Genomic DNA, 264,669 nt, shown 5'->3' on the forward strand with positions numbered 1-264,669 from the left:
TCTGCCCGCGTTGGCCCTCTCCTAAAGCTCCTCAGCTTGACTCTCGCCATCCAAGAGAATGGGTGGAGACGCCCAGCGACGACCTTTTATGCTGCATTCCACTGCTAATGCTCCTCAACTTCTCTCTCGCAGTCCAAGGGCACGGGTTGGGACGTCCAGCGTCGACCCTGTCCGCGGTGGTCCTCTGCTAGGGCTCCTCAGCTTCTCTCTCGCGGTCCAAGGGCACGGGGGGGGATGTCCAGTGCCGACTCTGTCCGAGTCGGTCCACTTCTTGGGCTCCTCAGCTTGCCTCTCGCAGTCCAAGGGCACGGGTGGGGACGTCCAGCGTTGACCCTATCTGCGACGTTCCACTGCTAGGGCTCCTCAGCTTGTCTCTCGCGGTCCAAGGGCATGGGGGGGGATGTCCAGTGCCGACTCTGTCCGAGTCGGTCCACTTTTTACGCTCATCAGCTTGCCTCTCACGGCCCAAGGGCATGGGTGGGGACGTCCATTACTGACCCTGTCTGCGTCCATCCTTTGCTAGGGCTCTTCAGCTTGCATCTCACCATACAAGGGCATGGGTGCGGACTAATAGAAATGAGATTTCAGTTACCTTACTTGAGTGCCCATATAACGTCTCTACATTTCTTTCTTCCGCAGGCTGCTAAGCTTCGGTGAACGGTCCGGGTACACGATTCGGAGGACTCTATAGGGAACAGAAAGATGTGAGGAGCAGGCTCTCACGCAAAGGTAAGATGCGGCCCGCGCTGCTGCTTGTGAATCGTGTGTTTTTACGGACAGGGCCGTGAACCTTACCGGATCCACCAGGGTGCGGGAGGGGACGTCCAGCACTAACAGTTTCCATGTCATTCCACTGCTGGGGCTCCTCAGCTTGCCTCTCGCCGTCCAAGGGTACGGGTGCGGACGTGCAGCACTGACTCTGCCCACATCGGCCCTCTGCTAGGGCTCCTCAGCTTGCCTCTCGCGGTCCAAGGGCACGGGTGGGGACATTCAAAGCTGACTTTGTCCGCGTCAGTCCACTGCTGGGGCTCCTCAACTTGCCTACTGCAGTCCAAGGGCAAGGGTGGGGATGTCCAGCACCGACTCTTCCCGCATCGGTTCTCAGCTAGGGCATCTCAGCTTACCTCTCACCGCCCAAGTGCATGGGTGGGGACATACAACACCGACTTTGTCCACGTCGGGCCTCTGCTATGGCTCCTCAGTTTGCCTATCGCATTCCAAAAGCATGGATGGGGACATCCAGCGCCGACCCTGTCTGTGGCATTCCACTGCTGTGGCTCCTCAGCTTTTCTCTCACAGTCCAAGGGCATGGGTGGGGACGCCCAGCGCCGACCCTGTCCGCGTCGGTCCTTTGCTATGGCTCCTCAGCTTGCCGCTCACGTCCTAAGGGCACGGATGGGGCCATCCAATGCTGACTCTGTCCATATCAGTCCTCTGCTAGGGCTCCTCAGTTTGCCTCTCGCCGTTCAAGATCATGGGTTGGGACGTCCAGCGCCGGCCCTGTCTACGGCGTTCCACTGCTCGGGCTCCTCAGCTTGCCTCTCGCGGTCCAATGGCATGGGTGGGGACGTCTAGCGCCGACCTTGTCCGCGTCGGCCCTCTGCTACGGCTCCAGAGCTTGTCCCTCGCGTCCCAAGGGCATGGGTGGGGACATCCAAAGCTGACTTTGTCCACGTCGGCCCTCTGCTAGGGCTCCTCAGCTTGTCTCTCGCAGTCCAATGGAATGGGTGGAGACATCCAGCGATGACCTTTTATGCAGCGTTCCACTGCTAATGCTCCTCAGCTTGTCTCTCGCAGTCCAAGGGCACGGGTAAGGACATCCAGCGCCGCCTCTGCCCGCGTTGGTCCTCTCCTAGGGCTCCTAAGCTTGCCTCTCGCCGTCCAAGGGAATGGGTGGAGACGTTCAGCGACGACCTTTTATGCGGCATTCCACTGCTAATGCTACTCCGCTTGTCTCTCACAGTCCAAGGGCACGGGTGGGGACATCCAGCGCCGACTCTGTCCACTTCGGTCCTCTGCTAGGGCTCCTCAATTAGTCTCTCGCGGTCCAAGGGCACGGGAGTGGGATGTCCAGCGCCGACTCTGTCCAAGTCGGTTTACTTCTGGGGCTCCTCATCTTGCCTCTAACGGCCCAAGGGCACGGGTGGGGACGTCCAGCGCCGAATCTGTCTGTGTCCGTCCCCTGCTAGGGCTTCTCAGCTTGCCTCTAAATGCCTCAGGGCATGGGTGGGGACTAATAGAAATGAGATTTCAATTACCTCACTTGAGCGCCCACATATAACGTCTCCACATTTATTTCTTCTGCAGGCTGCTAAGCTTTGGTGAACGGTCCTGGTACACGATTCGGAGGACTCTATATGGAACAGAAAGATGTGAGGAGCAGGCTTTCACGCAAAAGTAAGATACGTCCCGCGCTGCTGCTTGTGAATCATGTGTTTTTACGGACAGGGCCGTGAACCTTACCGGATCCACCCGGGCACGGGAGGGGACCTCCAGCGCGGACCGTTTCCGTGTCATTCCACTGCTGGGCCTTCTCAACGTGCCTCTCGGGGGGTCCACGGGCACAGGTGGAGATTCCAGTGCCGACCCTGCCTGTGTCGGTCCTCTGCTAGGGCTCCTCAGCTTGTCTCTCGTGGCCCGAGGGGGCGGGTGGGGACTTCCAGCGCCAACTCTGCCCGCAATGGTCCTCTGCTAGGGCTCCTCAGCTTGCCTCTCACAGCCCAAGGGTATGGGTGGGAACGTCCAGCGCCGACTCCGTCTGCGTCGGTCCATTACTGGGGCTCCTCAGCTTGCCTCTCTCAGTCCAAGGGCACGGGTGGGGACGTTCAGTGCCGACCCTGTCTGCGGCGATCCAATGCTGGGGTTCCTCAGCTTGCCTCTCGCCGTCCAAGGGCACGGTTGGGGATGCCCATTGCCAACTCTGCCCACGTCGGTCCACTGCTGGGGTTCCTCAGCTTCTCTTTTACAGTATAAAGGCATGGGTGGGGACGTCCATCGCCGACTCTGCCCGCGTCGGTCCTCTGCTAGGTCTCCTCAGCTTGCCTCTCGCCATCCAACGGCATGGGTGGGGACGTCCAGCTCCGACCCTGTCCGCGTCCGTCCTCTGCTAGGGCTCCTCAGCTTGTCTATCGCAGTCTTAAGGGGAATGGGTAGGGATGTCCAGCGCCGATCCTCTGCTAGGTCTCCTCATCTTGTCTCTCAAAGTCAAAGGGCACGGGTGGGGATGTCCAGCGCCGACCCTGTCTGCGTCAGTCCTCTGCTAGGGCTCCTTAGCTTTTCTGTCACAGTCCATGGGCACAGGGGCTGATGTCCAGCGCCGACTCTGCCCACGTCGGTCCTCTGCTAGGGCTCCTCAGCTTGCCTCACACCATCCAGGGGCAAGGATGGGGATGTCCAGCGCCGACCTTGACTGCGGCGTTCCACTGCTGGGGCTCCTCTCGTTGTCTGTCGCAGTCCAAGGGCACAGGTGCTGACATCCAGCGCCGAGTCTGCCCGCGTCGGTCCTCTGCTAGGGCTCCTCGGCTTGCCTCACGCCATCCAATGGCAAGGATGGGGAAGTCTAGCGCCGACTTTGACTGCGGCGTTTCACTGCTGGGGCTCCTCAACTTGTCTCTTGCAGTCCAAGGGCATGGGTGGGGACGCCTAGCGCCGACCCTGTCCGCGCCGGTCCTCTGCTAGGGCTCCTCAGCGTGTCTCTCGTGGCCCAAGGTCAAGGGTGGGGACATCCAACGCCGACCCTGTCTGCGGCATTCTACTGCTGGACTCCTCAGCTTGCCTCTCTCTGTCCAAGGGTACAGATGAGGACGTTCAGCGCCGAACCTGTCTGCGTCGGTCCTCTGCTAAGGCTCCTCAGCTTGCCTCTCGCAGTCCAAGGGTACGGGTGGGTACGTCCAGCGCAGACCCTGTCTGCTTTGGTCTTCTGATGGGGCTCCTCAGCTTGTCCTTCGCAGTCCGAGGTCACGGTTAAGGACATCCGGCGCCGACTCTGCCCACGTCGCCCTTTGCTAGGGCTCCTCAGCTTGTCTCTCGCAGTCCAAGGGCACAGTTGGGGACGTCCGGCACTGACTCTGTCCGCGTCGGTCCACTACTGTGGCTCCTCAGCTTGCCTCTCGCAGTCCAAGGGAAAGGGTGGGGACGTCCAGCGCCGGCCCTATCTGCGGCGTTCCACTGCTGGGGCTCCTCAGCTTGGTCAAAGGGCACGGGTGTGGATGTCCAGCGCCAACTCTTTCCGCGACGTTCCACTTCTGGGGCTCCTGAGGTTGTCTCTCGCAGTCCATGGGCATCGGTGGGGACGTCCAGCGCCGACTCTGCCCGCTTCAGTCCTCTGCTATGGCCCCTGAGCTTGCTTATTGCCGTCTAAGGGCATGGGTGGGGACATCCAGCGCCGACCTTGTCTGCGGCATTCCACTGCTAGGGCTCCTCAGCTTGCTTCTCACGGTCTAAGGGCACGTGTGGGGACGTCCAGCGCTGACGCTGTTTGCGGCGTTCCACTGCTGGGGCTCCTCAGCTTTCCTCTCGCTGCCCAAGGGCGCGGGTGGGGGCGTCCAGCGCTGACCCTGTCTGCGGCATTCCTCTGCTAGGGCTCCTCAGTGTGCCTCTCACTGTCCAAGAGCACGAGTGGTGGCGTCCAGCACCGACTCTATCCTCGTCGATTCTCTGCCGGGCCTCCTCAACTTGCCTCTCGCCATCCACGGGCATGGGTGGGTACGTCCAGTGCTGACCCTGTCATCTTACATCCACTGCTCATCTTCGACAGGTCTCGATTCTCCATCAGCAGACTGTGCACGCAATGCTTTTGCTGTCGTTCAGGGTGCTTAATATACAAGCGACGCACACGCTATTCTTCCTTCACGGTTGCAAGAATGCCCCGCTGCTCCGAAGAAGAGGTTCCGCCCACCCTGTGCCCTATTCCCCTCTACTTGACGGTAGGAGGGGCTTACGGATATAATGTTTGTATACATATATATATATATTCTATTATATTATATATCTATATAATATATCTATATATACACATAATATATGTCATTATCTCAGTAGGGGACCCAAGAATGTGGGATTTTGAATTTTGGATAAGGGATACTCAACCTGTATACATATATTTATATGTGTGTGTGTGTATATACATATATGTATATGTGTGTGTGTATATATATATATATATATATATATATATACACAGTATATATATATATATATACAGTATATATATATATATATATATATATATACACACACAGATAGATTGATTAATTATCAGAGAAGTTTGTATCTGGCGCCCTGCCTGTCTGGATATCTTTTGTGGCAGCAAGGTTGTGAAAGAGGTAAACCCACACCTCTATGGGTATACACAATAGAAATAAACAACCGCGCCTGACTAAGTTACGAGATGCATACCCAAATACTTGTCATAAATATATTGTCAATTCTGAATATTTAGTATATAGCTCAGTTGTCGATGAAAATTATATCTTACACAATGTGTTCTTTTTGGGAATTTTAATCAGAAAAATTATGTATTAAAATCTTTTTGGTTATTGCATACATATAAAAGTATGATGCAAAGTATAAGAGAGAAGAAGGGGGGGGGGAATGGAGGAGGGAGACAAACACGGGAAACGAATAAATGAGAGGATGAAAACAGTTGCTGCAGTGTTCAGGGGGAGAGAAATCTAGATGTTCTGATTTGTTTGGGAAAATTATAAACACTGCAGTCATCAGTCTGTGATGCACTCAGAACGGTGGTGTCCCACCTCTGTAGTACTAATGTCCTTCTGGATGTCTTGTGAGCTCAGTGCCGATGTGGTAGTGTGTACAAGTGTCCTTTTGAGGTTGCAGAATATGGGGTACCCCTGGTGACCTGCTGGCAATTTAGGATAAGATTGGGGCTGGTACTGTGGTAATTAGGACTCCGGACGCACCGTTATCCCTTGCGCCCCGATCAGCCGCGGCGTCGCTCTGAAAAGCGCACCGTGGTTCTCAGGGCAGCTGGGATGCAGTCACCGTCTTGGAGAGAGAGAGAAGGGAAATGCTATCACATCCCATATCAATCACTATTCACAGACAGAGCCGTGGAGAAGGAGAGGAAGCAGAGAACGAGCGAGGGGACAGCATACCGAGAGAGCCGCTGCTGTGGTCACGTGACCGGACCGACCCGGAAGGAAGAGAGGTTACCAAGGAGAAGCGAGACGCTGCGGGCAAGAAGAGGACAGACGGAGCTGAGGGAACGAGGTAAGGGACCCCGTAGGAGAGGAGAAGGCAAGGCGGACAGACCAACAGGGCTGGAAGCATTTCCCTTCTCTCTCTCTCCAAGACGGTGACTGCATCCCAGCTGCCCTGAGAACCACGGTGCGCTTTTCAGAGCGACGCCGCGGCTGATCGGGGCGCAAGGGATAACGGTGCGTCCGGAGTCCTAATTACCACAGTACCAGCCCCAATCTTATCCTAAATTGCCAGCAGGTCACCAGGGGTACCCCATATTCTGCAACCTCAAAAGGACACTTGTACACACTACCTCATCGGCACTGAGCTCACAAGACATCCAGAAGGACATTAGTACTACAGAGGTGGGACGCCACCGTTCTGAGTGCATCACAGACTGATGACTGCAGTGTTTATAATTTTCCCAAACAAATCAGAACATCTAGATTTCTCTCCCCCTGAACACTGCAGCAACTGTTTTCATCCTCTCATTTATTCGTTTCCCGTGTTTGTCTCCCTCCTCCATTCCCCCCCCCCTTCTTCTCTCTTATACTTTGCATCATACTTTTATATGTATGCAATAACCAAAAAGATTTTAATACATAATTTTTCTGATTAAAATTCCCAAAAAGAACACATTGTGTAAGATATAATTTTCATCGACAACTGGGCTATATACTAAATATTCAGAATTGACAATATATTTATGACAAGTATTTGGGTATGCATCTCGTAACTTAGTCAGGCGCGGTTGTTTATTTCTATTCTAGATTGATTAATTAACTGTTTAAATTGTTGGACCGTGGGCAATGTTGAGCAAGTAAGACAAAGCTGACGTCAAAATATGCGTAATATTTGTCCTCTATGCTTGCAATTAGCTATAGGTTATGAATAGAAATGAGATTTCAATTACCTTACTTGAGCGCCCATATAACGTCTCCGCATTTCTTTCTTCCGCAGGCTGCTAAGCTTTGGTGAACGGTCCAGGTACGCGGTTCGGAATACTCTCTAGGGAACAGAACGATGTGAGGACCAGGCTCTTGCACAAAGGTAAGACGTGAACGATGCTGCTACTGCTGAATCGGGTCAATGGTCATTGCTAGCACATGTCCTTTGACACCAGTTTTCACCAGTAAGTTCTGCCTTTAGAAATGTCATTAGTCCCCGCTTAATGGCCGTTATACAATGGGCAGGGCCGGATTAACAATGGGGCGAATGGAGCTGCAGCTCCAGGCCCTCTATACAAATAGGGCCAAATAATTGGTGTGCTGTTGCAGACAGGATTACTATTCCTGTCTTTAGCAGCGGCCGCCATGCAGCGCGCCCACTAGAACACCACCAGGCCATTACTGCAAACACCCCCTGGCCGCTCACCCACTCACCCTGATGCTAGGTGTCAAATACAACTGGTGGTGCAGAGGAAGGCTTCACATACCCTCCCTTCACCGCATTGTGTTTTAGCTTCTTTCTTGCTCTCCACTATGTGTCCCAGTAACGGACGGGAAAAGGGCGCCTGCAGGTGAGTAGCTGCAGCCAGGAAGTCATTTAAGGGAGATAATGATCAATCTTCATTACCGTTAATCAGCGTTGCGGGCTGCGAACCTGTCTTCTGCTTGGGACCTGCCTTACAGTGCAGCCGCAGGCTACGTTAATGTATCTGTGCTTGACATGATGACTGCAGCTCGCACATGGTATTATGAAGGCATTGAATGGAGCTGGTATGAGGCAGCAGTTTAGTCTGAGATGCCTCTTGCATGACTGGGGCCGGCGCACAACACTCCCTGAACAAATATGGGGGTATATTATTTACTAAAATTCGTATTTGTCCCGATTTGGAGTGAGATTCATCACGAATGACATCGAAAGTGTAATTTTGCAACTTTTTGAATTAGTTACGCCTCATTTACTAAGCGGTCGTATTTTTTTTCTTCCAGTTGTCCGATGTCGATGTAATTCGTATTTTTGTAAGGTATAATGCGGCCGATTTAGTGGTTTGTCGGCCGTGTTCTGAGGTTTTTGTTACAACTGCGTCACATTTCGGTTACGGCAGTGTTTATCCGTTCCCGGCCGCGTTTTTTTTCTAAGTTTCGATTTTGTCACTCGTCCGTGATTGGTTTGATTCGTGATGGAGGAGTGTCTGTGCTCATTACTATAAAAACGCCCCAAACCGTCCGCACCTCGTGGGTTTAGCTAGTGGAGAGGAGAGAGGAAGGTGTGTTAGGAGTTGGTGAGTTTTGTGGAGTTTGTGGAGGATTTGAGGCGGAGTTTTGCGATTGTTGAGTGCTGTACTGTGTGTGTAAGTAGTCTTGTCATACTAGTTGTGTAGTTATTTAAAAGTATGTCTAGTTTTTGTCTTTGTGTTTTTTTTTACGTCTATTGTCATTGTTTGTGAGTGAGTGTGTGTGTGTGTGTTTGGTGTGTGGTGTGTAGTGGTAGTGGAGGAGTGTGTTAATTGTTTTTTTTTCTCAGTGTTATTTGTTGTTTGTCCTGATTATGTCCCAGTCAGAGGTGAGTGTGGTGGAGGAGGTGAGTGAGAGGGAGGAGGTGAGTGAGAGGGAGGAGGTGAGTGAGGTGGAGGAGGTGAGTGAGAGGGAGGAGGTGAGTGAGAGGGAGGAGGTTAGTGAGGAGGAGGGGGAGGTTGCTGCAGCGGCTTCCACTAATAGTGATAGTGATGGTGTTGTGGCTCCGCAGCCACGCACCACTACAAAGACGGGCCGCAATGTTAAGTTCAGTTACGCTGAAAATATGGCTCTGGTGCGGGAGCTGATGAGGCATCATCGCCAGTTGTTTGGGCATGATGCTGCAAAGGTGTCGACACGCAGGAAGACTGTTCTGTGGGGGAAGGTCGTTGCGGCTGTGAATAGTGAGGGTGTGGTGAGGCGGACCGAGGACACCTGTCGTAAGCGCTTCTACGGCATCAAGCGCCGTGTGAAGGCGAAGATGGCGAAGGAGGCTAAATCAGCCCGCCAAACCGGGGGGTGGACACCCCTTCCGAGCGTCTTATCGAGATTGGGAGGAGCCTGTTCGTACGCTGATTCCGCCTGAAGTGGTTGGTGCAACTCATGTTCGGGATTCGGATCGGCCAAGACAGGATGGTGAGTTTGTTTTATTTTTTTATGTCATTTAAACATCTGTTCTTTGTTCTTAGTTGTGTGAAATGTCTTTGTGCTAATTGTGATTGGAATTTGGTTCTTTCTTCTAATGTGTTGGTGATGTAGTGCAGGCCTGGCCAACCTGTGGCTCTCCAGCTGTTGTAAAACGACAAGTCCCATCATGCCTTGCAACAGTTTTGCAATTAGTGAATGCAAAATGTGTTGCCGGGCATGCTGGGATGTGTAGTTTCACTACATCTGGAGAGACACAGGTTGGCCAGGGCTGATGTAGTGTTACTGTAATTTCTGTTTTTTTATGGCCTATGTATTGTCAATGTTTCTGGTTGGCTTGGCCTTTTTCTGGTGTCTGTAAATGTTAGTCGGTGTATTTGAAAGAAGTGTGATTATTGTGTTTTATGCATATGTTTATATGTTTTAATTTTCAATGGACGTATGTTTGTTTTGTGTTCTGGGTTGTCATTTGTGTTAATTTTGTGTATTTTCATGCCTTTGTTGTTTTGATGTTTTCAATTTTGTGCAGATATTTGTGGCTACTGTTTTCTTGTTAGCGTCTAAAATTGGTAACTTAGCGTGCAATATTGTGGCTGAGTAAAGCTACAACGTTTTGTTTTTAAGTAGTAAAATATTGTGCATTCTGCGCCTTTGTGTATGTATTGGTGGTGCAAATTGTTTTGCATTTAAAGTATACACACCCAATGAAGTCATGCATTCAAGGCTAAGCATCGTTTAGTTTAATTCTCCGCAGGTACCACATATGTTTACATCCCAATAAGTAATTGGCATAAACATATCAACCAAAGAGTATGTTCATATCAACATTCTTCATATTTCTACAGTACGCCGGAGAAGCAGCACAGCCAGGCCACATCCAACATTGGCTAGAGATGCAGATGGTGGCAATGCAGGTAAGATTTAACTGTAACCACATATTCTGCAAACACATAGAAACACAAAATGTTAATGATTATCTTATCACACAGGTTCTTCTTCGGCAAATCCACCTCCACTAAGGCGCCCATCACAGGGCTCGGTTACTGTGGCTACAAGGCCACCCAAGAGGCCCCGTCTTGAGGCTCAAGCTCCAGCACCACCACCCCAACGGCGCATCTCCGCAGTGTCGGCCATGCCACTACTTGCTCTTTTGGCCAGCCCCCAAAGTGAGGATCCACAATCCCCTCAGTTGTCTGGTGAGTAAACCTAAAAATTACGTGTAAATAACTTAAAAAACAGTGGTGTAGATTTATTAACCTGGAAAAGGCATAAGGAAGTGAAAAAACAATGATATGAGCAAGATGATAAAGGCAGCAGTACAAAATAAACACAACTGTCAATGTACATATTGGAGCTGTTTGACTTGTGCCTTTAGCACCTTGCACATATCACTGGTATCTCACTTCCTTATACCTTCTCCAGGTTTAGACATCTGCACCACTGTTAGTACTGAAAAAACAAAAATCCAAATGACCAGTCATACTTACAATAATAAACAACAACAAGCAGAAGGTGTTGATAATGTCAAATATTACCTTCAAACATAAGCTATATACTATTACGGACTAAGTACGCTATTGTCGCACTGAGTACCGTAGGGGTACGTACTTAGCGTAGCAGATGCTAGGCCGTGGGCGCGACGCACGAGCGACACACACGCTCACGGATTCACGCTTCGTATCAAGCACGCTATAGGCGTACCGAATACCGTACTGCTACGCTATTGGCGTAGCGGACGCTGCGCCGTGAGAGTGAGACACGAGCAGCGCAGACGCTCACAGAATGATACGCAGTAAACCTTATTAATAACACACAGTAAGAATATTCTTATACTCTAAACCTTAGTAATCAAATACTACAATGATGTAACGCTTAAAACCCTTAACAATGTGTATGCTGTTTGAGCGATTGAGACGCTAAGAAAGCCCTTAGTAAGGAGTGAAAACACAAGACCGGGTTTGGTAAAAACCGCAGCAGTTCTAACACTGCCGTGGATTATTTAGAGAAAAGGGAAAAACACAGTACAAGTTATACACTACAGACTAACATCAAAATCTAACACAATAACAGAGAATAAGATGGCCGCAATAGCGAACAATCGCAAACAAGAGTGAACAGATGGAAACAAATGGCAAACAGAATGGATAACAAAATGGCTAACAAAATGGCTACAGAGAATAATACATATGTGGGGATGATTCGCAAGCGCGTCCTGGATCCAGCCCTCAGCATTCAGGGAGAAAGCCTTCAGAGAGAGTGTCTGAGGCTGGCCAGGCAATGGTGGTCTTTATATACACAACATACATTCACAATACAATGGTCCCTGTAATCTCATTGTTCATTGGACACAGGAATGTGTCTCCGCATTACAGCAAAGGTCATAGGTGGATTTGAACAGGTGGGCTGTGTCTTTCCCCAACTGCTCAGGTGGGAGGTATCCTCAGGATTCCAGCCGCATGTGTAATAAACAGTAAATACAGTTACTGTCCATATACTACTTTTGTACATAACTATACGCAGGAGCGGGTACCCTTAAAATACCCTACAGCTGGATACTAGACACCACCTTTCAACCTCTATTTGACCCTTCCTATCATGCAAAGAGGAATTCCTCTGTCCAGGAACCGTTTAAACTAAACATACTCGCTGACATTGTATAGGGGAATATTATCTACAAAACACACTATTTAGGTTAAATATGCTACGATCGAGTCGCACGCTACACGCTCACAAACTCCGCCGTAAATACACATCTCATGCGCACGAGACGCTGTAGCATCCCCTACGCAACTTGCGGGTATGTGCACGCACGGGGGAGTGGGTGCACGAGCAGCGGGCATGTGCATTGGGGTTAGTACAAGGCATTTGTATCATGATATTTTTCGACTTTGACAGTGTTAAGGTATTTTTAGACGGTTAATTGTCTGATGTTATGTTGGCCAGATCAACACATTTTTGCATTTGTTTTTTTGGCAAAAATACAAAACATCAATGTTAAGTCTCATCCAATTGCTTTGCCTGGCCAAAAACACCACTTCTAAACATAAGGCACCTTAAAACTTTTTCACCCATTGTTAATGTGTACATTTTAGGCCACTATATTAGTTTACGTTTTGGCCAGACCACTGACTGCCTTGAACAATGTATGAATATATTGGCCAACACATTTATTGTTTTGTGTGTGTTGTTCCAAAGGAAGGTACATTCCCAATATGTAAATGTAGTACTTTGTAGTTTTTAGAGTGCTTCGTGTTTAAACAGTAATTATGGCTCTGAATCCTACTATTTCCACAAACTTTAAACAACTGAGTAGTGGACGTTAGAAGCCACATATTTCAAAAAAAAAGGTGACCAACATAGTTAAGTTTAGGCCACAATCTGTTTAGCTATTACATTAATATAAAGAAGTAATGCATGTTGACGTAAAGCTATCGTAAGACCAATGCTACATATGTACTAAATAGTGGCTGTCTTCAACCCCATACAGACCCAGGCATCATGACCGAGGATGTCCAGCAGGACCGTGACCAGGAGACCTTCACACTCCACCTGCAGCCCATCGATCCGACACAGCCAAACATGCCTCAGGACATACCCCAACCACCCCAAAGCCCCCAATTGAGCACAACACAAGGCCACACACAAATGGGCCCTGAGTTTTGGAGCCGTTGGTCCTCACAACAGGCACAACACTACGCGTGCCTCATCACCCACAGCCAATACCTGTCAAGTCTGCCCCATCATTTGCCTAGACTGAGTCGCAACTCAGGCAGACTTATAGTGCAGGTGGGCCGAATTGCGAACTCAATGGAGCAGATGAGGGCAGACAACACCCAAATGCACTCCAACCTACAATGTATCTTGGATGATCAGCAGCGCCAGCAACAAACACTCATCCAGATCATCCAACATAATCAAATGATCAATGAAAATCTGTCTAGAATGATTGCAAACAACACTGCCGTTAATACGCAGCTCACAGCAAGTTTGAACAATCTTAGCCAAAGTCTAAGTGTGTTGGCCTCACACCATGTGACATCGAGCTCGGGGACAACAACACCAAGCCACACCCCAGTTCAATCCCCAGTTCGACGCTCAAGTCGAAGCCGCGCAAACGAGCCTGCACAATCCTCCGCACCCAGCACCCAATAAAAATAAAAATAATAATGCATGCCCAGAATATGGTGACCATTTAATTATTTTCAGTTTTTGTTGTGCCTAAATTGGTGTGTTTAAAAAAATTGTTAACACAGAATATGTGTATTGCTTAATTAGCAACACAAACCACCTCCACATTAGTATCTAGGGCCAGATGTGTATTGCTATAAATATATTGCCTACCCCTAGGTGTCCTCAGCTCAACGTATGTCTAATCTATGACACCCAGCACATTGGCCATGGCCGCAAGATCACATAAAGCTACCCTGACTGCATGCCACTGCATGCCACTGCGACTCCTGGGTAGGGAAGCAGAGAGAGGCATCTATGTAACCAGCCAAGACATCCAAAACCTGAGTGGCCATTCAAAAATTTAAAGTGAGTGTCATAAGCAATACAATACTGTGTTCTATTACATTATAGAAGCAACACTTAGACGTAGACGTGTATGTATGTGTTAACTCACCTGAATAACATATTTTAAAAAGGTGGCCTGTAAGATACTAATTACATCGGCAGTCCCAGCCTGGAAGCTGCCAGTAGCCATAAAGTGCAACACAGGCAGGAGTTTGTGCAGGCCTGAGACAGAGCGAGAGCGTACTGTCTCAGGGTCTAGGTTCAGCTTGACAAGGTCATACAGAGTGAAAATATTATTTACATTTGATTTAGTCTGCTCATCTGTATAACATGGTCATCAGCAATTTTGTTATCGTTTAAACGGACACTAAAAAAACAAGCCATGTCCAGCCTACGCGGAACATGTACAACCTGCTGAGCCTGTTGATTTTCCTGGCCTGGGTTTATTGTAGCCTCATGGAGCAGTGTCAGGTATCTCCCAGCAAACAAGACAGCAGTACTACACACAGTAGCAGCCATTTCAGAGTGAGAGAGGAGAAAAATGTGTTGGGGCCCCTTTTAAAGGTCAAAAACGTCAGGTGTGACTAATGTAGAATTGACAACACATGTAAACACGCTTCTCAAAAGCAGGTCTACTTTTTTTTAGGCTTTTTGTACGATTAGTAATTTTTTGCGGCCGCAATTCCATTTTCACGGTAGAAATTACAAATACGAATGCTTAGTAAATGACCGAGTTCTATATCTAAACAGCCGCGTTTGACCGATGGTGTATTCATTCGTACTTTTACTACACAGCCGTAATAAAAATACGAATGCCCTCATCACTGCCGTGATTTGAGTTTAGTAAATTCCAGAGATGACACTTTGAAGAAAAAACACCATCTCGGTCAAAATCGGGACTTAGTAAATATACCCCATGGTGTGTGGGCAAGTTACTGACCAGAGACCACTGGCTCCTAGCTATAGTGTGCATATCTAAGCTTTAATCAGATTGAATGCTATACATAAACTACCTGTTAAATCTAAAAAATATTACATAATGTATTCCATTAATATGTCAATTACTGCTCTCTGTTCCTATATGTACTAAGAGTGCCACCTCCATACGACCAATATATCTGTGTATATCTCCCTCGCTCTACATATGCGTGTATATTAATGTATCTATCATTTATTAATATGGCCACCAATATATCTATGTATATTTCCCTCCCTCCACATATGCGTGTATATTAATGTATCTATCATTTATTAATATGGCGACCAATATATCTATGTATATTTCCCTCCCTCTACATATGCGTGTATATTAATGTATCTATCATTTATTAATATGGCGACCAATATATCTATGTATATTTCCCTCCCTCCACATATGCGTGTATATTAATGTATCTATCATTTATTAATATGGCGACCAATATATCTATGTATATTTCCCTCCCTCTACATATGCGTGTATATTAATGTATCTATCATTTATTAATATGGCGACCAATATATCTATGTATATTTCCCTCCCTCTACATATGCGTGTATATTAATGTATCTATCATTTATTAATATGGCGACCAATATATCTATGTATATTTCCCTCCCTCTACATATGCGTGTATATTAATGTATCTATCATTTATTAATATGGCCACCAATATATCTATGTATATCTCCCTCCCTCTACATATGCGTGTATATTAATGTATCTATCATTTATTAATATGGCGACCAATATATCTATGTATATTTCCCTCCCTCTACATATGCGTGTATATTAATGTATCTATCATTTATTAATATGGCGACCAATATATCTATGTATATTTCCCTCCCTCTACATATGCGTGTATATTAATGTATCTATCATTTATTAATATGGCGACCAATATATCTATGTATATTTCCCTCCCTCTACATATGCGTGTATATTAATGTATCTATCATTTATTAATATGGCGACCAATATATCTATGTATATTTCCCTCCCTCTACATATGCGTGTATATTAATGTATCTATCATTTATTAATATGGCGCACAGAAATTCTACAGCTCTTCACATTGAATATTTGTCATGTCCCATCAATCCCTGCCCCAGTGGAGCTTACTAGGGCTATTTTTTTAGTTGGAAGTCAATTATACCTACCTACCTGTATATATTGTGGGGGAGGAATCCAGAGTACGCAAGCACAGGGAGAATATACAAACTCCACACAGTTAGGGCCGTGGTGGAAATTAAACCCATGAGCTCAGTGCTGTGAGACAGTAATGTGTATAAATACATATAGATGTAGCCATGCTCATCTTTGCTGCAATGTGGCATTCTGCAACACAGTTTGCTGCATGGCATGACAGGCTACAACTATTCACAGCCGGCGATTACTCCATTATTCCTGAAGGAATTAATGAAGCTATTGCCGGCTTCAAACAGTCTCAGCCTGGCATGCCATGCAGCATACTATACGGCAAGATGAGTATGGCAGTGGCGTGCGGTGAGGTCAGTGGCTGGGGAGGCACTACAGCCATAATGTCCACCGGATCCTGGCGATGACCCCTACTGCCACCGAGGCAATGCCCGCTACTGCCTCTGAGCCAATGCCTGCTGCCACCACCAATGGCTTACAAACTAGCCCACCATCAACTGACCCAGCCCTCTGCCACTAATTTGCATCTCAGTCCGATGCCGCCAATGTCCGCTGCCTGCCTGCTCATCATACTTGTGATATATTGTACATTTTTATATAAAAAAAATAAAAATGAGTGTTTGGGACTGGGAAGGGAGTGGGAGGAGGACATTAATGCTATTTTGTTGTCCAGGGCTTCCATTAACTTAATGGAGAAGGGTCTTAATGGGTTAAAAAATGTAAAAAAAAAATGCATGAGGTCCCACCTCCTAAGCATAACCAGCCTCGGGCTCCTTGAGCCGGTCCTGGTTGTTTAAATACTGGGGGGGAAATTGGTCAGGGGTTCCCTGTATTTAGACAACCAGCATCGGGCTCTTAGACCGGTCCTGGTTCCAAAAATACTGGGGATAAAAGATGTAGGGGTCCCCCGTATTTTTAAAATCAGCACCGGGCTCCACTAGCCAGGGACATAATGCCACAGCCGGGGGACACATTTATGTAGGTCCCTGCGGCCGTGGCATTACCCCCCAACTAGTCACCTCTGGCCGGGGTTCCCTGGAGTGGGGACCCCTTAAATCAAGGGGTCCATCCCCCCCCAGGCACCCAAGGGCCAGGGGTGAAGCCCGAGGCTGTCCCCAGCACCCCTGGGCGGTGGGTGCCGGGCTGATAGCCATAAGTGTGTAAAAAAAAAAGGAATATTGTTTTTTGTTGTGGAGCTACAAGGCCCAGCAAGCCTCCCCCGCTTGCTGGTACTTGGAGAACCTCAAGTACCAGCATGCGGGAAAATAACGGGCCTGCTGGTACCTGTAGTTCTACAACAAAAAAAATACCCAAATAAAAACACAACACACACACCGTGAAAGTAAAAATTTATTAAAACACACTTACACATACTTACTAACATCCCACGCCGGTCACGTCCACTTGTCCATGTAGAATCCAATAGGTGGTTCCTGTAAAAATGAGAGAGAGATTACTTACCTACATCCCACGCCGGTCACGTCCACTTGTCCAGTAGAATCCAAAAGGTGGTTCCTGTAAAAATGAGAGAGAGATTACTTACCTACATCCCACGCCGGTCACGTCCACTTGTCCAGTAGAATCCAAAAGGGGTACCTGTAAAAATGAAAATTATACTTACAAACGAAGTAATCCACAGGAGGAGAGAGAGAGAGAGAGAGAGAGAGAGAGCGAGAGCGAGAGCGAGAGCGAGAGAGAGAGAGAGAAATGAATGAATATTATGCCCTCACTGACGCGGGAAGACGTTAGCACAGACAGAGGAGAGTGCTGCTGCTGGCTGGGAGGATAGAGCAGGCGCCCCCAATAGTTATGAGCCCAGTAGCTGTGCCCCTCAGTAGTTGTGACCTCTCTAGCTGTGCCCCCAGTAGCTTTGCCCCCTGTAGCAGCGCCCCCTGTAGCAGTGCCCCGAGTAGTTGTGACCCCTGTAGTTGTGCCCCCAGTCGCTGTGCCCCTTGTAGTTGTGCCCCCTGTAGCTGTACCCCTTGTAGTTGTGCCCCTTGTAGCTGTGCCCCTGTAGCTGCACCCCTTGTAGTTGTGCCCCTGTAGCTGCGCCCCTTGTAGTTGTGCCCCTTGTAGTTGTGCCCCTTGTAGTTGTGCCCCCTGTAGCTGTGCCCCTTGTAGTTGTGCCCCTGTTGCTGCGCTCCTTGTACTGTGCCCCTTGTAGTTGTGCCCCTTGTAGTTGTGCCCCTGAAGCTGCGCCCCTTGTACTGTGCCCCTGTAGCTGCGCCCCTTGTAGTTGTGCCCCTGTAGCTGAGCTCCTTGTAGTTGTGCCCCTGTAGCTGCGCCCCTTGTAGTTGTGCCCCTGTAGCTGTGCCCCTTGTACTGTGCCCCTTGTAGCTGTGCCCCTGTAGCTGCGCCCCTTGTAGTTGTGCCCCTGTAGCTGCGCCCCTTGTAGTTGTGCCCCTGTAGCTGCGCCCCTTGTAGTTGTGCCCCTTGTACTGTGCCCCTTGTAGTTGTGCCCCTGTAGCTGCGCCCCTTGTAGTTGTGCCCCTTGTACTGTGCCCCTTGTAGTTGTGCCCCTGTAGCTGCACCCCTTGTAGTTGTGCCCCTGTAGCTGCGCCCCTCGTACTGTGCCCCCTGTAGCTGCGCCCCTTGTAGTTGTGCCCCTGTAGCTGCGCCCCTTGTAGTGTGCCCCTTGTAGCTGTGCCCCTATAGGTGTGCCCCTGTAGCTGCGCCCCTTGTACTGTGCCCCTTGTAGTTGTGCCCCTGTAGCTGCGCCCCTTGTACTGTGCGCCTTGTAGTTGTGCCCCTGTAGCTGCGCCTCTTGTAGTTGTGCCCCTGTAGCTGTGCCCCTTGTACTGTGCCCCTTGTAGCTGTGCCCCTGTAGCTGCACCCCTTGTAGTTGTGCCCCTGTAGCTGCGCCCCTTGTAGTTGTGCCCCTTGTACTGTGCCCCTTGTACTGTGCCCCTTGTAGTTGTGCCCCTGTAGCTGCGCCCCTCGTACTGTGCCCCTTGTAGCTGTGCACCCTGTAGCTGCGCCCCTTGTACTGTGCCCCTTGTAGTTGTGCCCCTGTAGCTGCGCCCCTTGTACTGTGCCCCTTGTAGTTGTGCCCCTGTAGCTGCGCCCCTTGTACTGTGCCCCTGTAGCTGCGCCTCTGTAACTGCACCTCTTGTACTGTGCCCCTTGTAGTTGTGCCCCTATAGCTGTGCCCCTGTAGCTGCGCCCCTTGTACTGTGCCCCTTGTAGTTGTGCCCCTGTAGCTGCGCTCCTTGTACTGTGCCCCTGTAGCTGCGCCCCTTGTACTGTGCCCCTTGTAGTTGTGCCCCTTGTACTGTGCCCCTTATAGTTGTGCCCCTGTAGCTGTGCCCCTGTAGCTGCGCCCCTTGTACTGTGCCCCTTGTAGTTGTGCCCCTTGTACTGTGCCCCTTATAGTTGTGCCCCTGTAGCTGTGTCCCTTGCAGTTGTGCCCCTGTAGCTGCGCCCCGGCTTGTACTGTGCCCCTTGTAGTTGTGCCCCTGTAGCTGAGCCCCTTGTAGTTGTGCCCTGTATCTGTGCCCCTGTTGCTGTGCCTCAAACACACACACATAAAAAAAAAAAAAATACACACACACACATACTTAACCGCTCCTGCAGCGCTGCCTCCGTCTCCGTTCGCTGGCTCCTCTCTGCTGTACTATGGGAGAGACGTCATGACTCACGACGTCTTTCCCACTGTAGCGCCGCTCAGACACTAGGGGTCAATTATGACCTCTAGTGTCAGTCAGTGGCGCCTGCTGCAGCGGGCGCCCACACAGCCCACGGCGCCTGCTGCAGCCGGGAAGGGGGATCGCTAGTGATTGGAGAGCGGATCCAGCACTGGATCCGCTGGGCCAATCACATCTGGGGGAATGACAGGGGCGTGCATTCATCGGTGCTGAATGCACGCCCCTGTCTTTGAGGCATCAGTAAAGGTGCCGCTTCCCCGTTCTTTTTCAATGGGCTTTCACAGCCCATTGCTGCGCCCCGCCCCCTCCCCCCCCCCCCCCCCGCGCTGCCCGGACTTTAATGTTAGGTGCGGGAGGCACCTCTCCCGCAGCCTCCCAGCCTAACATTTTCACGGGGGATTATTAAAATAATAAAAGAATAAATTTATCACAGACTCTGTAATAAATATCTTCTTTTTATTATTTTAATCGTTATGACAGGGGAGGCACTGCCTCCCCTGACTGCACGTCCCTGGGGTATGGCTACATCTGTGTGCATATATATAATATATATATATATATATATATATATATTTATTTATTTATTTGTTTATTTATACAGTGGCCGATGTGGACATTGTTAAGTGAGGGTACGGAAAAGTGAAGGATGCAATTATGCGTGCGTGCTCCAGAAAGGGGGGTGTGGCCAATCAAAAGGGGCATGTCCTTCAGTGTACCCCTATATACACATTATACCCCTTATACACATTATGCACCACAATAGTAGGACCCCTTATACTATCTAGTACTGTTGCCCCTTTCACATTATACCACACAGTATGAGCCGAGATTTACATTATACTACACAGTATGAGCCGAAATTCACATTATAGCACACGGTATGAGCCAAAATTCACATTATAGCACACAGAATGAGCCGAAATTCATATTATACCACACAGAATGAGCCGAAATTCACATTATACCACACGGTAAATATATTAATTTCCTTTTTATGTTTCCGCACTTATGGTCTATATATATTTTGTCTCCCTGCACTATCCTCTGTACGGCGCTGCAAAATACTTGTGGCGCCTTATAAATAAAATTTAATATTAATAATTACATATATATATATATATATATATACATACATATACACACACACACACACATATATATGCACTGTATATATATATATATATATATATATATATATATAGCTCAAAAAAATAAAGGGAACACTAACATAACACATCCTAGATCTGAATGAATTAAATATTCTTATTAAATACTTTGTTCTTTACATAGTTTACATAGTTGAATGTGCTGACAACAAAATCACACAAAAATTATCAATGGAAATCAAATTTATTAACCCATGGAGGTCTGGATTTGGAGTCACACTCAAAATTAAAGTGCAAAAACACACTACAGGCTGATCCAACTTTGATGTAATGTCCTTAAAACAAGTCAAAATGAGGCTCAGTAGTGTGTGTGGCCTCCACGTGCCTGTATGGCCTCCCTACAACGCCTGGGCATGCTCCTGATGACTTGGCGGATGGTCTCCTGAGGGATCTCCTCCCAGACCTGCACTAAAGCATCCGCCAACTCCTGGACAGTCAACGGTGCAACGTGGCGTTGGTGGATGGAGCAAGACATGAAGTCCCAGATGTGCTCAATTGGATTCAGGTCTGGGGAACGGGCGGGCCAGTCCATAGCATCAATGCCTTAGTCTTGCAGGAGCTGCTGACACACTCCAACCACATGAGGTCTAGCATTGTCTTGCATTGGGAGGAACCCAGGGCCAACCGCACCAGTATATGGTCTCACAAGGGGTCTGAGGATCTCATCTCGGTACCAAATGGCAGTCAGGCAACCTCTGGCGAGCACATGGAGGGCTGTGCGGCCCCCCAAAGAAATGCCACCCCACACTATTACTGACCCACTACCAAACCGGTCATGCTGGAGGATGTTGCAGGCAGCAGAACGTTCTCATTGGCGTCTCCAGACTCTGTTACATGTGCTCACTGAGAACCTGCTGTGAGAACCTGAAGAGCACAGGGCGCCAGTGGCGAATTTGCCAATCTTGGTGTTCTCTGGCAAATGTCAAACGTCTTGCACGGTGTTGGCTGTAAGCACAACCCCCACCTGTGGACGTCGGGCCCTCATACCACCCTCATGGAGTCTGTTTCTGATCGTTTGAGTAGATACATGCACATTTGTGGCTTGCTGGAGGTCATTTTCCAGTGCTCTGTCAGTGCTTCTCCTGTTCCTCCTTGCACAAAAGCGGAGGTAACGGTCCTGCTGCTGGGTTGTTGCCCTCCTACGGCCTCCTCCACGTCTCCTGATGTACTGGCCTGTCTCCTGGTAGCACCTCCATGCTCTGGACACTATGCTGACAGACACAGCAAACCTTCTTGCCACAGCTCGCATAGATGTGCCATCCTGGATGAGCTGCACTACCTGAGCCACTTGTGTGGGTTGTAGACTCCGTCTCATGCTACCACTAGAGTGAAAGCACCGTCAGCTTTCAAAAGTGACCAAAACATCAGCCAGAAAGCATAGGAGCTGAGAAGTGGTCTGTGGTCACCACCTGCAGAACAACTCCTTTATTGGGGGTGTCTTACTAATTGCCTATAATTTCCACCTGTTGTCTATTCCATTTGCACAACAGCATGTGAAATTGATTGTCAATCAGTGTTGTTTCCTAAGTGGACAGTTTGATTTCACAGAAGTGTGATTGACTTGGAGTTACATTGTGTTGTATAAGTGTTCCCTTTATTTTTTTGAGCAGTGTATATACATATGCTAGTCCAGTGTATATATATATATGCTAGTCCAGTGCAGTTTTATTGTATTACTAAAATAATTATCTACATTGTCATTGTGACTGTGTGTGCATGTGTCTGCTGTGTGGATTTCACTTTTAGTGTATCCTAGCTATAGCTATCACTGTATTCTGTACACTAATTGACTAGGTGCGTCAGGGTCCATATATAGGGCTTCACAGTATTTACCGATTAAAGTGTACTCTACTGTGTACTCAGTCACCTAATACCGGATTTATTCGCTGGTGTTGTGTACTGCGGGCTCAGTCGCATAATATAATATAACATTCGCTGGTGTTTGGGAACTGTGTATGCAGTCACATACTAGGGAATTTATTTGCAGGTATTGTACTCTGTTTGGCTGTATCGTACTAATACGCTCTGTGGTTGCATTCACTAATAATGTCTAACACAAAGGGCGGGAAATCCGAGGACGCTCCTACATTCTGTAGTGCATGTGCCAACGAGTTGCCTGAGGGGGAAGTGTACTATGTGCCATACATCGCCGATTGGGCGGCGTTCTCTACTATGCTCAATACGCTTGTGACGCGCCTTACACTCCCTATGGGAACTCCTGTGCAATTACTGCCACATATTGGCCCTCATTCCGAGTTGATCACTCGCTGCCGATTTTCGCTGCGCAGCGATCAGGTAAAAAAATGGCAAAACTGCGCATGCACATACACCGCAATGTGCACGCGCATCGTACGGGTACAAAGAGCATCGTTGCTCTGCAATGGTTCTAGCGAAGAATCCATTCGCACAGCCAATCACAAGGAGATTGACAGGAAGAGGGCGTTTATGGGTGTTAACTGACCGTTTTCTAAGAGTGTTTGGGAAAACGCAGGTGTGTCCAGGCGTTTGCAGTGCGGGTGTCTGACGTCAATTCTGAGACCTTCGTCGCTGGATTCATCGCACAGGATAAGTAACTGCAGGGCTAGTCTTGTTTTGCATAAAATGTTTTTGTACCGCTCGGCTGCAAATCTGTTCGCACACTTGCAAAGCGAAAATACACTCCCCCGTGGGCGGCAACTATGCGTTTCCACGGCTGCTAAAAGTAGCTAGCGAGCGATCAACTCAGAATGACGTCTATTGTCCCTATGGTAAATCTGCCCATTGCGGATAATTTGTCTATCCAGTTGCAACAATGGAGTCACTCCTTGGTTAGACATAAAACTGCCCCAAGTCACTCTCGCGCAACGGGTCATCTAAGTGGGCTACTTCCTTCTCACAATCCAATAATCTCTCAGAAGATTCTTCTGATGAGGATGGGGAGTATACTGTCACATTAGACACTGACAGCTGCTTCTGACTAGGAATTCACTACTCAGGTTGATGTCCCTAACTTATCCTACAAATCACTGATGATGACGAGGTTTCCACTACTGTGTCTAAGAAACCTGATAGGTTTGAACGTCAGAAGGTAACTAAAACGTTATTACTTCTGAACATCTAGTGGACATACAACAAGAACCCTGGTCTTTTCCTAGAATGGAATTCTCCCTGTCTAAAAGGATGGTAGCTCTCTATCCTCTCCCTACAGAGTTGTGTAATAATTGTGAAAATTCACCACCGGTGGATTCCCATGTCACCCGTCTAGTGGTGTCGTCTATTCTGCCTGTCTCCATTGACACCTCACTGAAGGAACCGACAGATAAGCGTGTGGAAGGATGCCTGAAGTCTATTTACTCCCTTACAGGTGCTGTACATATGTACATAGACCCACTATAGTAGCCTTTTGGGCTGCAAAAAGGAATTGAAGCATGGGTTCAGGCATTAGAGGATGAGCTGCCTTAGGATATATCTGACACTGCCAGACAGTACCTGTCTCATATGACCACCGTCGCCTATTACATTCAGGAGGCGTCCTCTGAGACAGGTGTGTTGGCGGCCAAGGCATCAACTACGTCCATCTTGGCTTGCCGTATTCTATTGTTGAGGTCATGGAAGGTGGACCTGCTCTCCAGAAAGAACTTGGAGGTATTCCCTTTTAAGTGAGACATACTGTTTGGGGAAGACTTCAATAAAATTGTTGCTGACTTGGTGGCTGCTAAGACTGCCTTTCTCCCTAATACTACTCCTTCTGCACAGAAGGCAAAAGTTACCGCTTTTCGCTCCTTTCGGCCTCAAGGGAAAGCAAAATGTCAGGCATACCCGAGACAATCTCATGCTTCCAAAACCACAAAGCCCAAGGCTAAACAATCCTGGGCATTCCGTCAGCCTGCTTCTAAACACGACAAGCCTTCTGCGTGATGGGACAAGCCTCCCCCTGGGGGCTGACTTCTGCAATTCACCCAGGTCTGGTTAAAGACCACTTCAGATGCATGGGTGCGAGAAGTTGTCTCTCACCGGTACGCAGTCTCTTTCAAAAGGCATCCCCCTCGCCAGTTCTGCTGAACGGTTATCCCTTCGGATCCATTACAGGCGCAAGCTCTACAAATGGCTGCGAGTTCCCTCCTTGAAAACAGGAGTGGTGGTGCCAGTACCTCTATCCCAGAGAGGCAGAGGTACTACTCGACTCTGTTTCTAGTACCGAAACCCAATGGGTCTTTCCGGCCTATAATCAACCTCAAATCACTGAACAAGTTTGTGAGAGTATCCAAGTTCCATATGGAAAAAAAATGCGCTCAATTGTACTGGCCATGGAACCCGGAGAATATATGGTATCCCTGGATATACAGGATGCTTACCCGCATATAGATATTGCCATATCGCATCAGCAATATCTGCGGTTTGCTGTTGGCAACCTTCACTATCATTTCCAGACTCTGCCGTTTTGGACTGGCCACGGCCCCTCGGATCGTCACCAAGGTTATGGCCGTGATGACGGCTCATCTCCGTCGCCAGGGAGTAAGGATTCTGCCATATCTGGATGACTTATTGATCCTGGCAAACTCCGGGAGAGGAGAGACGCGGTCGCAGGACTCATGGATGCCACGGTAAGTATGTATTTATTTGTAGGCCTAATAGCCCATAGAGAATATGCCGGGGAGAGGGGAGGGGGGGTGGCGAGCCTGGAGCCTGCCTGGGCAGACCGGAGCCTGCCTGGGGAAACTTGAGCATGCACCCTGGAGCCTCTGTGCCTGCCGTAATGTGTAAAATAGGGACTCTTGCCTGCCGTAATATGTAAAATGCGGACTCTTGCCTGCCAGAATGTGTAAAATAGGGACTCTTGCCTGCCATAATGTGTAAAATGGGGACTCTTGCCTGCCGTAATGTGTAAAATGGGGACTCTTGCCTGCCGTAATGTGTAAAATCGGGACACTTGCCTGCCGTAATGTGTAAAATGGGGAATCTTGCCTGCCGTAATGTGTAAAATAGGGAATCTTGCCTGCCATAATGTGTAAAATAGAGACTCTTGCCTGCCATAATGTGTAAAATAGGGACTCTTGCCTGCCGTAATGTGTAAAATGGGGAATCTTGCCTGCCGTAATGTGTAAAATAGGGAATCTTGCCTGCCGTAATGTGTAAAATAGAGTCTCTTGCCTGCCATAATGTGTAAAATAGGGACTCTTGCCTGCCGTAATGTGTAAAATAGGGACTCTGCCTCTGCCTGCCATAATGTTTAAAGTGGGGACTCTTGCCTGCTGTAATGTGTAAAATAGGGACTCTTGCCTGCCATAATGTGTAAAACAGGGACTCTTGCCTGCCGTAATGTGTAAAATGGGGACTTTTGCTTGCCGTAATGTGTAAAATGGGGGCTGTTGCCTGCTGTAATGTGTAAAATGGGGACTCTTGCCTGCTGGAATGTCTAAAATAGGGACTCTTGCCTGCCATAATGTTTAAAATGGGAACTCTTGCCTGTCGTAATGTGTAAAATGGCGACTTTTGACTGCCGTAATGTGTAAAATGGTGACACTTGCCTGCAGTAATGTGTAAAATGGGGACTCTTGTCTGCCGTAATGTGTAACATAGGGACTTTTGCCTGCCGTAATGTGTAAAATGGGGACTTTTGCGTGCCGTAATGTGTAAAATGGGGACACTCGCCTTCCGTAATGTGTAAAATAGGGACACTTGCCTGGCGTAATGTTTAAAATGGGGACTCTTGCCTGCTGGAATGTGTAAAATAGGGACTCTTGCCTGCCGAATGTGTAAAATGGGGACTCTTGCCTGACGGAATGTGTAAAATGGGGACTTTTGTGCGCCGTAATGTGTAAAATGGGGACTCTTGCCTTCCGTAATGTGTAAAATGGGGACACTTGCCTGCCGTAATGTGTAAAATGGGGACACTTGCCTGCCGTAATGTGTAAAATGGGGACACTTGCCTTCCATAATGTGTAAAATGGGGACACTTGCCTGCCATAATGTGTAAAATGGGGACACTTGCCTGCCATAATGTGTAAAATGGGGACTCTGCCTGCCGTAAAGTTTAAAATGGGGACTCTGCCTGCCGTAAAGTTTAAAATGGGGACTCTTGCCTGCCGGAATGTGTAAAATGGGGACTCTTGCCTGCCGTAATGTGTAAAATGGGGACTCTTGCCTGCCGTAATGTGTAAAATGGGGACTCTTGCCTGCTGTAATGTGTTTTGTAGGGAAAAAACAAGAGGAAATCTGTATTGTTGACACACTAGACAGAAGTAATGAATCATAAAATATAACCTTTATTAGGAATGCATTAAAATAGGATATATATTATTATTGATATCCCGGACTACAGTGAAACATATAGGTTAAAATAAGAATTTACTCACCGGTAATTCTATTTCTCGTAGTCCGTAGTGGATGCTGGGGACTCCGTAAGGACCATGGGGAATAGACGGGCTCCGCAGGAGACTGGACACTCTAAAAGAAAGATTAGGTACTATCTGGTGTGCACTGGCTCCTCCCTCTATGCCCCTCCTCCAGACCTCAGTTAGGGAAACTGTGCCCGGAAGAGCTGACATTACAAGGAAAGGATTTTGGAATCCAGGGTAAGACTCATACCAGCCACACCAATCACACCGTACAACTTGTGATAATTTTACCCAGTTAACAGTATGAACAACAACTGAGCCTCACTCAACGGATGGCTCATAACAATAACCCTTATTAAGCAATAACTATGGCCCTCATTCCGAGTTGTTCGCTCGCAAGCTGCTTTTAGCAGCTTTGCACACGCTAAGCCGCCGCCTACTGGGAGTGAATCTTAGCTTCTCAAAATTGCGACCGACGGATTCGCAATATTGCGATTAGACCTCTCTTAGCAGTTTCTGAGTAGCAGACTTACTCGGCATCTGCGATCAGTTCAGTGCTTGTCGTTCCTGGTTTGACGTCACAAACACACCCAGCGTTCGCCCAGACACTCCCCCGTTTCTCCGACCACTCCCGCGTTTTTCCCAGAAACGGTAGCGTTTTTTCGCACACACCCATAAAACGGCCTGTTTCCGCCCAGAAACACCCACTTCCTGTCAATCACATTACGATCACCAGAACGAAGAAAAAACCTCGTAATGCCGTGAGTAAAATACCTAACTGCATAGCAAATTTACTTGGCGCAGTCGCACTGCGGACATTGCGCATGCGCAGTAAGCGGAAAATCGCAAAATAACGAAAATCGGCAACGAGCGAACAACTCGGAATGACCACCTATATACACGTATTGCAGAAAGTCTGCACTAGGGACGGGCGCCCAGCATCCACTACGGACTACGAGAAATAGAATTACCGGTGAGTAAATTCTTATTTTCTCTGACGTCCTAGTGGATGCTGGGGACTCCGAAAGGAACATGGGGATTATACCAAAGCTCCCAAACGGGCGGGAGAGTGCGGACGACTCTGCAGCACCGAATGGGCAAACACAAGGTCCTCCTCAGCCAGGGTATCAAACTTATAGAATTTTGCAAATGTGTTTGATCCCGACCAAGTAGCAGCTCGGCAAAGCTGTAAAGCCGAGACCCCTCGGGCAGCCGCCCAAGAAGAGCCCACCTTCCTTGTGGAATGGGCTTTCACCGATTTTGGATGCGGCAATCCAGCCGCAGAATGAGCCTGCTGAATCGTGTTACAGATCCAGCGAGCAATAGTTTGCTTTGAAGCAGGAGCACCCAGCTTGTTGGATGCATACAGGATAAACAGCGAGTCCGTCTCCTGACTCCAGCTGTTCTGGTGACATAAATCTTCAAAGCCCGGACTACGTCCAGCAACTTGGAGTCCTCCAAGTCACGAGTAGCCGCAGGCACCACAATAGGTTGGTTTAAATGAAAAGATGACACCACCTTTGGGAGAAATTGGGGACGAGTCCGCAATTCTGCCCTGTCCATATGGAAAATCAGATAAGAGCTTTTACATGACAAAGCCGCCAACTCTGACACACGCCTAGCCGATGCTAAGGCTAACAGCATGACCACTTTCCACATGAGATACTTTAGTTCCACTGTCTTAAGTGGCTCAAAACAGTGGGATTTCCGGAAATCCAACACAACGTTAAGATCCCAAGGTGCCACTGGTGGCACAAAAGGGGGCTGAATATGCAGCACTCCCTTTACAAACGTCTGAACCTCAGGCAGTGAAGCCAGTTCTTTTTGAAAGAAAATAGTTAGGGCCGAAATCTGGACCTTTATGGACCCTAATTTTAGGCCCATAGTCACACCTGACTGTAGGAAGTGCAGAAATCGACCCAGTTGGAACTCCTCTGTAGGGGCCCTCCTGGCCTCACACCAAGCAACATATTTCCGCCATATACGGTGGTAATGTTTTGCTGTTACATCCTTCCTAGCGCCTATCAGCGTAGGAATCACTTCATCCGGAATGCCCTTTTCCTTTAGGATCCGGCGTTCAACCGCCATGCCGTCAAACGCAGCCGCGGTAAGTCTTGGAACAGACAGGGCCCCTGTTGCAACAGGTCCTGTCTGAGAGGCAGAGGCCATGGGTCCTCTGTGATCATCTCTTATAGTTCTGGGTACCAAGTCCTTCTTGGCCAATCCGGAACGATGAGTATTGTTCTCACTCCTCTTTTTCTTACTATCCTCAGTACCTTGGGTATGAGAGGAAGAGGAGGAAACACATAAACCGACTGGAACACCCACGGTGTTACCAGTGCGTCCACAGCAATCGCCTGAGGGTCCCTTTACCTGGCGCAATATCTTTTTAGCTTTTTGTTGAGGCGGGACGCCATCATGTCCACCTGTGGCCGTCCACAACGATTTGTTATCTGTGTGAAGACTTCCTGATGAAGTCTGCTTCCCAGTTGTCCACTCCCGGAATGAACACTGCTGACAGTGCTTGCACGTGATTCTCCGCCCAACGAAGAATCCTTGTGGCTTCCGCCATTGCCACCCTGCTTCTTGTGCCGCCCTGGCGGTTTACATGGGCGACCGCCGTGATGTTGTCTGACTGAATCAGCACTGGTTGGTCTCGAAGCAGGGGCTCCGCTTGACTCAGGGCGTTGTATATGGCCCTTAGTTCCAGTATGTTTATGTGCAGACAAGTCTCCTGACTTGACCACAGCCCTTAAAAGTTTCTTCCCTGAGTGACTGCCCCCCCACCCTCGGAGGCTTGCATCCGTGGTCACCAGGACCCAGTCCTGTATGCCGAACCTGCGGCCCTCGAGAAGGTGAGCACTCTGCAGCCACCACAGAAGAGACACCCTGGCCCTCGTGGAAAGGGTGATCAGCCGATGCATCTGAAGATGCGATCCGCACCACTTGTCCAACAGATCCCACTGAAAAATCCTCGCATGGAACCTGCCGAAGGGAATGGCCTCGTATGAAGCTACCATCTTCCCGAGGACTCGCGTGCAGTGATGCACCGACACCTGTTTTGGTTTGAGGAGGTCTCTGACCAGAGTCACGAGCTCCTGAGCCTTCTCCTCCGGGAGAAACACCTTCTTCTGGTCTGTGTCCAGAATCATGCCCAGGAAGGGCAGACGCGTCGTAGGAATCAGCTGCGACTTTGGAACATTCAGAATCCAGCCGTGTTGTTGTAACACTTCCCGAGAGTGTGCTACGCTGACCAACAACTGCTCCCTGGACCTCGCCTTTATAAGGAGATCGTCCAAGTACGGGATAACTGTAACTCCTCGCTTCCGAAGGAGTACCATCATTTCCGCCATTACCTTGGTAAATACCCTCGGTGCCGTGGACAGACCAAACGGCAACGTCTGGAATTGGTAATGACAGTCCTGTAGCACAAACCTGAGGTACTCCTGGTGAGGTGGATAAATGGGGACATGCAAGTAAGCATCCTTGATGTCCAGGGATACCATAAAATCCCCCTCTTCCAAGCTTGCAATGACCGCTCTGAGCGATTCCATTTTGAACTTGAATTTCTGGAGATAAATGTTCAGGGATTTTAAATTCAGAATGGGTCTTACCGAACTGTCCGGTTTCGGTACCACAAACATAGTGGAATAGTAACCCTTTCCTTGTTGAAGGAGGGGAACCTTCACTATCACCTGCTGGAGGAACAGCTTGTGAATTGCCGCCAGCACCACCTCCCTTTCCAGGGGGGAAGCTGGCAATGCCGATTTTAGGAAACGGTGAGGGGGCGTCACCTCGAATTCCAGCTTGTATCCCTGAGATACAATTTGCATAACCCAAGGATCCACCCGTGAGCGAACCCACTGGTTGCTGAAATGTCAGAGATGCGCCCCCACCGCTCCTGGCTCCGCCTGTGGAGCCCCAGCGTCATGCGGTGGACTTAGTGGAAGCCGGGGAGGACTTTTGTTCCTGGGAACTGGCTGCCTGGTGCAGTTTCTTTCCTCTACTCCTGCCTCTGGCAAGAAAGGACGCACCTCTGACCTTCTTGCTTTTCTGAGAACGAAAGGACTGCATTTGATAATACGGTGCTTTCTTGGTCTGTGAGGAAACCTGAGGCAGGAAAGTCGACTTTCCAGCTGTCGCTGTGGATACGAGGTCCGAGAGACCGTCCCCAAACAATTCCTCACCCTTATAAGGCAACACCTCCATGTGCCTTTTAGAGTCGGCATCCCCTGTCCGTTGCCGAGTCCATAAGACCCTCCTGGCAGAAATGGACATTGCATTAATTCTAGAACCTAGCATGCAAATGTCCCTCTGGGCATCCCGCATATATAAGACGACATCTTTTATATGGCCCAGGGTTAGTAAGACAGTATCCCTGTCGAGGGAATCTATGTCGTCTGACAGAGTATCTGTCCATGCCGCTACAGCGCTACACATCCAGGCTGAAGCAATAGCTTATCTCAGTAAAGTACCAGAGTGAGTATAAACAGACTTCAGGATAGCTTCCTGTTTTCTATCTGCAGGCTCCTTTAGGGCGGCCGTATCCTGAGACGGCAGGGCCACCTTTTTAGATAAGCGTGTCAGGGCCTTGTCTACCCTATGGGGGGATTCCCAACGTAACCTATCCGTTGCCGGGAAAGGGTATGCCAGCAGTAATCTTTTGGGAATCACTGTTTTCTTATCAGGGGAGCTCCACGCTTCTTCACATAACTCATTTAATTCATGTGACGGGGGAAAAGTCACTGGCTGCATTTTCTCCCCAAACATATGTACCCTCTTGTCAGGGACAGGGTTAACCTCTGAAATGTGTAAAACATCTTTCATTGCAATAATTATATAACGGATGGCCTTGGTCATTTTAGGCTGCATTTGTGCCTCATCATCGTCGACACTGGAGTCAGACTCCGTGTCGGCATCTGTGTCGACCATCTGCGATAGTGGGCGTTTTTGAGACCCTGACTGCCTCTGAACTGCCTGGGCAGGCCCGGGCTCCATCATCAAACCTTTTATGTAATGAGTTCACATTATCATTTAAGGCTTTCCACATATCCATCCAATCAGGTGTCGGCCCCGACGGCGGCGACACCACATCAATCTGCACTTGCTCCGCCTCCACGTAACTCTCCTCATCAAACATGTCGACACAGCCGTACCGACACACCGCACACACACAGGGAATGCTCTGACTGAGGACAGGACCCCACAAAGGCTTTTGGGGAGACAGAGAGAGAGTATGCCAGCACACACCACAGCGCTATATAACCCAGGAATACACACTATACAAAGTGATTACCCCAATAGCTGCTTTATATGACTTTTGCGCCTAAATTTATGTGCCCCCCCTCTCTTTTTTACCCTTGTTGTATCAGGATACTGCAGGGGAGAGCCTGGGGAGCGTCCTTCCAGCGGAGCTGTGAAGAGAAAATGGCGCTGGTGTGCTGAGGAAGAAGGCCCCGCCCCCTTAGCGGCGGGCTTCTGTTCCGCTTTCTGTGGAAAAATATGGCGGGGGAATTTACATATATACAGTGCCTGACTGTATATATGTAGTTTTATGCCAAAAGGTACTTCAATTGCTGCCCAGGGCGCCCCCCCCAGCGCCCTGCACCCTACAGTGACCGGAGTGTGTGGTGTGCTGTGAGAGCAATGGCGCACAGCTGCGGTGCTGTGCGCTACCTTAATGAAGACAGGAGTCTTCAGCCGCCGATTTCACCATCTTCATGCTTCAGATCTTCTGGCTTTGCGAGGGGGACGGCGGCGCGGCTCCGGGAACGGACGATCGAGGACAGTCGCCTGTGTTCGAACCCTCTGGAGCTAATGGTGTCCAGTAGCCTAAGAAGCGCAACCTAGCTGTGAACAGGTACGTTTGCTTCTCTCCCCTCAGTCCCTCGTAGCAGTGAGTCTGTTGCCAGCAGAAGCTCACTGAAAATAAAACACCTAATAAATACTTTCTTTAACTAGTAAGCTCAGGAGAGCCCATTAGGAGCACCCAGCTCTGGCCGGGCACAGATTCTAACTGAGGTCTGGAGGAGGGGCATAGAGGGAGGAGCCAGTGCACACCAGATAGTACCTAATCTTTCTTTTAGAGTGCCCAGTCTCCTGCGGAGCCTGTCTATTCCCCATGGTCCTTACGGAGTCCCCAGCATCCACTAGGACGTCAGAGAAAATCACAAAGATAAACATACATGTGAATGAGAAAAAAATTGAGAAATGTGAATAAAGTATTAAAAAACGTGTCCAAATGTGCTTCTTAATGTGCAACCCTTTCAGGTTGGCTACATAGATATATATATTACCAAATATTTGGCTCATTTTAATAAGATATGCTCAGAAAGCCGTCTATTTATATGATGATTGATCCCACTGGCACTTATCATACAAGCACCCCTAACTCAGCTATAATGACCTCATAAGGGATATCCCTAGTGATGAAGCTGTGAGTGTAAGTGGGTGTGCTAATATCCAATGGTGGGAACTTTGCGGTCAGCGGTTGACCGAAAGTAACCTCACCGCTGACCGCAAAGTTCCCACCATTGGATACAATGGAGCGCATAGGCGCTACATTGTATCTCTGCCGTGTGCAGCCTCACAGACACTACAAGAGCACACAGCCAATCAGGAGAGTGCCACGACGTGGCGCTCCCTGATTGGCTGAAGGGACCCTCTTTGACAGGAGTCAGGGGGGGTCCTGGCAGTCGGGGAAAGGGGTCCCATGTGTAAACATGGGACCCCTTTCAGTGCGTGGTCGGGTTTCCGTTTTTTTGTTTTGCCAAGTACGTGGATTATACAAAGAACAGAAGGTACACTGGATTATGTGAGTATCATTTTTTTCACAGGTACCCCTAGGATTCTACATGGAGAACAGGACCGAGCCTCGCGTGAACATAGGTAAGTATGTATGTTTGGAGGTGTGCTTGTATGTAATAAACTTATACTGTCACGGTGTGTGTGTCCTGTTTTTTGTTGGGTATTTTTTTAGTAGTAGTACTACAGGTACCAGCGGGCCCGGTTTTCCACCGCATGCTGGTACTTGTGGTTCTCCAAGTACCAGCTTGCGGGGGAGGCTTGCTGGGACTTGTAGTACTGCTACTAAAAACAATATTCAAATCTTTTTCAAAAGGATATCAGCCCCCCATCCGCCGCCCTTGGATGGGGGGGACAGCCTCGGGCTTCACCCCTGGCCCTTGGGTGGCTGGAGGGGGGGTAGTTTTGGTGTAGCCTCATTTGGTCATCCATAATTCGCTGTAAAGTGTTCATCATGGTGCTGTTTTCTGCCCGCATTTGCTCCAGACAAGTCGCCACACGTCTGGTTTCCAAATGTTCTCTGCTGAGATTTTTACTTATGCGTGGTATGTAGTGTGGCAGACTTGCCAGCAGCTGATTTTGTCTTTGGAGACACTCTGAATTGAGCCTCTGGTGGTTTGCCCAGCTGGACCAAAATGTCTGCTCTTCAGTTTGAGCCAGTGGTGTACTTGGGCTCATTATTGGTTGCGGACTTGTTTGTTGTGGAGGCGTGGCCACAGGTACCGTGCTAGGTGGCGTTGTCTGTAATGGGCGGAGATCCAGAACAAACGTGGCATCAGTTTGCAGTGTGTGCTGGTCCGTGGGCATGCTGTCATCATCTGTGTGTGGTATAATGATACAACATTGTATTAATATGCAACATGTATGTTATAATTCTATCATATAGCATTGCATTTATGATTATTTTTTGCTAAAAAAACACACATATGTTTGTAACAAAAGCCACAACAAATATTTAGCTTAACGGAAGACCCTATTTTGTTTTAGGTTCGTGGTCTTGCTTGATTTAAAAACATTTGACAATCAGGAATAGACAAAAAAACAATCATGTACAAATCCTGTTGAAGTAAGATGAAGCAGAAAACACAACATGAATGGAATAGTAGACCAACAGAGGTTTTTTTTTTTTTTTTAAGGTCGCAGGAGCAGGGACTTCTTTCCTCATGTTCCTTTTCTTTTCTTACTTACACTATCTTATACTTCATACTCCCTCTGATGGCACCTAACACCGGCTTTTATAAACCTGTCCTATTTTGTCCTGTAGTATAACTGTGCTTTTCAAGGTTTGCTGATTTTATTATGTACTGTGTTATGGGCGCTGCGGATCTCTTGTGGCGACATATAAATCTAGGAAAATATTAATAATAAGATTAAAACCCAATAAGCAATGATACTCATGTGCTGAAGCTTGCCCAGCAGATTATGTTGTGTACTTTAGTAAGCATTAAATTACTGTATACCGCAAGTGTGCACTCATGTAGTTTGGTTGCTTTAGTGAGGAGGTGTTCAGGCCTTTACAATAATGTTTGTTTTATTTGCCAACAAAATTATACTGACGCTGCATTACTGTGTGTTTGTTTCGTTGACATAATTATCAGAAGTACACTGTGTTTGTAAGTGTTCAGATGTGTTATTTTATGGACTCACCAGCCAGATGAGGGGATTCTGGGTCGCGTGTTGGGGAAGGTGCTAGTAAATCTGATGGTGGCCTTGAGGACACAGTAGAGATGCAGATGTGGGCATCGGGAGATCTGGGCGTGGTCTTTTCAACGCCACGTGTTTGCGGCTGGATGTTGGTTGTCCTGTGCGCATTTGCGGACTAAGGTGTTGCCTGGATGGGACTATGAAAAAACGCAATACATTAGTGTATTTTCATAAAAATATTTTGGCAAAAAAAACCCAACAAGGATACCTTACCTGTAGTAGCAGCAGCATCCTCCTGTGCAACATTTGTCCTGCTACTAAGGGCTGCTCTTCTTTGTGACACTGAAATTTTTTTTGCATTATGGTATGTATTTTTGGCAAAACATTTACAACATGATAATCAACATTAGCCATGTAGCCATTAGGAAAAACAAAACCATACCTGTGTTTTGAAATTTGTTATTAAAAATAGTACGCCATATATTGTCGTCAGCAAGTACAGATATAATATACATCTTTAAAAAAAACAACATGACCACACCTGCTTACTTTACCAAAAACACCTATGCTTACTACAACATAGATGTTTGCCACAAACAAGGAATGTGCAGTAAAACACTACATAACAAATGCTATATTCAAATACCACATATGCTTACAACTTATACATACAGTAGAACTTACAAAACTCAGCTGCAGAAAATATACCATCTGATACTGAAATACCAATCCATGCTAAGCACATTCAACATAAATGGCTAAAGGTAATGGTTACAACTAGGAACACAACGTTTTACACACATCACTACTTAAACAATTTGTACCAGACAACGTTATGCAATATTAATAGGTTTAAACATAAAACTATAAAACTGGGAGAATACAAATTGCAATAATTACAGTATTGTCTGATCCGCATATGGCACACATAATCTTTCCTTTTACATAATGAAAATGATGCAGAAAAACAGAAAACAAAAAAAATCCCCACACAAACATTTCATATTTCATAATACATATACCTCACACACAAACATATGAAAACAACACATCCTCAAAGCAACAAATATGCCAAACACTAAAAACAGTTTTGTCCACATTAAAACACATTTTTAAAACAATTACACTGATAACAACAAACAAAACAATATGCACCATCCTGCCTGGGCCGATCAGAATCTCTGACATGAGTGGCACGGACAACTTCGTGTGGAATAATGCGACGCACGGGCTCCTCCCACTCAGCATATGTGGCAATGAAAGGATGGCCACCCCCAGTTTGTCGGGCTGACTTTGCCTCCTTGGCCATTTTTGCCTTTACCCTGCGCTTTATGTCATAAAATCTCTTTCGACAAGTGTCCTCAGTCCGCCTCACCACACCCTCGCAGTTGACTGCTGAAACTACTTGACCCCACAGCACAGCCTTTCTGTGAGATGTCACCTTGGAGGGCCAAACAAGTGCCGATGATGCCGCATTAACTCATTCACCAGTGCCACATTTTCTGCGTGACTAATTTTACATTTCTGCTTGTCTTCGAAGTGGTGCGTGGCTGCGGAGCGGCATCATCATCACTCTCACTGGAGGCCGCAGCAGCAACCTCACCCTCCTCCTCACTAACCTCCTCCACCTCACTCACCTCCTCCCTCTCACTCACCTCCTCCACCTCACTCACCTCCTCCACCTCACTCACCTCCTCCACCTCACTCACCTCTGACTGGGACATAATAGACACTAACAACAATTAACACAGAGGAAAAAAAAAACACAAAACACACTCCTCCTCTACCACTACACAACACACAACACACACAAACAAACAAACAAACAAGAACAACAGACTTTAAAAAAAAAAAAGACCAAAAATTAGACAAACTTTAAAAATACTATACAACAATAATCACAGGACTTTTCACACACACAATACAACACTCACCAATCAATTTCTCACTCCAAAAACGCAATCCAACTCTCCACAAACTAACACCACTTCCTCTCACCTCTCCTCTAGCTAAACCCACGAGGTCCGGCCGGTTTGGGGCGGTTTTATACTAATCAGCAGACACTCCTCCAACACAAACAAAACCAATCATGTTTGACTGAAAAAAAAACGGAAGCCGCAAAAAACGCGTACGTGAACTACATAAAAACACTGCCGCGAAGGACAAATACAAATCCGTAATCAAAATCTAAATACTACGGCCGCAAACTTAAAACACAACCGTAAACTTAGAAAAAAAAATACGAATCACATCGACATCGGAAAATGCAAAAGAAGCCAACTCGGCAGCTTAGTAAATTATATGCACTTTTTTCAAAAAGTTGGAAAAAAACACGAACGATGTAATTCGAAATCTGTCTCTCACATACCTCCTAACATTTTAGATGTGCAGATTGGGACCCCGAGGCGTGGCTTCAGGCCCATTAGGCCACATCCCCTTATTGATGCCATTTTAGGGGAGTGTCCGCATGTCACATCATGCTGGGGGTGAGCCCAGCGCTCTGGCAGCTCTCGGGCTGCCCCCAGCCTTCTCTGTGCACCATATGGATGCGCACATGAATCCATTCACCTTCACCAGCACCCCACTGCTACTCAGTCTGCAGAGCAGTAGCTCAGACAGTGTGTACCACAACCTCCTGACCGCCCGTGAGACACTGCAGTTGGGAGCTATGGGCTCTCCCCATGCTGTAAACGGGACCCGGGTCATAAAGCCGATGGCCATGCATGCACATTAGGACTCCTGTGGCATACACATAGAAGTCTTATATTGCCTGCACACTGGAGATTTTTAGAAAAAAATGCTGATATCCAGGCAAATACGGGTGGGATACATCATAATCTAATTCCTATAACGTATACGTCCCTCAGTCAGCTTCCATTCAGCTGCGAGTATCCCACTTTTATAATCATCAGTTATCATCCCAGGGTTTTCTCCTTACCCATTACTGTAACCTCCATATTTATATGGATTTTAGTAGTTCAGGGGTAGAAGTAATCAGAGTGCTCCCATAGCCCTTCCCTTCTGTCTACAGCTGTCACTGCATGGGCGGCTCTAGCAGTATATCACAGGTGTGCCGGACTGCGAGAGTGAGGATGCAGTCTCCCTTCCTAATCAGCACCACACCTGGACTCAGGGACATGGAGACATACACACGTGACTGGGGGGCATGGAGACATACACACAGGTGACTGGGGGGCATGGAGACATACACACATGTGACTGGGGGGTGGGGGGCATGGAGACATACACACAGGTGACTGGGGGGCATGGAGACATACACACGTGACTGGGGGGTGGGGAGCATGGAGACATACGCACTGGTGGCATACACACTGGGGGCTGAGAAAGGCCATGGAGACATACACAAAGGGGACCAAGATACTGGTGACTGTCAGATGTAGTGCACAGAAAATGTAGCAGGGCAGAGGTACAGGAACTGAGCACAGAGGGGAGGAGGAGCACAACACAGATCAGGCGAAATCAGCGTTTTCCTTACTTTAGGGCATGGCTAGCTGTGGGTCCTGAATGGAGGAGCCGCATTATTTTCTGCTGTTCCTCCATCTTGGGAGCTAAAGGTGATGGGTAAAATACATCGCTGTGCCGACATCAACTCCAACTCAGTGCTTGGGGCTCCGCCAACACCACTTCCCCATCTGGAAGCCGCAATGTCAGCTAGGGATGGCCATCGATGTGGTTACCATCAATGATGTTAGTTGGCAACCATCGATGGCCACTTGCTATGAAGTGGATTACCTTCAATGGTTTCACCAACGGATCGTCATCCCTGTTCTTTGACTGACCTGCACGTGTCAGAGCACCTTGTAAGAAAAAACCCATTCAGTTATGCTGTGCCATGGATGGAGGGAAACCATCTGGTTCTTTCCCATAGACGGCAAAAGCATTCGACATCAGCCATAGACCATTGATGATTATCAACCATTGATAGCCATCCCTAATGTCAGCCTGCTTCAGTGGGCGATCCCCCAATCCCCGCACCCAGGTACCTTAGCAGCGCGGCGGCTGCCTCTGCACTACGCCGCCACTATAGAGTGGTGCCTTTATATGGCCACTACTGGAAAAGGCCTCAAGCCAGCCCCATCTAGGGGTAATTAGAGGTGGATGCAGGTGTTTATGTGCAGTTGTGCATTGCTGTTTTGTGTGTTACATAAAATGTGTTGCACGGTGTATAGACACAGCTTGCAGCAGTCCTTTGAGCTGCATAGATCTACCACTTGCATCTGCAAGAGACTTTTTAGGACATTCACATACGAGTACAGTAAGTGCAGCAAATGTGGGGTTTGATTGTGTGTGCGCAAAGTAGGTGCAAGTTCTACAGTTTCCATGTCACACCAACCCAGGGGTTCCCACGCCCCAAGCTCATCCCTGACTTAGGGGATGTCATGCCCTGGACTTGTACCTTAGTGTTGGGTACCTCAGCATGGTAGCACCTCTCATTAAGTTTGCAATTAGGGTGTGCAGCCTATGTCGCTACATGCAGACAGGTGTTTTTCTTTCTATCATCCCCTCACAGGATCTATACCATTACATGCCCTTGGGGACACATATACATTTGCAAAACTGAACGTTAATTTAAAGAGTGTATGATGCTCCATAGACAGGATATCAGGGCAGCTTTGACCAATGGGTCCAGTGAACAACCGATGCCACAGCATTTTGTCATAGCCAAACACAACCTTTCTACTTTACGATGCAGAATAGCCAAGTCACCCCTCTACATAGGGGTGACGATAGAGGTAAAAATGAGACCTTGAGTTTCCACTGTTCCCTGTAATTATATATTACCTTTTCTTTTTGTCATTTGTTTAGTAACGTGCTACATCTGTTGGTGTCGGCTATAGGATTTATACATTTTGGTTGCATTTCACATTTTTACCTTTTTTTTTCTTCTTGTTAATGTATCATGCAGCATTTTCCTATCAGGTTATTAGTTGCTTTTTACTGCAGCCATTCTGCACGACCAGGGTTACTCAGGGAAACGATTATGGAAAGATCTGCGTATGTGTAAGCTGTTGCTTGCATCTGTGCTGACGGTGGGCGTCTCAGTACATTTCCGGGGGGCTACAGCATTAGCATGTTAGTATTATCATACTGCATCACAGCTGCGACTGCATTAGCGTACTTCTCTAATCAGCCTCTTGTACCTTTTATTCCCTGGCATACACTGAAGTGCCAAAAGTCATGGGATAGGTGGCTATGTAGGACCTCTAGCCCAGCAAAGTGCAGCAACTCGAAGTGGCATAGCTTCCACAAGTGGACGGAAGACCTCTGGAGAGATGTTGGCCTAAGCCATCTAAATAGCTTCCCACAGCTCCCTGATATTTGTAGGTGCAGGATCTTTGGTGTGATACGTGGTGGCCAGACTATTCCATGGAACTCTCCAAAATACTTCTAGAACCAACTCAGGAAAACATGGAACCATTGACATGGTGCATTATTCAGCTGGAATATTCCATTGTGGTGGGGGTACAATGTAGCGGTTACTGGTTAATGACATGTTCAGGCATACCAGCGGACCCATCCCATGCCACACCTCACACCATTATGGTACCAACACCAGCCTGTACGGTGCCTTGTTAACAACTGGGGTGGATAGCCTCATGCGGTCTGCGCCGAACCCTAACATCAGCCCAAAACAACTGAAGCCGTAACTGATCGGACCATGCCACATGTTGCCAGTCCTCCAGAGTCCAATTAGCGGTATCACGATCCCAAGTGAGGTGCTCTTCCCGATGTTGTAGTTTTAACAGGGGCACTATGGTGGGTCTTCTGTTCCCATCTCCCATGGAAGCTAAAGAACGCTGCACTGACCTGCTGAATATGCGTCTACTACCTCCTGCATTGATTGTGGATGTTACTGGAGCCAGTGTTGCATGTCTGTTGCCACGGACAATTCTGGCCAGACGCAGCTTGTCACAATCATTAAGCACCCGAGGTCAGCCACTGCGCTGTCCATGGTGGGTGGTAATGCCTTTCATGAGGTATTCCCAATACATACGTGACACCGTAGATCAAGGAATGTTGAATGTTCGCACGAGATATCAGATTACAACTGATGCAGGTATGGCCATTTCAAAGATGTCACAGTACGGTGGCACAACCTACCATTTCTTTTACCTACTGCTATCCCATTACTTTTGGCACTTCAGTGTAGTAGGTAAAACACAGGACATTTTCCACATTCTGAACACACTTATAAAGGCCATTGATCTATATAAACATGTCCTCTGTACATATTGAATGTTTTGGCATGTTCACTCTACACAGATGATACATCTACAGAATATATCAAGATAAAGCGTTTCAGATTAATTTGCCATGTTTGTTTCTAAGGGGCATTACACATTGCCTGGTTTATTCACCGACTTGATAAGGTTACAGCACAGAGTATGTTAAACAGTGTACTAGCCTGTCCAATATGGAATTACTGCATATTCAAAGAATTACAATACAGTTGTAACTAGGAAATTAATCAGGCAGGGAATGGTATTGAGAAAATATCCTGCCGCCTCCCCTCCTGACTTCATACCCACTGGAGTACTGTATGTAGGTACACTCGTAGAGAAGGTATTTACTGTCCAAAGTCTTATGACACACATATCTTCAGGTAACTTCACAGTGTGAAGTATGTTCTGTGAACATGGATTAATGGTAGAATATGTTCTTGAGGTCCTGTATATCTCAGTGTGTTTTGAGGAATAGTATGTATTGTAGTGAGAGTATAGGTTCATTTGACATTGGGGGTAATTCCAAGTTGATCGCAGCAGGATTTTTGATAGCAATTGGGCAAAACCATGTGCACTGCAGGGGAGGCAGATATAACATGTGCAGAAAAAGTTAGGTTTGGGTGGGTTATTTTATTTCTGTGCAGGGTAAATACTGGCTGCTTTATTTTTACACTGCAAATTAGATTGCAGATTGAACACACCACACCCAAATCTAACTCTCTCTGCACATGTTATATCTGCCTCCCCTGCAGTGCACATGGTTTTGCCCAATTGCTAACAAAAATCCTGCTGCGATCAACTTGGAATTACCCCCATTATCCCTACAAACTGCTGATTCAATGGTATTCTGAGCATAGATAGACAGTGTCTAGTTAGACAGTCAATAGATAGACACCACATGTTACACAGACATTAGGTCGACAGGGTCAAAAGGTCGACACATTTTTTATTTTTCTATTTGACATGTTTTTGGACTTTTTCATACCTTCTCTATCCATGTCGGCATAGGGTTGGATATAAATCTTTTGGCGAGTGCAGTGAGCCACCAAGCCCGTAGCATGGCGAGCAGATGTCTTTCTATAATTTGGGGACCCAGATGACAAAACTATCCACACAAAACCCAAAAACGCAAAAAATAAATAAAAAAATAATGGTGTCTACCATTTTCATACCGACCTTCTGACCCTGACAACCTTTTAATGTGGTGTCTGTCTATTGACAGTCTAACTAGACACTGTCTATCTATTATACCACACACACGATTCAATAATGTCCTTAAATAGCATATATAAAGTCATATAACCACAAGGCATACTATATTGCTGATTGCTAATTAGGGGAGATTACCAGTGCTTACACCCTGAATGATAACGATGAACGATAACGTTCAGTGACGTCATCCCCTGCACTCACCAAACATGCACGATATAGTAGTTAGAGTTGAGCTGCATGTTCGGTAGACAATGCCTGAATCAGAATGATCCTTGGGTGCGCATATTGTTCAGGCATACACACTGGACGATTAAAATAATAGATCTTTTAAAAAAAGATGGTTATTGTTCATATCGTCTAGTGTTTCGCCCAGTATGTATGGGGCTTAAGTCTAAAAGAATAAAATTGAGGGGAAAAAAACACATTATCCAACATTTACAGTTTAATTTCTTTAAAACAATGAACTACAAACAAGTAATTTGCGGAAATAAAATGATACCATCCTGATTTAATAGTCAACTAAAAGGCACTTTTAAAAGGTTTCTGCTGAGCTACAGAAGTCTATGACAGAAGCAGGAAACAGGTTTATACATTAGGATGGAGTGGATGTGTAGGAGGCAGCTCCATGGAGGCACAATGGTGATTCTGCTGTAATCACTGTGGCTCTTGGTCAGTGCACACAATAAAGACTTCAGCGAAGTGTGACCAGTTCCTCAGATGAGGTAGGGTGAATGGCAACAGTGTTATCAAAGTCTTTTTTGGTGGCTCCCATCTTGATGGCTACAGCAAATCCCTGCAACATCTCATCACATCCCAGTCCTTGCATATGCAACCCAACCACCTGTGAAACGAAGGGTCAGAATTAAAGCTTCCAGCCAAAGATACACAAATCACACAGCAGCAGTATTCCTCCCATCACAGCTGGATCATGCATTAGCAACCTGGACACCTGCCTAGGATCAATGACCACTCAGGGTACCAGATTACTCAAACCTATTCTTAAGGGACTTAAACCAGTATGCTGCATACAGCCCCATGAGTTCTTAATCAGGCATCTTCTCCTATAATTAGGGAATCTATAGTAATGCATCTACATCTTACATCACATTATTTTCTGTAGTTGTGACACCTACTAACACTAATGTCTTTCCACTGCCCCTACAGTCTTAACTTATAACCCTTCATCTGTGCTGCTCCTTAACGTGGAATCATATTCACTATATGGCATATGCTAGTCAAATGAAACATTTGAAGTAAAGAATTAGAACACAAAAATGCTAATCCTTTTTTCTGGTGAAAATACCAGTATTTAAATGTATTCTGTCATGCTACGTCTTACATTCCTCCTATTAATAAGGCAGTTTTTTTAAGAAAGACATTACTGGTGAGTAGATAGTTACTAGAATTCTATTGTACAGGTTACTTAAAGGACCGAGAGCACTTCATGATCCATTGGCTCCACTGTAGGCTGGAGTTGCACATAATAAACACTCTCAGTGTAGAGAACTATAGCTAGGTAATAGAACCAGATGAAGGAGTTGCTTTCTCACCTTTTCCTCTTTATCAACGCAGACCAACTTCATCACACATTTTGTTTTCCTTCTGGTTACTGCGTGGTACATTGGTGAAAAAGAAGTAGTGTAAATCTTGACATTCTCCCTGCCCTTGGCATTCACCGCTTCCTCTACAATAGTCACATTTAAGTAGAAGAAAATACATATAATAAGTGTACACATTGAGAGAGGAAATGTTACAGAATATTTGTATATTAGTGAAGTACTCCGGAAACCTTTAGCCCATGTGCACTGAGGTATATCAGAATATTTATTGTTGCCATGTTTGAGAGGGGAGGTTACTGCTCTATGGGGGTCATTCCGAGTTGATTGTAGCTGTGCTAAATTTAGCACAGCCACGATCATCTTCCCTGACATGCGGGGGGAACGTCCAGCACAGGGCTAGTCCGCCCCGCATGTCAGTCCGCACCCCCCGCACAAGTACAAAGGCATTGCGCTTTTGTACTTGTGAAGTAACTTATTATACATCCAACAACTTGCCGCTATAAAAATATTTAGTTCATTGAAAGTCAGTGTCTGTTATTAGGACACACCTAGCAGCAGTAGTATGTACAATGCATAGACTTCCTACATCACTCCCTTTATACCGAGCAGATCGTGTAGAAGAAGGTATACGATGTTGTCACTGTGGTGTAAGTCACTGCTATCTCTTACATGTATTATACCGCATTCAGACCGCAAATGCCGGATCCTACCCGGTAAGACAAACGTGTACTTACCGGGTGGGATCCGGCATTTGCGCTCCTCTGCTGGCTTTCCGACCCGGCAATATACCGGGTCGGTTGCCATAGCAGCGGAGGGAGCAGCAGCAGCAGGGGCGGGGGTGGAGGCGGCGCCGGGAGATGAGCTCATCTCCTGCGCCGCCTCTGCCTATGCTGTGAATGGGAGCCGATTCGCATTGGAACGGCTCCCATTCACACTGCACCTGACCCGGTAATCAACCCGGTAAGAACCCTTCTTTTTTACGGGGTTGAATTACCGGGTCAGGCGACCCGCTATTTCAACAAAGGACCTTTCACATCGCACACGGACCCTTTTCGACACGACAATATGCCGTGTCGGTACCGGGTTTTCAGTGCGATGTGAAAGGGGTATTAGTCATTACCTACTTCATTTTATTAGTCCGTGATACAACAGCCCAGTGATTCCAAAACACGTCCTCAAGGCACCCCAGCAGTCCAGGTTTTTTGGGATATCCCTGCTTATGCACAAATGGTATAATCAAACTGACTGAGGTGCTGATTAAGTCACCTGTGCCTAAGCATCGATATCCTTAAAACCTGGACTGTTGTGTTGTAATGAAGACAGTGTTTGAGAACCACTCCAATAGCCTAATATTTGCCCATTATCAGCGATCCTGTCACTTATCACAATCAGGTTGCTGCTTCAGAATACTGAATCCAGAACTTAAGGGTAGAATAGAACAAGCCAAGGTCTTTACTTACATCAAAATGTATTTTTGTGTGATGCAAACAGGTAAGCGCCAGAAGACCAGTATTGTGGCTTCACTTCCTGCCTGTGTTACTTCCACAACTACTGCCTGTGTTATTGCAACACAGCACACTATGCAGTGCATAATGCAGCTGCGTCCCACCATGCCGGGTCTGATTGACAGGGGACATCAGAAGGGAATAAGGACTTAATCCAGAAGGGTGTGGACTGCACACCCTCCACTCCCACACACCCCATATCCACTGCTGAGGATTAAAACAAAAACATACATCAAGCGACTTCTGGTCCTATTAGGCTAGTGGCCTACCAAGAAAAGCAGACTGCAATCCACCCCTGTAGACAATCAAAAACAATATGGAGGTGTATAAATGAAGAAAAGAACTTCCCACCTTCTGTGAGCCCCACAGTTCCTATTGGAGGATGGCTAAAGACCACTGTTGGAATGTTGTTGTAGTCAAGCTTGGAATCTTCTTGGCCTTCAAACAATCGATGTGACAATCTTCTCCCAGCTGCTATGGCAACTACAGAGCAGAAAATAAAGATGTACATTTGTATAAATCACGATTGTCCTTGAAAGTGAAGTACACCAAAATGCTCCTTTCCAGCACAGAAAAACAAAAAATGTAACAGACAGGAAACAAATACAAATATGCAAAAGCAGCTTATTTTGTTTTTACCAGACTATGCATTTCCAAACACGTGATATTTTATAACACAGATTCATTATTCAATGGGAATCTGGTAACCATTACAAAAGCGTTTGGGGAAGTTCCAATAGAGAGCCTTGAATATTTTATAATGTACTGTATGTAACAAAAATTAATCAAGGATCCCATGTGTCATGTTTTCCCATAAAAATAATACACCTTGTTTCTTTATTTTATTATCTGGCTCCGAGACTCATAACTAAAACTTCTGAGACAGCTACAGTTAGGGCGGGATATACTAAAGGGAAAATGCGGTAAAACCCCCGTTTTAAGGGGTTTTACTGCATTTTCATATGTACTAACCCCCGTCCGCCGGGTTTACGACGCTGAAGGTATCGCCATCTTTTAATGGCGATACCCTATAGAAGCCTATGGGCTTCTTACCGCCAACCGCCCGCCCCCCCCCCCCCCCCTCCATACCTGTGTGCAGGCAGCCCTGGTTCCGGAATTCAAACTCCTCCTCCCCCAGCAACACAGCGGGAGGTCCTTCTGGCTGCAGGGAAGAGGAGCTCGGGACTGACAGCTGCTTGCCGGTCTTGGAGGGGAGACCCCAGGGTGGTGACGGAGACCACCCCCCGCACGCCTTCTGACAGGTATCGCGGGGTCCTCTGTCACCGCATTGTGATGTTAATCGCATATGTTAGTACATATGCAATTAGCATTGCTGTGGTGGGCAGCAATTTATTTTAATATATTCCGCCCTGAGTGAGAACAGACTGAACACACCTCACACCTAAGACAAAGCACTGGGATGGCTTCAATGAGTGATTACTTACATTCATGTCATATGGGAGTCCTGGTTTTTAAATTTAACATTTTGAAAAGCATAACGATTATGGGCACTATGGGGGAGATTCACCTAAGCACAAGCAGCTTACACTGCGCATTTGTCGGCCCACTACGGTAGGCCGATTCTATTCTCCACTCCATAGGCTGCCATCTTTGAATTATGCAAAGTTTGATGGCTCTCAATATCTAGTTTTTCAAGTTGAATATGTTGGGGGCTCCATATTGAACCCTTAACAGGGGCCCAGGACTCAAAACATATGTCACTGTTTGTGTCGATCTTATATAATGAACTGAACAAGTGTGCTAGATTAGAACAAAGGGTTTATAATCATCAAAGACTGAAAAATATTGAGGTACCTGGTGTCAAAAGTGCTCTCCCACACACATCACCTACAGCATAAATTCCTTTTCGGCTGGTGTTCTGGAACTCGTCTACTACAATGTGACCTTTCTCATCTAAGTCAAGGCCCTGTAAAAAACCGAAAAGGAAAATAAATCACAATGGTCTCGGAACCCCCTATAATAAAACTATAAACATAATCTCTAAGAACATAACTCTAGCGTAGACCTTCCTGTAACCACAAAACAGAATTTTTGTTCCTACCTCTTAAATGGGACACAATGGGGGTACAGCTGGTACTGAGTCTGGGCACTAAAGAGTTAAGAAAATTTCCAGCCACAGGCTCCTCCCTCTCTATACCCCACCTCCTGACAGTCAGTTTACACTAACAAAACCGAAAGAGGGAGGAGAAAATAGGGGAGAAGGAGGCAGACACAACCACACACACATTGACCCATACAGATGGTGGCAGGAAAGCAGCAGACACCGAAGACCCAGCCGGGAATGCCAGGGAGGGCATCCTGCGTCTCAAATTGACTCATAAAAACAGATTTAACAGGTAAGAACAAAAATCCTGTGTTCTCTGTCATCCAGTAGGGGACACTGGTCATATGGCATCCTGGATGAGAATAGGAGATCGACAAGATATGGAAAGACTTTGACTCCCTGTTGACGAAGCGCAGTCACCATGACAGACATCACCTTTGTGAATACACGAGGTGCGTTGAGATACCAAGAAGCAGTGCTTGAAACTCAAAAGGGTCGTCGAGCACTGCGAACTGAAGTAGAGACTGATGTCAGTGCCAAATCGGGATCTATAGATAAGCTCCTACCACTGCGAAGTCCCTTGTCAAAAGGTATCCACCCACTGTTCCACGATCTTGTTAAGCCCAAGCTGCAGAGAAAGCTGGACGAAGCGAGAGACCGGCAACAGTAAAAATAGCTTTTAGAAAGCCGTCTAATTTCCTATTCATCACATCTTTCAACGAAGCCACACTTGCAGAGGGATAGTTGTTGCTTTAGCTAAACATGCGATGGGGTGTCCACAGGTGGTGTTTCCCATAGAGTCCAGTCAAACGGTGGAAGAGGAAAAAAGGAAAGGATACACCTGGAAGTCTAAAATTTATGGTGAGCCTGATTCCAGGCCTCAGCCAATAAATCTTCTAACTGAGCACAAGTCAGAAATGTTAACAATTCCTTCTTCTTGAGTTTGAAAAGGGAAGACCATTGTTCAGTGACACCCTCTGCGTTCTTAATCTGAAGAACAGACCTCACTGCTCCAATCAAAGTATCTACATTAATAGGGCTGTCTGAGTCCTCCTCTATCACTGAGCATTCTTCAAAATCAGATTTCTGTGGACAGGCGTCCTCGCCTAAAGAGGAGACGTCAGACAGAGTGACAAGCCAACACATCAGCAGCAGAGAATTGACGCTTCTGAGTGCGGACTACTACTGGATCCAACATCTGCTGCAGGAAGAAGGAAACTTGAAATAAAGCCAGCACAGACTGAGACAGACTAGAATCCCAAGCCGGCTCCACTGTGGGCCCCTAAGATTCTGAAAAACAGTCTTTGCCTAGGAGCCCCAGTCTGAAGTTTCTTTTGATAATTCTCACAAGTAGAAGTCCTATAAGGAAGGTATCGGGATTCTGTCGCTTCGGATGCTGGCAGTCAATTATTGTGGTATTTAAATCCATGTCGGGATGCCATCATTGGGAGAGGAGGAGAGAAGAGCTCTGTGACGGGCAGAGAGCAGCAGCATATGTTCCAGTGTTCCCCATTGGACGACAAAGAAACACTATTTTTTGCTCTGCCAGTGTTTAAATTATGATGGAAGCCATAAAAATATATATTGGCACCTGAGTGGATATACAACAAGTAGAGGGTGTGAGCACTGAGAAAATTGTATGCTAAACTACTGCACTGTACTGAATTAGAACTATTCTTATGTTGGCGGAACAACAAATCATATTAGTTTTCTGCGATTCTCAACAAACAATGTATTTTTATTAATTTTACAATATTTACTAAACAGACACTTAGGATTTTCTCCTATTGCATCTCCCATGGTTTCATTTGTATATACAGTAGATATACTTTGAGCAAAAACAAATTTCCGAAAACAAAACAGTAGAATATTGTTTCTATAATAAATATATAATGACTAACACATGTAAACGAGTAACTCATGGCTGAAAACAAGGTTTGTGTTAAATTTACAAGCAAATTAATTCGTTTTAGGGCTTTAGAAGCCAGAAGGAGGTATTACCAGTTTATCCAGGTTCAGTCCCTCAGTGTTGGGATCTCTTCCGATCGCCCACAGCAAACAATCAACATCCTGTATCGTCCTCACCGTTGGTTTGCGTCCTGGCACAGAGCACTGCACATTGATTTCTAGACCAGCACTGGTCTTATTAACAGACTTCACCTACGAAAACAAATAAGCAAACCCCTATTGTACATTGCTAAAACTACAATATACCGGCGTCATATACAGTATAATATAGAATAACAACAAGTTTTGTGCGTATTACATTACCTCTGCATATTTCCAGACATCTACACCTGCATTTTCAAGCTCCTCAGTGCAATTTGTGCTGATCATGGAATCAAATGTTCGCAGCACCTGGAAGAAGATGTCTTATTACTAATGATACAGCTACACTAACCAGCTCTGTCCCCCACATTTCCTGAAAAGTCCATATACTCTGCTGAATTAAATAACTGACAGTACCTCAGGGTCCTTGCTTTTTCTCTGTTCCCCTTTCTGCGTCTTTTTTTTCTTCTCTCCCCCTTCCCTCTACTTCTATCTTTTTTTGGATCTTACCTTTTGCTGCTCATCCTATGTTCAGTTTGTTCCCTTCCTGCTCTTAGACAGCTTTTTCATCTCTCTTTCCTCCCTACTGAAGACTTTAATAATACCTCTGTTGCAGTCCACTGATTGGACTGTCGTATTATTGATTATTGTTCTATGCCTTCACCGATGCCTACTTGCTCACAGTTTAATTTTATATTTTTGTTTCTGTTGCGAGTTCATACATTTTGCTGTCCATGGAAACCTTTGTTCTGTTTATCTCAGTACTCAATATTTCCCTTCAATAAAATAAAATGTGTGATTGAAAAAATAACTGACAGAAAAGCAAACACTCTCTCTCTTACAGGTGAATGGGTTATTATAAAAAGGGCACTTATTGGTGGATGAATTAATCCACAAATAATACAATCAGAAGGCATAAAAACCACTTTAAAATTTGGCTTTGTCTCATCACTGAATTATACAAACTATAATGAAGTTCAAAAGTTATTACAGAAAAACAATAATTTTTAGTATTTTCTGCGACACAAACCTAAAGATTGTAAGCTTGTGGGCAGGGTGTACTTACCTCTATGACTGTCGGTTATACCCAGTTTTGTTTTATCACTGTTGTTTCCAATTGTGAAGCGCAACGGAATTTGGGAGGGAAAAAGGAGAACAAAGTATATTACCTTGTCTTGGCGAATCAACAATGCAGCTCTAGAGCCCAGAGCTGAAAGAATCCCAGCTATCTCAACAGCAATGTAACCAGCACCAACAATAACACTTCTCCTAGAAGAGGAACACAGATGCAGTTATAGAACTCATGTATTATATCCCATTGTGCAATAATAAGAGTTATGGTAGACTTACTCTTGTTAACTCTTTTTCTTCAAGGTCTATAGGCTCAATAGGGAAAACATTAGGGTGTAGGTGGTTGGAGAGGACCGGACACCAAACAGTTAAAGCTTTGAAGTCCCAGGAAGTCTCAGTCCCTCCTGCTCTATACCCCGCCATCAGCCAAAGGCAGGAGCAGGATAGAGGAGAAGGAAGAATGGTACACACAAGAAACATTCTCATATCAGAGAAGGGAACCAGTGAAAAAGAGGAAGAAAACCCACTGAAGCCAGATGCGTCAGGGTGGGTGCCCTCTGGAAAAGAATACCAAGGGTTGGAGATCAGGCACGTACGGGTGTTGTTTTTCTAATGCTGCTGCTGCTGCTACAAAATTGGGGTTAGTCACACCCAATAAAAATATAGATCCAAAAACAACACAAAATTAGCAGCGCTAACAGGAATCTTTGATATTATGAATGAGGATTGAATGAAAAAAATTTATACATTTAATTAAATGATCACATAAATAAAAACAACATTAAAATTAATAAAAAGGGTCACAATAATAACAGCTGCCTATAAAGTGTGATCCGTTCCTATTTTGGATAAACTGGATAGCAGATGGGTGAAGGGAGTAGTAAAGGACTGACAGCAGAGTCCTAATGGTATACCTTTACCACAATAGTACCGCTGGAGGTGTAGTCCCTTGTAAGTGTCCCTTAGATCCTCGCTAGGTCACGGTGTCCTCCTTTTGTGGAGAGGGTTGATAATACTCCAGATGCTGTTAATCACCTCAATTTTTCTGCCAAAATCAGGGTCCAGTCTTGGTCCGGGCACACAAAGGCAGCGATCAGTCTGGTAAAAACAGTGACCCAAAAAAGCCATCTGTTGCGTTTCGCTGCAGGCACTGTAGCTTTATCAAAGGTGACCTTTGATAAAGCTACAAAAGAGGCTGTAACTGCTATGGAAACCCCATTGTAGAAGGCAGAGTGGGGGCTGATAAGCGATCCACTAACTGACCTGAGAGAAGGAGGACACCCAAGGTGGCTCCTGTACAAGGTAGGGTGGAGCAGGCTGGTAAGGGGGAATATAACAATTAGCACACAGACCGTCCTGCGCAGGATCCTGAGAGGATAAGCCAGTTGAATAGGATCTGTATGTACTAGCACAGGGGCTCCAGATGTCCAGACAGATTCTTAAAAGAAGTAAAAGGGACAGATATAGCAGACAGAGACACAACACAACAGCGGAGCTAGCACAAGTCACATACAATGCATATATATTTTTTAATGGGCACTAAATAGACTGCTCAAGCCTGGTAGATTCAGCACTGTATAACCTGGCCCAGGGGAGACTGGACCCGACGTTCCCGGAGACCTGTAGCTTCTCAGAAAACGCTCAGAAAATGGCTGCTGTGGGAGGAGGGTGAGAAGGAGAAGCTCAGAGGCGTAAAGCCTTCGTGAGAGATCGCACCCTGAACCAGGGAAGGGGACCCCGGGGGAGAGAACACCTCCCCTATGCTGACGTTAACCTCCTGGGCAACTGCCACCCTTTAGAGGCCATCGGTTAATGCCCTGGATTAGTGGGATTGCGGACAGACCGGACACCCACATCAGCGTCTCCAGTCGGTCTCCACATCTGGAGGTAAAGGCTACAAGCAGGGAATCGCCTTACCTGTCCCCCCAGTATCCAGCTACAGCCTGGGTCCCCAGAGTAGCGACTACCTGAGCTCAGGTGGCCCTCACCGTACTCACTGGACCACTCAGAAGTGCTGCAGCGCCGGCGGGGGTTGTAGGAGCAGCAACGCTGGTATCCTATAGGACTGCCTAGCACTGGTTGCTCTCAAGTAAAATAGAGTAAAAGATACAAATCATAAAATAAAAAAGCTTGGAGCTGAAGGTGCATCCAGCTGGCCTTTGGCTGGGGGCGGGGTACACTGAAGGAGAGACCCAGGCATCCTGGGGCTTCAAAGCTTTAACTGTTTGTTGCACGGTCCTCTCCAACCACCTACACCCCAATGTTTTCCCTGTGGCGACTATGGACCCTGAAGAAGAAAGTTTGTTTATATAGTTAAGTACAGTCTACAGTAGAGTTAAACAAATGTCCCTCCGGTAAACTCTAGGGGAAAATTCATCTCCCAGAGCCACTGATATTTTTTTCTGGGGCAATGGCTGACAGAGAGAAGCAGTCCCGTTCATTTATAATATTTTCCTGACCAGTGGTCTAAAGAGCATCCTAATGGAGGGTGCAACAGAAGTAATGGAGAGGTTTTGCAGGAAGTGGTTGTTAATTCAGGTTCGGTATGGATGACCGGCAGATGGGATGCCGGTTGTCAATATCCCAACAACGGCATCCCGCCCACCAGAATGCCAGCAGCAGGGAGAGCGCTAAGAGTCCCGGCTAAGAGTTGAAAGCTTGGTGGCTCGCTGTGCTCGCCACAGGATCTATTCCCACTCTATGGGTTTCATGGACACCGGGATTCCGGTTGGCGGCATTGTTGCCGTCGGTATCCTGACCACTGGGATCCCGACAGCCGGTAAATTAAACGCATCCCGTTAATTCAACACTGGCTAGTTCCATTATTAAGATCACAAACATTTATGATGGGCATATTTTATAGCATCATAAACAGCTGAAGGCTCGTTTGGTATCCAGATGAGCAAAGGCAAGCGCTAATGTTTCCACAAATGACACAAAGAATGGTTAACATACAATGCTGTACAAAAGTTTTAGGTAGGTGTGAAAAAAATGCTGCAAAGTAGGAATGCTTTCAAAAATAGAAGTGTTAATAGTTTCTTGTTTAAGAATTGACAAAATGCAAACTGAATTAAGAGCGGAGAAATCAATATAAAATCAATATTTGATGTGACCACCCTTTGCCTACAAAACAGCATTATTTCTAGGTACACTTTCACACAGTTTTAGAAGGAACTTGGCAGAGAGGTTGTTCCAAACATCTTGGAGAACTAACTACAGATCTTCTGTGGCTGTAAGCGTTCTCAAATCCTACTGTCTCTTAATGTACTCACACCAAATATTGATTTGATTTAGATTCCTCTTCTGTTCAGTCACTTTGCATTTTATTAATTGATAAAAATAAATAAATAAAAATAATAATAATAATAATAATATATAGGATTTTTGGTCCCTTACCGTTGAATCCTTCTCTCTGAAGCAGGCTGGGCGACACTGGACCATGGGATTGCAGGTTGGGGATGGAGTTCGGCACCTAATGTAAACTTTAACTTTAAAACCAAGCTCCTGACCCCTGCATCTCCATGATTCCACTACTTCTTTAAAAGAGTCCGGAAAGGAGTAGCAGTAATCGCGTGAAACTGTTAGAACACTCAAACAAACCAGTAGGGAAAATACGGCCAATAACAAAACCCTTGCACGACTGAGCATGGGGTAGGGAACGCAGTGTCGACCAGCCTGCTTCAGGGAAAAGTATTCAATGGCAAGTGACCAAAAATCCAATTTTCTCTTCCAGCAAGGCTGGGCGACATTGGTCCGTGGGACATTCAACACTCCCAGGGAAGGGAACGATCAAGCTGTCTGACCGGAGAACTGTACTCCTAGAGTGGATGTGCCAGAGACAAAACCTAAAAATTATTAAAAAACTGTAGACAGCAGACCAGATAGCTGCCTGGGAGAACTGTCCTGATTAAGCTCCGTGCTGAACTGCACAGGAGGTTGCCAACCCCAGCAGAATAAGCTGAGACCCATTGTGGCGTCAGATGCCTTGCCCTAGCATAGGCTGGCAAGGCAAAACTACTGACTGAGAAACACACTACGAACCTCCGGAAGGAGATCAAAATGTCACTGGAATAAAAAGTGAAAGAACTGAAATGTTTGTTTTCAAAATACGAAACCTGAACACTGTTGTCAAACCTCTCCGAGAGAATGCCCAGAAAGGGGAGACATGAAATTCGGAGGAATGAACACTCTGTTGTACCACCAGTTGTAGATCCCCACCGTGGCGGTGTCTGACCGATTACTAACTGGCTGGCTGACCAGGATGGTTTGGGCTTCTAAGAGAATCAGAAAAATAGCTGTGAGCTCGAGCACAGTGAGCTGCAGAGCCGCCTCCAATGGTGACTAGAGACAATGGAGCCAAAGATGCAATGATCTGGTACCCTAATCCAAGAGCCTCCGCCAGAAGTCGACCAGTACTGACAGACAGATAACAAAACAAAGTAGATGCTGTGAATCATGCTCAGTCCCGGAGAATTAACTACTGAAATACCCCTTAGTGGAGACTAGAGTATGGAATGGTCACTAAGGCGGAGACGACCACGCCCAATAACTTTCCGCACAACCAGATCGACACAATAGGTACCAACAGCACCACCGTATGTTCAGTAGAGGGACCAGTGTGCTACCTTGACAAGGTGTCAGGCGGGATTTCTGTAAGTCGGCAACCAGTCGTGAATGTGAAGCACCTGAACCGTTTGAGCTAGCTGCACAGTGAAGCAAAATCATCTTCACAAACAGACTGTCTAAAGAAAGTCTGATCGAGAACCTGCGCAGTTCAGTAAGCTAGCCATCACAGACAAGATGTTAGCGAAAACTTGAGAAGTCATTTGGCAGCGATCAGAGTCTAACTCAAAATGGAATGGGAAGATATGCTTCCCTAACGTCCAGTGAGGGCAACCAGTTGCCGTTCAGAATGCTGTGGGTCACTAATGGATAGATTCCATTTGTAAAGAATGACCCAAAGCTGGAATGCAAACCAGTGCCCAAAGCACAAAGAGCCAATATAGGCTGGAATGAGCCATTTGGCTTCCAAACAAGGAAAAAGTTGGAGTAAAACTCTAGTTCCCGGAGGAACTAGTAAGGACAGTATAGGGATAGCCTGGCTGACGCCGCGTTAAACACCGCATCCTAGGATGGAGCCAAAGGGCATCCCGACCAGAGACAGCTGCAGGTGGAACCGTGGAAGTCACCAGGGCACCCTTGTGCATGGCCACCCTGACATTCAGTAGCACCACGAAGCTGTGTAGCCAAGTGAAGCCACCTATGCCAAATGACTGAACTTCAGCGACAAGTCTGCCCAGGTCGTCACAGGTTAAACCACCAAAGGGGAGGCTAGCAAAAAACAGGTCGAATGACAAGGGTAAAGCCCCTGAAAAAGCATTTGAGCCAACTGTTCAAATTTCTTAATTTAAAAGCTTTAAATAGGAAAAGCCGCGTGAACAGGTAAATGCGCCACGGTAGCGGCAAACGTGAGAGGCCACTCCCACTTGTACACATGATCTGCCTGCGAAGAATTGAAAATATGTAATGTGGCTTGATAAAACATTCCACATAAAAGGAAGCTTTTCTAAACATCACCTGCCATACACTCCAGGCTATGGAGTTAGGGTATGAATGCAACCATATTAAGGGGATACTGTGCTGGAGAGGAGGAAACAGCCGAAGATATCTGGCGCTTTTCCAAAATTCCATATTACTGCTCTACCATGTGGGACATCGACCTTGGCTAGGGCAGCAACCTAGACACCTGCGTGTAACGGGATGGCACCAGACAGTACACACAAAGCCCCCAAGTCACACATCTGTGAGAGAGACATCGCAAAATAAACCGATACACACGTAGGAGAGTGCAAACCACAGCAATCAATAGTGTACACAGAGACACATAAGGTAGAGTGACAATGCAAGATATACCAATAATACACCTAGGTGAGTGTGTGACACAGCAACAAATAGCATATAGAAATACGCAAATGCGAAAGGGATACTGTAATATATTCTGATAATAGGTGAGTGAGCCACAGCAACATATACTGATAAACACCCATAGGTGGAAGTGAGACACAGCAACCTATAGCGAACATAGATACATACAGGTGAGAGTGCTACAGCAAGATATACCGATAAACCCACATAGGCGAGTGCGAGACACAGCAATGTATAGTGTACATATATACACCCAGGTAAGAGTGCCACAGCGGTGAGTGCGAGACACAACAATATATAGTGTACATAAATACACCAAGGTAAGAGTGCCACAGCAATATATACTGATGAACACACAGGTGAGTGTGAGACACAGTAATAAATAGTGTATATCGATACACATATGCTGGAGTGTCACTGCAATATATACTGATGAACAAACATAGGCGAGTGTGAGACACAGCAATATATAGTATAGGAAGATACACGCAGGTGATAGTGGCACCGCAAGATATGCCCCCTCCCAAAACCGCCCCCGTCGGCAAGGCTGCACGCGGGAAGATGAAACTCGCTCCCCAGGCGTCGCACTCACACTGAGCAGCGCACAGTACCTCACTGAAAAACAAAATGAAAAGTTACAAGGAAAAAAAAAATAAACTAATCTAAGCAGCCCCTCCAAATTGTGCCCTACTCCTCAGGCACCTAAAGAAGACTGGATCACGGGGATGCAGGGGGCAGGAGCCTGGGTTTACAGTTAACATTAGGTGCCAAACTCCAGCCCCAACCTGCAATCCCATGGTCCAGTGTTGCCAAGCCTTGCTAAAAAAGAGAAATAAACTATTAAAACTTCTATTTTATAAAGCATTCTTACTTTACAGCTTTTTTTCCACACCTGCCTAAAACTTTTACACAGTACTGTACATTGGGCCTAATTCGGGTTGGATCGCAATACGTAATCCAGCCACAAAACCTACAAAGAGGATGCGGGCGCATGCGCAGGGCCCGTCCTGCAGAGCCATTCACGGGTGGGGCGTGGTAAAGCTTTGTTTCCAATGCGGAGACGGAGCGCTGCAGGGGTGGCAACAGAGAACCGGGGGCGGCGCCAGTCAACTGGTAGGCATGATCGGGGTGGCTGCGCGACGTCACACACAGCCGTTGAGATCACAAAAATGGCGGCGGACCTCCTGTTGACGCAGCCAAACTGCGCCGGCAGGAGGCTACCTCATTTTTTGCGATCACGCTGAAATTGTGGTGCAACCGCAATTTTGGCGTTGTCAAGGAGGGGCGGGTGCTGGCTCATAGCATGCTGGGCGGCTTTGCCCTGCCATGGGCGGCCCCCAGCATGCGATGCAAAGGATTGCAAATTCTGCTAAGTACTGAATCAGAGGGGTAATTCAGATCTGATCGCTGCTGTGCATTTTCACACAGCGAGCGATCAGGTCCTAACTGCGCATGCACCGCAATGTGCATCCGCGTCGGACATCAACAGTGGGCATCGCCGGTCAGCGAGGGGATGGTGCGAAATATCCAATTGCATGGGCATTAAGGTGATTGACAGGAAGAGACCGTTTATAAGTGGCAACTGAGCGTTTACAGGGAGTGTCTGGAAAAACACAGGCGTGCCCAAGCGTTTTCAGGGAGGGTGTCAGACGTCAGCTCTGGCCCCGATCAGCCTGTTCTCATCGCACTGTAGGAGTAAGTCCTGGGCTACGTAGAGACTGCACAAAGTGGATTTTCGCAGATCGCAAACACATGCTATCGCACACTTGCACTGCGAATTTACACTCCCCCTGGAGGCGGCGACTATCTGATCACAGGACAGCAAAATTGACAGCCCAGCGATCAGATCTGAGTTACCTCCCAGGTCCATAGCTCTGAGAAAATGATAGCTTGCTGCAGGCCATGGTCTGAGCACTAGTGTTGGCTTCTTGTAACCTTGGACACGTTTTTAGTCTCCCTTTGGCCACGGCACCAAAAAAAAAATTCATTACAAGAAGGAATCTGAACATTCATTATCCAAAGAATTATTTAAGTAGATGTTTGGATATGGCAACCAAATAAACAGAAAGTAAAAAAACAAAACCGATATAGGTGATAAGGTTGGAATTGGAATATACATTTTAAATGACACCACCAACAAGATGCAACTTCTTTTGACGTTAGCCAGGCAAATGGCTCAAATGCATATGGCTCAAATGCAACGGAATATGCTGCGCTATATAAGAAACTGTTAATAAATAAATAAATAAAATATGAGAGTATATACCTGGGCAAATCTTCAAGTTCAAAAAATCCATCACTTGTAATTCCTAAACTTGCTCCTAAAATGAAAAATTAAAGCAAATTATCCTCTGTAGGCTGCTGATTTAAATAAATATTAACGCAATAGCAGACCAGAATGTCAATATTACAGCAGTAAGCCGGGATGCGGTCAAGATGCCGCCGGCCGGAATCCCGGCAGTCGAAATACCGAGCCGGAATCCCGACCACCACAATCCCGACATATTCTCCCTCCGTGGGTGTCTCCGACACCAATAGAGGGAGAATATAATAGTGTGCCGAGCATAGCGAGGCACCGTGCCCGCAAGGGGCTGCGTTCCGCTCGCCACCCCTGTCGGGATTGTGTGGTCGGGATTCCGGCGTCGGTATTTCGACCGCCGGGATTCCGGCCGGCGGCATTTAGTACTGATCCCAGTAAGCCTACTGTAAAACTACAATACTCACTTGTTATAATGCCTGAGTGTCCCTGCACAACTTTGACACTAAGGGGCTTATGTAATAGCCTGTGAGCTGAGTGTGCTATTACATAAGTCCCTAAGGGGGGTATCCTATTACCAGAGTAGAAACATCGAGCGCGAAAAACAGACAGTTTTGCAATTTTTTCCAAATGTTTCACCCGTATTTTATTTTATTTTTTATACAGTCTATCCACTTTGGTCACCTGTTAAAAAAATAAAAATTCTCACGAAAACACACAGGTTCAGTGAAACCGGTGTGTTTTTGGTAGAAACGGACCCAATTTCGGATGAAAACTGGGGCTGTTTCTGAAGATTTTGTTTTGCCGGCCGCGGCTCGTGCTGGCTTATTGGGGCTAATAGGATAGCCCCCGGCGGGACAATTAGCCGCAGCTAATTGGATACCCACCCTATATCTGTACTTTAGAATATGCAGCACTGATGGTAAAGGAGTCAGCCCAACATCTATACAGATGAAACGAAGGGCAACTTTTATTATGGTAATGAGAAGGCGGAGGTGATCCTTTCAACATATAGACATTGATTATTCTGTGCTGGTATGAATCTTTCTACAATCTGATTGGATGTAGGTTGCTATATTTCCACCCATGTTGTAACTTGACAATAAAACAGGTTAGCAAAAGAAGATTAACAAAATAGTGCTCTGAGCCTAATTGAACACACTATAAATATAGCTCTACAAGGACTTCCGGTTCCGGCGCCCATGTGAGGAGAAGCTGATTGCTGCAGCTCTCCTGCACCCTCGGTAACCGGAGCACACAGTGCCTCCCGCTCGCGGCTTTTCTCCGCACCTGGCGCACACTACCTGTGGGAAAGTGCTGGGGACTGGATGGAAAGGTTTCTGTCCTCCCCCATGCCCCCTAAAGCCCAGAGATCGAGGTCTGAAAAACGGCCGGGGGAATCCAAGATGGCCGCCGCACCTAGCTCACAAACGAGTCTGCAGGCTGCTGGCAGCATTAAACAGGCTTCTGCAAAACACATTTCTCCCTCAGGTGAGCCTGACTGTTCCCCTGCCTCTCCAGTGACTTATGCTGATGTAGTGAGAGCTGTTAGGGATGCCATGGAGCCTATCATGGATGCACATGCTGCTAAAATGAAGCAGGCAGTAAAAGACCTAAAATCCCAAATCAAGCAGTTATCTAAGACTGTTCTTACAAATGAACAAAGGCTGGGGGAGACTTTTCAGGATGTTGGGGATCTTAAGCACAGATATGATGAGCTCCAGAAATCTCACTTCCAGCTGCTGAACAAGGTTGACGATCTTGAAAATAGATCGAGGAGATCGAATCTTCGGGTGCTGGGGCTCCCTGAGTCACTGAAAGGTCCTGATTTGACTCTTTTTTTACAAACGCCCCTCCTTGATTTGTTGCATATCCAAGATGAATGCACTGGCTTAGTTATCGAGAGAGCCTATAGACTGGGTCCCCCACGTTCTTCACCTAATAGCAGACCACGTGTGGTTATATTTAAATGTCTGAAATTTCTCCATAAGGAGGCAATATGGACGGCATCCAGGAGGCATAGGAATTTACAATGGGAGGGAGCTCGTTTGGCCATTTTCCAGGACTACTCCGCGGAGGTATCCCGGGCACGTCGGGAATTTACCCCCCTTTGCTCCCGTTTGGTAAAGGCGAATAAAAAATTTGCTCTGCTCTTCCCTGCAAGACTACGCCTGTTTGATGGAAATTCTTTCTGGGACTTTACAAATCTTGCAGATGCAGAGGCTTATGTTTCTGAGGCATCCAAGGCAGATGACGACTCCTCTCAGGCGGATGACACCCTGGATTGAGATGGCTGAGTATTGCTCCTGGACTTCTCTGTTTCCGGTTATGTATGCCAATTTAATTATTGCTGTAGAATCTTCTGCAGGTGTTTTTCCCCCCAAAATAGACTTTGGTCTTATACAGCGGGCTGAACCTTTTTGCCTTGTTTTCTGTTTTAGATTTTTCTTATTCATCTGTTGTCTTTTTGTGGCTATGTAATCTTTCTAGAATGGTTATATATGCTTAGCGGAGATATCTCCCCCTACTTCTTATGTGACAGGCTGCGTTTTTCTTTTTCTTTAACATGCTCTGTGTGCTCTGATATTTTCTTCTTATTTTTCCTATGTATATTTTCATATATTATGTTGCCGAGGGTGGGTAAGGGCGCCCCCTCCCTCATTTTTCCTCAGGTTTTCATAATTCTGGCTGGCTCATTGGCGGTCTATGACGGCCTCTGTGCTTGCTTGAACCGGTTGTTCTCGTTTTCTGAAGTTATGATTGTCCTTAGCAGGACTTTCTTCCACAATGTTAATGTTATATTTTGTGTGTTTTCTATGTTTCTGTCCCTCTTTTCTTCTCCCCCTCCCCTTCTCCTACTAATGTGTCCACCCCGGTATGATTTGTATCCATTTTTCGGCGGCTGTAGATATCATGATTACTGCGCAGGTTTTCAGGTTTTCCCAGTTCATTTGATGCATGGCTAGTTTGAGTGTCGGCACGTGGAATGTGGGAGGGATCAACTCCCCAGCTAAACGCAGAAAGATTTTGCTCTATCTTCGGAAGGTGGGGATGGATGTTGTTTTCATTCAGGAATCTCACCTTATGCCAAATGAGGTGATAAAACTGAACACTATGGGTTGGTCTGTGGTAGCCTCTTCCTCCTTCTCTTCTAAGGCTAGGGGAGTGATTATTTTAGCACAGCACACGGTCCCTATCTCTGTCCATGCGATTTTAGATGACACTCAGGGTTGGTATGTACTGGCAGATGTCACATTGTATGCATCCAGGTTCCTACTTTGTAATATCTATGCTCCTAATCAGTACTCTAAGCAATTTTGGGGGTAATTCTAAGTTGATCGCAGAAGGAATTTTTTTAGCAGTTGGGCAAAACCATGTGCACTGCAGGGGAGGCAGATATAACATGTGCAGAGAGAGTTAGATTTGGGTGGGTTATTTTGTTTCTGTGCAGGGTAAATACTGGCTGCTTTATTTTTACACTGCAAATTAGATTGCAGATTGAACACACCCCACCCAAATCTAACTCTCTCTGCACATGTTAAATCTGTCTCCCCTGCAGTGCACATGGTTTTGTCCAATTGCTACCAAAATTCCTGCTGCGATCAACTTGGAATTACCCCCTTTATACGAACATGGTCACTAAGCTACTAAGCTACTCTGAAATTCCTATAATCTTGGGTGGAGATTTTAATTTATATTCTTCTCCAACCTTGGATAAATCCCCCCCCACCTCGCGCTCCCCCCTCGTTACCACGTATTGGTATCCCCTATATTTTCTCGCAGTTGTCCTTAGTGGATGTGTGGCGCGCATGCTACCCATTAGAAAGGGAATTTACATGCCTCTCAGCTGCGCACCACACGTTCTCGAGGATTGACTATCTGCTGTTATCCGACTCCTTTTTCTCAAAAGTGGCTGACTCTAAAATTGAGGATATCTATATTTCGGACCATGCTTTATGCTGGATGAAATTGATGCTCCTCTCAGAAAAATCCCCTTTTCGCTCCTGGCACTTCCCCTCTCATTTAAGTGGCTCTCTGAAATTCCGCTCCTCATTAGATGCAGCGTGGCAAGATTATCATACGCATAATGGAGAAACTCTGAGCGATGATCCTGCTCTTTTCTGGCAGGCGTCAAAATCAGTTATACGGGGACACATTATTTCCTATAGTAAAAAAAGGGATTTAGATTTAAACTCACAATATTTGGAAGCCCAGGCGGCTCTTACTCACTCTTTTCAGGAATTTAAATCCTCCCCCTCCCCTTCTACTAGGGAACGGTACCTTACACAAAAAACACTGTTTGATACCCTCCTTTCTCAAATGGAAGCTAAATATTAATTTTCAAGAGACTGTGGCATTTACAGATATGGCAATAAGTCTGGCAAACTGTTATCCCGTTTGTTAAAAGGCAGACACCCTAAAGTGGTCATTCACTCTCTGCTCACCCAAGGTGGGGACAGAGTACGGACCTCGGCCGAGATTGCTGAGGTGCTACAGTCTTTTTATACCACTCTTTATGCACGTCCTGTTATTAACCAGACCCACAAGTCTAGCTTTTGGTCTTCTACTGATCTGCCTCAAATGTCAGAGTCGCACTGTACCTCTCTTCTTGCACCTATCACCACTGAGGAAGTTTCTTTAGCAATAGCTGGACTGAAGACTGGGAAGACTCCGGGCCCTGACGGTTTTGCCAATGACTACTATAAAATTCTATCTACTAGACTGTGCGAACCTCTTTCTGTCTTATTTAATTCTTTTATGCAGGGTGCTTCCTTGCCCCAATATTTTAATTCCGCGGTCATAAAGGTTATCCCGAAGCCTGGCCGGGATCCTGAGTCTCCCAGTTCTTATCGTCCGATCTCCCTTCTAAACACGGATTATAAATTGTTCACTAAAATCCTCTCGAATAGACTCAAATTCATAGTCCCTGATATAGTTCATACAGACCAGACTGGATTTGTCTGGGGTCGGCAATCAGTGAGCAATATCCGATAGGTCTTGACTGTTATGCAGGCCTTTCAGCTTTCCAAACCCACTGACACTAATGTATTATTGTCACTTGATGCCGAAAAGACGTTTGACCTGGTCACCTGGGACCATCTGTATGAAACGCTTCACCGCTTTGGTGCACCTGAGGACTTTGTCTCTCTTATTTCCCGATTATATCAATCTCCCTCCACTCAAGTTTTGGGGAATGGTATCCTCTCATCCCCTTTTCTCTGACGTCCTAGTGGATGCTGGGACTTCCGTAAGGACCATGGGGAATAGCGGCTCCGCAGGAGACTGGGCACAAAAGTAAAAGCTTTAGACTAGCTGGTGTGCACTGGCTCCTCCCCCTATGACCCTCCTCCAAGCCTCAGTTAGATTTTTGTGCCCGAACGAGAAGGGTGCATGCTAGGTGGCTCTCCTGAGCTGCTTAGAAGTAAAAGTTTAAATAGGTTTTTTATTTTCAGTGAGTACTGCTGGCAACAGGCTCACTGCATCGTGGGACTAAGGGGAGAAGAAGCGAACTCACCTGCGTGCAGAGTGGATTGGGCTTCTTGGCTACTGGACATTAGCTCCAGAGGGACGATCACAGGTTCAGCCTGGATGGGTCCCGGAGCCGCGCCGCCGGCCCCCTTACAGAGCCAGAAGAGCGAAGAGGTCCGGAGAAAGCGGCGGCAGAAGACGTTCCTGTCTTCAAATAAGGTAGCGCACAGCACTGCAGCTGTGCGCCATTGCTCTCAGCACACTTCACACTCCGGTCACTGAGGGTGCAGGGCGCTGGGGGGGAGCGCCCTGAGACGCAATAAAACACTATAAAAACCTTATATGGCTAAAGAAATGCATCACATATAGCTCCTAGGCTATATGGATGCATTTAACCCCTGCCAGTTTTCCTGAAAAAAGCGGGAGAAAAGGCCGCCGAGAAGGGGGCGGAGCCTATCTCCTCAGCACACAAGCGCCATTTTCCCTCACAGCTCCGCTGGAAGGACGGCTCCCTGACTCTCCCCTGCAGTCCTGCTACAAGAATCAGGGTAAAACAAGAGAGGGGGGGCACTATTGGCAGCTAATATATAATACAGCAGCTATAACAGGGAGTAACACTTATATAAGGTTATCCCTGCATATATATAGCGCTCTGGTGTGTGCTGGCAAACTCTCCCTCTGTCTCCCCAAAGGGCTAGTGGGGTCCTGTCCTCTATCAGAGCATTCCCTGTGTGTGTGCTGGGTGTCGGTACGATTGTGTCGACATGTATGAGGAGGAAAATGATGTGGAAGCAGAGCAATTGCCTGTGTTAGTGATGTCACCCCCTAGGGAGTCGACACCTGACTGGATGGTCGTATTTAAAGAATTACGTGACAATGTCAGCACTTTGCAAAAAACTGTTGACGACATGAGACAGCCGGCAAATCAGTTAGTGCCTGTTCAGGCGTCTCAGACACCGTCAGGGGCGCTAAAACGCCCGTTACCTCAGATGGTCGACACAGACCCAGACACGGATACTGAATCCAGTGTCGACGGTGAGGAGACAAACGTAATGTCCAGTAGGGCCACACGTTACATGATCACGGCAATGAAGGAGGCATTGAACATTTCTGACACTACAAGTACCACAAAAAAGGGTATTATGTGGGGTGTGAAAAAACTACCAGTAGTTTTTCCTGAATCAGAGGAATTAAATGAGGTGTGTGATAAAGCGTGGGTTTCCCCCGATAAAAAACTGCTGATTTCTAACAAATTATTGGCACTATACCCTTTCCCGCCAGAGGTTAGGGCACGTTGGGAAACACCCCCTAGGGTAGATAAGGCGCTCACACGCTTATCAAAACAAGTGGCGTTACCGTCTCCTGATACGGCCGCCCTCAAGGAACCAGCTGATAGAAGGCTGGAAAATATCCTAAAAGGTATATACACACATACTGGTGTTATACTGCGACCAGCAATCGCCTCAGCCTGGATGTGCAGTGCTGGAGTGGCTTGGTCGGATTCCCTGACTGAAAATATTGATACCCTGGATAGGGACAGTATTTTATTAACTATAGAGCATTTAAAGGATGCATTACTATATATGCGTGATGCACAGAGGGATATTTGCACCCTGGCATCAAGAGTGAGTGCGATGTCCATTTCTACCAGAAGGGCGTTATGGACGCGACAGTGGTCAGGTGATGCAGATTCCAAACGACATATGGAAGTATTGCCGTATAAAGGGGAGGAGTTATTTGGGGTCGGTCTATCAGACCTGGTGGCCACGGCAACGGCTGGAAAGTCCACCTTTTTACCCCAGGTCACCTCTCAGCAGAAAAAGACACCGTCTTTTCAAACTCAGTCCTTTCGTTCCTATAAGAACAAGCGAGCAAAAGGCCACTCATTTCTGCCCCGGGGCAGAGGAAGAGGAAAAAGACTGCACCAGGCAGCCTCTTCCCAGGAGCAGAAGCCCTCCCCCGCTTCTGCCAAGTCTTCAGCATGACGCTGGGGCTTTACAAGCGGACTCAGGCACGGTGGGGGCCCGTCTCAAAAATTTCAACGCGCAGTGGGCTCACTCGCAAGTGGACCCCTGGATCCTGCAGGTAGTATCACAGGGGTACAAATTGGAAGTCGAGACGTCTCCCCCTCGCCGATTCCTGAAGTCTGCTCTTCCAACGTCTCCCTCCGACAGGGAGGCAGTATTGGAAGCTATTCACAAGCTGTATTCCCAGCAGGTGATAATCAAGGTACCCCTCCTACAACAGGGAAAGGGGTATTATTCCACGCTGTTTGTGGTACCGAAGCCGGACGGCTCGGTGAGACCAATTTTAAATCTGAAATCCTTGAACATTTACATAAAAAGGTTCAAATTCAAGATGGAATCACTCAGAGCAGTGATAGCGAACCTGGAAGAAGGGGACTATATGGTATCTCTGGACATCAAAGATGCTTATCTCCATGTCCCAATCTTCCCTTCTCACCAGGGGTACCTCAGGTTTGTGGTTCAAAACTGTCATTATCAGTTTCAGACGCTGCCGTTTGGATTGTCCACGGCACCCCGGGTCTTTACCAAGGTAATGGCCGAAATGATGATTCTTCTTCGAAGAGAAGGCGTCTTAATTATCCCTTACTTGGACGATCTCCTGATAAGGGCAAGATCCAGGGAACAGTTAGAGTTCGGAGTAGCACTGTCTCAGGTAGTGCTACGTCAGCACGGGTGGATTCAAAATATCCCAAAATCACAGCTGATTCCAACAACACGTCTACTGTTCCTGGGGATGATTTTGGACACAGTCCAGAAAAAGGTGTTTCTCCCGGAGGAGAAGGCCAGGGAGTTATCCGAGCTAGTCAGGAACCTCCTAAAACCAGGCCAAGTGTCAGTGCATCAATGCACGAGAGTCCTGGGAAAAATGGTGGCTTCTTACGAAGCAATTCCATTCGGAAGATTCCATGCAAGAACTTTTCAGTGGGATCTGCTGGACAAATGGTCCGGATCGCATCTTCAGATGCATCAGCGGATAACTCTATCTCCAAGGACAAGGGTGTCTCTCCTGTGGTGGTTACAGAGTGCTCATCTTCTAGAGGGCCGCAGATTCGGCATTCAGGATTGGATGCTGGTGACCACGGATGCCAGTCTGAGAGGCTGGGGAGCAGTCACAGAGGGAAGAAATTTCCAGGGCTTGTGGTCAAGCATGGAAACGTCTCTTCACATAAATATCCTGGAACTAAGGGCCATTTACAATGCCCTAAGTCAAGCAAGGCCTCTGCTTCAGGGTCAGTCGGTATTGATCCAATCGGACAACATCTCGGCAGTCGCCCACGTCAACAGACAGGGCGGCACAAGAAGAAGGAGGGCAATGGCGTCCCGTCTCAACAAAAAACTGGACAGATATTGCGCCAGGTCAAGGGACCCTCAGGCAATAGCGGTGGACGCTCTGGTAACACCGTGGGTGTACCAGTCGGTGTATGTGTTCCCTCCTCTGCCTCTCATACCCAAAGTACTGAGAATCATAAGAAGGAGAGGAGTAAGAACTATACTCGTGGCTCCGGATTGGCCAAGAAGAACTTGGTACCCGGAACTGCAAGAGATGCTCACGGAGGACCCGTGGCCTCTACCTCTCAGAAAGGACCTGCTCCAGCAGGGACCTTGTCTGTTTCAAGACTTACCGCGGCTGCGTTTGACGGCATGGAGGTTGAACGCCGGATCCTGAAGGAAAAAGGCATTCCAGATGAAGTCATCCCTACCCTGGTCAAGGCCAGAAAGGATGTAACCGCAAAACATTATCACCGCATTTGGCGAAAATATGTTGCGTGGTGTGAGGCCAAGAAGGCCCCTACAGAGGAATTTCAACTGGGTCGTTTCCTGCATTTCCTGCAAACAGGACTATCTATGGGACTAAAATTAGGGTCCATTAAGGTTCAAATTTCGGCCCTGTCAATCTTCTTCCAAAAAGAACTGGCTTCAGTGCCTGAAGTTCAGACGTTTGTCAAAGGGGTACTGCATATACAGCCTCCTTTTGTGCCTCCAGTGGCACCTTGAGATCTCAATGTAGTGTTGAGTCTCCTAAAATCACATTGGTTTGAACCACTCACCACTGTGGAATTGAAATATCTCACATGGAAAGTGGTCATGCTGTTAGCCCTGGCTTCAGCCAGGCGTGTCTCTGAATTGGCGGCTTTATCATATAAAAGCCCTTACCTAATTTTTCATTCAGACAGGGCAGAACTGAGGACTCGCCCTCAATTTCTCCCTAAGGTGGTTTCAGCGTTTCACATGAACCAGCCTATTGTGGTGCCTGCGGCTACTAGGGACTTGGAGGACTCCAAGTTGCTGGACGTAGTCAGGGCCCTGAAAATATATGTTTCCAGGACGGCTGGAGTCAGAAAATCTGACTCGCTGTTTATCCTGTATGCACCCAACAAGCTGGGTGCTCCTGCTTCTAAGCAGACGATTGCTCGTTGGATTTGTAGTACAATTCAGCTTGCACATTCTGTGGCAGGCCTGCCACAGCCAAAATCTGTAAAAGCCCATTCCACAAGGAAAGTGGGCTCATCTTGGGCGGCTGCCCGAGGGGTCTCGGCTTTACAACTTTGCCGAGCAGCTACTTGGTCAGGGGCAAACACGTTTGCTAAATTTTACAAATTCGATACCCTGGCTGAGGAGGACCTGGAGTTCTCTCATTCGGTGCTGCAGAGTCATCCGCACTCTCCCGCCCGTTTGGGAGCTTTGGTATAATCCCCATGGTCCTTACGGAAGTCCCAGCATCCACTAGGACGTCAGAGAAAATAAGAATTTACTTACCGATAATTCTATTTCTCGTAGTCCGTAGTGGATGCTGGGCGCCCATCCCAAGTGCGGATTGTCTGCAATACTTGTATATAGTTATTGTTACAAAAAAAATCGGGTTGTTTATTGTTGTGAGCCATCTTTTCAGAGGCTCCTACGTTTATCATACTGTTAACTGGGTTCAGATCACAGGTTGTACGGTGTGATTGGTGTGGCTGGTATGAGTCTTACCTGGGATTCAAAATCCTTCCTTATTATGTACGCTCGTCCGGGCACAGTATCCTAACTGAGGCTTGGAGGAGGGTCATAGGGGGAGGAGCCAGTGCACACCAGCTAGTCTAAAGCTTTTACTTTTGTGCCCAGTCTCCTGCGGAGCCGCTATTCCCCATGGTCCTTACGGAAGTCCCAGCATCCACTACGGACTACGAGAAATAGAATTATCGGTAAGTAAATTCTTATTTTCTTATCCAGAGTGGCACACGTCAGGGCTGTCCCTTGTCACCTTTATTATTTGTCTTAGCTTTAGAACCCCTAGCTGTTTCCCTGAGAAATTCTCCCAGATTTACAGGCATAAAAATAATGGACACCATGGTAAAATTATCACTGTATGCTGACGACATGCTTCTATTTATTTCTCAGCCCGATACGTCCATCCCTGCGATTGTCTCCCTGATTGAACAATTTGGTTCCTTTGCGGGATACAAAATTAATATATCTAAATCCGAGCTTATCCTCCTTTCAGGAGACTCTTCCCTCTTTCCATTACACCCGGTCCTGTCCCGATTCCCAGTGGCTCGAGATAGTCTTAGATATTTAGGAGTTCAGATCCCTACTTCCCTCCCACATCTATATGCGGTTAATTTTGGTCCTATTTTGTCCAAGGTGTCTAAAATCCTTACAGACTGGGCGTCTCTGTCCTGGTCTCTTATGGGTCGCGCAGAAGTTATTAAAACTGTTGTTTTTCCCAAGATTGCTTATTTTCTTCTTATGCTCCCTATTGCCCTTGTTGAGAAAGATGTCCTTTTTCTTAAACAGTGTTTCACTAGATTTCTATGGGCAGGTAAACGACCAAGAGTCCCCTACGCTAGGTTACAGCTATTACGTGAAGAGGGAGGTATGGGAATCCCGGATCCTGTTCTATTTAGTAGAGCAGCGATGTACCGGTATATCACAGACTGGCTTTGGGGCAGATCAGTATTTACGAACTTGCCACTTGAACTGGCCGTATTCCATCCTTTCTCCCCTGCTGCACTCTTACACACCCCAAACTCCCGTCTCCCATCTGAGATAAAACATAATATTCTATTTTGGCATACATATCGAGCATGGCAGGCCACTCACACTAAAGCCCAGAGAAAACCTGACACCTCTCTTCACACTACGTTTTGGGGTAACCCATGTTTCCTTCCTGGCCTTGATAACGCACATTTTTTGAGTTGGAGAGAAAAGGGGATCGCAGCTATTAGAGACATATACGACCCAGGAGGCAACGCAGTGCTTTCTTTCTCTGATATGCAGATAAAATTTGGTATTTCCCACCGGGAATTTTTTATGTACCTGCAGGCTAGACACTTTGCTCAATCCCAGTCTCACCCAATGATTTCTGAGGCTACCACAGACCCGCTGCGCACCTTAATGGTGCTTACTAAAGATTGTCCTTACCATCTTAGTTACTTCAGAAACACCTTTAGGGTCTCATATAGAGACCGGCTCTGGGATTCCGCATTGTCTTCATGGGCCAGAGATATCCCCAATATGGGATCGTGCGCTGAATTGTTAGATAACATTTTACCCACTTTTAGGTTCTTATACTCTGCCTCTTTGCAAGAGGTTCACTTGAAGACGTTCCAAAGGGCATATATAGCGCCTAATCAGAGGGCACACATGGTCCCAGACGACACTGGCTGTTGCATCAAATGTACTGCGCAGAGTGCCACCTTGTACCACAATATGTGGTCTTGCCGGAAAATATCTAAGTTTTGGTACAAGGTGGTCGCTTATCTCAACACAGTATTTAACTTACGGTTAATAAAACGCCCGAAGGCTTGTTTGCTACTTGATTTTAGGGAGTGGTCTCTTGGGCCCGAAGATAGAGACATTGTTCCGGTACTCTCTGTTATCCTGACAATTGCCAAGAAACAAATTCTTAATAATTGGATCAAACCGTCTACCCCTTCTTTGATGGCTGTGAAACACATGACCCTCCGGATTATTTATTTTGAGAGGCGTGCTACTCTTCCTGATATTGAATTGGGGGTCAGGCGATTTGCCAAGAAGTGGGAGAAGTATATTGATACCCTAGACCCTGATGTACAGTCGTTCATCTATAAACTTTTTGAGACCACAACGTGGTATCTATATAGACAAATCGATAGGGCCTCTTGACAATCTAGGCCCATGTACTGTTCCTTTGGGACCTCCTGCTGTTTTCTTAGGAAATGCAATTATATTTATTTTAATACCCCATGCTGTATGCTTAGTCTGATGCCATATGGGTACTTAACCTTCTCTTTGGTTAGAATGGCTAAACATGCCTGAATTACTTCTTTAATATTTTTACTTAGGACTTCTTTGGCCGCTACTCATTCATGATATGATTATACTTGTACTGTTTTCCCCACTTGTTCCCTCCCCCCCCTCCTCCCTCCTGTCTGTCTTCTTTACTGACCTCTCGGGTATACTGATGTCCTGTGAATCCTCAGGTAGAATTGTATGCTTAGCCTTAGGTATATGGTGATTTCTTATGCTAAGATGCACGTCGGTAATGTTTTCATCATTTCCTAGACCTCATGTAGGTTAAGATTGTTTATCCTTTACCTCTTACTCAAGCCTACAAGTACCGACTATGTATCTGTTGTCTCACTGATGTGGCTTAAAAGCACCTTACGATGGATTATTGTAACTATACCGGTTTCTCTCCGGTTTTTGGTATGTCTGTATCATGAAGGTCTTCCATGTTCTTGTATTTCTATAAAAAATCTAATAAAAATTGTTGAATTAAAAAAAATATAGCTCTACATACCCGGCACCTCTGTGTTTGATGGCATGGACGGCTTTCCGCCTGTAGCAATGAGGATGTGTGGAGCTGTATATTTCTGACCATTCACTTCCAGTGTTGGCTCCGGGTCAGATGTAAATGTTGCACGACCCCGGATAATTTCTATCTGAGCCTGTGTCAAAGAAACAGCGATTGTTTTTACTTGATTGGAAGAAACATTCCTCACAATAAAAAAAATATAGACAATACAAATCAAAGGTCCAAATTCAATTTGGAGCATTAACACATTTATGCAGGTTAATGCAGTTAAATGGGACATCATAGTCTGGCATAACATTTTCGCTATTCAATTAGCAACACATTTAAGCTGAATACACACTAGGAGATGTATTGGACGTTCGAGCGAATGGCCAATATATCGCGAGCCTGTCGGCAGGTGTAGGTGTATCTGTGAGTGACGTCTTTCACAGACATATTGCAGCAGCTGTGCAGTACAGCAAATGGCCGATATATTGACACATCTGGCTATGTGTACGAGCAGTCTGTTAACCACCTTCCACATGCTGCGGGGACTGGCATCACAGCTTGGCAGGCAAATTAAAATGCCCGCACAGCTGGGTGTCCTAACCAACACATCAGGCGGCCGAACGGTGAAGGGTGTATACATACCTGAATTGGCCGCTCTGTCGACGTGAAGGCGGGTCCACGCACATGTCTGTCTGGTGTGTACCAGGCCTAAGTATTACCACTCCATTGGCATTAATGTGGCTTTTTGTTCGCAGTCCCAAAATTTCTCTAGAGCATTCAATCAGTTGTTAAAAAAAAAAAAAAAAAAATGTTGTCCATTTGACATCTTTGAAGAGCCGCAAATACTTTGCTTTTGGCCACCAATAGGCTTCTGTACTGTTATACAATGTTAGCTTACACTTTTTTGGGGTACTGGCTGATTTCCACACACTTAATGCTGCTGACATCATAGAAAATGATGATGGGCTTGCCGAGATGAGCCTTTCACAACTGTATTCCGGATATGCATGTTAAATCAAGCTGAGGAAAAACCAAGAGTTTACCGTAGCTAATTTCATTTGGCCCGAAGATTAGGAACTTCTCTGTGATGTGAACCAGCACCTTTATTACAAATCTTTCTCTGCTATAGACCCTATCTGAACATCATAGTCTATTAATACCACTGTATTACAATATTTACATAATTTATTATTATATAGTGCTGACACGCTCCATTTTGTTTTACAATTAAGTACAGATTCATATGAAGTGTAGACATAAATGGTCAGCTACAAATGCAAATGAAATATACCTTGTTAAGGTTATTTTGATATATGTCATTGAGGCGGCTTACATATGCATCTCGTTTGTCTTTAATAACTCTGTGAGAAAAAGAAAAAAAAAAAGAAAGAAAGAAAAATTAAACAACCTTTATAAGCTATAGTGAAATATATGTGATGTTACAAACAGCTAATGAAATAGAACTTGCATGGAAAAATCTCTATAGAGACTTACACCCATTAGCCAGAACATTAAAACCACCTGCCTAATATTATGTTGGTCCCCCTCATGCAACCAAAACATCTTTAACTTGTCGAGGCACTTGTCTGGTACATAGATGTTAGCAGCAGTTCCTTTAAGTCCTGTAAGTTGTGAGGTAGAGCCCCCATGGCTTGGGTTGTTTTTCCAGCACATCCCAAATATGCTTGATTGGATTTTTCCAGCACATCCCAAATATGCTTGATCGGACTGGGATCAGGGGAAGTCAACATCTTGCACTCTTTGTTCAAGAGGTTTTTCATTACCGAAAAAAATTGTATGGTAGTGTAGTATTAGCCTCCTGAAAAGGGCACTGCCATCAAGGAATACCGCGGTCATGAAGGAGTACTTTGTCTGCAACAATTTTTAGGCAGATGTTACATGTCAAGTAACATCCACATGAAGGTTTCCCATGAGAACATTGGAAAGAGCATCACACTGCCTCCGCCAGTTTGCCTTTTTCCCACAGTGCATCTTTCCCAGGAAAAAAACAAACAAAAAAAAAACCACATATGCACCCGACCTTCCACATGAAGTTAAATAAAATGTGATTGATCGGACCAGCCTTTCTTCCATTGCTTCGTGGTCCAGTTCTGACGCTCAGGTGCCCATTTTAAGCATTTTTTGACAGGGTTCAGCATGGGCACTTTGACCAGTCTGCAGATACACAGCCCCATAAGTGACAAGCAGCAATGCACTGTGTGTTTTGACACCTTTCTATAATAACCCACATTAACTTTTTCTGCAATTTGCGTAACAATAAATAACTCTTCTGTGGAATCAGACCAGACGAGCTAGGCTTCGCTCCCCATCTGCATAAATGAGCCTTGTGCGCCCATGACCCTACCGCTGGTTCACTGGTTGTCCTTCCTTGGACCACTTTTGGTCCTAACTACTGCATACTGGGAACATCCCACAAGACCAGAGATTCTCTGACCCAGTCATCTAGCCATCACAATTTGACCCTTGTCAAAGTCTCAGATCCTTAGGATTGCCAATTTTAACTGCTTCTAAACACAAACTTCAAGAACTGAGTCTTCACTTGCCGTCTAATATATCCTGCCTTTTGACAGGTGTCGTTGTAACAAGATAATGAATGTTATTTACGTCAGTGGTTTTAACACACTGGATGTTAACAAGCCAGGCTGGGCTTTCCCTGAAATGGTTGCTTCTGACACAACCAGTCAGAAGATTATCTTCCAGCAGCTGCCACTCTCAGTGGGACCTTCCGGCACTTTTACTTCCCTCTCCCAGTGCCAGCCGTACAGCCAATCACTGCTTTTAAGCCAACACAGCTGCACCCCCCACCCCACAGTTGCAGAGATTAGCACCTTCCCAGTGTTCACCTAGCTGTTGGAGATGAGCAGCCACCAGGGAAAAACAAACCGTGATGTCATGATGTTCCAATGATTGGATATATCTGGTACTGATGTTTGAAAAAAAAAAAAAAAAAAAATTACCATATTTACTCGAGTATAAGTCGACCCGAATAAAAGCCGAGGCACCTAATTTTACCACAAAAACCTGGGAAAACTTATTGACTCGAGTATAAGCCTAAGGTGGGAAATGCAGCTCTAGACGTACACAGCCCTCATACTACCAGATATGCCCCCACAGTGCCAGATAAGCCGTCATAGTGCCAGATATGCCCCCATACTGCCAGATATGCCCTCATACTGCCAGATATGCCCTCATACTGCCAGATATGCATGCCCCCTGTGCCAGATATGCCCTCACACTGCCAGATATGCCCCCACACAGTGCCCGTTATACCCCCAGTGCCAGATATGCCCTCATGCTGCCAGATATGCATGCCCCCTCAGTGCCAGATATGCCCCCACACTGTCAGATATGCCCTCTTACTGCCAGATATGCATGCCCCCTCAGTGCCACATATGACCACCCCCCACCCCCTCCCCCAGTGCCGGTTCATGAGCCAATCAGAGCTCACGAACGGGTACTTCCTTTAATAGACCCGCTGCTGCCGCCGGAGAGACACAGGAGAGGCGCGCGCTGTGCCCTCCGTGTCCCTCCTTCCCACTGCACTGCCAGCACTGACTCAAGTATAAGCCGAGGGGGCTTTTCAGCACAAAAAAAAGGTGCTGAAAAAGTCGGCTTATACTCGAGTATATACGGTATATTTTACAAATGTAAACAAAAAATTATTATTTTTTTTTAAATAAAATTATACTGCATGTTTTAAACAGATATTCTTAACCTAATTCGATCATAAAAAAAGTGAACATTTCTGATAGTGTTTGGAAAACATATTAGCCATTTAAGTGGTTAATGTTATGGCTGATGTGGGAATAAAGAAAGAAAAATGGCACACAGATTAACTACCACTGATATTGTGAGCCATGTACTGTATACACCGCTTGTAAGTGGCACATTTACTCAGTCCAGGAACTTGTTTGTAAACTTGAAAACCTCAACAATCTGTGGTTCTAGAGTATTATGAAATTCTGCAACTTGCTAGATCTGTGTATATTGCCATGAAATGAAGAACACCTGTTATAATAATAGACCACAAAGAACACTCCATAATGGTAGATAAATATTATTGCGGTATAAAGGAAGAAATATTGCAGTGTCATAAATATTAACATTTAAGGCCGAATACAATTTGCCATGTTTAATTACTGCGGACTATTCAATTATAGTCCTTAGAAGCCCACAAGCTGCAGTTAATGTAGATTTCTGTTCAAGCCCGAGGAGGCTCAAACAGAAATCTGCATAAAATGCCCTAATCACCTTACTCCAAAATCTATGGGTTAACGTGTGGTAGCGGATAATTTACAGCACAATAAGGATCTGTAACTAAAAAGCCCAAGGCTAACGCAGTCTCCCAGCAAGGTATATTACCACATGTAATGCCACTTTCAGACAGAAAAATCTCAAAATCCCAGGTTTTTCACTGATTTTTCAACCCAGGTTAAAGCTCCTAACCCCTTCACAGCACATTAGACCAGAGTTATTCCCGGGTCGACCCCTTTCACACTGAACCTGGGTCAACCCTGCAATATACTGTGTCATAAGAACTGGACTGTTTTTATGGCACACAGAGTTGAGGTCATGAAAAGTGGGTGGCGACTGCTCACTGTATTGCAGTAACCATAGCTGACAAGTTACTACTGAGTTTGTGTACATTGTGGTGTCCTTCACTGTGCCAGTGATCTGCCTGGATATCTCCTCTCTGACTGCCAGCAGCTCGCGGATCTCCACCTTTTCCCAATGCACCATGCTGTCGCTCTCATTATTTGTGTAGCACAATTGTTATATCAGATGCCAGTGTCCCAGCCGCTCAGCCAATCACGGAGACTCGGCCACTCAGCCAGTGCCCAACCAGCTCAGCCAATGCGCGCTGTTTACCGCGACCCGTGTCTAAAAACCCGGGTCAGACCCTTTCACACAGCCACAACCTGTGTCAGACCGCAGGAAAACCCAGAGAATTTTTGCCCGAATTTGACCCTTTCAGACAGGAAAAAAAAAAAAAAAAAAAAAAGGATTTTAATTACCTACCGGTAAATCCTTTTCTTGCAGTCCGTAGAAGATGCTGGGGTCCACATTAGTACCATGGGGTATAGACAGGACCACTAGGAGCCATGGACAGTTTAAGAGTTTGAGAGTGTGGGCTGGCTCCTCCCTCTATGCTCCATCTACCAGACAGTCTAGAAACTGTGCCCGAGGAGACGGACATCTTCGAGAGAAGGATTTTACAGATAGTGGCGAGATTCACACCAGCTCACACAAAAGGCAAACCAAGCTAACTAGCTTGAAACATCAGCAACGGCTGAACAGGATTACTTACCAAGTAACAAAACAGTACTTACCAAGGACTAAGCAGTACTGAACTAAATAATCACTGCAGGATCACAAAGCGCTGGGCAGGCGCCCAGCATCCTCTACGGACTACGAGAAAAGGATTTACCGGTAGGTAATTAAAATCCTATTTTCGCTTACGTTCTAGAGGATGCTGTGGTCCACATTAGTACCATGGGGATGTACCAAAGCTCCCAGAACGGGAGGGAGAGCGCTCCTGCAGAACCAATTATCGAACTTGTAGAACTTTGCGAACGTGTTCGAGCCCGACCAAGTAGCTGCTTGGCAGAGTTGTAATGCCGAGACACCCCGGTCAGCCACCCAGGAAAAACCCACCTTACGAGTAGAGTGGGCCTTAACAGACATAGGACACGGCAAGCCTGCCGCAGAATACGCATGCTGGATAGTGAACCTGATCCAGCGAGATATCGTCTGCTTAGAAGCAGGACACCCAATTTTCTTGGGATCATACAGGACAAACAGAGTCTGACTTTCTGTGATGAGCAGTCCTCCTCTCATAGATCTTTAAAGCCCTTACAACATCCAAGGACTTTGATGAAATTGAGGAGTCAGTAGCCACTGGCACCACAATAGGTTGGTTAATATGAAATGCTGACACAACCTTCGGAAGAAACTGCTGACGTGTCCGAAGCTCAGCTCTATCTACATGGGAGATAAAGTATGGGCTTTTACATGACAAAGCCCCCAATTCCGACACACATCTAGCAGAAGCTAAGGCCAACAAATTGACAGCCTTCCACGTGAGAAACTTGACCTCAACCTCCTGTAGAGGCTCAAACCAGTCCGACTGGAGGAACTGCAACACCATGTTGAGATCCCAGGGCGCCGTAGGACCGACGGGAGGCTGGATGTGCAGAACTCCCTTCAAAAAAGTCTGAACCTCAGGGAGGGAAGCCAACTGTTTCTGGAAGAAAATGGATAGGGCCGAAATCTGGACCTTTATGGATCCTAACCTCAGGCCCATATCCACACCTGCTTGCAGGAAGAGGAGAAAATGTCCCAGTTGAAACTCCACCGTAGGAAACATCTTAGACTCACACCAAGAAACATATTTTTTCCAAATACGATGGTAATGTTTTGACATTACCCCTTTCCTAGCCTGTATCAGGGTAGGAATAGCCTTGTTCGGAATGCCCTTCCAAGCTAGTATCTGGCGTTCAACCTCCATGCCGTCAAACGTGTTAAGTCTTGATAGGCGAACGGCCCCTGCTGCAGCAGGTCCTCCCGAAGAGGAAGAGGCCTCAGCTCTTCTAACAGTAGATCCAGAAGATCCGCGTACCAAGCCCTTCTTGGTCAGTCCGGAGCAATGAGGATTGCCTGAACTCTTGTTCTCATTATGGAGTTTGAGAACTCTTGGAATGAGTGGAGGTGGAGGAAACACGTACACCGACTGGAACACCCACGAAGTCACTAGGGCGTCCACCGCCACTGCTTGCGGGTCCCTCGACCTGGAACAATACTGCCAAAGCTTCTTGTTGAGATGAGAGGCCATCATGTCGATCTGGGGTACGCCCCAAAGATCTGTTACTTCCTTGAACACCTCCGGATGGAGACCCCACTCCCCTGGGTGGAGGTCGTTTCTGCTGAGGAAGTCCGCTTCCCAGTTGTCTACTCCCGGAATGAAGATCGCTGACAGTGCCAATGCGTGTTTTTCTGCCCAGAGGATGATTCTTGTTACCTCTGACACTGCAGCTCTGCTCTTCGTTCCGCCCTGTCGATTAATGTAAGCCACTGTCGTTACATTGTCAGACTGCACTTGAATGGCCCGATTTCTCAGAAAATGGGCCGCTTGGAGAAGACCGTTGTAGACAGCCCTTAGTTCCAGAATGTTTATAAGAAGGCCGGATTCCAGACTTGACCACCTTCCTGGGAAGGTTTCCCCTTGAGTGACTGCGCCCCAGCCCCGGAGACTTGCATCCGTGGTTAGAAGGACCCAGTCCTGAATTCCGAACCTGCGGCCCTCCAGGAGGTGAGGTAATTTCAGCCACCAGAGGGGTGAAATCCTGGCTTTTGGCGACAGACGTATTCTCTGGTGCATGTGCAGATGGGATCTCGACCACTTGTCCAGGAGATCCAGTTGGAAGGACAGAGCATGAAACCTCCCGTACTGCAGAGCCTCGTAAGAGGCCACCATCTTCCCAGAAGGCGAATGCACTAATGAACAGACACCCGGGCTGGCTTCAGGACGTCCTGTACCATTGTTTGCATCACCAACGCATTTTCCTCTGGAAGAAACACCTCCGTGTCGAGGATCATTCCCAGAAATGAAAACCTCCTGGTTGGTTCCAAATGTGATTTTGGAAGATTCAGGATCCAACCATGTTCCCTGAGAAGCTGGGTCGTGAGAGCTATGGACCGTAACAGCTTCTCCTTGGACGATGCCTTTATCAGCAGATCGTCCAGATATGGAATTATGTTCAGCCCCTGTCTGCGGAGGAGAACAAAAAATTTCCTACATCACCTTGGTGAATACCCTCGGTGCTGTGGAGAGGCCGAATGGCAGGGCCTGGAACGGAAAATGACAGTCCAACATTGCGAACCGGAGATAAGCTTGATGCGGCAGCCAAATCGGAATGTGGAGGTACGCATCCTTGATATCCAGGGATACCAGGAATTCCCCCTCCTCCAGACCTGATATCACCGCCTTTAGAGACTCCATTTTGAACTTGAACTCCCTCAGAAAGGGGTTTAGTGATTTTAAGCTCAGAATAGGCCTGACCGAACCATCCGGTTTCGGAACCACAAAAAGGTTCGAATAGTAGCCTTTGTTTTGCAGCTGGGGAGGGACTGGTACAATACCCTGTGCCTCCACCAACTTCTGGATGGCTCCCTGTAGGGTAGCCCTGTCTGCCGGCAAAGCTGGCAAGCCCGATTTGAAGAACCGGTGAGGAGGGAGATCTTGAAATTCCAGCCGGTACCCCTGGGATACAATATCTAGTACCCAGGGATCCAGGCCGGACGACACCCAGACGTTACTGAAATGTCCGAGTCTCGCCCCCACCAGCATGCTGAGGACTTTGGCGTAGTGGAAGCAGGCTTCTGTTCCTGGGAACCCAGCAGCAGGTTTCTTGGATTTTGGTCGACCACCTCTAAAGAAGTTGCCTGACGGTTTGGCCTTTCTTGGTTTAGTAACTCGAAAGGACTGTGATGCAGCTGAAGAAAAAGGTTTCTTCGTAGCAGGTGCAGCTGAGGGAAGAAAAGGCGACTTACCCGCTGTAGCCGTGAAGATCCACACATACAACGCTTGCCCAAAGAGAGCCTGACCTGTGTAGGGCAGGGTCTCCACACCTCTCCTGGATTCCGCGTCGGCAGACTTCTGGCGCAGCCACAGTCCTCAAGGAGCTGAGACAGACATGGAAGAAATTCCTGCAGCCCTTGAACCCAGGTCCTTCATGGATTCCACCATAAATCCTGCAGAATCCTGAATGTTACGTAAAAACAATTTAACGTCACTCCATTGTATCCAAATCCTCAAGTAACGTGCCTGACCACTTTACTATAGCTTTGAAAATCCATGCACAGGCAATAGTAGGACGTAGTATTGCCCCTGAAGCAGTGTATGTGGATTTGAGCGTAGTATCAATTTTGCGATCAGCCGGCTCTTTTAAGGCGGTAGATCCTGGAACAGGTAAAACCACCTTTTTAGAGAGTCTGGATACAGACGCGTCCACTATGGGTGGGTTTTCCCATTTTCTCCTATCCTCTTCAGGGAAGGGAAAAGCAACCAGAACCCTTCTAGGGATCTGGAATTTTTTCTCCGGGTTTTCCAATGCTTTTTCAAAAATAGCATTTAATTCTTTGGACGCAGGGAAGGTTAGCGAGGCTTTCTTATTGTCAGTGAAGTAAGCCTCCTCAACCTGCTCAGGTGTTGTATCTGCAATATTCAACACATCCATTATAGCCTCCATCAACTGCACCCCTTTAGCAAGAGATGCAGCCCACCTGAGCACATCCCCATCACCGTCTGCCGTGTCAGAATCGGTATCCGTGTCATCCTGCATAATCTGTGCAAGAGCACGCTTGTGGGAACCTACAGAGGGGGGCCCTGAGGTAACAGAACCGGACCAAACTGCCATAGAGTTCTGTAACACCTGAGTTGCAGATTCATTCTGTGCAACCCTAGTAGAAATCTGAGAAATCATAGATTTGATAGAGGATGACCATTCAGGCTCCCTTGCTGGTATCTGCGCTAAAACAGTGCAATCCTGATTACATGGAATGAGATCATCCTGAGAGGACATATCCTCTGCAGCATATGACATAGAGTCCCTAGACATAGCTAAATGGAGACCCCAAACACTCCACACACACACACACACACACACACACACACACACGGGAGGCTAGACAGAGTTTCACCCCCAAGAATGGCAAGAGAGACACAGAGATTGGAGCCAACCCACACACAGCGCTTTCAAGGTATAGGGAGACCCCAAACCAGCGCTGACTGTGTACCTTAATATGTTACACAGTCTTTACACAGCCTACCCTCCTTCTACAGCCCCCTGGTTCCATAAGAGATAGCTGGAGTTGCTCTGGAGGGACTTCACTTCACTGACAGGCAGGAAAATGGCGCTGAACGCTGCTGGGTCCGCTCTGAGAAGCTCCGCCCCCTTAATGGCACTGTCTTCCCGCTCTTCATGAGATTATACTGGCCTGAGGATTTATGCTGGCAGTGATCCCGGGACCCTGACAGGCTGAAGGGGTCAGTGTAGGGTGTAGGCGCTGGCTCAGGGCGCCCATCACAGCGCCGCACTATGTACCGCTGAGCCCCGGAGCGCAGTTAGCACTGCGCTCCATACCCTGTTGCCGCGATCTTCACACCGGCTCCCCGCATGCTAGTGGCCCAGACCCCGCAGGGCGGACACTACTCCCCCCCCCCCCCCCCTTAGTCCCACGAAGTAGGGAGGCTGTTGCCAGCAGCCTCCCTGTAAAATAAAAAAAAACCTCTAAAATAAACTTTTACTAAAGAAGCTCTGTAGAGCTCCCCTAGCTGTGACTGGCTCCTCTAGGCACATTTTCTAAACTGAGTCTGGTAGGAGGGGCATAGAGGGAGGAGCCAGTCCACACTCTCAAACTCTTAAAGTCCCAATGGCTCCTAGTGGACCTGTCTAAACCCCATGGTACTAATGTGGACCCAAGCATCCTCTAGGATGCAAGAGAAAAACTTGGTAAACCCAGCTTGTGCCGGCAAATTACCATGTTGTTTTCACTGCCTGAAAGGGGTATAATTAAATCCGGTCCATAGTTAGCCTACTGGAAAGTAGCCTACAGAAAACATTACAAACAATACTGAATCAAAATTGTTCAGTGACAGAGCAGAGATAAAAGCAATTAAAAAAGTAAAAAAACAACAGTCTACACATTGGGAGTAATTCAGAGTTGATCGCAGCAGCAGCAGATTTGTTAGCAGTTGGGCAAAACCATGTGCACTGCAGGGGGGGCAGATACAACATTTGCAGAGAGTTAGATTTGGGTTGATTATATTGTTTCTGTGCATGGTAAACTGCAATTTAGATTTCAGTTTGAACACACCCCACCCAAATCTAACTCTCTGCACATGTTATGTCTGCCCCCCCCCCTCCCCCCTGCAGTGCATATGGTTGTGCCCAACTGCTAACAAATTTGCTGCTGCGATCAACTCTGAATTACCCCCGTTGTACAGTAGCTGAGATTGAATCATGGACACTGATTTATAAGCACTTTTGTAACCTCCATATCATCATTCATTAAGTCAGTTTTACTTACTTCCATGTAAATTTCACTTCTGGAGCATGAAATCCATAATCTTCATGATCATGTATGTATTCTGAATGAATAGCAGCATTCCACATAATCTGAGGGCACACACAGACCAATTACTGCACACATCATATTGCAGATACTAAAATGCTAGTAATATATAGCGCTGCTCATTACAAATACATAACATAAGGTGTACATCAGTCATGAAGGGTATATGCATATAAAAAAGTCCTGTATACTCTACCTATATGTAATTTCACTTGTACTTATCTGGTATATAGAAGCAACTAGAGGTGCAGCCAAAACAATAACGGAAACATTGTATACAGTTGTGCTGCCTACAGGCTCTATGGTTATTATTCATACTTATATACAAAAGGTTTCACATGCACCTGGTCATAATGCTAGCCTATGACTAGGCACATTTTAATTGCCATAAAAGGATTACATGAAAGGCACAGAAAAAAAATAAAAATCATGCATTAACTTCTATATTTTAACCCCTTTGCTGCTAAGGGTTCTCTTACTGGACCTGGCTATCTGACCTTTGGGACTCCCCAGTGTGTGATTAGTTCCGTGGAGAGAAGGAAAGGTAATAGTGGGTACTCTGCTTCGGATGATGAGTGGGACTCATCATTCGCAATTTTAAGCGAATGGATTAACTGCAAAAAAACTTGAAAATGGTATACAGATGAAACCTAAAGTTCCATTGGCTCTGCATAGACTTGCGCTAGCAGCAAAGGTAGAAAGCAATAGCAGCACAGCAATGTCTTTCGATTGTTATCTCCTCCATTCACTTGTGTAAACTGCACGTACACCCCAGTGTCCGCCGCCTCCCCTGGTTATACATATCATGGAAACTTAATTGTGGAGTTTGCTTGATGTCAGTATGTAAACGTCCTTTTGTTGATTTGTAACTGTACTTTTTCACATCAAATGTAGGGCCGGATGTAATGCCGTACAAACTCTGACATTCTTTTAAAGCGGCAATCATTTACAAGGCATAGATTTGCCTTGTAAATGATTTCTGCTTTAAAAAAAGTCTAAGTTTGGCCGGCAACCCGCACCTCCAGCCAACTCGGCGGCATTACATCCGGCCCCAAATGTTCAACTGGTATCATTATGACAGTATTATTTCCATTCACAAGCTCAACTGATATTTATTATGCTTACTTTTTTTGGAACACATCCGACATTGACCTGTAACAAAATAAAAAACAAATAATGGTTTACATCTTGCCATACTGTACCCAAGTCATAATCTTTCATTAAGAAACAAACACACAAATTGTGTGTAACATGTTAGCCAAGTTAATACGCAGTGTAAGAAATGAAGGAAAGCTGAGTGACACAAACATCAACACATCTAATACTGAACTATAGATTCGGTGTCTAATTTGGCTCTACACTAATATGTGCAAATTGGATGAAGTGGTAAGGAAACACAATAGGATTACAACCAATAAATGTACATACGCAATTTGCAGTACTTCACAAAACAACCAATACAGGTCAGTTAATAAATCTTGCATATGAATCAGATGGTATACTTTCACACCTTTAAAAATGGTTCTCAGTAGCAGATGGTCCAGTATAATATCACAGCGTTTGGGATGCCAGCGGTCACATGACTGACCTTGGCATTCCAAAAACGAGAAATCTGACGCCTTTGGGGGGTGAGTACACTAACACTCCCCCACCCTTACCATGACTAGCTAAGGCTAAAATTAGGGGGGTGGCAGATAGGGCTAAATCTCGGGGGTGGCAGCTACTGCTACCCACCCCCGTAGTGTTTAAATCTAACCCTCCCCTCCCCCCAGGCCCTAACCCTAAAACACACCCAGACACCTACCTTCGGGATGACGGCTGTTGGTGTCTTGGCGCCGGTCTCCTGAGCAGTGTCGGGATTCCGGCACTGGTCACATGACTGCTGGCACCTCAACTGCCTGGTAAATGTGGGCTGAGTTTTTCTCTCCTGCCCATGCACCACCGTAGTAAAGACCATAGTAAGAGAAGGGAGCCTCAGCCCTCTTGCCAACCCTGGCACTGCTCATTTTTAAGTCTCCTGCCCAAAGTACATCAAGGAGACCTTCTCTGAGGTCGGGCTCAACTCTCCGAAACAATACTGGCTTCATGGTGCTAGATCATATAGCTTTTTTGATGTGGGATGTGATTTATAAACAGAGTTGAGATTCTCTGACAGTATTTCAGTGGAGCATAGGCTAGCTGTTTTGCTTTATATGTATGTGATAGATCTATACTGTACTCCATACAGCACTGAGCTCTGTGTTTTGTATGCTGCAATACTTTACCACTTCACCTGCAAGTACTTGTATTTATACTTTCAGTTTTTCACAAACATCTGAAGTCACAGTTGTAACATTGTCATTTTTCCTTCATATATTTGAAAGTCCTGTCTAAATTACCATTGCTTATTCACCTTAAAACTCAGTTTCTGCAACCTTTTAATCTTCACTTTTATTTTGCTTGAAACTAAATTGTAAAGGTATCTTCTGTCTGAAGTAACCGTCAGGGGCTACACATTGGTGCCCTTTTTTAATTGACATTTATCTTGAAAAAGGCGCTGCAGAGCACCGAAACGCGTTAATCAGGTGTCTGTTTTTATGCATATTGAGGTAAAGCATTGCATGTTCATTGCACATGTTCACTAAACATTATACCCAGGAACCATCTCATGTGGTGTTCCGTGTAATTTTTGGAATACATTATGTGCATGCCGCATAGGTTTTATTAACAAATGTATTTTTTACTGCCCCTACCGTTTGCATAATTTGTGTGGATTCGGCACATCCATATCACGGTGTGGAAAGACAAAGATACCTTTATGTGCACTGAACCTGTTTATTGAAGTAACATACATGTTATCATAGCATCATTCACTTATCACGTGTGAGGGGCCTATAAAAGAAGGAATTGGGATTCAGAATACTTTGAAATGGACTTTTACTCCTTTCATATGACACTGCATGCGGGGTGTCATCATCCAACGTTACTGTATTATTGTATGTTTTCTATTTCTTCATGAATTTCTATGAGGAAAACTGAGAGACATAAAATACGTTTGAAATCTGAACCAAACAAAGTGAAAACACTTGGCGCTACCATAAAATGATCTCTTACATGAACACAGGAATGGCCACACAAACACCAATGGTTATACGATAAGACCCTTCTGAACAATGGGTTTATCCCCAATATATTTCTAAAAATTAAAACAGATAAAAATAGTGCAACACCAGATGATAAATGGCCTTTACGGATCCTATTTATATTGGTTCCACTCACATAGATGCGCATATCATCCTCATATATCGTGGTTCCACACTTCAACAATACTTCAATGGAGAACTGGAAGCTCAGAAGATGTAAAATTAGCAAAATCTGAGATGCGCAGGATCTATACACTTGGGACTCTAATAACTCAAGGCCTAAACAGCGAATTTGAGCTGAAATGGTTTCTACAGTCGAGATGATAGATATTTAAGCTCCTTCAATTCCTCTCTGATGGTTCTTTTGTGCGCTCTTATTTAAGAAATATAGTTTATTATTGTTCATAACATTTGTTTTATGAATGTATTAACGCTGCGTTGTAATATATTTTTATTTATTTATGTTTTTTATGTATTTGAACTTAAAGACTTTCATATTTTATTAATATGGACACAACACCGCCTGTTAAATGAAACAAGGACACTATCTCCGGAATCTCCAGTATCTATTGTATGGTGAAACGCAAACAGGAAGAGTTGAAGTGGCTGTGGAACGCAGACGTAATTTCCTGTGGACGCACTTCCAGTCCAGACGTGCACGGCATCATCGCTTAATTCAGTTGTTTTGTGTGAGATTTCTGTGGAATGCAGACGTCATTTCTTGAGAACATACTTCTGGTCCGGACGTGCGTGGCATTATTGCTTAATTCAGTTGTATTTTTGGGTGTGATTTCTGTGGAACGCAGACGTCACTTCCTGGGAACGCACTTCCGGTCCGGACGTGTGCAGCATTATTGTTTGATTCAGGTGTTTTGTGTGAGGACTAATATGTACAAGTATTTAAGGATAAGCTAGCAAACAGGTCCCACGCTTCTGATGAAGGTCAGTGTGACCGAAAACACATTTGAGCAAAGGGACTTTGACTGCTGGATTCGGTATCCTGGGACCCGTGGACCATCAGCCGCTGGGGGGATCTAACCTACAGTACCTAGGACTGAGGCACTCCAAGCAACAGCACGCTACCTGGACTCTGGGCTATCTAGCTGGCAGTACCAAACATTTGGTGATATATGCTTTTATTAATTGTTTTAAATGTGAGTGCAATTGTCTATTAAAATTCTCTTTTATATAAAGCAGTATTGCACTATATATTTGTTCTTTTGAGCTTCCAGTTCTTGAAGAAGTGTGGAACCACGATCTACGAGGATGATATGCGCATTATATGTGAAACTACGCGAGTGGAACCAATAAAAGGATCTGTAAAGGCCATTTATCATCTGGTGTTGCACTATTTTTATCGGTTTTAAATTTTTAGAAATATATGAGGGATAAACCCATTGTTCAGAAGGGTCTTATCGTATAACCATCGGTGTTTATGTGTGAGCATTCCTGTGTTCATGTAAGAGATAATTTTATGGTGGCGCCAAGTGTTTTCACTTAGTTTTGTTCATTTATCAAGCTTGTAGAGTCGTAGTGAAGGCTTTTCTGATTACACAGGCATATATTTGTATGAGCGCGGTTTGTGTTACATCTTTGTCTACGTTTGAAATCTGGACCATTCTTCTTTGCTGGGATTATCCACAGCCATGTGAGACTGTTCTTTGTTTTGATTTCAGTGCATGGGTTGGTGACCTACTGTATTATATGGTCTTCTGCGGCTTTTGGTGTGCAGCGCCATAGGTATGACATACTGTTTAAGTTTCCAACACTGTACTTCACCTGCATTTCTGGAAATCTGCTGATCTGTCTCTCATACAGCCTTCACTCCTGATTCCAATTTTCCTCATCCACAAAACAGTATATCCAGGTTTTTCTCAACTCCCCTCGTCACTCTGTCTACCTAATAGTTTATTTTTCCCCCTGTTCCCATCTCTATCATTCCTCCCTAGTCTCCTACATTTCTTCCTCTCCCCTCCCTTGTCTTCTGTCCACCCCTCTGCTTCCCTTCTCTCCTGTTGCCCCACTTTCTTTCACCTCTGCCCAGCCATGGACCTTATACAGCACCAATTTACCCCAAATGTCAGAACAGCACATCCCACCAAACTCTTAGCAACCTACCCCCTCTTTTCCCTGACCACCCCTCCCCACACCATTCTTACCAACTCTGAGTTCTTTTCCCCTATATCTGGAGAAGTCATTGCCCTCAAACAATCCCTCCACCTCCCCACTTGACCCTATCCCCTCCCATCTCCTCTGCTACCTCTCTTCTGCCTGTGCCCATCTTGTCCACCTCAATATCTTCCTCTGTTCAGGCACTGTACCATCTGCCTTCAAGCATGCCCATGTCTCCCCTATTCTTAAAAAACCTACCTTTGATCCTAACACTCTCACCAACTACCAACTCATCTCTCTCCTCCCTTTTGCCTCCGACCTCCTTCAGCATTTTGTTTACAATCACCTTACTGCCTTTCTTTCCTTCCACTCCCTGATTGACCAATGTCAGTATGGCTTCTGCCCTCTCCACTCCACTGAAACTGCCTTCACTAAAGTCTGCAATGACCTTCATCCTGCCAAATCTAAGGGCCACTACTCTACTTATGCTCTATGACCTCTCTGCAGCTTTTGACATTGAGGACCACCCTCTCCTCCAGCAAACCTTCACCCCCTTGGTCTGTGTGATAATGTCCTCCCATGGCTGTCCTCCTACCTCACTGGCCCTTTCCTTCTCTCCCTCCTTTAATGACTCCGCCAATCATTGATTGCTCCAGCTTTATTCTACATTACATTGCTGAGTGAGATTGTTTTTCAATGTTTTTTGTGAATTTCTGATTTTTCCCCCCAGAAAAAAATAAATAATTACTATCCCTGAATCATACACCATACACCACATATAGGGTGGATAAAGTGGATTAAGGTGATGGACACTGGCTTTTATCCTTCACTTTCGGTAGGATTTATATTGCACCCAACAGTTGCACTGTCACAAGTGTAATACTAGGCACCCAATGTCATATTTCTATTCTCAAGTGGCTGCCTTCTTATTGTCATGATTTAAACACAAACTAAGCTAAAAACAGCAGCATTTTAGTAAAAAGGAAAACAATACATTAACAATTTAATAATTTGGGGTAGAAATTATCCCTATTGTATTAGAAATATTTTTGTGAGTTAAAATCACTATGAGGGACATGTATCAAATCTTTGGGAGATATAAAGTGGAGACACTGCTCATAACAATCATCTTATATAATTTTAAAGGCCGCTATGTGATAACTAGAAGGTGACTGATTGCTATAGGCTACGTCTCCATTTTATCTCATCCTAAGGTTTGATACATCTCCCCTTAAGTGTGAGTGAATATTCAAATGAGATGAATAAATGCACAGACAGGTCTTTTGTGGTTAGTTATAGTACTGACTGACTTTGCCGAGTTATGTAATATTGCTGTGTATACACGGTTATGTTAATAAATTTCCCCATACTGTAGTATCAAATTGGTGATCATATACACTTTGGATTGAATTGTATACTAGTCTATAGTAACTTTTCCTGCCTACCCTCCAGCCGGGAAGAGCTGCCATTCTGCAAGGTGACCACACAGCATATTACAAGCAGGCAGAGACGTTTCTTGCAACGGGTGAGTCGTGCAGCCGCATGGGGCGCCCGCCGCGGCTCTTTCTGCTCCCCCTCATTACTACTCCGCTCGGGGTGAGGAGTTTCGTGTAATGACGCGTTTGTGTCGTGACATCATGACGCAAACGCGTCATTACGTGAAACTACACCCCCGAGCGGAGTACTAATGACAGGGAGGAGGGGGAGCCCAGGAGGACAGTGACAAATGGGCGGGCGGGTGGCCAAGCTGAGGGAGATGATGGCGGCTGGCCGGGCGCAGCGCAGTAAACACACCAAAGACCAATACACAGCCCTGGCAACTAGCATTACACAGCCCTGGCAACGGACAGTACACTGTGTAATGCCAGTTGCCAGGGTTGTATAATTTACACAGCCCTGGCAACTGGCATTACACAGCAGCCCTGGCAACTGGCATTACACAGCAGCCCTGGCAACTGGCATTACACCCGTCCCAGAGCATAAAACCCCTGGCAACCAGCATGGATCCCAGAGCATGAAACCCCTGGCAACCAGCATGACACCCAGCGCGTGAAAACGCTGGCAACGAGCAGGTAATTTAAAAGTAATTAGAAGCTTTACTGTAGGGCATAATGTATCATGGGCATTGCGGTGTGTGCCATAATATGGTGCATGGGGCATTAGTGTGTGGGACTAAATATGGTGGAATTATTTTTTTTCCACCTGTGGTAGCCGTGATCTGTTGATGCAGGGTCAAAAACTGGGGTGTAAGGTAGTCTTTTCAGGCGAGTCCACGCCCATTTTAGCGAGGTCAAGCTCCTTTGCAGTGAGCGTGCGTACGCAAATTTGTATTTTTTTTATATCTATGGGGGTGGGCTTTTTTTTTTAATGTCAATGGGCTGGGGGGGGGGGTGGAAGGGGCATTTTTAAATCTCGCACTGTGAGCCAAATTGGCTAGAAACAGCCAATTTTGGGGGTCATTCCGACCTGATCGCACGCTATTTTTTTGCAGCGCTGCGATCAGGTCAAAACTCAGCAAAACTGCGTATGCACCGCAATGCGCAAGCACGTCGTACGGGTACAAAGAGGATCGGTGCTGGGTGATGGATTAAACGAAGAATCCATTCACACAGCCGATCGCAAGAAGACTGACAGAAAGAGGGCGTTTATGGGTGTCAACTAACCGTTTTCTGGGGGTGTTTGGAAAAACGCAGGCGGGTCCAGGCGTTTGCAGGGCGGGTGTCCAACATCAATTCCAGGACCGGACAAGTCCAGAGCTACTCAGAAACTGCAAAAAACTTTTTTGTACCGCTCGGCTGCAAAAGCGCTCGCACACTTGCTAAGTTAAGATACACTCCCCCATAGGCAGCGACTATCTGATCGCTGCGCTGCAAAAAATAGCTAGCGAGCAACTCGGAATGACCCCCTATACACTGTGTCCTGCCCCCAGGTAGTGCTGCCCCTATAGATGAAGCTGCTGGCTGCAGGGGAAGCAGCACCAGAGCTGATGTAAATGGACGTGCACAATCGCAGTAATCTGCGTTGTGGGCTGGGGTTTGCGATGTATGTGAATGAGCATCGTGCATATGTGTAATATGCGTGTGTATAAGGATATCACAGGTTAATAAAGCGGACGTAGTAACCCGTGCTTGCTGTGCAGGTGACATATATGTACACAGTATGTATAGCGGCCATAGCCATAGTTGCCAATTCAGCTTATAACAAGCGGAATTGGGCTTGTTTTTTCTTCTGGTTGCTTATTTTTTTTGGGTGGTTGCTTGTTGCTTGTTTTTGGGCTTATAATTTTTTTTGCTGCTTGTTTTTGGGCTTCTTTTGTTTTTAGGTATCACTGACACCGACTTTCAGAGATAATTAGTCATTTTATTTATTATTTATTTATTAACAGTTTCTTATATAGCGCAGCATATTCCGTTGCGCTTTACAATTAGAACAACAGTAATAGGGGGCGTGGCCTGGCTCGTGAACAGTGGAGTCCAGCTTTTCCTCAGCTCCCGCTATAACTCCACTTCCACACACTTTATCCCCTCTGTGGGGACCCAGCTCCCTTGCCCAGCTGCTGGGATCCCCCCTACCGCTCCCCGCAGCACTCACGGAGCCCGGGGACCATTACCCTGCAAGCCGCCGATTGAGGCCTTCATCACCCCTGGAAGCCGGGGCCTCGAGTTCCGGGCTGCCCCCAGAGGCTGTCCACGGCCAGTGCGGGAATCCATAAAGGCAGCTGCTTTCCCCGGCGACCACCCTGCGCATCCCACTGAGACCTCTCTTACCGCTGTCCGCGTCCTCCACGGAGCCCAGGATCCACCTCAATACGAGCCGCCGACTGCGGCCTTACCCGCCCGCCGAAGCCGCGGCCTCGGGTTCCGGACCGCTCCCGGCGGCGGGCCGCGGCCGGCGCGGAGCTCCACGGAAGTGACCGTTTACCCCCCGCAAGTTGCGGACACAGATCCCCCTGGCTGCCTGCACACTCTGCTGCTGTCTGCAGCCCACCTGCAGAGAGATCCTGCCGGGCATTGCTGGATGTGGTGAGTCCGGATCTCACTATATGGGGCTGGAATCCCCAGTGTATTGTTATAACACTGAGACTGACTTGTAGGGCAGAGGTCCACACAGGGCCCCATCTTATAAACTCTCTCACCCTGTATTCTTTTATTGCTGGCCTTGGGGCCTTAAAGTGCCTGGTCCTCGAGCTGAAGGGGATTTAAGCTACAGTGCCACTTCCATACATAGCTCCCCTGCCTCTCTGTATGTGCAAAATAGGCAGGACCTGTTTGGAGATGTGATCTCTGCATTCCTACGCATTGCTGTGATGCTGGCTCCTCAATGATATATTAATGCCAGGCTGATGGGGGTCGTTGCTCGATAGACGCATTCTAATGTAGCTCTGCACCACCACCATTCTACAGTTCAGACCAAACTACGCTTTTATTGCTATATTCCTACATTATGGTCAGAACCAAACCCAGGAAATCATCCCGAACCAATCCCACACCTCGACCAAAGAACCCTTCATCACAATCGACCATTAGGCCTTATCTCCAGCCGACAACGACCGAGACGGATCAAGAATCAATGGCGGCCAGTCCTACTTCTTCGCCCTCTTCCTCGCCTGTATCGTTGTCCAAAGGCGGCCCTGCACCCCCTCCATCCTGGGAGAGAAACGAACTCAAGGAAATATTTTCATTCCTTAAAACACTCCCCACTAAACAGGATCTTCAGGATACGATTAGACAGGAAATGGCGACTGTTAAGAAGGATATCTCACAATTATCGGACAGGCTGACAGCTGTTGAGGAGACCCAAGATACTTCCGATACACTTTTTCGATCCCTGCAGGATATCCTTACAGCCCAAACCATGGAAATACGCTCCCTACAAAATAGGGTGACTGATATGGATAACAGGGGACGTCGGAACAATATCCGTATAAGGGGCCTCCCGGAAGATGTCCCACAATCAGGTCTCATTGACGCTCTCACGAAGATCTTTAATGAACTGCTGGGAAATGAACCTGACACCGAGATTGTCTTTGATAGGGCTCACCGTGCTCTTAAGCCTCGTGGACTTTCTTCAGACCGACCCCGCGACGTGATTTGCCGCTTGCATTATTTCACGCAAAAGGAAGACATTATGCGCAAAGTGCGCCAGCTAGATGAAGTGGATTTTAATGGAACGCCGATCTTCCTTTATCAAGACTTGTCCTGGCACACACTTCAATTACGCAAGACATTGAAACCTTTGACAGACGAACTACGCAAGCGGCAATTAAAATATCGCTGGGGGTTCCCCTTTAACCTACAAGTTTCCTATTCTGGGAAAGTATTCTTCCTGCAAAATTCTTCCGATTTACCGTCCTTTTGTGCTGCACTGGGACTGCCGGAACTGGCCATCCCAGCCTGGGAGGCGGAAATCCCGCAACTACAACTGCCGCAACATAAACAAAGAAGCCCCCCCTGGCAGACAGTCCGCTATGCCAAAAAGGCTCCGACCGCTGTCGCAGTGTCCTCTGCCACGGATGATACCTGACTGGACGCTCTCTACCTCTTGGATTTTTCAGTTGGTGTATTGCTCCGCCTCTTAGTGGGGCTGAGATCCTCCTACGTGGCCCTCCTGGTACTTTAATTGATTTTGCAACGTTATCTTCTACATGTGTGGTGGTTATGGTCTTTAGATGTTACTCCTAGTATTCCGGTGCTAGATAGCTATATGTTCTTTTTTGTGAATGCTTCTAAGCTGTTCGTACTTGCATTTCGATGTTTGCGTCTCCTGACGACGACTCCCTTGTCCCCCTACCCGCTTAGTATAACACTATCCCCTGGAGCTGTGATCCTATCGTTGGGACGCGGTCTCCACGGCGGGTGCTTTATAATGGTTTATTTTTCTATTCCTCTTTTCTTTTGTTCTAACTCCTCTCTCCTCTTTCTATATCTCTGTCTCTCTTCTGTGGTAGTTTCCCTGGGAACCGTGCTGCTGATCCCCTTATTTGGACACCATGAGTGCTCCTAACCGAATTAAAATCTCCTCGTTTAATGTTAAAGGGCTTAATGTACCTGAAAAAAGATCCAAACTACTTAGATCATTATGGTTGGATAAGGTAGATGTAGCCCTAATTCAGGAAACACACTTTAAGACAGGCCTGAGGCCCCCCTCCTTATCGGACCGCCACTTCCCTCTCTCATTCTTTAGTAACAATCCGGAAGGTAAAACAAAAGGGGTAGCAATCTTATTTTCCAAAAAACTCCGTGTGACAGACGTGGTGGCCCACAGATTGGTTCCAGGTAGACTACTATTGCTAAACTGTCAAATTTTTCAACAAACTTTCACGTTTATTGTGTTGTATGCTCCCAACCAAGCCCAACCCCAGTTCTTTACATCACTCCTCTCTCAGTTTGATTCTCTCTTGCAGGGCATAGTGGTATTGGGAGGTGATTGTAATTGGTCTCTAAATCCCACAGTAGATACTTCTAACGCAGCCCCTAGATTTTCGAAGCGCAAGCATTGCCAAGTTCGGAAAGTCTTCCACGAGCTTCAGCTGGCCGACTCCTGGAGAGTCCTGCACCCTACTGCCCGAGACTACTCCTTTTTTTCTCATCCCCACCAAGTCTACTCACGTTTAGACTACCTATTTTTAAGCCATAGACATCTTCCCCTCCTCTTAGATGCTGATATAGGTTCAATCACGTGGTCAGACCACGCTCCTATTTCTATGTCTCTTTCGCTCCAAACTCCCACTTTAGGTCAATGGTCTTGGCGTTTGAATGAATCTCTTTTGCAAGATGTTTATTGTAAGGGGGAACTCGAGAAGGCCTTGTCTGATTACATTGACCTGAACGATACGCCCGATGTGTCCAAAATTGTAGTGTGGGAAGCACACAAATGTGTTATCCGGGGTAAACTGATTCAATTGGGAACACATGTGAAAAAACAGAAAAAGGCCCTCATCGATACCCTCTTGCAACAGATACATACCCTAGAATCTGATCATAAAACTTCTCTGTCTGGAGAAACTTATGCAAAATTAACTGATGTTAGAGCCCGACTGAATAAAGTACTATCTGATACCACGCTACACTCCATGCGTAAATGTCAAAATCGATTTTACCAATGGGGTAATAAGCCTGGCAGACTGTTGGCACGTGCTTTACGTGCACAGCATTCTGCCTCATTTATCAGTGCAATGAAAGATGCTAATGACCTTCTTCACTCCAAGACCCCAGAAATTGCCTCTTGTTTTAAGCAGTATTACTCCACCCTTTATAATTTAGCTACATCCTCGAATAACCCTAACCCTTTGTTAGTGTTACCTCAAATTCGGAATTATTTGTTAGCCACAGATTTTCCCACTATTTCAACGACAGATATAGAGCTGCTAGAGCGTCCATTCACCCTACAAGAATTAGACCATGTTATCTCGTTAACTCCGTCCGGTAAAAGCCCTGGACCGGATGGTTTTACTATAGCATATTATAAAACATTTAAGGATAGTTTGGCTCCTTTACTGCTTCGTGCCTATAACGCTATTTCTGCTACCTCACATTTTTCCCCTCAATCCCTAGAGGCACATATTACAGTGATTCCTAAACAAGGTAGGGATCCCGCGTTGTGCTCCAGCTACAGACCCATCTCACTGTTGAATGTTGATTTAAAACTCTACGCTAAACTCATGGCTGTCAGATTGAATAACCTTCTTCCCTCCCTAATACATGGGGATCAAGTGGGATTCATCCCCGGTAGGGAAGCTAAGGATAACACCACAAAGATTTTGAATTTGATACATTTGGCTTGCTTGAGGCAACTACCCACAGTATTGCTCTCGACGGATGCTGAAAAAGCATTTGATAGGATCAGCTGGGATTTCATGAGGTCTGTGCTGGAGCATATTGGCCTGGGACCTATCGCGCTCCATAGAATCATGGCTCTATACACCACTCCTACTGCCAGGGTCAGGATTAATGGTACTCTTTCGGACTCCTTTAGTGTCACCAACGGCACGAGACAGGGTTGCCCCCTTTCCCCTTTGATTTTTGTACTGTGTATTGAGGCGTTAGCAAGAACTATTAGGAAAAATATTAATATCTCTGGCCCCCAGGTGGATGGTGAGGAATTTAAACTGGCGCTTTTCGCTGACGACCTCCTGGCGGTCATATCCAACCCCTCAGTTTCGCTCCCTCATCTTATGCAAGAATTTGACACCTTCAGCAAACTCTCTAACTTTAAAATTAATTACTCTAAATCCTCCGCCCTTAATGTCTCCGCATCCCCCGCTGCGGTTAGGGGCCTTCAACAAGCATTCCCCTTCTCTTGGAACTCTAATTGCATCACCTACCTAGGAGTTAGATTAACAAATAATCTTTCACAACTGTTCACCCTAAACTTTGCGCCAATATTATCCTTAATTCGTAATGATTTTAGCAGATGGCATTCCAAACACCTGTCTTGGCTAGGGAGAATTAATGTTATTAAAATGAATACTCTCCCAAAGCTGCTGTACCTCTTCCAAACTTTACCGATTTCTATCCCGAATTCTTGGTTCCAGTCTATTCAACACTTGATTCAACAGTTTATCTGGTTCCGTAAAAGACCCAGAATTGGATATGCCACTCTTTCTAGATTTACTAGTTCCGGTGGTGTCCAACTACCTAACATCAAAACTTATTATCATGCGGTGTTACTGAATAGAGTGCTCGATTGGACCAAGAATGGGGATATCAAACAGTGGGTGAAACTTGAAGGGTCTTGTATGTTACGACACCCTGAGATTTTCCCATGGTTACCCCATATTGCAAAGCTTCCCCCCCCCCACCCGACGATCTCTCCAACAATAGCCGCTTGGAAAAATTTACGCCGTCTGCCCTCCATTTCCTCCCCTTCTTGCCCACTGACCTCTTTTTTAGCTAATAATGAGTTCCCTTCCGGCCTTAACCCCAAGCATTTTCTTCATTGGACTGAGATGGGGCTCTTCAGGGTCGGTCAGCTGATCGCAGCGTCTCAGGTGAAACAGTTCTCCGAGATTAGGCAAAATTGGGACATACCTCAGACGGATTTTTGGAAGTTTCTGCAAGTCAGACATTTTATATTAACTAACTCTGCACGATTGGCATTTTCCCGCGAACTAACTCCATTTGAAAAGCTTTGTGTATCCCCCCAACCCCTAGCCCACTCGGTTTCTACTCTTTATAAAATGCTACAAAACTCCCAAACTGACACCAAACCGTCTTTTACCCGCGCGTGGGAAAAAGATCTTGGTTTAACACTATCACAGGAGGAATGGGAATCTATCTTCCTCAAAGCGCACGCTAGCTCCATATGTATTCAGATTAGAGAGACCCAGTACAAAATTCTCACCCGATGGTATAGATACCCCTCCATTCTTCACACAATGTTCCCTGCTGCCTCAAATAAATGTTGGCGCTGCTCCTCAACAATAGGTACGATGATTCACATATGGTGGGATTGCCCACGCCTGAGACCCTTTTGGAACGAGGTAATAAAGATCTCAACCGAGATCTTAGGTGTTCAGCTGCCAGAAGACTCTGCGTTCTGGCTATTGGGTCATTCTTCGATTCCTGTCTCCAGTTACAAGAAATCTCTGCTGAAACATCTCTGTAACGCAGCTCGTGCAGTTATACCTGTATTGTGGAAATCCTCATCCCCACCTACTAGGAGGGATTGGTTCCGCAGAATAGATACCTATATGGCCATGGAAGATTTACTCCTTACCTCCACTTTCCGACTATCAGTTTTTAGGACCACCTGGGCTCCCTGGCTTGATTTTAAAACGTCAGATACGTATAAACTTTACATCTCGTAATACTGTGGCTAGGGAGGTTTCCTGACATTGTTTACGCCTTGCTATTGGTACCCTTCCCAGGGTGTCTTCCCCGCTTTCCCTTTTTCTCTTTCCCTTTCGCTCCTTTCCTGCCTCTTCTTTCCTTTTTCCTCTTTCTCTTCTTTTTTATTTTCTATATAAAGTTGAAAGTTTAAAGTTTATTGTGTAATTTTGGATGTGCTCAGGTATTGAATGACAAGTGTTTAGAACTTTCTGGATACTCAACTGGCTGAGCTCAATTCAACTTCTCTACATTTAGTACAGTGTCGTTCCGGTCTAGTTTACTGAGACTATTGTATTTGAGCACGATGTTTTCAATGTACTTTGTCTTCTTTCAATAAAAATCAGATTATACAAAAAGAACAACAGTAATAGAACAAAACTGGGTAAAAACAGACAGACAGAGATAGGAAGGCCCTGCTCGCAAGCTTACAATCTATAGGGAAATAGGCATAGATACACAAGGATTGATGCTACCTATTGCATAATGGTCCACCAGATTGCTAGGTTCTTAATGGGTTGTATGATGATACCCCACAAAGTTATCCAAGTGTCAGGAGGGTGTGAGACTAAAGAAAGACAAGATATGTGATGTTATGAATACTCTACAGAGGATGTAATTAGATAGGGAAGCACTGAAGGTTATGTGGGTGGGTCTGGAATTTGATAGGCTTGTCTGAAGAGGTGAGTTTTCAGGGAACATTTAAAGGTTTGGAGACTAGAGGCGAGTCTTACTGTGCGTGGGAGGGCATTCCACAGATTGGGTGAAGCCCGGATAAAGTCCTGTAATTTTGAGTGTGAACAAGTAATGCGTGTGGATGAGAGACGTAGGTCTTGTGCAGAGCGGAGAGGTCGGGTAGGGAGATATTTTGAGATGAGTGAAGAGATGTATGTTGGTGCAGTTTGGTTAATAGCCTTGTATGTGAGTAAAAGTATTTTATATTTAATACGGTAGAATACCGGTAACCAATGGAGGGACTGACAGAGCGGATCTGCAGACGATGAACGTCTGGCAAGGAAGATTAGCCTCGCAGCTGCATTCAAAATGGATTGTAGTGGTGAGAGCTTATGTTTGGGAAGACCGGTCAGGAGACTATTACAATAATCAATGCGGGAGATAATGAGAGCATGGATTAGAGTTTTTGCTGTGTCTTGTGTAAGATAAGGGCGTATTTTGGATATGTTTCTTAGATGTATGTAACATGATCTTGAGACAGATTGAATGTGGGTAACAAAGGACAGTTCAGAGTCAAGAATGACACCTAGGCAGCGAGCTTGTGGGGTAGGGGTGATTGCAGAGTTCTCAACAGTGATAGAGATATCAGGTTGGAAACTACTATTGGCCGGTGGAAATATAATTAATTCTGTTTTGGAAATATTAAGTTTGAGGTGGCGAGATGTCATCCAAAATGAAATGGCAGAAAGGCATTCAGTGACACGGCCCAATACAGATGGTGACAAATCAGGGGAGGATAAGTAGATTTGAGTATCATCCGCATACAGATGGTACTGAAATCCGAAAGAGTTGATTAGTTTGCCAAGAGATGTGGTATAGATAGAGAAAAGCAGAGGACCTAGGACTGAGCCTTGCGGTACTCCAACTGAGAGAGGTAGCGAAGGAGAGGTGGAATCAGAGAAACGAACACTGAAGGAGCGATTAGATAGGTAGGATGAGAACCAAGAAAGGGCTGTGTCATTCATCCATATAACACAGATCCTCACACAGACATACTGTAGGTAAGACGTTGTGGATGAATAGAGTCTTAAAAAAATGATGATGAGTCATTCATTATGTCTATTGTTGCCGACTGCCGGTTGTGTGTATTCAGTAGGGCTAATTTGTTTTTAACAATGACAACAACAAAGACACTGACCAGACACACAACAGTGAAGCAATTCAGGACCACTTTATGTGGTATTCTTTATGTCAGATATGGTTTAAGACGCTTGGGTATTTGTTGCAAGGATTTTAAACCAACTACCAATATGCTTCAGCGCTTCAACTCAGGAATGTATAACATGGAAGCTTCTATAGACGATGGAGACAGCTCAGATGAATTTGCTTATATCCATTTTACATAAAACCTTTGTAATTCAGTGTGCTATGGGGGTCATTCCGAGTTGTTCGCTCGCAAGCTGCTTTTAGCAGCTTTGCACACGCTAAGCCGCCGCCTACTGGGAGTGAATCTTAGCTTATCAAAATTGCGAACGAAAGATTCGCAATATTGCGATAAGACATCTCTGTGCAGTTTCTGAGTAACTCGAGACTAAAGGCCAGTACTCACCAGCCGATGTCAGAGAGATGTGTGCTGAGCGAACCGCTCAGCACACATCTCTCCCGCCGCTCAGCACAGCGCGATCTGTGCTGAGCGTGCGGGGGGAGACGGGGGGGGCGCTCATTTCACCCAGCGGGTGAAGTGAGCGACCCGCTAGATTGGCCTGCATGCAGGCCAATCTAGCAGCAGCGATAGCGATGTGCGGGGCCGCGCATCGCTATCGCCGAGGGGGCTACACACGGAGCGATCATGCTGATATTCTAAGCAATCTAGTCAGATTGCTTAGAATATCGCTCCGTGAGTACCCCCCTTTACTCGGCATCTGCGATCAGTTCAGTGCTTGTCGTTCCTGGTTTGACGTCACAAACACACCCAGCGTTCGCCCAGACACTCCTCCGTTCCTCCAGCCACTCCCGCGTTTTTCCCAGAAACGGTAGCGTTTTTCCGCACACACCCATAAAACGGCCAGTTTACGCCCAGAAACACCCACTTCCTGTCAATCACATTACGATCACCAGAACGAAGAAAAAAACGTGAGTAAAATTCCTAACTGCATAGCAAATTTACTTGGCGCAGTCGCAGTGCGGACATTGCGCATGCGCACTAAGCGGAAAATCGCTGCGATGCGAAGAAATTTACCGAGCGAACAACTCGGAATGACCCCCTATGTACTTTACCTCACAGTATGCCATCTGCAATGCACTTTACTTCACACAGTGTGCCATGCACTTTACCTCACACAGTGGGGGTCATTCCGAGTTGTTCGCTCGCTAGCAGATTTTAGCAGCATTGCACACGCTAGGCCGCCGCCCTCTGGGAGTGTATCTTCGCTTAGCAGAATTGCGAATGAAAGATTAGCAGAATTGCGAATAAATAATTCTTAGCAGTTTCTGAGTAGCTCGAGACTTACTCCTACACTGCGATCAGCTCAGCCCGTTTCGTTCCTGGTTTGAAGTCACAAACACGCCCTGCGTTCGGCCAGCCACTCCCCCGTTTCTCCAGACACTCCTGCGTTTTATCCTGGCACGCCTGCGTTTTTCCGCACACTCCCAGAAAACTGTAAATTTCCGCCCAGAAACACCCACTTCCTGTCAATCACACTCCGATCACTTCAACGATGAAAATTCTTCGTTCGGACGTGAGTAAATCTACTAAGTTTTGTGCTAAATTACTTAGCGCATGCGCACTGCGTACCATGCGCATGCGCATTTTTGCCTTAATCGCTCCGTTGCGAAAATCGGCAACGAGCTAACAACTCGGAATGACCCCCAGTGTGCTATCTGCAATGCACTATACTTCACACAGTGTGCCGTGCACTTTACCTCACATAGTATGCCATCTGCAATGCACTTTACTTCACACAGTGTGCACTCAGTGAGTGCATGAGCAGTGAGTGTAAGTGATGCTGCAGTCAGTGCGTGCTCATACTTACACAGGTGCCTCCGAGCTTGTTGCTCTCCACCACGACTACACGGGATCCCAGCTCCGCCGCCTTCCGGGCACTGGCCAGTCCGCCTGAGCCTCCCCCGATAACCACATAATCAAACGAGCAGTGCGGGCGGCGCCTCGGGTGACTCCCGACCACAGCACCCGAGTCGGGCACTTCGCCGGGAAGCTGCTGCTGGGACATGGTGGTGCTCTGGCCGCCCGGGGAGGTGCAGCGGCGATGGGCGCTGCAGGTGACACCCCTGGGAGCAGCGAGGGTGCTGCAGAGCGGGGATGCAGTGGCCGGGTGTAACAGGAGCGCTCTGCTGATGGCAGACAGAGACCTGATGCTGCTGGGGATGGAGGAGCAGCCGGATGGGGGCCTCCCTCCTATGTGTAAGGGCCGGACCGGGCAGCTGGTGGGACAGAGGAGAGTGTGGCTGCAGGTAAGCCGTGCACAGAGGCCTCTGCTGCCCCGGCACCCCAGCAGTAATGCCATAACGCGGAAGTCCATGTGCATTTGTACTGTACTGCCTGCTGCCGCCGCCGGGCAGGGAGGGGGCAGGGGGAAGCGGCTGTTCCAATTCTGTTGCTGCTTAGTCACGCTGAATCTCCGAGTCCCTGCTATATGAAATGTGGGGAGAGGCGATCAGCCTCAGCAGTGTATTAGTAGGCACCTGGCTGTAGGGTAGGTCTCTGGGTGTTGGGAAGTTTATTTAACTTCATATAATGGGCAGCACAGTTGCGGTAATGGTTAGCATTACTTCCTCACAGTAGTGAATTCGATTCCCAACATGCCCTTATGCGTGGATTTTGTCTCTCCATGCATAAAGTGCTCTAGAAAATATGTGTGTTATATAAATACAGGTAATAAGTAACAGTGTAACCTATTGATGTCCCCAGCTGCTGTGGAACTATACATCCCAGCTCATCTTACCACACGACACTTAGGATTCCCTAAAAGCAAAACTGTGGCAAGCCATGGTGGGATACAGTTTTCCATTTTTTTTTTTTACTTTAACGGGACCTACCGTACTGTATATATAATAGACTGGAAAAATCTAGGAATAAAATAAAGGTTTTGGTTTTTATGTGCACTTGGCATGCATTAAAGATGCATATATTAAGATTTTCTTCGGTGCATAAATGTGAACATAACTTTGTGGAGGAGGTAAGATCTTGTCTTATGCTGTGTTCACACATTAAAGGTTTGTTTCTTTGAATAATGTTGTCGTGTATCTATTTCAGTGGCCGACAAATAGCAAAACAGTCGCTTTGCCCTGAAGAACAGCAAAATCTGTATGTGATTAGCTTAACTCACTTGATATGGGTTAGCTACAAATTGCTGCAGAAAAGATACTAGTTGGTTGCACATTAAAATGTAGACCGTTATCTAAATTTCCAAGTGGAGGATTCAGTTGTTTTGTGGGAGCCCAAACATAATGAGCATACATCAGAGCAATTCAATTGTTTCCCTCATAGGATGCAAATGGCCAGAATTAGCCATGCAAAGCAGCTCAACCCATCTAAAATACTGATTTGAATACCCAAACTCCCGTCACATTTCTGCTTACCACCTCAGGAGATGGTGAGAAGAAATGTGTGCTCATGCGGATGCTCACGCTTGAATGGAGCAATAATGGAATTGCTCCATCAGGCGCCTAATAGAAACTGCTGAGGGCACAAACAATTGAATCCCCCCCAAGTATCTGGAGCTCTGGCAAGTGTGGAAAGATCTGTTGACGGCTTCTACAGTAATGCGAACGGTTTCCCTGAAATAGTCTGTGCTTTAGGAGACTGACCAGTGCAGTGGCAATGACCCATTATTATTAAAGTTCCTGCATGTGTACCAGGGGCTGTCAAGAATACATAAGGGCATACTGTAACTATACTTCCTGAGCTATACAGGTGCATCATAGCAAGATATACTATTATATGGTGTGTATAACCTAGAATAAGCAAAATTGAAATCTATGGGTTAATTATAATCTTAACTATAGATTTGAACAAAACCTAAATATACTTTGAAGAAGTAATATAGAAAGAAAAATAAGATTTTACTTACCAGTAAATCTATTTCTCGTAGTCCGTAGAGGATGCTGGGACTCCGTAAGGACCATGGGGAATAGACGGGCTCCGCAGGAGATAGGGCACTTTAAGAAAGCTTTGAACTCTGGGTGTGCACTGGCTCCTCCCTCTATGCCCCTCCTCCAGACCTCAGTTAGGGAAACTGTGCCCAGAGGAGATGGACAGTACGAGGAAGGATTTTTATAAATCTAAGGGCGAGATTCATACCAGCCACACCAATCACACCGTATAACTTGTGATAAACTACCCAGTTAACAGTATGAACAACAACATAGCCACGGTTCCACCGAAAAACTATAACATAACCCTTTTGTAAGCAATAACTATATACAAGTCTTGCAGAAGAAGTCCGCACTTGGGACGGGTGCCCAGCATCCTCTACGGACTACGAGAAATAGATTTACCGGTAAGTAAAATCTTATTTTCTCTAACGTCCTTGAGGATGCTGGGACTCCGTAAGGACCATGGGGATTATACCAAAGCTCCCAAATGGGCGGGAGAGTGCGGATGACTCTGCAGCACCGATTGAGCAAACAGGAGGTCCTCCTCAGCCAGGGTATCAAACTTATAGAACTTTGCAAAGGTGTTTGTCCCCGACCAAGTAGCTGCTCGGTACAACTGTAATGCCGAGACCCCTCGGGCAGCCGCCCAAGAAGAGCCCACTTTCCTAGTGGAGTGGGCCTTAACCGATTTCGGTAACGGCAATCCTGCCGTAGAATGCGCCTGCTGAATCGTGTTACAGATCCAGCGAGCAATAGTCTGCTTTGAAGCAGGAGCGCCAACCTTGTTGGCCGCATACAGAACGAACAAAGCTTCAGTCTTCCTGATTCTAGCCGCTCTGGTCACATAAATCTTCAAAGCCCTGACTACATCCAGGGACTCGGAATCTCGTGTAGCCACAGGCACGACAATAGGTTGGTTCACATGAAAAGATGAGACCACTTTTGGCAGAAAGTGAGGGCGAGTCCTCAACTCTGCCCTATCCACGTGAAAAACCAAGTATGGGCTTTTATGTGATAAAGCCGCCAATTCGGAAACACGTCTTGCCGAAGCTAACGCCAACAACATGACCACTTTCCACGTGAGGTATTTCAACTCCACAGTTTTGAGTGGTTCAAACCAAGGTGACTTGAGGAAACGTAACACCACGCTAAGATCCCAAGGCGCCACCGGAGGCACAAAGGGAGGCTGAATATGCAGCACTCCCTTCACAAAGGTCTGTACTTCAGGAATAGAGGCCAATTATCTTTGAAAGAAAATGGATAAGGCCAAAATCTGGACCTTTATGGACCCTAATTTTAGGCCCAAAGTCACTCCTGTTTGAAGGAAGTGAAGTAGACGGCCCAAATGGAACTCCTCCGTAGGAGCAGCTCTGGCCTCACACCAAGAAACATATTTCCGCCATATACGGTGATAATGTTTTAACGTCACGTCTTTCCTAGCCTTGATCAGGGTAGGAATGACTTCCTCCGGAATCCCTTTTTCCGCTAGGATCTGGTGTTCAACCACCATGCCGTCAAACGCAGCCGCGGTAAGTCTTGGAACAGACAGGGCCCCTGCCGCAGCAGGTCCTGCCTTAGAGGAAGAGGCCACGGATCCCCTGCGAGCAACTCTTGCAGCTTTGGATACCAAGTCCTCCGTGGCCAATCCGGAACAATGAGTATTGTTCTGACCCTGCTTCTTCGTATTATTCTCAACACCTTGGGTATGAGAGGAAGAGGAGGAAACACATAGACCAATCTGAACACCCAAGGTGTCACCAGAGCGTCTACCGCTACCGCCTGAGGGTCCCTTGACCTGGCGCAATACCGCATCAGCTTTTTGTTGAGATGGGATGCCATCATGTCGATTTGAGGCAGTCCCCAACGATCCGTGATCTGTGCGAAGACTTCTTGATGAAGTCCCCACTCTCCCGGATGCAGGTCGTGCCTGCTGAGGAAGTCCGCCTCCCAGTTGTCCACCCCCGGGATGAACACCGCTGACAGCGCACTTACATTGCCTTCTGCCCAGCGTAGAATCCTGGTCGCTTCTGCCATGGCCATTCTGCTCCTTGTTCCGCCTTGGCAGTTTATATGAGCCACTGCTGTGACTGAATCAGAACCGTTTTTCTCCGAAGCAATTCCTCCGCTTGACGCAGGGCGTTGTATATGGCCCTCAACTCCAGGACGTTGATGTGGAGACAAGACTCTAGGCTTGACCAGAGACCTTGGAAATTTCTTCCCAGTGTCACTGCTCTCCAGCCTCGGAGGCTTGCGTCCGTGGTCACCAGGACCCAGTCCTGAATGCCGAACCTGCGACCTTCTAGTAGGTTAGCACTGTTCAGCCACCACAGGAGAGATACCCTGGTCCTGGGAGACAGGGTGATCCTTTGATGCATTTATAAATGGGACCTGGACCACTTGTCCAAGAGGTCCCATTGAAAAGTCCTCGCATGGAACCTGCCGAAAGGGATGGCCTCGTAGGAAGCCACCATCTTCCCCAGGACCCGCGTGCAATGATGCACTGAAACCTTTTTTGGTTTTAATAGGTTCCTGACCATGGCTATGAGTTCCTGAACCTTTTCGATCGGAAGAAAAACCTTTTTCTGGTCTGTGTCTAGAATCAGCCCCAAAAAGGTCAGACGCGTTGTAGGGACTAGCTGGGACTTCGGTATATTGAGAATCCAGCCGTGTATCTGCAACGTCTTCATGGACAGAGACAGGCTGTCCAGCAACCTCTCCCGAGATCTCACCTTTATGAGGAGATCGTCCAAGTATGGGATAATTGTGACCCCCTGCCTGCGCAGGAGCACCATCATTTCCGCCATTAGCTTGGTGAAAATTCTCGGGGCCGTGGAAAGCCCAAACGGCAACGTCTGAAATTGGTAGTGACAGTCCTGCACTGCAAATCTCAGGAACGCCTGATGCGGGGGGAATATCGGAACATGAAGGTAAGCATCCCTTATGTCCAGGGACACCATCCAATCCCCCCCCTCCAGGCTGGCGATGACCGCCCTGAGTGATTCCATTTTGAACCTGAACCTCTTCAAGTACAGGTTCAGAGATTTCAGGTTTAAAATGGATCTGACCGAACCGTCCGGTTTCGGGACCACAAACAGGGTTGAGTAATATCCCTCTCCTTGCTGGAGATGAGGAACTGTGACAATCACCTGTTGAATATACAATTTTTGGATCGCTGCCAACACTAGCTCCCTTTCTGACGGGGAAGCCGGCAGAGCCGATTTGAAAAATCGGCGAGGAGGCAAGTCTTCGAATTCCAGCCTGTATTCCTGAGAAACAATCTCTAATGCCCAGGGATCCACCTGCGAGTGAACCCAGACGTGGCTGAAAAACCGAAGACGAGCCCCCACCAGATCTGCCTCCCCTCGGAAAGCCCCAGCGTCATGCGGTGGACTTTGCAGACACAGGGGAGGACTTCTGCTCTTGGGAACTAGTTGTGTGCAGCTTTTTTCCCCTGCCTTTCCCTCTGGCAACAAAGGATGATCCACGTACCTTCTTGTTTTTATTGGAACGAAAGGACTGCATTTGATAATGAGGTGCCTTTTTTGTATGCTGTGGGGGGACATAAGGTAAGAAATTTGACTTACCAGCCGCAGCCGTATAGACAAGATCCGAGAAACCGTCTCCAAACAACTCCACCCCTTTGTAAGGCAAGGACTCCATATGCCGCTTTGAATCGGCATCTCCCGTCCACTGTCGGGTCCACAAGAGCCGCCTAGCAGAAATTACCATAGCATTTATTCTGGAGCTTAATAAACAAATGTCTCTCTGAGCATCCCTCATATACAAGGCAACATCTCTGATATGCTCTATGGTCATTTGAATGGCGTCCCTATCTAAGGTGTCAATTTCCGTAGATAAGGAATCTGCCCATGCCACAACCGCACTACAAACCCAGGCCGACGCCATAGCCGGTCGAGCAATAGTACCGGAATGAATGTAAATGTGCTTTAAGGTAATTTCCTGCCTGCGATTAGCAGGTTCCTTGAGGGAAGCCGTATCCTGAGAAGGCAGTGCCACCTTTTTGGATAAACGTGTCAGCGCCTTGTCAACTTTTGGCGAAGATTCCCAGCGTATCCTATCAGTTTGTGGAAAAGGATACGCCATGAGAATCCTTTTAGGAACTTGTGGTCTCCTATCCGGAGATTCCCAAGCCTTTTCGCACATGTCACTTAATTCAAATGTGGATGAAAAAGTGACTGCAGGCTTTTTCCTTTTATACATGTGTACCCTCGTGTCGGGGACACAGGGTTCCTCAGTAATATGCAAAACCTCTTTAATGGCAATAATCATGTACCGTATACCCTTAGCCACCTTCGGCTGTAATTTTGCATCTTCATAGTCTACACTAGAGTCAGTATCTGTGTCGGTATCTGTGTCATCGATCTGGGATATGGTGCGCTTCTGAGACCCCGAAGGACCTGGCGCCCCAGGGACAGGCATGGACTGGCTACCCGACTGATCCCTAGCTTCTGCCTTTTCTAATCTTTTATGCAATAGATTGACATTTGCTGTAAAAGACATTCAGCATATCCACCCATTCCGGTGTCGGCGTTGCCGACGGCGACCTGACATTCAAGCACTCCCCCTCCACATTAAGCGAGCCTTCCTCGTCAAACATGTCGACACACGCGTACCGACACACTTCACACACACACACACACACACACACACACACACACACGGAACCCCTTTCCTGAAGACAGTATCCCTGTCAAGGCCCTTTGGAGAGACAGAGAGAGAGTATGCCAGCACACACCCCAGCGCAATAACCCTGGAGACCAACACAAAATGTTTTTGCCCAGCAGCGCTGTATAATATGTAAACCGCCAATTATGTGCCCCCCCCCCCCCTCTTTTAAGCACCCTTTCACCGTGTGTAAGCAGGGGAGAGTCCGGGGAGCTTCCTCTCAGCAGTGCTGTGGAGAGAAAATGGCGCTGGTGAGTGCTGAGGGAGAAGCCCCACGGCGGCGGGCTTCTGTCCCGCTCAAACCTAGTAAAATGTGGCGGGGGCTCTTTTATATACATGTACAGAGCCCACCTGTACATGTATTTAGTCTTTTTGCCATGCAGAGGTTTATATACTGCTGCCCAGGGCGCCCCCCCCTGCGCTCTGCACCCTTACAGTGACCGGAGTATGTGAGGTGTATGGGAGCAATGACGCACAGCTGCAGTGCTGTGCGTTACCTCAGTGAAGCTGAAGGCTTCTGCCGCCTGACGACTTCTGTCTTCTGTACTTCTAGCTCTGTGAGGAGAACGGCGGCGCGGCTCCGGGGGTGGACGCCCAGTAAGAACCTGCGTTCACCCCCTCTGGAGCTAATGGTGTCCAATATCCGAGGAAGCGGAGCCTATCTTTGACGAGAAGGCCTGCTCCTCTCTCCTCAGTCCCTCGATGCAGGGAGCCTGTTGCCAGCAGTGCTCCCTGTGAAAAAGTAGTAAAAGGTAGAAAAAAATCCAAACAAAAATGCTTCTAGGCAGAGAACTCTGGAGAGCTCTCTGCAGTGCACCCATCTTGCTCTGGGCACAGTGTAAAACTGAGGTCTGGAGGAGGGGCATAGAGGGAGGAGCCAGTGCACACCCAGAGTCCAAAGCTTTCTTAAAGTGCCCTATATCCTGCAGAGCCCGTCTATTCCCCATGGTCCTTACGGAGTCCCAGCATCCTCAAGGACGTTAGAGAAACTTCTATGTTGACTTTCTTTGTGTTTTTTAATTAGCATTTAAGTCCCCTTTTAATTTTTCCTAATTTGCTGTGGTGTAGTGAACTGTTACAGCTGTTCCTAATATGTTCTTCCTGTAGCATTGGATGGCGGTCATTAGGTCGACATGAGTTAGGTCGACATGGACATTAGGTCGACATGGAAAAAGGTCGACATGAGTTTTTCACAGTTTTTCCACTTATTTTACCTTTTTCATACTTAACGATCCACATGGACTACAATCGGGAATGGTAACCTGTTGCGAGCGCAGTGGAAGCGGAGCGAGGCACCGTCCCTTCCCATGCAAGGGGTTACGGTGCACTAATTGGGGTTCCCCGTCACTTTTCGAAGAAAATGACACAAAAAAGGTAAAAATAAATAAATGTCAACCTTTTTCCAGGTCGACCTAGCACGTCGACCCAATGCATGTCGACCAAACGTGGTCGTTTCAATGTATGTTGAACTAACTCATGTCAACCTAATGAACCACACCCGTAGCATTATGATGCTTCAAAATAAGTTGGCACCTTCTGAAGTGTAATCTGGATCTCATAGTTGCTTTATGTACTTAGTTACAGTAAACAGTAATATTTTTCATGTGTCATGATTACCTGCTTCTTTTTAGCTACATTTGATACTCATGGTTGGCCAGACACCAGTGGGCAGTCCATTTAGTATTGTTATCAAATAAGGAGAGTTATGGTAGACTTACCATGGTTTACTCTCTTTCTGTGAGGTACACTGGGTTCCACAGGGACTACATTGGGGGTGTAGAGTGGGATCTTGGATCCAGAAGCACCGTCAGCAAAGCTTTGACTGTCCCAGGATGCATTGGGGTCTCCTCTATAACCCCACCTCCAGGCACTGAGAGCTCAATTTCGTTTACCATTCCAATGCAGGAGCAGGTAAAAGAGAAGGCAGATATTAGTCCCATAGAACCACAATCTCACGATAGGAGAGGGTACCAGTGGCTAATGCCATACAACCGAAAGAAGCTAGGTGCATCAGGGTGGGCACCCTGTGGAACCCAGTGTACCTCGCAGAAGAGAGTTAACCATGGTAAGTCTACCATAACTCTCCTTTTCTGCAGCGGGGTACACTGTGTTCCACAGGGAAACATTGGGGATGTCCTAAAGCAGTTCCTCAAGGGAGGGGATGCGCCGTAGCGGGTAAGAGAACTCGGCGTCCAAAGGAAGCATCCTGGGAGGCAGACGTATCAAAGGCGTAGAAACTAATGAACATTTTCACTGAGGACCATGTAGCCGCCTTGCACAATTGTTCTGCGGACGTGCAACGGCAGGCCGCCCAAGAAGGTCCAATAGACCGAGTAGAATGGGCTTTAACTGCAGCAGGAGCTGGGAATCCAGCCTGCGCATAGGCTTGTGCAATCACCATTCTAATCCATTTGGCCAAGGTTTGCTTATTCACAGGCCAGCCACGTTTGTGAAAACAAAACAGTACAAAAAGGAAATCTGACCTCCAGATGGAGGCAGTCCTCTCCTCATAGCCACGGAGAACCACAATCTTCTTGGTTAAGGTGAAAAGATGACACCACCTTAGGCAAATAACCGAGGCAAGTTCATAGAACCGCCCGGTCCCAGTGGAATATGAGAAAGGGTGGACGACTGGACAATGCGCATAAGTCAGACACCCGTCTTGCAGAGGCAATGGCCAGCAAGAACAGGACCTTGGCTGTGAGCCATTTAAGGTCCACCGATTCAAGAGTTTCAAATGGAGACTCTTGCAGAGCATTCAGCACAACAGACCAATCCCATATAGCCACAGGAGGGACATAGGGAGGCTGAATCCGAATAACGCCCTGAATGAACATCCGAACATCAGGTATAGAGGCATTTTTCTCCGAAACTAAACTGATAAGGCAGATATATGAACCTTGAGGGAGGCCAGACAAAGATCTAATTCCGGCCTCTTTGCAGAAAAGCCAGTATTCTGGAAGTTCTGAATCTATGGACATTGTAATTCTTCTCAGCACACCAGGTGAAGTAAGAATTCCAAACCCTGTAATAAATCCGCGCAGAGGCCGGTTTGCGGGCTATCAACATCGTTTGAATAACTGCCTATGAAAATCCTTTGACTCTCAGGAGTGATGCTTCAAGAGCCACGCCGTCAAAGCCAGTCTGGTCAGGTCTAGGTAGAGACAAGGGCCCTGTATGAGGAGGTCTGGTCATTGAGGAAGTAGATGGGGATGCCCCATCGATAGACCCTGCAGGTCTGAGAACCAATGCCATCTGGGCCACGCTGTAGAGACTAGAATCAGCATTCCTCCTTCCTGTTTGAACTTCCGTAGAACCCTGGGCAGGAGTGACACTGGAGGGAACACGTAAGGCAGCTGAAAGTTCTATGGAATTGCCAGTGCGTCCACGAGCGCTGCTTGAGGATCCCTTGATCCGAAGACCGGAACCTTGTGATTTTGTTGAGATGCCATTAGGTCTACGTCCGGTAGACCACACCTGTTCACCAGGAGTTGAAAGACTTCTGGATGAAGACTCCACTCTCCGGCGTGTACATCCTGGCGACTGAGGAAGTCCGCTTCCCAGTTCAGGACACCCGGAATGAACACTGCCGATATACTTGGCAGATGGCGTTCTGCCCAACAAAGGATCTTTGACACATCCTTCATAGCCATGCGGCTTCGAGTGCCCCCTTGATGGTTTATGTATGCCACTATCGTGGCGTTGTCTGACCGTACTTGAACCGGTCTGTTCCGTACCAGAGGCAGGGCAAGTGATAATGCATTGAACACCGCCCTCAACTCTAGGATGTTTATTGGGAGGAGTGATTTTTCCTTGGTCCACCGACCCTGAAAAGAGTGTTGCTCCAACACCGCTACCCATCCCCTCAGACTGGCATCCGTCGTCAGGAGGACCCAGTCAGGAATCCAGAAGGGACAGCCCCTGCTCAATTGCTGGTCCAGGAGCCACCAGGTCAGCGTCCAACGAACCTCAGGAGTCAATAAGATCCTTTTGGATCTGATCCAATGAGGCAGCCCGTCCCACTTGGCAAGAATTAATTGTTGCAGAGGGTGGGAATGCAGTCGAGCGTACTCCACCATGTCGAACGTCGACACCATCAGGCCAAGTACCTGCATCGCCGAGTAAATCGACACTCTGGGGTGACGGATGAAGTGTCTTATCCTGTCCTGGATTTTCAGGACCTTGTCTGGAGACAGGAACAGTCTCTGTGTGTGTCCAGGAGCGCCCCTAGGTGCACCATGCTCTGAGCTGGGACCAGCGAGGACTTCTTCCAATTGATCAGCCATCCGTGGGCTTGTAAGCAAATCACCGTCAATTGTAGATGACTGAGGAGGACATCGTGGGACCTTGCCAGAATCAGCAGGTCGTCCAAGTATAGCAGGATTCTGACTCCCTGGCGACGGAGGTGTGCCGTCATCATGGCCATAACCTTGGTGAAGATCCGAGGAGTCGTGGCCAGTCGGAATGGCAGAGCCTGGAATTGGTAGTGACTGTCGCCAATAGCAAACCGCAGGAACTGCTGATGCGATATGGCAATAGAAATATGCATATAAGCATCCTGTATATACAGGTATACCATGTAATCGCCAGCATAATAGAGTGCAGTGTTTCCATACGAAACTTGGCGACCCTCACAAATTTGTTCAGTGACTTGAGGTTGAGTATAGGGCGAAAAGACCCATTGGGTTTCCGCACAAGAAACAGGGTTGAATAATAGCCTCTGCCGCGCTGGAACTGAGGCACAACCACTCCTGTACTCAGGAGAGAACCTACCACCATTTGTAGAGCCTGCGCCTTCAACGGATCCGAAGGGAGAACCGAAGTGCAGAACTGGTAAGGGGGACGTCTCTTGAAGGAAACGGCGTACCCGCGAGAGACAACTTCCAGTATCCAAGCATCTGAAGTGGTCTTTAGCCAGACCTGGGCGAACTGTAGAAGTCGGGTGTGGTTCGTTTTATCGACAGTATCTAGGTCAACAATGTTTAGGTCGACAGTCACTAGGTCGACATGGATGGAAGGTCGACAGGGTTTCTAGGTCGACATGTGCTAGGTCGACAGGTCTAAAGGTCGACATGAGGAATTATTTTTTTTTTGGTGTCGTTTTCTTCGTAGAGTGACCGGGATCCCAAATTAGTGCACCGCGTCCCCTCGCATGGCTCGCTTCGCTCGCCATGCTTCGGGCATGGTGCCTTCGCTCCGCTACCGCTTCGCTCGGCACACTTTACCGTTCCAATCTTAGTCCACGTGGATCGTTAAGTATGAAAAAAAAAAATGTGAAAAACTCATGTCGACCTTTAGACCTGTCGACCTAGCTCATGTCGACCTAGAAACCCTGTCGACCTTCCATCCATGTCGACCTAGTGACTGTCGACCTATAGTGGTCGACCTAAACATTGTCGACCTAGACACTGTCGATCTTCAGACCGGATCCCGTAGAAGTCGGCGTCCCACTCTGAGGTCCCCCAGGGGGAGGCCCGCCCCAGCAGGCTCCAAATGAAATGTCCCCTGTAAAGGGGAGTACCTCCAAGGTCTTCTTGGAGTCCAAATTCACTTTCCACGACCTTAACCACAGTATGCTGTGAGCCAGGACAGACGTGGATGACGCTTTTGGCTCAGAGGACGTCTCCTGAATGTAATAGGCAGCGCTGCATATGTGAATACAGGTATTGTCTGGCTTTGTCAGAAATATCCTCGGGCAGCTCATCCTCTAACGTCTGAACCCACGCCTCAATACCCTTTGCGGCCCAAGAGGCAGCTATAGTGGGCCTATGAATGGCCCCTGCGAGGGAATATATAGATTTCAGGCATCCCTCCACACGCTTATCTGACGGTTCCTTAAGGGAGGTGACAGTGGTGACAGGCAGAGTAGATGACACCACGAGGCGGGTGACATGAGAATCCACCGGCGGTGGGTTTTCCCACTTACTACATAACACTGCAGGGAGAGGATAGCAAGCCAAAGCCCGTTTCGGGAGTGTGAATTTTTTGCCTGGGGTAGACCAGAGTTCCTTCCTGATGTCCACAAGATGATCAGAATGGGGTAATACAGTTTTAACCACCTTCTGTTGTATAAACATATCAGTTTTCTTGGCCACTATAGTGGAATCCTCATCCTCAGTGATTTGTAGGATCTGCTTAATAGCATCCACCGGGGCAGGGACATCAACCTGTAAAGTAGAATCCATTGTTAGTAACGCTTGATTCAGAGTCTGACAGGACTGTATGCTCCCCCTCCTCATCAGATGAAACATCAGAGAGGTTAGTGGATTGTAAGGAGGAAGCAGCCCGCTTAGAGGACCCAGAGACACGGGAGTGACCTGGAGTAGATTTCTGTCTAACCAAAGACTGATTTAACTGTTGCAGCTAGACGGGCCGGCGGCGTCTGGCCGCCGTTTAGGGGGCGCGGTCCAGGCAACGCAGGCATGCCCGGACCATTGGGGGGGGGGGGGGGGGTGGCAGGCTGTACGAAAACGCAGCCTAGCGATCAGGTCTGAATTAGGCCTCTAGACTGGAGGTATATATCAGAATACTCATACAATATATTCTGTAATTAGGTGCACTCTTTCTTAACTAACGCTGTCTGTATAAAGACATGTACAATTCTCAAGTGTCTGTAAAGTTTCAGCGCTGTGGACAGGCGGCTTTACAGGGGAGACCTTGCCCTGCAGTCCCAGAGACCAGTAGCAGATATGCTCAGAAGATGGCGCCCAGCATCTCTGTCAGGAACTGAGGGAGAGTGTCGGGTAGCTCCAGGGCGAGAAATCTGCGAGGAGATGTCGCCCTGGGCCAGGGGAGGGGCAACAGGTCAAGCGCCGACTCCCTTATGCTTGGCTTCACCGCCGGTACCACGGATCCTTACCAATAGGAGCGTTAGTACACCCGACCTGTACTCCTATGCCCTGGCTGATATAGTGGTGTCCCTGCTCGTTAACAGTGTCCATGCCAGCGTTGCAGTCCGTCTCTCTAGACTTCGACAGGAAGGCGATTTAGTGGTGGGTCCCTCCTGGGGGACCCTCTTATGCTGCATTCACACCGCAAATGCCGGGTCCTACCCGGTAAGACAAACGTGTACTTACCGGGTGGGATCCGGCATTTGCGCTCCGTTGCAGGCTTCCCGACCCGGCAATATACCGGGTCGGTTGCCATGACAACGGAGGCCGCAGCAGGGGCGGGGGTGGAGGCGGTGTCGGGAGATGAGCTCATCTCCAGCGCCGCCTCTCCCTATCTTGTGAATGGGAACCGTGTCGCATCGACACGGCTCCCATTCACACCGCACCTGACCCGGTAATCAACCCGGGTAAAACCCTTCTTTTTTACCGGGTTGATTTACCGGGTCAGGCGACCCGCTAAATCGCCCAGTGTGCTTTCACATCGCACACTGACCCGGTTCGACACGGCAATATGCCGTGTCGGTACCGGGTTATTTGTGCGATGTGAAAGGGGTATTACCTCCTCTCTTCGTAGCAGCCACGCGAACCAGGAGAGCGTCTGCGACCATGTGACTAAGCCGAAGCGTCTCCGCCACAAGTACTGCGATCTGAGCCACGGGAGTGACGAAGACGCAGTACTGAATGTCACCTTGACATAACATCGCTGCGTCCTGCGAAGTCTTCTGTAGCTTTTTCAGGGCTGCCCAGTGCAGCCCGCCTGTTAGGTGACCTGCTGCCTGCAGGCACCACTCGAAACTGAGCTCTCAGTGCCTGGAGCCGGGGTTATAGAGGAGGCCCTAATGCATCCTGGGACAGTCAAAGCTTTGCCTGATGGTGCCTCTGGATCCAAGATCCCGCTCTACACCCCCAATGTATTCCCTATGGAACACAGTGTACCCCGCTGCAGAAATATTACACTATATAATCTGAGTTCTTTTCCCAACACATGATAAATCATGTGACAGGATTGTGTTTCTGGCAGGTGCACATAAACCATGCATATACCACAATTAGGTATTTGCTACAAGTGATGCAGTAAGTTGGAATCTGAGTAAAGTTCATATTATACACGAACTCTTTAATTCCATATAAAATAAATTCTAAGGGCACAGTAAGAGGAATTTTTTTATTTTCAGTGAACTGTAGTAAGAATACTGAGTATGAGAAGTACCTCTTGTTTTTCCATTTTCTACCAGTTCCATAATCACAATCACTAAGTAGTACAATTTATGCTAAAAATTATGTAGCGCCAAACAGTACAGATGTAAAGCAAATATAAAACTTAATAGATAAGATAAGATGGGAAAAAGAATCAGAAGGCAAGAGGAAGGTATCCGGATGATAGGTCAACAGTACTAAGAGCCTAATTCAGTAAGGGACACAGCAGTCTGAAAATTACAAACAGGCGATTTTTGGACTATTATGCATGCGCAGCGGCCACAGCGCATGTGCGTGATCTTTCACAGTGCAATCGCATCCCAGAAGGATGCAATCGCACTATGATTGACAATGGGGGGGCGTTGACGCAGCGTTTTGGGGGAGTGGTCCAAAGAAAGCAGGCGTGTCCGAACCATTTTTTTGGGTGGCTGCTTGACGTCACACGCAGCCACTGCAAAGCAAGAGATGGCATCAGAGCAAATGGGCGTATGCAAGGGGGCTTCCACAAACCTGCAATTTCGTTGATACGATACGATACGATCATTGGGTGACACTAGACATGCTGGGCGGCCTTGCCATGTGCTGGGTGGCCCCCAGCATGTGATCGCAAGCAGTTGTAGTTTAGATAATTTAGCAAATCTGCAACTGATACTAAGGCCCCAAGGTCGACAGCCAATAGTTCAACATGCATAATGTCGACGTTGACAAAAGGTCAACATGGCAAAGGTTAACAAAGGAAAGGGTCAACATGAGTTTTTTTACTAATTTTTTTTTTTCATTTTTAACTTTTTCATACTTTACCATTGACGTGGACTAGGATTGGGAATAGTAATCTATGATGAGCTCTCCGGTATCGGAGTGGGGCACCTTGCCTGCAGCATGGCAAGCGGAACACTAATTGGGGTTCCCGGTTCTTTTACAGAGAAAACGACACAAAAAAAACCAACCTCATGTTGACCTTTTCCTGTGTCAACCTTTACTGCGTTAACTTTTTTTTAAAAACATGTCGACCTTTTGGTGACAACTTTTTTCAAGTCGACCCATTGAGCCATAACCAATAGGAAAGGTGGGCATGAAAATGGAAAAGTGATCCTTTGGCTTAGCTTAGATGAAAGATCATTGGTCACTTTGACCATGCGAAGTGTATGTAAATGTTTAAATAAGATGGTGAAAATTGGCATAGGTAAAGGAAAGGTTGAAAGGGTGGGCAAGATACAGGGAAGTATGGGGCAGTGAGAGAGAAATTGGTAGACGGTAGCAGGGTGAAGGGTGAGAAGGTGACAGGTTTGCAGAGATCTAATCAGTTACTGTGGAGAATGAGCAGAGGTTGAATTGGGAAGTGGAAAGAGAGGTGGGTGTCTGGCAAGAGGATATATATCTTGTTAGATGGTGTAGATTTTCTGTTTAAATTAGAGAAGTACGGGTTAAGATTTACTCAGTTCTTAATGACAAATTGGTGCAAGTTCGGATTTATTGGCTATCTAAATCCAAACCCGCACATTTCTAATTTAAATGGGTGGCAAAGTCAAGGGATGTAAAGGGAGTGGGACTAGTTGGTGGAAGAGGTAGTTGGAGGTGGTGAAGAGGTGTCGAGACTGGAAATGAGACTTAATTATAAAAATAAAAAGGTTTGTTCAGTGAGAGGACAGAGCCGTAGAATGAATTTGAAGTGAAATAATTCAGTGTTAGAGGTTTACCCTGAACGGTGCAGGGGCACTTCTGCATATTTATATATTTATTTATTACCAGTTATTTATATAGCGCACACATATTCCGTAGCGCTTTACAGAGAATATTTGCCCATTCACATCAGTCCCTGCCCCAGTGGAGCTTACAATCTATATTCCCTATCACATGTACACGAGCACACATTCATACTAGGGTTAATTTTTTTGTTGGGAGCCAATTAAACTACCAGTATATATTTTTGGATTGTGGGAGGAAACCGGAGTACCCGGAGGAAACCCATGCAAGTACGGGGAGAATATACAACCTCCACACAGTTAGGGCCATGGTGGGAATCAAACCCATGACCTCAGTGCTGTGAGGCAGTAATGCTAACCATTACACCACCCGTACTGCCCACCATCCGTACTGTGGGGTGTGTTCAAACTGAAATCTAAATTGCAGTGTAAAAACAAGCATATGGGTGGTCTTCACTTTGCCGACGGTCAGGCTCCCGGCGACCAGCACAGGAATCCCGACCGTCGGTATACCGACAGTTCTTCTCCCTCTTGGGGGTCCACGACCCCCCTGGAGGGAGAATAGATAGCGTAGCGCGCCACCGTGCCCGCAGCATGGTGAGCGCAGCAAGCCCGCAAGGGGCTCATTTGCGGTCGCCCAGCTGTCGGTATGCCGGCGATCGGGATTCCGGCACCGGCATGCTGGTCGCCGGGAGCCCAACTGCTGGCAACACATACTACACCCTTGCAGATGCTTGTCTGATTGTAATAACAGGAGTGGGGTTTGGAGGCTGTATGTGGTGGATGGGATGAGTGTGTGGGGCAGTGTGGTTACAGGAGAGATAAGTGTCTGTAGCTGCAGCCAGCTGCGGTAGCCTGATTTATTTATCCGTGCATGTGAAATTAGGAGTATGACTAATACACAAGGGGGATGGTGCAGATAACTAAGGGGAGGAGATGAGGATGTGGTTGAGAATGGTAGGTGTTGAAAAAGGAGGCATCAAAACAGGTAGAATGGGCATAGGGTTTAAAATTTCTTTCCAACACTTTACACTTAGGATGGGATGTACCAACCAAGGGCCTAATTCAGACCTGATCGCAGCAGCAAAATTGTTCTCTAATTGGCAAAACCGTGTGCACTGCAGGGGGGCAGATATAACATGTGCAGAGAGTGTTAGATTTGGGTGGGTTATATTGTTTCTGTGCAGGGTAAATACTGGCTGCTTTATTTTTACACTGCAATTTAGCTTTCAGTTTAAACATGCCCCAGCCAAATCTAACTGTCTCTGCACGTTATATTTGCCCCACCTGCAGTGCACAGGGGGAAGGGGGGGGGGGGGGGGGGGGGGTAGTTCCAAGTTGATCGCAGCAGGAATGTTGTTAACAGTTGGGCAAAACCATGTGCACTGCAGGGGAGGCAGATATAACATGTGCAGAGAGAGTTAGATTTGGGTGGGGTGTGTTCAAACTGAAATCTAAATTGCAGTGTAAAAACAAGCAGCCAGTATTTACCCTGCACAGAAACGAAATAACCCACCCAAATCTAACTCTCTCTGCACATGTTATATCTGCCCCCCCCTGCAGTGCACATGGTTTTGCCCAATTGCTAACAAAATTGCTGCTGCGATCAACTCAGAATTACCCCCATGGTTTTGCCCATTAGAGAACACCCCGACACACATCGCATCCATTCTAATCACATATGTACTAACATATGCGATTAGTATCCCGAAGGATAGCTCTCCCAAGAGCTGCCCTTTGCAATCACAGTTGGTCCCTGAACTACTGGGTGTTGGCACCGGAAGTCCATCTGCACACGCGCGGCCACAGGGGTGAAGGGAGGGATCTGATCAGATCCCTCTCAGCTAGGAATGCTGAAAGAGGCCCACAGGTATCTATAGGGTAACGACAGCAAAAGCTGGCATTACCCATCGTGTTGGATTCCTGGCGTCCAGGTATATAGTACATTTGGAAATGCAGTGAAAATGGGAGGTTTTTTTTTGCTTTAGTACATCCTGCCCTTATAGGGTTACTAAACCTAAAATACAAGCCCCCCTCTATAAAATGACTACTAATAATATTCATAAATCTACATAGATGGGAAGCTCTTCTAGATGGATAAGTGTAAAGGTGCATACACACTGGGCGTTTTTGTCCAGCGTGTATGCACAGCGATGATCGCTGACATTGCTGGGCTGAAAATCGCTCAGTGCATACACACTGAGCGCTTTTCCCCCCTGCCCAGCGATGTCAGCGGGGGTGAATGGCTTTCCATAGCAGGACACAGCACCCCGCCGTTCATCTACTGGTAATACCAGTAGATGAACGGCGACCGCCAGCGATGAAGCGGGAGCGCGCATCAGCGCTCATCGCTTGTTCATACACACTGGGCGGCTTTGAGCTGAAAGCAGCTCATCACACCAAAAGTGAGCTGACCTCAGCTCAAAATCGCCCAGTGTGTATGGGCCTTTACACATTGAAATACTACTGTGGGAGTGTTCTACTTTCAGAATTTACATTTCTCCAGACTGAAAATCACAGCCTGTTAAGACTCGCTGCCTTTTTATCTGGAAACTCAGAAACATAATGGAATTCTCAGCATTAACTAATTTCTTAAATTTTATTGACCTAAAACTTGGCCATTGCACATTTCTGGATGATACATGTGTCAAAAGCATTTTAAACCTTCATTAAATAGTTATATTTTTGGTCCTGTATCTTGCCAACAAGCACTGACTGCTGCAGTACAGTGATCTGTAGAATCGTAGCTCATGACTGCTCCACGGATGTCTTTATTCAGTAACCTGTGGGGGTACGGGGTAAGGGACTCCAGCAGTTTTACTGATTTTAGACAGAGAAGGAGAGCATTTGGAAAACCCTTGTACAGAAATTGAAGTTCTACCTTTTGTAAATACTAATAACGCAGTCAGAGCCAGATTAGCAATGGGGCGGATGGAGCTCCAGCTCCAGGCCCCCACATAAAAATAGGCCCATCATCCTGGCAGCAGGATGATGACCAGGTGTACAGCTGACCAAACAATCATAAATCTTAAGTATTAAAATAGTTTTTGTCGTTTTCTCACAAAATTATACAATTGTTCTATGTTTATGTATTTTGGAAAACATTGGGGCACATAGGGTATAGGATTTACATGCCCACATTGCTCTGGCCACATTCACATAGCTATGGTCACAGCTCCCCTCCTTCTTAGTATAGGCCCTTGCAAATTTTCAGCTCCAGGCCCATGTTCAACGATCCACGTGGACTACAATTGGGAACGGTAACCTGTGCCGAGCGCACTAACCTGGGTTCTCCGTCACTTTTTGAAGAAAACTACTCCAAAAAAAGTTTAAAAAAAACTCAAGTCAACCTTCTTCCATGTCGACCTAAGCTGCGAGGGGACACGGTGCGCTAATTGGGGTTCCCCGTCACTGTACGGAGAAAACGACACCAAAAAAACATTAAAACTCATGTCAACCTTTTGACCTGTCGACCTAGAGACCCTGTCGACCTAGCAACTCTGTCAACCTAGTTACTGTCGACCAATAGTAGTCGACCTAGACACTGTCAACCCTATGAACAACACCCGTTTCACTTTTCAGATCTTGATTTTGAATATTCCTTCTATCTTTTGTTTTACTTTAATCTTATACTGTATCTGCGGTTGTGTTGGGTGGTACTCATTTCATGTTCCTTGTCATTTTCAGGACTCTAGAGTCGGTACACCAAACCTTTGACTCTGGCTACTCTATTTCACTACTTTGACTCCTTCATGAATGGCAAATGTATATTAATTAGTAATCATTTTACTGTACTAAAAAGGTCGCACAAGGCATAGTCATCACCACCATATAAATCATCAGACTACTTAGAATGATTGAACATAAAATATTTTTATTTTATTCACATCTCTGAACAAGAAAATTGTAAAAGTAAATATACAACAAACTATGCTTTTAATAAATGTAAAAAAAAAGGGTTTAACAGAACCATCGGATATACAGGTTGAGTATCCCTTATCCAAAATGCTTGGGACCAGAGGTATTTTGGATATCGGATTTTTCCGTATTTTGGAATAATTGCATACCATAATGAGATATCATGGTGATGGGACCAAAATCTAAGCACAGAATGCATTTATGTTACATATACACCTTATACACACAGCCTGAAGGTAAGTTTAGCCAATATTTTTAATAACTTTGTGCATTAAGCAAAGTGTGTCTACATTCACACAATTCATTTATGTTTCATATACACCTTATACACACAGCCTGAAGGTCATTTAATACAATATTTTTAATAACTTCGTGTATTAAACAAAGTTTGTGTACATTGAGCCATCAAAAAACAAAGATTTCACTATCTCAGTCTCACTCAAAAAATTCCGTATTTCGGAATATTTGGATATGGGATACTCCACCTGTATCTCAAAATTTAAGAATATGTAAAATTAAGACTTACAGAACATTATAATACACAAGCTGTCCTCTTCCTGTAAACCTTTTATAATTATATTACCAAATGCTTTCCTATAAATATTTTCCTCTTGTTTTTAACAGAACAACCGCTGCTGTGCTGGTTTTTCTTTCATGGTTTGGTATCACATCCAGTTTAAACAACACCTTATAGGATTTCTCGTGCTGTTCTTTGCAAGATAATGATCAGGCATATGTGCTCAGAGATATATAATATTATAATTGTTTATTTCTACCTGGAGTAGTAGTTTATATATTTCTACCAACTCTAACTACGGCCAAAACTGTCTCCAACTCCACAGCCCTGGTAATTCTGTTTCTTTACTATAGTATATCCTGAATGCCTATAACCATAGCAATTAGGGAAGTGTTTAACTATCACATAAAATCAATCGCAATGTACGTATTCCTTTTGAAAAGTATTATTTGAAATGGCTGCACTATTTGTAAATGTGGAATTTAAACATAAACAACTATGGTCCTGATCCAGAGGTAGGTGCAGTGTTCCACATGCAGCTGGCCAATGCTGATTGTTAATCCTCAAAGACGCAGTACAGAAATGGACACAGAGTCAGTGGATTTCAGTGGCATTCCAGGGAAGTAACTAAGCAGATGTGGGCCAAAGACAAACGGCTGCTCATACAAGATGCCATACTCAGAAAGAGAAACTGCACTTGCCATAGGGCTGGTGTAAGTTTCACTTGTGCACAGGGGTGCCGGAATGTTTTTAGGTTGGGGGTTGGGGGGAGGCGTAGAAATGTTTTTAATTATTTTGGGGCCCCCATGATGCCAGGCTCCTTTCCCTTTTTAGCCCCCACCGCTGTGCGGATAAGCGCTTACCTCCAGATCCATGTGGGCAGCATCTCCTACCGCAGGGTGCTGTGTCCTATCTTCGTTGTGTCCTAGCTGCCACCGGTTGTCTCTCCTGCTCTCCTCATTACTGGGTGGAGGCGTGGCCATAGCCACGCATCCGCCCAGTAATGCAACTGTGAAGGAGAAACACCCGGTGGCAGCTAAGACACAAAGAAGATAGGAGGACACAGCACCATGTGGTAGCAGGCTGCTTTTAAAGGAGATAGTAAGCGCTCCCCTGCACCTGTCATATTTGGGGGGGGGGGGGGGACTGTCCCTCTGCACCCACCCCCATTCCGATGCCCCTGCTTGTGCATATGAAGATACTTTAAGATGGAAAATTACCATCTGGACGCTATACGCGGGAGTCCCAGTTTAAATTAAATCAGCCACAGGCATTGGCACGATAGAGATGCGGCTGCGGATGCCCATTCAGAATCAGACCCTGTGGAACAATTGGAAAAAGCCTCTTAATTGCTCTGTCCACATGATATACAGAGATACAGAGCTAAACATATTGGTCCAAAAATGTCAGTCTATGTTTCATGGGGATAGAAAAGTAAAACAAGAAGATATAAACCCACTTATTTGCCTTTCAGTAATATTAGTTCATGACAACTAGTCTTCATGGGGATCAGTATGATATCCCGGGTGTCGGGATCCCGGTGGTCAGGAGACAGACTGGTATCGGGATACCAGTGGCCAGCGCAGCGTGTCCTCTCGCGGGCTTGCTGTGCTCACCACGCTTCGGTCCCGGTGCTCATGCTAGTCATTTTATTCTCCAACAAAATGCTAATTCCTAGTTCTTTTAGGAACATCTCCTCCCTTTCCCTTGCTAACAGTCCCTCCATAAAGCCAATGGCACCCAATGTAGTTTTATAGCAAGTTATTTTAAGTTTATGAGACACCGCAAACCAAACAAAACCTTATGTGATATAATTGTGAATAAAACAAATTCAAATAAAGATTAAATGCAAAAATATAGTATATGTGCATAGAATGTTTTTAAAACAACTAAATCATAATTTAACCCATGAAATCAGTAAAGCAAACCCTGAGTAGTTATATTTTCAGCAAGTCGGCTTCCCTTGTGTACTGTATGACCGAATGCTGAATGCCACCATAATGGTAACTGGTTACTGACTTGTTTCACATTTATGGGCATCCATTTAAAAAGGGTTATTTCTGCAATGTGATGTGTTATACACTGCAACTAGCTATATACTTCTAAAAAGCTCACAATCTTCATATCGGGGGTTATTCAGAGATGGTCGCAATTTTGCGTATACGCAGATTGATTATCAGCCAACTGCGCATGCGCTGCGACCTATCACAATGCGATCGCATCCCGGCGATTTCATAGTAATTGACATGCGAAAGGCGCTCGGGGGCGGCGACACATAGCTTCTGGGGAGTGGCGTGTGAAATGCTGATGGGGAGTGGCGCGGGAAATGCCGGCGTGTCATAGCCGTTTTCGGGGTGGCCGGATGAGGTCACCTGCATTTCCTGCGACAGGAAACATGGTGCCGGATCGCCTGCACACGCAGCCTGGCTGCGTATGCAGGAGGTCTACCTCTATTTCCGATTCTGCAATGCGATCGCAATTCAATTGGACTGCATCACTGGGCAGCGCTACACATGCTGGGCGGCCTTGCCCTGTGCTGAGTGTGGCCCCCAGCTTTCGATTTTATCAGTAGCAGTTTTGCTATTTTATCAAAACTGCTACTGACTCTGAATAACCCCGATAGTCCTCAATTTATCATTATCTGAGAGCAATTGAGTTAACCCAGCAGGGGCGGATTAATAGACGAGGGGTTGCGTGTGCAGATGTCATGCGGCCCCCTCCTCTCTACGGCACAGTAGACTATGACATTGTGTCAGAGTGTACTTTGCATGCACAGGTGTCTGGAGACATGGCGCCCGCTATGTACAGCCACTAATCATTACTGCACATGCATGGTGGTCATTTTCCTGGTGATTTTTGTCACAGCACCGACGTGGAACTCTGGAAAGGTAAGTAATTAAACATAGGTGCAGTGTTCGCTTCCCTGGACCCAGTGTCCCATGTGCACTGGACACACTGCACCCATTATAGATACGCCAATGTAACCCAGCATAACCTTGGGGAAAAAAATTAGACTGCATGTCCTCTATGTCAAAAACATAAGCAATTCATTTTGTGCTGTAGCATATAAAATGTAATGTCAGAAAATGCTTGGAGACCTCTAATGGCCATCATGAGATTATACATCAATATTGTTTACCTCAGAAGTGCATAGCCTATGGGCTGGGACTCAGATTCTTTTTTGGGCCCTAACTTACCCATATGCTATATATTCAATTGAAAAATGCCTAATTATGACATGCTTAAAAAGGGTACGCACCACTGGTATTGATAAAGCTCTGACAGTTTGTTTATCTGAATATATTTCACAGTTCTGAAAAAACATTTTAAGAGTTAACTTTTGTAAATGACTTATAAGAACCCACCCTGAATTACAAACAACGTCTCTATGTAAATATGCAAAGGACACAGGTTTTCTTTGTCCCTAACCTAGCCTCCTCCCTAACCTAACTGAACTATATGGGGAAACTGCTTCTGCTTCTTGCTTTATCCAGAAGAAAGGTCATCTATCTTCTTTTTGTTCCCCCAAAACCTAAAAAACAAACAAAACCATTGTTTATTGTAGAGACAATACAGAAGACTGAATCTGATCGTAAGATTCATCATATACAAGCTTGCCTATATTATATCTGCCTATATTATATCTAGTACTAAGGTGTCAATTCAATTACCTGCAAATTACTTGTGGCTGTAAGTGCAACTATATGCTGCACATACAGTGGCTCCAGACTCGCTCCATAGGGCTCCCTGTACAGGGCAAAATTGGACCACATAGGGGAGTGGATTCGGCTGCTGTTTTTGGAGTTTCTACGCCATTACAACAGCAACTGTCCACGATAATGCAGTAATTTATCGCGGATTAACTTTCCGCACGTCTCACGCGAAAAATTCCACTTTTCACCAGTAAGCGTGCTCCCGTTTTCCGCCTAATCCAATTAGAAATTTACAAAAATGGCATCTGCATGATAAGTAGTGCTGGCGCTACTGACATTAAGTATAGGTGAAAATGGGGAAATCTGCCTGTACCCCCAAAAAAGACAAACTTATATAGGACAGCAGTATAGAAGTCTATAAGTGGCCATAATAAAAGTATTTGGGGTTCTTAAATTTGTCAGATGGCTGTTATATGCCTTACGCTAAAACAATGGCATTTTTTTTTTTTATAGAAAGCAAGTGTTTATCTGCAAAATAAATTACTTAAATTTGGGATACATAAAAATAGATATTAGTAAATATTTGGGTCATTTAAGTCAGTTTTAAAAAAGGTACAAAAAACTCCCACCTGCAAGCCTAAAAACACTTGTCCCACTCATAAAGCCCCCTTATATACATGTCCCGTACCTTGTACCTCAATTTCCTGTATTTTTAAATAGTTTCACCCAGAAAATGTCATTTTTAGCCCAATTAAGCTACTTAAAAACTTAATTAGTCATTAAGGGGAGTGTCCCTGTAGTTCTGATCCAAGTCCCAACATTTTTACCTTAAAAACAGGGATTTTCCCAAAGTTTTCACCTGCTCAGGAGGTGAAGAAAATACATTTTTGTTAAACCTATATATGGAGAATTGTCACAGGTACATTTTTGTGATTAATTTGTTAGGTCCGTTTTCACAAATCACCTTAAAAGCCCGTTTTTTGCACAAAAACTGGTTATCAAGGACAACTGAATTCCCCCTAAGGTGTTTAAGGTTAAAGGTTATTTCTTATGTTGGGCATACACTATACAATGATCTGGCTGATCTGCCAGATCATTGTATGTGCACAACCGATAAACAGATATCAATTGGTCGGTTATGCCAGATCTTCCAGCATGCCTGTCCGATGCAATATGTCACAACTGAGGGCCTGAGCTGACGGGAGGCAGCCTCAGTTGTAGGGGCTGAGATGTACCGGAACCTGGGAGGTTGTATCAGACCCCTGGACATGTAAGTAACATGAATAATAACTGCCCGAAGGCGTGACCACGACAACTTGGATAAAAGTCAATGATGTTTATTATGACAACTCCGCAACACAGCAGCAGTAAAAGAAAACGTAAAAGTCAGCAAAGAATAAATACAGTTCCTGGGTACTACAGGATGGCAGGAGCCACAGGGCACTGGTAGTGTGAGATAGTTCTTATGATCTTCTAGATGGAAAGTCCTTACCAGGCCCGACTGTAGCAATGGAGATAACCCAGGATTGTGCCAGCTGGTTTTCCAGGAAAAGCTGGGTTGCTGAAGATAAAACAGCTGCTGTGGATACTGGCTGGAACCAGACTGTTGTTAGCACGGAGTGGATACTGGCTGGAACCAGTTAAATAATAAATGAACTTGGGAGCGATGAAATATGAACTGAAATGTAGAACTTGAGAGCGGAGAAATAATAATACCGGTGGAGAGTGGTAAAGTGTAGAAAGGACACCGGCCCTTTAAGGGAAGCTGTACTCTGCTGGAAGCTGAGCTGGAAGCAGGTAATGTTGTAACTGGAAACAGATGAATCCACAATGGATTGGAGAGTCAGGCTACACCGCAGGTGGAATGCTGGTGCGGGTCTCTATGGTGGAAGTCTTGAGACAGGAGCTGGAACCTGGAAGACAATCACAGGAGAGAGACAAACAGGAACTAGGTTTGACAACCAAAGCACTGACGCCTTCCTTGCTCAGGCACAGTGTATTTATACCTGCAGCAAGGAAGGGATTGGCTAGGCAATTATGCAGATTATCAATACTGAGAACAGATTGGTGGAAATGATCAGCTGACAGAATCCAAGATGGCTGCGCCCATGCAGACACTTGGAGGGAAGTTTGGTTTGTAATCCATGTGGTAATGAAAACAGTAATGGCGGCGCCGGCCACCGGAGACAGGAGGCGCCCGGCTGACAAATGCACATCCAACCACGCGGACACAGCGGAGGCCGCGGCTGACGTAATCGCCACTCAGACACTCTGCATGCAGAAGTTCAGGGACGGCGGCGGAGGCCGCGGGAGACGCCATGCCAGGTGTAATATGGCGTTTACTGTGACAGCGTCCCAGAGTGACAGGAGAGGATACAGGAATGTACACATCAGGATAACAGATGGGATCCGGTCCTGGAGCGCTGAGCCAGCCTTAGGAGGCATCTGATGGGTAAGAAATGGCGTCCAGATACCCGGATCGTGACAGCACCCCCCCCTTTAGGAGTGGCCCCAGGACACTTCTTTGGCTTTTGAGGAAACTTGGAATGGAATCTCTGGACCAAGGCAGGAGCATGGACATCAAAAGCATTGGTCCATGAACGTTCCTCAGGACCATAACCCTTCCAGTCAATAAGATATTGTAGTTGACCGTAACGGTGACGTGAGTCCAGGATCTTGGCCACTTCATACTCAACGCCTCGTTGAGTTTGGACTTTCGGAGTTGGAGGAAGTGAGGAATGAAACCGATTCAAGATCAGCGGTTTCAACAGGGAAACATGGAATGTCCTGGGTATTTTTAAGAAGGGAGGCAACTGGAGTCTGTAAACAACAGGATTGATGACTTGTTCAATCTTGAAAGGACCGATATAGCGAGGTGCAAACTTCATACTGGGAACTCTTAACCTCAAATTCTTCGTGGATAACCATACCCGATCACCCACCTTGAGAGCAGGAACTGCTCGACGCTTCTTATCCGCAAACTTCTTGTACCTGAACGATGCCTTGAGCAGAGCTGATCGTACGCTCTTCCAGATATTGGCAAACTGATGCAAGGTGATCTCCACTGCGGGAACAGAAGTTGCTGGAAGCGGTTGGAACTCAGGGACTTTAGGGTGGAATCCAAAGTTAGTGAAGAATGGTGTTGAAGCAGATGAAGAATGATACTGGTTGTTATGACAGAACTCGGCCCAGGGAAGTAATTGAACCCAGTCATCTTGAGAGGAGGACACATAGATGCGGAGGAAGGCCTCCAAGTCCTGATTCACCCTCTCGGTTTGACCATTGGTCTGAGGATGGTAAGCCGTGGAAAACTTTAGCTTGACTTGGAGGACTTGACATAAACTTCGCCAGAATTTGGCTGTGAATTGAACTCCTCGATCTGAGATAATTTCTTCAGGAAGACCGTGGAGTCGGAAGATCTCTTGTATGAATACTTGAGCCAACTTGGAAGCTGACGGAAGACCGGTGAGAGGAATGAAGTGTGCCATCTTGGTGAACCGGTCAACTACCACCCAGATGGTATTGAACTTGTTGCACATGGGTAAGTCTGTAATGAAATCCATCGACAAGTGGGTCCATGGTCGACGGGGAACGGATAGTGGAACCAGTTGCCCCGCAGGCGACTGGCGGGATACTTTATGTTGGGCACACTTTGGGCAAGATGCAATAAACTCCAAGACGTCCTTTTTCAGAGTTGGCCACCAATAGGACCTAGAGATAAACTCCAGGGTTTTTTGGATACCTGTATGTCCGGCAAAACGGGAAGCATGGGCCCAATGCATGAGCTTCTTCCTTAGCATCGGCTTCACAAAACTTTTCCCTGATGGGGGCGTAGAGTCCATCCCTACCGTGGAGAATGCCAACGGATTTATAATAGGATGCTTGTCTGAAGACTCTGACTCATTTTCTTGCTCCCATGAGCGGGAAAGGGCATCGGCCTTGCGATTCTGAGAGCCCGGACAGAACTGGAGTTTAAAGTCGAACCTGGAAAAGAAAAGTGCCCATCTGGCCTGACGAGGGTTGAGACATTGTGCGCCCTTCAGGTATAAAAGGTTCTTGTGGTCTGTAAGTATGGTGATTGAATGAGAAGCTCCCTCCAACAGATACCTCCACTCTTCTAGAGCGAGCTTGATGGCTAGCAACTCCTGGTCGCCAATGGCATAGTTGCGCTCAGCTGGGGAGAACTTCCGGGAGAAGAAACTGCAAGGGTGTAAATGGCCATCTTTAGCCCTCTGAGATAACACCGCTCCTACTCTAACGGAGGAGGCATCCACCTCTAAGATGAAAGGAGAGTCGATGTCAGGCTGTTTCAGAACAGGCGCAGAGATGAACCTTTGTTTTAAAAGATGAAATGCTTGCATGGCTTCTTCAGACCACTTGGACGGGTTAGCACCCTTCTTAGTGAAAGCAGTAATAGGCGCCACAATGGTGGAAAAGTCTCGTATAAACTTTCGGTAATAGTTGGCGAACCCTAAGAACCTCTGGACCCCTTTGAGGGTTAAGGGTACCGGCCAATTTTGGATTGCTTGTAGTTTCTCAGGATCCATCTCTAGTCCGGAACCGGACACAATGTACCCTAGAAACGGAATGGACTTGACTTCAAAGACGCATTTTTCTAATTTGCAATAGAGATGATTGACACGGAGACGGGACAGAACCTCTTTAACCCAAAAACGATGTTCCTCTAAATCGTTGGCAAAAAATAAGATTTTACTTACCGATAAATCTATTTCTCGTAGTCCGTAGTGGATGCTGGGACTCCGTAAGGACCATGGGGATATAGCGGCTCCGCAGGAGACAGGGCACAAAATAAAAGCTTAAGGATCAGGTGGTGTGCACTGGCTCCTCCCCCTATGACCCTCCTCCAAGCCTCAGTTAGGATACCGTGCCCGGACGAGCGTACATAATAAGGAAGGATATTGAATCCCGGGTAAGACTCATACCAGCCACACCAATCACACCGTACAACTTGTGATCTGAACCCAGTTAACAGTATGATAAACGCAAAGGAGCCTCTGAAAAGATGGCTCACAACAATAATAACCCGAATTTTTGTAACAATAACTATATACAAGTATTGCAGACAATCCGCACTAGGGATGGGCGCCCAGCATCCACTACGGACTACGAGAAATAGATTTATCGGTAAGTAAAATCTTATTTTCTCTGACGTCCTAGTGGATGCTGGGACTCCGTAAGGACCATGGGGATTATACCAAAGCTCCCAAACGGGCGGGAGAGTGCGGATGACTCTGCAGCACCGAATGAGAGAACTCCAGGTCCTCCTCAGCCAGGGTATCAAATTTGTAGAATTTAGCAAACGTGTTTGCCCCTGACCAAGTAGCTGCTCGGCAAAGTTGTAAAGCCGAGACCCCTCGGGCAGCCGCCCAAGATGAGCCCACCTTCCTTGTGGAATGGGCTTTTACTGATTTTGGCTGTGGCAATCCTGCCACAGAATGTGCAAGCTGAATTGTACTACAAATCCAACGAGCAATCGTCTGCTTAGAAGCAGGAGCACCCAGCTTGTTGGGTGCATACAGGATAAACAGCGAGTCAGATTTTCTGACTCCAGCCGTCCTGGAAACATATATTTTCAAGGCCCTGACAACGTCAAGCAACTTAGAGTCCTCTAAGTCCCTGGTAGCCGCAGGTACCACAATAGGTTGGTTCATGTGAAATGCAGAAACCACCTTAGGTAGAAATTGAGGACGAGTCCTCAATTCCGCCCTGTCAGAATGAAATATCAAGTAAGGGCTTTTATATGATAAAGCCGCCAATTCTGACACACGCCTGGCTGAAGCCAAGGCTAACAGCATCGACACCTTCCATGTGAGATATTTTAAGTCCACAGTGGAAAGTGGTTCAAACCAATGTGACTTTAGAAAACTCAACACCACATTGAGATCCCAAGGTGCCACTGGAGGCACAAAAGGAGGCTGTATGTGCAGCACCCCTTTTACAAATGTCTGAACTTCAGGTACTGAAGCCAGTTCTTTCTGGAAGAAAATCGACAGGGCCGAAATTTGAACCTTAATGGACCCTAATTTTAGGCCCATAGACAGTCCTGTTTGCAGGAAATGAAGGAAACGACCCAGTTGAAATTCCTCTGTAGGGGCCTTCTTGGCCTCACACCACGCAACATATTTACGCCAAATGCGGTGATAATGTTTTGCGGTTACGTCCTTCCTGGCTTTGACCAGAGTAGGGATGACTTCTTCTGGAATGCCTTTTTCCCTCAGGATCCGGCGTTCAACCGCCATGCCGTCAAACGCAGCCGCGGTAAGTCTTGGAACAGACAAGGCCCCTGCAGTAGCAGGTCCTTTCTTAGAGGTAGAGGCCACGGTTCGTCCGTGAGCATCTCTTGAAGTTCCGGGTACCAAGTCCGTCTTGGCCAATCCGGAACCACGAGTATAGTTCTTACTCCTCTCCTTCTTATGATTCTCAGTACTTTTGGTATGAGAGGCAGAGGAGGGAACACATACACTGACTGGTACACCCACGGCGTTACCAGAGCGTCCACTGCTATTGCCTGAGGGTCCCTTGACCTGGCGCAATATCTGTCCAGTTTTTTGTTTAGACGTGACGCCATCATGTCCACCTTTGGTTTTTCCCAACGGTTTACAATCAGGTGGAAGACTTCTGGGTGAAGTCCCCACTCTCCCGGGTGAAGGTCGTGTCTGCTGAGGAAGTCTGCTTCCCAGTTGTCCACTCCCGGAATGAATACTGCTGACAGTGCTATCACATGATTTTCCGCCCAGCGAAGAATCCTTGCAGCTTCTGCCATTGCCCTCCTGCTTCTCGTGCCGCCCTGTCTGTTTACGTGGGCGACTGACGTGATGTTGTCCGATTGGATCAACACCGCCTGACCCTGAAGCAGAGGTTTTGCTTGACTTAGGGCATTGTAAATGGCCCTTAGTTCCAGAATGTTTATATGAAGAGACGTTTCCAAGCTTGACCACAGGCCCTGGAAATTCCTTCCCTGTGTGACTGCTCCCCAGCCTCTCAGGCTGGCATCCGTGGTTACCAGGATCCAATCCTGAATGCCAAATCTGCGGCCCTCTAGTAGATGAGCACTCTGCAGCCACCACAGGAGAGACACCCTTGTCCTTGGCGACAGGGTTATCCGCTGATGCATCTGCAGATGCGATCCGGACCATTTGTCCAGTAGATCCCACTGAAATGTTCTTGCATGGAATCTTCCGAATGGAATCGCTTCGTAAGAAGCCACCATTTTTCCCAGGACCCTCGTGCACTGATGCACTGAGACCTGTCCTGGTTTTAGGAGGTTCCCGACTAGCTCGGATAACTCCCTGGCCTTCTCCTCCGGGAGAAACACCTTCTTCTGGACTGTGTCCAGAATCATTCCTAGGAACAGTAGACGTGTCGTTGGAATCAGCTGCGATTTTGGAATATTTAGAATCCACCCGTGCTGACGTAACACTACCTGAGATAGTGCTACTCCGACTTCTAACTGTTCCCTGGATCTTGCCCTTATCAGGAGATCGTCCAAGTAAGGGATAATTGAAATGCCTTTTCTTCGTAGAAGAATCATCATTTCGGCCATTACCTTGGTAAAGACCCGAGGTGCCGTGGACAATCCAAACGGCAGCGTCTGAAACTGATAATGACAGTTTAGTACTACAAACCTGAGGTACCCTTGGTGAGAAGGGTATATCGGGACGTGGAGATAAGCATCTTTGATGTCCAGAGACACCATATAGTCCCCTTCTTCCAGGTTCGCTATCACTGCTCTGAGTGACTCCATCTTGAATTTGAACCTTTTTATGTAAGTGTTCAAGGATTTCAGATTTAAAATTGGTCTCACCGAGCCGTCCGGCTTCGGTACCACAAACAGCGTGGAATAATACCCCTTTCCTTGTTGCAGGAGGGGTACCTTGATTATCACCTGCTGGGAATACAGCTTGTGAATGGCTTCTAGAACTGCCTCCCTGTCGGAGGGAGACTTTGGTAAAGCAGACTTCAGGAAACGATGAGGGGGAAACGCCTCGAATTCCAGTTTGTACCCCTGCGATACTACCTGTAGAATCCAGGGATCCACTTGCGAGTGAGCCCACTGCGCGTTGAAATTTTTGAGACGGGCCCCCACCATATCTGAGTCTGCTTGTAAAGCCCCAGCGTCATGCTGAAGACTTGGCAGAAGCAGGGGAGGGCTTCTGCTCTTGGGAAGCGGCTGCATGGTGCAGTCTTTTTCCTCTTCCTCTGCCCCGGGGCAGAAAGGAGTGGCCTTTTGCTCGCTTGTACTTATGGGAACGAAAGGACTGAGATTGAAAAGACGGTGTCTTTTTCTGCTGATGTGGAGTGACCTGGGGTAAAAAGGTGGATTTTCCAGCCGTTGCCGTGGCCACCAGGTCCGATTGACCAGCCCCAAATAACTCCTCCCCTTTATACGGCAATACTTCCATGTGCCATTTGGAATCCGCATCCCCTGACCACTGTCGCGTCCACAACGCTCTTCTGGCAGAGATGGACATAGCACTTACTCTTGATGCCAGGGTGCAAATATCCCTCTGTGCATCATGCATATATAATAATGCATCCTTTAAATGTTCTATAGTTAACAAAATATTGTCCCTATCCAGGGTATCAATATTCTCAGTCAGGGAATCCGACCATGCGACTCCAGCACTGCACATCCAGGCTGAGGCGATTGCTGGTCGCAGTATAACACCAGTATGTGTGTATATACTTTTTAGGATATTTTCCAGCCTTCTATCAGCTGGTTCTTTGAGGGTAGCCGTATCAGGAGACGGTAACGCTACTTGTTTAGATAAACGTGTGAGCGCCTTATCTACCCTAGGGGGTGTTTCCCAACGCGCCCTAACCTCTGGCGGGAAAGGATATAATGCTAATAATTTTTTAGAAATTAGCTGTTTTTTATCGGGAGAAACCCACGCTTTTTCACACACCTCATTTATTTCCTCTGACTCAGGAAAAAATATTGGTAGTTTTTTCTCACCCCACATAATACCCTTCTTTGTGGTACTTGTAGTGTCAGAAAGGTTCAATGCCTCTTTCATTGCCGTGATCATGTAACGTGTGGCCCTACTGGACATTACGTTTGTCTCGTCACCGTCGACACTAGACTCAGTATCTGTGTCAGGGTCTGTGTCGACCCACTGAGGTAACGGGCGTTTTAGCGCCCCTGACGGTGTCTGAGACGCCTGGACAGGCACTAACTGATTTGCCGGCTGTCTCATGTCGTCAACAGTTTTTTGCAAATTGCTGACATTATCACTTAATTGTTTAAATACAATCATCCAGTCAGGTGTCGACTCCCTAGGGGGTGACATCACCAACGCAGGCAACTGCTCCGCCTCCACATAATTTTCCTCCTCATACATGTCGACACACGCGTACCGACACACAGCACACACACACCGGGAATGCTCTGATAGAGGACAGGACCCCACTTAGCCCTTTGGAGAGACAGAGGGAGAGTCTGCCAGCACACACCCAGCGCTATATATATATACAGGGATAACCTTATATAAGTGTTATTCCCTTATAGCTGCTGTTAATTATTGTTATTTGCTGCCAACAATGCCCCCCCTTCTCTTTTTTTACCCTGATTCTGAAGCAGGACTGCAGGGGAGAGTCAGGGAGCCGTCCTTCCAGCGGAGCTGTGAGGGAAAATGGCGCTTGTGTGCTGAGGAGATAGGCTCCGCCCCTTCACGACGTCCTTATCTCCCGCTTTTTTGTGTAAAATGGCAGGGGATTAAAATACATCCATATAGCCCAGGAGCTATATGTGATGTATTCTGTTTTGCCACCTAAGGTATTCTGTTATATTGCGTCTCAGGGCGCTCCCCCCCAGCGCCCTGCACCCTCAGTGACCGGAGTGTGAAGTGTGCTGAGAGCAATGGCGCACAGCTGCGGTGCTGTGCGCTACCTTAGTCTGAAGACAGGATGTCTTCTGCCGCCGATTTCACCGGACCTCTTCGTCTCTTCTGGCTCTGTAAGGGGGACGGCGGCGCGGCTCCGGTGACCCATCCAGGCTGAACCTGTGATCGTCCCTCTGGAGCTAGTGTCCAGTAGCCTAAGAAACCCGATCCACTCTGCACTCAGGTGAGTCCGTTTCTTCTCCCCTTAGTCCCACGATGCAGTGAGCCTGTTGCCAGCAGGACTCACTGAAAATAAAAAAACCTAACTAAACTTTTATTCTAAGCAGCTCAGGAGAGCCACCTAGATTGCACCCTTCTCGGCCGGGCACAAAAATCTAACTGAGGCTTGGAGGAGGGTCATAGGGGGAGGAGCCAGTGCACACCACCTGATCCTTAAGCTTTTATTTTGTGCCCTGTCTCCTGCGGAGCCGCTATATCCCCATGGTCCTTACGGAGTCCCAGCATCCACTAGGACGTCAGAGAAATGAGGATATCGTCTAGATAGACCACGACATGACGGTATAGAATGTCTCTGAAGATCTCATTGACAAAATGCTGGAAGACAGCTGGAGCATTGCTCAATCCGAAGGGCATGACGAGGTACTCATAATGTCCGTCACGGGTGTTAAAGGCGGTCTTCCACTCGTCACCCTCACGGATCCGGATGAGATTGTATGCACCTCGCAAGTCCAGCTTTGTAAAGATGGTAGCTCCGCTAACTCTGTCAAAGAGCTCAGTAATCAGGGGTAAAGGATAACGGTTCTTGATGGTAATGTCGTTCAAACCTCTGTAGTCGATGCACGGCCGCAGACCACCATCTTTCTTTTTTACAAAAAAGAAGCCTGCGCCGGCTGGAGAAGAAGAAGGTCGAATGAACCCCTTTGCTAGGTTCTCTTTAATATATTCCTCCATAGAATGCGTCTCAGGCAGAGACAACGGATAAGTTCGGCCTCGAGGTGGAACCTTCCCTGGAACGAGATCAATCGGACAGTCCCATTCTCTATGAGGAGGAAGGATATCAGCAGAAGCTTTACTGAACACATCCGTGAAATCTTGATATGGAGGAGGTGGAACATCAGACGACCTGGGGGAGGAAGAACAGACAGGCAATACTTTAAACAAACATGTCTCAGCACAGGAGGAACCCCATGCCAGGATTTGCGTAGTCGTCCAATCAATTGTAGGATTGTGAAGACGGAGCCATGGAAGGCCCAGGACCACAGGATGTGTGGCTCTTGGAATCACTAAAAAAGAAATAAGTTCGGAATGAAGAACTCCCACTCTCAGACGAACTGGCAGAGTCCTTAAAGAAATAACTGCATCAAAAATTTTGCTGCCATCCACGGCAGTTAAAGAAATGGACGAAGGAAGTCTCTCGGTGGGTAGGGACCACCGTTTAACATAGGCTTCGGTAATAAAGTTCCCAGCTGCTCCGGAATCAAGGAGGGCAATGACGTTCCGATAACGTTGAGCAATTTGGAGCGACACTGGGAGATTACAATCATGAGGAGATGGAGAGGAGATCATTACTCCTAGCCGGCCCTCTCCTGGGCGAGCTAGGGTTTGGAGTTTTCCCGGACATTCGGGACAGGCATTGATGGTGTGAGACGGAGCTGCACAGTAAAGACAAAGAGACTTGGAGAGACGTCTTCGGCGCTCAGCAGGAGTTAAACGGGAACGGCCAAGTTGCATGGGCTCATCTTTAGATGGTGACAGTTGACGAGGAGGAGGAGCAGAAGATTTTGGAGCAGATGATCTTCCACGCTCAGTTGCTCTCTCTCTGAAACGTAAATCAACTTTCGTGCAGAGTGAGATTAGCTCATCTAACTTAGAAGGTAAGTCTCTGGTAGCTAACTCATCTTTAACACGCTCAGATAAGCCATGCCAGAATGCAGCATACAGGGCCTCGTCGTTCCATGCCAGTTCGGATGCCAGGATCTGGAACTGTATCAGATATTGTCCTACAGTACGTGACCCCTGGCGTAAACGGAGAATCTCGGATGAAGCTGAGGTTACCCGGCCTGGCTCGTCGAAGATGCGCCTGAATGTTGACACGAAGGCAGTGTAGGAAGATAGCAGGGTGTCGGACCTCTCCCATAACGGTGATGCCCAATCAAGGGCTGAGCCACTGAGAAGAGAAATAATGTAGGCAATTTTTGTACGGTCACTGGGAAAATTGCCAGGTTGTAGCTCAAACTGAATCTCACACTGGTTGAGAAATCCCCTGCAGAATCTTGGAGATCCGTCAAATTTTGCTGGCGTTGGAAGATGAAGACGTGGAGCAGAAATGGGTAAGGTGGGTGGGGTTATAGCTGGAGTCACTGTGGTTGACGCACCAGACGCGCCTGATCCACGGAGAGTTGTCTGAATCCCATCCAGCCGAGTAGAGAGATCCTGGAGACAGCGGATTATGTGGCCCTGTGCAGCCTCCTGATGTTCTAGTCGGGCTGCCAGTTCTTGCATCGGCCTGGCCGCTTGATCCTGGTCTCCGGCTGGATTCATTAGGTCAGTGCTTACTGTTACAACTGAGGGCCTAAGCTGACGGGAGGCAGCCTCAGTTGTAGGGGCTGAGATGTACCGGAACCTGGGAGGTTGTATCAGACCCCTGGACATGTAAGTAACATGAATAATAACTGCCCGAAGGCGTGACCACGACAACTTGGATAAAAGTCAATGATGTTTATTATGACAACTCCGCAACACAGCAGCAGTAAAAGAAAACGTAAAAAGTCAGCAAAGAATAAATACAGTTCCTGGGTACTACAGGATGGCAGGAGCCACAGGGCACTGGTAGTGTGAGATAGTTCTTATGATCTTCTAGATGGAAAGTCCTTACCAGGCCCGACTGTAGCAATGGAGATAACCCAGGATTGTGCCAGCTGGTGTTCCAGGAAAAGCTGGGTTGCTGAAGATAAAACAGCTGCTGTGGATACTGGCTGGAACCAGACTGTTGTTAGCACGGAGTGGATACTGGCTGGAACCAGTTAAATAATAAATGAACTTGGGAGCGATGAAATATGAACTGAAATGTAGAACTTGAGAGCGGAGAAATAATAATACCGGTGGAGAGTGGTAAAGTGTAGAAAGGACACCGGCCCTTTAAGGGAAGCTGTACTCTGCTGGAAGCTGAGCTGGAAGCAGGTAATGTTGTAACTGGAAACAGATGAATCCACAATGGATTGGAGAGTCAGGCTACACCGCAGGTGGAATGCTGGTGCGGGTCTCTATGGTGGAAGTCTTGAGACAGGAGCTGGAACCTGGAAGACAATCACAGGAGAGAGACAAACAGGAACTAGGTTTGACAACCAAAGCACTGACGCCTTCCTTGCTCAGGCACAGTGTATTTATACCTGCAGCAAGGAAGGGATTGGCTAGGCAATTATGCAGATTATCAATACTGAGAACAGATTGGTGGAAATGATCAGCTGACAGAATCCAAGATGGCTGCGCCCATGCAGACACTTGGAGGGAAGTTTGGTTTGTAATCCATGTGGTAATGAAAACAGTAATGGCGGCGCCGGCCACCGGAGACAGGAGGCGCCCGGCTGACAAATGCACATCCAACCACGCGGACACAGCGGAGGCCGCGGCTGACGTAATCGCCACTCAGACACTCTGCATGCAGAAGTTCAGGGACGGCGGCGGAGGCCGCGGGAGACGCCATGCCAGGTGTAATATGGCGTTTACTGTGACAGCGTCCCAGAGTGACAGGAGAGGATACAGGAATGTACACATCAGGATAACAGATGGGATCCGGTCCTGGAGCGCTGAGCCAGCCTTAGGAGGCATCTGATGGGTAAGAAATGGCGTCCAGATACCCGGATCGTGACACAATATTTTGAAGCGTTAAGTTGGCTGTATTGGGCAATGTATGCCGACTGACCGATATTTACAGGGAAGTAATGGGGAATGTCTCCTTCCCAGAGAAGGAGCACATATATTGGGTCCAACACACTGTGAGATACCCTATAATATTAACAGTTACATATAAACATATATATATATATATATATATATATATATATATATATATTTTTTTTTTGTACAAGGCACTTTTGGCACATTTCCAATGTTTTAAAGGGCGCCTCTCAGAGCAATTCAGTCGGTGCTCCAATCGGGCACCCATCGCTTTAATTGTGCCCAAATAGACAGGGTTTAGCCATGAACAGCGGATAAACCCACCTAAAGTCCAGTTTGAGTGCCCGACCCACATAGTTTTCGCATATTTCAGCTCTCACCTCGGGAGGCCATGAGCTGAAATGTGTCCACCAGCTGCATACACACCAGAATGGAGCAACAACTGAACTGCTCATCGGGCTCCATCTAGTGGCAGCCGGGGGGGAAACAATAGAATTCCCCTCATTGGGCCTGATTCAGAGTTTGGTGCAAATAAAACAAAAAGATCTATTTTCGCCTTGGTAAAACCATGTTGCAATGCAGGTAGGGTAGATTTCACATGTTATCACTACCCCTACAAGAAATTTACTTCAAAGGCCTCTCACACTGAGATTTTTCACACCTACACAATAGGAATTGGATTCTAACACTTGCTTAGTCCTGGAATAATTGACTAAATCAGCAATTATAAAAGCAGTTATTTTGTTTATCACTTGTTTCAAATATACCCATTGGATTAAAGAGCAGCAATACTTTATAGCAATAACTCTGTTCATGAACCCATTATAATTTTTGGATCACATAACATTGTAAATGAGTTCAAGATGGCGTCGCGGATGGCTGCCTCGGTGCTGCTCTGCCAAGCAACCTTCGTTTTTTACAAATATATTTATATCCCCCCCCCCGTGGATGCCACTGTCAGACACAGCAGAGAGGAAATTCTGGTGTTCTCAGGACTCGCCCCCCGGCCAAACTCACCGGAGCTGCTGGCCGGATCGGTAGTTCTCGCTGTCCTGTATGGGGGCATTGAAGCCGGAGCGGCCGGAAGTATGGGAACCTCGCAGCAGCCCAAGAAGGAGAGGTGCTCCATCGGGAACCCCCGCAGGGGCCCTTTGTGGCACGCCCATGAGAGAGTCGCCGGCGATGCCCTCAAGCAGAGGAGGAAAAATGCCCCTCAGCCCGCGACCTGGAGACCTGGCTACTGGAAAGGCCGGCGGCGGCTCCCATTGGTCGGCCAACGGAGAAGGCAGCGTGGAAGCCCCTACCCCAGTGAGTACTGGTGGCGGCCCCCAGCCCAGCGATGGCCCTTCCCACAACTCCTGTAGTCGCAGTGCAGCAGCGGCCCCTGGCAGCTGCGATGCGAAGCTGGCCCCCTGCGGCACCACCAGGAGGCACAATGGAGCAGAAAAGGCGTCCGTGGCATGGAACAATGACCGGCGGGTGCCCCGCAACCAAACTCCCAGCAGTGGAGCAGCGACAACCCAGGCTGACATGCCTGAATGGGACCCCCAGCAGACTGAAGGGCGGAATGGAGCACACAAGAGGCGTGGGGCCCGCAAGAGGGGCTGCCGTGCTGGGGCCCTAGTCGGGTGGAGACGCAGAGGCCATGATCTTCTCTTTCATCAATCCTACTATCAAACACTCGATACCTCGCAAACAAGATGGATGAGCTATCCCTGCTCATGAGCGACGCAAGGTCGGGCACTGCTGGGCATCCATCCTATGCTTTATTGAGACGTGGCTGGACAACCTAATTGCCGACTCCACACTGTAACTGCCGGGCTACAGCCTCTTCAGAGCCGACCGCGATAAGGACCTCCTCATAAAAAACAGAGGAGGTGGCATCTGCTTCTACATAAATGAAGGGTGGTGCTCCAACGTTACGATCCTAAGTAAATCAAGCAGCCCGCAATTGGAGATGCTCATCATTAACTGCAACCCGTTCTACTCCCCCCGGGAATTTGCCTTAACAGTCCTGGTGGGTTTGTATATCCCCCCCTACCCAAGCAAGTGCAAACGATGCCCTGCAACAGCTGGCCACTAGGATAACAGCTACAGAACTCAAATATCCGGACTCACTGCTTATAGTACTGGGAGAATTCAACAACACCAACCTGAGCCAGGAGCTAAATACAAGCAGCAAGTCAAGTGCCATACCAGGGAGGGGTGAACCCTGGACCACTTCTATACCTCCATCAAGACAGCTTACCGGTCCACCCCCCGCGCAGCCCTAGGCCTCTCCAACCACTGCATAGTCCACCTGCTCCCCACATACATCCAGAAGCTGAGGAAGGAAAAGCCCGTGGTCAGGTTCGTCAAACGCTGGACAAACGAAGCAAGGCTGAAGCTTCAGGCCTGTTGTGACTGCACAGATTGGAGAGTTTTTGAAACTTCCGTTAACGGCCTAGACGACCTGGCTGATGTAGTGGCATCCTACATCAGCTACTGCAAGGACACGTGTGTGCCAACAAAAACATTCTGCACTTTCAATAACAACAAGCCTTGGTTCATCTCCCAGCTCAGGAAGCTTTGTTGGGCCAAGGAGGAGGCATACAGCAGCGGGGACAGGGCCCTGTACAAACAGGCCAGGAACTCCCTGACACGCGAAATCAGGCTGGCTAAAAAACGATTCTCCAACAAGCTGACTAACAACCTTTTGGCCAAAGACCCCGTGTCAGTTTGGAGAGGTATGCAAGCCATAACCAGCTACAAGAAAACCTGGAAACCCACTGTCATGCACCAGGAATTGGCGGATGAGCTGAACAACTTTTACTGCAGATTTGAGAAGGAGGCCCCTAGTCCTACCCCTGTCCCGGGCGAAGCTGACCACCCATTCCCTTATCCTGGTCTCCACTCCCAGGCACTGCGGGTGGATCAGAAAGAGGTAGAAGGAATGTTCAGAAGGGTCAAACCTAGGAAAGCCACAGGCCCAGATGAAGTATCGCCATCTGCCCTAAAGAACTGTGCTGTTCAGCTCGCCCTCATCTTCTCCAAGATCTTCAACACCTCACTGGAGACGTGCAAGGTTCCCTCCTGCTTTAAATGTTCAACAATCATCCCGGTTCCAAAGAGCACAGCTGCAAAAGACCTAAATGACTACAGGCCGATCTGACTAACATCTGTGGCAATGAAAGTTTGAACGGCTGGCGCTGAACCACCTGAGAGAAGCGACTAACACCCGCCTAAAAGTTGATCGCTAGCTGCCGTTGTTCGCAGCGCAGCGATCAAGCAAAAAAATGGCTTTTCTGCGCATGCGTATGGTGCACACTATGCACGCGCGTCGTACTTTCACAAAAGCCGATGTACTTTCACACAAGGTCTAGCAACGCTTTTCAGGGAGTGTGCTGTAAAACGCAGGCGTGCCAGATAAAAACGCAGGAGTGGCTGGAGAAACGGGGGAGTGGCTGGCCAAATGCCGGGCGTGTTTGTGACGTCAAAACAGGAACTAAACAGTCTGAAGTGATCGAAGGTAGGAGTAAGTTTCGAGCTACTCTGAAACTGCACAATTTTTTTTTGTAGCAGCGCTGCGTGCGATCCTTTCGTTCACAATTCTGCTAAGCTAAGATACACTCCCAGAGGGCATACAGAGCAAACAGGAGTGCCAAGGACGCAGTTTACTTGGGGTTGCACTACATCCTACAACACCTAGACCGACTAGGCTCTTATGCGTGAGTCCTATTTGTTGACTTCAGTTCGGCATTCAACACACTCGTCCCCAGTATCCTGCAAGCCAAACTCCTCTCCTTAGGGGTCCCAGAATCAACATGTTTCTGGATCATCGACTTCCTGACAGCAAGGAAACAGGTGGTGAAAGCCGGGTCATTCACGTCTAGTGGGCGCACGATCAGCATGGGGGCCCCTCAAGGATGTGTTCTCTCCCCCCTGCTCTTCTCTCCATATACCAACAACTGCACCTCGGCCGAGCAAGCCGTAAAAATTATACGAAGACGAATCTGCATACAGACGCAAATTGGAACGGCTAACAGTGGTGCGGCAGGAACAACCTTGACCTAAATCCCCTCAAAACAGTTAAGATGATGGTGGACTTCAGAAGGAAACCTAATGCCATGCAACCACTCGTAATAGCTGACATCTTGGTTTCGTTGGTCGGCTCCTTCAAATTTCTAGGGTCAAAAATTTCCAGAGACCTCAAATGGGGACCCAACATAAGCACTGTCATAAAGAAGGCCCAGCAGCGGATGTTCTTTCTGAGGCAACTCAGGAAATTCAACATCCCGCAGAAGCTGCTGCTCATCTTCTACACAGCGATCATAGAATTGGTCCTATGTTACTCAATCACAGTCTGGTATGGAGCTGCCAATGAGAGTGACAGACGGAGGCTGCAAAGGGTGGTGAGGACAGCTGAAAAGATTGTTGGGGCTGACCTCCCTCCCGTCCAGGAATTATACCAGTCAAGGGTCAGGAAGCGAGCGGAGAAAATAGTGGCAGAAATGCAGCACCCAGGTCACAAACTGTTTGAACCGCTTCCATCAGGCAAACGCTACAGGTCCATTCCCGCAAAGTCGACCAGATCCATTAAAAGCTTCTTCCCACTAGCTGTCCACCAGCTGAACAATATATAAAAAGTCTAACATGTCTAATATGTCGAGTCTATCGTACAGTTGCAATGTGCAGTATGAACTCATACGTGTAATGTTTGTAATGTATGCTACGTTTTTCCCCTTCTTATGCTATGTATTCCCCCTTCATGTTGCTGCTTGGCGATGCATTGTACCGCACAAAATTCCTAGAGTACGTGAGTACACCTGGCCAATAAGGCTGATTCTGATATGTGCAGAGAGATTTATAGGGGGTCATTCAGAGTTGATTGCATGTAGCAACTTTTTGCTGCCCGTGCGATCAACTAGACGCCGCCTATAGCAGAGGGGTTTTTTACATAGCAAGGCTGCGAACGCTTGTGCAGCCGAGCTATGCAAATACATTTTGTGCAGTTTCTGAGTAGCTCTGGAGTTACTTACCTGCTGCAATGTCTTCAGCCTGTCAGGTCCCGGAATTGACGTCAGACACCTGCCCTGCAGACGCCTGCGTTCGCTGCACCACTCCCAGAAAACTCCCAGTTGACGCCCCAGAACGCCTTCCAGCGATCGCTTTCTTCGGTCTTCTTGTCGTTGCCCAACGTCTTGTCGTTGGGCATTGACGCGCTTGCGCATTGCGGTCACCGCGCAAGTGCAGAACCGACCCGTTCGCACCGCTGCGAAAAACAGCGTGCAAATGGGTCGGAATGACCCCCATAGTTTGTAGGAGCGTGTCCTAGCTTAACTGTAATTTACAGTGTAAAACCAAAGCAGCTGCCCATTATTTGTTTACTACATGCACTTTTGCATTAAAATAAGTTCATGCATATACACTCCTTGCACAGCAACATGGTGTGCTCCAGGAGCAAACTTTGAAATCATGACAATTGTAATGAGAATATTATTCTCTGTTATCAGGGTGGGGGGGCAGCCCGAGAAGCTGGGCAGCTCTATGCTCCCCTCCCAGCACTCGATAGATGCTGCATCTGTTCAAAGATCAATCTCTTCTTTGCAGAGCAGCGGGTGATCAAAGCCTCCCTGCCCGCGGGACACTGCTGCCTGCGGGTGGGTCAGCGGGACAGTTTCCGAATTGCGGGACTGTCCCGCTATAATCGGGACAGTTGGGGGATATGCAGATGGTATGATTTTTTTAAGTGAGCTATACAGTTCATTTAGTACTAGGACTACTTTAATTCTAATTTCTCTAACGTCCTAGTGGATGCTGGGGACTCCGTAAGGACCATGGGGAATAGACGGGCTCCGCAGGAGACAGGGCACTTTAAGAAAGAATTAGGACTACTGGTGTGCACTGGCTCCTCCCTCTATGCCCCTCCTCCAGACCTCAGTTAGAATCTGTGCCCGGACGAGCTGGGTGCTACTTAGTGAGCTCTCCTGAGCTTGCTATAAGAAAGTATTTTGTTAGGTTTTTTTATTTTCAGAGAGATCTGCTGGCAACAGGCTCTCTGCTACGTGGGACTGAGGGGAGAGAAGCAGACCTACTAACTGCGGATAGGTCATGCTTCTTAGGCTACTGGACACCATTAGCTCCAGAGGGATCGAACACAGGAACGCACCCTTGGTCGTCCGATCCCGGAGCCGCGCCGCCGTCCCCCTCCCAGAGCCAGAAGCCGGCGTGTGAAGCAAGAAGACATCAAAAGCGGCGGCAGAAGACTCCAGTCTGTGGGTCTGCCATTGCTCCCACATCAAACCCACACACTGCGGTCACTGTAGGGTGCAGGGCGCAGGGGGGGCGGGGCGCCCTGGGCAGCAATTAAGTACCTCTTGGCATAAAAGGGCATATATACAGTTGGGCACTGTATATATGCATGAGCCCCCGCCATTATTTTACACAAAATCGCGGGACAGAAGCCCGCCGCTTAGGGGGCGGGGATTCTTCCTCAGCACTCACCAGCGCCATTTTCTCTCCACAGCTCCGCTGAGAGGAAGCTCCCCAGGCTCTCCCCTGCAGATTCACGGTAGAAAGAGGGTAAAAAGAGAGGGGGGGCACATAAATTTAGCGCAATATCAGTATATACAGCAGCTACTGGGTAAACACTAAGTTACTGTGTAATTCCTGGGTCATATAGCGCTGGGGTGTGTGCTGGCATACTCTCTCTCTGTCTCCCCAAAAGGCCTTGTGGGGGTTCTGTCCTCAAATAGAGCATCCCTGTGTGTGTGGTGTGTCGGTACGCTTGTGTCGACATGTTTGACGAGGAAGGCTATGTGGGAGCAGGTGCAGATGAATGTGGTGTCTCCGCCGACGGCGCCGACACCTGATTGGATGGATATGTGGAAGGTGTTAAATGATAATGTAAACTCCTTGCATAAAAGGTTGGATAAAGCTGATGCCTTAGGACAGTCAGGGTCCCAACCCATGCCTGATCCTACAGCGCAGAGGCCGTCAGGGTCTCAGAAGCGCCCACTATCCCAAATTGTTGACACGGATATCGACACGGATTCTGACTCCAGTGTCGATGGCGATGATGCAAAGTTGCAGCCTAAAATAGCTAAAGCCATCTGCTACATGATTATAGCAATGAAGGATGTATTGCACATCTCAGAGGAAAACCCTGTCCCTGCCAAGAGGGTTTATATGTTTTGGGAGAAGAGGCAAGGAGTGACTTTTCCCCCTTCACATGAGTTAAATGAGTTATGTGAAAAAGCTTGGGATTCTCCTGATAGGAAAATGCAGATTTCCAAACGGTTACTTATGGCGTATCCTTTCCAGCCAACGGACAGGTTACGCTGGGAATCCTCCCCTAGGGTAGACAAAGCTTTGCCACGCTTATCTAAGAAGGTAGCCCTGCCGTCACAGGATACGGCCGCCCTAAAAGATCCTGCGGATAGAAAGCAGGAAGGTATCCTGAAGTCCGTTTATACACATTCAGGTACCCTACTAAGGCCGGCAATTACGTCGGCCTGGATGTGTAGTGCTGTAGCAGCATGGACAGATACTCTGTCTGAGGAGCTTGATACCTTGGACAAGGATACTATATTGCTGACCCTGGGGCATATAAAAGAAGCTGTCCTATACATGAGGGATGCCCAGAGAGACATTTGCCTACTGGGCTCTAGAATAAATGCAATGGTAATTTCTGCCAGAAGGGTCCTGTGGACTCGGCAATGGACAGGTGATGCCGACTCAAAAAAGCACATGGAGGTTTTACCTTATAAGGGTGAGGAATTGTTTGGGGACGGTCTCTCGGACCTAGTTTCCACAGCTACGGCTGGGAAGTCAAATTTTTTGCCATATATTCCCTCACAACCTAAGAAAGCACCGTATTACCAAATGCAGTCCTTTCGATCACAAAGAGGCAAGAAAGTCAGAGGTGCGTCCTTTCTTGCCAGAGGCAGGGGTAGAGGAAAGAAGCTGCACAATACAGCTAGTTCCCAGGAACAGAAGTCCTCCCCGGCTTCCACTAAATCCACCGCATGACGCTGGGGCTCCACAGGTGGAGCCAGGAGCGGTGGGGGCGCGTCACCGAAATTTCAGCCACCAGTGAGTTCGCTCACGGGTGGATCCCTGGGCTATACAGAATGTGTCTCAGGGATACAAGCTGGAATTCGAAGTGATGCCCCCTCACCGTTACCTCAAATCGGCCCTGTCAGCTTCCCCCATAGAAAGGGAAGTAGTGTTAGCGGCAATTCACAAATTATATCTCCAGCAGGTGGTGGTAAAGGTTCCCCTCCCTCAACAGGGAAGGGGTTACTATTCCACAACGTTTGTGGTTCCGAAACCGGACGGTTCGGTCAGACCCATATTGAATTTAAAATCCCTGAACATTTACCTGAAAAGGTTCAAGTTCAAGATGGAATCGCTCAGGGCGGTCATTGCAAGCCTGGAAGAGGGGGATTTTATGGTGTCTCTGGACATAAAGGATGCTTACCTGCATGTCCCCATTTATCCACCTCATCCGGTGTACCTCAGATTTGTGGTACAGGACTGTCATTACCAATTCCAGACGTTGCCGTTTGGTCTATCCACGGCACCGAGAATATTTACCAAGGTAATGGCAGAAATGATGGTGCTTCTGCGAAAGCAAGGAGTTACAATTATCCCATACTTGGACGATCTCCTCATAAAGGCGAGGTCCAGAGAGCAGTTGCTGATCAGCGTAGCACACTCTCGGGAGGTGTGACAACAGCACGGCTGGATTCTGAATATTCCAAAGTCGCAGCTGATTCCTACGACGAGTCTGCCCTTCCTGGGCATGATGCTGGACACAGACCAGAAGAAGGTGTTTCTCCCGGAGGAGAAGGCCCAGGAGCTCGTGACTCTGGTCAGAGACCTCTTAAAACCAAAACAGTTGTCGGTGCATCTATGCACGCGAGTCCTGGGAAAGATGGTGGCATCATACGAAGCCATTCCCTTCCGCAGGTTCCATGCGAGGACCTTTCAGTGGGATCTGTTGGACAAGTGGTCCGGATCGCATCTTCAGATGCATCGGCTGATCACCCTATCCACCAGGGCCAGGGTGTCTCTTCTGTGGTGGCTGCAGAGTGCTCACCTTCTCGAGGGCCGCAGGTTCGGCATACAGGACTGGGTCCTGGTGACCACGGATGCAAGCCTCCGAGGGTGGGGGGCAGTCACTCAGGGAAGAAACTTCCAGGGGCTGTGGTCAAGTCAAGAGACTTGTCTGCACATCAATATCCTGGAACTAAGGGCCATATACAACGCCCTGAGTCAAGCGGAGCCTCTGCTTCGCAACCAACCGGTGCTGATTCAGTCAGACAACATCACCGCAGTGGCTCATGTAAACCGCCAGGGCGGCACAAGAAGCAGGGTGGCAATGGCAGAAGCCACCAGAATTCTTCGCTGGGCGTAGAATCACGTGCAAGCACTGTCAGCAGTGTTCATTCCGGTAGTGGACAACTGGGAAGCAGATTTCCTCAGCAGGCACGACCTCCACCCGGGAGAGTGGGGACTTCATCAAGAAGTCTTCACACAGATTACAAATCGATGGGAACTGCCACAGGTGGACATGATGGCATCCCGCCTCAACAAAAAGCTACAAAGGTATTGCGCCAGGTCAAGAGACCCTCAGGCGATAGCTGTGGACGCACTAGTGACACCGTGTTCCAGTCGGTTTATGTGTTTCCTCCTCTTCCTCTCATACACAAGGTGCTGAGAATCGTAAGAAAAAGAGGAGTGAGAACAATACTCATTGTTCCGGATTGGCCAAGAAGGGCTTGGTATCCGGAACTGCTAGAAATGCTCACAGAGGACCCATGGCCTCTGCCTCTCAGACAGGATCTGTTGCAACAGGGGCCCTGTCTGTTCCAAGACTTACCGCGGCTGCATTTGACGGCATGGCGGTTGAACGCCGGATCCTTCCGGATGAGGTTATTCCTACGCTGATAAAGGCTAGGAAGGACGTGACAGCAAAACATTATCACCGTATATGGCGAAAATATGTTGCTTGGTGTGAGGCCAGGAAGGTCCCTACAGAGGAATTCCAACTGGGCCGTTTCCTTCACTTCCTACAAGCGGGAGTGACTATGGGCTTAAAATTAGGGTCCATTAAGGTCCAGATTTCGGCCCTATCCATTTTCTTTCAAAAGGAACTGGCTTCTTTTCCTGAAGTTCAGACGTTTGTAAAGGGAGTGCTGCATATTCAGCCCCCTTTTTTGCCACCAGTGGCACCTTGGGATCTTAACGTGGTGTTGAGTTTCTTGAAATCTCACTGGTTTGAGCCACTAAAGACCGTGGAGTTAAAATATCTCACGTGGAAAGTGGTCATGCTATTGGCCTTAGCTTCGGCTAGGCGTGTGTCTGAATTGGCGGCTTTGTCATGTAAAAGCCCCTATCTGGTTTTCCATATGGACAGGGCAGAGTTATGGACTCGTTCGCAATTTCTGCCGAAGGTGGTGTCATCCTTTCATTTGAACCAACCTATTGTGGTGCCTGCGGCTACTCGTGACTTGGAGGATTCCAAGTTACTAGATGTAGTCAGGGCTTTGAAGATTTATGTAGCCAGAACGGCTGGAGTCAGGAAAACTGACTCACTGTTTACCCTGTATGCATCCAACAAGCTGGGTGCTCTTGCTTCAAAGCAAACTATTGCTCGCTGGATCTGTATCACGATTCAGCAGGCTCATTCTGCGGCTGGATTGCCGCATCCAAAATCAGTAAAAGCCCATTCCACAAGGAAGGTGGGCTCTTCTTGGGCAGCTGCCCGAGGGGTCTCGGCATTACAGCTTTGCCGAGCAGCTACTTGGTCGGGTTCAAACACCTTTGCAAAGTTCTACAAGTTTGATACCCTGGCTGAGGAGGACCTTGTGTTTGCTCATTCGGTGCTGCAGAGTCATCCGCACTCTCCCGCCCGTTTGGGTGCTTTGGTATAATCCCCATGGTCCTTACGGAGTCCCCAGCATCCACTAGGACGTTAGAGAAAATAAGATTTTACTTACCGGTAAATCTATTTCTCGTAGTCCGTAGTGGATGTTGGGCGCCCGTCCCAAGTGCGGACTTCTTCTGCAATACTTGTATATAGTTATTGCTTAAATAAGGGTTATGTTATGGTTGCATCAGGTTTGTCGGATGCTCTGTTGTTGTTCATACTGTTAATAATAATAATAATAATAATTTTTATTTATATAGCGCTCTTTCTCCAACAGGACTCAAGGCGCTTTACAGACATCAAAAACAATGCACATGATACAGAGGATTTGAGTAATACAACAATAGACAAGCAACACAGACATAAAAGAAAAATCTTAAGTCCACAGAAAGCATAACGCAGGATTGGTGCAGGCATTTTGGGTAATAACTTCCAAGGGTTGTGTATTCCACCCTTATAGGTACCAAGTGCAGCAGCCGTCTTGGGCGCTAAGCGTAGGATTACCCAGGGTGGAATAGTCTACCCCTAGAAGAGATGACACAACTGGGTAAGTTTATCACAAGTTATACGGTGTGATTGGTGTGGCTGGTATGAGTCTTACCCTGGATTCCAAAATCCTTTCCTTGTACTGTCAGCTCTTCCGGGCACAGTTTCCTTAACTGAGGTCTGGAGGAGGGGCATAGAGGGAGGAGCCAGTGCACACCAGTGTTCCTAATTCTTTCTTAAAGTGCCCTGTCTCCTGCGGAGCCCGTCTATTCCCCATGGTCCTTACGGAGTCCCCAGCATCCACTACGGACTACGAGAAATAGATTTACCGGTAAGTAAAATCTTATTTTCAATGTTATTATGAGTATAATCATGTCATCCCCTAAATTTCTTATCTAGTTAGAATTATTTACAGGATCACTCTAATAGGCCTGTATAATCACAATATTATGGGTACTGGTTTGAGCAGACCGTCCTTGCATGGATACATTGTTTTTTGAATGTTTTTACAGTATGCTGCTGTGGTATGTGCAATTTCTTGTAATACAGTTATTGCATTTCTGCCATTAGTCTTTTAATATGCGTCATGTTCACAAACCTCATGCGGCAACAATTTCTGTACATTGGCAACTTAGCAGATGAGACTATCTCCCACAATGAAATGGCTGTGTGACATGAGCCATTGTTTTCCCAGCACCCTGGCTGTTAGAACAGCTCAGCCAGTTGCATAATTTGGTTGGTGGCCAGCTGAAAGATGCAGTGACCTGTAATAACATGCAGTGTGTAGCAGCTTCTCTGGAAATGCTCATGCAGCTGAAACACTCAATCAGTGACCAATGGACCAGAGAAGCAGCACTGGACTGTACAAAGGACAAACACATGCACACAAAATATGTCTTATAAAGAAATATATTATCCAAATAAACAGCCAGGAAAGTGGCCAGATGTTCAATATATAGAATAAGCTCTTCAGTCAGTTTGCCTGAATAATATTACATGTGCCATCCCATAAAAAGTTTAGGCTCTGGTTAATTTAGAGTCTCAGCTAACACTGAATGCAAAATGGACAAGGTGGATTATACTGCATTATTGGAATAGGCTTATTGCTTAACCCCCTACCTGTCACTAATGTATGCGATGCGACAACGCCAGGAGTACATTACAAGTCTACTTATGGGGGGGGGGGGCTAGTTGTAAATGGGTGCCATCTGGCACTGGGGCAAGGGGGGTGGGGTTATGCTGTCCAATAAATATTTTTTGGGCTAGGAGAGGATATATCAATAATAATATGGACATTATATAAAGAAAAGCACAGAATTCTCATGGGAGCTATATCCACCTCAGAAAATCAAGAACATTGTTAAAAATTATTTATTGATAAAATTAGCAATATCTTATTTTCTTTAAGATCATATACATCAAATAAGCAAGAGCATATTGTTTTGACAATGAATTGAAGAATTGTGTTCTGATGATATCAGCTGTTGCATAAAATGTCTAATCTTCAATAAATAATTCAGATGTATAATCTAATCCATATGTTTGAAGAAACACATATATATATCTCCGTATGGTCCGGCTCTCCTTCTGATTGCTGTACCCGTCCGGGTGCCCTCACGTACATGTATCCACACAAATCTCCAAGTGCGGCACTCCTGGACTTTTCAAATAAATCACGGCTCAGACAGGCAGATATAATAACGTTTCAGTGCCACTTTATTGGGGCACTTTCATCAGACAATACATAGTACAAAATAACTCACCTAAATAAGTGTACCCTCCACATGGACGCCAATCACCGGAAGCCGTAATCCAGGACCTCCCACCTGGCCGGCTCCTCGTCATCAATGACGTTATTCCAACACACGCCTCACCTGGGCGGGCTGGAATTTCACTAAAACCCCCACATAAATGAATATACAAACATCAAAAGTGCTAGTGCATAATCAACATTTAAAAATTACGGATAGCCCAAACCTGAAGCGCCTAATAATCAGATAATCAGGTGAGGCGTGTGTTGGAATAACGTCATTGATGACGAGGAGCCGGCCAGGTGGGAGGTCCTGGATTACGGCTTCCGGTGATTGGCGTCCATGTGGAGGGTACACTTATTTAGGTGAGTTATTTTGTACTATGTATTGTCTGATGAAAGTGCCCCAATAAAGTGGCACTGAAACGTTATTTTATCTGCCTGTCTGAGCCGTGATTTATTTGAAAAGTCCAGGAGTGCCGCACTTGGAGATTTGTGTGTGTATATGTATATATATATATATATATATATATATATATATATATATAATATAATATAATATAATATAATATAATATAATATACCACACCACACCACTAGGGGGGAATATTTCTGAGGGGAGGTAGTGTTCATTCTAGCACACTGCACCTTTCAAAACCCATGTAGTTCCCCCCTGGCAGGAAAGAGGAACTGCATGGGTTTTGAAAGGTGCGGGGTGCTACAATGAACACTAGGGTGGGAAGTGAAATTATTATGGGGGCCTATGGACACAGGGTTGACGGGTGGGGTGCAAAATACCACACAGGTACTTTTTTTTTTTTTCTCTCATTAAATATATCTCTAAAAATACTTTTTTAACTTTATTAAATTAAAAAAAAAAACCTACAATTTATGCAGGTTTGTGTGAAAAAAAAATGTCAGTTAAGTGGTTAAACACCTGACAATGGTAGCAATGCTTGCAGTAATTAGCATCTAATGTTTGGTTTTCTCTAAATAGGCATGTGATTAATATTCTGGGCAATTTAATGGCATATGGGAAATCGAGTTAAAGTTAATGGTATTTACAATCTCGGGGTAGGTGCTCAAAATATATACTAACATTATGTAATTGTTAATATTGAACTTTCTGCATTGTGATAACTGCTATGAGCAAGGTTTTTACACTTTTTTCCTCCACCATCTTTGTAAATATGCCTGTATTTGTGCTTGTGTCATATAAACAATCAATCATACCTGAGGCAGTTCTCATACCAGAGCTCTGTGGGGCTCTTGGCGGTTGTGGGTCTCCATAATGGTGCTGTGAAAATGCAGGTCCACTCCATGTGTTGTGGAACGGTGAATAATTACGCTGTCCCCTGAGCATGACAAATAAACGCGTTACAAACAAATAACCAATATAAAAATAAACACACCCTCACAAAAGCAGTGTTAGCCTAAGGTATTTTTTTTCTTTCTTTAATAATGACCAAAGTAATTATATAATATAGGGTTATCTATTAATGTATGCATGACACATAGGGGTATATGCAATTCACGGCGAATCGCGGCAATTTTTCGCCGTTTTTTAATTCGACTCAATTCGCCAGGTGAATTCCGGCAGGTGGCTGCCGGAATTCACCATATTCAATGAAAAACGGGTTCGCCAGAATCGCGGGCGAAAATCGGCCGATTTGGCGGATTTTGCAGCGATTTTAAAAAACGGGAAAAAACGGGAAAAACCCGAAAAAAAATGGCGTGGGGTCCCCCCTCCAAAGCATAACCAGCCTCGGGCTCTTCGAGCTGGTCCTGGTTCTAAAAATGCAGGGGAAAAATTGGGCAGGGATCCCCCGTATTTTTAAAACCAGCACCGGGCTCTGCGCCTGGTGCCAAAAATACGGGGGACAAAAAGAGTAGGGGTCCCCCGTATTTTTAACACCAGCATCGGGCTCCACTAGCTGGACAGATAATGCCACAGCCGGGGGTCACTTTCATGCCGTGCCCTGCGGCCGTGGCATTAAATATCCAACTAGTCACCCCTGGACGGGGTACCCTGGGGGAGTGGGGACCCCTACAATCAAGGGGTCCCCCCCCCAGCCACCCAAGGGCCAGGGATGAAGCCCGAGGCTGTCCCCCCCCATCCAATGGGCTGCGGATGGGGGGGCTGATAGCCTTTTGTGATAATAAAAAGATATTGTTTTTTCCAGTAGTACTACAAGTCCCAGCAAGCCTCCCCCGCAAGCTGGTACTTGGAGAACCACAAGTACCAGCATGCGGGAGAAAAACGGGCCCGCTGGTACCTGTAGTACTACTGGAAAAAAAATACCCAAATAAAAACAGTACACACACACCTTGATAGTAAAACTTTATTACACACTACCGACACACACATACTTACCTATGTTGACACGCCGACTGCCACGGTCTCCGACGATCCGAGGTACCTGTGAAAAAATTATACTCACCTTCCAGCGTCCAGAGGTAAATCCAGGTCCAGAGATAATCCACGTACTTGGCAAAAAAAAAAAACGAACACCGATCCACCGGACCAAGAAAGGGGTCCCATGCTTTCACATCAGACCCCTTTCTCCCGAATGCCGGGACATCACGTGACTCCTGTCACTGAAGTCCCTTCAGCCAATCAGGAAGCGCTACTTCCGTGGCGCTCACCTGATTGGCTGTGCGCTGTCTGTGCTGTGACAGCGCATCGCAAAGCCGCTCCATTACTTTCAATGGTGGGAACTTTGCGGGTAGCGGGGGGGTTAACCCACGGGCAGCGGCTGACCGGCGGGTGACCTCACCGCTAGCCGCTAAGTTCCCACCATTGAATAAAATGGACGGAGCTGTGCGATGCGCTGTCTGAGTTCAGACAGCGCACAGCCAATCAGGTGAGCGCAACGAAGTTGCGCTTCCTGATTGGCTTTAGAGACCTTTATGTGACAGCTGTCACTGACAGGTCTCATTCGTGGAAAGGGGTCTCATGTGTCAGCATGGGACCCCTTTCAGTCCGGCATGGAGCGGGTGTTCGCTTTGTTTTTTTGCCAAGTACGTGGATGTATCTCTGGACCATGGCTGAGGTGAGTATATTGAACTTTTCTTTTCAGGTATCCGTGGATTCTACATGGAGAAGAGGACCGATGTCGGCGTGTGAACATAGGTAAGTATGTGTGTGTCGACGTATGAAATAAAGTTTTACTGTCGACGGTGTGTGTGTCCTGTTTTTATTTGGGTATTTTTTCCCCAGTAGTACTACAGGTACCAGCGGGCCCGTTTTTCTCCCGCATGCTGGTACTTGTGGTTCTCCAAGTACCAGCTTGCGGGGGAGGCTTGCTGGGACTTGTAGTACTGCTGGAAAAAACAATATTATTTTTATTATCACAAAAGGCTATCAGCCCCCCCATCCGCAGCCCATTGGATGGGGGGGGACAGCCTCGGGCTTCACCCCTGGCCCTTGGGTGGCTGGGGGGGGGACCCCTTGATTGAAGGGGTCCCCACTCCCCCAGGGTACCCCGGCCAGGGGTGACTAGTTGGATATTTAATGCCACGGCCGCAGGGCACGGCATAAAAGTGACCCCCGGCTGTGGCATTATCTGTCCAGCTAGTGGAGCCCGATGCTGGTGTTAAAAATACGGGGGACCCCTGCTCGTTTTGTCCCCCGTATTTTTGGCACCAGCACCAGGCGCAGAGCCCGGTGCTGGTTTTAAAAATACGGGGGATCCCCTGTCAATTTTTTCCCCGCATTTTTAGAACCAGGACCAGCTCGAAGAGCCCGAGGCTGGTTATGCTTTGGAGGGGGGACCCCACGCCATTTTTTTTAAGGATTTTACCGTTCCAGCAATACAAAAAAAAAAAAATATTTAAAAAAAAATATAAATAATATTTGTGCCTCCCCCCCCCCCAAAAAAAAGTACCTAATCCCTTCTAATATAAATAGATATGCTATTCCTAAAAAAAAAAAAACACCAAAAAAAACATGTTTAAATTTTTTTTTATTGTTTTCACCCTCCAAAGTGTGGCGGATTGAAAAAGACGAATTTGCTGTCTAAAAGCACTGCTGTCGAATTTCCAAACTTGAATTGAATATGCTTTGGTCGAATTGCAGCACTTGTATCATTGCAGAAAAGTCGAATTTGCAAAAATTCGAATTTCAAAAAGTCGAATTTTGAAAGTCCGTTTTTTGGTCGGAAAGCACTGAATTGCATAGGCGAATTTTTTTTTTGGTCGAAAATGACCCGAAATTCGACAATTTCGGGAATTCGACCGCAATTGCATATACCCCATATATTAGCTAACAACTATTTTTCCCATTAGTAACCAAAATGAAGCACTGTAGGAGACAACCATGTTGCAGCACATAGGTGGCATTCTACTTATACTGTACAGTAAATATGTGACAAATGGTTGCCCACCAACCAATATCACGTAGATGAAAACCTAATAAGATTACTGAGCTGCAAGAAAGCCTACTATTATCAGCTAACTACAATAAGGCTTGATGTGTATATGAATGAACACTTTACACCAGAGTTTCCCAAACTCCACCATTACAGTCCCGATGGATGAATCAAATTGACTGAGATACTAATTAAGTCATCTGTGCTTAAGCAGGGATATCCTTAAAACCTGGACTGTAATGGCGGAGTTTGGGAAACTCTGCTTTACACTATTACTAGGTATAATAAAATCTACCATTCCAATACTAAGACAACATAGCTGACCCAACTACCTCACTTCTATCTCACAAAACTCTTTTAATAAACTGCTTACCTCTGATTGCCAAACAGGTATCCTAGTACACCACCGGTTCCTAGACCTGTCCAAAACCCTGGTCCCTGGTTTGCTTGGCTGCCAAAAGCAGAACTACTATCATATCCGTGAAAGCCTGATGAAGACCCTGGATGTCAACATAGAAAAATATAATTCTCGAGACTATGTGATATTAATACATATTAAAGGTAATTTATAACAGAGCTGATTAACAGACATGAAAAGGCTAGGGTGTTTATACTTTATACATATATCCACCATCCTATATTTTACTCTTGTACTTTCGGTAACTGTGTTATAACCAAAGAGGTAGGCAGCCTTCCTGTGCAGAACTGCACTATATGGATTAGTGGATTCATACCACGGTGGGGCAGGGTGGGTTCATGCGACTGGCATTTGGGATCCGCTGGTCACCCCGTTGGGGCCTGTGTTGTCACACTTTTTTACCTGTATCAAATCTCACCAGAGTACTAAACAGGAGGAGTTTACAGTAGAGTGAAGGTAATTAATACTTTAGAATTATAAAAAATACAAAATATTTTTTAAAAAGAGCGCAATTTATAAACTTAATAGACAATTAATAATTTAATTCAGTGGTTCTCAAACTGTGTGCCTAGGAACCCTGTGGTGCCTTTGGTTGGTGGTCCAGGACCAATTAAAATTACTTATGGTCAATGTAATAAGCAAAACCATTGCTGGTGGCTTCTACTCATAACATATGTGGACAAACAGAAGCAAATCTTGTCCCTCACCACACAATTGATATAAACACAATTTACTTTTTACTTTAATATTTCCTTTTAAACTTCTCAATGAGAAACTTTTGGCCTAGCGGTGCCGTAAGAAAAATTTGGATACTCTAGGGCATCGTGATTTAACAAAGTTTGGGAACCACTGCTTTAATTTTTAAAATTAACAAAGTACACATAAAATCACATTGTTTATTAATTTATGAATTAAAGTATTGTCTATTACATTGAAACACTGCCCTCTTTTAAATATATATTTGTATCTTTTATAATTCATTGGATCTAGAATCTAGAGTATTTCAGAGTTGTTCATTAGGAGCTGCGGAGTATCATTCCTAAGAGCTCATTAGTTACATTTTTATTTCTATTATAATTATTTCATTATTGGATTGCACATGAATTTTATAACAATACATTAACACAACTGCACGGGCATGTCCGGGACATACCAATGGGCCTGATTCTGAATCAAACACAAAGTAGTTTTTTATTTTATTGCGCATGTGTCCTGACTGTGTTTGTACAAAGTCGCAGTTGCGATTTCAGATTCAGACGTGCGCATGGAGAACATTGAAAATGTATTGGGCATACTTGGGTGGAGACTGGGATGTAGCCATTGAGATGCACAGAGCTAGGTGTGTTATTGAAGTACTGCGCCCGTGACGCTGAATTGTTTGTGAACACAGATGCTAAATCACTCACACTGGAGTCCATAGTGATGATGCAAGTTTTGGTGGTACAACCAATGAAGCTAAAACTGGGTGTATCTGTCCCTTCCCATTCTGACGCACGGATGCACACTAGAGGAGGGCTGTGTAGCAAGATTTACATAAAGTCCCAGACATACGACAGGCAAAAGACGCATACATGGATGAGGATGCGTACCGACTCAGAATCAGACCCAATGTAATTGCCTTCACGATTACTATATGAACATTGCAGTTCTGGGGTCCAGTGTTCTTCCTTACTGATATGAGCATGTGGCATTTGGTAATTGCCTCTGAAATATAGTCACACTGTGTCTCAGTTCCTCATATTATTTTTTCCAATGTCCCCTAACAATGCTATTGTAATGACTGAATAAGTGATTATGTATACAATATATATTTATTACAAGTGTGGCTATAAGAAATATAAGTCTATGAATTTTCCCTGATAGGGTGGGTACAACCTGCCTCCTAGTGAAACAATAAACTACACATAAAATGCAAGAATAAAAGGTATAACCTAAAAGTATTGCACAGAGAATAACTAAACTTACTTTCCTTTTCAATAGATGGATTCTTAGCATGGTATTGAGTAAACATCTATGAATGATTCCTCATGTATAAGGACATGAGAAGAGTAAGAGGAAAGGACAAGGAGAACATGTGACAGAAATACCAGCTCAGTGCCTCGTAGGACACTGAACCATTGGTTCACGTGCCCTTAATCATCTTCATTGTCCATAATGTAGACATTAAAGAAGTGTACTCACCTGTAAAGTCTGACTTGAAACCTGGTGGTGGTGGTGGTGCACTAGCATGACTGGTGCTTTGATAACCATGTCCATTATAATCAGGGTGAGATTGCTGTTGTTGAATTGAAGGTCCACTTAGGAATAACTTGTACAAGCCATAGCCCAACCCCAAGATGAACAGAAAGACAATCACCCCACTACCATCACTATTCCAGTCCCTTGAGTTCCTTTGGAAAAACCCTGAGCCAAATCCACCAGAGCTGTACCCATTTTGAGATCTCTTTTGTCCTTCCGTTGTCAGTTCCAGTGTGTATTCCAAACCACAGGAGCCACGTAGGATATAGGGGTCCTCAGGGTAGTCAAAGCCCTCGCAGCTCACTTCAACTTGCCCAAACTGGTAAGAGTTCTCCATGTCCACCTTGCATTCCCACTGGGTTTTAAACAAATCTAATGGTTAGCATATCGAAAAAAAATATTTATAATACAAATGATATACATTTATTTTCAGATCATTGGTAATAATATAGAAAAGTAAAGTTGATTTGTCAAGTACAATGTGCAAACTAAATAATATTGCCAAATATAAATATAAAATATTTGTATCTATAAACCACCTTTCATTTGTTTCTCTGCCCTCTAATATAATGCTGTGCAACGTTTCTCAAAAATGTAATAGTACAGGTATAACAAAAACCCTGACCTCATTGTGCAATAGAAAGGACAATTACCTGAACATCAATGCCATCCCATCCTCTGTTGTGACACTGCACCACTTGTGGCGTCACAGCACTGCAGCCAGCACTTCCACCTATACATTTCAGCTGTGGAATAGGGGATGAGCGTCGTGCATTTGTATATCTGCCTGCATAAAGTGTGATCGCCTGGATATCCCTCAGCAAGACACGTTCTGCAAGAAATCAGTTACAGATATTTTATTTTTCTATTTATTTTTTACTAACCTAGGGGGTTATTCAGAGTCTGTAGCAATTTTTGCTAAAATAGCAAAAACTGCTACGGATTAAATCACATTGTTGGAGACTGCCCACCACAGGGCAAAGCCGCCCAGCAATGCGACCGAAGAAACCTCAAAATAGAGGTTGACACCTGTATACGCATGCAGGCGCACTGTCGCAATGTTTCCTATCGCAGGAAACACAGTCGTCAGTCAGCCGCTCTCATAATAGCCATGATACGCCTATTTTTCCCATGCCACTATCCCCCATATTGCCCTCGGACGCCCGCCGCCTGTCAATCACTATACGATCGCATGCGCAGACGGCCGATACACGGTCGTTTGCGAAATTATCAAAATAGCATCCAGGTCTAAATAGCCCCCTTAATCAACTGCATCACAAGAATAACATATGTGGTCTACTCACTTCAACAATAGCCCTTTCACACAGAAAATGAAATTACCGGGTAAAGCAGTTCTACCCGGTAATTTCATGAAAAACATGGGTTCTTTTTCTGTGTGAAAGGTTCAACCAGATTTGAAATTCCCGGTACTTCAACCCTGGAATTTGCCAGTGTTGGAGACCCGGGAATTTCGACCTGGGTTGACCCTTTCACACAGACAAAATACCCGTATTTTTCGGCAAATTACCGGGTTGAAATTCTCGACACAGCAAATTACCGTCTCGAAATTCTCGACCCAGTAATTTGCTTGTCTCTGTGAAAGGGGGGTTCAGACAGAGTCCGGCACTGTCTGAAAAGGGTAAGAGACAGCTCTGTATAATCTCAGGTGTTGCTACATGGCAAATTTATCATTATCAGCTGGCCTACATATTACTACATATTAATATTTTATCAAATGGTTCTCATATGCTTAAAAACTTTGAAAGTATGATGTCACGGAAATCAGTGCTGAATACAGCTCTACCCAGAAAGCAGCTTTGTGTATATCACAGGACAACAAAAAGAAAACATCTGGTTTCTCATATGAAGAAAGGAACAGCTGCAAACAATAGAATGGAGAGAGAGAAACCTTTTAGCAATAATTGTCTTAATTCATATGCTACCCAAAAATATAGTTGTCATATCTGGTATATGTATCTAAAATCTATATGTTTCACACTTATTCTAATGGAAGGTACTGGAGACTATTCATCATTTGGGTAGTATCCTGGACCCCCAAAAGAGTTGGTGGATCTCCCATATCCCTAGGGAAGTGGGCAGGAAGGCGAGATATTAGCACAATTTGCAGGTCCTTAAGGAGGGGCCAATGGGGGTCATTAGGAGTTGATCGCTAGCTGCCGTTGTTCGCAGCACAGCGATCAGGCTAAAAATCTGCATTTTTGCGCATGCGTATGGGCCGCAGTGCGCACGCGTGAAGTACTTTCACACAAAACTATGCAGTTTCACACAAGGGCGAGCAACGCTTTTCAGTCGCTCTGTTGATCGGTGAGTGATTGACAGGAAAGGGGCGTTTCTGGGTGGTAACTGACCGTTTTCCGGGAGTGTGCTAAAAAACGCAGGCGTGTCAGGTAAAAATGCAGGCGTGCCTGGGGAAACGGGGGTGTGGCTGGCCGAACACAGGGCGTGTTTGTGACGTCAAAACAGGAACTAAATAATCTGAAGTGATCGCAAGGTAGGAGTAGGTCTGCAGCTACTCAGAAACTGCTTGACATTTTTTTACCGCCGTTCTGCGATCCTTTCGGTCGCACTTCTGCTATGCTAAGATACACTCCCAGAGGGTGGCGGCTTAGCATTTGCACTGCTGCTAAAAAGAGCTAGCGAGCGATCAATTCGGAATGAGGGCCAATATGAGGTAATTCTAGAAAAATGTTGCCATTGTAGCTCTGCCCCCTCCCGACAGGCCTGCGATTTGCAGCATGTTGTAGCCTCAGGGGTGGGGCCTAGTGACGTAAAGCAGTGTAGAACATGAACATATGGTAAATACATGAGGGACTTTATGCACAAGTAAATAAAATATTATAGATATTAGATAGACAGATATTAGATACATGATAGATTGATAGCTATTGAAGATAGATAGATAGATAGATAGATAGATAGATAGATAGATAGATAGATAGATAGATAGATAGATATGCCAGATCACTGTATTATAGATATTAGATAGACAGATATTAGATACATTAGATAGATAGATATCCCCCACACGCCGTCAGTGTTACCATGTTGGTTCCAGCCCTGGGCTCCGGGCAGCTGCAGGGCAGCGAGAAGAGGCAGGAGCAGTGCTGCTACCACCGGTGTCATCGTCCCCTCTGATGTCCGCGCTACGTGTGCTGTCTCTGGCTGCTGGACCCGCGGGCGGACGGTCACTGCCGTTGAGTTTCGTCAGCCGGAGCAGCTATGTCACCTGCTGTCACTGTTCTCCTCTCCCCCCGCCCACTACCTGCAGTCAGCTCAGCTGCCCATTCGTTCTGCGGTGTAAAGGGGCGTGAACGGGCACCAGGATGAAGTCGCACAACGAATGTCTCTTGTTAATAAAGTTATACAATTACAATGCGGAAACAAAGAGCCTCGGAGTCAGGACAGCTGCAGGAGAAACCATCCGGCGGAAGTGCCAGTGGTGCTGTCGGCAATAGGACCCGGCGTTGCAGACGAGTACTACAGCAGTGACCGCCGTGCGCACAGGGCATATGTAACGCCGGTAGCTTACACTTTGCCAGCGGCTGCACGGTGCCCGGGACCTCTGCGTGTTATCTTCAACGGCTAGGCCCTGCTCCCCAATGGCTGGCATCAAAGGTAATTTTCCTCTCATACACCTGGCTCCTGGTACACATGGGGTGGGGATATCCGGAGGGATGCGCTGTACCAGTGTCTGTCCGGGGGATGGACTGACCCCTACATCACTAATGCAGAATCTACGTGTCTGCATTGCATAGTTACACCCCTGTGTATAACTACACTGCAGGCCCCGCACTGGGTGACATGGTGACCCTCTTACTCCCTGTACTATTACTGTCAGAGACAAACACATGGGGCAGGATGTCGGGTGCCTACTAGTGGGTGTTGTACAGTCAGTATGCAGCATGTTACCATTCATATTGCTGGCATAATTAGAAAGGCTTCTGGATCCGTGGTGACGTACTCATGACGTCTAGTTGGACATGCAGTGGTGAGTACATCCATAACCCTCTGGTCCCTGCAGAATGTCAACATTGAGATGCTCCCCCCTACAACCCCCCCCCCCCCCCTCACACACACACACACACACACACACCCTTTAGGATTTATTGCACTTCAGAGGGATTTGATACATGTACTGCTTAGTATGTTTGTGGATCCATACACATAAGACATAACTATTGTTGGGGAAATTGAATGCAGGAGTCATCCCAGGCAAAGGAATGTGCTTGCCAGTGCTGGTGCCTGCCCTGGACTCTTCTACAGCTGAGATCAGCACTGGGGTGTTGAGTATTGTTATGGTACTGTGCTGGGACTTTTACATACATTGGTACATTGAAATGATGTACCCAGTAGTAGGCCCAACAGCTGGTGGAGCATTCTTTGTTAATTGGCATTCTGGGTTGCATGATTACAGTTTTGACGATTAGAGAGACATGTTCACCTACGGCCAGTTATAGGTCTGTAGTCTAAATGTGACTGTAGTAGTGACTCACTTAGTAGTACCACTTACTGTATCTATAAATGGTTATGTCCAAAATTAGTAGAGTCATGTGATTGGTTTGGGCAGGCTATTACCTGCACGGCCTTGTCTGGTAAACTTTGTCCCCCATTCTCTTTCCTGCACACTCTGTGTGCTGCTTGCTTATACTTTCTTAAGGTCCGTACGCACAAGGCGATTCTCCTGTGGAGCGATATTGTCTAGTCACTCTAGTGCAGCGGTGGCCAACCTGTGGCTCTTGAGCCTCCTGCAGCTCTTTCTTAATTCAAATGTGGCTCCCGACACTCAAAGTCACGTGACCACAACAGATCCAGAAACTGCTGCAGTCCTGCCAGACAGGCAGCAGCAGCACTACTACGGAGACTGAGAACTGAGAGAGCCAGATACTAGAGGTGAGACACCCACTGGCAAACAGAGGACACATAAGGGGCTGCTGCAATGGCACAAGGTGTATTTTCGGGGGGGGCTGTAGTGACACATGAGGGTCCTGGCAGGAGTGACTCATGGTGGAGCTGGCTGTAATGACATACTGTAGGAGTGTTCTAGCCGAAGTGACACATGAGGTAGCTGGCTGAAGTGACACAGTAGGGTATGTTGAAGTGGCTTTTTAAATGTATTTTATGTTGGATCTGGCTTTAAAAATGTATTTCTCTAACGTCCTAGTGGATGCTGGGGACTCCGTAAGGACCATGGGGAATAGCGGCTCCGCAGGAGACTGGGCACAGCGAAGAAAGAATTAGGACTACCTGGTGTGCACTGGCTCCTCCCACTATGACCCTCCTCCAGACTTCAGTTAGAATCCTGTGCCCGGCCGAGCTGGATGCACACTAGGGGCTCTCCTAGAAAGAAAGTATATGTTAGGTTTTTTATTTTACAGTGAGATCTGCTGGCAACAGACTCACTGCAGCGAGGGACTAAGGGGAGAAGAAGCGAACCTACCTAACTGGTGGTAGCTTGGGCTTCTTAGGCTACTGGACACCATTATCTCCAGAGGGATCGACCGCATGGAACCGGCCATTGGTGTTCGGTCCCGGAGCCGCGCCGCCGGCCCCCTTACAGAGCCAGAAGCAAGAAGAAATCCGGAAAATCGGCGGCAGAAGACATCAGTCTTCACCAAGGTAGCGCACAGCACTGCAGCTGTGCGCCATTGCTCCTCATACACACTTCACACTCCGGTCACTGAGGGTGCAGGGCACTGGGGGGGGGGGGGGGGGGGCGCCCTGAGAAGCAATAAATACACCTTGGCTGGCAAATATATCACAATATATAGCCCCAGAGGCTATATATGTGATAAATACCCCTGCCAGAATCCATAAAAAAGCGGGAGAAAAGTCAGCGAAAAAGGGGCGGAGCTATCTCCCTCAGCACAATGGCGCCATTTTCTCTTCACAGTGCAGCTGGAAGACAGCTCCCCAGGCTCTCCCCTGTAGTTTTCAAAGGGTTAAAAAGAGAGGGGGGGGCACTAAATTTAGGTGCAATATTGTTTATACAAGCAGCTATTGGGGGAAAAATCACTCAGTTATAGTGTTAATCCCTGCATTATATAGCGCTCTGGTGTGTGCTGGCATACTCTCTCTCTGTCTCCCCAAAGGACTTTGTGGGGTCCTGTCCTCAGTCAGAGCATTCCCTGTGTGTGTGCTGTGTGTCGGTACGGCTGTGTCGACATGTTGGATGAGGAAGGTTACGTGGAGGTGGAGCAGAGGCCGATAAATGGGATGTCGTCCCCTGTGGGGCCGACACCAGAGTGGATGGATAGGTGGAAGGTATTATATGACAATATCAACTCCTTACAACGCTGGATGACGTAAAACAGCTGTGGGACAGCCGGCTTCTCAGCCCGCACCTGCCCAGGCGTCTCAAAGGCCATCAGGGGCTCAAAAAAGCGCCCGTTACCTCAGATGGCAGACACAGATGTCGACACGGAGTCTGACTCCAGTGTCGACGAGATTGAGACATATACACAATCCACTAGGAACATCCGTTACATGATCTCGGCAATAAAAAGTGTTACGCATTTCTGACATGAACCCAAGTACCACATAAAAGGGGTTTTATTTTTGGGGAGAAAAAGCAGCCAGTGTTTTGTTCCCCCATCAGATGAATGAATGAAGTGTGTAAAGTAGCGTGGGTTCTCCCAATAAGAAACTGGTAATTTCTAAAAAGTTACTGATGGCGTACCCTTTCCCGCCAGAGGATAGGTCACGTTGGGAGATATCCCTTAGGGTGGATAAGGCGCTCACACGTTTGTCAAAAAAGGTGGCACTGCCGTCTTAGGGTACGGCCACCTTGAAGGAGCCTGCTGATAAAAAGCAGGAGACTATCCTGAAACACACTCAGATTATATACTGAGACCTGCAATCGCCTCAGCATAAGTAGTGCTGCTGCAGCGTGGTCTGATACCCTGTCAGATAATATTAATACTCTAAGACAGGGAAAATAGTTTGCTAACATAGAGCATATTAAAGACGTTGTCTTATATATAAAGGATGCACAGAGGGATATTTGCCGGCTGGCATCCAGAATTAATGCAATGTCCATTCTGCCAGGAGGGTATTAGAAACCCGGCAGTGGACAGGTGATGCTGCCTATAAAAGGCACATGGAGACAGGTGCGGTAGGGGCGCGTCTCGGGAACTTCAGGGACCAGTGGGTTTGCCCACAGGTGGATCCCTAGGTTCTGCAAATAGTATCACAGGGATACAGGCTGGAGTTCGAGGCGACTCCCCCTCGCCGTTGCCTCACCTCAGCCTTGCCTGCTGCCCTCGGAGAAAGGTAGTACTGGCGGCAATTCAAAAGCTGCACTTCCAGCAGGTGTAATCTAGGTACCCCTCCTTCAACAAGGCCGGGGTTACTATTCCAAAATGTTGTGGTACTGAAACCAGACGGTTCGGTGAGACACATTCTAAAATTGAAAGCCCTGAACACTTATATACGAAGGTTCAAGTTCGAAATGGAATCGCTCAGGGCGATTATTGCAAGCCTGGAGGGCATCACTGGACATCAAGGATGCTTACCTGCATGTCCCTATTTACCCTTTTCACCAGGAGTACCTCAAAATTGTGGTACAGGATTGTCATTACCAATTACAGACGTTGCCGTTGGTCTGTCCCCGGCACCGAGGTATTTACCAAGGTAATGGCCGAAATAATTATCCCGTACTTGGACGATCTCCTTATAAAGGCGAGGTCCAGGGAGCAGTTGTTCGGCGGAGTAGCACTATCTCGGGAAGTGCTACAACAGCACGGCTGAATTCTGAATATTCCAAAGTCGCAGCTGGTTCCTACGACGCGTCTACTGTTCCTGAGTATGGTTCTGGACACAGAACAGGATAAAAAGGGTTTCTCCCGGAGGAGAAGTCCAAGGAGTTGTCGTCTCTAGACCGAGACCTCCTAATACGTATACAGGTGTAGGTGCATCAATGCACGCGAGCCCTGGGAAGGATAGTAGTTTCTTACGAAGAAATTCCATTCGCCAGGTCCCATTCAAGGATTTTCCAGTGGGATCTGTTGGACATGTGGTCCGGGTCGCATCTTTAGATGCATCGGCGGATAACCCTGTCTCCAAGGGCCAGGGTGTCGTTGTTGTGGTGGCTGCAGAGTGCTCATCTTCTAGGGGGACGCAGATTCGGCATACAGGACTGGGTCCTGGTGACCACGGATGCCAGCCTTAGAGGCTGGGGGGCAGTCACACAGGGAAGAAACTTCCAAGGCTATGGAAAAGTCAGGAGATTTCCCTACACATAAATATTCTGGAACTAAGGGCCATTTACAATGCGGCGGTCGCTCATGTACACGACAGGGCGGCACAAGAAGCAGGATGGCAAAGGCAGAAGCCACAAGGATTCTCCGATGGGCGGAAAATCATGTGTTAGCACTGTCAGCAGTGTTCATTCCCGGAGTGGACAACTGAGAAGCAGACCTCCACCCGGGAGAGTGGGGACTTCATCCAGAAGTCTTCCAAATGATTGTATACCGTTGGGAAAGGCCACAGGTGGACATGATGGCGTCCTGCCTCAACTAAAAGTTACAAAGATATTGCGCCAGGTCAAGGACCCTCAGGCGATAGCTGTGGACGCTCTGGTAACCCCGTGGGTGTACCAGTCGGTGTATGTGTTCCCTTCTCTGCCTCTCTTACCCAGGGTAATGAGAATAATAAGAAGGAGAGGAGTAAGAACTATACTCATTGTTCTGGGTTGGCCAAGAAGAGCTTGGTAACCAGAACTCCAAGAAATGATCTCGGAGGACCTATGGCCTCTGCCGCTCAGACAGGACCTGCTGCAGCAGGGGGCCTGTCTGTTTCAAGACGTACCGCGGCTGCGTTGACGGCATGGCGGTTGAACGCCGGATCCTGAAAGAAAAGGGAATTCCGGAGGAAGTTATCCCTACGCTATTTAAAGCTAGGAAAGAAGTGAACGCTAACCATTATCACCGCATATGGCGGAAATATGTTGCGTACTGTGAGGCCAGGAAGGCCCCAAAGGAGAAATTTCAGCTAGGTCGATTTCTGCACTTCCTACAGTCAGGGGTGACTATGGGCCTACAATTGGGTTCCATTAAGGTCCAGATTTCGGCTCTATCGATTTTCTTCCAAAATGGAACTGGCTTCACTGCCTGAAGTTCAGACATTGTCAAGGGAGTGCTGCATATTCAGCCTCCTTTTGTGCCTCCTGTGGCACCGTGGGACCTCAACGTGGTGTTGGGTTTCCTAAAGTCACATTGGTTTGAGCCACTCAAAACCGTGGATTTAAAATATCTCACGTGGAAAGTGGTCATGCTTTTGGCCTTGGCTTCGGCAAGGCGGGTGGCAAAATTGGCGGCTTTGTCATGCAAAAGCCCCTATTGGATTTTCCATATGGATAGGGCAGAATTGAGGACTAGTCCCCAGTTTCTTCCTAAGGTGGTATCTGCTTTTCACTTGAACCAACCTATAGTGGTGCCTGCGGCTACTAGGGACTTGGAGGACTCAAAGTTACTGGACGTAGTCAGGGCCTTGAAAATTTATGTTTCCAGGACGGCTGGAGTCAGGAAGTCTGACTCGCTGTTTATCCTGTATGCACCAAACAAGATGGGTGCTCCTGCTTCAAAGCAGACTATTGCTCGCTGGATTTGTAGCACAATTCAGCTTGCGCATTCTGTGGCTGGCCTGCCGCAGCCTAAATCTGTAAAAGCCCATTCCACGAGGAAAGTGGGCTCTTCTTGGGCGGCTGCCCGAGGGGTCTCGGCTTTACAACTTCGCCGAGCTGCTACTTGGTCAGGGGCAAACACGTTTGCAAAATTCTACAAATTTGATACCCTGGCTGAGGAGGACCTTGAGTTCTCTCATTCGGTGCTGCAGAGTCATCCGCACTCTCCCGCCCGTTTGGGAGCTTTGGTATAATCCCCATGGTCCTTACGGAGTCCCCAGCATCCACTAGGACGTTAGAGAAAATAAGATTTTACTCACCGGTAAATCTATTTCTCGTAGTCCGTAGTGGATGCTGGGCGCCCGTCCCAAGTGCGGACTGTCTGCAATACTTGTACATAGTTATTGTTAACTAAAAGGGTTATCGTTGAGCCATCTGTTGAGAGGCTCTGTTATGTTCATACTGTTAACTGGGTATAATATCACGAGTTATACGGTGTGATTGGTGTGGCTGGTATGAGTCTTACCTGGGATTCAAAATCCTTTCCTTATTGTGTCAGCTCTTCCGGGCACAGTATCCTTACTGAAGTCTGGAGGAGGGTCATAGTGGGAGGAGCCAGTGCACACCAGGTAGTCCTAATTCTTTCTTAGCTGTGCCCAGTCTCCTGCGGAGCCGCTATTCCCCATGGTCCTTACGGAGTCCCCAGCATCCACTACGGACTACGAGAAATAGATTTACCGGTGAGTAAAATCTTATTTTTATGTGGTTCTGGCTTTAAAAATGTATTTTATATGGATCTGTATTTTTAAATGTATTTTACACCAGAGGCATGGCCTAGCAGGCACAAGGCCACACCTCATTTTTGCATGTGCGCCTGTGGCTTGATGTCGGCTCTTTGACGTTTCTAACAAGATTTTTGGGCTCTTTGTTTCTGACTGGTTGGCCACCCATGCTCTAGTGTTTCCCCTCACAGGCCGGGCTGCAGACAGTATTTTACCTGTCACTTTTTTGTTTGTTTCTGCTTCCTGTAATCAATGGTGTTTCCATGCCTGTCTCTTTCCTTTGTCTGATGGACCCTCCTTCCTTAATAGTCTACCTCCTTTTAAAACTTCTTTAGCTGTTTTTAATACATTTTCTCTGACGTCCTAGTGGATGCTGGAAACTCCGAAAGGACCATGGGGAATAGCGGCTCCGCAGGAGACTGGGCACAAAAGTAAAAGCTTTAGGACTACCTGGTGTGCACTGGCTCCTCCCTCCATAACCCTCCTCCAAGCCTCAGTTAGATTTTTGTGCCCGAACGAGAAGGGTGCACACTAGGTGGCTCTCCTGAGCTGCTTAGTGAAAAAGTTTAAGTTAGGTTTTTTATTTTCAGTGAATCCTGCTGGCAACAGGTTCACTGCACCGAGGGACTAAGGGGAGAAGAAGCGAACTCACCTGCGTGCAGAGTGGATTGGGCTTCTTAGGCTACTGGACATTAGCTCCAGAGGGACGATCACAGGCCCAGCCATGGATGGGTCCCAGAGCCGCGCCGCCGGCCCCCTTACAGAGCCAGAAGACTGAAGAGGTCCGGAAAATCGGCGGCAGAAGACGTCCTGTTTTCAATAAGGTAGCGCACAGCACCGCAGCTGTGCGCCATTGCTCTCAGCACACTTCACACTCCGGTCACTGAGGGTGCAGGGCGCTGGGGGGGCGCCCTGAGACGCAATAAAAACACCTTAGATGGCAAAAAATACATCACATATAGCTCCTGGGCTATATGGATGCATTTAACCCCTGCCAATTTTTCCTTAAAAAAGCGGGAGAAAGGCTCCGCCCCCTTCTCGGCGGCCTATCTCCTCAGCACACTGGCGCCATTTTTCCTCACAGCTCCGTTGGAGGGAAGCTCCCTGACTCTCCCCTGCAGTCCTGCACTACAGAAACAGGGTAAAACAAGAGCGGGGGGGCACTAATTTGGCAGATAAATCTATACAGCAGCTATATAAGGGAAAAACACTTATATAAGGTTATCCCTGTATGTATGTATGTGTGTGTATATGTGTGTGTGTGTATGTATATATATATATATATATATATATATCGCGCTCTGGTGTGTGCTGGCAAACTCTCCCTCTGTCTCCCCAAAGGGCTAGTGGGGTCCTGTCCTCTATCAGAGCATTCCCTGTGTGTGTGCGCTGTGTCGGTACATTGTGTCGACATGTATGAGGAGGAAAATGGTATGGAGGCGGAGCAATTGCCTGTAATAGTGATGTCACCCCCTAGGGAGTCGACACCTGACTGGATGGTCTTATGGAAGGAATTACGTGATAGTGTCAGCACTTTACAAAAGACTGTTGACGACATGAGACAGCCGGCAAATCAGTTATTACCTGTACAGGCGTCTCAAACACCGTCAGGGGCTCTAAAGCGCCCGTTACCTCAGATGGTCGACACAGACCCAGACACGGACACTGACTCCAGTGTCGACGGTGAGGAAACAAACTTATTTTCCAGTAGGGCCACACGTTACATGATCACGGCAATGAAGGAGGTTTTGAACATTTCTGATACTACAAATACCACAAAAAAGGGTATTATGTGGGGTGTGAAAAAACTACCCGTAGTTTTTCCTGAATCAGATGAATTAAATGAGGTGTGTGATGAAGCGTGGGTTTCCCCCGATAAAAAACTAATTTCTAAAAAATTATTGGCATTATACCCTTTCCCGCCAGAGGTTAGGGCGCGTTGGGAAACACCCCCTAGGGTAGATAAGGCGCTCACACGCTTATCAAAACAAGTGGCGTTACCGTCTCCTGATACGGCCGCCCTCAAGGAACCAGCTGATAGGAAGCTGGAAAATATCCTAAAAAGTATATACACACATACTGGTATTATACTGCGACCAGCAATCGCCTCAGCCTGGATGTGCAGTGCTGGGGTGGCTTGGTCGGATTCCCTGACTGAAAATATTGATACCCTGGACAGGGACAGTATATTATTGACTATAGAGCATTTAAAGGATGCATTTCTATATATGCGAGATGCACAGAGGGATATTTGCACTCTGGCATCAAGAGTAAGTGCGCTGTCCATTTCTGCAAGAAGAGGGTTATGGACGCGACAGTGGTCAGGTGATGCGGATTCCAAACGGCATATGGAAGTATTGCCGTATAAAGGGGAGGAGTTATTTGGGGTCGGTCTATCGGACCTGGTGGCCACGGCAACGGCTGGGAAATCCACCTTTTTACCCCAGGTCACCTCTCAGCAGAAAAAGACACCGTCTTTTCAGGCTCAGTCCTTTCGTCCCCATAAGGGCAAGCGGGCAAAAGGCCACTCATATCTGCCCCGGGGCAGAGGAAGGGGAAAAAGACTGCAGCAGGCAGCCTTTTCTCAGGAACAGAAGCCCTCCCCCGCTTCTGCCAAGTCCTCAGCATGACGCTGGGGCCTTACAAGCGGACTCAGGCACGGTGGGGGCCCGTCTCAAGAATTTCAGCGCGCAGTGGGCTCACTCGCAAGTGGACCCCTGGATCCTGCAGGTAGTATCTCAGGGGTACAAATTGGAATTCGAGACGTCTCCCCCTCGCCGGTTCCTGAAGTCTGCTTTACCAACGTCTCCCTCCGACAGGGAGGTGGTATTGGAAGCCATTCACAAGCTGTATTCCCAGCAGGTGATAATCAAGGTACCCCTCCTACAACAGGGAAAGGGGTATTATTCCACGCTGTTTGTGGTACCGAAGCCGGACGGCTCGGTGAGACCTATTTTAAATCTGAAATCCTTGAACACTTACATACAAAGGTTCAAATTCAAGATGGAGTCACTCAGAGCAGTGATAGCGAACCTGGGAGAAGGGGACTATATGGTGTCTCTGGACATCAAGGATGCTTACCTCCATGTCCCAATTTGCCCTTCTCACCAAGGGTACCTCAGGTTTGTGGTACAGAACTGTCACTATCAGTTTCAGACGCTGCTGTTTGGATTGTCCACGGCACCCCGGGTCTTTACCAAGGTAATGGCCGAAATGATGATGATTCTTCTTCGAAGAAAAGGCGTCTTAATTATCCCTTACTTGGACGATCTCCTGATAAGGGCAAGGTCCAGAGAACAGTTAGAGGTCGGAGTAGCACTATCTCAAGTAGTACTACGACAGCACGGGTGGATTCTAAATATTCCAAAATCGCAGCTGATTCCGACGACACGTCTGCTGTTCCTAGGGATGATTCTGGACACAGTCCAGAAAAAGGTGTTTCTCCCGGAGGAGAAAGCCAGGGAGTTTTCCGACCTAGTCAGGAACCTCCTAAAACCAGGCCAAGTGTCAGTGCATCAATGCACAAGGGTCCTGGGAAAAATGGTGGCTTCTTACGAAGCGATTCCATTCGCTGATTCCACGCAAGAACTTTTCAGTGGGATCTGCTGGACAAATGGTCCGGATCGCATCTTCAAATGCATCAGCGGATAACCCTGTCTCCAAGGACAAGGGTGTCTCTCCTGTGGTGGTTGCAGAGTGCTCATCTTCTAGAGGGCCGCAGATTCGGCATTCAGGACTGGGTCCTGGTGACCACGGATGCCAGCCTGAGAGGCTGGGGAGCAGTCACACAGGGAAGAAATTTCCAGGGCTTGTGGTCAAGCATGGAAACGTCACTTCACATAAATATCCTGGAACTAAGGGCCATTTACAATGCCCTAAGTCAGGCAAGGCCTCTGCTTCAGGGTCAGCCGGTGTTGATCCAGTCGGACAACATCACGGCAGTCGCCCACGTAAACAGACAAGGCGGCACAAGAAGCAGGAGGGCAATGACGGAAGTTGCAAGGATTCTTCGCTGGGCGGAAAATCATGTGATGGCACGGTCAACAGTGTTCATTCCGGGAGTGGACAACTGGGAAGCAGACTTCCTCAGCAGACACGACCTCCACCCGGGGGAGTGGGGACTTCACCCAGAAGTCTTCCACATGATTGTGAACCGTTGGGAAAAACCAAAGGTGGACATGATGGCGTCCCGCCTTAACAAAAAACTGGACAGATATTGCGCCAGGTCAAGGGACCCTCAGGCAATAGCTGTGGACGCTCTGGTAACACCGTGGGTGTACCAGTCAGTGTATGTGTTCCCTCCTCTGCCTCTCATACCCAAGGTACTGAGAATCATAAGAAGGAGAGGAGTAAGGACTATACTCGTAGCTCCGGATTGGCCAAGAAGGTCTTGGTACCCGGAACTTCAAGAGATGCTCACGGAGGACCCGTGGCCTCTACCTCTACCTCTAAGAAAGGACCTGCTCCAGCAGGGACCCTGTCTGTTCCAAGACTTACCGCGGCTGCGTTTGACGGCATGGCGGTTGAACGCCGGATCCTGAAGGAAAAAGGCATTCCGGATGAAGTCATCCCTACCCTGATCAAAGCCAGGAAGGATGTAACTGTGCAACATTATCACCGTATTTGGCGTAAATATGTTGCGTGGTGTGAGGCCAGGAAGGCCCCTACAGAGGAATTTCAACTGGGTCGTTTCCTGCATTTCCTGCAAACAGGACTGTCTATGGGCCTAAAATTAGGCTCCATTAAGGTTCAAATTTCGGCCCTGTCGATATTCTTCCAGAAAGAACTAGCTTCAGTTCCTGAAGTTCAGACGTTTGTCAAGGGGGTACTGCATATACAGCCTCCTTTTGTGCCTCCAGTGGCACCTTGGGATCTCAATGTAGTTTTGGGGTTCCTAAAATCACATTGGTTTGAACCACTCACCACTGTGGAATTAAAATATCTCACATGGAAAGTGGTAATGCTGTTAGCCCTGGCTTCAGCCAGGCGTGTCTCAGAATTGGCGGCTTTATCCTATAAAAGCCCTTACCTAATTTTTCATACGGACAGGGCAGAATTGAGGACTCGTCCTCAATTTCTCCCTAAGGTGGTTTCAGCGTTCCACTTAAACCAGCCTATTGTGGTACCTGCGGCTACTAGGGACTTGGAGGATTCCAAGTTGCTGGACGTAGTCAGGGCCCTGAAAATATATGTTTCCAGGACGGCTGGAGTCAGAAAATCTGACTCGCTGTTTATCCTGTATGCACCCAACAAGCTGGGTGCTCCTGCTTCTAAGCAGACTATTGCTCGTTGGATTTGTAGTACAATTCAGCTTGCACATTCTATGGCAGGCCTGCCACAGCCAAAATCTGTAAAAGCCCATTCCACACGGAAAGTGGGCTCATCTTGGGCGGCTGCCCGAGGGGTCTCGGCTTTACAACTTTGCCGAGCAGCTACTTGGTCAGGGGCAAACACGTTTGCTAAATTCTACAAATTTGATACCCTGGCTGAGGAGGACCTGGAGTTCTCTCATTCGGTGCTGCAGAGTCATCCGCACTCTCCCGCCCGTTTGGGAGCTTTGGTATAATCCCCATAGTCCTTTCGGAGTTCCCAGCATCCACTAGGACGTCAAAGAAAATAAGAATTTACTTACCGATAATTCTATTTCTCATAGTCCGTAGTGGATGCTGGGCGCCCATCCCAAGTGCGGATTGTCTGCAATACTTGTACATAGTTATTGTTACAAAAATCGGGTTATTGTTGTGAGCCATCTTTTCAGAGGCTCCTCTGTTATCATGCTGTTAACTGGGTTCAGATCACAAGTTGTACGGTGTGATCGGTGTGGCTGGTAAGAGTCTTACCCGGGATTCAAAATCCTTCCTTATTGTGTACGGTCGTCCGGGCACAGTATCCTAACTGAGGCTTGGAGGAGGGTCATGGGGGGAGGAGCCGGTGCACACCAGGTAGTCCTAAAGCTTTTACTTTTGTGCCCAGTCTCCTGCGGAGCCGCTATTCCCCATGGTCCTTTCGGAGTTCCCAGCATCCACTACGGACTATGAGAAATAGAATTATCGGTAAGTAAATTCTTATTTTTCTTTTAAAATCCTATACTTCTGACAATGTTTTCGTGAATGTCTCTTCCTTGCTAGAGTATGGTAATTAACTTGGGCTAACACAAACCACTCTATCCTTTGTTTGAACTTGTTCCCTGCGCTATCCCCTATGTGTCACTGACCAAATATATTCAGTTGCATTCATCCTTTTTTTTTTCTTGACTCCTGTTTTTCTTCATCCCTCTCTACCAGCTCACTTTTTGCTATGTATTCTAGCTTCTTACTCTGCCTCCTTTCATTTGCCCTTAAAACTATAAGCTCCTCAATCATGCTATGCCCAGGAGCACTGTCCTTACACTCCCCATCCCCCCCCAACCCCCACCTGCAGTTGGACCACTGAAAATGCTGGTGTTGGGCTTGCACTGGTCATGTGCGGCAACGTGTACAGGAACGGTTGTTATTCATCCAATGTTGGCTGCTTGCTCCAAAAGCAAAAAGACATGCAGGAAACTTAAAAAATGTTCCCCCTTGCTGCCACTAGATAGAGCAATTTGCCCCGATTGGGTGCACTTGCAGCGCGGGGGCATATTTCGGGTTGTTGCCTCCTGAGAGCGTTTGAGCATCCTGCCTAAGAATTTAGATGGGTTTAGGTGCTTTGTTTTTTTGTTTTTTTTTAAAGCAATTTCTTATAGCAGGCATGTCCAAACTGCGGCCCCCCAGTTGTTGAGAAACGACACATCCCAGCATGCCCTGACACAGCTTGAGCATTCTCTGACAGCAAAACTGTCAGGGCATGCTGGGATATGTAGTTTCACAACAGCTGGAGGGCCGCAGTTTGGACATGCCTGAGCTAAGTGATGGATATCTTATATGGGTGGGGATTTATTAAAGCTCAGAGAGAGAAAGTACCAACCAATCATTTTACAAACGCCGCCTATAACATGTAAATTAGGATCTGATTGGTTAGTACTTTATCTCTCACTATTTAATCTCTCTCCAAACTTTAATAGCTAGCCCCCATAGTAAATTGTTGGGGACACCTTTTTTTGCGGAGGGATGGTTAAAAGTAGAACAAGATCTACTTTTCCCTGTCCAGTTTTGGAAAGACAGGTATGTGTACGGTGCTAATCTCCTTCAAATTTCAACTCCCTTTAAACGTCCCAACAGAAGAAAAGACCAACGGAGCAATTCCACTGTTTCTCCATTCGGACGTGATCAGCTGCCGGCGCTGGCATTTCACCCCTGTGGTGGTGAGCTGAAATGAGCTTTGCGCAGCTCATCCCGACCCCTTTGGGTGCGCTATAAAAAATTTAATTTCTGCTGCGGGGGTACACTGGGCTCCACAGAGTGACATTGAGGTGTAGAGTAGGATCTTGATCCGAGGCACCAACAGGCTCAAAGCTTTGACTGTTCCCAGAATGCATAGCGCTGCCTCCTATAAAGCCACCTCCGTGCACAGGAGCTCAGTTTTGTAGTTGGTGCCATGCAGTAAGCGGGCATACAACAGGTGGGCTGCTCCAGCAGCCCTGAGAAGAAGCTTTTAAAAGAAAAATGAAGACTTCAAGGGCTGCAGCAGAGACACTGTCTGTGTTAGATGTCAGTCAGACATTTCCTGCTGCAGCTCCATCGCCTCCCCCAGCGGCGCTGTACACTCCCGTGCCCAGGTTGCCGGGTACCTACCGCGGAGGCTCCGGTTTAGTTCCAGTTAGTCACACACACACGACCACTGTTCTCCTGGATTGCGTGGCCGCACTCAAGGAGGAAGTAAGTGGGTCCCCCCAGCAGGACCCGCTGTAAATCGCGATCCCGTGCGGCCAGTGGGAGGCGGGCCGCGTGGACACTGTGGTAGTACAGGGACCCCACTAGACCACCAGGGCAAGGGCACAGGTCGGTTTTCTCTCATAAACCGTTTATATAAGCCCCCAGTACCCGTGGTGAAGTCCAGCAGGGGGATAAGGACCTGTAGCCCCAGGGCACCATTTAGAGTAAATGTTCCCGCCCTGGAGCTGCATCTCTCTCTCTCTCTCTCTCTCTCTCTCTCTCTCTCTCTCTCTCTCTCTCTCTCTCTCTCTCTCTCTCTCTCTCTCTCTCTCTCTCTCTCTCTCTCTCTCTCTCTCTCTCTCAGCGTTTGGGCGCCATTAGGACAAGATGAGCTGATCCTGGGACTGTTTGGGCAAATCCTCCTCTGTAAAGCCTCCTGCATGTCAGCGCTGTGCATTTTACAGAACACTTAAGTATTCTACATGTCTGGTGACAGTGGGGGTCATTCCGAGTTGTTCGCTCGCTAGCAGTTTTTAGCAGCCGTGCAAACGCTAAGCCGCCGCCCTCTTGGAGTGTATCTTCGCTTAGCAGAAGTGCGAACGAAAGGATCGCAGAGCGGCTATAAAAAAAATATTGTGCAGTTTCAGAGTAACTTCAGCCCTACTCAGCGCTTGCGATCACTTCAGACCATTCCTTTCCGGATTTGACGTCGCAAACACGCCCTTCGTTCTGCCATCCACGCCTGCGTTTTTCCTGGCACGCCTGAGTTTTTTCGAACACTTCCTGAAAACGGTTAGTTGACACCCAGAAACGCCCTCTTCCTGTTAATCACTCTGCGGTCAGCAGTGCGACTGAAAAGCTTCTCTAGACCTTGTGTGAAAATACATTGGCCGTTGTGCTGCTTAACCCTGGACTTCCCAGAGTGGACAGATAAGCTGTTTTTATAGGTTTATCCTGTACGTTTGCTACCTGCATTTGCTTCAGGACTGTATATTAAATTGTCTTTTTTTTTTTTTTTTTTTAATACATTTTTATTACATTTTCATTAAGGTAACATACAAATATTTAGATAGAAAATAATCGTAAAAAATAAAAAGTGACATGAACAGAACTAATAAAGACAAGGGGGAGGAAGGGTATACATCAGGGACATCATAATACAACAATGTGAGCAGAATATAATAAAGGAAAGGAAGTCTGCATCAGTTAGCAATGTAAGGTCTTGCATGAGTCGGGGATCGCAGCACTGAAAGATCAGGTAAATCAACCGAGGCACTAGATACACCAGTTTGGCCTGATCTCTCCTTATAAAGGGACCATTTATACCATTTTTTACTAATAGGGGAAGCCCTTGAAGAGCACATATCCCCTGCTGTTTCAAAAACGTAATGTTGATGGACTCTATTTTCTATCATCAATATATTGGGGACAACCGCCGACTTCCACCTGTGGGCAATAGAGGCCTTAGAGGCTATAAGAATATGTCCCAAAAGGTATCTATCAGAACTAGATAACTCACCAGAGCAGTGGTGGAACTAGCAAGCGGTGGGCCCAGGTGCGACAAAATGCTTTGCGCCCCCCCTTCCCCATCCCATCCAAGTCCACCCCCTCACCCCTTGAGAGGATCTGGTGAGGGGGACCTGCTCAGGGCCAGAGAAATGGATACCTAGCAACAGTGCCGTAACTAGACATTTTAGCATTGTGTGCAAGAAACTGCATTTGAGCCCCACCCCTGCATGCAAAACAGGGGCAGTGCGCGCCGTAGGCGCGCGCAAAAATACATAGTGGCGTGGCTTCGCGGGGAAGGGGTGTGGCCACAAAATAATACCAATTCCTAAAACGGTGCACAGTAGTCTCCATTCTTCAAATTACGCCGCACAGTAGCACCACTACACCAGGTAGAGACCCTTTTACACCATACAGCGAACAGATTCCTCTTTTTACACACAGCGGCAGACAGCGTGCCCTTGTTACACATAGCGGCAGACAGCGTGCCCTTGTTACACATAGCGGCAGACAGCGTGCCCTTGTTACACATAGCGGCAGACAGCGTGCCCTTGTTACACATAGCGGCAGACAGCGTGCCCTTGTTACACATAGCGGCAGACAGCGTGCCCTTGTTGCACGTTGCGGCAGGCAGCGTGCCCTTGTTGCACGTTGCGGCAGGCAGCGTGCCCTTGTTGCACGTTGCGGCAGGCAGCGTGCCCTTGTTGCACGTTGCGGCAGGCAGATTCCCCCTTGTTGCACGTTGCGGCAGGCAGATTCCCCCTTGTTGCACGTTGCGGCAGGCAGATTCCCCCTTGTTGCACGTTGCGGCAGGCAGATTCCCCCTTGTTGCACGTTGCGGCAGGCAGATTCCCCCTTGTTGCGGCAGGCAGTCCCAACAAATAAAGAAAGAGACAGAAAGAAATAAAGAAAAAGAAAGTAGAATCATACTTACCCTCTCCGCTGGCTCAGGCTCCTCGTGCAGCTTGACGATTCCCGGGCAGTAGACGAGGTGGAGGAGGGATCCGCAGCAGCGCTGTGTTATTGGTGGAGGCGCTGCTGCTGCTGCCCCCCTGCTTCACTATAGGCTGTTCTCGGAAGACAGCCTATAGTGAAGCAGAGGGGCAGCAGCGCCTCCACCAGTAACAAAGCGCTGCTGCGGCTCCCTCCTTCACCTCCGTCCTCCTCCTTCCCCCGTCCGTGCCGCTGCTCTTCTCCTCTGTGGGTGGCTGTGCGCTGCGGGCAGCGGTTGCCCGCAGCGCACAGCAGTATGTAATGAGTCAGTTTGATTCATTACATGCTTGGGCCCCTGGACAGAGACGGGCCCCAGTGCAACGCACTGTTTGCCCTGCCGGTAGTTCCGCCTCTGCACCAGAGTAATAATGGAAAAGTGCCAAGAGGGGGTCAGCTATAATAACCACTCCTAGTATATTAGAAATGAGGAGAAACACCGCACTCCAGAGCGATTGGATTGCCGGACATAACCAAAAAATATGAAGGATATCTCCCACCATCCCACAATTCCTCCAGCACCTAGAGGAGACATCAGGCCAAATCTTATGCAGTCGCTCCGGTGTAAAATATACTCTATGAACCAATTTATAATACATTTCAGAATGATTCACACATTTAGACATTTTGAAACAAGATTGAAATATGTTTCCATATTTCCATATACGTTAGGAGAAAACCTAGGGGAGGTCCCTTTCCCATTTTGTCTGTGAGGGGAATACTCCACAGCGGGATTCAGTTACAAGATTTTGGTACCATCTAGAGATGCCACCTCTATTACCCCTGGGCACTAGAAGGGACATCAATACTTTAGGGAGACCAGTGTTGGGGACTCGATTGGGAAGGTGGCCTTGAAGCCAATGTTGCAGATATTTGTGAAAATCTTTTTTAGCTATATGAAATTGTTCCTGGAGTAGGGAAAAGGGGATTAAAGCACATTCTCAAAGGACATCCTGTAAGGTGGAAAGGCCTAGGTCCTGCCAATGATGTAGGTGTAAATCTGGGATCAATAGGAGAGACAACTGGGGGGAGGGCAGAGCTCCAGCTGGGAGGGGTCTAGTTACAGTCAGCCAAGCAGACAACGTTGCTTGGACCGCAGAGCAATCAGCAACTCTAGGAGGGACTGAACTGATAGGCAACCAGAACAAGTCCGGCAGAGTAAAGGGAAATACAGCAACTTGTTCTAAGGATACCCATGGTTTGAAAGTGTTCTGGCCTGAGTGAGTAAGCAAGCCGTATGGTACCTCTCTAAATCCGGATAAGCGACTCCACCTGCACACTTTGGAGCAATTAAGGTGGATTTCGCTATCCTTGGCTTTGAACCCCCCCATATATATTTGGATAATAAACGATTGAACTTATACTCGTCCAACCCAGGAGACCTCCTGCAACATCCAATCTTTAATAAATAGTTCAAATGCCCGATAGAGTGGATCGTAGTTACATCCCAATAGGTCCTCCTCCCTGGATATATGCACACCCAAATATTTAAGCGATCTAAGTTGCCACACGTATTTATAATCGTGCTTTAGACGTCCAAGCACGTTATCAGAAATATTCAGAGGGAGGGCCTCAGTCTTAGTGGTGTTCAGCTTATAGTAGGAGACCGCCGCATAGGAGTCCAGGAGAGAATGTAAATGTGGTAAAGACGATTCAGGCTCTCTAAGGCATACTAAAATGTCGTCAGCAAAAAGACAGACTTTATGCGGCACCCCCCCCCACACACACACACACACACACACACACACACACACACCTGGGCCCACAATTGAATCTAATACCCTAATCCGCTCCGCCAGGGGCTCCACCGCCAGAACAAAAATCAGGGGTGATAAGGGACAACCCTGACGAGTACCATTAGTAATATTAAATATAGAGGAATTGCAACCATTGGTGAAAACTGAAGCCGACGGCGAGGAGTACAAAGCTAAAATGGAGTCGAGTATCTTACCCGCAAACCCAAAACGGCATAGGGTGGCCCGTAAATAGTCCCAATGGAGCCTATCGAATGCTTTCTCTGCATCCAAAGAAAGTACTAAGAGAGGCTCGCCCTGGGTCTGGCAGTGTTCAATCAAGTTAATAACCCTGCGCGTGTTGTCCGACGCTTGCCTGCCTAAAACAAAGCCCACCTGGTCAGCGTTAATCAAACTAGGCAAAAGAGGGGATATCCTATTCGCAACCATTTTAGCAAACAATTTAAGGTCAGTGTTCAGCAATGCTATTGGACATTAATTCTGAACTACTGTGAGTGATTTGCCTGGTTTAGGGATAGTAACTATCCTGGCTTCCTACATCTCTTTCGGAAAACATGTGGAGTCAGAGGCTTCATTAAAGACTGACGTTAAAAGGGGGGCAAGGGTCGATTTAAACGTTATATAGAAGTTGGAGGGGTACCCATCTGGGCCGGGGGCCTTGTCCACGGGACAGGAATCTATGGCTGGCTCGACTTCTTCGAGTAGCCAGGGAGAACTAAGGGACTCCCAAATCTTAGGGTCAATAGCGGGGAGAGACAACCCATCCAAAAACCCATTAATACCTGCCAGAGTAGGCTGAGGAGTACCGGGGTCATCTTTGAGGTTATATAGCCGCGAATAGTATTCGGCAAACGTATTAGCTATCTCAACCGGGTCCGTGACTGTAACGCCAGTAGACGTATGAATAGCATGAATACGTTCTTTAGCTCTATGCCCCCGAAGTTTACGCGAAAGCAAACGCCCCGCTCTATTACCAAGAATATAATATTTTTGATTAAGCTGCTGCAGATTGCGATGAACCTCTGCCAAGGCAAACGTATTTACCTTTTCACGGGCAGCGAGGAGTTGCTTAAAGAGAGTTGTTAGTAGGGGCAATTTTTTGTGCAGATTCCAGTCGGGAGACCTCTCTTTCAGCTGAAGCATATCTATCTCTATAATCTCGTTTAAGTCTAGCCGCTATTTGGATTGCAGAGCCTCTAACCACGGCTTTCAGAGAACACCAATGGGTAAAAACGGATGTATCCTCAGGGCGATTAGTAGTCCGATATAGATCTAGAGATTTCAGGATGGCCTGGTGAGCCTCCGGGCGGGCGAGAAGGTGCGAGCCCAGTCTCCAGGGACCGTGGGGGACTACCCGTTTTCTGGTATCCCAAACTACGACAAGTGGCGAATGGTCCGACCAAGACATTGGCAATATATCAACTTTACTTATAGACGCTAACGTCCACTTATCCACCAATGCCAAGTCTATTCTAGAGTACGAACTATGAACATGGGAATAAAAAGTGTAGTCTTGCACTGTTGGGTGCTTGGACCTCCATACATCATACAACGCATACTCAGCTAGCAGTTGACCAAATTTGCCTGAGGGATCCTGGGTTGGACTACTACGGAGGGTTCGAGTTGGACGAGAGTGGTCCATATTAGGATCTAACACCATATTAAAGTCTCCTAGAATCAAAAGCGCACCTCCTGGAATGATCTTGGAGAATTCTACAAAAGGTTCGGGAAAAAAATTGTCTTTTTTTAATTAACCAATATCTCATTCGGTTTCTGGGACCACAAAGGTTCCTAATTAAGGAATATTAGTGTGTACTGTATAAACCAATGTTTCTCTTTTAATTTACATGCATCAAAGTCATCAGAATTGAAGACGTATAGAGAGATAAGTTGTTCTCTGAAATAATTCACATTGTTTCACATGGTGAATTATCACATATTAATTATTACATGCTAATACACCAGTAGGCGCTCTGTTGCACTTCATTTTGTATATCTGCAACCCACTTTTGGGCAGGAGCTGCCACCCACTGATAGATGGGGGGTGTTGATTGGCTGTAGCTAGCTATATCTAGTACACATATTTGTCTATACTAGGATTGTCCTAGGCGCTAGTCTCCATTTTTCTTTTTTTTATATATATATATATATATATATATATATATATATATATATATATATATATATATATATATATATATATATATATATATATAATATTACACACACACTATACATTACACTGCATACGTAGTTTATTACAGGCAAAATACAAATGCCTAAAAAAAACACATCCAGTAATTTAAAAAAAAAAAAAAAAACTGCTGAAAAACAAACAGCATCCTGTGTAATGCTGTTATCAATCGTATTCACAGCTGGTTACTAGCTCCCCGCCCAATTCCTCCTCCTCCTCCCCTGAACCCATATAGCAGTCTCAAACCTCCCCTCTCCCTTAAACCCATATAGCAGTCTCTACCCCCCTTCTCCCACCCCTGAACCCATATAGCAGTCACTACCCCCCTCCCCTTAACCTATACAGCAGTCTCTGCCCCCCTCCCCTCCGCCCCCTTCCCTGGACCCATATAGCAGCTTTAACTTTGATGTCTTTTTTTCACAGTGGCATATCTGCTGCCCAGATTATCCACTGCCTTCTGCCAGATCCGCTGCGCTGCACAGAGCCGCTGCTGCTACCCTCTGCACGCTCCTGCCGTGGCTCCGCCCCTATGCCGCCCAGCACCTGATGTCACAGAGGAAATCCCGGTCAGCAGACCCTATGACGTGACCGGGTATTTCCTCAGCGGCGCCGCATCTCGGAGCTTCGTAGCGCAATGACAAGCGGCTCAGCCGGTCCGCTTGTCATTGCACACTGGTGGGGACAGCGGGCCAGGCAGAATCAGTTCGGGCCACATGTTGCCCACCCCTAGTCTAGACAGATCAGAAAAATAAATGATGGTTGACTGTAGATTTTTCTTTTTCATCCACTAGGGGTCACTGGAGTACTCTAGGGATATGGACGGTTCCACAGGAACTAGGCACTGAATGGTTAAACTTTGACTATACCTCCCCTCCATATCCCAGAGTACCTCAGTGTTTTTTCGGTGCTCACCGAGACTAGGCTTGTGGAAGTTGATCTACAATTACTGAATTTTTTGATTTTTTTTTTTTTTTTGGAATCCCTTTCCCCCTTCCAAGAAGGCGAGGGTCTGGGATAGGAAAGCTGCTGAAGCAGTTGTGGGTGTCGGACCTCTCTAAAAGAGCTCCCTCACTACCACGTGCAGGTCACCTGCAGTAAAAGGCTGACAGTGCTTACAGAGAAGCCCCGTCATTGCCCTCACCACAGGGTCCAGGTATGTTGAACGGGGCGGTCAGCTCACGCTGCCGCCCTGCTGTGTGGGGTACTGTGTGTGTGGCCGCCGGCCGCTGCCTTCAGCCGCCCGCCGTCACTTTCAGCGCCGCTGTTTATGCTGTGTCCCCCGCCGCTCTGAGCCTCGATGCCGCTTCCGGCTCCCTCTCCACCATAGCCCGGCTCCGTGTATAGAGAACGATACACGCAGCACGGGGAGGGGAGGGGGGGCACACAAATGTGAGTAACTTTGATGCCACAGTGATGTTCCCTGCACACAGAAATGTCAGGGTCACTGGATAAAATCTCATGATTCAACTCTTGTTGATAAAGAAGTATGTTTACTAGAATACAGCAGCGCTGCATATGTATTACAATAGGCTATTAAGTCTTTGTTAAACAGGATACATGTTGCTCATATATGTGCAGGTTTGAATGCAACATAGTATGTTTATTAAATCTGCTTACATAATTATAAGTCTGCATATTTAACCATTTTTCCTGTTGTTTTTCCAGAATTTCCTGTATTACATCTCTCCTCCATTGAAGGAACAGGGGTGTTAAGGGGAATTTGGAACCAGGGATATTGCTGACGTGTACTGCACTTGGCCAGATATATATTTGTAAAGACACCTTAGTGCTTTTTACTGAGTCGTGCAAGTTGTATTTTGTATTGTCTGTCGGTATAATGAGTAAGACACCAGCAAAGACTGTTATTCTTATCATAACTGTTTATAATGATATTATCCCAAAGACTGCAAATCTGATTCTTGGCTGTGGTCAGCCAAATACTGGATATGTTCACTGTTGTAAAGTAAGATGTGTTATACAATTGGTCAGCACATGGTGATTATAAAACAGTATCTGTGGAGCACTGCAAGCATTGTGAGTTCAGGCTCACCTGCAGCAGCTTTGCTTAATTCACTTAGCCACACCACAATTGGATACGCCCGATCTCATCTGATCTTGGAAGCTGAGCAGTGTTGGGCCTGGTTAGCCACCTGGGAATACAAGGTGCTATAGGTATTTTTAAATCTACAGCCACACCACACTGGATTCGGGACCCATTAACTAAGCTGCGGTTAAGCAGCAGACTTCTCAGGTTTTTAAGCCTGTGAGTAGTCACATTTAGTTTCAGACTTCTAAGAATTATTATACTTCTGAATCAGGATATATCTGGATATATGTATATGGGTATATAATATATATGTGTATGTATGCATATATGAAATATATATATATATATATATATATATATATATATATATATATATATATATATATAGTCTGAGTATGTGTGAAAATACATGGGGGGGTATGTATGTATGTATATGTATATATATATATATATATATATATATATATATATATATATATATATATATATATATATATATATATATATATATATATATATATATATACACACAGAGGAAAAACCAAAGCACTCACCACACCAGAAGTGGGGCACAGCTATGCACTTACCACTCACAGGGTGGGGTGCATGTAACACTGCACTCTCCACCACAGAAGCGGGGTACACAGCTGTACTTACCACTCACAGGGCGGGGTGCATGTAGCCCATGACCACATCGCTCTAGTAAATACAAACAGAGAACCCAGCACTCACCAAAGTAAACTCACTTATCCTCAACAATTCAATAAATAAATGATGGGGGTTTAGTTGGTGGATTGGCCAATGCACGGAAGCCTGCACACCGATTTTCAAGGTACCCCACCTTCATGCAGGTCCTACACTATCACAGAGTCTTAAAACCTGACTACCACACTGCTGCATCATCTGCCTGCTAGATGTAATGTGTACCTGCCACAGACTTTATGGCTTTTAAAGGCACACTAGTCACCTATTGCACTGGCTCAAAGATGATTGCTAAAAAACAGCTGAGACAGGTTCAGGATAATAAAGTCCACACAGGGGTGCATGAGAAAGCTAGTGGCCACGGTTAATAAGAGCTAACCATAGATTAACCCCTTCATATACACACAGGAAAAACCACAGCACTCACCACACCAGAAGCGGGGCACAGCTATGCACTTACCACTCACAGGGTGGGGTGCATGTAACACTGCACTCTCCACCACAGAAGCGGGGTACACAGCTGTACTTACCACTCACAGGGCGGGGTGCATGTAGCCCATGACCACATCGCTCTAATAAATACAAACAGAGAACCCAGCACTCACCAAAGTAAACTCACTTATCCTCAACAATTCAATAAATAAATGATGGGGGTTTAGTTGGTGGATTGGCCAATGCACGGAAGCCTGCACACCAACTAAACCCCCATCATTTATTTATTGAATTGTTGAGGATAAGTGAGTTTACTTTGGTGAGTGCTGGGTTCTCTGTTTGTATGTATGTATGTATGTATGTATGTATGTATCTATCATACTGCTGTAGGTAAAAAGACTCCTGTTGTACAAGGTGCTAATACAACAGGAGTCTTTTTACCTACAGCAGTGTTTATTTCTCCTTTCTAAATTATCAGCATTTCTTTTCACCTTTTATAGTTGTGTCTATTCCCTCTACAACTATACATGCCTGTGTCCTTGTTCTTTAACGCAACAACTATGTTACAAATGCCGTATTGTTTATACTAGGAGTGTCACAACGGGTTATCATGGTGACGGGTTCACGTACGTGCATCGCGCAATACGCGATGACGTCATTATCCAGCGCCGCAGCGGCCGAGCGGGTCTCCGCCGGACGAAGCGATGCACACTGCACTTCACGTTGGTGGGGATATAAGGTAAGCTACTTCACTGTTGTATTCATCCTGATGACAATTTTCGAGTAAAATTGAAACGTTGACAGACTGTTAGTGGTGTTAACTTACTCTTGTAAACCTGAGTGCCGCACATTTGAACGAGCATCTACCCTTTGGAAAGTGAGGGCACCAGGGACTATTGCACATGTTTTTGGAGTGCCGGATCGTCATTTATATATAATATATATATATATATATATATATATATATATATATATATATATATATATATATATATATATATATATATATATATATATCTCTATCTATATATATATATCTCTATCTATATAATATATATCTATATCTCTGACATTAAAAATCTATTTTGGCAAGACTACAGTGGCGCAATTGGTCGGCACACAGTGCTTATTAAACAGCATCTGTTGATTGAGCACTGCAAACATTGTGAGTTCAGGCCTCACCTCCCCAGATCCCCAGTGGCCTAATGGATAGGACACTGCCCTCCTAAACCAGGGATTGTGGGTTCAGGTACCATCTGGATTGCAAGACACTACAGCAACCATTTCATCACCAGAGTTGATGTTTAAACAGCAGCTTTTGCTTATTATTTTTACAGGTGGCTCTGTAGCCAAGTGGTTAGGCTTCCCGCCCACAGTGAACATTGTGATTGCATGGACACTGGTTCAGATCCTGGTTTAACAGGTGTAATATATATATATATGTCGGTATATTATAATAATAATAAAAAAACATGATAGGACACCATTTTTTACGTTACTTCCTGGGTCTTTGCTGCAGGTTGCTGCCCTACAACATTCAGCCTCTGGGGGAGCGGGGGGTTGTTAGGAATTTAATTTATTAATTGTTTTTGACAGCATGTCTCTACAGGAAGATTCACTATTGCTGGAAACCACATGCACGGTAATGCAGGTTTATACACAGATTACTTCCGTAGTGTACTTACTGGCCGGGGTACATGATCACTAAGTTTAATGCATAATCAAACAAGCAGCTTCGCTGCAGAGTCGGTCACACAGTGTCGGACAAATTCGACTGCGCAGACAGACCCTTACTGGTCCTCTTTGGGGGGAATGCGGGCGCATGTACTGCCTGAGAGGGAAAAATTTACTGTTTTCAGCTAGATTGTTGCGGTCAATTCGCCGACAGCCCTCATAGCATCAGGCCAGTACGTCAGGTTCTCAGCGAAGGCTGAATAATTTCCAATGAGAGACAATTGCAATTATTGGGCGTTTAACTATCTATCGGAGTGTACCCTACACAGCAGTAGGGCTGTTGCTTCGCCCTGCTTTGGTAAGGGTTTGAGGTAACAAGGCTGTAGTGGCAGGGCACTCCAGTTCAGGTTTGCCCTAAATAAAGACCACCTTACACTTCTTGCTGCCTACAGCTTCTGTGAAGTTGGCAGTTGGTTCTTGCGTCTCAGCTTCGCTAGTGGCGCACAACGTCCACTTTGGCTACGTTCCAAACGAGAATAGATCGCAGACCGAGTGGGGGGAAAATCTGATTTCCTACCATTGTCTACGCGAATTCCTGAATGATTCCGTCTCAACGATTTCAATTCCTAGGTATGATTCTCGATACGGTAAATCAAAGAATTTACCTACCCGAACAGAAGTACAGGTCATTCGTCATCTGGTACAATTAGTGCTCAAGCCTCGCACAGTCTCGGTTCATTTGTACATTCGCCTATTAGACACAATGGTGGCGGCTTTTGAAGCGCTTCAGTTCGGAAGACTTCACTCGCGTCCTTTTTAACTGGATGTGCTCGCAATGGTTGGCTGTGGCCTAACGAGTGCAGTGTCTGCCTGCAATGCATGCCAAAAACAATGGTCGGGCTCGCTTCTGCAGATTCACCGCAGGGTGAGGTGGTCTCCAAGGGCCAGGGAGTCTCTACTCTGGTGGCTCAAAGTACAGAATCTAACCGCAGGGAAACGGTTCGGCGCCTGGAATTGGATAATTCTCACGGCGGACGCGAGTCTCAGAGGTTGGGGAGCTGTAGTTCAAAATTTTCAGCTCCAGGGTCTCTGGGCGGATTACGAAAGATTTCTGTCTATAAATGTCCAGGAACTCCGGGCAATTTACAATGCGCTACGACAAGCAGTGCACATGCTGCAGGCTTAGGCTGTTCAGGTGCAGTCAGACAATGCGACGGTGGTCGCATACATCAACAAACAAGGAGGAACGAAAAGCCGCATGGCAATGCGGGAAGTAGCTCGAGTCCTCAATTGGGCCGAGGTGATTTTGTCGGCAGTATTCATTCCGGGAGTGGACAACTGGGAGGCGGATTATCTCAGCTGCCGGGATTTTTATCCAGGATGTGCATTAAATCCAGAAGTGTTTCACATGCTGGTCCAGAAGTAGGGTTACCCGCAAGTGGACCTGATGGCATCTCGCCACAATTATCAAACGTCCCAGTACGTGTCCAGAACGAGAGATCCAAAGGCAGTGGCGGTGGAGGCTCTCACAATCAAGTGGCCATACAGTCTCGTGTATCTGTTTCCACCTTTTTCCGCTGCTCCCTCTGTTGCTAAAACGGATCAAAAGAGAGTCCGTCACAGTCATACTAGTGGCGCTTCATTGGCCTCGGAGAGCTTGGTTTTCAGATCTCCGCGGTCTACTCGCGGACGTTCCTTGGCCGCTCCCACTGCGTCCGGACCTGTTACAACAGGGTCCGTTCTTTTTCTCCGATTTAGCGCGGCTGCGTTTGACGGAGTGGCTGTTGAGACAGCCCTCTTAAAAAGAGAGGGCATTCCAGAATATGTTATACCAACCATGTTACGAGCTAGGAAGCCGGTTACGGCAGCTCATTATTACAGAATTTGGCGTGCCTATATAGGTTGGTGTGAAGTTCGGAAGTTTACGACATCATCTTTCAAGTTATCCCATCTTTTGTTATGTCTACAGATGGGGTTAGATGGAGGTCGGCGTTTATCCACACTAAAGGTGCAGATATCTGCGTTGTCAATTTATTTTCAAAGAAGATTGGCTCTATTGCCGTCGGTACACACCTTTATGCAGGGTGTCCTCAAAGTACAGCCTCCATTTCACTCCACTTACTGCGCCATGGGACTTGAATCTGGGTTTAGATTTCTTATAGTCTTTTTGTTTCAAACCCTTACAACAAGTGGATATTAAGTTTCTCACTTGGGAAACAATTTCTCTCCTAGCCTTAGCTTCGGCAGGGTGGGTTTCAGTTTTGGGTGCCTTGTCATGCAAGCCACCGTATTTAGTGTTTCATAATGACAGAACGGAATTTTAGACGAATCCCGCTTTCCTGCCAAAAGTAGGGTCCTCTTTTCACATCAATCATCCAATAGTAGTTCCTATGTTAACAGGAGATTCTGGAATTTTGGTTGTGGTACGCACATTACGAGTTTATGTATTCCGAACGTCTACAGTTCCTAAGACGGATACGTTGTTATTCTCTATGATGCGGCCCAGATGGATAAAACTGACCATACGTCAGGCTTACCTTCATGTTGGGTTACAGCCGCCTACATCAGTAACAGCTCATTCCACACGTTCTCCGGGAATGTCATGGGCAGCTGGTCGTGGAGTTCTACGACACAGCTTTGCAGTGCGGCTACATCGTCTTCAGTGCACATGTTTGTGCGCTTTTACAAGTTTGATACTTTTGCGGCATCAGCATCTAGCTTTGGCCGTCTAATGTTACAGGTGCCAAACAGCTCTCCCGCCCAGGGGGGAAACTTTGGTACGTCCCTAGAGTACTCCAGTGACCCCTAGTGGATGAAAAATAAAATAGGATTTTGGTACTTACCAGGTTAATCCTTTTTTTTTTAATCCATAGGGGGCACTGGACGCCCACCCAGAGCAGTTGTTTACCTGGTTGTGGTAAGTGCAGGGAATTTTATGGTAACACACTCTTACCGACTGTTTCAAATTAGAAATTCTATCGGGTTGGTGTCAACTGTTAGTTGTCAGTTTCGTTTTGTGTCAACTTTATTGTTGTCCATTTTTGGTTATATGTATTTCTTCATTGTCAACCTCTATAGCTCCAGTTCGGCTCAGTAAAAAACACTGAGGTACTCTGGGATATGGAGGGGAGGTATAGTCAAAGTTTAACTATTCAGTGCCTAGTTCCTGTAACCGTCCATATCCCTAGAGTACTCCAGTGCCCCCTATGGATTCAAAGAAAAGGATTTACCTGGTAAGTACCAAAATCCCATTATCAACATACAATTTTGTTATAGTGTTCACCAATTTGGATGTTTGTATGATTGAGTATGTGGAGGTGTTCCCTGGAGCGGAGGCATTTGATATGCCGGCTGTCAGGATCACGGCGTTCACCATACCGATGCCGGAATCCCAACAGCCGGCATACCGACAACTATTCTCCCTCTTGGGGTGTTCCATGACACCCCAGGAGGGAGAAAAAATAGCGTGATGAGTGCAGCGAGCCCGCAAGGGTTTTTTTTTTTTTTTTTTTTTTTGTTCACCCCGCTGCCTGCATGCCGGATGTTGGCCGGGATCCCAAGCGCCAGCATAACATACTACACCCCCCTGGAGAGTATATGAGCATTTAGTAACAAAGAGAAAACGAAAAGCACTCTGTTGGTGGGACACTCATCTACCTGGTATTGCAGCAAGTAGCTGTTTGAAACTTAGCGTTTATTTTTGCGTTTAAAATATACATATAATTGTATAAAGGCAGTATAATAAAAAAAAAGGGTTACAAAGACAAAACATAAAGATAAAAACCACTTGCTAATAAGCATGTACAATGCAGGTTTTTCTTGAATAGATTCAGAATGTGCCTGTAATTTTTGACCCTATTTGTTTGCTAATGCAGTTACATTTTTAATTCTTATATTGTTTCAATAGGTATATTCCCCAGACAGCATTACAGGTATGTTGTCTGTCTACCAGTGTGGCTCCTGTATCAACGTTGAGTGTTAAGAGTGGAAGGCAGCTGCTGCCTTAAACCGTTTTAGGGATGATAATGTATATTTGTTCCTTGATTCCTTAGTAAGCTCTTTTTGTATTATACTACCTTTATACAATTATATGTATTTTTTTTTGCTAAGTTTTAAACGGCTATTTGCTGCAATACCAGGTTGGCGAGTGTCCCACCAAGAGAGTGCTTTTCTTTTTCTCTTTGTTATTCCAAATTTTACAGTGCGTCCGGAAACGTGATGTGTTTTCTTTCTTTTTCTTTTTTATTTTTTTTGAATAAATTTACAAAAATCTCAAACTTTTTTTCATGTTGTCATTATGGGGTATTGTGTGTAGAATTTTGAGGGGAAAATTAATTTATCCCATTTTAGAATAAGGCTGTTACATAATAAAATGTGGAAAAAGTGAAGCGCCGTGAATAGTTTCCGGACGCACTGTAATATGCCCCCACCCCCAATATCCCGTCCCATTAGACATTTGAATTCCACCCAGTGGCTTAAACTGTGTATTGTTACTAGTGGCATTTGCCTTCTCCTATAGTAACACTCCCACTCCAGCACAGAAATGTTTTATAGTCTCTAATGTTCGGATTATAAAGTAGCTGCAAATTCTGGTTTAAAATTAGGTGTGGTAATTTTTTTTGGTCACAGTGGCGATAGAAAATACTGAGCTTTGTCGCTTTAGATTGTAATTTGAGAGATCCAAAAATCCGCCAGGGATTAGGTCGGTCAGATGACCGTCTGCTGACTAGATAACACACTGAGTTGCTGTGTGTTAGATTCCTCGGGTATAGAGACTTACTGTGTTTTATGCATATTCTTGAGTTCTGGGAGCACTGAGCAAAACTGGTGTGTGAACAGATGACCCATGTCTTAATGCCATTTTTGTAAGTTTTGGTGCGGTAACTTCATGCCGAAATCTGCAGTTCCCTTCATTTCAGAATACATGAAAGCATGGGAGGCAGTACACTGGAAAATTGTGGTAAGATGCCTTGTATAGGACTGCTGCTTTTTATGTGCTTTTACTCAAATCATTGTAATCCAAGTTTACCACTAGTACACCTACATTCTCTGTTGATGGAACGGTCTTAAAAAGTTTGTTTGTATTTCAAATGAGATGATGTAGCACTCGCTGACCTAGGGGTGTTGAGGGAAAATTCCAAGCACCTAAAGTCATGTTAATATTGCTGTATTATGTGTTGGTCTGTAAACAATGCATTTCTCACGAAAAGAGAAATCACTCGGCTAATTGCTTGTAGTTATAATCTTGTTACTGGTTACTTAATCGCTTTTATCATGTGCAATAAAGTAAGCTGCAGAGAAAGTTCATTTTGACCTGCTAATGTTTGTGGAGTTCCCATTTAATGGTTTTTCATGTTGATTTGTCATTTATTTTTAGCTCTGATCAGCCTTTCATTTGGAGGGGCAATTGGACTGATGTTTCTGATGCTGGGATGTGCGTTGCCACAATATAAGTAAGTTTTTGGTGTTTTTTAATGAAAACTAATTGTAGAGATGGAAGGTTTAATTATGTAATGGAACGCTATGTAAACACAAGCTGCCATTTCACAGTTCATGAGTTTAATAGAGAAGATGTATCGTATTTATCTTGAAGTACAATATATAATAAAAATATATATTTTAAATATACTTGTTCGTGTGGTGTCGGCACTCTTTGTGCTGGCTGTAAACTTTTTCACACAATTGCACCCCATTTAATACATTGTTTTTAATGTGTTTAAAAGGTCTCAGACATATTACTGCTCTTTGAATTCAATGGAGCCGATTAAATTGTATTTTTCGTCCGCCGGACGGCAGCAATTAAATTGTTTTGCTCCATAGGTGCAAGAAAAAATGTGTGCAAACTCAGGACTTTGGTCGTCCAAACTGGAATTTGGACACCCAAAGCAGGAGTTTAGACAGGTTTTGCCATTTTAGGCGGCTAAACCCAGTCTATTTGGACACGACATACTCGATGTTTTATGTTTGTAGCTTGGTACTTGTATCATTGTCCTTGTCATGTGAAAACAAAATAGTTCACAGTTCTATACAGAAGCACAGTACTAACTTTATAGAACCAAGTGAATATATGTATGTATGTGTATATATATGTATGTGTATATATATGTATGTGTATATATGTGTGTGTGTGTGTGTGTATATGTATATATGTATATATATATATATATATATATATATATATATATATATATATATATATATATATATATATATATATATATATATATATATATATATATATATAAAAAAAAAATTATAATGGTCCGGCACTCCCTTCAATAATGGCAACTTGCTCCGATTTCAGTTTCTTTACATTTCCAATACAGCTCCACAGGTAGAAGGCACTCTGAGACTCGTGAGTTAAATCGTGCAACAGCAGACAGTGTTGATAGCCAACGTTTCAGGTATCGACTGCCCTTAAAAAAAAAAAAAATAGATAGATAAAAATAAATATATAGATATCTCTATCTACCGAAATGCTGCACTTGGCGGAATCCTTAACAAGGTCACATCAAGACATATTCAGCAACTTTTTGGGATTATTCGCAACTCAAATTATGTGTGTGTTGTGCTGTCTGAAAGTGGGCAAATAAGCCCGAAACGTTGCTGAATATGGCTTGATGTGACCTCATTGAGGAGTCTGCCGAGTGCCACATTTGGGTATTATGTGATGTACAAACAAATATTTTTAAATTGGAGCCAGCATATCCAGAAGCATGAAAAACTGTTACAATACAGTTTTTTGCACTTTATAACACAAAGTGCATATCCAATTGGCAAGGTAACATAAACAGACTTGACAGCATATGACAAAAATGGAGTACTTATCCAATAAAATGTCATGGCTGTAAGCAGCCTGTCATTGTGTGTGACATGAAGTATGACATAAGGCTTGGAGGTGGGAGTGGGAAGAGGCCGCAATCACTGACAGTGGAGTGTGGAGGCTATAGATTTATTGGATGAGTGTTTTATTAGGGCAGTATTGAAGCGCTTGACTGGACTCTAGGAACTAGAGATACAGATGTGTCCTCATACATCATTGCTGCAGTCATGCCAAACGGCCCCTCTATGCGCACCAGGTCACGTGAGACACTGTTAGCATCAGGTGCCTTTTTTGCTGTCTTTGTCGCAACGCTGTGCAGCTAGAACACAACAGGGATGTTCTTATTAATCTCAAATAAGACACTTTTGTATATATCTGTGCAACGGAGTCATTGAATCTGTATACAAAGTGCTACAATGTAGCAGCAGCAGCTTTTTTTTTTTTTTTTTTGTAAAAAAGTTCTGTTCTGCCCCGTACTCAGTCATACACAATATACAAGTGTCATATATCAAATTAATCAGCACAGTCTAAGTTGCATTTTCAACAAAGGAATATGCCTGACACTAGCAAAGTTAAGGTGTGTACACACGGTGAGAGAAATTTGTAAGATTTTGACTACATAGTCTAAATCTTAAGGAAAGTTAGTGCATATCTCAAGGTGTAAAGGTGTGTACACATGGTGAGATTCTGTGTGTGTTCGATTTTGACTATACGATTTCCCCTGAACTCCCTGGAGTCCAGCACCTCCGATTTTGACTAACTTTTCGTGAGATTTTGACACTCTTCTTGCAATTTTAGCTTATGTGCGATTTTATCTATCGCATTATAATAGTGGGATGACATTACAGGTTGGGGAGGGTCTCTTTCAAATAAAGGCTGGCAGCCATTTTAAAACAGTGCATTTATGCTCTGTGGCTGTGCACTGTGTGTTTTTTAATTTTACAGGTACCCCATGGATTCTACATGGACAAGAGGACTGAAGGGCTGCCTGGGACACTAAGTAAGTGTGTGTGTGTGTGTGTGTGTGTGTGTGTGTGTTAATAAACTTTCTCATACGTCCTAGAGGATGCTGGGGACTCCAAAAGGACCATGGGGTATAGACGGATCCGCAGGAGCTTGGGCACACTATGAAGACTTAAACTGGGTGTGAACTGGCTCCTCCCTCTATGCCCCTCCTCCAGACCTCAGTTAGACTTTGTGCCCAGGAGTGATGGGTCACACACTAGGGGAGCTCTCCTGAGTTTCTCTGAAAGACTTTGTTAGGTTTTTTATTTTCAGGCAGACCTGCTGGCTACAGGCTCCCTGCATCGTGGGAGTGAGGGGAGAGAAGCAGGACCTACTTCTTAGTTTAAAGGCTCTGCTTCTCGGCTACTGGACACCATTAGCTCCAGAGGGTTCGATCACTTGGTGCGCCTAGCTGCTTGTTCCCGGAGCCGCGCCTTCAATCCCCTCACAAAAGCCGGAAGAAAGAAGCCGGGTGAGTATTGGAAGAAAAGAAGACTTCCGTTACTGAAGTCTTCTGCCGTCACTGAAGTAACAGCAGCGGTAGGGCTGCGCTCCATGCTCCCACACACCAACGTCTCTGGCAGGGTGCAGGGCGCTGGGGGGGAGCGCCCTGGGGGCATGTTGCTGACTGTCTACAATGCTGGCGGGGGACATATTACGGTGCCTGGGCACAGCGTATGTTCACCCCGCCAGGGTGCTGCAGGGGGGAGAGACAGCGGTAGCGCTGCACTCCCTGCTCCCGCGCTTACCATCACCTGCAGGGCGCTGGGGGGAAAGCGCCCTGGGCAGCATATAACATAAAATCTGTACTTCCCTGGCGGGGGGACATACTTTGGTGCCCGCCCCGCGAGTGCGCCGTGAACGGGAGAGAGCAGCAGCGGTAGCGCTGCGCTCCCGGCTCCCACACTCCACCGGGCCTGCAGGGCGCTGGGGGGGGGAGCGCCCTGGGCATCATTTAACAGATGAAATCACTGGCGGGGGGGACATGCTTCGGTGCCCACCCCGCCAGTGCGCCGCGAACGGGAGGGAGCAGCAGCGGTAGCGCTGCGCTCTCTGCTCCCGCTCTCCATCGGCCTGCAGGGCGCTGGGGGGGAGCGCCCTGGGCGGCATTTATAAAAGGATCCCGGGCGAGGGAACATACCCGGACACCGGGTGTCTTCACCCCGCCGGGAGACCGCAGCGTGCACGCTGCGGTCCATAGCTCCCACACACCAACGTCTTCCGTGGTGCAGGGGGGGCGCCCTGGGCTGCGTTGGGACAAAAAGTAAGTTATACAGGGGGTTACCCCCTGTATATAGGGTCCCCAGCTAGTTTTTAGTGTATTATATATTTATATAATTGAGCGGGCTTAAGCGTGCCCGGAGGGGGCGGAGCTTAGCCCTCACAGAGGAGTCAGCCCAATTTTCCTCAGGTCCCCACCAGGATTTACTGTATAGTAAGAAGGAGGGGGGGCACAGTGTTTTTAATGCTATATGGGTGTCATATAGCATTATGTTTACTATTGGACGCATAATCCTTGTTGTGATACATAAATTCACTGTTTCCCTGTTTATTACCCACTATCTGTTAGTCGACATATGTCGACAGGTGTGAGGGCTTTGTCACAAGCTGCTGTGGGGATAACTGTCGGTTTTGCCGACGCTTGGAGGTACTTGATTCGAAAAATTAAGTATTAGCAGGTTGGTTTTGTGTGCTTGAAAACAAGTAAACACGCTAGGGGAGACACCGTTGTTTGTGGATGCCCTGTCGGCATCAACGGCATTTCTGGGGTAAAAAAATTAACTGGCTGTTATTGCCTGTATTTGTGTGTCTATGTATGTGTGTAAAATAAATATATATATATATATATATATATATATATATATATATATATATATATATATATATATATATATATATATATATATATATATATATATATATATACACAAAAGAATGGAGCACTCACCAGTCTTTTCTTATGAAGTATTTAGCAAAAGTTTATTGTCCAGACAGCATACATGACTGTGTAATACAGTCCATTAAGGTTATCCAGAAGTAAGCTCAAACGTTTTCGGTCATTGCAGACCGTCATCAGGAGACATAAACATCATTTAACAGCCGTCCTGCCATCACATAAAGATACCATCAGCCTGATGGTATCTTTATGTGATGGCAGGACGGCTGTTAAATTATGTTTATGTCTCCTGATGACGGTCTGCAATGACCGAAAACGTTTGAGCTTACTTCTGGATAACCTTAATGGACTGTATTACACAGTCATGTATGCTGTCTGGACAATAAACTTTTGCTAAATACTTCATAAGAAAAGACTGGTGAGTGCTCCATTCTTTTGTATCTACAAGTGGATCCCTTTGAGGATTTTTGTGGAAGACACCCCAGCTGTTGTTCCAGTATTACACGTGAGTGCGACTTTTTCTGTATATATATGTATATATATATATATATATATATATATATATATATATATATATATATATATATATATATATATATATATATATATATATTATGGAGTGTTATTGAGATTGTATATGTATGCTTCCCTCAGACCCCTCTGGGTTCCAAGATTATTATTTTTTGCCCGCTTACTATTCCTTGCTGTCGACATTTACTCAGTTTCTGTCGACCATAACGTTCCTAGTAGATCCACATCGGGGGCACGTCAGTACATGGTCATACACATTCACAACACATTACTGTCACTAGGGACCTGACTGGTCTGGACAATCCACTTGCGTATAGGTTATATCTATATGTGTATATATATATATATATATATATCTATATGTGTATATATATATATATATATATATATGTATATATATATATATACATACATACATACATACATACATACATACATACATACATACATACATACACAGTAGTGTCTTTATCTCGCACCACGGGAGAGATCTTTGTTGGGAGACCTCAAAAGCATACAAGAATAAACACAAATTCCCAAGTGCGCTAAAGTGGAATGTAATTACACAGTTCTTCCAGCGTTATTTTCGTCGGAATGCACCACTTATACTTTTGAGATTGTTAAACCAGCTATATAATTCTTGGTATGTACACCTATATATTTATAAGTGATCTTTAATGACTGATACACCTTCCACTAAAAATTAGTGTTGAAAATTAATATCGATTATTTGATGACTGACACGCCTTTCACTAGAAATTAATATTGAAAATTAATATTGATTTTTCCAGAATTTCGTTGGTCAACATCCGAATCAGAAATAGTCTTGAATTTAAAATTTGACACCACACTTTAGGTATGTTTTCAATAGACTGGACTATTAAATCACATCAATAGGTATTTTTATATAAATAACACTATTTTTTTGTATTTATATATCTCATTAGGTAGTTTGCAAAACTGCTGGTTGTCAGCACTCCTAAGAGATTATAACCAATAGTATTCCTAGGCGACCCTGTAAGGATTTACGCCCAATTAGTTTTAAGGTATGGTATTTCCTATAATTAATTAATAGAATCTAATAGATGATAAATTTGTCCATAGTGGATTTCTTTCCTCTTTTCATTAGGTAGTTTATACAAAACGCCATTATCCAACCGATTAGAGCTTAAGAGGTATTCCTTCTTAAATGTGTAATCAGGAGCCCTGATATAAGAGCTTCATCCACTAAGTCCAGATATAGGAGATTCTGAATAATCGTACATTAGAGGTATGTCCAGTCAATATTTGTAGTAATGACGACAATAATAACAATGTTTTATTAGTTCCTTAAAATAAACACATCTAAAGGGCCCTACTCACTGGCCGACCCGCCGCCGAGCTGCCCGACGGCGGATACGGCCGACGAGCGACCCGGCGGCAGGGGGCAGTGACGGGGGGAGTGAAGTTTCTTCACTCCCCCCGTCACGCGGCTCCATAGAACTGCAGGCAAATATGGACGAGATCGTCCATATTGGCCTGCATGCACAGCCGACGGGGGACCAGCGATGAACGATCGCGGGACCGCGCATCGTTCATCGCTGGAGCCTCCACACTGAAAGATATGAACGAGTTCTCGTTCATTTATGAACGAGATCGTTCATATCTTTCAAAAAATCGGCCAGTGTGTAGGGCCTATATGAATGTGTTATTTACATATTTATTTCAGGTTATGATCCTTTATATTAATTCATCATGAGCAAATTAGCCTTTTCCTATATTCGGTAGGTACTGTTTACATACCACATACATATAATTTTCCCAATTTAAAGTAGCAGTTTTTCTCAAATAGTCCACTATTTTTATTTTTCCCCCAAACAAGTTACCCCTGATAAAGTCGATAAGACGAAATGCGTTGGATTTGTCAGTCAAAGAATCACAACCTAGTCTGTAAAGATACTCCCTGTCAAGCTCGCACCTTGCAAAAGGTGAGGAGATATCTAGATTCCACCTTACAAACGTGTTGGCTGTGTACTCTTTTAGTTGCATTTTATTGACACAATTTTATACTTTGAACTGTGTATATGTTATTAAAATAACTTTTTACTAATTGGCCTGTTGGCCTCTTGTTTGGGTGACTATTTGGTGAGGGATGTCTGTTACAGGTCCCCAGATTTAAATACCCTCCAGTCTGCATTCCGACGAAAATAACGCTGGAAGAACTGTGTAATTACATTCCACTTTAGAGCACTTGGGAATTTGTGTTTATTCATATATGTTGATATGTTTATATATGCATGGTTAGGATATGTGTGTATTACATTATGTATATCCATGAATGCTGAGATAATGGTATTCTTCTCATGTGCTGATCGCTCTGTTGATTAAGCTCTAGATTGGCCGTGACGAGTTGGTTTTCGATCCCTCAAGGAGTCCGTATATTATTCTCTTCCCGACGCGGAGAGAACATTACGGCAGTCAACTCCTGGTCGACGCAGAGCCCGGTCGCAAAGGATCATACACAGGAAGCTAAGTGATATTTTATTTCTATACTTTGGCCTTATTTGCATTGCATGCACATGAGGGAGTGTTGTATTCTGGTAGGCATCCGATAGAATTACCCTACCCAGAGTGGGTAAGCTTGCTTATGTTGATTCTACTTTATAACATTGCAGCAGGCTGCCGCGTGACGGCAGGAGGTGTAGCCGGGAAAATGCTGAGGTTGTCTCCGAGAGATACTCGAGGGAGGTATACAGCTATTTGGTGAGCCCTCTGTTCAGTCACTCTCGGCGGATACAACTGGTAAGTCTAACTTCGTGAGTTAGCCTCCTTCACAATGGTTGGTGACGTATTCTTTTGTGGGATGCAGTCGTTTTAACCGGTTCGATACCGTTCTTTTTTCCTTTTCTGTGCAGACAATGAAAGGTTGAAAGGTAAGAGTTCTGCAGCCTTGGTAGGTTCGCAGAAGTGGATGTCGTTTTCTGTTTCCAACACATCCACCACTTGTCGCTGAGTCTATCTGGCTAGTTCCCACTCTGGTGAGCACTCGTCTACTAATTTCAGTTAGTCCAGGAATAGACTACGACTTGTGAGTTATTTATAGAATCAAAAAGGGGAGCATTCTGAGTTACGGTTGTTCCCCTTACTGTTTTCTAATAGATCTTGCCGTTCCCCTCTGGATGGGGAGGTAGTACGCTACGTCATACAGAGGTGCGTCATGTTCAGGACATTGTCCGGTTGTCCCTGTATAAAGGGGCAAATCGTTGTTTCTCTCTGACTGTTCTTCGACACAGGGATTGGCTGTTGTTCCTATCGACACAGTTGTCGGAGGTGGGTTTCAGAGTAGATACTGACAGGTTAATGTTCGGTGTTTTTCCTGTGGAAAGAGGTCTGAGGATCCAGAGCTGGATCAGCTTTGCTGGGACACTTCATCAATATGTTCTGTTACTAAAACAGATGGGTGCGGCCTACGAGGCCTGTTTTGGTGAGCAGGTCTACTGCCAGAGTGCCTTTCAAGGGGCCAGTTGGAATTGTAGTCTGGGTCTCACCTGCACATGCACCGGAATATAATCCTAAAGGCCAGGACATCACTCCTGTGGTGTCTGCTCTGTTCTCTCCTTCTAGAGGGATGAAGGTTCGGGATCCAGGTTTAGATCCTTGTGTCCGTGCATACAGATCTCCGAGGCTGGGGAGCAGTCCTTGCAAGGGACGTATTTCCAGAGGTTAGGTTAAGTTGGAAAGCTTGTCTGCAATAAGCTTTCTTGATTTAAAGAGAGATTTTCGACGAACGTATTCTTCGTGTTCGGCCCATGTTAGTTCTGCCAGACCACTTGTCAGCAGTGGCGTAAGTAAGCCGCTATGACGGAACAAGGAGCAAAGCGGCAATAGCAGAAGATGCACAGTTTTGCCGTGGGGCGAAAAGTCTGGTAAACACTATGTTAGCAGTGTTCGTTCCGGTGGTAAGCGAAAGAGAAATAGATTTCCTCTGCTGACGCGATCTCCATCCGGGAAAAATTCAGTCATCATCGAGAAGTTTTCACAGACGTGACAACTTTTTGTGGAGGGTTGCAATTGGTCATGTTGGCGTCTCTCTTCAACGAGAGGCCTCAGGGATATTGTTTCAGGTCAAGGGACACTCAAGCTATAGCAGTGGACACCCTCGTGACACTGTGGGTGTTTTTAGTCGGTCTATGTGGCCTCTCCTCTTTCATTTTTTCTGAAGGTGATAAACGTAAGAAGAACAAAGGTTCAGGCGATCCTCTCGGATCCGATCTAGCCAAGGAGGGTTTGCTATCCAGTTTTTCATGATTTGCTCATGGAAGATTCCTGCCCTCTTCCTTTACGTGAGGAACTGTTACAACTAGATCAGGGCATGTATCAAGACTTACCGCGACTGCATCTGACGGCGTGGCGGTTGAATGCCATATCCTAAGCCGGAAGGATGTTCCTAGTGAAGCCATTTCCTCAATGTTTCAGGCTAGGAAAGAAGTAACGGCAAAGCCTTACCGCCGTAGTTGGCGTAATTCTGTGTCTTGGTGTGAATCCAGGATGGTTCCTACGGAAGACTTTCAGCTAGGTCGTTCTTATCCATACTTACAAGCCGGTGTGGATGCAGGCCTACAGTTAGGCTCCATTTTGGTGCAGTATGGCCTTATTATTTTCTTTAAAAAATAAAATAAAAATTTCTCTCTTGGAAAGTGGTCATGCTATTGGCTTTGGCGTCCGCAAGGCGGGTGTCGGAAGTGGTGGTTTTGTCTCACAAGAGCCTTGTTTGATCTTCCATGTGGATAGAGAGGAATTGTGAACTCGGATTGTAGTTCTGCCAAAGAGTGGTTTCTGGGTTTCGCAGAAATTAGTCTATTTTTGATGCCGGTGGTTACTTAGGCATTAGCTGATTCAAAGTCTCTCTGTGTTACCGTGGATTTGAATATTTAGGTCGCCAATTTGGCTCAGTTTGGAGAAACAGAGGCTCGGTCTGTCCGGTATGCTCCCAACATGCTTGGGGCGACTGCAGTATGCAGTCTGTTACACGCTGAATCTGTGATACGATTTGGCATTTTTGTTCTACGGTTGGATTGCCGTTACCGAAGTCGGTGGAAGCCCATTCTAATGGAAAGATGGGCTCTTCTTGGGCGGATGCCCGAGGAGTCTAGGCGGTTTAACTTTGCCGAGCGGATTATTGGTCGGAATCGAACGCTTTTGCTATGCTCTACGAGTTTGATACCCTGATTGTTGGGGACCTTTGTTTGCTCATTCGGTGCTGCAGAGTCGTCCGCACTCTCCCGCCCATTTTGGAGCTTTGGTATAAACCCCATGGTCCTTTTTGGAGTCCCCAGCATCCTCTAGGACGTATGAGAAAATAGGATTTTAGTACCTACCGGTAAATCCTTTTCTCTTAGTCCGTAGAGGAAGAAGCCCAAGAAGCCCAAGCTCCTGCGGATCCGTCTATACCCCATGGTCCTTTTGGAGTCCCCAGCATCCTCTACGGACTAAGAGAAAAGGATTTACCGGTAGGTACTAAAATCCTATTTTTACTTTCATGGTGTGTGTGTTTGTCTTATTAGTGTATTTCATTTGTTGTAGAACTACAGGTATCAGCGGGCCCCTAAATTCTTGTGGTTCTCAAAGTGCCAGCATGCGGGGGAGGCTTGCTGGGACTTGTAGTTCCACAGCAAAAGACCATTTTATTTTTATTTATTTTTTTACACAATTGCTGGGGACAGCCTTGGGCTTCACCCCTGGCTCTTGGGTGCCTGGGAGGGGGACTCCTTTATTTAAGGGGTCCCCGGCCAGTGGTGACTAGTTGGGTTGTGTGATGCTGCAGGGACCTGTATAAAAGTATACAAAAAAATAAATGAGGTTGAGCACATAGGCTCTCATTCCGAGTTGTTCGCTCGCTGGCTGCTTTTAGCAGCATTGCACACGCTAGGCCGCCGCCCTCTGGGAGTGTAGCTTAGCTTAGCAGAATAGCGAATGAAAGATTAGCAGAACTGCTACTAAATAATTCTTTGCAGTTTCTGAGTAGCTCCGGACCTACTCATAGATTGCGATCAGCTCAGTCCGTTTAGTTCCTGGTTTGACGTCACAAACACGCCCTGCGTTCGGCCAGCCACTCCCCCATTTCCCAAGACACTCCCGCGTCTTTCCCTGACACGCCTGCGTTTTTTAGCACACTCCCGGAAAACGCTCAGTTACCACCCAGAAACGCCCCTTTCCTGTCAATCACTCACCGATAAGCAGTACGACTGAAAAGCGTTGTATGAACACCAGCAAAACTGCTAAGTTTTTAGTTAAATAACTTAGCCCATGCGCATTTACCAGCAAATCGCAGCATAGCGAAAATCGAACAACGAGCGAACAACTCGGAATGAGGGCCATAGTGCTAAACTTTACAAATAGAGACAAAGTGGCCTTGATATTCAAAAGTTCAAAATATGTTACGGTCTCTGCAGTATCAGGAATAAATAGCCTCAAATGGTTCCCAGTGAATAAAAGTGTCTGTCTTTTCTTATAGACTGACACTTACCTTTTGATGAATGTTACAAATGGTTTAAAAGTATATTTTCAGTTCCCCCAGTCTTTCGGTTATACTTTCAAAGTGGAGACCCGGCTCATCATACTAGAGATGATAGACACCATTCAGAAGGAAGATAAAAAAAAATTCCAATAGGGATTTTAATAGCCTAATATTAAAATATCAAACTTGGTTAAAAAAATAACAAGCTTTGTTAAAAGGTAACTGCAGACAGTGGAGATCGTATCCGCTCCTTGGTAAGGCTGTGCTCTCCAGTTGAGAGTATCCAGAGCTTCTCAGCGCGCTGTTCTGGCAACAGCCTCAAGCATACGAGCCGGCGGTATTCTCCTCGCGCCCTGTCCTGATCCAAGTCCTGCAACGTCAGCGCGTTTCTGAGGTCTGCCTCCTTTTTCTCAAGATCTATTGCAGGTTGTTCAATCCTCCATATAAATACCCAATGCTGGTCTATGATTGATTGGATCACGATCCGCAGGTGTTTCTCCTCAATCACACTTCTCCATTTGCATACATTGTGTCTGTCTATATTATTAAATGTGGGCAGATTGCTAACAGGCTTTTTAGTCTGTTTTTAAATAAGCAATTGAACGTAGTTATACAAACAATCCATATATTAATACAATCCAAGACCCGTATGATTATCCAAGATAACACAAAGGGGAACTAACGAGTTCTAATCTGCTCTTAAAGCAACAATCATTGTGTTATACAAATGTTCCAAATATCCACACTTTCATTCATTCAGACATCAAAACGAAAACCGAAAGGGTTGGAAGAAAAAGAGAAGAAAAAACACGTCAGATTAACTATTAAAAATCCTTACAAAAAACATTTAGCCTCAATCTTTAACCCATCAGGCATCAGTGTTTTTATTTCAAAGATGGTTCTCATTTCAAATTTAGCAAGTCTTTCTGCCCTATCATTAGTTCTCCAATTAGGGTCAAGGTTTCTAATGCCAGCAAAGAATTTGATGAATTTTGGATCACAATTGTGGATACTTTTGAAATGCATAGAGACATTATGGTTTTCATAACCCCGTTTAATGTTTCTCACATGTTCTGCTAATCTTTCTTTTAGTGGACATGTTGTGCGCCCAATGTATTGCTTACCACATTGACATTCTAAAATATATACTATATATTTACTGTGGCATGTAATACGTTCTCTTATAGGCATTTTCTTTCCTGTATTGTTAGGAAAATCACAGAAATCGTGTCTATCTGTTTTATACATTTTGCACATAGGGCAGTCACCACACCTCTGAAACTCCTGTGCTAAGAGGTGGATATCCTTTTTAGGTTTAGATATGACACTGCTCACTAAGAGGTCCTTTAAATTATCAGCCCTCCTATACACTAAACAAGGGGATTCAGAAATAAACTCCTTTAAGCAGGGATCTGCATATAAAACTCCCCAATGTTTTTTTTTAATGATGCATTCTAATTTTTTGTGCTGGTTGGTATATCTGGTTATAAAGGGTATATCACGTTTACTTTCTTTGGCAGGCATTTTTTTTAGAAGTAAGTATATTCATTCTGTACTTATTGATCGTATAGTCTACTTGATGCTTATTATACCCTTTATGGATTGTTGCATCTCTACTGCTTGCATATCAAAAACCTCTATATCCGTGCAATTACGATGTAACCTTTGAAATTGACTGTTATGGGCCCTACACACTGGCCGATATTTTGAAAGATATGAACGATCTCGTTCATAAATGAACGAGATCTCGTTCATATCTTTCAGTGTGGAGACTTAAGCGATGAACGATGCGCGTCCCCGCGCTCGTTCATCGCTGGTCTCCTGTCGGCTGTGCATGCAGGCCAATATGGACGATCTCGTCCATATTTGCCTGCACGTCTATGGAGCCGGGTGACGGGGGGAGTGAAGAAGCTTCACTCCCCCCGTCACTGCCCCCCCCGCCGCCGGGTCGCTCGTCGGCCGTATCGGCCGTCGGGCACCTCGGCCAGTGAGTAGGGCCCATTAGGTATGCTTGTGATCAATTAGTATGATGGTTGCGGCCAAAATAAATATAAGAATTACAGTTGGGTTTATTATGATTCTTGGTACAAAGGCGACCTTCATTAACATATATGGTCAGATCCAAAAAATTTACACTGACATCACTAATCTGAAAAGTTAGTTGTATATTACGATTATTTATTATTTAACCCTTGACAAAATGAATCTAAGCGCTATGTGCTCAACCTCATTTTGTTTCTTTGTATATGTGATTGGTGCAGGTGTACACCAAGAAGGTTGGACAAGCTGCTGACTTATAGGCGCTGTGAAAGTGGATATCCTTTGTATATACCTGTATAAAAGTGTTCCTTGGCTAGTGGAGCCCAGGGCTGGTTTAAAAAATATGGGGGACCCCTACTTCTTTTGTCCTCCATATTTTCGGAAACAGGACCGGACAAGAACCCGATGCAGGTTGCTTAAATATGGGGGACCCCTACTTACTTTTTTATTTTATTTAATTTTTTCCCCCATATCTGTGCAACCAGGCCCGGTTCAAAGAGCCTGGGGTTGGTTATGCTTTTGGGGGGGGGACCTGCACACAGTGTTTTTTTTTTTTTTTAATTATAATTTTTTATTTTTTTACTTTTAACACTAAAATTTTTGCACAGAAGCATGCACAGATCTCATTGATCTGTGCATGCTTCTGACTTTTAGTAATAAGACCTGACCAAAAAGATGTTTTTATTTCTAAAATGTGCATGTTTCCTTTACTAAAAATCCCCAATAATCGCATGCAAAATCCGTTTTATCCTTTAAAATTTGCACCCAATTACATTTGCAATTTTATCAAGTTACAAACATGATTTTGTCCATTTTTTAAGATGCTTAAAAAATTGCACCCTATTACATCTAGGCCATAGATCAGCAAACATGCGATTTATGCAAGTGCTGTATTTTTTAACAAGTTGAGAAATGGGTACAGGCATTGAATAGGGTGAATCTAATATGCCCTAAAAACGACCTATAATTGCTAACTAATGTATTCCCCCCACCACCACCACTACCACCTCTGCCGCAGGAACACTCTGCAACCATCTCCCACCTAAATCCACCATCACCCACCTAAAAACAAGCGCGTTTTTGCCAACAACACACTATAACCCACATTACATTTTTCAAAAATACACAACACAATTATTTTTATTTTTATTTTTTTATCAGAGCACTTTATAAAAATTTTTAAACATAACTTCAACGCCAATTCTGGTCAGGATTCAGACACTGTACCATGAGAACGAGTGCCTTTTTACAGGAACTATGCCAGCAAAACCGGAATCGGGCATATCCCACACAACAGCACAGTAGAGGCAAACACAATACCAATTTGCTTTGGGTAAAGAAGAACAACAGCAAATTTCCAAACCATTTTGAAGGAACACAAGAAGTGCAGTGATCACAACGATCAGTAGTCTGGGACAATGAGGTCACAAAACCAACTCTGCAGTACTAATGACCTCAATAAAGTTCACTTGGGGCAAGAGCGCAAGATAAGGTCACGAGCTGAATTTTCCAACAGAACTTAAAAACTGAGAACAAAAAACAAATCATAAATGAAAATAATGAGGGTCGCCCAGCACAGAGGACTGGTTACTCGGCATGTCCGAGTACATGCCACTGGATGAGGTGCTTGATTTGGGCAGAGGGGCTGGACTGTGTGGCTCTCATCGCTAAAAAAAGACTTGTGCAGAGGAGGGTTTTCCAGCGCATGCTCCATGGGCAGGTGGTATGGAAAGGTGCAAATTTGGGAGATGCCAACTGTCAGGTGGCACTATCTCATACGCCAGCACCAGGGTTTTGGCGCGTGAGGTAGCCTCCTATACTAACCATTTGTGGATCATTTGATCCTCTGTCATCAACCGCATCTCTGCTGCAATATAATTGTAGAGTTGTTGGTCAGCGTCCAGGGACACATTCAGAACCTCCTCGGCACGTTGGAAAAACTGCTGGGAGCAAGAGGGTCACTACAGGGGGCAGCAATGCCAGTCTGCCGTTGTCTTGCAGGGCGAGGCTGTGGGGTTGCCTCCACCACCGGCACCACCACTGGCTCAATCACTTCTGCACCTTGGCCTGTGGTAGGCTCCTCCTCCAGCTCCGGGGTAAGGTCCTGTAATATAAGGAAAACAAAAATTAACTCCAAGGTAAAAATTGTGGGTGGCATACTGTACAACACAAACGTGTGTACTTACAAGACCCAGACTCTCCTTGGCCGCCTCCTTCCACAAGAACTGGAGACTCTGGATCCAGATGGTCCCGGGACTTTACCCGCGGCTCTTGCTTCGAAATTAACTTTAATTGGTCATAGTACCACAGCGTTGGCTTATAGACCTCCTCTGTCCCGGCTCTAGATTGCTGTGATTCCTGCGCCTTCTTGTGTTCCTTTACAAAAACTGTTTGGAAATTTAGCTATTTTCTTCACCCAAGGCACATCGGCAGTAGAGTTTCTGCCTCTACTTTACTGGATAAGCTGTTGATATGCCCGATTCCTCTTTTTCTGTTTGCATAGTCCGGTCTTCTGACACACCACAGGCACTCGTTCTCATGGTACATGTCGATGAACCCTGACCAGAATTGGCGATGCTTGTCAGTTGTCATTTCTGGTTGAAAATAAATAACACAATCAACCTACAAAATACAACGGTCACATAGAAAACACCTAAAAATACTAATAAATAAATAACATTATCGCATTAAAACCCTACACAGCACCCCAAAAATGCATCCCTTAATGCGTCCCATTAACCCCCCCAAACAAACATTGGTGGTTTACAGCGGCCATGTGGGCGCATGCAGCACCCCCCGGGCCCCAAAAAACATCAGTGCGTGACGCATTACGTCGCACCCTAAAAAAAAAAAATTAGTGCATGACACATTACGCTGCACCGCACCATAGGGCATACCCTTAAGGCATGCCCCCACCCCCCCCCCCCCATGTGCCTCCCAAACATTAGTGGTGTACAGTGAGCCCTCTGTGCAGCACCCCCTCCCGTCCCCATGTGCCTCCCAGTTGTGCAAGTAGAAATGTCTTCATGGTACTGTGTGTGCGCGCCAAAGGTGCGCAGGCCAAAAAAATGGGTGTGGCCAAATGCCACATGGGGGCAAGCCAATTAAAATGGGCTTGATACACATATGGGCGGGGGGGCAGATAAGCATATGACCCCAATAGTGCCAGATACACATGACCCCCAGTGCGCTTTCTCCTTCCTCTCTCCCCCCCCCCCCCCCTCCCCCTGTGGCGTGTACTCACTGTTTTTATAGATGATTTCTGCTGCCCACTGCTCCACATGTTGCTCTGTCAGCCTCCGCACGGTGAATGAAGAAAATGGACGCCAGGGAGTTGCTAGGATGGCGCAGATCAGTATCGCAAGCTACTAAAAACACTTGCGATATGAACTAGATAGTACATCGATATAGCAAGGATTGACTTGCCTGCACAGTCTATCTAGGCTTGTGATACCGACCTGGCGGGACTGCGAATCGGTATTGCAAGCAGCATAACACCTTGCGATTTGCATTAACTTTTCTTGCAATTTTGACTATATAGGGGTATATTCAATAAGAGTCGGATCTATTCCAGCATGCATTTATTGGAATGGATCTGACAACCCCTATTCAGAGTGGCCAAATCCTGTCAGATATGGCCGCTGCTCACCTCTCCTCGCCACGGCGCCGCTCCCCTCATCCGCGCCGCTCCCCTCCCCTCAGGGTGGATGGAGGAGGAGGCGGCAATGTCAGTCCGGCTTTTTACAAATTCGGGTTGGCATTGTCTGAAACGGGACCAAAACCTGTCGGATTTGGTCCCCCTTTCCAACCGAAGCACACGGATCGGCGGCTATTCTACCGATCCACGTGCATTCCGACTTGTCGGAAAAAACAGGGCTGCTTTGAATAGGTCGGAACTAGTGATGAGCGGGTTCGGTTCCTCGGAATCCGAACCCCCCCCCGAACTTCACCCTTTTTACACGGGTCTGAGGCAGACTCTGATCCTCCCGCCTTGCTCGGTTAACCCGAGCGCGCCCGAACGTCATCATCCCGCTGTCGGATTCTCGCGAGATTCGGATTCTATATAAGGAGCCGCGCGTCGCTGCCATTTTTCACTCGTGCATTGGAAATGATAGTGAGAGGACGTGGCTGGCGTCCTCTCACTTTGTTTCGGGGCTGCAGTGCAAATATCTTTATTCTGGGGACCAGCAGTATTATAGGAGGAGTACAGTGCAGAGTTTTGCTGACCAGTGACCACCAGTATTATACGTTCTCTGCCTGAAAAACGCTCCATATCTGTGCTGCATTGTAGTATATAGTAGGAGTACAGTGCATAATTTTGCTGACCACCAGTATATAATATATAGGAGTACGGTACAGTAGGCCACTGCTCTACCTACCTCTGTGTCGTCAAGTATACTATCCATCCATACCTGTGGTGCATTTCAGTTGTGCGCAGTATGTAGGCCATTGCTATTGATACTGTCATATAATTCCACACATTAAAAAATGGAGAACAAAAATGTGGAAGGTAAAATAGGGAAAGATCAAGATCCACTTCCACCTCGTGCTGAAGCTGCTGCCACTAGTCATGGCCGAGACTATGAAATGCCATCAACGTCGTCTGCCAAGGCCGATGCCCAATGTCATAGTAGAGAGCATGTAAAATCCAAAACACAAAAGTTCAGTAAAATTACCCAAAAATCAAAATTAAAAGCGTCTGAGGAGAAGCGTAAACTTGCCAATATGCCATTTACGACACGGAGTGGCAAGGAACGGCTGAGGCCCTGGCCTATGTTTATGGCTAGTGGTTCAGCTTCACATGAGGATGGAAGCACTCATCCTCTCACTAGAAAAATGAAGAGACTTAAGCTGGCAAAAGCACAGCAAAGAACTGTGCGTTCTTCTAAATCACAAATCCCCAAGGAGAGACCAATTGTGTCGGGTGCGATGCCTGACCTTCCCAGCGCTGGACGGGAAGAGGTGGCGCCTTCCACCATTTGCACGCCCCCTGCAAGTGCTGGGAGGAGCACCCGCAGTCCAGTTCCTGATAGTCAAATTGAAGATGTCACTGTTGAAGTACACCAGGATGAGGATATGGGTGTTGCTGGCGCTGAGGAGGAAATTGACAAGGAGGATTCTGATGGTGAGGTGGTTTGTTTAAGTCAGGCACCCGGGGAGACACCTGTTGTCCGTGGGACGAATATGGCCATTGACATGCCTGGTCAAATTACAAAAAAAATCACCTCTTCGGTGTGGAATTATTTTAACACAAATGCGGACAACAGGTGTCAAGCCGTGTGTTGCCTTTGTCAAGCTGTAATAAGTAGGGGTAAGGACGTTAACCACCTAGGAACATCCTCCCTTATACGTCACCTGCAGCGCATTCATCATAAGTCAGTGACCAGTTCAAAAACTTTGGATGACAGCGGAAGCAGTCCACTGACCACTAAATCCCTTCCTCTTGTAACCAAGCTCCTGCAAACCACACCACCAACTCCCTCAGTGTCGATTTCCTCCTTACACAGGAAAGCCAATAGTCCTGCAGGCCATGTCACTGTCAAGTCTGACGAGTCCTCTCCTGCCTGGGATTCCTCCGATGCATCCTTGAGTGTAACGCCTCCTGCTGCTGGCGCTGCTGTTGTTGCTGCTGGGAGTCGATCGTCATCCCAGAGGGGAAGTCGGAAGACCACTTGTACTACTTCCAGTAAGCAATCGACTGTCCATCAGTCCTTTGCGAGGAAGATGAAATATCACAGCAGTCATCCTGCTGCAAAGCGGATAACTCAAGGCCTGGGCGGTGAGAAACGTGTTTCCGTTATCCACCGTTAATTCACAGGCAACTACAGACTTGATTGAGGATCTGTGTCCCCGGTACCAAATACCATTTAGGTTCCATTTCTCTAGGCAGGCGATACCGAAAATGTACACAGACGTCAGAAAAAGAGTCACCAGTGTCCTAAAAAATGCAGTTGTACCCAATGTCCACTTAACCACGGACAAGTGGAGCAGGGCAGATTCAGGACTATATGACTGACAGCCCACTGGGTAGATGTGTTGCCTCCCGCAGCAAGAACAGCGGCGGCACCAGTAGCAGCATCTCGCAAACGCCAACTTGTTCCTAGGCAGGCTACGCTTTGTATCACCGCTTTCCAGAAAAGGCACACAGCTGACAACCTCTTACGGAAACTGAGGAACATCATCGCAGAATGGCTTACCCCAAATGGACTCTCCTGGAGATTTGTGACATCGGACAACCGCAGCAATATTGTGCGTGCATTACATCTGGGCAAATTCCAGCACGTCCCATGTTTTGCACATACATTAAATTTGGTGGTGCAGAATTATTTAAAAAACGACAGGGGCGTGCAAGAGATGCTGTCGGTGGCCCAAAAAATTGCGGGCCACTTTCGGCATTCAGCCACCGCGTGCCAAAGACTGGAGCACCAGCAAACAGTCCTGAACCTGCCCTGCCATCATCTGAAGCAAGAGGTGGTAACGAGGTGGAATTCAACCCTCTATATGCTTCAGAGGATGGAGGAGCAGCAAAAGGCCATTCAAGCCAATACATCTGCCTACGATATAGGCAAAGGAGGGGGAATGCACCTGACTCAAGCGCAGTGAAGAATGATTTCAACGTTGTGCAAGGTTCTGCAACCCTTTGAACTTGCCACACGTGAAGTCAGTTCAGACACTGCCAGCCTGAGTCAGGTCATTCCCCTCATCAGGCTTTTGCAGAAGAAGCTGAAGACATTGAAGGAGGAGCTAAAACAGAGCGATTCCGCTAGGCATGTGGGACTTGTGGATGGAGCCCTTAATTCGCTTAACCAGGATTCACGGGTGGTCAATCTGTTGAAATCAGAGCACTACATTTTGGCCACCGTGCTCGATCCTAGATTTAAAACCTACGTTGGATCTCTTTCCGGCAGACACAAGTCTGCAGAGGTTCAAAGACCTGCTGGTGAGAAAATTGTCAAGTCAAGCGGAACGTGACCCGTCAACAGCTCCTCCTTCACATTCTCCCGCAACTGGGGGAGCGAGGAAAAGGCTAAGAATTCCGAGCCCACCCGCTGGCGGTGATGCAGGGCAGTCTGGAGCGAGTGCTGACATCTGGTCCGGACTGAAGGACCTGCCAACGATTACTGACATGTCGTCTACTGTCACTGCAGATGATTCTCTCACCATTGAAAGAATGGTGGAGGATTATATGAGTGACCGCATCCAAGTAGGCACGTCACAGTCCGTACGTATACTGGCAGAAAAAAGAGGCAATTTGGAGGCCCTTGCAGAAACTGGCTTTATTTTACCTAAGTTGCCCACCCTCCAGTGTGTACTCCGAAAGAGTGTTTAGTGCAGCCGCTCACCTTGTCCGCAATCGGCGTACGAGGTTACTTCCAGAAAATGTGGAGAAGATGATGTTCATCAAAATGAATTCTAATCAATTCCTCCGTGGATACTGGACAAGAATTTAAGAGGGTACCACTGGCGCTCAGTCTCTTATAGATGATCCTAAAAGACCGACTAAAAATACAGTGTGTGTCTGCCACATGTGACACAAAAACAATAGGTTTGGGGAGAACAATGTTTAATTGAACAGACAACACATAAAAATCACATTAAAAATGTAGGTACAGTGATGTATAAAGTGACTCGTGCATCAATGGTGAACAGGTTTTTTCTCCTTTGGATGGTTAACAGCTGATGGTATTGCAGCTATACTGAAGGGCTGTAGCCGATTGGACTGTGATGGATTTTTTCCACAACTGGTCACCACAAACTTACAGCGTGCACAGTAATTGGGTGGAATCTCTGTGCAAATGAACAACAATGATGAAGTGACTGATGCATGTAGTGGAAAATGAATCTCTCACCATTATCCTCCCGTGCGGTGGGCTAGCTAGAAATTAGCAAGTGTGGTCCAAGGCTGATGGGCCTGGCACCACCGCAACGGGTGTTATCAGCAGTAGTCCCGGAAATGTACAGCTTTTTTCTGCAAGCAACGCGTTTCGATCCAAATTGACGACCTTTCTCCCATTCTTCTAGCTGCAATACCATCAGCTGTTAACCATCCAAAGGTGAAAAAACCTGTTCACCATTGATGCACGAGTCACTTTATACATCACTGTACCTACATTTTTAATGTGATTTTTATGTGTTGTCTGTTCAATTAAACATTGTTCTCCCCAAACCTATTGTTTTTGTGTCACATGTGGCAGACACACACTGTATTTTTAGTAGGTCTTTTAGGATCATCTGTAAGAGACTGAGCGCCAGTGGTACCCTCATAAATTCTTGTCCAGTATCCATTTGTATAGAATTGGTGTTTATTCTCCCCCTAGAGGTGTACCAAGGAAGCCGGTTCTTTTTACTGCGCAATCACTGGCTCGTTTATTGCATTTCTTGGTCTTCAATTCCTCCGTGGAGACATTCACCAGCAATTGCCTCCAGAAAGTACACAGGGACCTGAGATGGTGGATTCCAGTGGGGACGAATTAATAATCTGTGAGGAGGGGGATGTATACAGTGAAAGGGGTGAGGAATCGGACGATGAGGAGGAGGTGGACATCTTGCCTCTGTAGAGCCAGTTTGTGCAAGGAGAGATTGATTGCTTCTTTTTTGGTGGGGGCCCAAACCAACCAGTCATTTCAGTCACAGTTGTGTGGCAGACCCTGTCGCTGAAATGATGGGTTTGTTAAAGTGTGCATGTCCTGTTTATACAACATAAGGGTGGATGGGAGGGCCCAAGGACAATTCCATCTTGCACCTCCTTTTTTTTTTCTCTTTCATTTTTCTTTGCATCATGTGCTGTTTGGGGACTATTTTTTTGAAGTGCCATCCTGCCTGACACTGCAGTGCCACTCCTAGATGGGCCAGGTGTTTGTGTCGGCCACTTGTGTCGCTTAGCTTAGCCATCCAGCGACCTTGGTGCACCTCTCTTTTTCTTTGCATCATGTGCTGTTTGGGGACTATTTTTTTTGAAGTGCCATCCTGCCTGACACTGCAATGCCACTCCTAGATGGGCCAGGTGTTTGTGTCGGCCACTTGGGTCGCTTAGCTTAGTCATCCAGCGACCTCGGTGCAAATTTTAGGACTAAAAATAATATTGTGAGGTGTTCAGAATAGACTGAAAATGAGTGGAAATTATGGTTATTGAGGTTAATAATACTATGGGATCAAAATGACCCCCAAATTCTATGATTTAAGCTGTTTTTGTAAAAAAACACCCGAATCCAAAACACACCCGAATCCGACAAAAAATTTTCAGGGAGGTTTTGCCAAAACGCGTCCGAATCTAAAACACGGCCGCTGAACCGAATCCAAAACCAAAACACAAAACCCGAAAAATGTCCGGTGCACATCACTAGTCGGAACCCATTCCAACCTAAACCTGTCGGAAACTGCCGTCTTTGCGACAAGACTGTAGGTTCCGAAAGGGTATTGAATACACCCCATAGTCAAAATCGAAAGAAAATATCTCACTGTGTGTACACACCTTTAGGCAGCTTGTGATACCGTTTTGATCCTGATGCTCCCTGCAGTATCGTAAGGCTAGATAGACTGTGCAGGCAAGTCAATCTTGACGATCTAGTGTACTATTTAGTACAATGTATAGTCAAAATCGTACATAGACAAAATCGAAAGTACAGATAGTACAGATTTTAAGGGACTTTGACCATCCCTCTACCAGCTGCTGCTGACGGCGCACTTGTTTAAAAATGTATACATCTGTAGGAGAGACAGTGTATGGTCCAGCAGAGAGGGGGTTTTCCCTCCGCTTTACACGATAATTATGACTTGCTTCTTTTCCTCTTTAATGTTAAAGTTGTTAGAATGGTTTGTTCAGACTGTCTTAAGTAATGTGTGGTTTTTGTTTTTTTTTCCTCCGTCACTTAGCATGTACTGGCCACTGTTTGTGCTTTTTTTCTACATATTGGCACCTATTCCATACTGCATAGCAAAGCGAGCTGTAGATGAGACGGATGCTGCAAGTAATGCATGCAAGGAACTGGCAATATTCCTCACAACCGGCATAGTTGTCTCGGCATTTGGACTGCCTGTTGTGCTTGCCCGAGCGCATGTGGTGAGTCATTGCTTTTACTGTCAAATATGTGGTTTAGGTATTTTTTTTTTTTTTGGCATCCCTTTATTCGATATATGTATGAGCAATATGTTATAGGCAAAAAAGAACCCATAAATAGTAGAATGAGAGTGACTAGCCAATATAAAGACAAGGATAATAAAATCACAAAATTGCTATTAAACCTGGTGGTAGATTTAATAAAGCTTCTAAAAATGAAAGTGGTTGTGTTGCCTATAGCAACCAATCAAATTATGTATCATTTTGTGGGGTGCAATATGGTTATGAGAGCTAGAATCTCATTGCTTGCTCTGGCCCTTCATTTTTTGAAGCCTTAGTAAATCTACCCCTTGGTTTGCATGAGTCATGGAGCTTTCAATATACAGTGAACATGGCCTAATAGAAAAATGTAAAAAAAAAAAAAAATATACATATACTGCTCAAAAAATAAAGGGAACACTTGAACAACACAATGTAACTCCAAGTCAATCACACTTCTGTGAAATCAAACTGTCCACTTAGGAAGCAGCACTGATTGACAATCAATTTCACATGCTGTTGTGCAAATGGAATAGACAACAGGTGGAAATTGTAGGCAATTAGCAAGACACTCCCAGTAAAGGAGGAGTTCTGCAGGTGATGACCACAGACCACTTCTCAGCTCCTATGCTTTCTGGCTGATGTTTTGGTCACTTTTGAAAGCTGGCGGTGCTTTCACTCTAGTGGTAGCGTGAGGCGGAGTCTACAACCCACACAAGTGGCTCAGGTAGTGCAGCTCATCCAGGATGGCACAGCAATGCGAGCTGTGGCAAGAAGGTTTGCGGTGTCTGTCAGCGTAGTGTCCAGAGCGTGGAGACGGTACCAGGAGACAGGCCAGTACATCAGGAGACGTGGAGGAGGCCGTAGGAGGGCAACAACCCAGCAGCAGGACCGCTACCACCTCCTTTGTGCAAAGAGGAACAGGAGGAGCACTGCCAGAGCCCTGCAAAATGACCTCGAGCAAGCCACAAATGTGCATGTGTCTACTCAAACGATCAGAAACAGACTCCATGAGGGTGGTATGAGGGCCCGACGTCCACAGGTGGGGGTTGTGCTTACAGCCCAACACCGTGCAGGACGTTTGGCATTTGCCAGAGAACACCAAGATTGGCAAATTCGCCACTGGCGCCCTGTGCTCTTCACAGATGAAAGCAGGTTCTCACTGAGCACATGTGACAGACGTGACAGAGTCTGAAGACGCCAAGGAGAACGTTCTGCTGCCTGCAACATCCTCCAGCATGACCAGTTTGGCAGTGGGTCAGTAATGGTGTGGGGTGGCATTTCTTTGGGGGGCCGCACAGCCCTCCATGTGCTCGCCAGAGGTAGCCTGACTGCCATTAGGTACCGAGATGAGATCCTCAGACCCCTTGTGAGACCATATGCTGGTGCGGTTGGCCCTGGGTTCCTCCTAATGCAAGACAATGCTAGACCTCGTGGCTGGAGTGTGTCAGCAGTTCCTGCAAGACGAAGGCATTGATGCTATGGACTGGCCCGCCCGTTCCCCAGACCTGAATCCAATTGAGCACATCTGGGACATCATGTCTCGCTCCATCCACCAACGCCACGTTGCACCACAGACTGTCTAGGAGTTGGCGGATGCTTTAGTCCAGGTCTGGGAGGAGATCCCTCGGGAAACCATCTGCCACCTCATCAGGAGCATGCCCAGGCGTTGTAGGGAGGTCATACAGGCACGTGGAGACCACACACACTACTGAGCCTCATTTTGACTTGTTTTAAGGACATTACATCAAAGTTGGATCAGCCTGTAGTGTGTGTTTCCACTTTAATTTTGAGTGTGACTCCAAATCCAGACCTCCATGGGTTAATAAATTTGATTTCCATTGATAATTTTTGTGTGATTTTGTTGTCAGCACATTCAACTATGTAAAGAACAAAGTATTTAATAAGAATACTTCTTTCATTCAGATCTAGGATGTGTTATTTTAGTGTTCCCTTTACTTTTTTGAGCAGTGTATATATGTATATGTATGTATATATGTATGTATATATGTATATGTATATATGTATGTATATATGTATATACGTATGTATATATGTATATACATGTATGTGTATGTATATATGTATATACATACATATATACATATATACACATATATATGTATATATGTATATACATGTATATATGTATATACATGTATATACATGTATATACATGTATATACATGTATATATGTATATACATGTATATATGTGTATATACATGTATATACATGTATATACGTATATACATGTATATACGTGTGTATGTATGCATGTGTATGTATATATATATATATATATATACACACACACACACACACACACACACACACACACACACACACACACACACACACACACACACACACATACACATACACATACACATACACACGCGCGCGCCCGGTATCCACTACGGACTACGAGAAAAGGAATTACCGGTAGGTATTAAATTCCTATTTCTCTGACGTCCTAGTGGATGCTGGGACTCCGTAAGGACCATGGGGATATAGCGGCTCCGCAGGAGACGGGGCACAAAATAAAAGCTTAAGGATCAGGTGGTGTGCACTGGCTCCTCCCCCTATGACCCTCCTCCAAGCCTCAGTTAGATTTTTGTGCCCGGCCGAGAAGGGTGCAATCTAGGTGGCTCTCCTGAGCTGCTTAGAATAAAAGTTTAGTTAGGTTTTTTTATTTTCAGTGAGTCCTGCTGGCAACAGGCTCACTGCATCGTGGGACTAAGGGGAGAAGAAACGGACTCACCTGAGTGCAGAGTGGATCGGGTTTCTTAGGCTACTGGACACTAGCTCCAGAGGGACGATCACAGGTTCAGCCTGGATGGGTCACCGGAGCCGCGCCGCCGTCCCCCTTACAGAGCCAGAAGAGACGAAGAGGTCCGGTGAAATCGGCGGCAGAAGACATCCTGTCTTCAGACTAAGGTAGCGCACAGCACCGCAGCTGTGCACCATTGCTCTCAGCACACTTCACACTCCGGTCACTGAGGGTGCAGGGCGCTGGGGGGGAGCGCCCTGAGACGCAATATAACAGAATACCTTAGGTGGCAAAACAGAATACATCACATATAGCTCCTGGGCTATATGGATGTATTTTAATCCCCTGCCATTTTACACAAAAAAGCGGGAGATAAGGACGTCGTGAAGGGGCGGAGCCTATCTCCTCAGCACACAAGCGCCATTTTCCCTCACAGCTCCGCTGGAAGGACGGCTCCCTGACTCTCCCCTGCAGTCCTGCTTCAGAATCAGGGTAAAAAAGAGAAGGGGGGGCATTGTTGGCAGCAAATAACAATAATTAACAGCAGCTATAAGGGAATAACACTTATATAAGGTTATCCCTGTATATATATATATAGCGCTGGGTGTGTGCTGGCAGACTCTCCCTCTGTCTCTCCAAAGGGCTAAGTGGGGTCCTGTCCTCTATCAGAGCATTCCCGTTGTGTGTGTGTGCTGTGTGTCGGTACGCGTGTGTCGACATGTATGAGGAGGAAAATTATGTGGAGGCGGAGCAGTTGCCTGCGTTGGTGATGTCACCCCCTAGGGAGTCGACACCTGACTGGATGATTGTATTTAAACAATTAAGTGATAATGTCAGCAATTTGCAAAAAACTGTTGACGACATGAGACAGCCGGCAAATCAGTTAGTGCCTGTCCAGGCGTCTCAGACACCGTCAGGGGCGCTAAAACGCCCGTTACCTCAGTGGGTCGACACAGACCCTGACACAGATACTGAGTCTAGTGTCGACGGTGACGAGACAAACGTAATGTCCAGTAGGGCCACACGTTACATGATCACGGCAATGAAAGAGGCATTGAACCTTTCTGACACTACAAGTACCACAAAGAAGGGTATTATGTGGGGTGAGAAAAAACTACCAATATTTTTTCCTGAGTCAGAGGAAAATAAATGAGGTGTGTGAAAAAGCGTGGGTTTCTCCCGATAAAAAACAGCTAATTTCTAAAAAATTATTAGCATTATATCCTTTCCCGCCAGAGGTTAGGGCGCGTTGGGAAACACCCCGTAGGGTAGATAAGGCGCTCACACGTTTATCTAAACAAGTAGCGTTACCGTCTCCTGATACGGCTACCCTCAAAGAACCAGCTGATAGAAGGCTGGAAAATATCCTAAAAAGTATATACACACATACTGGTGTTATACTGCGACCAGCAATCGCCTCAGCCTGGATGTGCAGTGCTGGAGTCGCATGGTCGGATTCCCTGACTGAGAATATTGATACCCTGGATAGGGACAATATTTTGTTAACTATAAGAACATTTAAAGGATGCATTATTATATATGCGTGATGCACAGAGGGATATTTGCACCCTGGCATCAAGAGTAAGTGCTATGTCCATCTCTGCCAGAAGAGCGTTGTGGACGCGACAGTGGTCAGGGGATGCGGATTCCAAACGGCACATGGAAGTATTGCCGTATAAAGGGGAGGAGTTATTTGGGGCTGGTCTATCGGACCTGGTGGCAACGGCTGGAAAATCCACCTTTTTACCCCAGGTCACTCCACATCAGCAGAAAAAGACACCGTCTTTTCAATCTCAGTCCTTTCGTTCCCATAAGTACAAGCGAGCAAAAGGCCACTCCTTTCTGCCCCGGGGCAGAGGAAGAGGAAAAAGACTGCACCATGCAGCCGCTTCCCAAGAGCAGAAGCCCTCCCCTGCTTCTGCCAAGTCTTCAGCATGACGCTGGGGCTTTACAAGCAGACTCAGATATGGTGGGGGCCCGTCTCAAAAATTTCAACGCGCAGTGGGCTCACTCGCAAGTGGATCCCTGGATTCTACAGGTAGTATCGCAGGGGTACAAACTGGAATTCGAGGCGTTTCCCCCTCATCGTTTCCTGAAGTCTGCTTTACCAAAGTCTCCCTCCGACAGGGAGGCAGTTCTAGAAGCCATTCACAAGCTGTATTCCCAGCAGGTGATAATCAAGGTACCCCTCCTGCAACAAGGAAAGGGGTATTATTCCACGCTGTTTGTGGTACCGAAGCCGGACGGCTCGGTGAGACCAATTTTAAATCTGAAATCCTTGAACACTTACATAAAAAGGTTCAAATTCAAGATGGAGTCACTCAGAGCAGTGATAGCGAACCTGGAAGAAGGGGACTATATGGTGTCTCTGGACATCAAAGATGCTTATCTCCACGTCCCGATATACCCTTCTCACCAAGGGTACCTCAGGTTTGTAGTACAAAACTGTCATCAGTTTCAGACGCTGCCGTTTGGATTGTCCACGGCACCTCGGGTCTTTACCAAGGTAATGGCCGAAATGATGATTCTTCTACGAAGAAAAGGCATTTCAATTATCCCTTACTTGGACGATCTCCTAATAAGGGCAAGATCCAGGGAACAGTTAGAAGTCGGAGTAGCACTATCTCAGGTAGTGTTACGTCAGCACGGGTGGATTCTAAATATTCCAAAATCGCAGCTGATTCCAACGACACGTCTACTGTTCCTAGGAATGATTCTGGACACAGTCCAGAAGAAGGTGTTTCTCCCGGAGGAGAAGGCCAGGGAGTTATCCGAGCTAGTCAGGAACCTCCTAAAACCAGGACAGGTCTCAGTGCATCAGTGCACGAGGGTCCTGGGGAAAATGGTGGCTTCTTACGAAGCGATTCCATTCGGAAGATTCCATGCAAGAACATTTCAGTGGGATCTACTGGACAAATGGTCCGGATCGCATCTGCAGATGCATCAGCGGATAACCCTGTCGCCAAGGACAAGGGTATCTCTCCTGTGGTGGCTGCAGAGTGCTCATCTACTAGAGGGCCGCAGATTTGGCATTCAGGATTGGATCCTGGTAACCACGGATGCCAGCCTGAGAGGCTGGGGAGCAGTCACACAGGGAAGGAATTTCCAGGGCCTGTGGTCAAGCTTGGAAACGTCTCTTCATATAAACATTCTGGAACTAAGGGCCATTTACAATGCCCTAAGTCAAGCAAAACCTCTGCTTCAGGGTCAGGCGGTGTTGATCCAATCGGACAACATCACGTCAGTCGCCCACGTAAACAGACAGGGCGGCACGAGAAGCAGGAGGGCAATGGCAGAAGCTGCAAGGATTCTTCGCTGGGCGGAAAATCATGTGATAGCACTGTCAGCAGTATTCATTCCGGGAGTGGACAACTGGGAAGCAGACTTCCTCAGCAGACACGACCTTCACCCGGGAGAGTGGGGACTTCACCCAGAAGTCTTCCACCTGATTGTAAACCGTTGGGAAAAACCAAAGGTGGACATGATGGCGTCACGTCTAAACAAAAAACTGGACAGATATTGCGCCAGGTCAAGGGACCCTCAGGCAATAGCAGTGGACGCTCTGGTAACGCCGTGGGTGTACCAGTCAGTGTATGTGTTCCCTCCTCTGCCTCTCATACCAAAAGTACTGAGAATCATAAGAAGGAGAGGAGTAAGAACTATACTCGTGGTTCCGGATTGGCCAAGACGGACTTGGTACCCGGAACTTCAAGAGATGCTCACGGACGAACCGTGGCCTCTACCTCTAAGAAAGGACCTGCTACTGCAGGGGCCTTGTCTGTTCCAAGACTTACCGCGGCTGCGTTTGACGGCATGGCGGTTGAACGCCGGATCCTGAGGGAAAAAGGCATTCCAGAAGAAGTCATCCCTACTCTGGTCAAAGCCAGGAAGGACGTAACCGCAAAACAGTATCACCGCATTTGGCGTAAATATGTTGCGTGGTGTGAGGCCAAGAAGGCCCCTACAGAGGAATTTCAACTGGGTCGTTTCCTTCATTTCCTGCAAACAGGACTGTCTATGGGCCTAAAATTAGGGTCCATTAAGGTTCAAATTTCGGCCCTGTCGATTTTCTTCCAGAAAGAACTGGCTTCAGTACCTGAAGTTCAGACATTTGTAAAAGGGGTGCTGCACATACAGGCTCCTTTTGTGCCTCCAGTGGCACCTTGGGATCTCAATGTGGTGTTGAGTTTTCTAAAGTCACATTGGTTTGAACCACTTTCCACTGTGGACTTAAAATATCTCACATGGAAGGTGTCGATGCTGTTAGCCTTGGCTTCAGCCAGGCGTGTGTCAGAATTGGCGGCTTTATCATATAAAAGCCCTTACTTGATATTTCATTCTGACAGGGCGGAATTGAGGACTCGTCCTCAATTTCTACCTAAGGTGGTTTCTGCATTTCACATGAACCAACCTATTGTGGTACCTGCGGCTACCAGGGACTTAGAGGACTCTAAGTTGCTTGACGTTGTCAGGGCCTTGAAAATATATGTTTCCAGGACGGCTGGAGTCAGAAAATCTGACTCGCTGTTTATCCTGTATGCACCCAACAAGCTGGGTGCTCCTGCTTCTAAGCAGACGATTGCTCGTTGGATTTGTAGTACAATTCAGCTTGCACATTCTGTGGCAGGATTGCCACAGCCAAAATCAGTAAAAGCCCATTCCACAAGGAAGGTGGGCTCATCTTGGGCGGCTGCCCGAGGGGTCTCGGCTTTACAACTTTGCCGAGCAGCTACTTGGTCAGGGGCAAACACGTTTGCTAAATTCTACAAATTTGATACCCTGGCTGAGGAGGACCTGGAGTTCTCTCATTCGGTGCTGCAGAGTCATCCGCACTCTCCCGCCCGTTTGGGAGCTTTGGTATAATCCCCATGGTCCTTACGGAGTCCCAGCATCCACTAGGACGTCAGAGAAAATAAGATTTTACTTACCGATAAATCTATTTCTCGTAGTCCGTAGTGGATGCTGGGCGCCCATCCCTAGTGCGGATTGTCTGCAATACTTGTATATAGTTATTGTTACAAAAATTCGGGTTATTATTGTTGTGAGCCATCTTTTCAGAGGCTCCTCTGCGTTTATCATACTGTTAACTGGGTTCAGATCACAAGTTGTACGGTGTGATTGGTGTGGCTGGTATGAGTCTTACCCGGGATTCAATATCCTTATTATGTACGCTCGTCCGGGCACAGTATCCTAACTGAGGCTTGGAGGAGGGTCATAGGGGGAGGAGCCAGTGCACACCACCTGATCCTTAAGCTTTTATTTTGTGCCCTGTCTCCTGCGGAGCCGCTATATCCCCATGGTCCTTACGGAGTCCCAGCATCCACTACGGACTACGAGAAATAGATTTATCGGTAAGTAAAATCTTATTTTTCTCTTACGTCCTAGTGGATACTGGGGAACTGTACTTTAGTACCGTGGGGAAGTACCAAAGCTCCCAAAACGGGTGGGAGAGTGCTGAGACCCCTGCAAAATTGCTTGACCAACCTGAAGATCCTCTTTGGCCAAGGTGTAGAACATATAGAATTTTACAAACTTGTTCGAAACAGACCAAGTAGCTGCTCTGCACAACCGTAAAGCCGAAACACCCCGAGCAGCCGCCCAGGAAGAACCCACCAACCTTGTCGAGTGGGCCTGAATAGACGTTGGCAAAGGCAGAGCCGCCGAAGTATAGGCCTGTTGAATGGTCAACCTGAGCTAACGAACAATAGATTGCTTAGAAGCCGGCCAACCAATTTTGGTGGCGTCATAAAGGATAAACAGCGAGTCAGATTTCCAATGACGAGCGGTCCGTTTGACATAAATCTACAGAACCCTCACCACATCCAAGGACTCTGGGCCTACTGAAGCATCAGCCAACACCGGAACACGTGAAAGGCTGACGCCACTTTAGGCAAAAACTGAGGTCGGGTCCTGAGCTCAGCCCTATCTTAATGAAAAATCAAGTACGGGCTCTTGCAGGATAAGGCCCCCAATTCAGAAACCAGTCTTGCAGACGCCAATGCCAGTAACTTGACAGTCTTCCAAGTGAGAAATTTCAATGCCACCTCCTGTAGGGGTTCAAACCAGTCCGATTTGAAGAAAGGACAAAACCACATTTAGATCCCACAGAGCTGTGGGAGGGACGAAGGGTGGCTGCGTATGAACGACTCCTTTCAGGAAAGTCTGCACCTCTGGAAACAGTGCAAGTTGTTTCTGGAAGAAAATAGAGATAGCCGAAATCTGTACTTTGATGGAGCCCAACCATAGGCCCATATCCACACCTGCTTGCAGAAAAAGCAGAAAACGACCAATCCGAAATTCCACGGGAGAAACTTTTTTTTTTTTTTTTTTCCTCACACCAAGAAACCTATTTTCTTCCTGATACGGTGGTAGTGTTTCGATGTAACCACCTTCTGGGCCTGTACCATAGTGGCAATAACCTTGGAAGGAAGATTATTTCTGGTTAGAATCTCCCTCTCAACTTCCAAGCCGTCAAATGTAGCCGCAGTAAGTCAGATGATCTTTTAGCAGCAGCAGAGGCCAGGGTTCCTCCAGAGACATTGTCAGGAGGTCTGCGTACCAGGCCCGTCAAGGCCAATCTGGGGCAATTACAATTGCCCGTACACTTTCCGTTTTGAGTCTTTTTAGAACTTTTGGAATGAGCGGGATTGGAGGAAACTGGTAAACTGGTAAGCCCATGGGGTCATCAGCGCATCCACTGCCACAGCTTGCACATTCCTTGTTCTGGAACAGTAACTGCATAGCTTCTTGTTGAGACGAGAAGCCATCAGGTCTACCTGCGGACACCACCACCGGAGAACCAATTGTTTAGACACCTGAGGATGAGGGGCCCATTTCCCCGGATGGTGGTCGTGCCTGCTTAGGAAGTCCGCCTCCCAGTTGTCCACTCCTGGAATGAATATGGCTGAGAAGGCCCTTGCGTTGGCCTCCACCCAGAGGAGTATCTTTGACACTTCTCACATTGCTGCTCTGCTTCTTGTTCCTCCCTGTCCGTTTATGTACGCCACCGCCATGGCGTTGTCCGACTGAACCTGGATGGCTTGACCCTAGAGAAGGTAGGACGCCTGAAGAAGGACATTGTATATCGCCCTGCATTCCAGGGCATTGATCGGTAGTACAGATTCCTGACTCGTCCACCGTCCCTGGAACTTCGCTCCTTGAGTCACAGCCCCCCAACCCCGGAGGCTGGCATCCGATGTCAGTAGAATCCACAACTGGGTACTGAAACTCCGGCCTTCCACCGGGTGAAAAATCTTGTAGCCACCAGGACAGAGAAATCCATGCTTTTGGAGACCAGGTCAGCGTCTGATGTATGTGCAGGTGAGACCCTGACCATTTGTCCAGCAAATCCAGCTGAAAAGGCCTGACATGAAACCTGCCGTATGGGACTGCCTCGTATGCTGCCACCATCTTGCCCAGCAAGCATATACAAAGATGTATTGAGACCTTACAGAGTCTGAGGTCTGAGCGCACCATATCTTGGAGAGTTTAAGCCCTCTCCATAGGGAGAAACACCTTCTGAGACACCGTATCCAGTATCATCCCCAGGAACTGAAGATGCTGGGATGGCTCCAAGTGAGATTTTCGAAAATTTAGGATACATCCATGATAATTCAGCAGATGAGTCGTCAGGTCGATGCTTTGCAGCAGATGTTCCCTGGACACTGCTTTTATCAGGAGATCGTCCAAGTAGGGGACAGTGTTGACCCCCAGTTTGCGCAGTTGTAGCATCATCTCCACCATGACCTTGGTGAAGACCCTTGGAGCTGTGGAGTGACCAAAGGGTAAGGCCTGAAGCTGGAAGTGACTGTCTAAGATGGCGAACCTGAGGTAAGACTGGTGAGGAGGCCACATAGGGATTTGCAGGTAAACATCCGTCACGTCTAGGGAAACTAGAAATTCTCCTTCCTCCAGACCGGACACCACTGCCCGCAGGGATTCCATATTGAATTTGAATACCCACAGAAAAGGGTTCAAAGCTTTCAGATTTAATATGGGCTGTACCGAACCGTCCGGTTTTGGTACAACAAAAAGACTGAAGTAAAACCCCCTGTTGCGTAACGGAGGAGAAACTGGTACCACTACTCCCGTCGGTAAAAGTTTTTGAATGGCTTCTTGCATGGTAACTCTTGCTGCGGGTAAAGCTGGTAAGGCTTGACCTGAAAAATCTATGAGGAGGGATTGTTTGAAATTCCAGCCGGTATCTCTGAGAAATGAGGTCCCTCACCCAAGGATCCCTGCAGGACTGTGCCCACACCTGGGCAAAGTGCTGAAGGAGAGCACCTACCGGAAAGTTGCCCTGTTGTTGGGGCCAACCGTCACGCAGAAGGCTTTGTGGCAGAGGTACTGGGGTTTTGGTCCAAGGAAGCTGCAGCCGCAGGTTTTCGGGACTTACCACGAGATCCTCTAGGAGTATTGGAGGCTCCTCGGCCTCTGCCTCTGAACCTTGCCACACGAAAGGACTGCAAGGAGGGACCTGAGTAAGAGCGTCTAGCACAGGCATGTCCAAACTGCGAACTGCAGCCCTCCAGCTATTAAACTAAATATCCCAGCATGCCCTGACAGTTTTGCTGTCCGAGAATACTAAAGCTGTGTCAGGGCATGCCGGGATGTGTAGTTTCTCAACAGTTGGAGGGCCGCAGTTTGGACATGCCTGGTCTAGCAGGTGGGGCGGCCAACGGCAGATAGGTAGACTTACCCGCCATTGCTTGAGAAATCCATTTATTCAACTCGTCTCCAAACAAAGCATCACCTGTAAAGGGAAGATTTTCTACCCCTTTTTTTGGAATCTGCATCCGCTGACCATTGACGTAACCACAGAGCCCTGCGCGCCGAAACCCGCCATAGCAGTAGTACGCCCATTTATCTGACACAATTCCTTTTACGGCTTCACTCACAAAGTTGGCAGCATCCTGTATATGTTGCAGCAGAGTAATGATCTCATCCTGGGGTAGGGAGTCAAATCCATTAACATTATCCGACCACTTGACCACTGCCCTTGAAATCCAACCACAAACTATTGTGGGACGTTGTGCGAAACCCGCTGCCGTATATATTGCTTTGAGAGTGGTCTCAATTTTACTGTCAGCTGGGTCTTTCTGGGATATTGCCCAAGGTACTGGTAGTACCAATTTTGTTGACAGTCTAGACACAGACGTTATCGACTGACGGGGGGGGGGGGGGGGGAGGGGGGTTCCCATACCTTCCTGTCCTCAGCCGGTAGGGGAAAGGAGGATAACAACCTCTGAGGGGTTTTGAATTTTTTTGTCAGGGTTCACCCATGCCTCCCTTGCCAGGAAGTTTAATTCCTTTGACACAGGAAATGTGGCTGATTTAGGTTTTACGTGAAAGTACAATTCTTCATCTGGTTCTGCCTCCTTATCGGTATGTTAAGAACCTCCCTCCCTCAGCATAAATTTGGGCCTCTACCCCGGGGGACAGAGAGCTGTCCTCCTCCATATCATCTGTATCATCCAAATCAGGCAGGTCAGAATCAGACTGTAGCACTTGTGGAAGTGAGCGTTTTATGTGAAACCAACAGAGGGGGCTGAGAAGCCTTTCTGTTATCTGCAGCTTTAGCAATACAATGAACAGACTGTCTTAACACCTGTCTCTGCTTCCTAGTAGCAGCCAGTTCTGAATTAACATTATGAATCCATGCTCTTAAATGTATCTAACCAGCCAGGTGCCTGTGAACTGCTTTCCCGTGGGGATGATGAACACTGTTCACACATGAGGGACCCCCCAGAAGAAGGGGTAGAATTACAAGCAGTACACAACTTTGTCAGCAGACATAATATTACAGTGACAGTGTAGGGAAACCCACTGAATACCTCCACACACACTAGGGAGCCCCTGGAGTGACATCCAGAAAATGGAGACCAGCACACAAACACAGCAGCGCAGTGTATTGGTGTGTAAATGGACCACACTACCTATGTGATGCGCTCCCCCCCCCACACACCCCCCTGCTATGAACCCCTGGTACCAGTACAGAGTCTGTGACAGCCTGGGTCCATGAAGGAGCAGCGTGCATGCAGCCTTGTGATCCGCAGTAGCAGGAAATGGCGCCTTTCCCGCCTCTGGTCCCACTCTCCGGGAAACCCCGCCCCCATTAGGGTGCGCGGTCCCTTTAAATTTATACTGGCTGTGTCAATGTTAATATTAGGAACATAAATTTTTTTTGACAGATGCTGAGCACCCCGTGTAGTTATATACTCCTCTAAGCCAGTGTGGTCGGCTGTGGGCACCGCAGCTCGTGGCCGCCACACGACATGCCACCAAACTGCACCGGGGACTGGCTAACCGGTACCCCGGTATTAACACTCACCGCACCTGCGGCTCTTCGGTATCTGTTAGAAGGTGGCGGCTTGCTGCTGGCGTGTGCACACATTGGGGCAGATGTATTAAGCCTGGAGAAGTGATAAAGCAGTAATAAGTGGAAGGTGATAACGCACCAGCCAATCATTACAGGCTTGAAAAAAGACAGTTAGGAGCTGATTGGCTGGTGCGTTATCACCGGGTACACACTAGACGACATTATGAATTGTATGGCTAATTCTGATAGATCGGAACGACCTATCATTAAAATTGTCCAGTGTGTATGTACTACATTATTAACAATGCACCCCTATCGTTCATCGCTGCTGGCATCTGCAAGTGTGTATGCACATGCCAATGCCGGGACCCGCTGCCGCTGATATCACCAGGTATACCCTATTGGTATTCACCCTATTCAAAAGCAGAGCTGTTATTTCTCCTAAGCGAAAAATTTAGCAGGAGGCAAAAACATGTGGGTCGGCAAATCCATGTGTTTTCGCGCCCGCAAAAACTCGGCTGTTCAATTTTGAGGCATTTTTCGCCAGTGCCTTTTTACAAAAGAAATGTGAGAAGGCATTGGCAAAAATGCCTTAAAAAACAGGCAAAAACAGCCCGCAGTTGAATACGCAGGGGGGTGAATTTTATAGCTCTGAAAGTGTCGGCGCTAATTGCATACCCCCCTAAGTCCGTTTGGGACAGGGCAGTATCTTGTCCACATGCCAGCTAAAGCCAATGAACGAAGGGAATGGTACTAATATTTATACTCTCAGCTCTTACAATGGTCTGTTACATTTGATCAAAACAATGATGACTTTGGAAGCAGTTGTCTTATAGCTAGTCAGCCTGTATGTTCATCTGATGTCGTCTTAAACCTCTAACGAGATATTAACTGAGCAAGTAATTGTGGTCTAAAGGTCAGCCTAGCAGCATCGTTTGTTCTAATTATTGTGTGTGCTTCACAAAGCAAATGTGATTAGCCGTAGTAGCTGCAATGAACAAACGTTCACATGTTCCTCTCAAGTGGGAAATTTTAGTAAAGCTTGTACTATGGTCAGACCAGTTTTTGTCATTAGAATTAGGATACTTTACTGATACATGTACAAGAACCACCAACATTTGTAACTGTCCAGTGAAGTTGTATTATGTCTGCTTGTGGTTTCATAAGTTTTGCCTATTTTCTGAAATTGTTTTACTTTGTATTAGTAAAGTTTTCTGTTTGCCAAGCTATTTTGTTTTTATGCATATTTTCTTGTGTACAGCTGCAAAATCTGACTCACAAACTGAAGATGTGTGACAATGGGAAAAAAAATGTTATTTTTATTTTTTGTGTTCACAGATTCTTTGGGGGTCATGCGCACTGGTTCTCACTGGAAACGCGGTCATCTTCTCTACCATTTTAGGCTTCTTCCTAGTATTTGGAAGCAATGATGACTTCAGTTGGCAGCAGTGGTGAGGTACAATGCAGAACTGCTCTCTGCAGGCAGCCATGACTGACGCCAGCCAGCCATTAGATAAGACAGAGCTCAGAAAGAACTGTAGCGTCACTCTGGAACTAGCATGTGGACTCTTGCCACATTGTTTAATTCATGCTTTTGCCATGGATGTGCAGCATAGCTTGCCAGAACATTGCTTTAACCAAGAAAAAATTAGTACTTCCTTGGTGTAATTAAGATGTTCATTTGTATTCATTATTTTTGTGAAGGTTTTTTTTTTTTCCTTTTTTTTTGTTAGAATAACTTTCTTTATTATAAGTGGTTCTTGTTAATACATAATTTTTACAACATTGTTTTTTTTTTTCCCTTCTTTATAATGGATTTTTTTATTTTTTTCATTCCTTGCATGAAGTGAAGTCTTGAATCAAATGAGAAATGCCACAAAATGCACTTTTTTATTTTAGTTGGTTAAATGTAGATATTTGTATTTTCTTAGTTTTTATGTGTTTTATACATTTTCGCATCCCATACGTATGACTCACTGAGATGTATTTATTTGGGGTTTTTTGTCCACTTTAGATGCTCCTTTTGTTGATGGCGTAAAACTAATTTTTTGCATATTCTGTAAAGAAAAGGCTAAACGCCAGCACTGATTAGCTGTGTGTCCCAAAGCACATGTACAATAATAAATCGAGATTTTGGTGAAACTTGAGAAGAATGAACTGTAAGACAGCTGCATAACCATAAATATGCAGTAACACTCAACTGACCTGTACACTAAGATACAGAAAACGTGTTTTTACTCTGATTTTATTGGTAGTTTTGCTAACTACTGGCATGTTAAATGTTTACATTGTTAGTCTGGTTCATCAACATCTATATTTTATGTTTCTATTTATGCAGTGAAACTGTAGCTAATGAGTCTTGGGTACAGATATTTTTCATATTTATCGTAAGGGGTAGGGCGGGCTGGCGGTTTGCAACCCAAAATTCATTAAAGCAGAGGGGGTGTGGTATGGAATGTAGATAGTAACTGGGTCGACAGTGTCTAGGTTGACCACTGTTGGTCGACAGTAACTAGGTCGGCAGGGTCTCTAGGTTGATAGGGTCTTTAGGTCGACATGGCCTAGGTCGACAGGTGAAAAGGTCGACATGAGTTTTTATGGGGGAGGTTTGTTTTCTTCGTAGAGTGACCAGGAACCCTAATTAGTGCACCGTATCCCCTCGCATGGCTCGCTTCGCTCACCATGCTTTGGGCAAGGTGCCTCGTTCCGCTACCGCTGCGCTTGGCACAGGTTACCGTTCCCAATTGTAGTCCACGTGGATCGTTAAGTATGAAAAAGTTCAAAAAAAATTGTGAAAAACTCATGTCGACCTTTTGACCTGTTGACCTAGAGACCGGATCCCAGCAGAGGCACTTCAAGATTGTAATACATTTTATGCACAACTAAACTTTTTTTTGTTATTTGTTGTCATGGTTTTAAAATATGACTTAAAAACCATGAAGACAAGTCCTCATGGTTTTAAATGCATTATGGGGTTTTTTTTCACTGACATTTTGACTATTTAGGTGATCAGTGCATATTTTTATTTTTTTGAATTCAATAAGTTTTTATTGATTTTTCCAGACAAACAAAAACATTGAGTACATAAATATGTACTACGTGTATACAGTTAAAAACCAGCGAATATTGTATGCAACAACAGACATACATAAAGTTGCAAACAGCTACAAGTTATACATAACGATTGTCGTGGTTTCTTTTCATTTGTTTATACAATATTGTTACATTAAGTGACCAGAAATCAATGCGGGGCAGAGACACGAGTCCCCTGATAGAGTGGAGATGATAACCACCTATCCCGTATCTTGTAAAATTTATCCGGGGCTTTCCTAGAAATATAAACAAACTTTTCATGGGACACAACTGAGTTCCATTTATTAATATCAGGGCCCGTAGTCGCCATCCATGAGCGTGCTATCAATACTTTGGCCAAAGCGCATAAGTTAAGAAAATATCTTCTAGAATGTGCATCCAATATCTCCTCATCTATAACCCCAAGGATACACACAAGGGGGGTTAACACGTCAAGGGGGATTCCCGTAGAGGTCACCAACCGTGTCACCGCCTGCCAAAAGTCCTGCACTACCGGGCAAGCACACGACAGATGCCAGAAGGTACCGTCCGGAGAGGCGCATTTCGGGCACCTAGAGTCACTCCGCCCCCCCTATGCTAACAAGACGGGTGGGAGTGATATAGACTCGGTGTAATATAAACAAATGTATCTGCTGAAAATGAGCCGAGGTGGTAGCAGTACGTGAGGTCCCCAAGGCCTCCTCCCAGATATCTAGGGTAACCGGTCCCAAATCAGCTTCCCATTTAGATTTAAGGTGTGAGAGACTGTCAGAGTGATGGGCACCGAGCAGAGCGGAGTAGAGACCAGAAATGGTCCTGGAGCCCGGAGTATCAGCCAGGAGCAGGTGAACCGGTGACTTCCGAAGGAGAGGTGGAGCAGTACTAAACTGAGACGCGCATGCGTGGCGAAGCTGAATATATCTATAATAATAGGATGTGGGTATATTAAACTCAAGCTGCAGTTGTCCAAAAGAAATAAATGTGCCCGAGGAGTACAAATTATTGAGGGAGCAAACACCCCAGCGTCCCCACACCGATCCCATTTGTAGGGACGTGAAATGAGTAAGAGCACGAGTGTGCATCAGTGGGGTGTCGGGATCCCATCCCTTTCCCCCCCCAACATAGAATGTACCTGCCTCAATACCATAATCGCTTGTGTCAAAGTCGGAAAAATATCATGCTACACGTAGCCATATATTCACCTCATGCGCTTGCCCGCTGCACGTGCACATTCTCTCCCGTGCGTGCGGATACTCGCAGCTGCGTGATGGCGCCTCCTCGGCCATGCGCTCGAGCGCGTGGTATGTGCATTTACGGTAGAGTTTGTGTGCGTCTAGCGGGCGACTCAAACGTTAAATAATAAAACCAAATAGTATGTTTTATAGATAATGTTCCCCTTAATAATGACTGTAAGTTTGTTTAATGTAACTGGTCGCTGGACAGAGAAATTCCTCTTTGCATGGTACGAAGGGTCAGACAGGGTTTGAGCAGTTGTGTTTGGTACCTAACTAAAGAACATTTTATTAGAAATAATCCGGTGCTGGTTAGGTAAAGATGAATCGCTCCTGCGTATAGTTATGTCTATTAGTAGTTTCTGGACATTTTACTATATTTGCGGTTCATTACCCATGCGGCGGGAATTCTCAGATTCCCTCCCACCTGAGCAGTTTGATATAGTCACAGCCCACCTGTTCAAACTAACCTATGACCTTTTGTTATGATGCAGGAGACATTCCTGTGTCCAATGAACAATGAGATTGTAGGTCCCTTTGTAGTATACTGTACGCAGTGTATATAAGGACAGCCAGCCTGGCCAGCTCAGGCTTCTCTCCACAAACGGTTTTCATCTTGACTAACTCGGAGCTGGTACCAGAGCTGCGCAGCGATCATTCCCCAGTGTGTGTAAGTTATTCTCTGTAACCATTCTAAATCTCTGTTTGTATTTGCCATATTCTCTCTCTCTGTTATTGTATAAGATTGTGACGATATTGTATATTTATGTGTAGTTAGCCTGCTTAGATATTGATGTTAGCCTGTAGTGTATGAATTGTTAACTGTTTTAACTTTTACATAGCTATATATTGTTAGTAAAGGTGTTGGAACCTTAGCAAGGTATTGTGTGTTTATAACAGGGGTGTCAAACTCAAATTCATCGGGGGCCGCATCAGCAGTTTGGTCCCCATCAAAGGGCCGGTTGTATCTGTAGGTCTATCCAAAATTTACCGCTCCACCTGCCTTATATGTGCCCAGCCATCTGCCCCCTTTTAAAGTGCCCAGCCATGTGCCCCCTTTTATAGTGCCCAGCCATGTGCCCCCTTTTATAGTGCACAGGTCCCCATTTTACACATTGCGGCAGGCACAGGTCCCCATTTTACACATTGCGGCAGGCACAGGTCCCCATTTTACACATAGCGGCAGGTACAGGTCCCCATTTTACACATTGTGGCAGGCACAGGTCCCCATTTTACACATAGCGGCAGGTACAGGTCCCCATTTTACACATTGTGGCAGGCACAGGTCCCCATTTTACACATTGTGGCAGGCACAGGTCCCCATTTTACACATAGCGGCAGGTACAGGTCCCCATTTTACACATTGTGGCAGGCACAGGTCCCCATTTTACACATAGCGGCAGGTACAGGTCCCCATTTTACACATTGTGGCAGGCACAGGTCCCCATTTTACACATTGTGGCAGGCACAGGTCCCCATTTTACACATAGCGGCAGGTACAGGTCCCCATTTTACACATTGTGGCAGGCACAGGTCCCCATTTTACACATAGCGGCAGGTACAGGTCCCCATTTTACACATTGTGGCAGGCACAGGTCCCCATTTTACACATTGTGGCAGGCACAGGTCCCCATTTTACACATAGCGGCAGGTACAGGTCCCCATTTTACACATTGTGGCAGGTGGTGGAAGGAGGGAGAGAGAGAGAAAGAGAGGAAGGGAGAGGGGCTGACTTACATTTGAAGCGGTTCTCGCCGCTCTTCAGCCGCCTCTCCCTCCTCGTCTGCGCGGCTCCCTTCTCCCTCCGACGGGGTTTCGTTGAATGACGCGTTTGCGCCGTGACGTCACGACGCAATCGCGTCATTCCGCGAAACCCCGCCCCCCCCGAGCTGGGCACTCGGGAGAAGGGGGTTTCATGGCGGCGGCACCGCGGGCCATCAGACGAGGTCTGGCGGGCCGGATTTGGCCCACGGGCCTTGTCTTTGACACCCCTGGTTTATAACATTGCTGAGAGTATTCAGAGTGTCTCAATCGCTCAAGAGGCTTTCATACAATAGAGGTTAATTAGCATTGCATTGTGCTCACATTACAAAACCAAGGTTTACAGTACAAACTCAATCTTTCACTGTGTTGCATACAAGGTTTACTGAGTGTCATCCCGTGAGCGTCTGCGCCGCTCGTGTTCTCCTCGTGGTCACGAGTGTACGCTACGGTAGTAGCGTAGCATTACGGTAGTCGGCCGCCTATAGCGTGCTCGACACCACGCGTTAAGTTGTGAGCGAGCGTGTCGCATGTGCGTCTCGACCACGGCTAAGCGTCTGCTACGCTAAGTGCGTACCCTTACGGTACCCCGTACGTCAATCACGTACTGAGTCTCTTACCCATTTTATAGTGAATGTAATAAGATAAATAGTTAGCTTTATCACTTGGTTAACCAACGGCATCTTAAGGAGTGCAACATTATCACAAAGTAGGAGCTGCAGGGGTGACAAATTGATTCCAGATGCTAGTAATACAGTAGAGATTAGTTAATCTCCAGTCGAGTCTGAGACCCAAGGGATTAGGTGGAATAACTGAGCCGCTAAGTAATAGAATCTAATTTTAGGAAGGGCCAGACCACCCGAGTCCCAAGGTCTAGTTAGAGTATCTAATTTAATCCGAGCTCTACGGTTGGACCATACCAGTGATGACAAGAGACCATCTATGATACCAAATAATCTCTGGGGGAGATAAACAGGGGAATGTTGGAGGACATACAGCATTTTTGGTAATACAACCATTTTAATGAGGTTTATCCTACCCGTGACAGTAAGTGGCAGTTTACTCCACACCCTAACACGAGACCGTAGATAGTCCATTAGTGGACGTATATTCAGATCAATAAATTGCGAGGACTGGTTGGTGATCCATACCCCCAAGTATTTAAAAGAGTCAACCCAGCGAAGCGGCAGGTCCCCGGGGGGGCAGGCAGGACAGGGGCCTCTAAGCGGAAGGACACAGGACTTGTCCCAATTAATGGACAAACCGGAGAATCCCCCAAAAGTGTCAATTACTTCCAAGATATGAGGCATAGTGGTAAAGTAATCGGATACAAACAACAGAATATCATCTGCATAAAGAGCAATTTTGTCTGTCCTACCGCCCAACCGGAAGCCCGCCACCCGTGAGGAGGATCTAACAATACAGGCCAAAGGCTCTATGGCCAAAGCAAATAGGATCGGGGACAACCCTGTCTCGTCCCTCTTTGTAGAGAGAAAGAGGAGGATATGTGACCGTTAACAGAAACCCGAGCCTTGGGTGCAGAGTAAAGCAGCTCAACCCATTTTTTTTAAAATAGGTCCAATACCAAATTGGTCCAATGTCCCAGCGCATATTTTTTTTTGACGGGTCGGAAAATCCGACCCTAATTGAATATACCCCTATGACTGTGTTTGTTTTTTGTTTTTAGTAGTGTTTTTTTTTTTTTTTTTTAACCATTATGTAAAGAAATGTGTGTAAGCACTCCATTGTTCTCCATTGTTCATTTATTCCCCTTTCACACTGCCAATGCCGGATCCCACACGGGAATTGGAAACTGGTCCTTCCTGGGTGGGATCCGGCATTGACAGCTGCTGCAGGCTTTCCCGACCCGGAAATATGCCGGGTGGGTTGCCATAGCAGCGGGGGGAGGCGGAGGTGGAGGCGGCGCTGGGAGATGAGCTCATCTCCGCGCCGCCTCTCCCTATCTAGTAAACGAGTCCCAGGTCGCATCGACCTGGGAGCCCGTTTACGCAGCCACTGACCTGGTATTCAACCCAGGTATAGCACTGCTTTATTCCCAGGTTGAATTGCCGGGTCAGGCGACCCGGGATTTCGGCTATGCCCCTTTCACACCGCATGCCGACCCGTGTCGACCCAGCAATATGCCGGGTCGATTACGGGTTATTTGTGCGGTGTGGAAGGGGTATTACATTCAACAGCCTACAAATCACCATTAACTTTTAGTCACACTGCAATAACTGCAGGAGGATATCCTATAGTACTGCTGTACCTTCTGTGCAACCATGGGAGTTGTAAAAATAAGCAGCTACATCTGAAAGTCTTGAAATTCCCAGGAAGAGAGAAGCCCTTCTTCTATAGCAGTTACTATTAATCTGTTCTTAATTTTTATTTACTTTACTATTTAACACGCACCAGGCCCACAATTCCCAAATAAACAACCATAAAAATAATATTTGATGTACTGTAATATACAAGAGATAATGGGCCAGTTGTAATGGTGAGTTGTATAAAGTGCTGAGATTTCATTGGTTTCCCTTGCTCTTGCCTCTTAAATTGCTAGTCTCTAAGCTAAATTAATAAAATCTCAGCATTTGACACTCTGTGCAATTACATTTATTTACTGTATGTAATATACCAATGTATGAATATCTGTTTTAGAAGGCTTCAACGTTGGGGCAGATTCAATTGTTTTGTCTAAAAATTCCCTCTAAACGGGACTTTTTAGATGTCCAAACAGACAGGGTTTAGCTGTCTAAAACGGCTAAACCTGTATAAACTCCCGTTTGGACGCTAAACATTTTTACTTGCACCTATGGAGGCTGCAAGAAAAAGTGTCCGCTGGGCAGCCATACTCCAGAAAAGTTGAATTGTTGCCAAAGTTGGACACCCTCTAGTGGCGACCGAGGCAATAATTGAATCAGCCCCATTGGGATTTTTCTAGAACATGTTTGGGAAGCGGCTAAATGATTCTACAGTTCTAAATGCAAGCTTTTTTTTTTTTTTTTTCTACTTTTTTTTCTACTTTTTTTTTTTTTCTTTTTACTCACAGATATAACTGGGATAGCAAACATCTCCTTGACTTAGGCAAATCACTCTTAAGATCCCATAGGGGAGTATTCAATTTCGACTAGTCGAAAAAACTGCACTTTCCACCCGTTTGGAGGTCGAATTCGCATTGAAAGGCCGTTCCGATTTTTCTACGTGACAAAAACCAGGTAGATGGGCGAATTTGCCGCCGATCCACGTGTTTTGTCAAATTTGCGTGCTTTTTCGGCAGTTTTTTTTTTTTTCCGGTCTGTGTTTAGCCCATGCCGATTCAACCAACAAATAAAAAAAGTCGAAAAGGCATGGCAAAAAAACTGTCAAACGCCCACTATTGAATGCCAAACGGTCGAATTAGTGCCGATTTTCTGACTGTCAGAAACTGCACAAATTGAATATCCCCTATAGCCTAAAATGCAGCTTGGTTTAACTTTAAATTGAGTTTTATAACTCACAAAATTGGTCACATAGTCATTTAATTAGATCATCTTATTTATGAAGATTATTCCTCATTTTTTTTAATTTTAAAGTTATTTTAACTTTTTTTTTTTTTTGTAATGTTTGGGTTTCTTAGTTATATCCCACTTCCTTTACTGGCATTGTGAAGGGCTCTCCCTGCAGCAGCGGGAGTTGTCTACGGATAATAATAAATTTCCTTAGCCAAGGAAGACTCTGGCATTCCCCTAGCTAAATGACTTGACAGTGTCCCTTAACCACTTGCCTCGCAAGGTCGCATCAGATGCAGCCATGCCGGCAAGTGCTTTATCTGACCTGGTCGCACAGGATGTGACCAGTCAGATAAACTGTGTTAGCAGCGGCAGGTAAGAGAAACTTCCCTCCGCTGCTGCTGTCAGAGGGGCCGTAAGGTCCCTCTGCCCCCCTGCACTCTCCCCCAGTGTTGCCCTGCTGACTATCACTGCAGGACCCCCAACCCAGCGGCTGCAGATAATGGCAGCCACTTGGAAAGGGTAAACTAACCTCCCCAAGCCACCCCCTGACCCCCCTTGTGTACCTGGCAGCTGTCCGGGCTCTAAAAACTAAAGGTGGGGGGGGGGGGGGGTGAATTAAAAAGAATGAATATATATTTATTATATGTGTGTGTGTATGTATGTATGTGTGTATGTATGTGTATATATGTGTATGTGTGTGTGTGTATATATATATATATATATATATATATATATATATATATATATGTGTGTGTATATATATATATATATATTTATATATATATATATATATATATATATATATATATATATATATATATATATATATATTTTAGTTAGTTTGTTTGTTTTGGGGATTTATTTTCTTCCTACAATCATTTTGGATAGGGTTAAATTCATGTTCTTCACCTAGTTCACTCATAAAAACTGACCATTTCTGAGCGTTTTTTGGTGGGGAAAAAGTCAGTTAAGTGGTTAATACATGAAGAAATAGTGATCATATCTGCATGTTATACTACTGAACGGCAGCAACTGTCTAGCTTTCTGAACTGTGTGTATTTTCAGTTAATAAATCCCAAACCTCTATTTAATATGTTTTTGTGGTTTTGTTTTGTTTTTTTGTTTTAACACTGATGGTTTTGGTGAAATCCTACTTTGCACAGAACTTTCTTGTAACCAGTGTCTCTGTTTTTCATGCTGAAAGATTCAATGTTACACGTCTGGGCTATCGCTCAGGGCTCGGCTGAATGTGTCGGCTCTCATAAAGTGTCATTGCAACTTGCATTGTGTCTGGTATAAAGCAATAGAGCCAAGAAATGTAAGCACACAAGTTGTTTATAGTTGCAGCTGTAAACTTGCACATTTTTCTTGTCCCTACAATTTGCGTTTATCTATTTTGATGTCTTACGTCCTCTTCTAGATCCCTTTTTTTTTTTTTTTTTTTTTTTTTTTTCTAATTGGTTATGGATCAATGGGTTTGACCACTATTTGTTGACACAGTGAAAAGGTTAACACGGGACAGGTCGACACCTGAAAAGATTAACATGAGTTGTTGTTTTTTTTTTTTTATGTTTTTGATGTCATTTTCTCCATTACATGAGTTACAGGAACCCCAATTAGTATACCGTATCCTTTTGCATGGCTTGCCTTACTGCGGGCAAGGTGCCTCGCTCTGCATAGGATGATATTCAACATGGATGGTAACGTATGAAAAAATAAATTGTAAACTCATGTTGATCTTTTCATGTGTCGACCTGTTCCACGTCAACTGATAGTGTACTGTCGACCTACCATCCGGATACCCTCTTACATACAAAGTATTGTGCATCTTTGATGAAAAGTAGCTTGTGTAGACATATGCTACAATGAGATTAGATAATTTTCTGACAAAATAACCTATATGTAGATTATTAAAAATGCTAGTTGTTTCTGATCTGCTTTGTGATGGTGGTTTTTAATGTTTATTGACCCAGTTAAGGACAGGCCATCTGTTTATATTTTTGTTGAAGCTATGCATCAAAGTTGGTTATAACATCTGTGTTTATTTCCTGTACTTTGTCAGAAAATGTTAACTTAATATGCACTGAAATATGCGATTTCTTCTCTGCAAAAAATATTTGGGGTAAAAAAATAAAATAAAGATTTTAATCATTTTCAGCGTTGTGGTTCCTTTACATTTCTAAACATTTAACATGCAGAATGGACTTCAAAGTAATAACCTTATGTAATATGTGGTACAGTAACAGTATTCAAACGTGTTCTAAAGAGATCACTATAGTGAAAACCTAATTCATGGCATCTTGAGTTTATCCCGTAGTATACTGTAGTGATTTGATATTTACATGTTGTAAAGGTTGGCTTGGAGATGCAGGAGGATAGTTCGTTGGGTGTTTTTTTTTTTTTTTTTGGTAGTGAAAGTTTTTCTGAATTGCCTTGAAGGCCCATACACACTTGACGATAAAATGAGCGACGTCGTTCATTTCAGCCCTCATCAACGACGTCGCTCATTATATCGTCAAGTGTGTATGCATCCGACGACCACCGATGCGCGGCCCCGCGGGACGTTAACGACCCTCGCTTATCTGTGGAGCATGTATGCTCAATTTCCACTATGGTCGTTACCGACCAGAGACGTCGTTGAATGTGTATGGTGTGAACGACCAACGACCAAGCCACTGTTCACCAGCCCTGTTCCCAGCTCATTAGTTTAATAAACTGTTCAGCTTGGATGCTTCAACGATGAATGGTCTTTGGTCGTTGGTAGTGTGTATGCTCATGTCGTTTGCTCAGCTGTTCAAGGGAAGTTCAAGGGAAGTCGTTAACGACGTGTGTATGGGCCTTAAAGCTAACCTGGTTTGATGCTAGTCATTCATGCTGTAATATCGCAGCAAGTTTGCCATTACAGATGGTGTAATGGTTAGCATTACTGCCTCACAGCACTGAGGTCATGGGTTTGATTCCCATCATGGCCCTGACTGTGTGGAGTTTGTATATTCAACAGACCTGAAGTGCCTGTAGTGCTCAATAAAATACTGGTGTGCAGCTAAAATAAATAGGTGTTCACCCAGATACATCAAACAATATTATGCAATATTGGAGCACTTCCTGCATAACAAATTCTTTCAAACACCAGGGGGTAAGTGTAACAAGGTGTGAGAAGCCAGAGGTATGGGAGTTTGTGCGAGAATATCATATTTTTACAGCAACAATCATTTGCAGGGCAAACCAGGTTGGGATAAATCGCCTTGCAGCAGTCCAATAGTGTCCAACGACAAATGCAATTAGAAGGATGATTCCAATCCAATGAATGTGGAAAGTGTGGTGCTGTCTCCTTTTTTCTTCTTGCATGTACCTGAAATGGCGTGCCTCGTTTCCCCAGCACACATACAAATAGATTAGTGCAGAGATCCTTTAAAACATTTCTGACAATTTAATAATTCAGTGCACTTAAAACATAGGGCTCGATTCAATTCTGCAGAATGTTAATAGGTACAGCTACCTACTAGATATTAAACCAATCAGATGTTGCTTGATTGATTAGTATACCTACTAGGTGCCTTAATTATATGATGACCAAAGTGATCTGTTGTCTTAAATGTTAACTAGAACTTGTCTGCAAATCAAGATTAAAAAGGTACATAGTTTATTATATACCTGCCGGTGATATGTACAAGTTTTAAATAAAGTTATAGATTCCCAGTGGACTCTGTACCAGTCAGTGGTGTCCACATGCCTAAACGCCAGCTGCTGTCCTCATATGAGAACACTGACCCCATTCATATGCACCTGCTCAGTGGCCACTGCAGACTTCCCTGGCGCCTTTTTCACTGTCATTGTTAGTCAATGACGTTTATTTTGTTTCAGTCCTATATGAATAATAGTTTCTCTAACGTCCTAAGTGGATGCTGGGGACTCCGTAAGGACCATGGGGAATAGCGGCTCCGCAGGAGACTGGGCACATCTAAAGAAAGCTTTAGGACTAACTGGTGTGCACTGGCTCCTCCCCCTATGACCCTCCTCCAAGCCTCAGTTAGATTTCTGTGCCCGACGAGAAGGGTGCACACTAGGGGCTCTCCTGAGCTTCTTAGTGAAAGTTTTAGTTTAGGTTTGTTATTTTCAGTGAGACCTGCTGGCAACAGGCTCACTGCATCGAGGGACTAAGGGGAGAAGAAGCGAACTCACCTGCGTGCAGAGTGGATTGGGCTTCTTGGCTACTGGACATTAGCTCCAGAGGGACGATCACAGGCCCAGCCTGGATGGGTCCCGGAGCCGCGCCGCCGGCCCCCTTACAGAGCCAGAAGAGCGAAGAGGTCCGGAAAAATCGGCGGCAGAAGACGTTCCTGTCTTCAATAAGGTAGCGCACAGCACTGCAGCTGTGCGCCATTGCTCTCAGCACACTTCATACTCCGGTCACTGAGGGTGCAGGGCGCTGGGGGGGGGCGCCCTGAGACGCAATAAAACATGATAAAAATACCTTACATGGCAAAAAATACATCACATATAGCTTCTGGGCTATATGGATGCATTTAACCCCTGCCAGAATATACAGAAAAACGGGAGATAAGGCCGCCGAAAAGGGGGCGGAGCCTATCTCCTCAGCACACTGGCGCCATTTTCCCTCACAGCTCAGTTGGAGGGAAGCTCCCTGGCTCTTCCCTGCAGTCACTACACTACAGAAAGGGTTAAAAAAAGAGAGGGGGGCACTAATTAGGCGCAGTATTAAAACATACAGCAGCTATAAGGGGAAAAACACTTATATAAGGTTATCCCTGTATGTATATATATATATATATATATATATATATATATATATATATATATATAGCGCTCTGGTGTGTGCTGGCATACTCTCCCTCTGTCTCCCCAAAGGGCTAGTGGGGTCCTGTCCTCTATCAGAGCATTCCCTGTGTGTGTGCTGTGTCGGTACGTTTGTGTCGACATGTATGAGGAGAAAAATGATGTGGAGACGGAGCAGAGTGTCTGTAACAGTGATGTCACCACCTAGGGGGTCGACACCTGTGTGGATGTACTGTTGAAAATTACGTGACAGTGTCAGCTCTGTATAAAAAAACAGTGGTTGACATGAGACAGCCGGCTACTCAGCTTGTGCCTGTCCAGACGTCTCATAGGCCGTCAGGGGCTCTAAAGCGCCCGTTACCTCAGATGGCAGATACAGACGCCGACACGGATACTGACTCCTGTGTCGACGGTGAAGAGACAACCGTGATTTCCAGTAGGGCCACACGTTACATGATTGAGACAATGGAAAATGTTTTATACATTTCTGATAATACGAGTACCACCAAAAAGGGGTATTATGTTCGGTGAGGGAAAAACTACCTGTAGTTTTCCTGAATCTGAGAAATAAAATGAGGTGTGTGATGATGCGTGGGTTTCCCCCCGATAACAATTGATAATTTCTTAAAAAGTATTGGCTGTATACCCTTTCCCGCCAGAGGTTAGGGTGCGTTGGGAAACACCCCCTAGGGGGGATAAGGCGCTCACACGCTTGTAAGAACAAGGGCTCTACCCTCTCATGAGATGGCCGCCCTTAAGGATCCTGCTGATAGAAAGCAGGAGGGTATCCAAAAATGTATTCACACACATACTGGTGTTATACTGCGACCAGCAATCGCCTCAGCCTGGAGGTGCAGTGCTGGGTTGGCATGGTCGGATTCCCTGACTGGAAATATTGATATCCTAGATAAGGATAGTATTATTGCCTATAGAGCATTTAAAAGATGCATTTCTATATATGCATGATGCACAGCGGAATATTTGCCGACTGGCATCAAGTATAAGTGCGTTGTCCAATTCTACCAGTAAAATGGTCAGGTGATGCGGATTCCAAATGGCATTTGGAAGTATTGCCTTTGAAAGGGGACATTTGGGGTCGGTCTTTTAGACCTGGTGGCCACGGCAACAACTGGGAAATCCACGTTTGTACCCCAGGTCGCCTCTCAAAATAAGACGCCGTATTATCAGGCGCAGTCCTTTGTTGGCAAGCGGACAAAAGGTTCCTCTTTTCTGCTCGTGACAGAGGGAGAGGAAAAAGGCTGAAGAGATTAGCCAGTTCCCAGGAACAGAAACCCTTTCCCGCCTCTGCCAAGCCCTCAGTATGACGCTAGGGCCTTACAAGCTCAGGCACGGTGGGGGCCCGTTCTCAATGAATTTCAGTGCGCAGTGGGCTCACTCGCAAGTAGACCCCTGGATCCTTCAGGTAATATCTCAAGGGTACATATTGGAATTCGAGACGTCTCCCCCTCGCCGTTTCCAAAAGTCGGCTTTACCGACGTCTCCCTCTGACAGGGAGGCAGTTTTGGAAGCCATTCACAAGCTGTATTCCCAGCAGGTGATAATCAAGGTACCCCTCCTGCAACAGGGAACGGGGTATTATTCCACACTATTGTGGTACCGAAGCCAGACGGCTCGGTGAGACCGATTCTAAATCTAAAATCTTTGAACACTTACATACAGAGGTTCAAATTCAAGATTGAGTCACTCAGAGCAGTGATTGCGAACCTGGAAGAAGGGGACTACATGATGTCTCGGGACATCAAGGATGCTTACCTTCATGTCAAAATTTACCCTTCTCACCAAGGGTACCTCAGGTTATGGTACAGAACTGTCACTATCAGTTCAGACGCTGCCGTAGGGATGGTCCACGGCACCCCGGGTCTTTACCAAGGTAATGGCCGAAATGATATCCCTTCGAAGGAAGGGAATTTTAGTTATCCCTTACTTGGACGATTCCCTGATAAGGGTAAGATCCAGGGAACAGTTGGAAGTCGGGGTAGCACTATCTCAGGTAGTGTTGCGGCAGCACGATTGGATTCTCAATATTCCAAAATCGCAGCTGGTTCCGACGACTTGTCTTCTGTTTCCTAGGGATGATCCTGGACACAGTCCAGAAAAAAGGTGTTTCTCCCGGAAGAGAAAGCCAGGGAGTTATCCGAGCTAGTCAGGAACCTCCTAAAACCGAACCAAGTCTCAGTGCATCAATGCACAAGGGTTCTGGGTAAAAATGGTGGCTTCCTACGAAGCAATCCCATTCGTTAGATTCCACGCAAGAACTTTCCAGTGGAACCTACTGGACAAATGGTCCGGGTCGCATCTTCAAATGCATCAGCGGATAACCCTGTCACCAAGGACAAAGGGTATCCATCCTGTGGTGGTTGCAGAGTGCTCATCTTCTAGAGGGCCGCAGATTCGGCATTCAGGACTGGGTCCTGGTGACCACGGATGCCAGCCTGCGAGGCTGGGGAGCAGTCACACAGGGAGGGAATATCCAGGGCTTAGGGTCAAGCCTGGATACATCACTTCACATAAATATCCTGAAGCTAAGGGCCATTTACAATGCTCTAAGCTTAGCAAGACCTCTGCTTCAAGGTCAGCCGGTGTTGATCCAGTCGGACAACATCATGGCAGTCACCAGACAGGGTGGCACAAGAAGCAGGAGGGCAATGGCAGAAGCTGCAGGGATTCTTCGCTGGGCGGAAAATCATGTGATAGCACTGTCAACAGTATTCATTCCGGGAGTGGACAACTGGGAAGCAGACTTCCTCAGCACGACCTCCACCCGGGAGAGTGGGGACTTCACCCAGAAGTCGTCCACATGATTAAAAAACTCGACAGGTATTGCGCCAGGTCAAGAGACCCTCAGGCAATAGTTGTAGATGCTCTGGTAACACCGTGGGTGTACCAGTCAGTGTATGTGTTCCCTCCTCTGCCTCTCATACCCAAGGTACTGAGATTGATAAGATGGAGAGGAGAAAGCACTATATTCGTGGCTCCGGATTGGCCAAGAAGGACTTGGTAACCGGAACTTCAAGAGATGCTCACGGAGGATCCGTGGCCTCTACCTCTAAGAAGGGACCTGCTCCAGCAAGGACCCTGTCTGTTCCAAGACTTACCGCGGCTGCGTTTGACGGCATGCCGGTTGAACACCGGATCCTGAAGGAAAAAAGGCATTCCGGATGAAGTCATCCATATCCTGATCTAAAGCCAGGAAGGATGTAACCGCAAAAACATTATCACCGCAATTGGCGAAAATATGTTGCGTAGTGCGAGGCCAGTAAGGCCCGACGGAGGAAATTCAACTGGGTCGATTCCTACATTTCCTGCAAACAGAAGTGTCTATGGGCCTGAAATTGGGGTCCATTAAGGTTCAGATTTCGGCCCTGTCAATTTTCTTCCAAAAAAGAACTAGCTTCAGTCCCTGAAGTTTAGACGTTTGTAAAAGGGGTACTGCATATACAGCCTTCTTTTGTGCCTCCAGTGGCAATTTGGGATCTCAATGTAGTTTGGGTTCCAAAAGTCACATTGGTTTGAACCACTTAAATCTGTGGAGTTAAAATATCTCACATGGAAAGTGGTCATGCTGTTGGCCCTGGCCTGGGCCAGGCGCGTGTCAGAATTGGCGGCTTTATCCTGTAAAAGCCCTTACCTGATTTTCCATTCGGACAGGGCGGAATTGAGGACTCGTCCTCAGTTTCTCCCTAAGGTGGTTCCAGCGTTTTCACCTGAACCAACCTATTGTGGTGCCTGCGGCTACTAGGGACTTGGAGGAATCCAAGTTGCTGGATGTTGTCAGGGCCCTGAAAATATGTTTCCAGGACGGCTGGAGTCAGGAAATCTGACTCGCTGTTTATCCTGTATGCACCCAACAAGCTGGGTGCTCCTGCTTCTAAGCAGACTATTGCTCGTTGGATTTGTAGTACAATTCAGCTTGCACATTCTGTGGCAGGCCTGCCACAGCCAAAATCTGTAAAAGCCCGTTCCACAAGGAAAGTGGGCTCATCTTGGGCGGCTGCCCGAGGGGTCTCGGCTTTACAACTTTGCCGAGCAGCTACTTGGTCAGGGGCAAACACGTTTGCTAAATTCTACAAATTTGATACCCTGGCTGAGGAGGACCTTGAGTTCTCTCATTCGGTGCTGCAGAGTCATCCGCACTCTCCCGCCCGTTTGGGAGCTTTGGTATAATCCCCATGGTCCTTACGGAGTCCCCAGCATCCACTTAGGACGTTAGAGAAAATAAGAATTTACTTACCGATAATTCTATTTCTCATAGTCCGTAGTGGATGCTGGGCGCCCATCCCAAGTGCGGATTGTCTGCAATACTTGTACATAGTTATTGTTACAAAAATCGGGTTATTATTGTTGGGAGCCATCTTTTCAGAGGCTCCTCTGTTATCATACTGTTAACTGGGTTCAGATCACAAGTTATACGGTGTGATTGGTGTGGCTGGTATGAGTCTTACCCGGGATTCAAAATCCTTCCTTATTGTATATGCTCGTCCGGGCACAGTATCCTAACTGAGGCTTGGAGGAGGGTCATAGGGGGAGGAGCCAGTGCACACCAGTTAGTCCTAAAGCTTTCTTTAGATGTGCCCAGTCTCCTGCGGAGCCGCTATTCCCCATGGTCCTTACGGAGTCCCCAGCATCCACTACGGACTATGAGAAATAGAATTATCGGTAAGTAAATTCTTATTTTTTCTTTCCTCTCAAGGGGAGAACTGCACAATTATTATAGCCCTATATACACCAGTGACGTGCGGTGAGGTACTGGCTAGTATCGGAGCCAGATTTACCCGCACATACATGAACTCTGTTCATTTGGGCATTATACAAAGGAGCAGCAGTATAACCAATGTGTTTCCCTCTGGATTCATTGCACAATGGGAGTTATTCAGAGTTAACCAAAATATCGTACTGGGTGTATATACAACTGCCCCCACACTGAACTTGTATGGACAGGTGTATATACTCTCTGGCGCCAGTACCTGCTGGACTGAAGGAGATTTCAATAATTGTGAGGACTGCTGCTCCTAATTATAAGGATAATTGCAATCCTTATATTGAACAAAAAACACACAAACTACCTACAAGGGTGTGACCCCTTGTAGAAAATCAGGAGCGCTGACCTCGCTAATTATAGGAGACAATTAAAAATAATTACAATAACAAAATGCTGTTAAGATGTAAAATACACAAATTATAATTTATTAACATATAATGCTGCAGCATAAATGACATACATTAAGACCATGATATGTATATGTGAGCTTCTGGTGCAAATGCTCCACATATACTATTGACGTATTAAAAACTTGCTAAAAAACAGAGGCTTGGACTTTGATTATAAATTTCATAATGTCCACTTAATCCACTAATGGACCGGCTAAATTCAGCGTTTTTGGACACTGATTGCATTCACGTGTCTTCAATTCATCAGTGTCCCGAGGAAATGTGTGCACACATATATTGATTCAAATTAGGTAATTACCATGTATAATTTGGCCTTTATATCACCTCTAAGATCAGGCTGTTCGGACAATCCCAATTTGAAATGCTCCCTCTGCTGGTGCTCGTCCGTTAATTGCAGAATATCTGGAGACTGTATCCATAGGATTTCATCCACAGCTCTCCGGCTCCCTCTGCTGGTGATTAGCCGAAATTGCAGGTAAAGGCTGCTGATCGTAGCCACGAGCCGGTGATCACATCAAACAAATAGGAGGTGATTGTCACTGATGATAATGATCCCTTCGAAAACGCGTTTCTCCGCCTTCCACACTCAGCGGCTTCCTCAGTTCATACATGGTAATTACCTATCATGGTCTTAATGTATGTCATTTATGCTGCAGCATTATATGTTAATAAATTATAATTTGTGTATTTTACATCTTAACAGCATTTTGTTATTGTAATTATTTTTAATTGTCTCCTATAATTAGTGAGGTCAGCGCTCCTGATTTTCTACAAGGGGTCACACCCTTGTAGGTAGTTTGTGTGTTTGTTATTCAGAGTTGTTAGCAATTTGGCAAAACAATGTTGCACTGCAGGTGGGGCCGACATAACATGTAGAGAGTTCGATTTGGGTAGGTTCTTTTGTTTCTATGCAGGGTAAATACTGTCTGCTTTATTTGTTTTCTCCGGCTGGGTCCACAGGTTATCAACAGGATAACATTGGGTTATGCCGGAGCAACAGCGGAAATGGCACCAAACGGTCACAAGCTTTCTGGCCTCCCAGGATGCATCGGGGCTTCTCCATATAATTCCGCCCACTGACTCAGTCAAATCAGTTTTTTGTTTGGTGCGGCAGGAGCCGGACCATGGTCACAGGGCTGCTGTTAATAGCAGCCTGAATCTTTTATTTTATTTTTATAGTCTTACTATGTTTTTGAGATCTTTCTTAACAGCGTCTTAAACGCATGCTAGAAAGAGTCGCTCCAACAACTCTCCACCGGGTCGCAACAACGCTTACCTTCGCGGTACAGTGCTGTCTCAGCGGGCGTCTGTGTCGGATGAGTCTAGCAGGTTCAGCAGACGTTACCAGGCTGTGGCCGGAGCATGGGGGGGGGGAGGTAAGTCATCGGTTTCCTCTTACTAGGGGGTTCCGGACACAGCTACACTGTATTGGAGGAGACTACAAACAGCGGTTGATGCACCGCTACTCTTAAGTGCAATAGCGCTATGCTTTGGGGATCATAGGCGCCAGGACTAGGTTGAGGCCGCGATCCTTAGTTTATGTCAACGGGGGGAGTTAGATGCTCTCCTGGTCGCCCCTCCTCCAAGTTCATGACCAGTTTCCGTGCATCTCCAGTCCATGAACTAATGACCTCACTTCCGTCTCAGACGCTACCACGAGGGTACTCTGTCGCACCTTAGACGCTGCGATGGTGCACACTTGACTTTCCGCCTAGACTGGGTCGCAGACAGGAGCGTATACATACACTTATCGTTCACTGAGCGTCTGTGTCCGTTAATGAGCGTCTGTGTCTCTCATCAGTTATCAGAGCGGCAGTGTACACTAGTAGCGTCTGAATCCAGTGTACACTAGTAGCGTCTTTCGAGCGTATTGATTGATATGGAAGTGTGGTGAGTCTCCCTGTATCCCACTCTATGGAGAAAGCGTTATACAGTACTAAAATTCTTTCTACTTGTTAGTATGAATTGTTAATTTTGGTACATATTGCATATGAGGCCTGTACATTACTGTTTTCTGCATGATATGTCTGAAAAACTGGTTAAAAACAGAAATACAATTCTCCCACTTACTTGTAAGTAATTATGGTTGATTGTATTCTCATATGACAATGTCTAATATTTTATATGTGACTTGACTGCTAGTATGTGTGCTGACTTTTATATGTTGTCAGTTTTGTTCTGAACCTCAATTCAGGTGCACGGTTGTGGTCAGATTGATCTCACTTCTATATATCTATATATAGCTGATTTTCAGTCACAAATTGTGTAGTTGTAAAAACAGAATATTTACTATGTGAGCGGCAAAAGTGACGATGATAATTTATCAGGCACTCCTACATCCTTAACATGTTTGTCTTGTAAAACAGGGTTAATTGAAATAGCCCAGTTGGTCACTTATGAGGGGTTATATGTAAACTGTTTTGCTTATCGGCAAAGTAAAAAGCAGGATTTGGTTCAGCAACCAATAGAGCCACCATGGGGTATGTTTGCGCAGACTTTGTCTTCAATAGCGGACAGATTAACTCCTGCAGTTCCACCCCAGGGAATAGGTTACACTATTAACCCATACATGCAGCTCCCTCCTTATGGTTTGGTTCCAGTAGCTTCTACAAGTAACCAGGCTATTAACCAAGGTGCAGGTAAGACTAATATAGATACATCCATGTTGCAGACTACACAAGATGACACAACCGATGATGATACAGTATATTCAAATACTCCGTATGATGATCAGTCGCAGGGTTTCAGCTCAGAGGATGTAGCTGAGCTTATTGAGGCAATGAAGGCTATTCTCTCTTTGGAGGAATCAGCCAAAACAGTGTCAAAATCTTAAGCGCCTGTGTTTAAACAAACAAAAACTGTTAAGACTGAATTCCCAGGGTCAGAGAATCTGACGGAAATTATGGAAGAACCCTGGGTTACAACCAGTAAAAAATATAAGATTCCGAAAAAGTGGGATTCTTATTATCCATTTCCAGCTGCGGATTGTTCAAAAAGAGAAGTTCCTCCTAAAGTAGATGCACATGTACTGCGACTTGTGCATAAATCTGCTTTGCCATTGTCTTCTACCTCACTAAATGATGTCACAGAAGAGTAGATAGCTTCTTGAAAAATATTTTTTCTCTCTCAGGAGCGGTGGCAAGGCCTGCTATGGCTTCAGCCTGGATGGCAAGGGCAATGGTAGAATGGGTGGAGGAACTAGAGAATGGCCTCTCCCCTCCGAATAGGGACCAGGAGTCTAATCTAGGCCGTATAAGACAAGCTGCGCAATATTTGGAAGAAGCAGCAATTGATATGGGCAGTGATCGCAAATACTCGCTATAGCACGTAATTTACGCGCTATAAGCAGTAAGGGACCCCGTTTTCAAAAATCAGCGGGTCCCACAGGACGCGCTGTGATTACCGCTGCACACCGCGACCAGCCAGTGTAATAATCTTCCTGCTGCCTCCCCTTACAATTGGTGCTGCGCTGCCGGTAGCTCCCCCCCCCCCCCCCCCGGGTCACTGATAGTCGAAGGGTGGAGCATGGTTGGTGCCGCCTCCCCGTCTCCTTACAATTGCTGCCGTGAGCTCCCCGTCCCCCCGGGTCAGAGGCGGACAGGTCCCAAGGGTCCCGTAAAATCCCTCCGCTGCTTACTCGTAATTGGCTCTCAGCTGCATCTTCCCGCTGATGACACCTCACAGCGGGGGACATGGAGAGAGCGCGCTGCCGCCGATTGATAGGGAGGATGCCCCCCCTCGGGCCCACTGACAGACCAGTTTAAAGCATTGTTGCAGGCCCCGGCAAACTGTTGGCGCAGTGAATGTAGTGTGACAGATGCTGGGTGCCTGCTCCGCCTCCCCAGTCTCCAAATATCACTGCTGTAGTTTCCTGCCTGTAGGCTGCGGGGGAGGGACATGATGCGGGCCGCCGCCCAATCAGCTCGTGATCGGTGCTGAGTGCCTGCATGTGGGGGAGTGGTATGGGTGGTGCGGAAGCTGCAAGGGCAAATGGGGAATGGAGGTGGGCTCCTGAATTGATGGATTGCCCATGCCCCCCCTCCCTCCCCTTTTACCTAAAGGCAGCTGTGAAACAACAGAAAAATATGGGGGAAGGGGCAATAGAAGCGACGCCACTATGGTCTTCCTGGTCATTTCCATAGGGAACGCAGCTCCTCCTCTACACATGCTGCGCTCCCTATTATGAGCTCCTTCAGCAGTGAGTTACAGGCTCTGCAATGCAGCTCTGCCCCAGCTTTATAAATCACTGTACAGCTTACTTCCCTAATCCCAGCTAAAGTATGTGTTATCCCCCCTGCCCAAGTGTGTGTGCCACAGGCCCTAGTAACCCAGTATGTGTCCCTCCAAAGTCCCCAGTATGTGTCACCATGTCCTCCCCACCAAGACCCAGTGTGTGTGTCTGTGCGTTTGTCACCCAGGACCCTGTATGTGTGTGTGAACTCCTCCCCCCAATGTGTGTCACCATGTCCCCATCAAGACTCTGGATACGTGTGTGACACCATGTCCCCCCCCCCCCCCCCCCCCCCCCTCATGCCAGTGTATTTGTGAAATCATGTCATCCCCAGGCCCCAGTGTGTGTGTCACCATGGCCTCCTCCCCTAAGCCCCAGTGTTTTTTTTTTTATATCCCCCCCCCCCCCCATTATTATGCATATCACCATGCCCATCCAGTCCTCAATATATGTATTCATTTTGCCCCATGCCCATGTTTGTATCTTATAAAAGGCGTAATGGGCAAAGAAGAAAATATAACCGGATGTCCCTCTATTTTCTTCTCTGCTCATTACTCCTTTTATATCTGTACCCCCACCTTTTACCACTTATTCTTACCCCTCACTTTTCCCCTGTGCCCTCCACAAACCACTATTTCTCTTGCCTTGCACTTTCTCCTGCCATCCCCTTTCTTCCTCCTCATCTTCTGCTGAAGGTGATTGAATCCTGCTGTGAAGCGGTCAGAAGCGACATGGTGAAACCGGAGGATGGCAGGTAAGCATAATTTTATCAATTGATTCTATGTGCTTTTAGCCAAAGCAGAAGTTTTCACTGAAATCTGCAGAAGGCAAATTAGCGCTGCAGATCGCAGTCCCCATTATAGATGGGGACTACGGTCTTACCCCTATGTACCTAGCTCCGAAAAGCATAGCTTTTCAGAGTGTAGTCCTGCTGACACTTAGGGGTGCCGCAAAAACTTTTGAGACACTAAGTGTGCCATGAACAAAAAGTTCAAGAACCACTGGATTAAGGTACAGTAGTAGCACGTGCCACCTTCCCCACTTCACTCTTTCCTCTCTCTCTCTGAAGGGTCCGCCCTTTGGACACAGGGACATACGCAATTCTCTGATCACGCAGCCGCCGCGGCCCACCCCCCAACGGTTTGCCCGCGCCTGTGTTGCCCGGACCGCACCTCCTAAACGGCGGCCACATGACGCCGGACCGCCCCCTCCCGCCTAGCGACCACCTCTGTCAATCAGGCAGATGCAATCGCAGAGCTGAGACAGCCGATGGCTGTCTGGCATGCACCAGCGCACTGCAGTGCCGGCGCATGCGCAGTTCAGACCTGATCGGCTGCTGTGTGAAAACACACAGCAGCGATCAGGTCTGAATTAGGCCCCCAGGTTGTCAGTGCTATGGATTATTTGTGGGAGGGGGCCTCAAATTGGTATCTTGCTTAGGGCCCCATGAGATCTAAATCCGCCTCTGCCCCGGGTCACTGATAGACATTGCTGCCGCCTCCCCTCACTCGCAGCCAGCCCGACACAACAGAGAGAGCGGCACCCAGAACGGAGCAGTGATTACCTGGCGGCAGGGGCAGGACAGCATGTCAGGCAGTGTGTCTATGGAGCTCGGACCTGGGGGCGGGCTGCAGGAGATGCGGAGTGGAAAGAGCTCTGTTCCTGGCTAAATCCTTAATCCGCAGCTACTCCCAGGTTGTGACCTTATCGTCATGGATCCCCTGCCATTCTCAGCACCCAGCAACCCGGTAACAGGGATGGGCAGCTTGTGTTTGTGTCTGTATATACATTTGTATACATGTGTGGCGATGTTTGTGTACTTATAATATTAATGTGTGTGTGTCTGTATCGTGCTCTGCCTGGCGCAATGTGTATAATGACGTGCTCTGCCTGGCGCAATGTGTATAATGACGTGCTCTGCCTGGCGCAATGTGTATAATGACGTGCTCTGCCTGGCGCAATGTGTATAATAACGTGTTCTGCCTGGCGCAATCTGTATAATAACGTGCTGTGCCTGGAGCAAAGTGTATAATGTGCTCTATCTGGCGCATTGTGCATAGGAGGTTCTATCTGGTGCAAAGTGTATAAGCGGCATTACTATGTGGTCACGCCCCGTCCCCATGAAGTCACGCCCTGTCCCCATGAAGCCACACCCCTAAAATTTTGCAACGCGCCTTAGGCGCGCACCGCCTATGCTTTGCATTCTGGAAGGTGGAACACCTATTCACTTTCTGCCTAAGAACACCAAAATGTCTAGTTACACCTCTGGTGCAGGGGATCCTGCATGCTACACAGCCCAGCAGCATCGTCACCCCTTCCCCCCCCCACCTTGCAACACTTTTGTAGTGTCCAAACAAGATTAAGATTAATACGAACCTTCATTTCAATGGGACCCAGAAAAAGACCGGTAGGACCCCAATTTTTAAAAGTGAGGGGTCCCTGGGACCCACTTTTTTTTTGGCTCAGCGCGATCACTGTATGGGTACGATTGCTTCTAAAGCATCAGCCTTGACGGTAGCCGCTCGTAGAGCAGTTTGGCTACGCACTTTGGAAAGCAGATTCAGAATCCAAGAAAGCTTTGGAAGCGTTACCTTTCACTGGTAATATATTGTTTGGAAAACAATTGTCAGATATTCTAGAATCGGAAGCTGAATCCAAAAAGGTCAGATTTCCGGCTAGTTATAACCCTAAGACTATGGGTTAAAAATTTCGTCCATTTTCGATGGCAAAGCAAAAGAAGAACCTAAGCAGCCCCAGTTCAATAGATCAGCCAGGGGTAGGAAGCAATGGGATAGTAGAAGGCCAGCTTCCAAGCCAGAGCAGAAGCCATCATTCTGAGGATACGGGCCTCCGCCTGGAGGATTCCAGGGTTGGGGGCAGACTCCTTCAAGTTGCACACATATGGCAGCAGTCGACGACAGATGCTTGGGTGCAGAAGGTGGTATCTCTCGGTTATGGTTTCCCCTTCAGGAGTCAGCCTCCTCAAAGGTTTTTTTTGCAACAGCTCGTCTCGTAAAGAGTCTAAGGCCAACACCCTGCAGCAAGCAGTTCAGAAATTGCTTCAGTCTGGTGTAATTATCCCAGTACCCCCATCGCAACGGGGAGAGGGTTTTTACTCCAATCTATTTTTGATTCAGAAGCCAAATGGGTCATTCCGACCAATTCTCAATCTCAAAATGTTAATACATTTGGATTCCAAGGTTCCACATGGAGACGTTATGATCCATAGTTTTGGCTATGGAACCGGGAGACTACATGATATCTCTGGATATACAGGATGCTTACCTACATGTGCCCATAGCACGGTCTCATCAATGTTACCTCAGGTTTGCCATCCTCCAGCAACATTTTCAGTTCCAAGCCTTGCCCTTCGGGCTAGCAACAGCACCCAGGGTATTTACCAAAATTATGGTGTTTATGGCAGCCTATCTCCGCAAGCAGGGGATAAGAATATTTCCATACCTCGACGACCTTTTAATCCTAGCACATTCGCAGGAATTTACTTTTGAGCCATCTTCAACAGACAGTAGTTTGTCTACAAAGACACGGGTGGCTCATAAACTGGGAAAAGTCGTCTCTGAATCCGTCACAACGGATGGTTCATTTGGGGGCCACATTGGATTCAGGTCTACAGAGAATTTTCTTACCAGAGAAAAAGATATCCAAGGTGCAGGTAATGACTCAGGAGTCGTTGTACGCTCAGACAATGTCAGTCCATGCAGCAATGCGACTGTTGGGTCTGATGGTGTCAACCTTCAACATGGGGGAATATGCACAATTCCACTCCAGACCTCTACAACACCTTACTCTGACCAAATGGAACAGAAATTATCAGACAATAAAAAAACAGATGATAAAGTTTCCGGTAAACGTAAGATGGTCTCTAGCGTGGTGGCTACAGAGGGACCATTTAAACAAGGGGAGACCCTTTTGGATAAAGGAATGGCAAGTCCTGACAACAGATGCCAGTCTTCAGGGCTGGGGAGCGGTGCTCGAAAGCCTTTGGTTCCAGGGAAAATGGGCCATAAGGGAAAGTTGCCTGCCAATAAATCTGTTGGAAATAAGGGCCATATATACTGTATGGCTCTAGTTTAGGAAAGGGACAGTCTGCAAGGAAGACCAGTCCAGATCCGCTCAGACAATGCAACAGCGGTAGCATACCTCAATCACCAGGGAGGAACTCACAGCAAAAGATTGATGGAGGAAGTAACTCACATACTAAGGTGGGCAGAGCTCCATCTTCCAGCATTGTCAGCAGTGTTTGTTCCAGGAGTACTGAACTGGGAAGCGGATTTTCTCAGTCGACACACCATTCAGGAAACCGAATGGGCATTACACCCAGAAGTGTTTCAGACTATAGTGAACAGATGGGGTCTGCCAGAGAGAGTTCTCATGGCGTCTCGTCTGAACAACAAAGTTCCAATGTACGGATCAAGAACAAAGGATCCCGGAGCGATCCTTGTAGACGCACTGTCAGTAAATTGGAAATTTCATCTGGCATATCTGTTTCCTCCAATCTCTGTTACCCAGAGTAGTGAGGAAAATAAAGCAAGCAAAGGGAGCCATAATTCTAATAGCTCCAGCTTGGCCCAGAAGGCATTGGTACACAGATCTACTAAGGATGTCCATGAAAGCACCAATACTGCTCCCTCAACGTCCAGATCTGCTAATTCAGGGTCCTTGTTATCACAGCCATCTGTATCGTCTAGCTTTGACGGCGTGGCTATTGAGACCTCTATCCTAGAAGTGAGAGGATTTTCGAAACAAGTAATTCAAACTATGCTTAGAGCAAGAAAACCACCTTCAGCTCGTACTTATCATCGAATATGGCAAACCTATATTCATTGGTGTAGTGAAAAAGGTTTGAATCCAAGATCTTTTAAAGTATCCAGGATTTTGGATTTTCTTCAAGCAGGATTGGATAAGGGGTTAAAAGTAGCTTCCTTGAGAGTTCAAGTATCAGCATTAACTGTATGGTTTCAGAGAAAGATTGCTGACTTACAGGATGTGTGTACTTTCTTTCAGGGAGTTCTACACATTCAACCTCCGTTTGTTCCTCCTGCAGCTCCCTGGGATTTGATTCTGGTTCTTAAAATCCTTCAGGGACCTCCGTTTGAACCACTTAAGAGAGCAGATCTTAAATGGTTGACGGCTAAAGTGCTCTTTCTTACTGGCAATGGCGTCAGCTAGAAGAGTGTCAGATTTAGGAGCACTGTTGTGTAAGTCTCCTTTTCTAATATTTTTTCCAGTTCTCAGAACTAGGTCTGGTTATCTTCCGAAGGTGGTTTCAAAATTTCACCTTAACGAAGAGATTGTAGTCCTAGCTTTTCAGGTATCGGGACTTTCTGCGGGAGAAGCGTCGCTGGACGTGGTCCGGGCGTTAAGAATCTACGTAGATCGTACTAGTGCCATCAGAAAGACAGATTCTCTCTTTATCCTCTATGGATTTCACAGAAGAGGATGGCCTCTAGTAAACAGACGCTGGCAAGATGGCTCCGAATGGTAATCTCAGAAGCATATTCTCGTGCTGATCTCCCTACTCCGGCTAATGTCTCTGCTCGCTCTACATGTAAGGTAGGTCCTTCATGGGCAGCATAACATGGTGCTTCAGTAGAACAGATTTGTAAGGCAGCCACATGGTCTTCCATTAACACTTTCATTAGACATTATGCCATGGATACTTTTGCCTCTCCTGACGCTGAATTTGGGCGAAAGGTTCTTCTGTCTAATCAGGAGCGTCCCCACCACTAAAACTGGCTTTGGGAATCCCAATGTTATCCTGTGGATAACCTGTGGACCCAGCCGGAGAAATAGACGTTATGGTAAGAACTTACCGTTGATAACGTGATTTTTCCTATGTCCACAGGGGTCCCACCCTGACGCACCTGATTTGAGGATCTTTACAATCACTAAACCTCTTGCATGGAAGGGTGTGCATGTGTGTTCTTATCGCCTGAATAGGTTTCTACCTGATGCTCCTGCCTAAATTGCTGTGGAAATAACTGATTTGACTGAGTCAGTGGGCCGGATTATATGGAGGAGACCCGATGCATCCTGGGAGGACAGAAAGCTCGTGACCGTTTGGTGCCATTTCCGCTGTCGCTCCGGCATATCCCAATGTTATCCTGTGGATACCTGTGGACATAGGAGAAATCACGTTATCAACGGTAAGTTCTTACCATAACGTCTATTTTTCATTGTAATATAGATTTCAGTTTGAACATACCCCACCCAAATCTAACTTTCTCAGCACATGTTGTATCTACCCCCCCCCCTGCAGTGCAACATGGTATTGCTTACTTTTTGGGGGTTCGCTAACGACTCTCAATAACCCACAATATACAGTATGACTAATGTATGACCCTATGAAATTAAATGTAAAATTTCTTATTTTACGCAGAATAAATTTCTGTATTTACACTGGTACACTGTATTCCACAGGGAATAGGGTGTACAGTAGGATCTTTATCCGAGGCACTAACAGGCTAAAAGCTTTGACTGTTCCCAAGATGCATAGCTCCGCCTACTCTATAACCCTGCCTCCGTGCACAGGAGCTCAGTTTGTAAGTTTGTGCCTGCAAGCAGGTCACTAATACCCCTTTTACACTTGCAGGGTTTGGTCATTCCCAGGAATGTGTCCCAGTATATTTCCCGGGACACATTCCCGGGAATGACCCTTTTACATTAGCAGCCCGACCCGGCATATTGCCGTGTCTGTGACGTCACCGCTGAGTCTCCCGGAGGCGGTGCTTGGAGATAATCTTCTCCGAGCACCGCCTTCTCCTATGCAGAGAACGGGTGCCGGGTTACCTTGACCCGGTATACCCGTTTACACTGCACAGCTTCCCGGGATGCTCATCCCGGGAAATTGAAAGTGTACCCTTTTACGCTGACAAAAATCCCGGGACGATGCGCATTCACGTGCAAAATCCCGGGATAAAATTGTCAGTGTAAAAGGGGTATTACAGAGAGGGCTGCTCCAGTAGGCATGAAAAGCGCTTTTAAATTGAAAAATAGAAGACTTCAAGGGCTGCAGCATAGGTATTGAGTACTAGATGTCACTCTGACATCTCATGCTGCAGCTCCATCACCTTCCCCAGCAGTGCTGTATACTGCCGCGCCCTGGTTGCTGAGTACTTACAGCGGAGGGCTCCGGTCTCCATCAGGGCACACACACTCACCGCTGCTCTCCAGGATCGCGTGGCCGCACCAAGGAAGGAGGTAAGAGGGTCCCCCAGGCGGGACCCGCTGAAGTCGTGATCCGGCGCGGTCTTTAGGAGACGGGCTGCGCGCGCTGGCGTGGACACTGTGGCCGTACAGGGACCCCACTAGACCACCAGGGCAAGGGCACAGGTCGGATTTTATAAAAATCTGTTTTAACAAGGCCCGCAGTACCCGGTGGTGAAGTCCAGCAAGGGGATAAGGCTTTGACCTGTAGCCCCTCCCCCAGCCCCAGGTGCCATTTACTGCAAATGTTCCCACCCTGGAGCTGCTTCTCTCTGCCTCCCTCACTCCCTGTCAGCGTTTGGGCGCCATTTCTCACATGCTGCGCTGATCCTGGGACTGCTGGGCTTTGTCTCCTCTGTAAAGCTGCCTGCATCCAGCTCTGTGCATTTACAGGTAAAGTATTCTACATGTCTTTAGACCGCGTTAGTTAAGAAAGAGTGCATACATTCAGGGTTATTTAGTACAAGTACCCTGTGATATATATCCAGTTTCACTGTGCATTGTTATATCTATATTATTATATAGCATTACTCTGTAGTCCAGTTACTTAGTATAGCTAGTCCAGTGCAGTTTTATTGTTTGTAATAATTCATGCATTGTACATGTGACTGACTGTGTGTGCCAGTAGCTGCCGTGTGATTTCTATTCCGTGAATCCCACAGGTTTTTCTGTCCCTATATTCTATACCCTGAGGGGGGCTACGTGCGTCAGGGTCCTATAGATATAGTGTTTCACAGGACATACTTGTTTGGTATTTTCTCTGTGAAGTTAGTCACCGTATACCCCTTAAATTCCCTATTTTGTGTTCTGCTTGCAGCCACACTGTAAGGGTTTTTTTGCCAGGTATTCTGTCTGCTTATATTGTACTTTTGGTCACCCTAAGGGTACGCTTACAAGTAATGTCTGCTAGACAGGGTAAGGACTCCGGGGCTGATCCTGCACCAGGCAGTGCTGACGCCATGGATGGTCATGAGGAAAATATAG

The 264,669-nt window shown here is 46.4% G+C and overlaps 3 protein-coding genes and 2 long non-coding RNA genes across 7 annotated transcripts in view; 3 read left to right on the plus strand and 2 right to left on the minus strand.

Annotated features, from left to right (window-relative positions):
* LOC134911116 (uncharacterized) overlaps positions 1 to 2,387 on the plus strand; it is a 4,261-nt gene extending 1,874 nt beyond the window's left edge. The window contains exons 2-3 of the long non-coding RNA XR_010176329.1: positions 640 to 729; positions 2,308 to 2,387. This is a non-coding gene — a long non-coding RNA (uncharacterized LOC134911116). The remainder of the gene's footprint in view (positions 1 to 639; positions 730 to 2,307) is intronic.
* A 41,027-nt stretch (positions 2,388 to 43,414) lies between these two features.
* Positions 43,415 to 103,207, minus strand: GSR (glutathione-disulfide reductase). Its single transcript, XM_063919454.1, has 13 exons — positions 102,609 to 103,207; positions 84,966 to 84,992; positions 83,796 to 83,884; positions 73,978 to 74,047; positions 72,684 to 72,831; positions 59,433 to 59,487; positions 51,340 to 51,439; positions 50,393 to 50,479; positions 50,123 to 50,281; positions 47,872 to 47,983; positions 46,408 to 46,539; positions 44,543 to 44,676; positions 43,415 to 43,833 (listed from the first exon to the last, which is right to left on the minus strand). The coding sequence occupies exons 1-13, from the start codon at positions 103,119 to 103,121 to the stop codon at positions 43,684 to 43,686; spliced, it is 1,776 nt and encodes a 591-aa protein (XP_063775524.1). The 5' UTR covers positions 103,122 to 103,207; the 3' UTR covers positions 43,415 to 43,683.
* Positions 102,959 to 161,142, plus strand: LOC134911110 (uncharacterized). The gene is made up of 3 exons (XR_010176327.1): positions 102,959 to 103,047; positions 158,927 to 159,097; positions 160,935 to 161,142. It is a non-coding gene; the product is annotated as an uncharacterized LOC134911110 (long non-coding RNA).
* Positions 123,025 to 164,339, minus strand: SARAF (store-operated calcium entry associated regulatory factor). The gene is made up of 6 exons (XM_063919465.1): positions 164,255 to 164,339; positions 161,846 to 162,024; positions 161,136 to 161,547; positions 158,910 to 159,036; positions 155,400 to 155,521; positions 123,025 to 127,134 (listed from the first exon to the last, which is right to left on the minus strand). Exons 1-6 carry the CDS (start codon positions 164,334 to 164,336, stop codon positions 127,109 to 127,111), a joined length of 948 nt encoding a protein of 315 aa, XP_063775535.1. The 5' UTR covers positions 164,337 to 164,339; the 3' UTR covers positions 123,025 to 127,108.
* A 286-nt stretch (positions 164,340 to 164,625) lies between these two features.
* On the plus strand, positions 164,626 to 234,826 carry LEPROTL1 (leptin receptor overlapping transcript like 1). Of its 3 annotated transcripts, XM_063919473.1 has the most exons (6): positions 164,626 to 164,828; positions 194,614 to 194,638; positions 196,084 to 196,159; positions 197,033 to 197,110; positions 219,372 to 219,558; positions 234,023 to 234,826. In XM_063919473.1, exons 3-6 carry the CDS (start codon positions 196,122 to 196,124, stop codon positions 234,137 to 234,139), a joined length of 420 nt encoding a protein of 139 aa, XP_063775543.1. In that variant the 5' UTR covers positions 164,626 to 164,828; positions 194,614 to 194,638; positions 196,084 to 196,121; the 3' UTR covers positions 234,140 to 234,826. The 3 variants fall into 3 exon arrangements, with proteins under 3 accessions (XP_063775543.1, XP_063775539.1, XP_063775546.1); XM_063919469.1 differs by lacking the exon at positions 194,614 to 194,638; XM_063919476.1 differs by lacking the exons at positions 194,614 to 194,638; positions 197,033 to 197,110.
* Positions 234,827 to 264,669: the final 29,843 nt, after the last annotated feature.

This window comes from Pseudophryne corroboree, chromosome 1, assembly GCF_028390025.1.
Source record: "Pseudophryne corroboree isolate aPseCor3 chromosome 1, aPseCor3.hap2, whole genome shotgun sequence".
Lineage (NCBI taxonomy): Eukaryota > Metazoa > Chordata > Amphibia > Anura > Myobatrachidae > Pseudophryne > Pseudophryne corroboree.

Bases quoted from the DNA above. Each gene is read 5' to 3' on its own strand.
- GSR (XM_063919454.1), bottom strand. From the start codon at position 103,121: ATGCACATGGACTTCCGCGTTATGGCATTACTGCTGGGGTGCCGGGGC. The intron at 72,832-73,977 runs GTATATTTCATT...TCTTTGACACAG, and splicing joins ATCAAAATAACCTTAACAAG to GCTCAGATAGAAATTATCCG. The intron at 59,488-72,683 runs GTATGTAGAGCT...TTTTCATTTTAG, and splicing joins ATCAAACACAGAGGTGCCGG to GAGCAAGTTTAGGAATTACA.
- SARAF (XM_063919465.1), bottom strand. From the start codon at position 164,336: ATGACACCGGTGGTAGCAGCACTGCTCCTGCCTCTTCTCGCTGCCCTG. The intron at 162,025-164,254 runs GTAACACTGACG...GATTTCTTGCAG, and splicing joins CCAGGGCTGGAACCAACATG to AACGTGTCTTGCTGAGGGAT. The intron at 159,037-161,135 runs GTGAGTACACTT...GTTGACATCCAG, and splicing joins TTTCAAGTCAGACTTTACAG to GGTCTTCATCAGGCTTTCAC.
- LEPROTL1 (XM_063919469.1), top strand. The intron at 196,160-197,032 runs GTAAGTTTTTGG...TTTCCAATACAG, and splicing joins TGTGCGTTGCCACAATATAA to CTCCACAGGTAGAAGGCACT. The intron at 219,559-234,022 runs GTGAGTCATTGC...TTGTGTTCACAG, and splicing joins TGCTTGCCCGAGCGCATGTG to ATTCTTTGGGGGTCATGCGC.